This window comes from Asterias rubens, chromosome 5 (assembly GCF_902459465.1).
Source record: "Asterias rubens chromosome 5, eAstRub1.3, whole genome shotgun sequence".
NCBI lineage: Eukaryota > Metazoa > Echinodermata > Asteroidea > Forcipulatida > Asteriidae > Asterias > Asterias rubens.
Genome location: NC_047066.1, coordinates 19,479,074 through 19,734,243, shown reverse-complemented (window position 1 = coordinate 19,734,243; position 255,170 = coordinate 19,479,074). Strand labels below are relative to the sequence as shown.

General features: G+C 38.9%; 12 protein-coding genes and 4 long non-coding RNA genes across 24 annotated transcripts in view; 10 read left to right on the top strand and 6 right to left on the bottom strand.

Annotated features, from left to right (window-relative positions):
* The first annotated feature begins 23,820 nt into the window (after positions 1–23,820).
* LOC117290804 (T-box transcription factor TBX2b-like) lies at positions 23,821–66,878 on the top strand. 2 transcript variants are annotated; one of them, XM_033772366.1, is made up of 7 exons: positions 23,821–24,162; positions 28,008–28,242; positions 48,914–49,181; positions 58,545–58,691; positions 62,310–62,377; positions 62,981–63,045; positions 64,796–66,878. In XM_033772366.1, exons 1-7 carry the CDS (start codon positions 24,003–24,005, stop codon positions 65,701–65,703), a joined length of 1,851 nt encoding a protein of 616 aa, XP_033628257.1. In that variant the 5' UTR covers positions 23,821–24,002; the 3' UTR covers positions 65,704–66,878. The 2 variants fall into 2 exon arrangements, with proteins under 2 accessions (XP_033628257.1, XP_033628256.1); XM_033772365.1 differs by having other exon boundaries at positions 58,542–58,691.
* A 2,488-nt stretch (positions 66,879–69,366) lies between these two features.
* Positions 69,367–76,704, top strand: LOC117290748 (peptidoglycan recognition protein 1-like). Its single transcript, XM_033772296.1, has 4 exons — positions 69,367–69,726; positions 74,759–74,950; positions 75,477–75,631; positions 76,164–76,704. The coding sequence occupies exons 1-4, from the start codon at positions 69,624–69,626 to the stop codon at positions 76,353–76,355; spliced, it is 642 nt and encodes a 213-aa protein (XP_033628187.1). The 5' UTR covers positions 69,367–69,623; the 3' UTR covers positions 76,356–76,704.
* On the top strand, positions 70,589–71,685 carry LOC117290752. Its single transcript, XR_004519068.1, has 2 exons — positions 70,589–70,668; positions 71,406–71,685. It is a non-coding gene; the product is annotated as an uncharacterized LOC117290752 (long non-coding RNA).
* A 320-nt stretch (positions 76,705–77,024) lies between the features above and the next one.
* LOC117290480 (peptidoglycan-recognition protein LF-like) lies at positions 77,025–85,878 on the top strand. Its single transcript, XM_033771898.1, has 9 exons — positions 77,025–77,486; positions 78,414–78,605; positions 79,681–79,835; positions 80,580–80,804; positions 81,266–81,269; positions 82,971–83,078; positions 83,944–84,135; positions 84,660–84,814; positions 85,346–85,878. The coding sequence occupies exons 1-9, from the start codon at positions 77,354–77,356 to the stop codon at positions 85,535–85,537; spliced, it is 1,356 nt and encodes a 451-aa protein (XP_033627789.1). The 5' UTR covers positions 77,025–77,353; the 3' UTR covers positions 85,538–85,878.
* Positions 85,879–85,987: 109 nt separating this feature from the next.
* Positions 85,988–91,226, top strand: LOC117290747 (peptidoglycan recognition protein 1-like). Its single transcript, XM_033772295.1, has 4 exons — positions 85,988–86,672; positions 87,601–87,792; positions 88,867–89,021; positions 89,764–91,226. Exons 1-4 carry the CDS (start codon positions 86,540–86,542, stop codon positions 89,992–89,994), a joined length of 711 nt encoding a protein of 236 aa, XP_033628186.1. The 5' UTR covers positions 85,988–86,539; the 3' UTR covers positions 89,995–91,226.
* Positions 91,227–92,377: 1,151 nt separating this feature from the next.
* Positions 92,378–95,853, top strand: LOC117290749 (peptidoglycan-recognition protein SC2-like). Its single transcript, XM_033772297.1, has 4 exons — positions 92,378–92,796; positions 93,473–93,664; positions 94,192–94,340; positions 95,546–95,853. The coding sequence occupies exons 1-4, from the start codon at positions 92,718–92,720 to the stop codon at positions 95,714–95,716; spliced, it is 591 nt and encodes a 196-aa protein (XP_033628188.1). The 5' UTR covers positions 92,378–92,717; the 3' UTR covers positions 95,717–95,853.
* Positions 95,854–96,926: 1,073 nt separating this feature from the next.
* Positions 96,927–104,993, bottom strand: LOC117290723 (replication factor C subunit 2-like). The gene is made up of 8 exons (XM_033772259.1): positions 104,716–104,993; positions 103,306–103,417; positions 102,919–103,025; positions 102,482–102,583; positions 101,404–101,662; positions 100,975–101,040; positions 98,901–99,095; positions 96,927–98,365 (listed from the first exon to the last, which is right to left on the bottom strand). Exons 1-8 carry the CDS (start codon positions 104,805–104,807, stop codon positions 98,252–98,254), a joined length of 1,047 nt encoding a protein of 348 aa, XP_033628150.1. The 5' UTR covers positions 104,808–104,993; the 3' UTR covers positions 96,927–98,251.
* A 216-nt stretch (positions 104,994–105,209) lies between these two features.
* Positions 105,210–113,550, top strand: LOC117290479 (centromere protein Q-like). Its single transcript, XM_033771897.1, has 11 exons — positions 105,210–105,337; positions 106,350–106,466; positions 106,804–107,135; positions 108,565–108,613; positions 108,891–109,020; positions 109,475–109,546; positions 110,347–110,422; positions 111,073–111,149; positions 112,001–112,088; positions 112,948–113,013; positions 113,410–113,550. The coding sequence occupies exons 2-11, from the start codon at positions 106,409–106,411 to the stop codon at positions 113,548–113,550; spliced, it is 1,089 nt and encodes a 362-aa protein (XP_033627788.1). The 5' UTR covers positions 105,210–105,337; positions 106,350–106,408.
* Positions 113,551–117,058: 3,508 nt separating this feature from the next.
* Positions 117,059–121,586, bottom strand: LOC117290756. Of its 2 annotated transcripts, none has more exons than XM_033772301.1 (3): positions 121,342–121,586; positions 119,550–120,795; positions 117,059–119,079 (listed from the first exon to the last, which is right to left on the bottom strand). In XM_033772301.1, exons 1-3 carry the CDS (start codon positions 121,426–121,428, stop codon positions 118,853–118,855), a joined length of 1,560 nt encoding a protein of 519 aa, XP_033628192.1. In that variant the 5' UTR covers positions 121,429–121,586; the 3' UTR covers positions 117,059–118,852. The 2 variants fall into 2 exon arrangements, with proteins under 2 accessions (XP_033628192.1, XP_033628193.1); XM_033772302.1 differs by having other exon boundaries at positions 121,348–121,586.
* Positions 121,587–122,613: 1,027 nt separating this feature from the next.
* LOC117290250 (calcium/calmodulin-dependent protein kinase kinase 1-like) lies at positions 122,614–180,580 on the top strand. 7 transcript variants are annotated; one of them, XM_033771545.1, is made up of 16 exons: positions 122,614–122,762; positions 143,017–143,389; positions 147,292–147,379; positions 148,059–148,791; positions 153,467–153,568; positions 154,699–154,750; positions 155,535–155,656; positions 162,787–162,845; positions 163,812–163,900; positions 167,415–167,488; positions 168,644–168,823; positions 170,549–170,622; positions 174,780–174,867; positions 176,487–176,615; positions 177,097–177,233; positions 178,220–180,580. In XM_033771545.1, the coding sequence occupies exons 4-16, from the start codon at positions 148,060–148,062 to the stop codon at positions 178,242–178,244; spliced, it is 1,863 nt and encodes a 620-aa protein (XP_033627436.1). In that variant the 5' UTR covers positions 122,614–122,762; positions 143,017–143,389; positions 147,292–147,379; position 148,059; the 3' UTR covers positions 178,245–180,580. The 7 variants fall into 7 exon arrangements, with proteins under 7 accessions (XP_033627436.1, XP_033627429.1, XP_033627434.1 ...); XM_033771538.1 differs by having other exon boundaries at positions 143,017–144,030; XM_033771543.1 differs by lacking the exon at positions 122,614–122,762 and adding an exon at positions 123,246–123,265 and having other exon boundaries at positions 143,017–144,030.
* A 3,037-nt stretch (positions 180,581–183,617) lies between these two features.
* On the bottom strand, positions 183,618–186,189 carry LOC117290288 (protein C15orf41 homolog). Its single transcript, XM_033771598.1, has one exon. The coding sequence runs from the start codon at positions 186,164–186,166 to the stop codon at positions 185,315–185,317; it is 852 nt and encodes a 283-aa protein (XP_033627489.1). The 5' UTR covers positions 186,167–186,189; the 3' UTR covers positions 183,618–185,314.
* LOC117290290 (mediator of RNA polymerase II transcription subunit 21-like) lies at positions 186,138–187,867 on the bottom strand. Its single transcript, XM_033771599.1, has 3 exons — positions 187,781–187,867; positions 186,976–187,200; positions 186,138–186,384 (listed from the first exon to the last, which is right to left on the bottom strand). The coding sequence occupies exons 1-3, from the start codon at positions 187,820–187,822 to the stop codon at positions 186,163–186,165; spliced, it is 489 nt and encodes a 162-aa protein (XP_033627490.1). The 5' UTR covers positions 187,823–187,867; the 3' UTR covers positions 186,138–186,162.
* An 8,502-nt stretch (positions 187,868–196,369) lies between these two features.
* On the top strand, positions 196,370–201,472 carry LOC117289964. The gene is made up of 3 exons (XR_004519009.1): positions 196,370–196,613; positions 200,234–200,381; positions 201,394–201,472. It is a non-coding gene; the product is annotated as an uncharacterized LOC117289964 (long non-coding RNA).
* A 16,240-nt stretch (positions 201,473–217,712) lies between these two features.
* On the bottom strand, positions 217,713–223,697 carry LOC117289870. Its single transcript, XR_004518990.1, has 4 exons — positions 223,596–223,697; positions 222,981–223,118; positions 219,554–219,680; positions 217,713–218,229 (listed from the first exon to the last, which is right to left on the bottom strand). It is a non-coding gene; the product is annotated as an uncharacterized LOC117289870 (long non-coding RNA).
* A 586-nt stretch (positions 223,698–224,283) lies between these two features.
* LOC117290015 lies at positions 224,284–227,971 on the bottom strand. Its single transcript, XR_004519023.1, has 4 exons — positions 227,938–227,971; positions 225,223–225,357; positions 224,768–224,891; positions 224,284–224,321 (listed from the first exon to the last, which is right to left on the bottom strand). It is a non-coding gene; the product is annotated as an uncharacterized LOC117290015 (long non-coding RNA).
* A 19,203-nt stretch (positions 227,972–247,174) lies between these two features.
* The window catches only part of LOC117290043 (fibrinogen-like protein 1), a 21,845-nt gene continuing 13,849 nt past the window's right edge, over positions 247,175–255,170 (top strand). The window contains exons 1-4 of the mRNA XM_033771277.1: positions 247,175–247,386; positions 249,034–249,285; positions 251,752–251,879; positions 252,216–252,474. Coding sequence (XP_033627168.1) covers positions 247,341–247,386; positions 249,034–249,285; positions 251,752–251,879; positions 252,216–252,474 — 685 coding nt within the window. The 5' untranslated portion in view covers positions 247,175–247,340. The remainder of the gene's footprint in view (positions 247,387–249,033; positions 249,286–251,751; positions 251,880–252,215; positions 252,475–255,170) is intronic.

Here is a 255,170-nt window from a genome sequence, read left to right as displayed (position 1 = left end):
ATGGACAATTTCAAGGGCTTTCCTCTCGTACAAAAATTAGTGCTATGGGGATTTTCAAAGCGACGCTAGAGGCCAGGGAGTAGACCCGACACACCCCATTAATTTGGGACATTAATGCATGAAACACACGGCATGTGGTGATTATTGGAGAAAACAAATATATGCGTTGAAAAAAAAGCCCGGACTTATAAAAACTTTCAGCTATGCTTTTGAATCATTCTGGAACTAAAACCGATAGAGAGACGCAGTTTGTACCTGCGTCATCCTGGCATGTCCCTGAATTCAAATTTCAAAGTTTTAGAGCGGCTTCCAGACTTCTTGACACCGAAAATTTAAAGTAGGCGGCTGTGCTCCGAAACGAACTCAACAAGCCTCCCTACGAGAGATAAACTGGAGAACTGATTCACTGATTTGTATGATATGATATTTGAAGAGTTTTTGTCTGTACTGTTTGAATCAATGCCAGTTTTAATTTTCCCAGTGTGTGATAATAAACGTCTTATCTTATCTTATCTTATGGATGAGTAAACTCAACACTTTGGGAACCAATGTGTTCAGTTTTTAGAAGTGAGGGATTGTGGCAGTGTTTTGACACCTGAAAGGTTAGACTACTATGGGCGTATCTCCTCTGAAGTAGCATGTGTAGGAATAGACAACAAACATGGAATCACATTGAGTTTAAAACTAAATTTGTCGGTTTGGTCAGTCTCATGCAAGTTGGATTATACCAGATCGAATAACAAAAAGAGGCGCGGAACTCCTGACAAAACTTACCTATTTTTTGTTTTGTGGTTCCGCTATAAAAAACATATCTAGAATTTCACGGAGGAATTTTAATTTTTAATTTTGTTATTAAATTAATTGAAAACAAGATGATTTGAATGAAATTTATCTTCGCAAAACCGATGGTATATCGCACCAGGTTTGAATAAAATGCAGAAACATGGTTGTCAAGTGTAGGTCTATACGCCGATTGCCTATGTGCGGCCCGAAATCCAGTACACAAAACATAAAATATTTCTTGTGAGTCTCTTTGGAAAAACACTTCCAACGAGTAAAATTTGGGTTGTATGTATATATAGGCCTACAGTAAAGACCAGATGATTTGGTTGAATGTTATCTCCAAAAAACCCCAAGATAGATCAAACCGGGGGCGTGATTCTATCCGCAGAATTCCACCGTGAGTGCCATTGGACCCGGGTAGAAAGTTAAACAATGTGCTGCGCTATTGGCTGAAGTAGCAACACGCTCCCAAACCCACAGCACCCACTTCCCAGATAAGTACGTCAACAAAACCGAGTATTGTTTCTTATTATTTTGGTCGTCCGGACAGCTTTTACAGTTCTCAAGAGAAAATTGTAATACTGTTATGTTTACATCATTTTAAATATACATCGTATGATGTAATTCCATGTCAAGTTGTGTTAAGTTGAATTTGACATTCACCATTTGAATTGCTATGAAAGGTAAACAGAAGATGGAATTTTCCACTTCTCCGCTTAGAGCACACAAGAAAACAAATTGTGGTTACAAAACTATGTGTATATGTTATAGATGTTAAATTTGCATCAGGGACAAAGAATATTATTTTTTGTTTATTTTTGTAATAAGTAACAATGAAATACTATAGTCACTGTACCGTTAGATAACTTGGTTGCGAAATGAACCGTAATAATTGAATTACGAGTATCATTCTATGTCTAGTTTTTGTATTAATATGTCTACAAAAAAATTGATAAGGTTGATTTGTCTAATACCGTTTGTGTATTGTAATTGTTTTCAAACATTGGCCGTAAAAGCTGTAGGCGTTTAGCAACCACGTTGCAAAGTAAGTTAACGTGAAAGAACTGGTTTTTTTTTGTTTTTTTACAGTATTGGCTTTTAGCTTTTGGATGTACGAACATCATTGCCATCAGATAGTGTGTCGTAATAAAGACCTCAAAAGGTGTACAAGAAAAATCAACAGCTTATAGCATGTATCGGTTATAATTTGCAGTGAGCCGAAGTGCTTGTTTCCCACCCCCGGTAATCGAACGGCAACAATTAAAAGATCGTGAGAAGTTACAGAAGGCATGGAAACCAGTGTCAATATTGAACGACTATTATGGAAACATAATAGAGATGAAAAATAACTACTGATTGACTTTGACTTCTATGTGTGGACACCAACGAAACATGAAGCAACACAATCCAGACTGTTGCATTTGTGAAATAAACACAAATTCTGAGTGTGTGTCAATAGTTTAGTTTATCAAGAGTGCACACAGCAGTCATGCAGCATTTGGGAAGTGACTGTTTGTCTATTATGATGAGCCAGGTGTTGTGTCTGTGCCTTGGATATTACACGTCTACAGATACCCCAAAACACATTTCAAATTTAAATCAATATTTTGTAATGCAAATTCGCCCCAAACAAGACTAAAAGCCACTCTAGAAGGGGCTACAAGAAGAAAATAAATTTATACATAAATATAAACACAGGAGAGCTGCAGGCAGGAATTTTCCTCTTCAAACAGTCCAGATTGTAGGATGGGGGAAACATCCACCTCTTCGTTCCACAACTCAACAAATCAAGAGTGTGAGGGTGTGAAGAAGCAGAAAGTCTGGCTTAACGCTCAAACCATAGTAAGAATAAGAAACAAAGTGAGGTGAATGCTATGGAGGCATGTTAAACAAAAATATACAAGCAAATAACGTGTTCAAAGAACCACCCGTACAAAATACAAAAACTGTTAAAACAAACATCAAACCTTAACTGCTTATTCATTAGTTCGAAGAAGTTTTAACAAAATACCGTATCAGGGCAGCACAAGTTCCCATTTAAGCACCTGGGTTAAGAGAAGCAATTTATGGTATAAGTGTATTGACCAATGATACACATTTTGTCAGTCACGGCTGGGATTTGAACCCACGTTCTGATGACTCTGCCACCCATAAAGGTTTCCACGTCATACATCTGGGTTAAGAGAAGCAATTAATGGTTAAATGTGTCTTGCCCAATGTCATTTAATGGCCGTCCATCAGGTTGTGATTGGAACCCACATCAGATGACTCTGCCACATACACAGGTCCCAATTTATACACAATCATGGGTTCAGAGAAGCGCTTTATGATAGCTTTGTTCTGCTCAAAACATTCACCGGCCAGGCCGGGACTTGAACCCACAAATCTCAAACGAAATCTTGTCAGATGTAGGCCTACGTTTTGCAACCAAACGGACCCGGTTATTTATGAGTAGGCCTATTACATCGATACTTTACCGTGTCTAACCGTTCATCGGGAATTGAAGAGTGAACACATTGTTACAAACTCTCCCTTAAATATAAAACAGTATAAACCTTCCACTCAAGTTGAATGCCCAGGGCCGGCACCAGACAGGGGGTAAATACCCACCATTCAACGGGGCAAGCGCTCCGTGAACGATCGCTTCCGGTTTCGGAGTCACAACCGGAAGTATTGGCACTCAGAGGTCAAACTCCGTAGCAACCGGAACGTCGATATGATATAGTTCCGAGTATGTCTCGGAGAGATTTGATTGTCTCCCCCAATTGTGGCAGGTGGGATTGCCTTTGTTCTAAAAATGAATGTTTTCTGCTTCATCACAGCCATAATCATCTGGCACTAATGTAGAAGTATTCTTTTTTAAATGGCAGTAATTGCGGGTAATGATAACATACAGTGAGAGTGTAACGTCGTCAAACAAAAGAATTAATAATTAAAAAAACGGCGAAGAAGATGATGAAGAAGAAGAAAGAATAATAATAAGAAGAAGACAATAATCAAAACTAAACACTAAGGTTTTTTTGTTGAAACATAACCAAGGTGTTCGGTGGAGACGTTAACAGATCTATTCAAAAATGATGAGAAGATCATTTGCGTTAAATATCTTTGAAGGAAGTATTGGTATCTGTGAATTTAATTGCGGCTCTCAAGATTTGAATTTGTAAGCCTTGTTTCAAAACATATGACGTCATAATGACGTCATACCTCAGTACAGATCTAACTGTTGGTGAAATAATGCCCTATAAATTGAGAATTGGCTAAGCAGGCATTGTTTTTAAATTGTATCGTTTTCTGTTAGATTGTTTCCCTGCTTGATATAGTTATTTTTTACTCCACATAAAGTTTATATAACAAACTAAAACTGGAAGTATACTACAGTTAAATTCACTGTTCTCGCTGGGCTCCTTTTAAAACACACAAAGAGAAACAAAATCTCGCAATTTCGGTTACTGTTCATCTGCATTTCTTGTGTAACCAACGTATCCTCAATTAGGCCCCCTATACAAACAAAACGAAAATACAAGAAGTTGTCTCGTTTACAAGTAGCCCTTTAACGTCGTGTCGGTCTCTAGAAAAAGTCAAAGTGACTTTTTCCGCCCGATCCCGCGAGACTTAGCAATCCACACACACTTTATGATTTCCATTCATTTCTTCCGGATAATTATGGCCTCCAGTGTACCGTATGCAATTATCAATAAATAACCCGACAGGAAAATTAGTCCGAAAACTGTCTTGTACAAGCCCCAAAGTCGGTGCGAGAAGAGATTCATCGGTGTATGTTTCGGGTGTATTGATCGCGAGCGTCCGTGTGGACGGGGCCGTGGTGGACGGTCGTCTTCTACACAGCCGTCCTGCTGCAGCTGCGATGGCGCGGGCAGGGCGAGTGCAACGGGCCGCCGATCGCGGCCTACCCACGGCTCATTTCCCTGGGTGTTTCACCGGACAAGTCAACCGTTGACTGGTCATTTCTGCCGGCGGCTCACATCAGACAACGAGCCCCTCTTAAGCCACTTCTCAGGCCCACTGTTCGGCAACACGTCAGCATTGTGACCGAGCTCTGTCACCCACACCCCTAATATTTTGTACACAACTTTTTTTTGTTTTGTAATCTGTTAATGCCCTTACACCTCCCCCTTTGTGATTGTTTATATCCCTCGGGGTTACATTACACAGGCCTGTGGATACAGCGCATTTCTCCAAAATGTTAAATAAAGAAAGAGAAAAGAGGTAAATGGGGAAACTCTGGAGCTATTTTGTTAAACTCTCTAGTGAGGGATCTCGCCACGTGTCTCCTGAGGTCGTACGTCCTTTGCGATGTGTGTAGCTGCCGAGCTTTATTTTTCTCCCCGTCTTTGGTCTAAATCGCAGTTGGTGAAGTTAATGCATTCGCGATCACGAGCATTTAACTTTGAATGGAAAATGCATAATCTCGCAAGGGAGATCAAAACATGGTTTTCAAATGTTTGGTAATTGGAGGGTGATATGTGGTTTAGTGGAGAATAATCTTATCAGAGAATCAAGACTTTGTGAGGATTATGCCAGATGAAGGAATCAACACAACAATAAAAACAATATTTGAATGTCAATGTCCGAACCTTATGAGTCAAAAGTAGTTGAATACATGTAGTAAACTTGAGAATACAACCATGGATAAAAAAAGCTTCGGGAGAAGTGTTTGTTCAGAGGAGAACTGTTGGGGTCTCGAAGTTTTTAGTAGTATGTCTGCCCGTCTTTAGGTGAGAAGACGAGCAAGATGTACGGGGATGAGCAGAGTATACTGTTCAAAAGGTCGCAAACACAGCGGCTCTTCTCAGAACCGACACTGCTCCTAAAAAGAGAGATTTTATATAAAAGTTGTTCCCGAAAATTCACGACACAACAGGGGATTCGGCACACCGTCAGCAGAGTAATGCTGCGAGCCAGAAAGTTGGCTGTAAGGCCAACAAAGATTTGTTCTTGTAAAGACACATTAGGAATAACAAGTAAAGGCAGCCATTTTGAAAATATCTGGTTGTTCTATACCTGTAATTCTTTCCAAGGACAAATATGCAACGGCCCTTAATCTTCAGACTGTTTTACTTTTTAGCTTCTTTTAAAGAAAATGTTATATTGTTCATGTTCTAGTGCAATGGGAGACTTTCGGACGCTAGGTGGCAGCAGACTTACCAGGTAACTTTCCATTGTTACGTAGTTCTGAGCGTGCGCACATGACCGAGAACAATGGATTTTACCTGGTAAGTCAGCTGCCACCAAGCGTCCCAAAAGTCTCCCATTCAACCATAGGTTGTCATACTCTTCATTCCTTTGTAATATGTTTATAAAATAAACCAATAAATATAAATATCTAAATATCTTTCTCATGACATACTCTGATTCTGCCGAATTCCATCCTTGTATCATCCCCAACGAAAAAAGGCACAATAAATATGTTTATTTATCTGCCCTCCCCAAGTCCCCCTACGTGCCCACAATCCCCATCAACAATATTTGTTGTTGTTTTCACCAACACGAGACCACCCGATTTGAAGAACTTTTCACAGGTTTGTTGTGTGGTGGTGTTCATTTGGAAACTGGAGGGTGGATGTAAATGTACTCTACCGTAAACCAATGATGAACACACCTTTAAGGACTCCGTTGAATCGCTCCTCCATACCGTTGAGATGCCGAATTAAAACATAGCACGGCAGTGCTCGCGTGTTACATTACCACACGCATGGGTGATAGGTGTGACACTGCATTAGTGGCTACGAGTTGTAATAAAAGTAGTCATCTCATGTCATGGTGAAGGAAGGAAAGAAGGAATATCAAGTAGGAGTTCATTCGTACAGTGAAAGAAGGCATGGAATGGATTTTATTTTAACAGAGATGAGACTGTAAGCCCGTGTTCAAATTCCTTGTAACGGCTGTACGGCCTTAGCAACAGTCGTGGCTGTAGCTGACAATTTGGATACGGCCTTAGTCACGACGTAATACCAAAGACCCTTTAAACAAAAATGTGTGGTATGTATAGTCTCTTTAGCCTTTGAGGACTGTGCGAACAAGCTGAATGGAGGGTGTGGACGAAAAGTGTAGAATCTGAGGAAGAAAAGTGCGGAAGTTGTGGAAGAAAATGTAGAAGCTGTGGAAGAATTATTTTAGAAGTTTTGTTAATGGATTTCCACGGTATAATTTATGGGGTCCAGCTGATGTAAGAAAGGGTAAAAATATGGATGTCTTGATTGGGTTTTATTTTGTGTGAAGAAGATAAATTATAATATTATATCATATTAATTAAAAGAAAACAATAATTGGGCCATACATACATCAAAGAGCACACTCTTCGTGTCGAGACTTATCTCATTTTAAAAATATTATTCTCAGAACAAAAAACACTTCTTTCAAGAGGAGACTCACTAACACAATCTAGTTTAAAACCATCTAACAAAACGAAACACATAAAATAGTCACAATAACTGCTTTGTTCTATGTGTTTTATCATGACTATCCTTTTCGGCTGTTTTATTAATCACATTCATGTAGATATTAACGAATTAATGGAGGCCTGAAGTAATATGTCTACATCAAAACACATGCGGCCCGCAGTCATCAAAAGAGATGAGCTGGCAACGCTTCATCCATCACACCTTCATTATGCGTCGGCCATTTTGTTTGCTCCCCTGTAACACTTCATCCACATCGCCAATAATTAATTCAAGGCACCAGTCTATTTTCAAAGCAGCCTCAATCCCATCACATTTATATAGCGTGATGAAGATCTATAGGCCTGGACATATTTACCGTTCACATTTTCTCAATTTTCAGTAATTGGGGAGACCAATACATTGCTAGTTGTGACCCGTAAGCTGCGGCATACATCACCTTTTGACAAGCGCCCCGGCGACTAGACCGTGCCCGCTTCGCCGCATTTCACACCCTGCTATCACCTCGTTCTACGTCGAAACATCCCCTGTGTATAACTCTGCGCTGTTGTGCCCATCCTTAAGTATGAGCCTGTTTACTGACGCCATAGCAAACTATACAGCATTGGATTCAATCCAGCAATCTTAGGAAATTCGTTTTTGTTGATTTGCATTCCGGATAAAAATTCATGAAATTGCCTTGCCCGTTGAGACTGCATGCTTTCTGAATTCTCAAATAGACACTGTGCCCACGTTGGAGCCAAGACCTGAATTTCAATACGATATTGAAGTTGTTGTTTTTCTATTGGGACCTGCGGTCATCCGTTTCAAGATGGCCGCGGATGGTCGTTTTTCCTAATCCTCAAATTCAAAGAAGAGGATGCTTCTTAAATATTTGGCTTCCTACTCTACGAAAGAAATTACACCATGGAAAGGCCAACACCACCAGCCTTTTAGCTTTAAGCCAATCCCTGACCATTACCTACCTCTCAATCTTACACTTAACTTTGTCCTAATTCTCATTCCAGAGCTGCCAGAATTAAGTTTGCATATTGCAACCAAAAAGATTGTGTACCACAATCGATGAGATATTGAGAACAACATTTAACTTAACAGGGATCACGTTTCTATATCATCAGGGAGAATGCCATAAATTATTTGTACACCGTATCATAGAAAAACAAGTTTACTTTCAGGGAACTTTCTGTTAAATCATGGACTATTTCACTTCTCTGCTTACCATATTTTGTAAATGTTGCCCCTTTCGTTTCGAGGCAATGGTATCAGTCGGGGTATGTATGATCAGAAAAAAAAGAGGGAACCGTGCAATGGCGCTTTTTTACGGTTTCCAACGCCCAATTTCAAGCAATGAAGAGAAGGTGTCACAAAACCGGCGCCTTCTCTCGCCCAATCGCAAACAACGAAAAAAAAAAGTGTCGCAAAAATTAGTCTGCCTGGCTAACTCTGTTTAACGCTACGGCAAGGCCGTGGCACAGGCTACCCGATACAGGGCTTTGCTTTTAACACAATTTACAAGTTCTCCCGTAAAAGGAAGCACTTCAGACAAATGTAATTTCCATCGATATTATTCGCGGCTAGGTGTTTGTCATGTGGCACATGTTTATGTTGGCAGATCCCATGAATTTTCAGGGTGGACTCTTTGAATACTGCTATGCATCTCGAAATTATTTTGTACAACGACGCCCACTTACTATCAGCCTGTATGAGTAAGTGCATGAAGTAACTAGCATTGACGTAAACTGTGAAAGCACTGGGATGGGCCCATCAAACTCCCTTCCTGTACCTTCGGCCACACTGACCTATTTTGTTAAAGTTGATTAAAGTGATACCAAATCACTCACTAATTCATTCCATTCTGTAGAAATACTCTACTAACTCTTAATGTGTATTGTAAAACTGTTTTTCTAAACGAACGACTGTTTGCACACCTTTCCTTGATCTTGTTTATTAATCATTATTTTACCCCTATGTTGTTATTGATTCCTTTTAACTATTTAGGGACCAAGGCCTGTTTAGACCATTCAAAAGCCTCTCCTGGTGCCCTCCAGTGTCACCACATGATGTAGCCATTTCATGTATTAACATAGTTGTGTAAATGGGGGGGGGGAATTGAAATCAGTTTGACATTTTGCAATAAAAAAAAACATGAAGTTTATTCTTTGCCAATAGTTTAATTTATTCCATTGTTATTATTTTGGTCTTCGTCAATCAATCAAGCTAGCTGAGTTCGGATGATTATGTTGCTTGTCTGTCACCTTGTTTGTCTGTATGTATGTCTGTCCGTCTATAGTTGTTTGCTTGCTTGTATGTTATATGACTTAATAAGGGAGGTAGTTCAATTATTGATTAGGCCCAGGCTTACTTACTGATGTCATCTTTAATCAGATCTGAGAGTAAAAGACGATGGCCTTCTCGTCGTCATAAACTCAGGAGTCACATGTCCTTTTTGTCTCTTCGGGCTGGGAGGGTGATGTTTTGAAGAAGTCTACCTCTATAAGACGTTACAGAAGGGAATAAAGACGGGGATGTTTGTGGATGGAGCAGCATGATTCAACAGGGGACCCTTGGTTTAGCATTTCACTTTGCCACCTCAGAAGGGCCCGGGGTGTTTTCGGTGTCCCAGCAATACTATTACGAGAAGTCAACTGCTGTTTCATGCTCAGATTTAAAAAATAAATCGAAAACAATAAAGCAACAATAGGCTCGATCCCTCATTCAAAAATATTCAATTTGTTTTGAGTCGGTGAGAAAACTTCTTGCAGAATGCAGCACAATCCAGTTTTGCTTTCTGCAGTTACGTCACTCTTTGAACGTATACTGCGGATGCGGAAGGCGTTACTTCTTGCCCACACATTTATGCAAAACATGATGCGTGCGCTTACTTCCGGGCTAAATATTACTTGTTTGGATGAGGCAAAGATCTGAAAAAGCACTTAACGAACAGAATAAAATGACGATCAAAATCAGAAGAGTTGGTGAGGTACGAAAATGTTCCTCTGAACAGCAAAATTAATGGGTATAGTTGTCAGCCTAACACCATCGCAAGAGGGCGCTATAACCCTGCTTGCAAAGCTCGCACAGTACGAGGAGTTGGCAGCTAATTATGTATCGATGGTGTTTCACTTCAGCTAAAAGTATACGAAAGGCTTGCCATTCGTCAAACAAAAGTTTAAATCTGCTAAATATGAAGAAATATATTGGTTCAACCATTATAAACAGGTTTCGCATAATGATGGTACTTCTGGGAACAATTGCCGGACCGTCTTTAATAAAGACGTGGTAGTTTATTCTTTTAACGTTTAACTTGAACAAAATACATAAACCGTTGTTGTTCAAAATACATAAACCGTTGTTGTTTCAACCTTAAACCGATGGCAAACTGTCTCCTTTAAAATCACATTAAGTAGCCAAATACTTGGGCTGTGTCCGAATATACGACTACAGCTACGACGGCTTGATTGTAACGTCATTACGCATTGAACTATAAGGACTTCCTTGGAAAGATCATCAGTGTTCTACATTGGACGCATGAGACATGGCAGAGGTCCGAACAGTGGTATTAGACCAGGGGCAACAAAGGCAATGGCCTTCGTGTTGGGGCACCAAGGCCAAGACCAGGGGAAACAGAGCTCTCCGTGTAATTCCATGCGTACTGTAGGATTAAGACGCGAGTCTTCGGAACGATACACGAAACAGCACCAGGATATCTATGGTAGTGCAATGACCTATTGGGTGTCAGTAAGTCCGCAGGGCCCACCTAGATCGGATTGCTGCTATTTTATGTCAACGCGTGATGTGCATGATACTAAGGAATACCCCTCAAAGTCAGCTAGGAGTGACGGTGTCCTGTATCGGTTTGGTATTACTTTGTACAGGTATGGGGACGAGGATGATGTTGTTGCTATGATGGAGATAATGATGAAATAATGATAATGGTTTCAATTTGAAATGCATTGATCGTCCCCAGTAATAATGAACACCAGTGAATCCAGAATGGAGCAGTAATATTGTGGTTATAATGATGTCAGTTACAAGAATTTGATCAAACACGATGACCACGGTATTGTAATTGCATGTTAAATCATGATTAAAGCGTCATGTTTCAAGAGGATGATGGAAAAGGAAACCGATGATGATGATGATGATTGTGGTGATAATGATGATGTCAGTTTAAGAAGATAATCAAACACTAAACGATTTTCACGTTTGGTTTAATAATTGTGTCAATCGTCACATTTCATAAAACAGAAAGTTTTGGTGTTGTCTAATCATGTATAGATCATTGATGTATGAAGAGAATGATTGCGATGATGAATGTATTGGAATTATGTTGATGACAATGATAAGCAGATGAGTAAACACTTGAAAATTATCACATTATCGCGTCAACTGCTACATTTCATAAAACAAAATGCTTTGATGATGTCAAATTATGAGCAGAATTAATGTACGAAGAGAATGACTGTGGTGATGATGATAGGGGTGATGATGATGACAATGATAAGTAGATGCGTGCAAAGATGATCACATTAATCTGCCAACTGTTACATACATTGCATATAGGTGATGAGACATGATCATAACATTAATGTGTGAAGGGAATGATGGCGAAGACGATTGGGGTGAAGGTGACTTTAATAGCAATGATTAGCAGAATGAGTGAACACTTAAAGATGATAACATTGAAAAATGTGTAAACTGTATTGACACAGAAAGTGTTACAGGTGAATGATGAGACATTGGCAGAACATTCACGTACAAAGAGAATGATTGAGATGATGATGGAGTGAAAATATTGTTGACACTTGAAGATGGTCGCATTAAACACTTGAAGATTATCACAATATTGCGTCAGCTGTTCCATTTCACGACACAGAAAGTGTGACAAGGGACTGATGAGACATGCTGAACATTAATGTTTGAAGAGAATAATGCGACGACGATGGGATGAAGATGATGATAATGACAATGATAAGCAGATTACGGGCAATGTGTTTACATGCTGGAAATTGTACCTGGTAGTTTACTATTTTTCCTGACTTAAATAGGGGAATAAGCCCAGATTTTCACGGTGTCTTATTTCAGATGGTTGGTCACACCAAAAATGAACGCTATCTCAAGGTTATTTATGTAGCAATACTGTAAGAATGATGAATACATAAAAAGTGCTTGAGTTTGTTAAATACAAGACCTGAAAAGAGTTTACTCAACTTGTGTTTTGTTGTTCAATTGGTGTCCATGTAACAAAAAGTGTATCAATGATTGTGGCTGTGGATGTTCTCCAGTATAACAGCTTTCCAGGTGGAAATACTCTCGAGAGGCTGGATGCAATGGTATTAAACTTTCAGATTGCATCTTATCAATCTATTATCGAAAAATAACCAAGTGTACTTTGTCCAAACCCATGTTAACCCTCCACCGCCCTCTGACGATTCTTGTCAACAAAAAACTTGGGCTGGCGTGCGGAGTTTACTTAAAAACCATCCTACACCACACGACAGTCAAACTTGATCCACCACAAGAAAAGAAGGCCCAAAACAGACTGTTTGTGCACTGATCACATTGTTCATTCGCCTACCCGCCTACACGTGCACATCATCCAAAATCAAACAAAGTCAAAACACAGCGCGAACGGCACAGTGTGTGTACAGTTGCGCGCGGCCGCCCTTGGTTAACGATGGTGCGCTTTTAAGACAGTCGCGAGGGACCCACGCCTGAGTCCAAAAAGAGCTTCTCGCAATTTATTAAAATATTATATTTATCTGGGAATGTCTTGGCAATAAGAATATGGCAATTTCTTTTCTGTGGTTATTTGTGTTGGTCATGAGATGAGTGAGTATTAATCAAGTGGAATTAGGCTGAAGAGAGAGGTAGCTGTCAGTGTTTGTTGGTCGCTGGAGTGTAGAGCCGGTCCACCGACGTACGCGCGTGAGGACGACTGATTAACAACGCGTTTACAAATCCCACCAGGTTAAAGGCAGTGGACACTATTGGTAATTGTCAAAGACTAGCATTCACCCATGGTGTATCTCAACATATGCATGAAATAACAAACCTGTGAAAATTTCAGCTCAATTGGTCGTCGAAGTTGCGAGATAACTATGAAAGAAAAAAATATCCTTGTCACACGACGTTGTGTCCTTTCAGATGCTTGATTTCGAGACCTCAAGTTCTAAATCTGAGGTCTTGAAATCAAATTTGTGGAAAATTACTTCTTTCTCGAAAACTACGTCTTTTCAGAGGGAGCAGTTTCTCACAATGTTTTATACTATCATCCTCTCCCCATTACTCGTTACCAAGTACGGTTTTATGCTAACAATTATTTTGAGTAATTACCAATAGTGTCCACTGCCTTTAAGATTTTTAGAATTATGCTAATTACCGAAAGGAAAAAAAGACTCTAAACCAAGTCCGAAAGGCGAAGGTGTGTTGTATAACGACTGGGATTCGATCCCACACCCTGCTAATCAGAAACACCAGAGTTTGAGTCCAGTGCTGTTATCACCCCGGCCACGAATTTTGACCATACAAATAATATGAAGATTGGCTAAACTCAATCAATATGTAAACACAACATTTCTACATGTTTAAATCAAAATGTATCACATCAGTTGTGTCGCTTTCTAAATCAAGGTATGCGAAAATGATTACAGAAAAATTAAGTTTTTTTTTTTTAAATGTACCAAATTTCCGAACGAGAAATACAAAGCAATAATCGTCATCCATGACGAATGCATCGCCCAAACGATTATTACCACGAAGCTAATACCCACATTTAAAAAAACATCGGTACCCAAGAATCACAAAGGCGAAATCCAACATCCCCTACATGTAAAGTCAACAGATATTGCCAAATCGGATTAAACCATACTGTCTTTAATTTCATTACTTCTTTGCTCGCCTATGCCGTCGATAATAAAATGGCAGTTCACTTACAACTGTTGCCTATGGCCTTAATATCGCTGGAGTGTAAGCTTTTGGAGAAGAAGAAGAAGGAAAAACAGGCACAAGTATTAAGTGGAGCATCCGTAACCCATGGGTATGATAATCAGATTGTATGTCGTGACACATGGTGCAGCATCAAACCTGATTGTAATCAACAGCATTTTTAGGAGAACATGTTAAAAGTCACCCCAAACCAGTTAATACCTCTTATCACTTGGATTGCCGAGCTGTGTTTACAATAATTGGTCATGTCCTATTTATTCTCAGGAGAGCTTATGACGTATAAGCACTTTAAGTGATTCAGCCAATTAGAGATCGTGAAGCATTAGACACGTTTGTTGATTGGGTGGTATTTCTGGAGGGAATGACATTGTGGAAGGCATGTCGCCGTCTTCCAGTTTAATGGCTGATGGTGATGTAGACTGCTGCGAGAGTGGTAAATTGATGTTTGGCTTCTACTTTTTCCTCAAAAGCAATGTGCTGTATGGTCACATTTTCAAAATGGCGGACAGGAACTTAGTCGGTGTCCCAAAGTTGTTGACTGCTGTGCGTGGTGCAATAGTGCAGTTGTGCGTTGTTTGTTTAGATGATCTTCACGTCAAGGGATCTCGGCAAACTCCCACATGGGGATATAAATGCCAAGCTGGCAACAGCCAATATCTCTAACATAAACATTGGTTTAATGTCTATGATTATGAATTGCACAAATCAAGAAATTGTGTTTCAGGAACTAGACAAATGCTTAGTCAATGTGAAATCAGCGGTTAGCTTGGGGGATTTGAACCTATTGATGTGAATGAAACCAAAAGTTATTACCACGTCAATACTTTTCAATAGTTTGGGTCTCAGGTACGAATGTTATTCTTGCAGTTAATGATGCGAATGAGGCTGCGGTCATTGGTAATAGGGATGTGTTACAGTTGAGAAATTGATACTTTACTTTAACAAAGATATTATGGTGACGTGTATAGATGTTTGAAAAACATGTCTGCTTTACTGTACCTGTTATGATTGTTGGACACCTGCAGTGTTTTGTGTATAGACATATTTGTTGGTTATAGTTCAATTAGTGGATAAATTTGTTTTTACGTAGATGCTGATGTAAAATGAGGACTGGACCCAATTTCAAAAAGCCTTTACCTTGGAAAGCACAAAAATTAACAGGAACAGACTCGTATAACTTAGCAAACGAAGCTTATCCTATCGGTCAAAATTATATTAGGTTTCCATAAATGTGGCTCTTTCCCCACTCAATTTTTGCTAGACATTGGACACTATTGGTAATTGTATCTCAACATATGCACAAAATAACAAACCTTTGAAAATTTGAACTCAATTGGTCGCGTTGCGAGATAATAATGGAAGAAAAAACACCTATGTCACGCGAAGTTGTGTGCTTTCAGATGCTTGATTTCGGGACCTCAAAATCTAGTTCTGAGGTCTCGAAATCAAATTCAAATATTTTAGTGGAAAATTACTTCTTTCTCGAAAACTACGTTACTTCAGAGGGAGCCGTTTGTCACAATGTTTTATACTAGCAACAGCTCTCCATTGCTTGTTACCAAGTAAGTTTTTATGCTAACAATTTATTTGAGTAATTACCAATAGTGATCATTGTCTTTAAAGGAACACGTTGCCTTGGATTGGACGAGTTGGTATATAAAAAGCGTTTGTAACCGTTTTTTGTTAAATGCATGTGATTGAAAAGATGTTTAAAAATTAGCATACAATGATCCACACAAATTTGCCTCGAAATTGCGTGTTTTTCCTTTTATTTTGCGAACTAACACGGTCGGACATTTATGGGAGTCAAAAATTTGACTCCCATAAAATTAATGGCTGACCGTGTTAGTCGATGAGGAAGAAGGGAAACCGTGCAATTTAGAAGCATGTTTGTGTAGATCATTGTATTCTACTTTTACAACATCTTTCTACCCATATGAATTTTATAACAAACGGTTATAAACGCTTTTCAAAGACCAACTCGACCGATCCAAGGCGTCGAAGAAATTTGGTCCAGCAGTTTGTTCTGCCCAGCAGCTTTCTGAAATTGGGGCTTGGTTGTGACATGAATGATGTCTTGTTCTTACGGTGCAGTCTTCTTGGCTACTGTTGTTTTTTCACATTAGGTAACCATTGTATAGCTATACAGTTAGCAGCAAAACCTTCACCCGTTGTCATTTGTCATTGTTAATTGTCATGGACAAGCCGCACAAACATGTCTGACTTCAACCATAAATATTTCACTAGGTCTTTATCGATCTACGATCGCTCACAGATGCATCATAAACCTATCGATACAGACCCCTTAATGAAGAAACAAAAGCTCTAATGAACCACAAAGAAATATCCCCCAGGACTTAACCAGTAGACTGTATATTAATTGAGACAAATTAGGCACAAGAAGAGGTTTTTTATGTCATCCTGATGACATCAGGGTTGCAAGCCGTTTAGCTTGGACCTTCTTGGTGTTATTTTAACAGGATTAGTGGGGTACTTAACGGTTTTTGTCCCCTGTCCTTCCCAATACACGATCGATGGGAATGTTTGTCAAAGAGAGGGATTTCAAGAAGGGGCTAGCCCTGTCTGTGCATGCAGCAAACCCTACACAAAAACTACCGCTGTGTATTCAAGAAAAGAGTTGAGTGTGGATTATGATTGATAAGGGGCCCGTACAGAAGGAGATGATAGGATGAACGGGGATCAAAAGAGATGGGAGAAAACGAAACCATAATGTGCAGTAGAAAGGCCACTAATGGGTGTATTGATAAAGTGATTAGGAGTTGGGATGGGGGGGGGGGGGGGTCGGTGTGGCATCCGGATTGGGGACCCTTATAACTGACGCCACACGCACTGTCTATGGTGTGCCATTTTTTGGAGTAAACATTGCAGGTGAAATTATGATCACCACGAGGTTCACAAGCACATTAAGGTTGGGTACGAATAAGCGGCTATGGCTACGGCTACGGTTGTTTCTAAGGGTGTTGCTAGGGACTCCCTTTACTCCGACGCATAATGACGCAGTGATTAAGCCAATAGACGTGACCAAAACCGCCAATCTTAATGCATGAGCAATCTGACTCACAAAATGGCGCATTCAACGTTTTCGTTGGTGGTGTGACAAATTAGATTGGTCAAAATACACAACCAGTTGACGGGAGAACCCTTGAGCACATCTCGGGCGTATTAGGACAGTGTGTGATTTCACGCAAAGCAATTGTTATGATAAACATGTTTCTGGTGATGGTGCCCCGTAAATGGACTTAGATGCTGTAGATATCAAGTCTGAGGAAGCCCTTAAACAAGTATGCTTGCTATATATGTGAATCAGAAACACCAGGGTTAATCCCTATCTCTCTTCAACCACATGCACTGTACGGTACCAAATTCCGAACTTAATCAATTAGTTATGATACCGGGCATACTTGGCACAACCGGGACTCGAACCCGCTGATCAGAAACACCAGAGCTTGAGTCCTGTGCTCTTAACCACTCGGCGATTCAACAAACCACACAGTTGGTGCTGATTATCAATTAGTAATAATTACACCTATCAAAAGTGAATCAGGCCCGGTGTGTCCACACGTGTTTTGACACTCTCTTTAAACTGAAGTTCAAAGAGTAACAAATTGACTGCCGCCATTCCATGTCTTACATTACAATGCGCGTTGTAATATTCTTCTCCAGAAATCATATCAATAAAATTATGTTCGTTTATTCACTCAATCGTCCAGCCTTTCACTTGTCCAGTTCTTCTCTCCTAACCCCTTCCTTCATGCATTAATTTACTCATTCATTCGTGTTCAATCATTAACAACAATAGCACCTGAATGTATCAGATGACACATCATCTATGTACAGTCAAACCATACTTCTGGATGGGCGACCTTTTCCACGAGGGGCCCATCGTATAATGATGTATAAAACATCAGATATCGGGTATACTATAAAGAAAAGAGAATAAAGTATCTAGTCAGAGGAATTGAAGATTTTGAGAACAAGGGGGTGTCCGATCTTGGCTAGCTGTGTGTAGATAAAAAAGACCGAGGTGTGAGACGCACGTCTCCTGACGGTCAGGCCCGGGTTAGCTCTCCCATTAAAATTTCATGTTTGCATCAGAAGCGAGCCAAACGAGACGAAATGGCACTGGTGCGCATCCCATAACAAGATAGGACACGAGACCATTCGTGTTAAAAGCCCAACCTTTGGTGTTGCGCATCAAGACTGGCCCGTGTTGTGCGCTTAAGACAAGGCACTAACAGGGTGCCGCAGTTCGAGAGTCCGGCACGGCTATGGCGAGAAAGCTTGCACGGATTTTCTATAACTCCCGTTAGGCCATAACCCCTTCTTTTCATCTTCTGTTGATCTCTCCCCCTCTGTCTTTTTACTGCCTGCTACTTAGACAAGCCCCCTGCAGTAGCTCCTTAATTCCTCGCCTCAATTAAATCGATACACCGGCTGCTTTTAAAGCTAATGACAAAGCCGCCCCTTTAGCGCCGATTTGGGCCCTTTAGAAAAGGCGGTAACAAGCAGACAACTTTTGGCTCTGAATGCCGCACTGGCCAACCGGACACTGTAACCTTCAAACGGCGACACAACTCCCACAGACCCGTATTGTTAGGAAGAAGGGGAACATAGCGGCCAAAATGAGCACCGTCTTCATTCTCTCTTTAAATAAGGAAAAAAAGCTCACACAAATAACGTAAAAGCATTTAGAGGGAACCATTACCTTCTAAATCACCCCCAAAAGACCTCCAAACCCCGTGTGGCGTAATCAAGCTACGGTTATGAGGGGATTAACTTAGCTGGACTTTATTGTACAAGATAATTTATATCAAAAGTTGATTGTTCATTTTTGAGGAATTTTGCTGCATTAAAAATATGTCTGAGTAAGCGAAACATGAATTGTGGTTTTGGAGTGATAAACAGGAATGGTAATTTCATACGAAATTCCTGGGCCCAATTTCATAGAGCTGCTTAACTTGCAGAAAATATTGCTTAGTAATGTTTTGCTAAGCATAAATGAGCAGGATACCAGTCACACACTGTACATGTGACAATATAGTTTGGCTGGTAACCTTATTTTTGTTAGCACTATTTTGTTGTGACTGAAATTGGCCCTGTGGTTTAGAATCATTGTGCTCAACATTCCCCACCAAATACCATTTTAGGTAAAATGTATCTTTCTTTTTATGTCAACATGTTCTTGTGAAAGTAAGGGAAGACAAATATTTGTGAATAATACGATTGCATTCAGATATGACACAAATGCGCAGCATCTACCGTGTAGGTATGTTTGACAAGGCTATGGGAGGTTGGCGCCGGGCTGGCTGGCCGGGTCCAAAGCACGCAACTCTAGTCCATCCTCGTACACAATGTAGGCTCATGGGGGGCGTGCCCCGAGCTATTCTCGGTTAATACTTTGATTTTCAATAAATGTTTATTTACATAGTATTTGTGAAGCGATATCGCGTAGTCTTTTCTTCAAGCCATTTTTTGTTACACCCTTGCGTAACAAGGCATCGTCTTGTTGCAAAGTTGAGGACCCCATACCCACAGCACTGTTTGTTGATGGGAATGGCAGACTATAAAGAGGTTGCCTTTGCTGCATAGGAAACCGATGGGGCCTGTATAATGTAATCTATAGTATATTCTACACGCATCGCCGGCCTGGTGCTTCGTTCCCAATGCATTTTTGCCTAGACGCTGGTCCAGAATTCGTTAAAGTCAAATTGAGAGACTGAGATCCAAGTTGTGCGCCGAGTCCCCCTCTCTCTCTTACAGATGATGCACGCAGTGCATGTACGATATCTCTAGTCGAAATCCACGGGGAGTTGCGAGAAACACCGGGTATCCAAGCAAGCTCCCCCGGGCTTGCAGCGCTGCAAGCTACCCCCTCACTGCCTTAAAGATACCCACTTTCCTCGTAGGAGCGCAAAAACAGCGAGCGTGAGCAGCAATAGTCTCCCGGCGAATTTACACGGCTGCCTGCATTCTCTTGAGTCCTTTTCATCTCAGGTTGAACAACACTTTCCAGTTCAAGCACCACTCGTTGAAACACTCACCCAAACTGAAACAGCTAGAAACTCCATATCATCACTCGCAGTGAACAAACATTAACTCACGGGTATATGCCGTGATTTAATAGCTTCATCCTAACTTAGACAGCGGGGAATACGTGAGGAGTAAAAAGCCCCCGTCTAAAAAAAAAAAAGACCTCAAGCAATCTGGTGAAGTATATTATAGGGTACAGTAAATAACACGACAGCCAGCGTGAAGGAGCCTGTGGTTATCATCAATGAATGCCCGAAGGCGAGGCATGCCATGCTAGTAACGCGCACAACGTACTATTTCTGATGGGTTATCAGTCAACATCTAACCAGTCAAACATCTTTTTTTCTGAGTCGACCGGCTTGTTGGTAGTGGGCAATGTCCCTTCAGAAGGACGGTCTGCCTGGTCTTTTATTGTCCAAGTGGTTTTGAGAAGCAATGGTCAGCTATTTTGAAAGTGACTTTTTGGAATAGCATTCCTTGCCAAACCAGGGCTCTTTTTTGTATGGCCCTATTCGAAACCACGGCTTCGGCTTTGGATTCTGCTTCAGGCCCCGTCATCTCGTCTGAAACCCTGGGCGGGTATATACAAAGCACGCGCAATTGTCAAAACAACCGCGGGGCAAAGCTAACCTGACCAGAATCCAAAGCCAAATCCAGTCGATTCGAAAAGGGCCTATGTTTTGGGGACTCTAGGTGGCAGCAGACTTACCATGTGTATCTATTGTTCTTGGAAATGTGAGCAAGCTCAGAATGACGTAAACAATAATCAAGTCTACCGCCACCTAGCGTTCAAAAACATACTATTGTTTGAGTTATGAAAACCATTTGAAACCGGATTATGTTTCCTCATGTATTCTCTGCACGATCGCTTTTCACTTTGACAGAATTTCAAATATTGTTATTCACTGCAAAACCTGGGGTGTTAAATTGACACAATGTGTGTTGTTGCATCATGCAAACCAAAAAGGGAATCAAATTATACACCACGTGGTGTTAAAATAACAATAATAATAACATTGGTGTTGTTTTAACACCTTATGGTGTTAATTTTGATTCTTACCTCGGTATCTAATACTGTGTGGCAACACAAGGTGTCAAAGTTAACACCCACGTTTTGCAGTGTGTAGGATTGGCACTTTGTATTTAGAGAGCTTTCATTAGTTATAATTTTTTGATTTTGGTACACGAACTGTTGTTAGAAGTCCATGTACGAACTGAAGTCAACAGTCACATTGGTGTTGATGGCAATAATTTGGGCTTAGTACCGGAAGCAAATGACTATGGTTTTTAAAAAGTAGGGTTGACTGGGGGTGGGGGGGGCGGGAGCTGGCATGCATCCACATGTTTCCAGTGCCCCCCCCCCCCCCCCCAAGAGTCCGACGATAACTAACATCATGCAGTGCTGACAAGGAAAGGAAAACAGAGGAGAAGAGCGACAATTGCCTCTGCCCGTATATCCCCTCCCCACCCTGTGAAGCAACCCCCTGGTTCCAGCCGCGCCCCTCCCCACCACTGGAAAGCAACGCACCTTATGTGCCCCCCCCCCCGCCTCCTGTCCAGTGAAACAACTCCTTGCTGCTGCATGTAATCGAGTCCGGAACCAGACCACAATTCGCCAGACTTGGACTTCTAACTGGACTTGAATGTGAAGATATTGGATAGCCACGTAGCACTTATCAATTCCGTATCAACTCTACATTGAAAGCACAGGGACAAGAGTCTCACATGAGGATTTACATAATATGTTTTTTTTTTATATAGACTGAGTCCAACACAGAGAGTTCATGATGGTCTATACCCATTGCAAGCGATCCGTGAGTACTGTATGTCCATCTGTATTGTGTGCCTTTCGGAAACACAACTAATAGGCTATTCGGACACCAGGGAATGCTGCACTCCCCGCCGGCTCCACGGACCATTTTGACGGTCAAACTTAACCACCAGACCGTGGTAATTATTTCACGGATCCCGTCCATGACTTTCGTGGCAACTGACGCACGACCGGACGTCCAGCGAATAGAAAAAACCCCCACAGAAAACCACTAATACCATAATCAATGTGTTCGGTCATGTATACAACACTGGACAAATTGATTCACAATAAGAAGGTTATGACCCAGTTATGATACATAATCTATTATGAATGAAGTTCTAAAAAGAAAAACTTGTTTTATTATTATTTTATGGCACTCGGAAATTGGCTAAAGTCTATTAAATCCAGGTCACAGAATCATAACACAGATTTGTTGCGACCGGAACAAAATTATTTGTTTAACGTTTGGTTAATACCTTTTATTTAAAGGAAACGTCTTAATAGGCCTAATTTAATTTTAAAATCCAATACAAAAATGTACAAAAATATGTTTCATGGTAGGGACACACACGTTGCCCTGGGCGATTTTTGGCTATTAAAAGCGTATGTTATAAAATGAAAATGATATGAATATGGTTGGTAAATATGTTTTGAAAGTAGAATAATGATTCATGTACATGTACATGTACATGTGATCCACGAACTAACACGATAAGTGACACGGATTCTACGTCATACTGACCCACTATGGGTCAGGCCACATGGACCCGATTATGGGTCAAATCTGACCCGGAAGTTTCTAGAGTGCACACAAAACAAGACGAGAGAGCACCTTTAAGCATATTTTTCTTTCCGCGATTCATTTGTTTATGTGTTATGTATCTTGAAAACAAAAAGTTTATTTAAATAAATATGATACACTGCAATTTTACAGAAATGTTTCTTTACTAAGTGGTTGTTGTGGGTTCGAAACCCATAGACCATATCCGTATAATGAGAGAGATTGGCTGTTGCTAGATTGGTGTTTAAATCCACTCATGGGAGTTTGCCGAACTCCCTTGACGAGAGGATCAAAAAGAGAGAAAGAAAGAAATAATATTTTGAGGGGAAATCTGTAAATAGGGTTCCCGCTGACTACATATAGCATAATCTCTATACAATCGACAACTCAAACGCGTTGTTTAATTAAACTCGTGTAATAGAGGGCGTTATTTAACGATCTGCCAACAGCCGCGGCCATATTGGGAGACCGAAGACACGGCCTTAAACAACAAAATTGCTTTAAGATATCTTTGGGTATCCTGGACCGTGCCTGCCTATGATGAACAAACAAGAGCACGTGCATTGCTTGACGTGACCACAAATGATATCATATTGCCCCAAAATATAATTTTTTTCCTCTTCTGAAGAACTGTATCACTGAGGCCGATCTGTAGAGAGCATTGAATTGTACTCTAGCGATCATCAAACCGGTTTACACAGCTTCAAAATGCACGTGTTATACCGGAAAATCCGCCTCAAACAAACAAGAAAGAGGTAAATGCGGCCAACAAAGAGCCCCCCTCGCGAAAATTGTCGCTTTTGTGCACACAGTTTCTGCTCCCAACACCCGCCGAACACCTTGGGTAAATACGGTGGGCGGCGCCCTGGCCGAGCCGGCAGCGTGCGCTGATTGGCAGCCGTGCCGTCCAATCGCTAGCAAGGCAGGATGACGACTGGTGTGTACGAGGCGCGTGTGTGAGAGTCCGGGGAAAATACTCACCAAATAATAAGTCTTTAATTGGTGTCCACCGGACCCATCAACATTGGCACGGACTTTATATCTCAGGCGCATCTGCAACTGCGGACCACACAACAGCTCTGCTCTTTGGTGCCGGGATCTTGAATAGGCGTGTTTCCCACCGTGTAGCGCAGGCTTTTCAAACCAGTCGTAAGTTTCGTCGCCCGTCTTTTCGATTTTTCTCGCCTGGCCAGGACTCGTCGCAGGTATGATGTACGAAGGAAGTGAGGACTATATCAGCCAACGGGCCAGGGCGCACGCCTTTGCCCTTAACAGCATTGTGCCACCGCCACCTCGGAGTTTCCCGTACCCTGGTCTGCCCATGCAGCCGCCTAACCATAACGCTCTTTCTTTCTCCGGAATGTCAGGTACGTGTCTAAAATCTCTCTCTTCTACTAGACTAGATCCGAAGGGTATCCCAACTCACTTTCGAAATACACTTCGACAGACACTCAGCATTGTTAGAATTTACCAACACCATTTGTACTTGTGAACTTCACAAGTTCTAGCTAACACTCCGGGATTTACACATTTATGACACTTTGTTTACAGAATCCAAGTCTGTATGAGATAATAACAAGAAAACACTTGAGTTGAACATCAGATTGGCTCAAGGTCTGGAGAGGTATGATCATTTCTAAAATGATATCTCTTAAATGTTTTCGCACTTTCTATTAATACATTTGGTGAATTGTTTCCCGTCGTATTCATCAGTGACGCAACTATAAATAAATAGTATATGGATCTGTTGTTTTTAAACAAAAACATGACATAAACTACTATTCAACGAAAATTTGTTTTGTACAAACTCCGATAAGAGAAAGTGAGATAATTACTAGGTCTGCTTGCCAAGTAAAAACAATCATGTTCAATTCGATCAAAGTTTATGCAAAATCTTTTTTTTAAACGGTGTTATAAAACTCAAACTTGGTTTATACAAAAATGTAAATAAAATGAAATAAATAACAAACGACAGGTGATTTTTATTATTTTCTTTTTATATCTCTTATTTTGTTTGGACCGATCGTACAACAAACATTTTGTAAATAAGTTTATGGTTAATGCGAGTTGCAGCATGCCGCAGTGAGTTTAATCTTCTCCAAAATAAAACATAAAAAATAAAATAACAATAATATTAAATTCTACAAAAATATTAATATCAAACCCGAATCCTAAACAATAAAATGTTGCTGTTTGTTACAACATTATGATTGTCAAATATTCTTTTGTTTTCAACATGGCAAACGTTTTGACGATTCGGAAATAAATCGTTTTAAAATTGAAATGTTGGAAATAACCGGGAGTAAGTCAAAATATGTCAAGCTCTTTGTTTAGGCTTGTGTAAACCCACAACATGTCTTCACCGATCGCCTCCACTTCTCGCTTAAAAATATTAAACTTTAAAAAGTACGAAACATTGAAAACAACATCTTGAACTATACGACTTCAGTTTCGCGGACGGACATTTTAATTTGTGTGTTATGGCATTCTTGCAGAATTACTTGTACCAAAACATAATTTTAAATATATGAGAAATATGCGTCGAGGGTAATTTTATAAAATATTTGCCCTTACACCGATATGTATTATTAAGCAAATATATTACTCATTAAAGATCAAGTTACTTAAGTTTTCGTTCGATGATGGGCATGAGTTACTAATTAAAAGTAGTTTTCACTGTAAAGATTTATTTTAGATAAAGCAACAATAATCACATAGCTTTTAACAATTAAAAAAATGTATTTCAATGCGACCATTTTTATTTCATGCGATGTTCTTTGAATCTTTCGAACAGTTTGTTTCTTCTTTTGAATCCTTAATGCAGTTTGTGGAGGACAATTCCATTTTGCATAAGAAAAACAATATTAGGTTCTTAGAATAATCAAGAGTTGTTGTACATGACATTTTGTTAGGGACAATTCCGTTTTGCATGAGAGAGAAAAAAACACATGCACACTGTTCTTGTTTACTTTTATAAACATCTTACTGATCACATCATAGATAACAACTTACTGAAGCGAACTTAAGGCTTACGGAATTGCTTCATACACCGGGACGTCGTTACCTTCTTCCCACCGTCAAAATAACCGATCTCACCGTACGGTGTCAAGCCCAGCGCACGGTGCTCGCGGCACCAACCTCGTAGTTCTGTTCTTTCTTTAACTCACAGAGAGACCGGCCTATATTAAACACTTTCTGCGCGATTGGGTAAGTGCTCTAACTCGGCACGTGTTATGAAATTAATTTCATCTGCTCTTTGATGTAGGTTGAGGAAATTCACATGGAGCTTGTAAGACAAAATTGCAATTGCTAGGAGCAAGGGCCCTATCTGATTTTACCCTCCACCCCCATGGTTTAGAAAACAAGTCGCTTTATAAAAAACTGGGCCAGACGCCCAATCAAATTGAGTAAAAAGTAATTGACACGCGTTGGTTAAATCCTAGAAAGTATGGTTGGATTAAGCCTCTAAATGTAGTTTGACAAAACAATTCTCATAAAAATTGTGCCGATGAGAATTACTAATTTTTCTTTTGGACTAAACAAAATGTGTTTCAAAAACTTGTTTACATGTAACCCTCTTGTGTATAATGTAACACATTGTCTATACGCAAATACACGCCATATTTCATGAAGGGCCTGTTTTGCAATTTTTTTTTAATTCCGTGAACAGTTTTAAAATGTTAAATTACGGAAATTTAAACTTGTACAAAGCCTCCAGAGAAATAGTTCTTTATTATCCTCCATATGTTTTTTGTTTTCCTTTGCATTATAGCGCCTCGACATAAGTTTGAAATTTAAATTTAAATTATATCACTAACAAAATTTATTTATTATTTTTGTTCAATAGGATGCTAAGTTATCCTTGTGCGATAAAAACATTTAAAAATATATAATATTATAGTATGGATTTGTCCCAGTACGTATGTATGATTTGAAACTTTGTATATAGTGGCAACAAAATCTCGTAGGCCTATAAGGTTTGCGTTTCAAACTGAAATGTCTGGTTGAGTTGTTATAGTTCTGTAAAGAACCGGCGGTATTACAAATTGACGTTTCGATCAGATGCTTTGAGTGTCTTCATGAGAAAGCAGTTACATAATCAATCTTCCCAAACAAAACAGGCTATGGTCTTGACATAGTTGTTTTTCAAGATGTATAAAAAAAGAGGTAGCATGAGTAATTTCAAACCTCACATACGGAGATTAAAAATAGGTCCGTCACGACCTCGAAAGGAGACTTAGTCATCATCAGTTACAACACGACTCCTAGCGGTTTTTCTGTTTACCTATTATTACGCTATGATTAAGCTAATAATGGGCTAACCAAGTGTGGTTAAGATCAGTAAACCAGTTATTCAGTCAAACACACACAGTAATGGTGTCATCTGGCTTAAAATACTGGTTTTAACGGGAGGTAATTTGTCTGTGATTAGAAGGCATATTTGCATAGAGCTCTCTGTGTACGGGGAAGGTATAATTCTCGTGTACACGGGAGAAGCACGTAACGAAAGTTACTGGGGAAAAGGATACTAACCAAGTGTGGTTAAGATCAGTAAACCAGTTATTCACTCAAACACACATAGTACCGGTAATGGTGTCATCTTGCTTAAAATACTGGTTTTAACGGAAGGTAATTTGTCTGTACGAAGAAGCAAAACAAACCTGAGTGTATAACAGTTTGATCGGTTTTCAGCATTCATAAGTCATTAAAAGAAGGTTAAATTTTGCATGGAAATGAGAAGACAATTTTTTTTTTTTCTTTTTTCTTCTTTTTTTTTTTTTTCTTTTTTTGGGGGGGGGGGGGGTGATTCTATGAACAAAAATGTAACTGCCACGACTATTTTGTGCTATTGTCAGGAGCCTTTTTATTGTTTACTACTTTATACTGTTGATAACACGAAAACAACGTTGAGAAAACAGAAACACGTTACACAAATGTTACTTCAAAAGGTAACCGCATTGCTGGCTTAAAATATACACAAACATTGGTTTTTATATAATATGTATGAATGATTTGATATTAAAATGACTTCTTCCTCTTCGGCGATTTCACTCCGCTCCCAGGTCCGAATGACCACAAGTCCCTTTAATGTTTTGTGATTTCTTCCCATTTATACAGAGAGGAGTTCGCACTTCGGCGATTTCACTCCACTCCCAGGTCCGATTTACCACAAGTCCCTTTTATGTTTTGTGATTTCTTCCCATCTATACAGAGAGGAGTTCGCACTTCGGCGATTTCACTCCACTCCCAGGTCCGAATGACCACAAGTCAGCAGCCGCTGCAGCAGCTACCCAGCAGATGATGGCCGCAGCGGCAGCAATGCGCCAACCGGACATCTCCATGTCCTCCTCACCAGCCAAGGACATCAAAGTCACCCTGGAGGGACGTGAACTGTGGCAGAAATTCCACGAGATCGGGACTGAAATGATCATAACCAAGGCTGGCAGGTATGTTGATTCTCTTTCGTAATAGTCCAACAAGTTCCGGGTCAGATTTGACCCGGATTCTAGGGAGCCTGACTCATTAATAAGTCAGGCTAACCCGGAACGTTCAAAATTGCATTTGAACTCAAAGTATGCGGTCAAGTTGATCGATTTCTGGGTCAGGCTGACCCGTATGGTGGTTAAACACGGGATTTGAACTCGGATTCTGCGTCATCTTGACTCTGTTCTATGCCGGATCCGGACTCAATCCTTACCCGGAAGGCTTTAGAGTGGGTTGTTCAATAGTGGAACAATTTCAGAGACTTTTGTCGGTAGTAAATGTAACGTGTTGTAACCATTGTTAGTGTATGTCATTCATAAACAAGTATGCGAATGGTCGCTTGCTGATTGATGACGGGTGATGTCAAAGATGACGTATTGCATCTTAACTGACAACGCCCTCTACGGCAAAAATGGACTTTTAGCAAAATTAAATGGGCACATGTGTCTCCTTGTTCCAAAGATTCCCATTATAAAGAGTGTCTCTGTTCTGGGATGAATATACATGTACACACCTTTTGTCTGGCCTCAGTTATCGTATACTAAAGGTGAACGCATTAAGGACACCTGTAAAAACTACGTTTAACTGTAAATTAGTGATTTTAAAGAAACGTTTTTACTACATCTTTTGGCATAACATAAAAACCTAACAAACTAAACAGATTTTGGGCAACTTTACGCCAATGGACTCCACATCCAAATTAATCCGCTTGGCGTACAATTGATACATAACGGAGCCATAACGCGCACCGGCCGTAGCTAATGACCTAACAAAGCAAAAATCTGCTGAACGCATTTCCTCCGGTAACCTTCCAGAGGTGATTGTGGCTGAGGTTTTTAATCTCTGGACTCGGCCGTTCTCTGCTGGCCAAAAGGTGTGACTTAATAATAGATACGTCTATATACCTGCACCATAATTACAGCAATTACCATTTGCATACTAATTGAGAAGGCTATAGGGATGTCACTGCGAGCCCTTGCGCGTGTCAGCATAAGGATCCTGACGGGATCAGCTGGGTCTTTGTCCGGGATTCCGGCGGGATCACAGAATGACTTCAGTCCTCTTAAGCTCTTTTAATGATCTTCAATTTTTTTTCATTTTTTTAAATGAATTTTGGGAGTCATTGTTTCCAAGTCGGAGAAGCAATTCCGGCGGGAAGTGGCCTAAATGATTTTTAAGGCCTCTTTGGTTTTTAAGAAAGGGTTTGTAATTACAACGCGCTGTACACAAATGCACATTAAGTACATAGGATTATCCGGATTTGTTCACGGGAACTCTATTAGTATTACGCTCTCCAATCTAAATCAATTTTTGAGCCCCCAAGTGCCCTATTAAGATTTTTTCTCTGCGACTGTTTTTTTTTTAATACCTTCTTTTTTGACATTTATTAAAAATCTTCATTTGTTTTTAAATAATGTGTTCAAATAATGTTTTCAATTACATTTTTGTTCAAATGCAAAACGGCTTACTAAAACATCTGCAAAGTAATGCTCAATATAATGATGAAGCCATAAGTGTCGTATCAAATTTTGCTGCGGTGCCTGTATGTTCACAGCCACAGTAACTTTGGATTATTTAGTCAAATTAATGGCAAATATAATTTGATGTATACAAATGTCAAAATGTTATTATTTATTATTTTATCTATTCATTTATTTATTGTAGTTTATTAATTATAATTTACTAATTATAAAAAAATATGAGGTTAAACATAAGTTAAGATAGCACCAAAAGAAAACTGTCCAAATTCGGGAATGTGACCCAAATTCATAAAGCAAACAATACTTTTATATTTAGCAGATTTTGTTTTTGCTAAGCAACAGTAGCACATAAACAATGGCTGTTGAACTGACCCCCTCTTCTGGTAATCAATACTCTTCTATGCTTAGCGATTTTGTTGAGTTGAAATAGCTTTATACAAAATTGGGCCAAGGTAACCCACTTAAAACGTACACATCGAAACAAACGAAACAAATAAAACAAAAACGGAAGCAAAATATGTTGTTTTGTGGATATGAAAGCAAGCATGTATTTGAATGTCAAAATGTCCAATATCAAAATAGCACACGAAACACGAACTGTACAAACACACATTATTATGCAAATTGCCACTGTCCAATATCGAATTAGCAAAACATTCACCGTACAAACATCAAGTACGTGAATTTCCACTTTAAAATGTGGATGCCATCCGATATCTAATTTAATTCACTGTCATAATGTAACAGTACTGTTTCAATTGAGTTAAGTCTGTCTCCCATTAAATACTTCAAAAATCAAGGTATAACGGAAAACAATAGGATGCGTAATCAACGATTGCCATGATGTCCCGAGCGGTTTGACCGAGCCACAGCAGCGCATCACGGCGAGCATGCGTGCCCGGGCTCCGCTCAAATTGGACGGATCAATTATTCATTGCGTCCGCAACACAATTAAATTTCATGTGGTTTTTTTCCCTTCATCTTCTGGATCTTTTACGCAGCCGGGGATGAGATTATAGAAACAATGATTTACTCAGACCACTCGCGGGGAAAAATAAAACCAGCTGTTCTGCTCCTTCTTTCTTTTCACGAAAACCATTTTCATCGTCGAATTATTATTTTAGTGTAATCAAAGGCAGGAAGGCTATGGGGTAATCGAAGGCAGAAAGGCTTTGAAGAATGAATGCATTATGGACACTATGATAAGCTGTTTCGGTAAAGAGTGGTTGAAAACCTCGACGTTTCGATCTGTGTTATGATAGTCTTCATGAGAAACCACAAACATCCTTGACTTCATTTAAGTCTTTGTGTACTGACAATACACACAAATGAAGACGTGATTTCAAAAATTATATTATAAAATAACAAAGGTATTATTTTAAAATCATTTCATAACCGCAACAAGGATACGAACTGCAGTGATACAATTTGCGGCCAATTATATTTAGCTCGAAGTATATTTCATTGAATATGCCGTGTACAATGTTTAAAACAAAATTAGTAGACCCGGTTGATCTCCTACCCCCCCCCCCCCCCCTCCGATGGTAGATACAGTAATTTTCAGAGTATTATAGCAATCTACCAAATTCAGAAATCTACTCCTTTGCAGTATGAATAAAATAGCAAGACAAGACCTCAAAGAACAAATCTACACAGCAAAGTAGATAAATGCACATGGTGTTACCACAATCTGGGTTACATTGATACATCGCCATGCCTAAAAACACGTATAAAACAGTACCTTTGCATGGATACATCACCATGTCTTAAAACCCATATAAAACAACACCTTTGCATGGATACATCACCATGCCTAAAAACCCATATAAAACAATCCTTTGCATGGATACATCACCATGCCTAAAAACCCATATAAAACAATACTGTAAGTGCCATTTTAAACCGATTTGACTGGAATGGGAAAGTAACAAATTCCGTTGAGTTCAGTTCTGAATCCTCACGCCAGTCAGTGGTCGATTTTTAGCATCTTGCGTCCCTGTTTTACCAGGCGTCATTTTGTGCAGAGTGAATACACAGCGTAAGGATTACCAAGTCATCTATAACTCTTAAAAGGAATCGAACTGACATCATTTGACTCCATTGTGAATACAGTGTATCCGAACCGAGCCGCATTGCTTTGTGTGTACAAACCTCATGGGACGACCCTCGTGTAGCAGCCGTCTTTAAAGGCACTTGACACGTTTGGTAAATTGATGTCAAAGACCAGTAATCTCACTTGGTGTATCCCAACATGTACACAAAATAACTGTTAAAACCTGGGCTTATTGATCGTCGAAGTTGCAAGAAAAAAATGACAGAAAAACCACATTGTTCCACAATTTGGGTGATTTGATAGAATAACTTTTTCTCAAAAACTGCATTACTTCAGAGAGAGTTTTTTCTGAAAAAGTTGTATAGAATAATTAACGGCTCTCTGTTGCTCGTTACCAAGTAAGTTTGTATATGCTAATAATTATAACTTTTAGATAATGTGTCCATCAAAGACAATCACAACTTAGGATACAGGAGTTATTAACAAGATTAAGTATGTAAGTATGGACGAGTAACTCATCCTAACTGGAGATAAGACTAGTCTTATTAACTCTTTGTGAAATCGACCCCGGTGCCTTTAACGTATATAGATGTAGATTTCCTTTATTTTGACGAGACAAGCAGGTCAATTGAGCGGTTGTTTGCTCCCTTTTCCTCCTCCTTAGTCTCCTTTCAAGAAGTCAAAGTGACAAAAGAGGGAAGGCAGTGGGGGTTTGTGTATTATTGCTCTGTGAGGTAGAACCAGTGAGGTTTGAACGATGTTTAAGACTTGAGTATTTCCATGTCATTTCTTCCACGATGAACGACTGCCTGCAACGTTACGGTTTGATAGGTATATTATACAAACGGAATATAATGGATATTAAATCATTGCTTTCAAAGACAGGCTGATGGGGGAGAAGTACACAGATGAAAGGCTAAAAACTACACAAGGGGTATCACTTTGCATAAACTACTCATTAGAATAAATCAAAAGTCCCTGAGGGGTTCCCGTTCCGGTGAGATTTTTATGTTTAAGTCTCATCCGGAATTCCCGGACCGAGTGAAGCATTGAATTTGATAGGTTCCTTGTGCACGGTAGACCGTGGGTTGCACGAGTATTAATGTTCCGGGGTTGACTGCGGCCCGTCATTTGACAAAATGTTATAATGTAAATTCTCTGACCTATATCAACATTATTCATGTGGACAACTTAATTACTCATACCACTATTATAATACTGCTTATACTAAAAAAAAGTTCCAAATAGTAATAATTATGTTTAAAGCCCTAATAGAGATAAAACATTCGTTGAAAACTAGCATCAAGATGTCAACCAAAGAGATTGCATTTCAGACCTGGAATTACACGGAGACCATGGAGGCCTCTGTTGGCCTGGTCTTTGCCTTGATGTCCCTACAAATGTTCCTCACATGCGAAATGAAAATGGCCTTGCCCTCTCAAAGATGAAATGTAAGGCCTGTGATTTACATGAAAACGCAAACACATGGTGTATGATTTCTGGCTTTGCGGCTTGTTTTGGAGCCTATAGATATAGTATTTCGGGCATTATACTATTTGATGAAGCATGACTCTTCACTCTACAGCTGGTTAAAAGGCGTAGTAATTGCGTAAGACTTGTTCTGATACCAACCAAGCCAACATAACAAGCAGTTTAACTGTGCTTGTTGTTTTTCCCAAGTAGATGTGAAATACTTGATAAAACTTTAATAAGGTTACGCCGTGACCCAGAACGTTTGCGTCATTGTCTGTTATTTGAATCTTTGGTTTTCTTATTGACGTCGTAACATATCCACCAACCATGTATCAGGTGTTTTCGAAGCACACTGCTAATGAATCAAAGTGTAACACTAAAAATGAAAAACCTGCTAGAACTGCAGCAACATTATGATTCAAAACATAGGATTCGAACTGCCTCTAGCTACCGGGCAACCTCGCTAGTCTAGTTGGTAAGACACAGCTCTAGAATTGCAAGGGTCGTGGGTTCGAATCCCACCTGAGTAACATGCCTGTGATATTTTTTTCATAGGACTCGGGAAAGTACTGAGTATACAGTGCTAACAGTAACACACATCGGTGTATGGGTAAAAACCAAAATTAGTCTGTCCACTGGACATTTGCTAAATACACAAATCATTGAAGTTTGCTGGTGACTGGGAAGTGTATGCCAAGGTAAAACCTTGCTAAATGTAGTACATTGCTATTTGGGATTTAAGTTGACTGCCAAATCCAGAAACTACAACTTTCACATTTAGGCGCATGGCAGATAGGGTTACAGCTCATAGGGGAGTAAACACTCCTTTCATGGAGATCCAAAAACAGTGCCTCGGACTTAATTACATGGGGCTTAACTTCTTGTGAGTTAAGTGTATTTTCCCCCTCTGAATAGCAACAACTGATGCTACAAGATTGCTTTAATTTGCACGGCAAACATAATCACCACCAAATTACTTGACAATGAAAACACCCGATGGGCCCTCTGAACGTAACCTCTATGTACACCCTGTAATAAGGGAGGAGGGTTTGGGGACCAAAAGCATTTCGGATGTACTGTTATGTTCTACAACTACACTGCCGGCGGTAAAAGAGAAAAATTACTCAACGCATTGATGGGCTAGGACCATACCGTGCACACTCGCCTTTGTCCGGTAGGCGTCAGCCGTACGTCCCCCTTGTCGGCTACCGCACACGTATTTACATTGAGGTTCCATTGGTAAATCCCCCCAAAAAATATCTTCATGGTTGGACTGAAGTATGTAAGAATGGTATTTACACGAGTGGAATGAGGCTATTATTAAGGGAAATTACTGGCTGAAAGAAGGGGAAAGTTGTTGACAGCAAGGACTTATGCTTGCGTTTGGGACATGTTGTTGCTTGTAATAAATTCTGGCCGTAATTCAAAAGAGTGTCTAGTCGATGGCCTTTCAGTGAAGTCCACTTTTCGTTAACAGCTTTAATCATCCTTCGGAAAAGAGGAAAAGTGGTTCCGCTCTTTGATTGTCTCTTTGAAGTGCCGGCCTTAACTACTATTAGAGCTGGGATGTTACACCATGTTAGTCTCGTGCATAATATTCGAATAAATCTGGGTTCCCTATTCGGGTTCAAACGTTGTTTTAACTTGCGAGCGGTCGAATAGTTATGGACTATACACCATGGAAGTCTCGTGCAATATTTGAATAATTTTGAGTTACTTATTCGGGTTCAGTGTTGTTTTAACATGTAACAGTCGTTTGGACTTTAGTGGACTTTTAACTGCTACTACAGACAAGATGTTATACCACGGAATTCTCGTGCATAATATTCGTATAAATTCTGTAGCCGATTGCACGAAACGCTAGGATTAATCCTATTCTCGAGTTAGATAACTTATGGTTAATCTTAAGGTTTGTATGCTACAGTGCAGGGCTGGGACTCGTCTTAAGTCCTAGGATTAATCCTAAGTTAGGAAGAGTTTGGTGAAATCAACGGCAGGTTCCATTACGAGTTCGAACGTTGTTTTAACGCACCGACAACCTTGGTTGACAAAGAAAGCAGTGTGCACCACTATTAGAGCAATGCCTACCCACTATACTACAAGTACATAAGTGTTTGGAAAAATCGCTCACGATTTTGCTGTTTCGAATGTAAAACAAATACTTATAACCATGCAATCTAATTTTGAAAAAAAAAATCAAGAAATAACCATAAAGGAAACTGACTAGGTAAATTTGAAATACTTTTGTGTCGAACAAAGCAAACCAAAAGCAATCAAATCTTCTTGATTTTGCGTGCGTATTTCACGCAATGAAAATATGATATTGTATTATTGCTTTCTATAAATTAAAATAGATAGCAAGGTTGGTAAGTTGTAGTTCTCACTGAATACACTGTCCATCGAAGGTTGGTTAACCACATGTCAGAAATCACACCACTGTCCGATTGTGTATCATGTCAACAATCTAGTATTCTTTAGGACCACGCATTGTGTAGTCTATGTCAATATCTTTACCTTTTCAACGAGCAACTCGAAACGAGGCTAAGCCGGAGGGCAACGTGTGAAATGGTAATTGAAAAGCAAATACGGCCACGTCACCTTGGCTGACTGTTAGTCTCGATTCAAGCCTGAGAAATCACTCGTCTCTTCCATGCTCCTAGCACGGGCCAATATCAAACTGCATTGTGACGTTGCTGTGACGTCATGACCCCAGCACAGTGAGATGGCAAAAAAACTAAGTAATCAAATATGGACCTAGTTTTTTGTTTTTGTTATTTTGCCAGAGGCGGGGTTGCCATACCGCACTAGAAACCAGAATAGCAACTGATCCAGCCAAGCACAATACACATGCTTCATTAACCGCTATATTTACTGATATCTTTTATTCTATTATATCAGAGAAACCACAAAAGCCATAGAGGGAGAAGGAAAAAAATCTCAGTCTCTTACAGAAAAAAAGGTCTTTTGGTAGAGAGGAGGAAAAGGAAACAATAACAATAAAATCAAAATCAAGGACTCCGTGTCGGCAGGGTAGAGAAAACCCACTGAGGCACGGGGGAACAATACAATTCTTGCTTTTCATTCCACCAACCCATGAGATAAATATAAATCAGTAATAACAGAACCAACTTGCAAAATAAAGACGGCAACAATAACATACCAATACGCACCCCGCTGCTGTGAACCAAAGAGACGTTATAACTGTTTCGTACATTACGCGATTAAGTGGGCCTCAATGGCTGGTGCCGTAACCCCCATTGATGGCCCGGTGAAAATCTGGCCGGCCGCTCTGCCCCATCGACGCCAGCTATATTGTTGGGAATTTTTCACTTGATAGGAGATAGAGGCCACAGGAGTCCACAGGGCCAGCCTCTCTCACCACCGAAGTTTCACAGACAGAGCAGACATAACGGTTCGCTTGGCCTACTTTACTATCAAATCAAAAGAAAAGAACATTTTATAGCCCTCTTTTTTTTTTCCTTCTTTGAATGGGTTGGTCCTTGGTAGGTAACGATTTGTGGACTTGATGTGGAGTTTCTCACGCTACTAGTGAATTTTTAGAACTTGTTGGAGTTTTTGCGCTGAGTATTTTCTTTGGCAGTCTGTTCGGGTTTTATTATGAACCTTAAGGCTCCTGAGTATTGTGAAAAACATCAAATGCAAAATTCACAATCTCTCTTGTTATATTTTTAGACTAACTTAGCCTATAGGACAATTTAAAATGAGAAAACTAGCGAGATTTCCGTTCAACTTTGGGGAAGAGGTGACTTTCCTGGGTCCACACTTAAATAATTTGTTTCAAACCTTCATAATTTAGTAAGATTTTACTGTGCAGTAGCAGATCAGAACCCACGTCAATTAAGCTGTCTTAAGCAAAAATTATTGCTTAAAAATGTACAGCTAAGCAAAAATATGCCTGATACCAGTCACATATTGTGCATGTGACATGGTGTTTTAGCATACTTGCCTACCTTTTTGGCTGAAAAGCAACTCAGCATAAAAACTTAGAACTGGACGTCACTCAAGGAACCCTTTAGAAATCGTTTGTCAATAACTTACTTTCTTTTCAGCACTGCATTTTTGTTTTGTATTTGTCATGTTGTATACCAACTTTAAAAAGGACGTTAGACAAATTTAATTCTTTCTTTAGAAAAAATAATGATTATAATATCAAACATTTTTTTTATTCAAAAGCTACACAAATAATTTCTTGGAATACCACGTATTGACACAATACTGACAATTCATGGTTTGTATATATTCAATTGCGCAATATGCTTTATAGTAAATATTTTTCTTTCAGCCAACGCAATTTTGACTCTCCCACCCACTTGATTTGGGTTCCTCTTCTCTCTGCCGTATCACATGACATAATTTACCCATGACATGCTGACGTTCAATATGATGTTTTCCACGTGTTTATTTTCGCAAATTTTACTGTTTATTTTGTGATATTTTTCACATGAGTTTAGACACCTCGCCCCAAGAATGCACACACACCGCGTGTGCGACGGTTGAATTTCAAACAGACACGCGGTTTCCTCGTTGAATTGGTATTTAACATCATTTATGTGCACATAGACTTGATCGTTTGTATTGTATTAACTGACAGGCGAGTAAATGTTGATGTAAGCGCTTTGTGATTTGGAGTTGACTTAGTATAATCAATCAAGGTAACTCAGCTAGTGATAGAATGATTAACTGATTAATAAAACAACAAAAAATTAAGTCCCAAACAAACTAGGCTCTCACAAAATGATACAGCAGGCAGAATTATCACAGATTTACTGCGACTACAACTAGGATTTCAAATATGAGAAATACCTTCAAGGGAATAATCGCATAATTATATAGGTAAAATTTGAATCAACAAACTGCAATCTGAGAAAACATTTGAGGGAAAAAAAAACACAATTTATTACATACATTACAGGTTGCAGTCTCTACACTTGAATTTGTTTTGTTTTCGTATAGTTTACTGACGTGAAGTCAATTAACGTTTTGCCCACACAATTTAGACGCTGTAAACTCTAAAAGTCAAACAGTTCCAAACAGACAAGTCAAAACCCAAACATTACCAACGCAGAACTAGACACTGGACAAACCAGACATAGGGCTGCCTTGCTCTATATATTATCTTATGTTTTAAACTTGTTTTCAGGGCAATTGTCGTCGAGCTATACTTCGGTCGTGACCCGCATGGCGCCCGGGCGAACTGGGCGATTGACGCGGCAGACAAACTTTACTTTTCACGCCTCGCTCCTCCGTCGTCCCGTAAAAGGGAGAAATCATTCTGAATCGATGATTGTAAATGCGGGATGCAGGACCATATGGTTATTGAACAGTCACACCATAGATACAGGCAATTCAGACGCCATTAAAATATAAATAAATTGTTTTTCACAATTGAATTGGAAAATAACAATTATTTTCCAGAACAAAACAGGATATAAACACTAACTTTTAAAGTCCAGCATTTTACTCTTTTTTTTTCCCAGGCAATTTGGACGCGATCAAATATAAATAAATGCTCATGCACGAACAGTTATTTTTGCAATGAATTGCAATGAAACAATATTATGGGTGTTTTTCAGATTAAGAAACAGTAAAACATTCTACAGTGCCGTGGTTAGCACAAAATAGTTTGACTAATATAGGCCTATATAAAACTCTTAATGCATTTTTCCTCCAAGCTTCGTTTTGAATATAATACACCCGTATCATAATCAGCTTCCCTCTGTCTGCATCATTACCCTGCTCAAACTTCAACGTAAAAAAATATGGGATCGCTTGCATGGGTAGGTTTCTATATCAATTAATAATGACAAAGATAAAGTTTAACCATATTCATAATGAAAATCTGTATAGGAAGTATGGCAATGATTTATTAATGAAGTCGACCCGAGAGTCCCGTGTAAGAAGCCTTGGAATGCACATTACACTACAAGCGATATAACAGGTTGACGTTTCAATTTCGCTAAGCAAATGAAAGATTTGCTCACCAAAATGTGATTACCAGCAAACTAAAGTGACGTTTCACTGTTCATAACTGCTACCCAGATGTTTTGCTTATGTACTTCTCATTAATAACCATAAGTTCTCAAAGATAAATAAACCTTTATTTTTGAAGCATTTTCAGCGATCAAAACTTCCACAAACCTGACTTGAATTAGAATTATTTATTACCATAATTATTACCTTATAATTTTGGGCGCCCGTTTTTTATGGATGTGTCATCGGCCCAATGCTAGTACCTTAGCTGACTAACTGATGCATTTTACATGAGTATCCATTTTTATGCAGCGCGTTCGTAGAGACGTGCATCCCATACACCATTACGTATTCGAAACTATATAGGCCTATGCAAAAATGATCGCTCTATCAGAGTTTACCGTTACAATGAAAACCAGACGAGCTATAGGTACCTTGCGTTGATATTCAAACTACTGTCTTGCCACCGACTCGGTTACTGTTATAATTCAAATTACACAAGTGAGTTAAATTATGCGTCAACTTTTATCTGAATTATCACAGCATATATTGGCCTTTTCACAGATTTTCACTACTGCCCCCGTAGACATAAAGATATATGGAATATACTTTTCACTATTACTGTTAAACGTGACCTCACATGAACACAGAAGAAAGCATTTTAAACGGGATTTCACACGATGGCTGCTCGGTGTGTTTATTGCAAACAACAGGATAGAAATGGATGCACTTCCTAAAACCAATGTTGTAATAAGTGATAGTGCTTATAGGCCCGTAATAACCAGCCGTAGATCTGTGAGTAACCCTGCCTGCGATAACTTACCAGTAGGCCTGTGATAAATAACCGGTTGATAACTTACCGGTAGGCCTGTGGTAACCAATCAACAGGCATGGGATACCATATACACTTGGTCTTTGTTAACCAGCCATTATAGGCCTGTGATAACCGACCAGATATGTTGGCTTTGTTTAGGCTTACTTAATGATCACGGTGAAGGCAAGCCTAGCATGCGCCTAAACAATGATCACATTGATATTCATGATGTATATAAACTAATATCTGTCACTATAAAGAAATGGTATCATGTCTGTCAGAAACCTGACTCAACGCTTGGTGCAAAGAGATTGCCAATCGGTTTTGTGCAATTGCGATATTTTCCTCAGCTCGTCTGTCTACTTTGAGTCACCTAAAACGTGAAAAGAACCGCACTGATTAATCTCATAAAATATCCCAAATATGGCTCAGTATAAGAAAGAATGGAGGGAAATTGAGCACATTGCCCAATTTGTGGACTCCATTCGTGTTCCCCAATCGCACAGCCCATTACGCGATTTGCAACTAATATTATTGGACTCCCGCCCTCCTCGCGAAGCAAGCGTGGCTCACCGGGCCTTCTCCCCGGGTCTGCCGCCTCTCTCTCCCCGTCACCTTGAAACGGAAAACACACCTAATCTGATCATATCGTTTGATCAAATCAAAGACACGCGAATTACTTTGCCGTTTTTATGCTCCGTGACTTCATCAAAAACCCTCAATAATAACTGTAAAGCTTGCTCACTCCGCACGCTATCCGTACCAATAACCCGGGCAGCCGTGCGTAATTCTTCTGTCGGCGACTCACTCAGATTTTAGTGCTTTTATTTACTGGGAACTGAGGACAATTTGTAATATGAGATTTAAGCTTGCCGTGCTGTAACAAGTTGATGGACCAGTTGAATTGGACACAATTTTGAAATTGTAGAAGCATTTTCTTCAAGATTTAAAACACTTATTTTTGTGTACGGTTTGGAGCTTCGCGGGAGGGAAATTAAAATCTTATAAAGTTTCTGTTTGCATTACTCCGGAGCAGACGACATTTTTTGAAATGTTGTGGTACCAGATACACAAGCAGGTTAAAGGGATTTCTAATATTGAAGTTTTCTGAACCATCAAAGCAGTCATGAAGTAAATGAGCAGTTTTACAATAGGTACTTGTAAACCCATTTGACTTTATTCGTTCTAATTGCAAATTGCGGTTTTACCAATATGATTTCAGACAAAACAAAACCAAAAGGAGACTGATGATAAAATACCACAAAATGCATTATCAAAGAAGTAAGCAAACATAAACATCCTGACACACACACAAACGAACTGCCGCACGGCCGAACCAGACAGTATTAAAGATTGTCAAAACGACACAAGAAGAGTCTGCGGGACAAGAGTGTCCAGACCATCATAACACTGGGCCAAAGAATGAACGCCAACTACTCTTTTTCATGTTCAGAACATTCTGTTCCAGCTTTTGACCTAAAAAGGGGGTTCGTAGCCTAAGTGCTACGTAAAAGACAATACTAAGTAAAAGACAATACACTCTGGGTAGATATTCACATACTATTTGTCCGAGGACATTCTCTCTCATCTTTCTAGCACGTATCCCGGTATGCAGACTCTCCATCTCTCGTACTGAATAGAAACCAATTACGTCGCACTGCAACACACAAGGCCTTGGTTGTGTATTCCCCCAATCTTTTGTTATTTCGTTTGATGTATGATTATTTATCATCTTGTCTAAAGGGGAAGGCCTTTCCATTACCACGATGAAGGGCACACGGGGACCCGGCAATTGCGTGGGTCTTAACCCAATCAAACTGGCATTGCTCCAGCCACCACAATGAAGGCATGGGACTAACCAAGTTACGGCACCCGCGAATTTTGAAAGGGATCCCGGTAATTGAGTTACACGCAATTAGGCGGAGGCTTGTTGTATATGGCACTAGGGCCGCTACGCACCGTTTATGCATTTAGTATTTATTGGTCTAGCTCTATTGCAGCAAGCACACTGTGAAGAGTTTAGATGCAGAGATGTCCCCGGCACTGGCTCGCTCCAACAGTTTGAGAAGCCAGAAATTGAATTAAATAATGAGCACTATTACATTCTGCGACATCAATTATAGGAATTGGAGGGAAATCTTTCTAGTTACGGAAAGTAGGCCAAGCCATGTCCCCACCTTTTCATTATTATTGAAAAATGGACAATGATTTTGCCGTAGATTACAACCGTGCGGTTAGACGTAACGATTCCGTGTGACGTAACGAGTGTCTATTTTTGAACGATAGTACACTTTGAGTTTCAATTAACGTAAATGGCTAAGTATTATTTATACTTCCTTAGTTTGAATGGTTTCTTTCTCAAATATTGATTTATTGGCAGACTCATTAAAAATTGGGTCAGTTTTAACTGTTTGTAATTATAGATGGGATGGTTAAATGCTGTGGACGGGATAGTTAGATTTTGTGGACACAGGGATGGTTAGATGCTGTAGACACAGGGATGGTTAGATTCTGTAGGATGGGACGGTTAGACTCTTCTTCAGACACAGGGCCAAAAGTTAACCAGCCTGGGTAGGTGGGCAACTGTCTTTAGCACCAGGGACAAGTGTACCAGACAAGAGGGAAGCGTGTGCCACCAGACCACAAGCCGAACGTAATCCCCCCCGTACTTGTAGTCCTCCCCAATAAACAGCACTTATTCCTAATGGGCGGTGTCTTTCTTCTCTCCCGAGGCTGCTCCTGTTAGCCCCTGGCTGAGCAGCGTTATCACCGGCAATGATCGCTTTTCATGGGGGGATCAGAATATAGCAGGTAGTCCCGGTTCCTCTTGATCTCATTAAGAGGGGTGTGTGTGTCATCATTCCAACAAGTTGACCAAGCTTGTTAAGGAAATTGTTAATATCATAATCATCAATCCCCCTCCCTCCCTTTCTCGCATACCAAGCCTCCCCGAAATGTAGTTGATAAATTAATAGTATTAAATATTACTGTCGGTTGGGTGAAGAGACTCAATTTATTACCAACATGTCGGCGGTGCATCGCCGTCTGCGTTTGCCCACCAAATCTGCATTGACTGAGACAGACAGAAAGACAGGACAGGAAAAAGAAACAAGTGCCCGTATCTTGGTCAATAATTTCCAGGGGGCCCAAGGGGGCCGAATGGCGAGAGAACTAAACCATGTCATAACGGTGACCCGATGGTGACCGCATTTTTCTTAGGTAGACATCAAGTAAATAACGCTGCAGGGGAGAAGCGTCTCCGACTAGACGGCCTAAATCTCAAGCCCCAATTTCAAAGAGCTGCTTAAGCAGAAAATACTGCTTACAAAATCCTTGCTAAGCAATAACGAGTAGGATACCAGTCACAAATAGTATATGTTACATGGTATTTTGGCTGGTAACTTTATTCTGGTAAGCCCAATTTTGTTTTGCTTAGGTTTGGTGTGCAAACTGTGTCCAGGATCGACAGCACGAGTCTTCAGCCAAACTTGATCTATTAATTTGTTAATGAACACAACGCTCTAATAAAAAAAATCAATGGGAACTTTCAACTTAAACAAATTGCAATTAGGCCTACTGCGTATGGACAGACTTGACCCGAACTAGTTTTTCTGCATGGCTTAAGTGGACAATGCCTTGACAAATATAGTGAAAACACAAAACTGTAATGGTATTTATTGCGTCATTTATAAGTTTACCGCAACCAACCCGCAGCATGCTTTACCGCAATGGTTCAGGATGTGAAATATATATAAATTAATGAAGGTTAGTTTGATATTGGGCATTGAACATTCACATAGATTTTCCAGCGAATGTTCAATGTCCAATATGACAAAGAAGACATTTCGCTGTATAAACCTGCTATGTCCTCTGCATGTTATAAGCTACTGTTGACTAATGTTGAACTTTTGCTTCTATTGTTGTGCTTGTAAATTCATCACAATGAACAGCAGTGGAGAAAAATCGATGGAGTCTATAGGATTATTGTATCAAGAACAGTTGTTTTATTTACTATTTATTTTCACAGGGCCAAGGTTGCTGTGCCATCCAAACCAAATAAATCGAACATTTTCATTAATGACACTTCGAAAATACCATTACAATTTGTAAATTTGTAAATTTTGTCTATGATTCTTAATTTTAAAATGGGCTCGTATTTATGATAGGGTAGTCAGTGTTCTTGCATCCTGTAACTTTAATGCCTGTTTACCAAAAGCTCGCGGCAAGATACTTCAGCTCACGAAATCTAATACAATGTCTGTTACGGCGGTGCGTACACATATCGTTGACGGTTACTGCCCAGTGTTTTGAGAGGAAAGTTAATTTATCCGGCCGGGGCCCAATGCGTAGAAATGGACACCACTGTTCGCCTAGCCCGTGCACATGCATTAACCAGGTAATTGCGTCTATAATTGAGTCAATGGAAACACTGGGAAGTGTACGACAAGGTCGGGCGAGTCTCGGGCTCTTGAAGGCCCTGGGATGGAAGAGGCAAGTGAAGGTACTTAAGGAAAAAAAAAAGAAATCTGCGTCCAAGTGGGGAGTTAAAATACTCTTGGGAGTGGGGAGGGGAGATAGAGTGGGGAGAGGGAAATCACGGCAGATACGTGCCATTTGAAGGGACTGAGATTGCAGCGTGAGGAAACATACCGGTAGTTATTGGTTTCGGGAGGAAAGTCATTCAAGTGCATAAGGGTTAGAAAATGGCACAGTGCTTTCTTGCAGAGGAAATATTCTTTTTTCTTTGAAAAGAAACTGGGCACTGACTACGAATAAACGTAGAAACAATATCAACCAAAAGAGGTTATTTTATTGTTATTATTGGTTTTAAATGAGAGCGATCGCCTGACATCACAAGTCCGGACGGCCACTTCAACCAACTGCCAAAGAGTGACGTTGCCATCTACTTCTTTGTCTAATTATTGATATAATGTCAAATGGGCCTTTGATGGAAAACAGTCAAGTAAAATGAATACTTCTTCTATTAAGCCCCCCAAAACATAGAATGATAGACAAGGGACAGTTTGACAACCGAGAACCACTTACAACCAATGTCATTCTATTTTACAAAGAAGTTGTCAAAAGATAAGTTTGAAGTCCTTTTTAAATCGCCTTATCTACAACCAATCTAGGCTTGATGGTTCGAACAACATATTGTAAGTACCCGACTCAACTATAACAAAAGAGCAGCAGCTTAAACAAAAATGTACGTTTGAGTTTTTCAATCTGGTCATAACGATCATGGAGCATTGCGCGAGTGCAGTCCGTGCAGTACAGCATCAGACTCGATCGTTTTTTTCACACCTAAACTCAGGCGGTCCACGGGCCACGGGCCAGCAACAAACACGCCCAGCTGTTAGTCCACCGCAAAAGCAGGGAAAAGTTTGTTTTGTTATATAAAGTAACTGGGGAAAGAATCAGAGAGAATTTCAGATCCATTTTTTTAACCATTTTGTTCTGAGAATGCTGTGTTTGGGATGGAATTGTTTTACACACATCCGCCAGGTGCGCGTAGTTGTATGCCGATCGTTACTTGCTTAGTTCGGCACACGTGTACGTACACTATACACACATAAGCACTAACCCAAAATTACTCAACTGTATGTACAAAGTATAGACCTCCAGTATCGAGAAAATAAATAGTAAATATTTCGTAAAATATGTGACAAAAATAGTACTCTGCCATTGTATTTTTTCATGACAAGTTTCACATTTTTTTTTTTTTGTGAGTACAAATAAGGTATTTGCTCCACACATTAGTGACCATAAAACTTGATAAAGAATACTGAAGAGCGGGTGATGTTATAAAACATTGTATTTAAGAAACAACCCCCTTTGAAGTAACGTAGTTTTAGAGAAATAGGTACTTAGGGACAAAGGAAAAAACATAACCATGTATTTCTGAGAATGCTTTGTGGAAGTGGGGGGCGGGGGTGAGGATGAGAGAAACAGTTTGAGTGGAGGTTTACTCTTTTCACCGCGTCCCGCAGTGCTGCCACTATCTACGTATTACGTTGCATTGAGTATGATGCATGTACGATCTGTTTATACTTTCTAGCTCGCCTGTATTGACTCTGACACAATCAAAGAGCTATAATATCCAAGTTCACTTTCACAGACGCGTTGGCAATATTGTTTTAATAGACTATTAATTTTCTCAATTTATTTGATGTGTTAAGTCCACTTAATATTTCGTCGGGTTCACGCCTCGCATTCTCTGAACGGGTCGTCCAGAAGGCGCTCCCCGGTTGAATCTGGAAGTTTTGTCGGTCCGGAAACACCCAATCCGTAGACCAACACCACCAGACTAAATGAGCTTCGTCAAGTCCCATTACCAAAAAGTCTATGATTTCCACACAACATTATTTTCATTCCACCGCAGTTGGTGTGCAACGGCCATATGTGCGGGAATGAAAGTCCCCGGTTTTGGCGCGTCCGAGCCGTGCTTGCCAGCTGATGCTCACGGGGTCCCGGTGTTAGAAACTCCCCATGAAATCACAGCCCTCGGACTCCTCTCCACTAGCCTCGTTCGTGTTACAGTAAACCTACGCGTCCCGGACCACTACCCAAAACTCGAGGTGGTCATGCGATGTATCCAATGATTTCGCGTCGTGATTACGTGTAGCACCCTTCCCGCCAAAACTCACGAAAGCGATCCAAAGTAGTCACCAAAATCGCTGGAGTGGAGGAAATTGGCTCCCACCCAATCCTACCCGGGCGTGGACCGCGAAGCGGTACACCACCGGACCGCCAAACGCGCCGTGATTTGGGGGCTTGTGTTCCAATCTCATGGGGGTATATCACTCTAGTTTCCGTTGACCAATTGAGAAGCGATCACACCCCACCCCTGGGGACGGTTTTACACGTTATGAATGTCCCCTGGACTAAATAACCAATTTATTTGAGGCTTGTGATGACCAATACGAAAATGACATGCGTGTACTCTTCACCGAGTGACACCATGTAAGGTCGGCAACACGTCACAAAGATTAGCACACGCGTCCGGTGCCCCCCACGAGAGGTAGGCTGGTGCCTAGCTATAACCGCAATTGGTTGCGGCAAACCATGATCCCCCAATCCGCGTTACATTGTTGCATCCTCAACTGCACTTATTTGACACATCACGCCCCATAAAATCTCAATTAATATACTCTCATATAAAGCGCAGCACACAGACACGCAGATTTCTTTTGGGGAAATACCGCTATAGGACTTCAGAGTTTTAGACAATTACTGTATAAACGGCTTCTAATTAAAAACACGGCGGGCTTAGGGGAGAACCTTAAGGTGCTTGTACTTTTCTTAGCCTCTGGACATTTCATCAGAATCAAGCTAGAAATGAAGATATTATTTATATATTGTTCCTTTACGCCTGTCTAAACATTTCCTATTTAGAGCTAGCGTTTTGGGAGGAAAAATCGTACTGAAATCAAGCGTTGACAATGGCCCGTATAAAATTCCTTTTCAATATTACAGGTAGACATATTTTTGGGGGTATGGTTTACTCACTGTATGCTTGGAACCTCAGATTGTTTTCAACATCATTTTAATTCTATATCCCAGACAATACATTGAGTATAGTCATTACAACCAATTTAAATACCACAAATTTTGAGGGAAATTGGCAATTATTGGATTCCCACGCACCTTCGGGTAAGTTTGAAATTCCACGTTCCCAAAGGAACAAAGTCGAAGTTAGCGTTTACTCGTCTTAACTGCGGTTGTTTAAATGCAAGTTTAAATTAAAACTAAGTATAATACCAAGGCTTAAAGTCACCGCTGGTGGCTCACCATCCGAAACGGCTTAAGTTTTGGTACAAAAAAGCCGTGATTTAGGAAAGGATTTGTGGGGAGTGCAACTATGTGCATCGTGTGTGTAAACCCATAAAGCAGAACAACCGACGATGGCTTGTAAAACAAAGTGTCATTTGGTGTCTACTCCATGGACCATCTGTTGCCTCAGTGTGGCCATATGCCCATCTATAACAACCATCAAAGCACATAGCCTCACATTAACTAAAGCAAACCATATCCCTTAAGACCAACGCCTCGCTCATATACACGCTAGATACGAGATAGAGAAAAACCCGAGAATGTCAGTTAAGATGTCCCAACGCGCTCAGTGGAGCTGAGCGAGGCCTGCCCGGGCATCATCAACGGGGATGATAGCGCCGAACGACCGGTTCACCGAACACCAAGCACTCGCGTGCTTCTTTAACTCGATCATGAACCGACTGGGCGGTGTAAATACCCTTCCGCCGGACAATGTTTGAATCCCTGAAGGGGTTTAGAGTACCGGAAAGGGATGGATCTATGTAGTCTGTAAACTAGGATTTGTTTGAATGTTTACTGACGATTTGTTTAACTTTTTGTGTGAAACCTGGTTTTCTTAAAGAGGCAGGCACCAAAGTGAAATTCAGTTTTTGATGCACTCATTTTCCAATACTAGAGCCCTTTAAAAGTGTGTGGGTGAGCATTGTACAAGTCTCGAATCTCACATTAGAATGGTGTAAAATGTCATTCAATTTTATGCTCTTTCAGAGCAAATTTGGACAATGAGGTCAAATATGTCAATACAAAATGGGTCACTGCATTCCAAGGAGGAATTCTTGCACTAGTCAAAAATGTCAACACGGGTCAAACTCAGTACCAACACCAATACTCATGATGTACTAAACGATTTTCCGTTCAAAAATGAGACTCGTAATAATTGTTGTTTGAAGTGGCGGGTCATTTTGGATGTATTAAGATGGGTTTATTAACAGAACTCCTGAGATGTTCCTCACATTATTGATATACTCATTAATCTCTTGTCATTACAGACGCATGTTCCCAACATTCCGAGCCACCCTAACAGGCCTGGACTCCAACGCCAAGTACATCCTCCTAATGGACATCGTCCCTGTTGACGACACCAGGTACAAGTACCACAACTCCGAATGGGTGGTATCCGGGAAAGCCGAGCCCCACATGCCTAGCCGGCTTTACATCCACCCGGACTCGCCGGCAACTGGAGCTGTCTGGATGAAACAGGTAGTCACATTCAACAAGCTTAAACTGACCAACAATAACCTGGATCAACACGGACACGTAAGTAACTTCCTTCTTTGTTTTCTCGGCTAATATGTGAGTAATTGAGAGTCTTCGGCTTTACAACCAGAATTAATTAATGAAATAAAAATGGGGGAAAAAAAATTAAAGTATGATCCCTGTTCATCGAGTACAGATATAGCTCCAAGTTCAGCAACATAAGTCTTACTTGAACCAAAGCAAAGTATGTACTGACAGAATGTTTCACTTCTTAAATCATAGTAAAGTATGTCCGTGCACAAAATGTTTTACTTATAGGTTGTTCACCCATAGCTAAGGTGAACAACAAAGACATCAACCCCAATTCAAGTTTGACGTCTTCTTAACCCAACTTGCGGGCCCCATCAAAAGAGTCCACCCTATGTGCCTCTACCACTCTCCACGCAATACATCAGCTATCTGTTTGCTTAAATTACTTCCGATGCTTGCCGGCCACACAATGACAAAATGTCCAAATCGAATCACTAAGAACCCCCACCCCTCATGGTACTCTAGATGATGGATGCTCTCCCAACGCTCCTAGCGATATATGTCAGAAGTAAATCCTATAACGAAGTAGGACTACATCAATCCGATCTGAGCGGCCCAGTCCACGACGGCATGAAGAGACTTGATTCAACAGGCCCCCCTGATTGAAAGCCAGCTCCCTCTTAAACCTCACAAACAAGATTGGCCAAATTGGACTACCAGGACTTTGGCCGTGTTATATTGTGTATGCGCTGAATTAAAGAGATTAGAACATCCCGCATCCCTTTTTATTGCTAGCCCGTCTCTTTTTTTTAAGAGAGAGGATGGGATTCTAGTTTTTCTATCCGGAGATGTAAATTCAAAGGCGCCATAAATCAGAGAAAGTCATCCATGCGTGAATGTATTTACCTTAAGACGATTAGTCCTAGTTTGTGTTTTTTATATTTTATTTAACAATTCAAGCTTTGCGATTGATGCATTGACGTTGACGATGTACTCATTTTGTGTGTTTTTTTATACTTGGGCGGAATATATATTTTTTTATAACCGAAAGCTCTTTGGGCTGAAAGCTGATTAAGACATCAAATTCACTGAGACATAATTCAATGTCTGATGAAAATGGTTTAAGTAATATTCTCAGAAGTGTAAAACGAGGAAACGCTGAAATCGCATAATAATTATAGGCACAGGGGGTGGGCAGCGGTCATGATGGAACAGTTTGGGCGTTGACTATTTCTTGAGAGTTCCATCAATCTGAAAATGAGTGTGGGTATGACGAACATCTTGTTGATCTATATGTATACAGTGCGTGTTAGGCGATCATTTTAACAAGCTGCACAAATGGGCTAGACGTGGTCTATCCCATAACTTAGACCAAGATTAAGCAGTTAAGCGTTAACCTATAATACGGACATCATCTTGAACCAAAACATTTTAAACAAACTTATCAGTAAATACAGTGGCGATTATCTTTTTTTCTAAAATCACGGGCTTAACCGAAGGATGGAGCCCAATCTAAATCTGGAGTTTCGAAAAGGCCATGTGATAACTTTTCTTTTATAGTTTGAGAAAATATGAAGGCCGAGCACTGATGAAGATCTATTTTTAGAGTATCAGCTGATGTAAGGTGCACGGACAACTCTGTCGTTACAACACCACTTTTCATAGGGGTACAAGGTTCGACAGAGAAATCAAAGCGCAGGCTGATATGTAAAAGGCACAGCAGGCCGGCGTACTATGGTAAACAATAGACTAGTTACAATGCTTTATGCTGTGTGCTCAAATCACCCGTACATGAATTTATCGGTCGGGTCAGGTTTATAACGAGGCAAAACTGTATGAACCCCCTTTAAATAACAGCAGATGACGCCCTCCCTTTTAGAAGCCGCCATAGCTATGCATCGGTGAGCTTGACATAGACATTGTTATTCTTACGCACGGATGGTACTTCCAGTAATTTACTGGATTTTAAAAGGAAATTCCTCCACACTGAAAGTTTAAATGCTTGATTGAAAATCAAATAAATGACATTCAGCATTGTTTTTAAAACGAAGCAGAGTTAAAACAACTAAAGATTTTAATCAACCTGTGTTTGAAAACCGAAAAACGTCTTGTCGAAAAGTTACAGCAAGTAAGTTGTTTACCAATTTGCTGCTGGAAATAACGTATTTTTACCAATAAGGTACTCAAAACATTTGAACAAACAGAACATTTTTAAGACAGGTTTTTGATTTGTGCTGTTAAATTGTGATACCGATTTGATGTAGCACCGAAGGTTCACAATGCGCTGCTGCATCATTTTTGGTGATTGAATTGTTCCTCATAGTAAGCATCTTGTATGAATATAATGTTATTCATGAAACCATCCTCTTAAATTCAATTTAATGTTGAAGTTGTCTGCTCTTCGTGATTGAGTTGCAACACTGTGCGAATTACAGCAGCTGCAAGGAACACCAATAACCCTCTTCTCTTAATAGCAATAAGTATAGCTGGGTACAACCCACATGATTTTGGTGATTCAATTGGCTCCTTGGTTAGCGTCTTGTAAGAAAAAATGTTCTTCGTGAAACCATCCTCTTGTTTTCTATTCATGTTGACATTGTCTGCTCTTCGTGAATGAGTTGCCACACCGTGCGAAAAGCACAGGAAATCCAGACGCAACGAACGTGGGGCCAGCTGTCCGAACGACGGATACGGAGAGCGTAAGAATGGACGGGCGTGTGCCGGGGACCCAAACCCACCTTGCCCGGCCAAGGTGAGCGACGGCTACGCGGTCTGCGCGAGTATAGGAACGCAAATAGGCGTAAAGTCTACATAGTAGCGGTGTGACGGCTACAACGGAATCACCCACTGCATGGTGATCATGCCACTCTGTGATCGGTTCTTAAAACATGAATAGGGAATGATATTTCAATCTGAATGTCAGTGGTTGAAAACTAAAAAAAAAAAAAAAAAAAAAAAAAAAAAACAATATAAAATCGGTTCTAAAAACCAAACAAGGGAATGGCAATTGAGGACATTTCAATCTGAATACCAGTGGTTGGATCAATGGAAACCATGTTGGAGTTGTCATAAACTGTGCATTACATACGACTGCAGGACAACAGAAAAAGACTAATCATCGATTGCCTAATGAGTCAAACATTATTTGACCGTACAATATTTATATGCAACACCAGGGAGCCGGACCTGCGAGGAACAGAGATGCGCCGAAGAGACAGGTGAACGAACGGTGATCATTTTCAGTCTAACTCCCACAAATTTCCGCTGGCGTGTGCGTAAATCCTGCATGATGATAAGTTTCATTCTATTATGTGAATAATTACACCAGTATAGATGCCTTTATAGCGGGCAATGAACTGCATTTGCCCACATTTTTATCCCTCTAATAAATCTAGCTTCGCTTTTTATTTTTACGTTAGCCGGTCGTTTGCCAATTGCCAACACCTCCCCCATTCAGAGCCTCCAATTTCAGCTGCCAGGTGCCATTGATTTGTCTGGCATCCCCCGTCTCTCGGGGTCTTTGGCCCGGCCGATAGGGGTGTCAAAGCTCCCAACTTGGAGGTACCCCCTTCCCCGGCGCACCGCAGCCGAGCTGGTGAGCGAACCGAGGCAAGAGTGTCGCACGCGGGCAGCTGGTTTTTAGTCTCCACCGCCTTGATGAAGTTTTGGAGCTACTTCGCCCGGCAACTTAATAAGCTTTCACGCCGTCACGTCGAGATTTTGACACCGTGTCTGAACCAAGGTCGTCCGCTGCTAGATTCCAAACTCGTATGCTCTTTTTTCTTCGTCCCTGTAGGCAATTACATGTACACAAGTTAATTGATACTAGGAAAGCAGTGTTGGGAGTCAGTTTGATTTCTGTGATGAGTAAGATATGAATATATTGATTCGATGTCTGACGGGGATTTTGACAAACGCCTTTTTTTCCTTCTTATAAAAAGGCACTCAAATATCATCGCGGTTGATATTCACTTGCAACCTGTTTGCGTGCGCAGTGTCTTGAATGGCTGCACAAACTTTCCCGAGCGCGAAATCGTTATGACATGAGCATGCCGTGATTATTGCATATTATATTACCATCTTTATACGTCAGTTTAGGATTAGCATCCACGCGGTTACGTACATGCAAGTTGGGGATGTTATGAGGTTTCATTTCAACTTGGGCTGAGTGCGTCAATTGGGCAATGTGGTGTAGTGATGGAATTTGTACAGGGACGCACTGTGAGTGGTCGTTGTACTGAAAAGCTTGTAACCGCCCAACCATGGCGTACATTCGTTGTCCTTCCTTACTCACTTTTGTCATGATACATTGTACATGAACTTAACCGCTCAACCATGAGAAATTGTGGCTTCATACAATTGCCCCTTTTGTCACAACTGAAATGTATGAGCTCTTGGAAATGTGCAGACACGCCAAACAAATTTGGATTGAATGTTTTGCATTCTGTTTTATAGTGGTCATTTTGTATCATATGAATTCACAAAGATTGTACCATACGGAACTTTTGGTTCTTGCCGTATAATGGTTCCGATTCAATCGCTGCAATCGTGCATTCTTGATATACACCAAAAGTCTCGCAGTTTTTGAAAAGCTTGGGGAACCGGAAGTACGTCACAACTCACTGACTATCAAAATAGCCGCCATATAATAGAAGGCTAACCCCTGTTGACATGTTGCAACCATAGAGCTATTTCTTTATATAGCTCTATGGTTGCAACCCCAATTGCTATTAGGAAATGAGCGTTCAATTTGCAGACATCCGCGTTGGGTGACACCCCAATCAATCTCATTCCTTCATGGCAGAATAATAGTTTCTCCCCTTCATGTACCCCGAGGCGATAGCGACATACCCGTTCATTCTCTCCAACCCCTTTCCTATCTCACTACACGACAGTGATGGATGGTTCGATCGCAGGTACTCCGTAGGGAGATGAGGTACACACAACAGAATGGTCCCCCGAAAATGGCTCGTCTGCCTGGTTTAAAATCGCCTCTCCTCATGCTGCGCTCTTCGGAGTCATCTCGACCCAAACTACTCCTTGCTATTAAACTATTCATTTACACTAAACTATTCATCGTGCTACACTTCTGCTGTTGATTACTATGTTACCGCATAAAAAATGCGCAGACAGCTTTGTTTTATGGAAGTAAATAGCCGTTACATAAAGTCCGTGATCAAACCCCAAGAGAAACTGATTTGGTATTTTTTTTTTTTTTTTTGAGAATTGAGTTGAGAAAAAATTGATGAAGAGGGAATCCTACCAGCGACCTGTGGATTAATTTGCCGGCGCTCTACCAACTGAGCAATCTAGCCCTAATGTTGGTGAGCTCCCTATATCATGGGTTCCAGTCAGATGCCATTCAACTTGTAACTGTCGCATACAGTCAGAGTCAGAGTAAAAGGTTACTTGGTGGAAACTGATCTGCTGATTGTTAACTCAAGCAATACGGTGCAAAGCTCACTTCCAACGGCACACAACATTCCCTACGTGACCCAACACCGTCACCACTCATCAAACCTCGCCAAACCAAAAGCTGATCAATGGCGTCAGAAACAAAACCCACATAAAAAACATCCCATCCTACCTCCATTCACTCTCGAGATCACCCTAACCAAATCATCCAATTCATATTTCCCTACGTCATTGTTATGAAAAATTATCAAAATGTTTTAAATAAAAAATCACAACATCAGGCAGATGCGTTACTATTTGTCTTCAATTGTCCATTTATTTTTCCTACCCTTTTCCCCCCGAAGTACATCTATCAAAACCCCTACTCCCCGAGACTTTTCCCCGTCAGTTTCCCCTTGGTTGGTTTATCCTTGGATGGCATCTGTCACTATTTATCCACAAAACTCCCAAACAAAAGAAGAGACAAGCAAATTTTTCTATCCCTAATTTGGTTGTGTATAAAGATGAAAGTCAAGAGAAACCACTATACTCTTTTAATTTTATTATCCTTTCGAAAGAGACAGGTCATTTCCGGCTAGTTTGAAATCGATTATTTTTCTCCCGGATTACATTTATACTCCCTTCTTGTAGTTTCTGTTTAGAGGGAACTACAAAATAAACATTTTAATCATAGAAGTATAGGTTTGAAGATTGAGGAACCGCAGTAAGAATTTATCATTTAGTTATTTATATTTTTTAAAACAACAAGGCACAGACAGCGTTGTTAGTTCAACCAAAACAACTGCCGAAATATTATCACAAAACTTTAAAAATGCTCCCACCCATAAGCAGTCATAGAATAAAGAGGAGTCAACAAAGGTAATTGCTCCGTTGCCCTGGTCTTGGCCTGGGTGACGTTCAAGAGTTTCACATTCAAAGACTTTAAGGTTTTGTATTATGGAAGTGACCCGTTCAATATGAAAAAGGCCTTGCCCTCCCAAAGATGAAACCGTTGCCCCATGTCTTGGTCTTGTGCCACTTCAAAAGTGTCACATAGACTTAAATATTTCGCAATGGAAGTGCCCTCTGTGTGGAGTAAAAACAGCCTTGCCCTAATCAAAGATAAAATTCCAGGCCTACATGAGGCTAGCTTGACAACATTTCGCGACGAAGTGTCTGTAAACAAATGGTGTCAGTAGAAATATTGAGCATGTAACATTTATTGGGATAATCTGGCTTCACCCGTACACCGATGTGTATAGTACTATAAGTGTAACACTTAGCTCGTACTGTACTTAAAGTTGGATCTAAAGTTTGTTTGCAGAGCCTTTCCATCAAGAGATACAGGAAAGTGTATGTAGAAATCCCTTTTCAATCCCATTGACACGCACGCTGCAATGGCACGCGTCAACTCGTGCGTCCTAATTTCGCATGTCTACGCTATTTTCCTCACAGCAGTGCCATACTGTCCCTTTTGAATCACAAACCCCGGAACAGATTTTATAGGGTATCAGAACACCGAAGTAGACAATTTATACTCGATGTTTTTGTTGTTGCTATAAAAACCCAGACCCAATTTACTTGCATTAAAAACAAAAGGATAGCAGACAATTCCATTTTAGTGAGAGGATCGCGTCTGTGATGTACGTGTGGGAACACTGGGGTTAGATGACTGCTCCGCCTATAATATGTACTGACAACAATGCCAGACACGTGGCCGTCCACATGTTGTGAAACCAAGAAATCGTGGGACGGATAACTTTGGCCAAGTCCCCTTGGATTCTATACTGATTACTAAAACAACATTTCGTTGTATCCACTGTATAGGAATCATTAAGCAGCATGAGAAATGAAACCCTTGAGGGGAGCATGTTTGAGGAATACGCACGTATGCCATGGGACTCCGTATAATGGGTTTCAGGGAAACGATGTAATGTAAAAAGGTCAGCTTTAGAGAAACCAATGTTTAAGTAGGTCGGCTGTAATTAGTCTCACAGTTGTAAACAAAATGACATGAAAATGACGTATAGAGAATGAATAGCCGGCGGAACCCATAGTCTCCACATCGTCTGTGACGAGAAGACGCAAATTGAAAACCGCGGAGATTTATTGGGATAAAATGTTGATCTTTACTAATCAAAGAGTAATTTCACGTAAGGTTTGCTGTGGCACCATGTGAATATCGCGAGATGGTTCTGGGAAGAGCCGGTGGTTCTACAACTCCATCTGTCCTTACTCTATGCTCAGAACTACCACTACTCACAAGAGAGTTATTAGTGGCGTCACCGCAAGCCTCACTTAAATCCTACTTTAAGAGCAACTTCATTTCCATTCACTATTTTTATATATATGTACACACACAACAAACCTATTAAAAAATCATATCAGTTGATCCCGTTCCTTGTATCGCACTCGGCTTTACTCGCACGCTCTGACGAGTACTGGCGAGTACACTTTACTCGAATCATCTTCCGGATACTTGTACTCGAGTACTGCTGACTACACTTTCATTCTAGTAGCCTACTTCCGGGTACTTGTACTTGGGTATTATTAAACGAGTGTTGGCGAGTATAATCGAGTATACTTGTTTTTAAGTAGCCAATACCGATTACTTGTACTCGAGCACAACCGAGTACTTGTACTCGAGCACTAACGAGTATTTGTACTCGACTCAAAATACTTCAGATTGAAACCAATCAAAAGTGATTTTCACCGAATAACTCATAACAACATATGGCATAAAACAAAATGGCGTCCATTTACTTCATCATAAATATTGTTTAATCCTATAATCGCCTGTTTATCGCACAAACATGTGTGATTTGCTAATCAATAATATCAAGCTTTGATTGGATGATCGTTTAAAAACTTAAAGATTAAGCTAACCCCGTTTCTCAGCAATATCTTTATTAAACAAGGCTGGAATGCACACCAAGAACTGCCAAATTTCCTATCCTAATTTCGTAGAGAGCTATATTAAATTACACTGGATGTTGAATTGATGAAAAGCAGGCATCGATGCAGTCAATCTGGGTTTACCAACTACTATGTCAGGGACTCCCTCGCGAAGATGGGGAGAAATTCGTCAGCTCTCGGTCGCTTTGCAGGCGTTTACAGTCTCACAAATGGCGCGAACGGGCCCTCTAACACTGCCAAAATAATCACGTCGTTCATCATTGCAAGCTGCCACGGGGAGATACACTGTGGTTGGGGGCGAACTTTGATTCTTAAGCCGTATGGATTTTCTGCTTTGCTTTTGTTTGTGCGTCAACATCTGCTTGTCTCTCGCTCATTAACCTGTTTTCATCCGTGAAATCTGCTATTGTTGTGTGGCACTCCTATTGTTTCATAGCCCAGTTTACAATAGGGGTGTTTGGGAAGCGAATGGATGTTCAGTGGTGTTGTAATTAATAATGGTTTTTGGTTGGGTGTATTGGTGTGGATGTGGGTTACTTATTCGACCTTGATGTAGCATGCTATGTCGCGATCGTTGTCAGAGCAGCAATTGTGCACAAAATCATCTGAATCTACACAAAAGAATCATACGGAGCTCTGGAAGTGCCATCCAACTTGATGTCGACATCCTGAGGTAAATTGTATCTGGAAGACGAGTTTCAAGATTTCGTCATCCCCAGATAAGATTTAATCACAAGACGTTGTCATCTTATTGTAATGATGCCGTCATCTTGCGATATGTATCACGATCTCAACAAGTTGGATGGTACTTCTAGAGCTCCGTCGAATCCGCGTAGAATCGAGTATAGAAATTATGTTTCCATATCTGTGTGGAATAATATAAAACTATGCCGTGTATGGGAAGATCTTAAACATTAATTAAATACATTCTCTCAAATTGTGCAATTTACATTTTAATTTTAACGGCTTGAGTATAAATGAAATAATAATTAAGTAAGCAGGGATTGTTATAACTAACATTGTCGTACATTTCTGGTACCCAACCTTTCACGGCCTTTCTTCTAACTGTGTTCTACCCAGCAGATTATTTTAAACTCCATGCACAAGTACCAGCCTCGCTTTCACATTGTCCAGGCCAATGATGTTTTCAGTCTGAGATGGAATTCGTTTGTGACGTTCGCTTTCCCGGAGACGACCTTCATTGCCGTTACTGCTTACCAAAACGAAAAGGTAAATATAAAGTTCTTATATAACGCGCTTTATAACACACATGCGAAGTATGTTGAGCTATACGTTTTTGAAGTATTGGACATATTCATTATTTAGACCAGCATGTAAAGGTTCACAAGCTATTGTGGTGCGTCATGAAGCCAATCAGACCAGGAAACACCTGGGAACCCTTTCTTTACAATAAGTGAACAGTTTTTTAATTTGTTTTATGAGTATTGCAAAACACACGGGACCTACGGCTTAACGTCCCATCCGAAGGACGCAGCAATGATAGTTATAAGTGTCTTGCTTAAAGGCAAAAGTGTCAAGACCGGGGCTCGAACCCACACAGTTTCTTATACTTATTTGTCGGCATCTTGAAAGTTTGATGTCGACTTCTTGAAACTATTTTCGCCAGTAGGACGACATCTTGAAAGTTGAATGTCGACACCCTCAGTTTAGGCAACAAAATGCAAAACAAAAAGGTTTTTGTTTTAATCATTTGTTTATTATTTTTATATATTTACTTTTTTATTATCCTTATTTTTTTGCACTGTGTTAAGGGTTCTCATCATACTGATTATAATTTCACTAGAATGTATGCGTCATTAATATGCAACTGGGTCAAACATGCGCAATTTGCATCTTCGCCAGAACTTGAAAAACAATAAAAGTTAATCAGATCTAACCCCAGTGAACGATATCCCTAAAACAGTAACGTTCATATCTTCCTCATACGCCAATAACATCAACACCCCCTAAAACCGCATCCACATCCATCGATTTTTCTCCGGTTGTAACAAAATTAGAAATTATTCCATTACTAAACTAGATCAAACGGACATTAGGTCTACTTTTAATTAGTTTGCTCCAATCGTCGGACCATGCTGTGTTTTGTTCTGCTCTAGCCGGGGTCTAAAAGCTGGGGAGTGGATACCAGTCGTGTAGTTATAGACCTTAAGTCAGTTCCTTTTATCCTGATATGTGTGTCTCTGCGTGCGCTTTGCAGGGGCCTTTTATCAAATCTGAATGCGAATCACAGGTGGAATTTTGTCGTACGCTGCGCTTGAATTAAAGCAATAGTTTGAGGTAAACTACGGGCATGGCATACGTGTGTGCTGTATTACTCCAGCGGTATTATCACGGTTGCCTTTTGGGCCCGTTCGGACCTTGGGTTCTCCTTTTTTTCTCCGCTTTGTTCTAGTCCGTGGGGTCCCTCTCTACCGATGTTGTAACAACTGAACAGAACAATCACGGGGTGGGCTGGGCCTTATTTGTGCAGCTTTGCGGTTGCCTGATTTTCTCTCAGTCATCGAATTGGAGCTCCATTCGATGCCAATCAGCGACTCATGATTGCTTTTTTCGGTCCAAGAGTCACGGCAGGCCAGTCAGGCGCGGCAAATGCTTCTGTTACGTTTTATCTGGTCATCGGGACCACTCCCCTTGGTGACTCTGAGAGGTCCCTTAATGGAGGGACAACACAAGCTGTTGCCCCCTCCACCCGGCAACTTGAGCCCCTTGACCTTAAAATGTTTTTAAAAACAAACACAGAGTATGATCGGATTGGTAAAAAGTCACCCTTTACAGCAGCAATCAATTTAAAGAAGCTTTTTCTGAGTTCTGATTTACTGTAAGATCTCCTTAAACAGATTTTATTCCACCATAGTTCGGATTGAAAATGTTGTCAACGAAAGTAATATGCAGGCAGGAGAAATAATTCGCATTTGCGCTTTAAAGACACACCACTGTTGATAATGGAAAGCCACAACAAATGTACATGTTCATGGTTAGATATCGGAATAGAAGTCAAACCAATTATTGTAGCATTTGGTTAAGAACTGCATGACATAAATTAAGGCGATAACCATGTTAATTTGATCCTTCGTCTATTACAATCCATGTTCGTACCCGCAAGCAAAAGCCCCTACTTTTAGTTACCACGTAGACATTGGATACGCTGTCATTGAACAGCCATGGGAATTAAAGCCATCAATCCTCCACAAACCAATGCTATTTGATGACATCGAAGCTATATCCTGGGTTCTTTTTACTTGGCTATTAGTCTGTTGCCGTTTTCCCCACTCAACGAACGTATACCGTGGGGGTCTCCCGGGGCCGGGGGCCGCGCTGCAGCGCACGGGCGTCCGGGGAAATAGCATCAGTTACTCGCCTGAAGGGCCGGGCGTTGCACGGTGGCCCCGTTCACGGCACGCTGGCTCTTTAGTTTGCGGTCAGCGCTCGTGGAAATGAGCAAATTCCCGTAGCTATTAATGGTTATTTTGGAATTGAGCTTGTTACCGTTGGGGCTCTAGTCACGCAACCAGGAGGGGCTACTTTTATTTAATACCGAAGTTGAAGAAAAAAAAACTCAGATCGGAGATGAAGTGAAAATATTAAAGACATAGTTTCCTGAAAATGTAGTTTTTCTATACAATTAAAGCTTGTTACCGCTGATGCCAAGTCACCCAAACAGGAGTGGCAACTTTGATTTGAAACCAAAGTTAAAAAGTTAAAAATGTTAATTTAAGTGTGTTGTTATTGACGATAGCTTTCTAAAAAATCAGTTTTTTAAGGCAATGATAAAATTGCATTAGGGATACAACGACTGTATCCATCTCACACTGCTGTTCAGTCATTCAATTTTGATTTAATTTTGTTGTGGTTGACATTAAAGGACTACATTTTTTTCAGACTTGCCCCTCCTCAAGGGCTGATCCATCTTATCTCCTCTTGTCTTTACGTTCCTCTTTACCCTAAACCCCCTCATCTTGTCTCTATTTCTCCTCCATCCACGGGAGCCATGCATCACTGACCGCATCTTCCCTAAGTTATGAATATTGATGAATCTTAATTGAGATCCGATAATCCCACAAGAGTAGGGAAGGGCTGTCCCGTTCGCAGCAGTCCCTACCGGCCACAGACACAAAGCCACGGCGAGCAACGGCTCCAACTCTATAGGGGTGTATCACTCACTCGAAATAATATTTGCTCACTCGGCTTTATTTATTTTTTGCGTGTCTTTTGTACGGCGTCCTTCAATTAAACTCTTGTTATAACGGGTCATAACTCAGCTTAGTCCTCATCTGAATTGTGTTAGTTAATTCCGTGATCGGTTGCTCTGCCTACTTTGGTCTTGAAAATCTGGTTTAAAAACCATGAGTGACAATTCTAAGCTCATGTTGTTTACATAATGATGGGTTTTTATTTGGTATGCATTTCTGACTTCCGTAAACAACGGGGAATTTTTACAAGTAAAACTCTAGGGATATCGCTTGCACAAAATAATATTTGCTCAAAGACACTTGCCTTTTTTCTTCTATAAATTGGGGGTCTTTAATTGTACCGTGATAGGTTTTGACTCATTTGAATTAAACTCTACTTAAACAGACTATATAGTTCAGCTCACATAGCCATCAACTTGTCTGAATAAGCCTCTGTGCCTTGAACACCCAGCAAGGTGGATATGTGCGCATTACAAGTCTTCTTCTTCTTACTATTTTTTATTATTATTAAGCCATTTTGAGACATTGTGGACCCATTACAATATTGCTTTAAGAATAGCTTTAAGATGGACACAGGAACAATAATGCCAATAGCCTCAGCTCTCTAAAGATGTACATGTCTCTACTTTATCAACAGATTACCCAGTTGAAGATTGATCACAACCCATTTGCAAAGGGCTTCCGGGACAACGGTATGGCAAGAAAGTAAGTTCCACTTTTACAAAGTATTTACAAATACAATATTTTAAAGGGAAAGTATATTTTTGGTAATTACTTAAATTAAGTTTAATTACATAAATTAATGAACATAAAAACCCTTACTTGGATCGATCACACTGCATGCAGCTGGTTGTTTAGATAAGGTCAATGTGGTTTAAGAGGGTCACTTTCAAAACAATTTCAACCTGAAAAGCGTTTCTGCGTGAAATATTATGTTTACACTAATGATGTATGTGTAGCTTTTTTAGTTGTTATGAAGCTGTAGAATTTATGTGGAAACGATGACACAAAATGTAAATTTCCCCATATTATGCCCAGTGTAGTGTCTTGCCTGCCAGAAAAGCCCTGGATCGTACAAGGTCACTGTTTTTGGAAACAAAAGTTGCGTGATCAGCAGAGCGTAGTCAATTCTGTTCGTCACTTTGTTATTATTCATTGCTATTTTGCATTTGCATTATTATGGCTAACCACAGTGATGTTAGAAACAATCAAAAATACAAATTCTGTTGGGAACGAGGTCGTCATACTTAAAGCCATGTTTTAGCATAGATGGCAGCAGACTTATAAATTCTGTTTATATTTACACAGGGGGTCGAGGTTAGCTTTGAAGAGAACGACATCGACAAAAATAGAAGATCTCGATGACAAACGAGGTAAGAAAGATTATTCATTTGCATTTATCTGCGTACTGATCATTTCTATGTATAGCGAAAGACAAGATGGTGGCCTTACATGCCAATCAGGAGACTGCACCAAGTCACAAACCAGAAAGAAGAAAAAATAGAACATAATTATTTCATCTTCACAGTATCGGTTAATAATGACTGCGATAGCTATCGTTACTTTATCATTGCTCGAGCTTGACTCATCGCATTCCTAATTCTACTCATTCTTCAAAAGTGACAAATTGCACTACCTCCCGAGTTTGACATCCGAATTGCATCTGCATAACATTCTTCAGACGAATCTTGTACCCTTCTTATACATAATTCCCCCTCTTAGACCCCAAAGTATGGAATGTATAAAAAACGCTTGCTGTAAACCGATCTTTTCAGACTTAATTGCCCACATTAGAAATTCAGCGGCTTCTTCAATGCTGAAAGATTGTATTAATGACATCCCCTCTATCTATATGAATATGCTATAACTCTTTTAAGTCAAGTGCAGCGAAGCTATACCTTCAAACCAGCCAAGCGGCAAAAATGCAATCTTCGTCCATGTTGGGAGTTAGTGCTGGCAAGGCTGAACGATATTTCATGTGTTTCTACCCCGAAGACGGGGGAGAAAAATAGAAGAACAGGCTAACGCTGTATCTATACAGTGCGGCTGAGTTACTTCGCTGCGACCGAATCGCATCTAAATTTCATAGAATATTAAATGAGATATCAAAATTTTATCAGCGTCAGGTGTGCCCACTCGTCGCTGCCGTAATTTCATCAGGTTTAACCGCCGTCTTTCTCTCCCTCTCTCATGGCCTGGTGAGAAACTCCAAAGCACCGGGGCGAAAAGAAACAAGCGGAGACCCTTCTAGTAAAACTGACGGTGAAGAAAACCATGTTCAGGCAAACGGCAGGCTCCATTTCTAACGCGAGACGAGTTGCCATTTCGCATGTTGTGTCAGTACGGGGGTCCAATCAGCGATGAAGCGAGCGCGGCGTATAGGGGACGAGGGGAGATGGGGGGGTTACGCAACGCGAGCCCCGGGCTGCCTAGCGTTAGATCTCACACCCTCCTCGTGCTCCCAAGGAGTAATTTTCACAGTTTTCTGTCTTTGCTCATCAGCCACGATAATTGCTAACGAGCAAATGATTGAACGGGCCATATTCGCTCACGTATAACTCTCTGCCCCACAGTGTACCATTCACTAAGCCTCTAAACCTAACACTCTCAAACAACATCAGTTGAATTATCCGCAAGCTCTTTGTACTGCATAACTTTTTCTAAAATACTAAAACTTAAGCAAGTATCCGCACTACTTTCCCATTGCACCCAACACACTTAGACTGAAAGTTTGTTGTACTTGTGTAAAACAATTATAACAGTACAGTCAAGTAAGCTCTTTGTGTATTGCATAACTTAAGAAGAAAAAAGGTCAAGTATTTCTCTTCGCTATCTCATTTGGACCAGTACATAACAAAGTGTGGGTTTTGAAACACTGTGTGAACTTGTGCACGTCCACACAGTGTTCAATAAGGTGTTTTCAAGTCCATATGGGTAAATCATATACAAACTGCCCCCCTACAAAATGTTGTCTTTTGGCTAGTGAGTTGCCTGTGTCCGATGGGTGAGCACAATTTTCTCAATGGCTAAACATGGTTTTTGGCAGTGCTGTGTCACATGGTTTGTACGCCCTCTGTTGTTAAAATGTGTATACTTATAGCTATTTTTCTCTGAATTATACAGACTGCAACCCGAACGACAACTCAAAGGCATCAGATCACACCATCTTGAAAAAGGAAAAACACGATAGTAGCTCGTCTCCCATTGGCTGTGAACTCGATGCTGGTGGCACAACCTCCAATCACCAGCCGCGAGACACGAGCAACCGTGGTCTGGACGACGGACTTTTTGGTTGCGACCCACTCAGCGCTGGAGATGGTGATTTGACGCGTGTCGACGAGGCGGGGACCTCACACTGTCACAAAGGAGGAATGCCCAAACCGAGCGCTAGCATGGGCCACACCCTGCATAAATCCAGAGCAGGAATGGGCAGCGGAGGGCTTAGCGTTGACGCTGAGGGAAACTGCACGGATGCGCGTTTATCAGACTATACGGGCACAACAAGCAGCGGTGTGGTCGACCAACTCTCCCCGTGTTATTCGCAAGATCACGGCGGGGTCATGACTGACGATCAGGGTTTATCATCAGCACAGCCAGCTACGGCCCTCGCCGTAGCCCAGCTAGCAAAAGACAGTGTACACGGGCAGGATTACCGCTCACTTTCAATGTTCTCAGTGTCAAACCAAAACCAGTGCATGGGACAGACGGTTCACCCTCTGCAGAGTACATCCAATATGTACATGCAGAGTTGTGAACCACATATGTATAACTCGGGTGGGTACCATCACACAGGTACGACCATGGCATCAAGTATGGCACACCTTCATGCGCAACAGGCGCAGGCGCATGCCGTCAGACATCTTGCTGCACAGCAGAATATCCCGGCATGTAATGGGATGACGTCACTGCACGGACCGTCGCAATTCCTGCATGGGGGTCATACGAGTACCTCCTCGGATGCGATGGGGCTGAACTCAAATGTTTACATGTCCAATCATTTCTCGGGCCACTCTGTGAAGTTCCCTATGTGACTATGCTAACACCCCACACACACCCCTCACGTTACCCTGATTAATGGACTGGTACCCCGCAGGCACCCTAATGGAAAGTCACCATCCTGATTTTTGTGTTCAGCACGACGGGAGCACCAACGAAACCTCCTTGGTTGCAATACAAAGAACTCATTTGTATAATGAATTACTATTATATAGATATTGTTTTCTCGTTTCTTTCGATTACAACATCATTGCTATTGTTTTGACCAAGACTAAAATTAGAAGTTAAACAGTAGGCTACTTATACATCATTATTTATTACATGTTAAACCATGATTAAGGTATCACATAAAGATTTGCTCTCAGTGTTGTCAAGCCAAGTTTTGAACGGCAACTAAAATAATTTACAACCAAACATAAACATGTTCTAACGCTTGTAAGAGATGGAACATTATTACACTTTAACACCCATAAGCCTTTCAGCTTTATACTTCATGATTATTTTGTCAGCTGCATACAGTTAAGTCAAAGGGCGCCCTCAGTGTTATGTGCGTGGAAAGGACGTGCCAACAATACACGCACATGTTTTTGTATAACTCAAAGGGGGCACATCCTAAAAACCTCTCATAATTTGTTGATTGGTATTTAAATGCTTTCTATAGAATTGATCCTCCACAAAAGACATAAACTGTGGTAAAATTAGTGACAAATCTTACTCTTCGATACGACAAGCGGTCCGCTATTGAGTTAAAGTGGTTTGAATTAGAGGACTGTGCTATCTGTAATGAAATTACATCAAAAACACAATTTCAAGGGATATTAAATGAAAGTAATTATATTCTAACACATGGAAATTCTACTTTTAAAATATCTTTCCCAACATTCATTTCAGTACAATTGCTATTATTGTCCATGGCCCCAATTCAAAGGCAAAGTGCCCCTGGCCTCATAAAATGTTGAGAATTTGTTATCAAACTAGGACAGTTTGTATAAAAAGAATGGTGAATATCAAACTCGAATTGGCGGCTACAACTACGGCCAAGTCTACGGCTAGGGCGTCCTTAGCAACACTCTTAGCAACAGCCGTAGTCATATAGCTGTGTTATCCGCCAATTCGAATACGACCTCACACTGTATTGTTGTTATTGTTTCAAGTTATGTATTTTTTTGTATAATATATTTGTGAATTATTGATATTTGTATATTTTGGCTGAAACACCATGTAATAATTTTGAGAAAAAAATGTACGAGTTTTAAACTTTCTTTTTATTTTAGATTGTGATTATATTATGACAGAATAGCCCAAACGCTACCGACAAGAGTTTAGCTTGCTGCATGTACAATACAAAAAAGGATTTGTTGTTATTTCAACTTTTGTTTACGTTTTTCTGTAAATATACATCATAGTGACTTATATTGTATTTCTTGTGGTTGGGTAATTTTTACTATATCTTTACCTCTGATGAAAGTAAATTTCACATAAACAACAGTTTCTTTTATTTCAAAGTAGAGGAGACCCATTTTATAGTTTGTTAAATCTGTATAAGGAACAAACGTGACAGCTTTTTATTATTAGCAAGATCACAATTTCTTGCGAGAAACAAACCCTTCTTAAATGTTTTGTATTGTTCTGTGTTAATAGTTGATTTGATACAACTCGTTATTAAAACAAAAACTAAATTATTATTTGTTTGATTGGTTTTCCTCCAATAAAAAAATAACCATGAGGGTTTGAAAGGTTTCAAAATATGAAATATTTTGCGATGTGTCTTCTTGATTTTTGTTTTAGCTGTTGAGTAACTGGTTCTGAAATTCTTTAAACCACTCATTTTAATGAACGCAAATAGTCTTTCCCAAGCCAATATGGCTCATAACCGGTGCTTAAGTCCGGTTCCATTAACTTGTATAAAAATGCTGAACATGTTCTATTCCCCCAGGACAGGATGCCAATCCATCGCAAGCTACCCCCCCCCCCCCACCCCTGCTCTCGACGGTACCCATTTGTACTCCTGGTGGGTAGAGAGAAGCAATTATGATAAAGTGTCTTGCTCAAGGACACAGGTCACGATTGACAGGCCAGGATTCGAACCATAACATTAAGTTTACCCCCTGAACAGTTCGGCCACAGCACCCCACAATTAAACGTTCATTACTCTATAAAGATTCTTGCAGGCATGGTACCCATAACAATAGAGCTGCCAACATTTGCATTATGCATTCAAACCGATTTTGTACAGTAATCTGGGAGGTGTTTCGAATTACATGCAACAAACAAGGGGAATGTTTCCGAGTCAGGAAGATGTTCAAATGTGTTAATCCGAACATGCGGTAACATGGAGAGTTGGCAGGTCTCCATACAATAACTGATATCCACAATAAAATAAACTTCTGTTTTTCAATGTCCAATCATCAATATGACCACATACTTCTAGGCCTATAGCTGCGAGCTAGACTTTTTGTTCAGCGCACACGGAGATGGTAATTCTTTTTCGGCATCCATTATTGACACACTCATGGCGTCAATTTTATCAGTAGTGTGCCTTGTCTTTGGATGTATATGTAAAACTTGTTTTCAAGCAAACTTTGCAAGGATCTAAAGATAGTCTTTAGATTACTCTTTACGGCCATGTTCAGGACTAAAAATTTTCACAAAATTTAGACCCGAATGGATGGAGTTTTGAATGTTTCTTTACGAACCGCATCCATAAGCTTTAGTCATGAGTATATCGAAGCTTATAACTCTATGACCGAACACTAGAATAAGTAGCCTATTATGAAAGACATGACCACGAATAATCCACCATAGGCCTCATTTCAATGTTATAGCGACAGCAGAGGGCGCAAATCGCCAGCTTCATGCTTTTCTTCTCTGGACGGGCACAATTTCAAAAATCTGACCACAGAGAAAGAAATCTAGCTCAGCAGAAACAGGGGACCCTTCAAATGTCCTTTACACAACTTTGCAAGTCTTGACATTGATGCAATGGATGCAATTTTTATAGATTTTATGTAAATTAAGCAATATTGTTAACTTATATTATACTGCCTCTTACTTTATTGCACCAAAGTGTGGCTCACCGACAGAGGGCGCTCATCTTATTTACTGGGAATAATTTCGGATAGTTGTAGTTTAATGCTAATAGAAGTAAGGTCTCACAATTTAAGGACTGCCCACAAGTTCAAGGCTGCATCGACCATGAACAGCTGTTATTTGTTGCAATGCAACTTGACTGCTCGATGGGGGACTGGTGTGATGTCATCATAATGTTATACGACATGATTGTAGTCACAAGCCTGATTATGGAAAAACAAGTTCACTAAGCATTGGTAGGGCACCTCTGTGGGGAAATTGTACAGTTCATAGGAGGGGCACCAAGGCAATGACCAGGGGTAACAGAGGTACTTTTAACAGAAGTATCAGACAAAAGAATCAGGACTGAAAATACTGCTATGGTGTTCAAACTATTATGAAATATATGAAACTTTATACCACAAATCTTCTCGACCACCCAACCCGTGTACAACACCGACTGAAGGTCTATAATGTAAGGCTTCAATGTGTTAGTGAAACTAATACATGTATGGCATAACCTAAACAGATGGAACGTTATAGAGTTGCATGATATCGATCAATTTTCTTCTCTAACTTCCTTATTTTGATGTCATCAAAACTCGAGATCATGTTTGTTTAGATTGGAATATAAAAGGGGTATAAACATTCGGGCGCTATACTCAAGTCGGAAATAGACTCTGTGAACAAACCTCATGCCGAGTAGGCTATAGTCTGAAAAAGGCAGCAGTTTTATATTTCTGTTCATAACTAATGTTAACAATATTCTATTGATTTTCTCTCGTCAACCGAGACGAGTTTGTGACATCCATTGCACACTGACATCCATTTTGTGGGGGATAACTGCAGTTGATCCTCTCTGGTTTAACTAACGCACCATTTCCAGATGGCTAGGATTCGACGTTTCGCGTTGATGGTCTGCATTCTGTATCATGCACCACTGAATGCATTGGGAGGCCGTTCGGAACCTGGACACAGCATGCTCAAGGGTAAGGATTGTTTGGTATCGTTGTGTTTACTTCCTGGTCATGCATACATAACTCGATACATTGTTTAAAACCACAGCTTGAGCTTGAACTTGGGTTTTTAAAAGTTCCGTCAGTTAAGTTGGACAATTTTCTTTACGGGGCTTCAGTAGATGGACAGAGGTTCAAACCCAACCCAAGCCAAAGGTGGTTTCGAAACGGCCATAGGCCACCATTGCACAATTCAAGCTAGACAGATGCAGAATCAGGATATATAATAGGCCGTAGGTTTAGACCTTTATGCGCACTGCTTCATAATAATTGTTTATTATTACACTTCACTATTAAAATGATATTATTTTGTATCAAATGATATTGTTTCGAATAGTCAGCTTCATTGTGGACCAAGCACTGAAGTAAAATGTGTTTGGGATTTCCAAGTTGTAGCCTTACAAAAATACCTTTGTTCAGATCACATGAAACACCATGTGGCATTACAGGCCTGTTGGTTCGTTTTTGAAAGGGCAAGGGCACCATGGCATGTACACTATTTTCTCAGGCCTGGAATTTCATCTTTGGAAGGGCATACAGTTTGCAAAGGGCACTTCCAATGACAAATCTGAAAGTCAATGGGAAACATTTTGAAGGGGCACCAAGGCCAAGACCAGGGGCAACGGAGGCAATGGCCTCCGTGGCCTGGGTGTAATTCCAGACCTGATTTATACTGAAGCTTCAACGGCACCAATCGTGAAGTATATCAGGCCTGGCAAAAGGTATTAATATTCCATGTTTTTGGATTGTTATCCAAGGATGGGATGACATAGCATACAAACTTTTCTGATCGGTGGTGATGAGAAAGTTTACATAGGGGCGTGGTTGGGACACAGTAGGAGCCACGCTGGATCTACTTATTACAACAGTCACTCAATCGGCACATCCATCATCGGAAACTACAATGACATCCTGGTATAAAGAATAGTCTACTCTATTCTTAAATTAATGTTTACATAAGTAATAAGTTACAGCGTGCCTTGGCCTAGCGGTTCAAGCCATTGGACACTTTCGAAACAAAAACAATTCACAGATTTACAAATAACTTACAAGGTTTACAGAAGGTAATGGTGAAAGACTTCTCTTGAAATATTATTCCATGAAATGCTTTACTTTTTGAGAAAACATTAAAACAATTATTCATTCTGATATCGAGAATTACGGATTTATTTTAAACACATGTCATGACACGGCGAAACGTGCGGAAACAAGGGTGGATTTTCCGTTATTTTCTCCCGACTCCGATGACCGATTGAGCCTAAATTTTCACAGGTTTGTTATTTTATATAAGTTGTGATACACGAAGTGTGGGCCTTTTGACAACACTGTTTACCGAAAGTGTCCAATGGCTTTAAGAGCACCGGATTCAAACTCTATCACTCTGATGAACAGTGTGGGTTCGAGTTCCAGTCGTGATACCCATGTCCTTAAGCAAGACACTTAACCACGATGCTTCGTCCTTCGGATAGGACGTAAAGCCGTTGGTCCCGTGCGTTGTGTAACGCATGTAAAAGGGCCCTCTGACAAAGACTGGCAAACCATTACATTGTGCTCAAGAAGTAGGTCTCAGTGACAGATATGATACGAAGTCACGATTAAACCAGAAGACATACATTTTAACATACAGCTCGTATTTTATTTTATTTCTACAGCCAACCCCCGGTGTACTTCAGGTTTTAAAGGATCTGAATGAGTGTGGTGCCAAGTCAGGCTACATGACCTCAAGATACGTCCTTCGTGGCCACCGTGATGTCAGGCAACTCGGCCCCACAGACTGCCCAGGCGAGACCCTATATAAAGAGATCCGAACATGGCCTCACTACCTCGAGTCGGACAAGACATCCCATCCAGAGTCGGACAAGACATCCCATCCGGATGTTTAGGACGTTGTAAGATTCAGTTTCCGAATCTGATGTTCCTCTTAAAAAAAAACTACAATAATTAGGGACTAAAGGCCCGGTCCCACTAGGGATGTACCAGAACGTAAACGAAAGGACATACGGAAACCTAAAAATTTCGTCCATGGGTGTGCAGTAGGCCGCATCTGATAAGCCTGTACGTGTCACATGGGTACCTAATTATTCCATTTGGCGTACGCCCAGTTCTGAATAATGAGCAATGAACAGTATACTGGATACATACCGCCCATTTGGGTAAATGGGGGGGGGGCTGCGCTATGTGGTTTTCTTTCTAAATAATAGCCTAATCCCGATGGTATAGCTCCATGGACGCGTTTACACATTGCGAAGGGAAATATTGTTTCCCCCGCTTTAGCCATGTGTCTTCGTTTCGTGCATGTGACCTAATAATAGTGACCCTTGTTTTGTTTTCTCAGGGAAGTAATGTTTAAATTTCAACTTCAAACATTCAATTTCGAGGAGATTTTACATCCGAGTTTTGTTTCTAAAACATCCCTTGACTCCCCTGAGAAAATCGGAATGTGCATTCAGCTCCTTAGATACTTGAGTGGGAGTGGGGTGTATGTGGGTCATACATTTACTCGAGGGACACACAATCCATGAAGAAATTCATGTAACCAATAAATTAACCTAAAACTAAAAAAATTCACACAAAGCATAAAAATGATGGGGGGGGGTCTACAGAATTCTACCCTAATAGTTTCCGGGGGTACAGGGAGTCGGAAATGAACATTGCGGGATATTAGGTCCCGACCTTAAATTTCCATCACTTCGGAGTTGTTTGCCCATTGGCCATGGGACTGAAAGAAATGTCCAGATTTGCCTCATAACAAGTATACGCGGCTCCCTTGACATCAGTTGCGATAGAAAGCTTCCGACGCCCCGCCTACTTTTAATACGAGTCCAGCAACTTACACATAGGCCTACAATAAAACACTCCAACCTTTGTTCGTTTTACATTTGGTATTTTAAGATAGGCCTATATATTTTTACGATAATACGGTACTAGACCCTATACAAAACTTATACTCACTAATGTCACAATCCAGTTTGCATACCGATGAACAATGCAATGCGAAAGAATAGGCAATTGGTTTATATTATAATGAGTGCTATTATGTCAATGTCTGTCACGCTTAATAACACGTATTATGTAAACTGTTTGTTGATTAAAAAACAAAAATAGCCTTACTGTTGCCTAATTTGCCACAAAAAATCTATACGGTCTTTTTGGCCGGCGCTTTATGACATCTTTGGGTGGGGTTTTTCGCCTTTCGTAAACATTGCGATCAAAGTGGTTGCACTTAAAGTCAGTGGACACTATTAGTAATTACTCAAATAATTTATCAGCATAAACCTCACTTGGTAACGAGTAATGGGGAAAGGTTGATGGTATAATACACTGTGAGAAACGGCTCCCTCTGAAGTGACGTAGTTTTCGAGAAAGAAGTAATTTTCCACAAATTAGATTTTGAGACCTCAATTTAGAATTTTGAGGTCTCGAAATCAAGCATCTGAAAGCACACAACTTGTGTGACAAGGGCGTTTTTTTGTTTCATAGTTATCTCGCAACTCCGAAGACCAATCGAGCTCAAATTTCCACAGGTTTGTTATTTTATGCATATGTTTGGATACACCAAGTGAGAAGACTGGTCTTTGGCAATTACCAATAGTGTCCACTGTCTTTAATTCGTGAAAATGCCAAAGCCGCGGGTGTCCCAAGGGAATTCTGTCCCGGAGACTCTGTCCCCAATATAATGGGAAATTGCATGATGGAGTAGAGGAGATTGATTCAAAAGAGAGCGCTATCAGAAGAAGTTGACATAACCTAGTTCGCCAATTACCAGCCATACACAGAATTTCCTGCCGTACTGGAGCCACACTGTGCCATCAAAGCAGTCGCGTATAAGAGATATAACAAACTATTTTTGGCTCTTCTGTCATAAAACGCTATGGTTTTTAATGGTTTAATTGTTCTTGGGAGGCGAGCCTTTCACCAACTTAACATTATTCAGAGCCTATACGATTTGAGACCCATAACTTCGTTCGTTAGATATAGCGTTCAACGAATTTACCCAAATAGTTGAAATCGTGCATTTTCCTTCCGATTGTGTTTAGTGTTTGAAGTGGCACTTCGTGAAACTGCTGACGAGTTATTGGAAACCGTCCAACCCGGATCCTTCCAGTTCAAAAGACCCAAGCCAGCTCGGGTGGGGGCGATAATCGTATTTTGCAAGCAAAGTTGTAGCCAGAAAACAAAGGGGGGGGGGCTTTAAAAAATTACGGCGTGGGGTCCGGTTTTTTTTTTCGAATGTTTCCCCTCGATTTGTTTTCGTCTACAGGCTAAATCAAATGAGACATTACGTCATGGGGACTTTCCCGAAAATCTCCATACAATCCCAGTTTCAACTCGGGGTTAATAACTTGACTGCAAAAGTAACAAAGTGCAGTTAAAAAAACATGTAAATATTGCAAACGTCAGCATAACTTTTTCCCACACTGAATTGTTTTTGTTTGTTTGTTTGCACTTTATTTACTTTATTGTTTTCGTGGCGGATTCAAGCTAGACAGATGCAGAATCAGGATATATAAAAGGCCGTAGGTTTAGACCTTTATGCGCACTGCTTCATAATAATTGTTTATTATTACACTTCACTATTAAAATGATATTATTTTGTATCAAATGATATTGTTTCGAATAGTCAGCTTCATTGGTGTTGGTGGTGTTTTTCGATATCCATTCTTTCGGGTGTATCCATTTTTAAAAAGACTTTAATCATCCATTGACATTATACTAAAGGCAATAACCAATAAGTGACTTTTTGCAGTATTTATGCTATATTACTATAAGGCCCATATACTGGAACTCGTACTTGGAGATCTGAGTACTTGTATTCTGCTGTTGGAAATGGGTACTCGATTATAAGAGTACTTGGTACTTGAACACACTGTAGTCTTAATACTTGGTACTCGTGCCTAGGTACTATCCGGTGACTTTCGTACTCGATGTCGTCCAGTGAGCCATAATCGGCCAACGCGTATTTTTGAATATACTGAAAACTTTCCCCTTCTATGATCAACCTCAGAACCTGCTTGCAGCAATTTGACCTTCGTCACAAGAGCACAGTGGGGTGCCATACCCCCAAAGAAACGGCAGGACATGGTGCTCCCTGTCGGGTACGCCGTGGTCCATCACACTGCCTCAAAGCAGTGCTCAAACCTAAAAGACTGTTCAGTACTGATGCGCTCTTTCCAACACTTCCACATGGTGACACGAGGTGGGTAACTAAACATGTATATCGCTCTCTATACTTGTGTAATAGCTCTAAAACAAAGGCGAATCTCTCAACACAGTTTTAGAAGAAGATCTGGACTTCATGATAGCATGTTTTGTATTCAGCTCAATGGGGAAACTCATTAAAAATAAAATTACATGTTATTGAGCCTGCACTGTGAATTTCACCAACTTTTGATATGAATGAACTGGTACATCTATAAAACTTGCTCATTTCTTGTGTGAACCTTGAATTTATAAGGACATATATGTGTCTTGCCGGCCAGAAAGGCCCTTGAATGTACACGGTCGCTCTTTTTGAACACAAAGATGTTGGTTGAGACAGGCATTGTTCAAGTTCCCTTCAAAAGCACAAAATTAGATTATTCTTCAGAAAAACAAACGCAAAGCAATGTTATTTTCAGATTTGAGAATGTATATTAAGTTGCAGACCACGCAAGGTACAATAAGATATAACATCTTATTGTAGCTTCCTATTTTATGGTCAATGTTTTGTTTGTCATTCCAAGGTTGGGATGACATTGGATACAACTTTCTGATCGGAGGCGATGAGAAAGTTTACATAGGGCGTGGTTGGGACACCGTAGGAACACAGGCTGGGTCTATTTATTACAACAGTCACTCCATTGGCACATCTATCATCGGAACCTACACCAAAATCCTGGTTAGTCCGGTCTAAAAAAAAAATTTTAAGGGCTCTGAACACGTTTGGTAAAGTACTCAAATATGTATCAGCATAAACACTTACAAGGTAACTATCAATAGAGAGCTCCAGATAGAAGACATAAATCATTGTGAGAAGCGACCCTCTGAAGTGAGGTAATATTTGAGAAAGAGGTAAAATTTCTCACTCAAGTATTTGAATCAGAGAAAGATCAGGACACTGAAGCCTATCTCACCTCAGGCATCTGAAAGCACACAAATTTGTGCGACAAGGGCGTTTTTCTGTCATTATTTTCTTGCAATTATTTCGATGACAAAGTGAACCAAAGTGTTCACAGATTTGTTATTGCATACATAATCATGTTGGGATACACCACCAAGTGAGAATACTTGTCTTTTACAATATTATTACCAAAGGTTTCCAGTGCCTATGTATAAAGTTAACATTAATGTTGTTGCGGAAAACATGAAATCGTAAATGTTTACGTAGTATGACATCATAAATAACGGTTTGCAATGTGTTCTCTTTCTAGCCAAGTCCCGGGGTTCTGCAGGTTTTAAAGGATCTGAATGAGTGTGGGGCCAAGTCAGGTTACATGACCTCAAGATACGTCCTGCGTGGCCACCGTGATGTGAGGCAACTCGGTCCCACGGAATGCCCAGGCGAGACCCTCTATAAAGAGATCCGAACATGGCCTCACTACCTCGAGCCCTACAATATTTAGGATCTTATTCAAGTCTCAGCGTATTGTACGCAATTTCTTTTCTTGTTTTCACAAATTGATTGCTTTATGTTTTTCGTGTATTTTTCTAGGATTTAAAAACCTGAATCATCAAACTAATTAGGCATACAGCATAAACAAAAACTAGGCGCGGTTTTTTAATACAATTCCCGCAATTAATAAACTACACGGTGATGTCACATTTTTCTAACGAAACGATTGCCTTTTTTTGTAAAAAAAAAAGAGTGCATCTTGAGTAAACGTGTGTACGCAATTATACATTTTTAAGATAACGATTTAGTGTGAGCCTGATTGTTTTCAATAAATAAGTTTGAATTTTCAGAAAGGGCAATGGAGGGGGTGTTTTCAATTTTAAAGTTGTAATCCCAAAGCAGATGACGTTTGGAACTTCGTACACGAGTGTCATTGGGAATTGATGGAAATTCTTCAAAGCTGGACTTCTTCAAATTGTGCAGCGTGTTTGACGACGTCTCAAACCAAAAGCTTCAGTTTTACTTTCACAATAAAACTCGATATCAGTCCTCAAACTTTCTGTAGGAGCTATACTTCCTCCATGATGAAATGGCAGTGCTGTACAAACCGAACATAGCTTCCCGACCTTCTACCCGATTCACTACAGTATATATAGACTTGCATGTTTTTGCCTGTTACTTCCTCCTATCCAGTTCACACATGACAAAAGCAGGATTGGGCCCCTCGCGGGTATTCCCCGAACGGAACAAAGAATATCATTTTGTCATAGAAGTACTTGAAAACTGAAGCAAGGCCAATGAGTTGGTTTTGTTCATGAGTGTCACTAGCTGGCACAGACTGCGAACAACCATACAAATTCAAAAATAGTTGCGATTCATGTTCATAGTTGTCCAGTTTGATTTGTCTCTTGAAAATCTAGCCGAGTTCGCGACATACATTTTAAACTTGTCCTTCAATACGCCATACTGTCACTTGAAAATCTACCCTTTCCTCTGCATTGTTCAACCATGCATTATCATACGGGCAGGATTCGACCTTTGGCGTTAATGTTGAGTGCTTGCATACTGTATTATTCACAAGTGAGCAGTGTGTTGGCAGGCGATCCAATGTCTGGGAAAGCCGACATCAAAATGCAGAAAGGTAAGTACTGGTATTGTTTTATGTACTGGCATTAACTGTACTTTATTTACATTGTACATACAACCCAGCAGTGCATTTGGGAAGGCCTGGGCCGCCTGTGGTACGAGGTGGGGGTGGGCAACACAGGGAGACACTAGTGGGGCTTAGCGGAGCTCCGTCCCTCCGAGTGGAAGGACAGGTATAGGGCCGCCAAGAGAGTCTGAGCACGCGGAAGCAGTACCGGTCGAGAAGTTTCATGATTTCGGGACATTGTTTACAAATGTTCATATCTCTGCAGGGAAGTTATGTTTGAAACTATGCTTTTATTCCTTCCTCCATGGTTTATATTACACTAAATCAACCCACGGACTCCATGATCAACCTAATCGAAGGAGGACAAAAAAACGATTTAAGACAGTCCAACCCAACAACGTAATCGGGGAATCCCCAATCTATTGCGCAATGACATAAATGAAAGATAACTTTCGTGTCACTCAATCCGCAGTTCAACCTTACTTGCTAAATCATGATACAACTCATCATCACGCATACCGCATACGTACTTCATGATGTGTTTGGTTGATATTCAAGTGTAACATATTATGCGTTGAACCATACATAATGTTCATTATGTGAGCCACTAAGCCTAGAGTAAGATATAACATTTTTGGGGCAAGCAGCTAGAAGGCGTAACAGTAATTTTTTCCGTTTTAAATGTTTTATAGCTATATAGCTATAAAATAAAACTTGTTGTTGCAACCATGCAAAGAACCCATTCACCCTATTCTGAAAACTGCACCCTTTTTGTGAGAAGAAACGTAACACAGTGCGGTGAAACAGGTGGGAAGAGAGGGTTGGCAAGAACAGTAAAAAGTGGCCCCCTCCCCCCCCCCCCGTAACTTTCAAACCCAAGTGAGATTATTTTCCTCTGATATTTATATAATACAGAACCCGCCTGCAGCAATTTGACCTTCGTCACCAGAGCTGAGTGGGGTGCCATACCCCCAAAGAAACGGCAGGACATGGTGCTCCCAGTCGGGTACTCAGTGGTCCACCACACTGCCTCAAAGCAGTGCTCAACCCAAGAAGAGTGCTCAAAACTTATGCGCTCCTTCCAACACTTCCACATGGTGACACGAGGTGACTTCAATATTACATAATTAGACTTTCTCTATTAACACAGTCCTTGAATTACACACTGTTCCTGGATGGAGGCCATGGCCTCCAGTCCATTGCCCCTGATCTTAGCCTTGGTGCCCCTTCAAATTGTCCCTTTGACTAAAAGATTTTCCACTGGATGGAAGTGCCCCTTTGCAAACATTTAAATTGATTTGCCCCATTCATTCAAAGATGAAACTCCAGGCCTGTATACCTTTAGATATACTGTGTTTATATATAATATAATCATGATTTTGGGGGTTAAAAAATTTACTAGAGTGGGATTCGAACCAACGACCTCCGGATTTTGGAACAAAGAATTTACTAGAGTGGGATTCGAACCAACGACCTCCGGATTAACGTGCACGTTAATCCAGAGGTCGTTGGTTCGAATCCCACTCTAGTCAATTATTTGTTCAACCCCCAAAATCATTTCAAAATTTACCCAGTCAATTTCCCTTGTGGTTTATATTGATATAATATAATAATGATACACTATTGTACAATAATTCCCTACACAGTTCACTGTAAAAACAATAGTCAATGTGAACCAAGTATACTAGCCATAAAACCAAAGCATGCATGTACAACTGAAGGATCAACAGTGAGTTAAAAACAAGTTCAAAACATTTTCAATTATTGGATGGACCAAGCACTGAAGTAAAATTGTTGTTTGGGATTTCCAAGTTGTAGCCTTAAAAAATACCTTTGTTCAGATCACATGAAACACCATGTGGCATTACAGGCCTGTTGGTTCGTTTTTGAAAGGGCAAGGGCACCATGGCATGTACACTATTTTCTCAGGCCTGGAATTTCATCTTTGGAAGGGCAATACAGTTTGCAAAGGGCACTTCCAATGACAAATCTGAAAGTCAATGGGAAACATTTTGAAGGGGCACCAAGGCCAAGACCAGGGGCAACGGAGGCAATGGCCTCCGTGGCCTGGGTGTAATTCCAGACCTGATTTATACTGAAGCTTCAACGGCACCAATCCGTGAAGTATATCAGGCCTGGCAAAAGGTATTAATATTCCATGTTTTTGATTGTTATATCCAAGGATGGGATGACATAGCATACAACTTTCTGATCGGTGGTGATGAGAAAGTTTACATAGGGCGTGGTTGGGACACAGTAGGAGCACACGCTGGATCTACTTATTACAACAGTCACTCAATCGGCACATCCATCATCGGAAACTACAATGACATCCTGGTATAAAGAATAGTCTACTCATTCTTAAATTAATGTTTAACATAAGTAATAAAGTTACAGCGTGCCTTGGCCTAGCGGTTCAAGCCATTGGACACTTTCGAAACAGAAAAACAATTCACAGATTTACAAATAACTTACAAGGTTTACAGAAGGTAATGGTGAAAGACTTCTCTTGAAATATTATTCCATGAAATGCTTTACTTTTTGAGAAAACATTAAAACAATTATTCATTCTTGATATCGAGAATTACGGATTTATTTTAAACACATGTCATGACACGGCGAAACGTGCGGACACAAGGGTGGATTTTTCCGTTATTTTCTCCCGACTCCGATGACCGATTGAGCCTAAATTTTCACAGGTTTGTTATTTTATATATAAGTTGTGATACACGAAGTGTGGGCCTTTTGACAACACTGTTTACCGAAAGTGTCCAATGGCTTTAAGAGCACCGGATTCAAACTCTATCACTCTGATGAACAGTGTGGGTTCGAGTTCCAGTCGTGATACCCATGTCCTTAAGCAAGACACTTAACCACGATGCTTCGTCCTTCGGATAGGACGTAAAGCCGTTGGTCCCGTGCGTTGTGTAACGCATGTAAAAGGGCCCTCTGACAAAGACTGGCAAACCATTACATTGTGCTCAAGAAGTAGGTCTCAGTGACAGATATGATACGAAGTCACGATTAAACCAGAAGACATACATTTTAACATACAGCTCGTATTTTATTTTATTTCTACAGCCAACCCCCGGTGTACTTCAGGTTTTAAAGGATCTGAATGAGTGTGGTGCCAAGTCAGGCTACATGACCTCAAGATACGTCCTTCGTGGCCACCGTGATGTCAGGCAACTCGGCCCCACAGACTGCCCAGGCGAGACCCTATATAAAGAGATCCGAACATGGCCTCACTACCTCGAGTCGGACAAGACATCCCATCCAGAGTCGGACAAGACATCCCATCCGGATGTTTAGGACGTTGTAAGATTCAGTTTCCGAATCTGATGTTCCTCTTAAAAAAAAAACTACAATAATTAGGGACTAAAGGCCCGGTCCCACTAGGGATGTACCAGAACGTAAACGAAAGGACATACGGAAACCTAAAAATTTCGTCCATGGGTGTGCAGTAGGCCGCATCTGATAAGCCTGTACGTGTCACATGGGTACCTAATTATTCCATTTGGCGTACGCCCAGTTCTGAATAATGAGCAATGAACAGTATACTGGATACATACCGCCCATTTGGGTAAATGGGGGGGGGGGGCTGCGCTATGTGGTTTTCTTTCTAAATAATAGCCTAATCCCGATGGTATAGCTCCATGGACGCGTTTACACATTGCGAAGGGAAATATTGTTTCCCCCGCTTTAGCCATGTGTCTTCGTTTCGTGCATGTGACCTAATAATAGTGACCCTTGTTTTGTTTTCTCAGGGAAGTAATGTTTAAATTTCAACTTCAAACATTCAATTTCGAGGAGATTTTACATCCGAGTTTTGTTTCTAAAACATCCCTTGACTCCCCTGAGAAAATCGGAATGTGCATTCAGCTCCTTAGATACTTGAGTGGGAGTGGGGTGTATGTGGGGTATACATTTACTCGAGGGACACACAATCCATGAAGAAATTCATGTAACCAATAAATTAACATAAAACTAAAAAATTCACACAAAGCATAAAAGATGGGGGGGGGGGTCTACAGAATTCTACCCTAAATAGTTCCGGGGGTACAGGGAGTCGGAAATGAACATTGCGGGATATTAGGTCCCGACCTTAAATTTCCATCACTTCGGAGTTGTTTGCCCATTGGCATGGGACTGAAAGAATATGTCCAGATTTGCCTCATAACAAGTATACGCGGCTCCCCTTGACATCAGTTGCGATAGAAAGCTTCCGACGCCCCGCCTACTTTTAATACGAGTCCAGCAACTTACACATAGGCCTACAATAAAACACTCCAACTTTGTTCGTTTTACATTTGGTATTTTAAGATAGGCCTATATATTTTTACGATAATACGGTACTAGACCCTATACAAAACTTATACTCACTAATGTCACAATCCAGTTTGCATACCGATGAACAATGCAATGCGAAAGAATAGGCAATTGGTTTATATTATAATGAGTGCTATTATGTCAATGTCTGTCACGCTTAATAACACGTATTATGTAAACTGTTGTTGATTAAAAAACAAAAAATAGCCTTACTGTTGCCTAATTTGCCACAAAAATCTATACGGTCTTTTTGGCCGGCGCTTTATGACATCTTTGGGTGGGGTTTTTCGCCTTTCGTAAAACATTGCGATCAAAGTGGTTGGCACTTAAAGTCAGTGGACACTATTAGTAATTACTCAAAATATTTATCAGCATAAACCTCACTTGGTAACGAGTAATGGGGAAAGGTTGATGGTATAATACACTGTGAGAAACGGCTCCCTCTGAAGTGACGTAGTTTTCGAGAAAGAAGTAATTTTCCACAAATTAGATTTTGAGACCTCAAGTTTAGAATTTGAGGTCTCGAAATCAAGCATCTGAAAGCACACAACTTTGTGTGACAAGGGCGTTTTTTTGTTTCATAGTTATCTCGCAACTCCGAAGACCAATCGAGCTCAAATTTCCACAGGTTTGTTATTTTATGCATATGTTTGGATACACCAAGTGAGAAGACTGGTCTTTGGCAATTACCAATAGTGTCCACTGTCTTTAATTCGTGAAAATGCCAAAGCCGCGGGTGTCCCAAGGGAATTCTGTCCCGGAGACTCTGTCCCCAATATAAATGGGAAATTGGCATGATGGAGTAGAGGAGATTGATTCAAAAGAGAGCGCTATCAGAAGAAGTTGACATAACCTAGTTCGCCAATTACCAGCCATACACAGAATTTCCTGCCGTACTGGAGCCACACTGTGCCATCAAAGCAGTCGCGTATAAGAGATATAACAAACTATTTTTGGCTCTTCTGTCATAAAACGCTATGGTTTTTAATGGTTTAATTGTTCTTGGGAGGCGAGCCTTTCACCAACTTAACATTATTCAGAGCCTATACGATTTGAGACCCATAACTTCGTTCGTTAGATATAGCGTTCAACGAATTTACCCAAATAGTTGAAATCGTGCATTTTCCTTCCGATTTGTTTTAGTGTTTGAAGTGGCACTTCGTGAAACTGCTGACGAGTTATTGGAAACCGTCCAACCCGGATCCTTCCAGTTCAAAAAGACCCAAGCCAGCTCGGGTGGGGGCGATAATCGTATTTTGCAAGCAAAGTTGTAGCCAGAAAACAAAGGGGGGGGGGCTTTAAAAAATTACGGCGTGGGGTCCGGTTTTTTTTCTCGAATGTTTTCCCCTCGATTTGTTTTCGTCTACAGGCTAAATCAAATGAGACATTACGTCATGGGGACTTTCCCGAAAATCTCCATACAATCCCAGTTTCAACTCGGGGTTAATAACTTGACTGCAAAAGTAACAAAGTGCAGTTAAAAAAACATGTAAATATTGCAAACGTCAGCATAACTTTTTCCCACACTGAATTGTTTTTGTTTGTTTGTTTGCACTTTATTTACTTTATTGTTTTCGTGGCGGATTCAAGCTAGACAGATGCAGAATCAGGATATATAATAGGCCGTAGGTTTAGACCTTTATGCGCACTGCTTCATAATAATTGTTTATTATTACACTTCACTATTAAAATGATATTATTTTGTATCAAATGATATTGTTTCGAATAGTCAGCTTCATTGGGTGTTGGTGGTGTTTTTCGATATCCATTCTTTCGGGTGTATCCATTTTTAAAAAGACTTTAATCATCCATTGACATTATACTATAAAGGCAATAACCAATAAGTGACTTTTTGCAGTATTTATGCTATATTACTGTAAGGCCCATATACTGGAACTCGTACTTGGAGATCTGAGTACTTGTATTCTGCTGTTGGAAATGGGTACTCGATTATAAGAGTACTTGGTACTTGAACACACTGTACTCTTAATACTTGGTACTCGTGCCCAGGTACTATCCGGTGACTTTCGTAATCGATGTCGTCCAGTGAGCCATACTCGGCCAACGCGTATTTTTGAATATACTGAAAACTTTCCCCTTCTATGATCAACCTCAGAACCTGCTTGCAGCAATTTGACCTTCGTCACAAGAGCACAGTGGGGTGCCATACCCCCAAAGAAACGGCAGGACATGGTGCTCCCTGTCGGGTACGCCGTGGTCCATCACACTGCCTCAAAGCAGTGCTCAAACCTAAAAGACTGTTCAGTACTGATGCGCTCTTTCCAACACTTCCACATGGTGACACGAGGTGGGTAACTAAACATGTATATCGCTCTCTATACTAAGTAATAGCTCTAAAACAAAGGCGAATCTCTCAACACAGTTTTAGAAGAAGATCTGGACTTCATGATAGCATGTTTTGTATTCAGCTCAATGGGGAAACTCATTAAAAAAAAATTACATGTTATTGAGCCTGCACTGTGAATTTCACCAACTTTTGATATGAATGAACTGGTACATCTATAAAACTTGCTCATTTCTTGTGTGAACCTTGAATTTATAAGGACATATATGTGTCTTGCCGGCCAGAAAGGCCCTTGAATGTACACGGTCGCTCTTTTTGAACACAAAGATGTTGGTTGAGACAGGCATTGTTCAAGTTCCCTTCAAAAGCACAAAATTAGATTATTCTTCAGAAAAACAAACGCAAAGCAATGTTATTTTCAGATTTGAGAATGTATATTAAGTTGCAGACCACGCAAGGTACAATAAGATATAAGATCTTATTGTAGCTTCCTATTTTATGGTCAATGTTTTGTTTGTCATTCCAAGGTTGGGATGACATTGGATACAACTTTCTGATCGGAGGCGATGAGAAAGTTTACATAGGGCGTGGTTGGGACACAGTAGGAGCACAGGCTGGGTCTATTTATTACAACAGTCACTCCATTGGCACATCTATCATCGGAACCTACACCAAAATCCTGGTTAGTCCGGTCTAAAAACATTTTTTAAGGGCTCTGAACACGTTTGGTAAAGTACTCAAATATGTATCAGCATAAACACTTACAAGGTAACTAGCAATGGAGAGCTCCAGATAGAAGACATAAATCATTGTGAGAAACGACCCTCTGAAGTGAGGTAGTATTTGAGAAAGAGGTAAAATTTCTCACTCAAGTATTTGAATCAGAGAAAGATCAGGACACTGAAGCCTATCTCTCCTCAGGCATCTGAAAGCACACAAATTTGTGCGACAAGGGCGTTTTTCTGTCATTATTTTCTTGCAATTATTTCGATGACAAAGTGAACCAAAGTGTTCACAGATTTGTTATTGCATACATAATCATGTTGGGATACACCACCAAGTGAGAATACTTGTCTTTTACAATATTATTACCAAAGGTTTCCAGTGCCTATGTATAAAGTTAACATTAATGTTGTTGCGGAAAACATGAAAACGTAAATGTTTACGTAGTATGACATCATAAATAACGGTTTGCAATGTGTTCTCTTTCTAGCCAAGTCCCGGGGTTCTGCAGGTTTTAAAGGATCTGAATGAGTGTGGGGCCAAGTCAGGTTACATGACCTCAAGATACGTCCTGCGTGGCCACCGTGATGTGAGGCAACTCGGTCCCACGGAATGCCCAGGCGAGACCCTCTATAAAGAGATCCGAACATGGCCTCACTACCTCGAGCCCTACAATATTTAGGATCTTATTCAAGTCTCAGCGTATTGTACGCAATTTCTTTTCTTGTTTTCACAAATTGATTGCTTTATGTTTTTCGTGTATTTTTCTAGGATTTAAAAACCTGAATCATCAAACTAATTAGGCATACAGCATAAACAAAAACTATAGGCGCGGTTTTTTAATACAATTCCCGCAATTAATAAACTACACGGTGATGTCACATTTTTCTAACGAAACGATTGCCTTTTTTTGTAAAAAAAAAAGAGTGCATCTTGAGTAAACGTGTGTACGCAATTATACATTTTTAAGATAACGATTTAGTGTGAGCCTGATTGTTTTCAATAAATAAGTTTGAATTTTCAGAAAGGGCAATGGAGGGGGTGTTTTCAATTTTAAAGTTGTAATCCCAAAGCAGATGACGTTTGGAACTTCGTACACGAGTGTCATTGTGAATTGATGGAAATTCTTCAAAGCTGGACTTCTTCAAATTGTGCAGCGTGTTTGACGACGTCTCAAACCAAAAGCTTCAGTTTTACTTTCACAATAAAACTCGATATCAGTCCTTAAACTTTCTGTAGGAGCTATACTTCCTCCATGATGAAATGGCAGTGCTGTACAAACCGAACATAGCTTCCCGACCTTCTACCCGATTCACTACAGTTTATATAGACTTGCATGTTTTTGCCTGTTACTTCCTCCTATCCAGTTCACACATGACAAAAGCAGGATTGGGCCCCTCGCGGGTATTCCCCGAACGGAACAAAGAATATCATTTTGTCATAGAAGTACTTGAAAACTGAAGCAAGGCCAATGAGTTGGTTTTGTTCATGAGTGTCACTAGCTGGCACAGACTGCGAACAACCATACAAATTCCAAAATAGTTGCGATTCATGTTCATAGTTGTCCAGTTTGATTTGTCTCTTGAAAATCTATAGCCGAGTTCGCGACATCCATTTTAAACTTGTCCTTCAATACGCCATACTGTCACTTGAAAATCTACCCTTTTCTCTGTATTGTTCAACCATGCATTATCATACGGGCAGGATTCGACCTTTGGCGTTAATGTTGAGTGCTTGCATACTGTATTATTCACAAGTGAGCAGTGTGTTGGCAGGCGATCCAATGTCTGGGAAAGCCGACATCAAAATGCAGAAAGGTAAGTGCTGGTATTGTTTTATGTACTGGCATTAACTGTACTTTATTTACATTGTACATACAACCCAGCAGTGCATTTGGGAAGGCCTGGGCCGCCTGTGGTACGAGGTGGGGGTGGGCAACACAGGGAGACACTAGTGGGGCTTAGCGGAGCTCCGTCCCTCCGAGTGGAAGGACAGGTATAGGGCCGCCAAGAGAGTCTGAGCACGCGGAAGCAGTACCGGTCGAGAAGTTTCATGATTTCGGGACATTGTTTACAAATGTTCATATCTTTGCAGGGAAGTTATGTTTGAAACTATGCTTTTATTCCTTCCTCCGTGGTTTATATTACACTAAATCAACCCACGGACTCCATGATCAACCTAATCGAAGGAGGACAAAAAACGATTTAAGACAGTCCAACCCAACAACGTAATCGGGGAATCCCCAATCTATTGCGCAATGACATAAATGAAAGATAACTTTCGTGTCACTCAATCCGCAGTTCAACCTTACTTGCTAAATCATGATACAACTCATCATCACGCATACCGCATACGTACTTCATGATGTGTTTGGTTGATATTCAAGTGTAAAATATTATGCGTTGAACCATACATAATGTTCATTATGTGAGCCACTAAGCCTAGAGCAAGATATAACATTTTGGGGGCAAGCAGCTAGAAGGCGTAACAGTAATTTTTTCCGTTTTAAATGTTTTATAGCTATATAGCTATAAAATAAAACTTGTTGTTGCAACCATGCAAAGAACCCATTCACCCTATTCTGAAAACTGCACCCTTTTTGTGAGAAGAAACGTAACACAGTGTGGTGAAACAGGTGGGAAGAGAGGGTTGGCAAGAACAGTAAAAAGTGGCCCCCCCTCCCCCCCCCCCCGTAACTTTCAAACCCAAGTCAGATTATTTTCCTCTGATATTTACATAATACAGAACCCGCCTGCAGCAATTTGACCTTCGTCACAAGAGCTGAGTGGGGTGCCATACCCCCAAAGAAACGGCAGGACATGGTGCTCCCAGTCGGGTACTCAGTGGTCCACCACACTGCCTCAAAGCAGTGCTCAACCCAAGAAGAGTGCTCAAAACTTATGCGATCCTTCCAACACTTCCACATGGTGACACGAGGTGACTTCAATATTACATAATTAGACTTTCTCTATTAACACAGTCCTTGAATTACACACTGTTCCTGGATGGAGGCCATGGCCTCCAGTCCATTGCCCCTGATCATAGCCTTGGTGCCCCTTCAAATTGTCCCTTTGACTAAAAGATTTTCCACTGGATGGAAGTGCCCCTTTGCAAACATTTAAATTGATTTGCCCCATTCATTCAAAGATGAAACTCCAGGCCTGTATACCTTTAGATATACTGTGTTTATATATAATATAATCATGATTTTTTGGGTTAAAAATTGACTAGAGTGGGATTCGAACCAACGACCTCCGGATTTTGGAACAAAGAATTTACTAGAGTGGGATTCGAACCAACGACCTCCGGATTAACGTGCACGTTAATCCAGAGGTCGTTGGTTCGAATCCCACTCTAGTCAATTCTTTGTTCAACCCCCAAAATCATTTCAAAATTTACCCAGTCAGTTTCCCTTGTGGTTTATATTGATATAATATAATAATTATACACTATTGTACAATAATTCCCTACACAGTTCACTGTAAAAACAATAGTCAATGTGAACCAAGTATACTAGCCATAAAACCAAAGCATGCATGTACAACTGAAGGATCAACAGTGAGTTAAAAACAAGTTCAAAACATTTTCAATTATTGGATGGACCAAGCACTGAAGTAAAATTGTTGTTTGGGATTTCCAAGTTGTAGCCTTAAAAAATACCTTTGTTCAGATCACATGAAACACCATGTGGCATTACAGGCCTGTTGGTTCGTTTTTGAAAGGGCAAGGGCACCATGGCATGTACACTATTTTCTCAGGCCTGGAATTTCATCTTTGGAAGGGCAATACAGTTTGCAAAGGGCACTTCCAATGACAAATCTGAAAGTCAATGGGAAACATTTTGAAGGGGCACCAAGGCCAAGACCAGGGGCAACGGAGGCAATGGCCTCCGTGGCCTGGGTGTAATTCCAGACCTGATTTATACTGAAGCTTCAACGGCACCAATCCGTGAAGTATATCAGGCCTGGCAAAAGGTATTAATATTCCATGTTTTTGATTGTTATATCCAAGGATGGGATGACATAGCATACAACTTTCTGATCGGTGGTGATGAGAAAGTTTACATAGGGCGTGGTTGGGACACAGTAGGAGCACACGCTGGATCTACTTATTACAACAGTCACTCAATCGGCACATCCATCATCGGAAACTACAATGACATCCTGGTATAAAGAATAGTCTACTCATTCTTAAATTAATGTTTATCATAAGTAATAAAGTTACAGCGTGCCTTGGCCTAGCGGTTCAAGCCATTGGACACTTTCGAAACAGAAAAAAAATTCACAGATTTACAAATAACTTACAAGGTTTACAGAAGGTAATGGTGAAAGACTTCTCTTGAAATATTATTCCATGAAATGCTTTACTTTTTGAGAAAACATTAAAACAATTATTCATTCTCGATATCGAGAATTACCGGTTTATTTTAAACACGTCATGACACGGCGAAACGTGCGGAAACAAGGGTGGATTTTCCCGTTATTTTCTCCCGACTCCGATGACCGATTGAGCCTAAATTTTCACAGGTTTGTTATTTTATATATAAGTTGTGATACACGAAGTGTGGGCCTTTTGACAACACTGTTTACCGAAAGTGTCCAATGGCTTTAAGAGCACCGGATTCAAACTCTATCACTCTGATGAACAGTGTGGGTTCGAGTTCCAGTCGTGATACCCATGTCCTTAAGCAAGACACTTAACCACGATGCTTCGTCCTTCGGATAGGACGTAAAGCCGTTGGTCCCGTGCGTTGTGTAACGCATGTAAAAGGGCCCACTGACAAAGATTGGCAAACCATTACATTGTGCTCAAGAAGTAGGTCTCAGTGACAGATATGATACGAAGTCACTATTAAACCAGAAGACATACATTTTAACATACAGCTCGTATTTTATTTTATTTCTACAGCCAACCCCCGGTGTACTTCAGGTTTTAAAGGATCTGAATGAGTGTGGTGCCAAGTCAGGCTACATGACCTCAAGATACGTCCTTCGTGGCCACCGTGATGTCAGGCAACTCGGCCCCACAGACTGCCCAGGCGAGACCCTCTATAAAGAGATCCGAACATGGCCTCACTACCTCGAGTCGGACAAGACATCCCATCCAGAGTCGGACAAGACATCCCATCCGGATGTTTAGGACGTTGTAAGATTCAGTTTCCGAATCTGATGTTCCTCTTAAAAAAAAACTACAATAATTAGGGACTAAAGGCCCGGTCCCACTAGGGATGTACCAGAACGTAAACGAAAGGACATACGGAAACCTAAAAAATTCGTCCATGGGTGTGCAGTAGGCCGCATCTGATAAGCCTGTACGTGTCACATGGGTACCTAATTATTCCATTTGGCGTACGCCCAGTTCTGAATAATGAGCAATGAACAGTGCACTGGATACATACCGCCCATTTGGGTAAATGGGGGGGGGGGGCAGCGCTATGTGGTTTTCTTTCTAAATAATAGCCTAATCCCGGTGGTATAGCTCCATGGACGCGTTTACACATGGCGAAGGGAAATATTGTTTCCCCCGCTTTAGCCATGTGTCTTCGTTTCGTGCATGTGACCTAATAATAGTGACCCTTGTTTTGTTTTCTCAGGGAAGTAATGTTTAAATTTCAACTTCAAACATTCAATTTCGAGGAGATTTTACATCCGAGTTTTGTTTCTAAAACATCCCTTGACTCCCCTGAGAAAATCGGAATGTGCATTCAGCTCCTTAGATACTTGAGTGGGAGTGGGGTGTATGTGGGGTATACATTTACTCGAGGGACACACAATCCATGAAGAAATTCATGTAACCAATAAATTAACATAATTAACTAAAAAATTCACACAAAGCATAAAATATGGGGGGGGGGGGTCTACAAAATTCTACCCTAAATAGTTCCGGGGGTACAGGGAGTCGGAAATGAACATTGCGGGATATTAGGTCCCGACCTTAAATTGCCATCACTTCGGAGTTGTTTGCCCATTGGCATAGGACTGAAAGAATATGTCCAGGTTTGCCTCATAACAAGTATACGCGGCTCCCCTTGACATCAGTTGCGATAGAAAGCTTCCGACGCCCCGCCTACTTTTAATACGAGTCCAGCAACTTTACACATAGGCCTACAATAAAACACTCCAACTTTGGTCGTTTTACATTTGGAATTTTAAGATAGGCCTATATATTTTTACGATAATACGGTACTAGACCCTATACAAAACTTATACTCACTAATGTCACAATCCAGTTTGCATACCGATGAACAATGCAATGCGAAAGAATAGGCAATTGGTTTATATTATAATGAGTGCTATTATGTCAATGTCTGTCACGCTTAATAACACGTATTATGTAAACTGTTGTTGATTAAAAAACAAAAAATAGCCTTACTGTTGCCTAATTTGCCACAAAAATCTATACGGTCTTTTTTGCCGGCACTTTATGACATCTTTGGGTGGGGTTTTTCGCCTTTCGTAAAATATTGCGATCAAAGTGGTTGGCACTTAAAGTCAGTGGACACTATTGGTAATTACTCAAAATATTTATCAGCATAAACCTCACTTGGTAACGAGTAATGGGGAGAGGTTGATGGTATAATACACTGTGAGAAACGGCTCCCTCTGAAGTGACGTAGTTTTCGAGAAAGAAGTAATTTTCTACAAAATTTGATTTTGAGACCTCAAGTTTAGAATTTGAGGTCTCGAAATCAAGCATCTGAAAGCACACAACTTTGTGTGACAAGGGCGTTTTTTTGTTTCATAGTTATCTCGCAACTCCGAAGACCAATCGAGCTCAAATTTCCACAGGTTTGTTATTTTATGCATATGTTTGGATACACCAAGTGAGAAGACTGGTCTTTGGCAATTACCAATAGTGTCCACTGTCTTTAATTCGTGAAAATGCCAAAGCCGCGGGTGTCCCAAGGGAATTCTGTCCCGGAGATTCTGTCCCCAATATAAATGGGAAATTGGCATGATGGAGTAGAGAAGATTGATTCAAAAGAGGGCGCTATCAGAAGAAGTTGACATAACCCAGTTCGCCAATTACCAGCCATACACAGAATTTCCTGCCGTACTGGAGCCACACTGTGCCATCAAAGCAGTCGCGTATAAGAGATATAACAAACTATTTTTGGCTCTTCTGTCATAAAACGCTATGGTTTTTAATGGTTTAATTGTTCTTGGGAGGCGAGCCTTTCACCAACTTAACATTATTCAGAGCCTATACGATTTGAGACCCATAACTTCGTTCGTTAGATATAGCGTTCAACGAATTTACCCAAATAGTTGAAATCGTGCATTTTCCTTCCGATTTGTTTTAGTGTTTGAAGTGGCACTTCGTGAAACTGCTGACGAGTTATTGGAAACCGTCCAACCCTGATCCTTCCAGTTCAAAAAGACCCAAGCCAGCTCGGGTGGGGGCGATAATCGTATTTTGCAAGCAAAGTTGTAGCCAGAAAACAAAGGGGGGGGGGGGCTTTAAAAAATTACGGCGTGGGGTCCGGTTTTTTTTCCAAATGTTTTCCCCTCGATTTGTTTTCGTCTACAGGCTAAATCAAATGAGACATTACGTCATGGGGACTTTCCCGAAAATCTCCATACAATCCCAGTTTCAACTCGGGGTTAATAACTTGACTGCAAAAGTAACAAAGTGCAGTTAAAAAAACATGTAAATATTGCAAACGTCAGCATAACTTTTTCCCACACTGAATTGTTTTTGTTTGTTTGTTTGCACTTTATTTACTTTATTGTTTTCGTGGCGGATTGTATTTTGCAACTGCAGTACTTAAACCCGTGGCACTATCGACTCCTTATCAGTCTGATATTGAGTGTTCATCATACGCAGTTCTTGTGCGAAGATTGACCATAAACGCCTTCAACATGCTGAAAATGGACGTGATCCGACTTATAGTGTTTGTCTGCTGCATGATGCTTCTCCAAACAGGACGAGCTAATTCAAGTAAGATAAGTAGGGATTACATGAAGCGTTTTTACCACTAACAAGCACGTTTTGTCTGACAACAGAGCTTTGTTGCTATTGTCGTAGGCTATAGTTTTTGATGGAAAATTTAGGAACTTAAAAACGTATGTGTATCCCCTATTTGCTAAGCAGAATTTGGGGCCTATTCTAAGCCAAAATGATTATGTTGAACGATTTCGCCCTTGTTTTGAAATTTATTGATGAAAATAGCAGTTTTTGCACATTTTATTCAGTTTATTATAGGGCTACAAGATAAATAGCAAAACAAGGATTTCAGCCGACGCCTGCGGGTTAGTCTTGTTCCGAGTTATACCTACTCTATATTCGTAACATAACCGTAACAACGTAACGTAACATAAACGTGGTGACCCGACAGAAGGAAAGTTATCTTCTTGAATTCATTTCGGTTTGACGACTGTCTGTAAACTTGAGATCGAACCAAGCATTTACAAAAGGCTAGCGGGCGGTACGACGCGCTGCCCGTGGTATAGCGAAAATACATTACGAAAAGCTGGCGCGATTCGGCGCGGTATTAACCAGGCTGGAAAATGATCCATGCGAAAGTCTTGGAACCAACCAACCAAGCAAGACTACATGCGGGTCTGTGGTGGGTGAGACTCTAAATTGAATCCCTCACACTCTATCCATACAACAGGTGGGTGCTCGGATGTAAACTTCGTCCAGAGATCCACTTGGGGAGCCTCATCTCCACGGAGTACGACAAGCTTGGCCGGGAACCTGGACTACTACATTATCCACCACACTGCTGACGGAGGGTCATGTTCAACGCAAAATGCATGTTCAAGAAGGGTCCGAGGTATCCAAAACCACCACAAGAATAATGAACGTAAATGCACGTAATAATTATAACCAACATTAACTCGTAAGAGGCGCCTGAAGTCGAGCAGAGTATTCGAAACGTCGAGACCAAAACTGGCCGGCTCTCAGAGAGCCAACACACTCCCTCACATAAGAGAACATGGTTGTACCCGCAAGTTTACCGTTTATTCTCACATATACCATGGATGAAGAAAATAGAGACAAACGACAATGTGTAAAACTTAAACTGAATGTGAAACGTAGAAACTAGCCGTGGCAGGGTCATGCTAAACAAAAATATCTGAAACTTGGATCATACGGTCTAAGATCTTGTGAAAAAGACAAGTGTTGAACATGACCACCACCAGAGTTGTATATCAAGTGCAGAGCAGAACACAATGCAACATGTATGCACATACAATATACAGTGAGAATTAGACAGGCGTTTTGAAGTAAATTATAATGCACACACACGATTACGCATCTATTAACTTAGAAAATCCTTGAACACGGAAGCCGAATCATTGTCATTATTTGTTTTCTAATTCTATATAGGTTGGAATGACATTGGATACAACTTTCTGATCGGTGGTGATAACAGAGTTTACGTAGGGCGTGGTTGGAACAACCAAGGAGCACATGCTCCATCATACAACAGTAGGTCCATCGGCATCTCTATGATCGGGAACTACGTGAGCGCACAGGTACAATACTCAATATTATTGAAACAATATATACATACATAATATCTGTATGTTTCCGCACTCGACAGCATGTTATTGGACGCAAGCGCAACACCCAGTGCATCTTATCCTCACATTATGTGAGACTGCATTTTCTGGAAGGAAGGACAAGAGGCCTATTTTTTATATGTAGATAATAAAGCAGGGCTTCAATTTTACACTGGACCACCGGCCTCAGGCCAGTGATTTCAATGTCGGGCCAGTAAACTCAAGACAAGACAAGACAAGTCCAGTGGTCTGTTTATGTTTCTTTCAATTCAACATCTTTGAATCAAAAAAATTATGCTCAATGTTGAGTCTGCAGAGTAGGCCCTATCACCCATTAAAGCCATTGGACCCTTTTTGTAAACAGTATTGTCCAAGGCCCACACTTCGTGTATCACAACTTCTATATCAAATAACAAGCCTGTGAAAATTTGGGCTTAATCGGTCATCGGAGTCGGGAGAAAATAACGGGAAAACCCACCCTTGTATCCGCGCGTTTCGCCGTGCAATGACATGTGTTTAAAATAAATCCGTAATTCTCGTTAACGAGAATTGATATTGTTTTACTGTTTTCTCAAAAAGTAAAACATTTCATGGAATAATATTTCAAGATAAGTATTTCACCACTACCTTCTGTAAACCCTGTAAGTTATTTGTAAATCTGTGATTTTTTTTTTCTTTTTCCGAAAGGGTCCAATGGCTTCTTTTGGTGTTTTGTTCAATTTAAATTGTTGAGATTGTCAAATTATTCCAATGAATGCCACATAAAACAGCCAATGTAGTAAACTACACCACGTACAGATATTTCAACAGAAGCCTTAATATTTGTTGACAATTTTTTGTAGGCCCTAAGATTTCCCACCAAGCGCCCCCATTTTTGTTTTACTCTGATGATATACGCCTTTTCACTCAACCATGCTTCAAAACAGTGTATGAAAATTATTTGTTTACAAGTTCACACTTATTTAAAAAATACCGTTAAAAATAAATGCTATGGTATTTTTTCATAACGGTATTTATTTGACTATTATGTATACTATTATTATTTATTTACCTAAATAGAACTAGCTGTTGCGAACTGCTTTACCAGCCAATGGTATTTTAATGTTCATGGCCTGTCCATTTTAAAGAATTTGTTGTATTATTTATTTCCATTTATTTATTATTTTCCCATGATTTAGCCGAGTTCTGGTATGATGACTGCCTTGGAAAACCTGAGGCAGTGTGGGGTCGATTTGGGAAAGGTGAAGAGCGGTTACCATGCGTGTGGACATAGTGATTTCTCGAGTACTCTCTGCCCAGGTAGTGCTCTCCGCAGTTTGGTCAACGGTTGGGGTCGCTGCGACCGCTAGACCCACGTCCAGTCAATATGGGAAAATTTCAGTGCGCCATGGGATTTTCTCTAAAGTCATATGACACTATTGGTTATTACTCAAAACGCATAAAAGCTTACTTGGTAATGAGCAATGGGGAGCTGTTGATAGTACAAAACCTTGTGAGAAACTCTAAAGTATGGTAACCTAGTTTTTTAGAAAGAGGTAATTTCTCACTCAAATAATAAAAGAACTTGAACAGGCCTGAATCCTTGTATTATGCATCTGAAAACACACAAATTTGGGCAACAAGGGCGTCTGTTCTTTCATTGTTCTCTTGAGACTTCGATGACCAATCAAATCCAAATTTTCACAGATATATCATGGAACCATACGTCACCTATAGGCCTAAATACTATGTGAGATTGTGTATCCCCTACCATTATTTCTTCATAAAAAGTTGATTAATTTCTTCATATTCTTCCTTATTAATGTACTTAAAATAGTATTACTTAGATATTGCTTTATGGTTTTCGGGCGTCTTCAATTGCTTACTTTTTTAAAGACAGATGCGTTCAAAATTTGAGTTAGGAGACTCATTCTCATACCATTATTGCAAGGATAAATTTATGTTGTGATGAAGCGTACTCTGCCAAAAACTGTGCCATAAACACCTGGGCCCAATTTCATAGAGCTGCTAAGCACAAAAATTTGCTTAGCATGAGATTTCCTTATTGATAAAAACAGGATTGCCAACCAAATTTCTATTTATTGCCTATTGCTTGTTGTTGGTATTCAGCTGTTGCTTGCCTATCCTGAAAATCAAGTGGAAATTTGCTTGGTAATCCTGTTTTTATCAAGGAAGAAATTTCATGCTTGGCAAATTTTCGTGCTTAGCAGCTCTATGAAATTGGGCCCTGGTAGAAAGAGATAGGTTTGGCGTTTGATCGCACACAACACACATGACCTAACGCTTAACGTCCCGTCCGAAGTACAAAGTAATGCAGAAACTTTTGGAATATTATTTGTAACAGTTATCACCGGAAGTGCAGATGCTCCGACATACGCGTGGACTGAGCAGCTGCGCACGCTCAGAGCCGCAAAAAGGGACTGTTATGTCTGCTGCCGCCAGCGTATCAAAAGTTTCCAATTATAGGAACAAAGTCTTTCTCCAGGACACACACACACACATGCTGGTAGTTGGAACCCAGACCACAACAGCCTGACAACATCATTGGGTTATTATGTACCTGTTCATAAAGCACTCTTATGTATCAAATTTTTCAATGAACAACTGTACTGATTGTTCCCAATAACCCAAAGGTAATATTAAGCAATGTCTGGTTAATGTTTCTTTTGCATAGAAAGCTCAAAACATTAAAAATATACAATTTAAGCAAAGGAAGTTGTAAACTGTGTTTTTATTTGTAATACTGTCCACAAAATACTGTCCTACAAATAAAGGTTTTACAAACTGCCCAAATTTGAAGACTGAATCATCACGAGACACAGGAGTTGAGATAGAAATAACAGATCAACTTGTGCATTTGAGTAATCCAACATACTTAGACATAAAGGACAAATCCCAAGAAAACTAAAGGAAATAGTTTTTAAAAGATGCATTACAGCTAGCCACATGTGTTTACCTCAACAAACTAGCCACCATTGCGATTTTTGTTAACGCGCTGTCTTTATGTTTTAAATGTTTACATATACTTTACAGCAGCTGCATGTTCATCTTTTGAAATTAACTTGTTGGTGTGTTGTTAAATGCATGCCGAAATGGAAACAGATCTATATAAGATTCCTTACTGTTCGCTAGTTAAACTTTTGTCATTTCTAAGAATGTTCAATAACTAACATCCTCTAGGTTTAAAAATCTCAAAGGAATTAACAATTGTCTTGCTATAGCAATTCAAAAATAATTATCCATGATTTCAAACTGTACAAAATCTTGCCCAGAATCAGGATGTTACATTGTCATCTGCAAAATTTCCCCAATCAGAAGTATATCTAAAAAAACGTGTCTTATTATTTTAGACCTTCATTTATTGTCAGGGTGAAGTTACACACTGGACTCGAAAGTCTGTTCTGCGCTTTTTACATAGTATGATCCGAAGTAAAGCACTTGTCTGCACTTGTAGTAGTCTTGGTTCAAGATTCTCCTGTTGTTTACTTCCCTCACCGAGGGTAATATTACCCTCAGCAATGGATCGTGGGATATCAATAACAGGAGGGTCTTGAATCAAGACTACACTCGTAATTGCTTTTAGCATGTTAAACTTGATGAAAGGAACCAATCAGTACTGTCATGTACAAAAACAGCTTAGTCAGAAAGGTGTCCTGGTTCCTAGCACATAGCTGTTTTAATATTCACTTGAATGTCATGACTCAAAATAGATCTTACTTTGTTCTATTTTGGAGGTAAATTTCCCTGAGTATCACTTGGCAGTTTCCATTTTTGGTGACACTGGTACAACATACCTTCACAAGGAAATGTACTCTCAAAAGGACATACCATTGGGAGACATCGGTGCAGGGGGTTCTCTAAATTCAAAGTTCATCTTGGCTCGATCATGATTCCTCAGGGGGTAACATCCCTTTCTGGCACATCCTTGCAAGCAAACCACTGAGTTGCAGCAGTGAACCTACTCCCTCTGCTATTTTCATATGTGTGAACCCAATTTCCTGAAACAGAAAGTACAGCACAACGCAACAGTTAAAATTAGATTGAATAAGATGATAAATTACAAAATGTTAACTTGAAAAAATATCTTGTATTAAAACTTGTGAAATCTGTTCAAAAAACGAAGTCAAAGAATCAAGAAAGTTTTTTATGACAGAACATGGCAGTTCCAGACCAGAAATGTGGGTTAGGTCAGATATTAAATGGAGAACAAGCACTGCTACAATTTGAACTGAAATAGACTAGACTTTATAGCTTCTTTTTTGTTATGAAACTAGATTATTGACTCAATAAGCCATGGACACAACACTATGACACATTAGGTTTGGGTAAATCTGATCATAGAGTCCACCCAAACAAAACAGTGCAAACCCATAGTGACCACCATTTTTCAACTTATTAGCAACTTGACAATACCAGTTTGAACTGGATTAGACTGCAATGTAGCTTCATTGCTAAACAACTAGACCCAACTTGACTAGACCAGTTCAAACTGGTTCAGACTGGTTCAACTAAAACCAATAGAAGCCAACTCACCTTGATAAACTCCAGTTTAAGATATTCTGCCATGTCAAACGTCTTACAAACCCTGAACATATTTGAGATGATGTCCTCGGGGGCGTACCCCATACTCCACATATGTTCCATCACCTCATAGGCTTTGTCAATATTCCCCTCAACACATTTAGTAAACATATCCTTAATAAGGATAGGATGGGGCTCATCACAAACCTTTAAGAAACGGTAAAAAAGATGTTCATGTTATTTCCATTTTGTCAACAATGCTTGTTAACTTAAAATGCAGACTAGGCCTATGTGCATATATCGAAAGAGGATAACACATTTATTTAAGTTGCAAACTAATTATTCTTTAAAAATTGATTTTGATAATGCTTTTAGTACATGGTCAATTCACAAACTGTTTGTGTGACTTATGGTAACTCGATTACGAAAATACTTATGTTGATACAGAAATACAGTACACATAAACATCATATTAAACACAAGGCAAATCATGATATGAAAAAAAGTTGCAAATATCAAGACGTAATATCAATTGCAAGTATACAGATCAATATTGTGTAAGTATACAGATCAATATATCAATCAATTAAAATGTTTGACTTTTGTGTAAATTAAATGTTTCTCAAGCTCCAACAACATATAAAACAATCATTTATAAACAGACAAATCATGATACAGTTGTTGAAAATGAGCAAAGATGTAAATATGGATGAATAAAAAGTTGAAAAACATTTCAATAACAGTTCGCAAATGATGTGGCTCTTAGTTTATGAAATGCATAATCTTTCTAGCATCGAAAATAGAAGCATTGTATCAGAAATGGCATCAGAAATGGAAATATGGATGATCAAAAGTCAAACAATGCATTTCAATATCAAATACATTTCAAAATCAAGTCATACTCATTAAATGTTTATATAAAACTTGACTATTAAAATATCTTTCTAGCATCAAAAAGACATATAAAAAACAGTCATTTGCAAAATGTCAAATCATAATACAAAAAAGAAGTTTGGGAAATGGCTCAATCACAAATTTGAATTGAAGTAAATGAGAAAGAGAGGAAGGGAAATTGTAAGAAAGGCAGAAGGCAAGGCTTTGAGTGGACAAATAGTATTAAAAAGCAGATAATCAGGAGAGGACAATATCATAAATACAGAATATTTTTCAATTTATATGAAACACAATCAAGTAATGCACAACCTGTGGGGACAAAATAATGCACTGATTTAAAAAAAAAAAAATAGCAAGAATCAGGTATCAATACATGCAATATAATGATCAAATATGTAAAGAGCAGGGCAAGAAATCGTTTGCACTTATGAAGCACATGTGTACCGCAAATGCAAACAGTCAAATAGCATCAAATAGACATCAAAACCACAGTCATTTGCAAAATGTCAAATCATAACATACAAAGTAGTTGGGAAAATAGCTCAATCACAAATTTAAGTAGAAGTAAAAGAGAGTGAAGGGAGGGGACAAGTTAAGAGAGTGAGAGGAAGGCAATTGGCCTTGAGTGGACATGAGTAAAACAGATAATCAGAAATACAGAACAATATCAATAATACAGAATAGTATTCAATTAAATATGAAACACAGTCAAATAATACACAACCTCTGGGGGGGAAAATAATGCACTGATTTGAAGAAAACATAATAGCAAGAACAGGTATCAAGTGTCATAAAGTGATGAACTGTCAAGAATAGCACAATAAATCATTTGCAATTATAAAGTACATAATGCAATCAGTAAAATGCCACATATACATATACAAAAATGCAATATCAAATAGTATTTCATAATACAGAACAATTCATCAATAGCATCAAAAGAATTGCAATATCAACCAATTTCAAATGATATTTAGTATTTCAGACACAAATACTTCTCAAGGCAATCATTTCTAGTCTTTCAAATATAAAAAACAGTTCTATGAATTATGATTCCAGCAATGCACCATACCTGTTAAAGGAGCAATGTCTGTGAGTTTTTTTTAGCATATCTCTTCCAAAGTAAGGTGCATTGGGAACCATACTTAATTGGTTCACTACAGAAAGAAAAACACTCTTTGGATAGACTTACTTTGAAGACGTTTTCGCTGTTCACAAGACCAAAACCAGAATGTGTTGACTGCATATTATTTATAGCCTGGAAATATAAATGGAAACAAAGTTACAAAAACTAAGGCTGCATCTGAGAGAAAACAATGAAAAAACGTGATGTTGTGCATGTTCATGATCATTACACTTATTTTGATTGCCCCAATCGAAATAAACAAGAGTGACATCAGGGTTCTTTCAATGGTACTTCCTTTACTTTGACAAGATTCACCCACAAGATCTGGAATAATAACGTGCTGGTAGGAACACTTTTTTTCTTGTAACTACCAACTGTGCACTTTGTCTTTAGCGCAAAACTTGCAAAACACGGAACTGGTTTCCCCACTTCCTTTTTTACAGCAGAAATTTGTTAATCTCAGTAATTTGGCCGTTCACCGAAGATTGAATTTACCTGTCTCATGTCCCCCTGTGCTGTATAGATGATTGCCTCCAGTCCATCATCCGTGCATTCTATTCCTTCCTTCTCTCCAACCTCAATCAGCCGGTGGAGGAGCTGTTTGTCCGTCAGGCGGGAGTACCTCAAGACTGCACACCGTGATTGAATCGGCTCAATGATCTTGTCGGATGTGTTACAGGCGAGAGCAAACCGTGTTGTCTTGGAGTAGATTTCCATGGTTCGACGCATAGCCTGCTGGGCTCCACTTGTCATACTGCAAGGGAGGAGTCCAGACATTTTAAATAGGATTTGAAACTTGGCAGAGAACAGTCTACAATCCCTGCCATAATGGGGGACGTCGGGGCATGGCATATTTAGTTTCACATGGCCCAAGCATTTTGGCAGTGATTGTAGAAATTGAAGAGTTGCTATAACATTATGGAACTATATATTTTATTAACTGGGAGATTTTATTGGCTAGTGGTCATCTTCAAATGAAAAAAATATAACCAAAGAATATTTATCAAAATGTTGAGCTGTCACACCACTAGTTCTTTTCAGAGCCACCACAAAAGTATACCATTCACGGTACCAAGGCTAACCAGGCCCAATACTTCACAGAGGCAGTTGCCTCCATTGCCCCTGGTCATTACTCACTAGCTCCTAGTTAAAGCCAATGGACCCTTTCGGTTCCGAAAAAAAAAAAAAAGTTCACAGATTTACAAATAACTTACAGGGTTTACAGAAGGCAATGGTGAAAGACTTCTCTTGAAATATTATTCCATGAAATCTTTACTTTTTGAGAAAACAGCAAAACAATATAAATTCTCGTTAACGAGAATTACAGATTTATTTTAAACACATGTCATGACACGGCGAAATGCGCGGAAACAAGGGTGGGTTTTTCCGTTGTTTTCTCCCGACTCCGATGACCAATTGAGCCTAAATTTTCACAGGTTTGTTTATTTGATATAGAAGTTGTGGTACACAAAGTGTGGGCCTTGGACAACACTGTTTACCGAAAGGGTCCAATGGCTTTAATAGTTCCCGTATCAAAATGTTGGGCTTAAGGAAATTAGGCCATGTTGTTTACCTATCTGCTTCATCCAGAATGATGACCTTATGACGCCCTTTTGGCAAGGTAACCTTCTTCTGAGCGAATGTCTTTATCTTGTTTCTGACTACATCGATTCCCCTGGAAAAAAAGTACACAAATTCATCATCGTTAAACTGGCTCCTGACTCATATGGCTGAAACAGGGTTACCTTTCACAGTCCATAAGGATGTAGGTATGGGTATCATCCAGTCCACTATAGGAGCCAGGTTGGTGGAGCAGAATGCAATACCTTCCCAACTTTTTACAAAGCAATTATGGTTAAGTGCCTTGCTCATAAGGGCACAACAATTTTTTGTTAATGACCGGAAAATGAACCCACACTCTACTGCTGACAACACCAGAGCTTGGGTCCGGTGAACTAGACCTCTTGGCTACAAAACACCACAAAAAAAGCCTGATCAGACCAAACATACCTGTCATTTGAGGCATTCATTTCCAGAACAGCTTCCTTGTAGTCTGGGCCTAGCAAGGCTCGGCAAAGACACAATATACTGGTGGTTTTGCCAGTTCCAGGGGGACCCTACGACAGGGAGAAAGAAATAACGAAACATTTTATTATACGTGTATTTCCAGTGTTTCCAAACACTGACATTTACTTCAAAATTGTTTTCAACGATGGGAGACTTTGAGATATTGGGAGAGGCAGCCATACCACTACCGAAATAGATTTTGGCATGGTCTAATTTTTAAAGAAAACTTTATGAATTTTACTTGGTATTTTTGATAAGTCTGCTTCAAAAATGTTCCTACTGCATCTCAAAAATCTTCAATTGGCAATCAGTGTACTTTGCCAAACTTACAGCTATGATGACATTGGGTACATTTCCCTCTTTGGAGAAAACTTCCAGTCGACTGATCGTCTCTTCATTACCAACGACATCACTCAAAAGGGTTGGTCTGTACTTCTCCACCCTGTTGGTTAAATCACTAGATTAGTCAATGTCAATATTTTTAATAATATTTCAGTCTGTCATGATAGTTGAAAATGATTTAAAGGCATGAAATAGAGATTGGTGGGATAAAAGATTATACTGATTGTAACATGAAGACGAAAACAGTTGGCATTTGAGTTCGGACCTGGGCTTAAAATTTACACTGCGGATTTTAACAGCAGTCGTGGAACACTAAACTATGACCAGACAAGTCCAACACTGCGGCAGTCTGGTATTTTTCAACTGAAATGTAATCATACTTTGACGTATGTAGACCCAGTTACTTGGGCCCAGTACTCCATTTTTTTTTTATTTGTCATTATCGGGATTGGTCATCTGGTCACTATCGGTCGTTAGTATGATTTAACATTGATAATAAAAAATTATAAAAATTAAAGAAATCAGTGCAGCACCCCAGCCCAGTAACTTGGTCTAACATGTCTAACTTCACTGTGTAGGCCTATCAATATCATCTTTTAATACAAATATTCCTTTTAATTATAGGGCCCCCCCCCCCCTATTACTTTTTATAAAAAAACGATAACTTTCCGTGTGGGGCCACCACTTTTTCACTCACTTTTTCACTCACTTTTTTTTATACAAAAAGGGATAGGCCTATCTCAATCTCATTGTTGAGGTTATCGAATGAAAAAGTGGTCATGGTGGTGGCGCCATCCAACAACATGGGGGGATGGGCCATATATGGCCATACATACGGAAACTTTTCCCTGGCCTAGTCTATTTAGTATTTTTAATTAAAGATTGACATTTTGTTTCGGGTCTTGCAAAAGAAATTCTGGTCTAGTGAACATGTTTGTTTAGCAAGTTCAAGTACGGAGGTAGAAATGGACCTCCCTGGGAATTGGTACAAAACAACAACAAACAAAAAGTTTCCGCATGGCGTCACCACTTTTTCACTCGATATGAAATAAAATAGTATCTCAATGAGATATCCCTTTTTGTAAAAATGAGTGAAAAAGTGGTGGCGCCATACGAAAAGTTATCCTAAACGAACCCTGCTGCTGTCACCATGGTCATGGTCACGTGTCATTGTCACTGTCACTTTTTTGTCAGTCTGGATTTTTTTCTCCAAAACCGAGCCATGTTTACGCAGCCTTTTTGTCGGTCTTTTTCCGCTCCCTACTTAACAAAACCATGGTACACGTTGTTTACATGATCTCCACGCATGCCAGGGTTATTTCATTTAACTGTTATTAATTCGACTGACACATCACAGTGACTCTGACAGTGACAAAACGTTAGGCCTACTTTACTTACCATGGGAGCTCGTACTTGGTAGATTTGCCTGGTTTTGCTGCTGCACTTGTGGACTCGTCTACCTCCATTATTTCTGGATTCTTGCTCGACATTTCAGTTAAATTTTTACAAACTCTTCCTAAACAGACTCAAGAGTTGAAAAATTCATATAGTTTCAGCAACTTAAGCAATGTAAATTGTCTGAGAAGAAAAATACGAGTTAGAATTTATCCGTGTGGCGTACGTGACGGCAAAACGAACAGACGACATGAAAAGTGAACAAAATTTCCCAAGTCAACTTCGCGCCACGCATGGGTCAAAGGTAGTGGACCTACAACAACCTCTCTGATTGGATATACTGATGAAAATCTATCTTTTTAAACCAATAGGAATTGTGTTGACTTCGTCTTTGGTGGCTGTGTATCCTTATTCTCAGGTGTTTACACAAAAGCACGCTTCACTCATATTGAATTTGGTACTGGGATCGAGAGAGCAACAATGAGCTCGAGGTTTAACAACAAAAGTGAGCAGACAACATCTCTACCTTCCAAAAAGAAGCGACCGAGAGCCGAGTCCTAAAACCAGCTCCTAACTTCGTGCTTATCTTTGAGGGAAATTCGATATACGACCTTCAGTTTTTAAGGTAGTTTGTCACTTTATTGATCGTGTACTTTATTTAACTTTTGTTTATTTACATCTTCTTCAGTAACTTGAGGGGTGGTACTGTACTGTACTACTGGTATGTTGACAATGGCCAATGGTTGAAAACAAGTTGTTGTTGAGTCAATTTATGTTTATCCTATCCCGGGATGTATATGTTGTTATTATTGTTAAACTTGAGTTGAGTGGTTGAACTGTATTTTACTTTTGAACTTTGACAATGAAGAAGAAATATTGGATAACTTTACGTATGGCGCCACCACCTTTTCACTAATTTTTACAAAAAAGGATATTTTTTGAGGTAAATTAGATACTATATATATTATTTCATATCGAATGAAAAAGTGGTGCCGCCATACGGAAACTTTTCCATTATTATTATTAGAATTGGTTTGGTTGCAAAATAAATACTCCCTTGACCTTGTTGATTTTGCGCAATTATTATTATTGTGGTTTATTTATTAACTGCACTGCACTGGCGGCCAAGCAGGCCGAAAAAGTACATTTACCAGTAAAAATAGTTCGTTTAAAAAAAAATAAGGTCGAAAGGCACTGCTGTGCTGTGGTGGAGAGGAAAAAGGTGCCAGCTGATCAAGCAGCATGAGCAGTGTTCCCTTTTACTTTTTTAGTTGCGATAACGTAACCCTCCTCCTGACGGTTACGTTATCGCAACTACATTGTTTGTTCTCTTTCTTTTCCTTCCCAACCACAGTGCCTTTCGACCATTGTGGGAAATCAACTAATTTGCAATAGATCTCATAGTTGCGATAACATAACCCTCCTCTCGCCGCTTCGGGAGGAGGGTTACGTTATCGCAACTATTATAGATCTCACTGCAGATCATATAATATTTATTTAAGCAAAAGCATGACTGTAAAGGGAAATGCTGAATGTGTGTGGCAGACTTATATTATAGGTTATAACTTATAAGACAAGAAATGATTCAACCAAACTATATTTATGATTCTCTTTAAATTGAAATTGTTTCTCTGCAGCTCAAGTTCGTATCTCCCAAACCATCATCGAACAAAACACTCAGCTAAGAAGCTCAGTTATGCCTCGTCAAAGCAAGAAAACCAGTACTGCAGCAGCAAAAACATCAACGCAGAAAGGTAAATCAAGTATTTTGACCCGGTCGATTGTTTTAACCCTGTATATAGATATTATACAAAAACTAACAACAACATGTAAAAATTTCTTTTCAAAGGTGGGCGGGTTTGTGAGAAATCGCTGCAAACCAGGAGCAAATATGTAACGCTTCTCAGATTCATATTTTGGGGGGCATAAAAACTGATAGCTTTTTACATTTAAACACATTACTTCAAACTGGAACGTTTCTCAAGATGCTTAATACTATTGAAAGCTGCTGTGTAAGCTTCTAATCAAAACTGGTTATTGCCAAAAATTTCAAGAGTGATTAACAACTGTATACCTTCGCTTCAATAATAGGTACGTCAACTAAAAAGAAGACAAAGAAATCATCTGCTGATGTCGGTGAACTATTACAGAATCTGAGCTCAAGGCGTAACCCCTCATCAGGTGATGCCTCTCGTCATAGCTCATCAGATGAACAGACTGGGAAGCGGCAGGGAGGAAAAGGAAGTGCTTCCAGAGACAGAGCAAGTGATCCGACTAGAGGGAGACCACAAACCGCTGTCCGAGGCAGGGGTAGGGGTAGGAGAGGTGGCTCAGCTGAGGATAAATTGAGCACCGGCGCCCAGTTAGACAAGGGGAAGAGTGGACAAGCTGAGAAGGGTAAAGGAACCAAAAGAAGAAGCAAGGTAATTAAACTAGTACTGTTATTACCTTAAAGACACTGGACACTTTTGGTAATTGTCAAAGACCAGTCTTCTCACTTGGTGTATCTCAACATATGCATAAAATAACAAGTTGTGTGCCTTTAGATGGTTGATTTCGAGACCTCAAATTCTAAATCTGAAGTCTCGAAATCAAATTCGTTCCTAATTACTTCTTTCTCGAAAACTATGTCAATTGATCAATTCAGAGGGAGCCGTTTCTCACAATGTTTTATACCATCAACCTCTCCCAATTACTCGTCACCAAGTAAGGTTTTATGCAAGTAATTATTTTGAGTAATTACCAATAGTGTCCACTGCCTTTAGTTCTGAAATTATACGACCAGTTGGATGCTTCCATAGAGCTATATATATTGACTAGAGCGCTAACTTGCTCTACGTTTTGAAGCCACCCTGGGCGCAGACATGTTTGATGTTTTGCGTGAATTCGGAATTTTAAGAGAACACACATTGCCGCGATTATTTTACATTCTGCGTGTGCGTATACATACGCAACTGTCCACTCGCGTACGTCCGCGCTACGAAAACCGTAACTTCGACTTGATTGCCGTACTAAAAAAAAGTAAACGCGCCTTTTAATCATGACGCACATGACGCTCGCAGTTTGTGCGCTGATCAGCAGATTGTGCGTTCACATTTACTGCATTTTTTGCTTCGGTGGCACATAAAAAAGAACAAACGCACTATCATGCAAATAGCCGTACAATTGCCGTACAAAATTTCAAGCTTTTGTATTGGTTTGTACATAAACATGGATGCGCCCACACGGCTTCAAAACCTTAGTGCGTGTATAACGGGCTGTTAGTGCTCTAGTCAATATATATAGCTCTATGGATGCTTCACACATACAATATTCAGGCCTGATACTTTGTTGGTGTATTGGGTTAAACCTGGTTCATGTGTACTTCCTGGGAATACGAAGCAAATTTTGGTGACGCAATAATCAGCCTGCGCTGTTTTTCTAATTTGTGTCGCAAGAAAACTTGCTTCTCACGTAGCATTCAGAAGTATGAACTGGGCTTAAGGCAGTTTCCCTTTGGTAAAGGGCATCTCCCTACACTCTATATTTTCCGAGTCCTGCCAAAGAAAATCCACAGGCTAGTCATGTGGGATTCGAAGCCAAGACTTCTGATTTTTGTCAGTATTGTTTAAATGCAATAAGTACATGTAAGTATCTGTCATTTGCACTTAGGCTCGTTAGCTTAGGGCTAGGAAGATAGCAATAACATAGCTTTTATTGATTTCTAATCAACAGGGGCACTTCAGACGAAATGTTGTTTGCAGCATGCTTATTACCATTACCATTTGTACAAGTAGTCTTTCAGGTCACATTTTGTTGTGGTGTTACTACCAAAGTATGACCCTACTGTTCATGATATTTTACTCTCTTCAGGAAACTACCTCCAGACAAACTTCACCAAGCAAACGTACACATTCCTCGGGTAATTATAACTTAAAATATTTTGCTTAAAAATTTGTACTAATCCTGTAAGTTAAAAATGGTGACATTTAGCACCAATGGCTACAGAATGCCAGTCTCTGAAGTTGGCACCTGATTTTAAAGGCTCAGCTTGGCGCCTGGTGGATAAGTTGAGGCCCGGAATTTCATCGTTGAGAGGGCATGGTCATTTTAATTTTGAAATTTTTGAAACTCTATGAGGATATTGATGAGCCATATTGGCTTGAGATAAACTTTACTACTATTTTTATGTGTCGCAGGTCCTAGAGAACATTTTGATGATGATGACTTCCAGGAGCGTCAATTATCAGCCCAGAGTGTCTCCAGGTGGCAAACAATGACCAAGACGAGTCAAGAGTTCTTAAACCAGATTGCTGAAAGTGCCATCTTGTAAGTAGAGACAATTCTCTTGCCGCCTCAAAGTGTAGCATTTTGTCTTGTAATATTGTAACTGGCCATTTTTAAATATTAACGTTTAAAGTTTATGTGATGTCTTTTGTAATTGTTGATGTATTGAAGTTTATAACGAATCCAACCCGATTGTGGTTGCTAATAAAAATGATTCAAGATTATTCTCCTTATCGTGTGTCATGGCCAAGCAGTCAAGCAGCGGCAAAGCCAGGGCATTACGGTGGGGGAGAACTGTTGTTTTCTTGTGCTACTGGGGGCCACCATCCTCTTATTGCATTTTGTGGCCCCGGTAGTGATCCCCATTGCGATCATTCACTGCTTTTTGTTTATACAAAAACAATCTTAGTATACTTATTGCTAAGAGAATCCAGCGTTCCTTGAAGACTGTTGTTATGTACCAGTTGTTTGATTGATTTCAATTTTTTTTCACTAGGATTGTTCTTAACGAGACGAGTAGCTCAAGTCACAATGAAGTTCAAAACCATCTTAACAACTTGAAAAAAAGGTAATGTGATTAAATAAAAGATTTGGAACAATTGACACATACCAAGTAAGTTTTTATGTCCACTGCCTTGAATATTGTTGCTGTTATTGTGATCAATTTATCTGCATTCTTAAAAACTTAATAATGTTTTATTGTACAGCTCTTTGTGATGTCTCCGTGATGTCTGCGTGTATCACAACTTATATATAAAGTAACAAACCAGTGAAAATTTAGGCTCAAACGGTCATCGGAGTCGGGAGAAAATAACGGGAAAACCAACCCTTGTTTCCGCACGTTTTGCCGTGTCATGACATGTGTTTAAAATAAATATGTTATTCTCGATATTGAGAATTGATAATTGTTTTAATGTTTTCTCAAAAAGTGAAGCATTTCATGGAATAATATTTCAAGGGAAGTCTTTCACCATTACCTTCTCTAAACCCTGTAAGTTATTTGTAAATCTGTGAACTTTTAATTTTTGTATTGTTCAGAAAGTGTCCAATGGCTTTAACTTTGTAGAATCAATGTTGATTTGTTACTTGTAGACTGATAACAATGTTTGATTGCTCTATGGATAGCTAAACATGCAAATGAGTTGATATTTTGAATATTTTGTTTGATTTATATATATCTTTTGCTTTCTTTCAAGGGAAAGTTGATTCATCTGTTATAGATGCATCATGTTGATCGATTTATTATTCATGGTAGTTATAGACAGATTTTTTTAATGATCGAGTGTTATTTTGTGCTTACCAGCAAGAATATGTAATTTCTTCATAACTTTGCTTGTTTGTTAACACCATATATTCATCTTTACCCAGATTAATGACAAGCTGTGCGTCCTTAAAAGTGCCCACCAAGAGACAACCAAACTACAAGGATATGGAAGAACATACAGTACGTATAACTTCTTGGCTTCATCAAACTTTCCTTTTTTTAGGCCTACCATATTGTCAAAAAGCGTTATGTTAAACGTCCATTTAAAACATGGACACCGCTGTTACACGTCACTTAAACACACTAAGTGTTGACATTTACGCATCCAATGTATCCTTTCTAATAACAGACTTAAAGGCAGTGGACATTATTGGTAATTACTCTTAATAATTATCAGCCTAAAACCTTACTTGGTATCGAGTAATTGGGAGAGGTTGATAGTATAAAACATTGTAAGAAACGGCTCCCTCTGAAGTAACATAGTTTTCGAGAAAGAAGTAATTTTCCATGAATTTGATTTCGAGACCTCAGATTCAGAATTTGAGGTCTCGAAATCAAGCATCTGAAAGCACACAACTTCGTGTGACAAGGGTGTTTTTTCTTTCATTATTATCTCGCAACTTTGACAACCGAGCTCAAATTTCCACAAGTTTGTTATTTTATGCATATGTTGAGATACACAAAGTGAGAAGACTGGTCTTTGACAATTACCAATAGTGTCTAGTGTCTTTAAAAGTAAAACCTTGTTCATACTTCCTGCGAAAGCAAAGCAATTCTTGACGTCAATAGTGTCCAGTGTCTTTAACACTGTATTTTATTATTTACTACAGAGTACATTAGAAGCAGCTCTAGTGGATACTAGTAACCGAGTTGAGTGTCTGGACAAAGAAGTGCAATTACAAGAAGAGTAAGTCTCAAATAACTTGCTGTTTAAAGGCAGTGGACACTATTGGTATATACTATCAGCATAAAACCTCACTTGGTAACGAGTAATGGGGAGAGGTTGATAGTATAAAACAGAGAAAGAAGTAATTTTCCACGAATTTGATTTTGAGACCTCAAGTTTTAGAACTTGAGGTCTCAAAATCAACCATCTAAACGCACACAACTTCTTGTGACAAGGGTGTTTTTTTTCTTTCATTATTATCTTGCAACTTTGGCGACCAATTGAGCTCAAGTTTTCACAGGTTTTTTATTTCATGCATATGTTGAGATACACCAAGTGAGAAGACTGGTCTTTGACAATTACCAATAGTGTCCACTGTCTTTAATAGATACTTGGCTTGTAGTAACAGCATGTTTGTATCTACTTGCCAGATAGATTATGTCCTTTTGAGAACTTGTCTTGCTATTATTATGTTCTACTACCGTGGAGTAGATTTTTGGAATTCGTGAGACTTCTCAGTTCTGATTAGAATTGTCCTGCTTATTAACTACTACCTGGGCTGGGGGTAGAAAATCGGCCAGGAGTACTGCTTTAGCTTTAGTGGATCAAGTGGACTTCTCGTTGTAAACTTTACTACCGCTGAGTGAGTTCTTAAATTGGTCTCAACATTTCGACTAGCTTGCTTTAGTCGTCGTCAGGAGACTGAAGTGGGAGAGATGTGGGCCTATTTACTTGCTTGTTGTTATTCCCACACTTATTACAGTTAAGAAATCAGATTGTATTCAAATAATGCCAGGCTGACCACTGTTGGGTCATGATTAGATCCAGTCCTCTTTTAAACTGCAGATACTGTTTTTTTTTTTTTTTTATAGATCAATGGAACTGCAGGAAGAAGAGGTAGAGAAGTTGGAAGCTGCCCAGGCAAGCAGTGATAATAACCGAAAAGAATTTACTAAAAAGGTTAGAGCACATTGGCTTCAGTAACCCTAACTTCTTTTACCTTTATTTGTAACCAGCCAGAACCCTAACGCTAAATTTTACCCTAACCTTTAACAAGCCTAGTTCCATAGACCAAGCAACTGTTTGATTTCCCAACCCTAATCCTAACTCTAACCCTTAACCGCTTAGTCCCTTTTTTCATTGCTGACCATTTCAGAGATAAGAAACTGATAAGATTTGTTTGCCTGAATGAGAAAATCAAGCATTAAGCCCGGTTCATACTTCCTGCAAATGCGAATGCTTAGTGAATTTTGATGTTTCGGGGCTGTTTTTGCAGCGGATGTTTCGCAGAAATTGAGCTCAAGTTGACTGATGCGAACTATTCGTTGAAAATTTATGAAAAAACTTATTTCGCAAGAAGGATGAATGAGCTTTACGATCTTGTTTGGATAATAAGTAATAATTTTGTTGCCCGTGTGTTTGAACATTTGATATTTCATTCTTTTTTTTGTAATATAGACCGTATTGAATAACATCTTTGTTGTTATTAAAGTCGCCATCTTTTAGGGCAAACATTTTGTGCGTCTAAACGCGTAAATCAAAGAAACACGCAGCACTCATCATTCCTGGTTTGATTTCTACGGCACAAGCACGCACACACACACGCACACGGTCACAGAGGCCATGTTGTAGGGCAGATACGTGTATGTGAACGATGACATATTCAATTCGGTCTGTAGTAATATTTTGAATGACTATTTTTGTGAACTGTACATTTTGGCTTTTAGCCACTGTATTGCAGTGTTTTAATAAACCATGAATAATAATAATAATAATAATAATATTAATTAATTCTGTACATATTGATCTATCTCTTCAGCTCCATCCACTACTGCAGGGTGGGAAGGGCATCCTATGCATTTCGCATAATTTTTTTGTTTTGAATGTATCATCTGCTATTGCTTTTTGCCCTGCCTGGTTTCTTTGTCCAATGTTTTTAAAATGTGTGCAGTTCAATCTTGTTGATTATTGCTCTGAGTAAGTTTTACTTTTGTGTTCAAGTGCATTTAAATCAAACCATTTTTATATTAAGTTTGCAAAAGAATTGCTATTCAAATATAATACGTGTAGTCAGTAGTGTATTTTTATATGTTAATATTTTTATGTGCAAACCGAGGTAATGATTTTCATGCTGGCGTGATGAATAAATAATTTGATTGTATTGAATTTAATTTAAATGAATTCTATTATTTTACCTTTAATGTATGTTAATGTGGAGATCTGACTGCAGCTAGTTCAGAAACCGCCTCATTGTGTTTTTTTGTTTTCTCTCTAAATTCAGTTTGAGAATATCGGGAGCTCCTGTCAGCAGCAAGTTCTTGATTCCTTAAGGCATTGGAATCAGAGTCAGAGTGAAGGGGAAGCCATCATTACAGACTTCATAGATTCTATGTCTGCCATACATGCAGCTCTACCACCGTAATCAGGTTAGAAGCCACTCGCATAACTCTCAAACAAGTGTCATTTTCATTTAGCTTCCAAAGACTATAGAGGTCACAAGCGGCTTGTATCGGAAGGCTAGTGGCCACAAGCCACTTGTACCAACATGCTGTGGCCACAAGCCACTTGTACCAACATGCTGTGGCCACAAGCCGCCTGTACCAACATGCTGTGGCCACAAGCCACTTGTACCAACATGCTGTGGCCACAAGACGCCTGTACCATCCTGCTGTGGCCACAAGCTGCTGGGACCAGGATTAGTGGTCACAAGCCTGTTTTACCACAATGCCCTTAGTGCTTATGAGTGGAGTTACCAATAAGGCCCATATCGGCCACAAGCCGATTGTACAAAATGCCAGTAGCCACCACAAGGTGATTGTACTAAAAGGCCTATAGTTGCCACAAGCCTCTTGTACAAAATGCCAGTAGCCACCACAAGGTGATTGTACTAATAAAAGGCCTACAGTGGCCGCAAGCAGCCTCTTGTACAAAATGCTAATAGCCACCATAAGCCAATTGTACTAAAAAGCCGATAGTGGCCACAAGCTGACAGCAGCTGCATGCTGCGAGTGGTACAATTTCCCATGTTTCCCTAAGGTTACATACTATAGATAGTTTCTTGAGCAAAACAAACCAAAAATATTTTCCAGACAATTTTAGAGAAGGACAGTTGGAAAAAACATATTATTAGACTTCCCTGTGTATAAAATAATGGTCTCTATAGGATTAAAGCCATTCTTGTAAAATTTTATGTACAAACTTTTAGGTTTAATATTGTAATCATTTTTTTAATGGAAGATACTATTTTGTGAGTTTGAATTAATACTGTTATCAGCAAAGTACCAAACAAATATTTCATGTGTCGTTAATTTATTTAAATAGCAAACAAGACTAAATGTAAGTTCTAATAGAAAAAAAAAATATTGAACAGTTTTCCCTATGCAAATTGAACATTATAAACAAACCAAAACCAGTCTATTATTTCCAAACAACACGTTTTAAATCAATAAAGTACATTAACTATTACCAAAGCGCAATTTATATTTATAAATAACAAGTTAAAACATCTGTTGAAATATTCCTCACCAAATAAACTATTTTTAGAATCACTCGCTACACGTCACTCAATATTTCAGACGACTTACCGGAAATGGCTCTGACAAAAAAAGGATTACCAGTTATTGAATTGAAAAATCAATGATGCGAAACTGCTGTAAATTATTTGCATATTTACAGGCAAAGGACTAATAGTTTTAATGATTGAGGGAGCCAGCATGTCTCATTTACTATTGCAGTACTTCTGCTGGTATTTCTCATGTCCTGTTAAGGTTTAGGGGCCTTTCCCTTACTTTATTTTGTATGTTCAATTATCAGTCGCACTAGTGAACCCAATTTGTGAGTAATCTGCAACATTTTGCACTAATTTTACGTTTTTCCTCTGCAACAGTAGTAACTGGTGGTGCTACTTGTATGTACATGTACACGTAGTTGGTGCAGTCTGCAAAACTAGCATGTGTTTAAACCACATGGCAAAACTACATGTATATCATGGTTAAATAATAGACCGCTGCAAAAAGAGATTGTTTTCTGAATTGAATAATTGTTTTCAGTTTTACCTTGATTTAGAAACCTGATTTTGTTTTGGGTTTTAGTCATAAGTAAGCAAAATACAATGTTACGTACAAACGATTGTCCTCGCATCTATTAATATAGACACAATATTGACCGGCTTGCACTGATGGACCTTATAATTAAGGGATTTTTGTTTGTTTTTTAAAATCATAACGTCTAAAACTGAAATTCTCTTCTTGTTTGTCTCAAATTAGAGCATATCCAGATCACTAGTCAGGAAATCCGAAAGTGCTCGTTATTTCTACAAGGTATGCAGAGCTATGTTTGAAACATTAAGACCAATTTATTTACAAGGAATTGATTCCTGAAATGACTGGCCTAAATGTACACATCCTTTGATGGAGGGTTGGGGGGGGGGCAAAACAAAAAGAACTTTGAACACAAAGGTTTTCCTTTTTTTAGAAAGATTTTAATGAGCATGGAAGACAATGATAAATATACAAAAGGCACTTGAAGGGTGACTACCATCATGATCATGGCAGGCATGTTAATTCCTGGAATGGACCCTTTTCATGAAATATGTAAATTGCACAAAGCGCGTGCGCACTTACATTTTGTTGGCAAAAATGTCTGCTTAGTGCACAACTCTATGGCGTTTGCCAACCAATCTGTACGCATGCGCGAGTGTAATTAGCGTTTCATGAAAAGGGTCCATTATGAACTCTGGCCCAGTGACTGGGTGCGTGTGCACTACATGTACATGTAGTTGCACACCACAAACTGTTAATAGGACAGCCAGCACTCGCACGGTAACTGAGTTCATGAACAGCTAGCTACAGACTTGCAATGATCATGACAACAGTCCTCCTTTGAAGTTTTTTACTGTAGAAAATTTCAGCCCACAAAAATAAGTCTTCAGAACTGTATTACCTTTTCAAACCATAAAATATATTTACTCTGATTAATGAATTTATGCCCAAAAATAATTGAAGCACAATGCATGCAATCCCTATATTGCATGCTTGCATTGTGTATCTATCACTTAAAACCATGTACACTTAGAGGTAGGGTCATAGATTTGGTTTTGTCAATTTAATGCTGATTTATAGGCAAAACAATATAAAGAAATATATAATTAGAAGTCGCATGTGAATGTCAAAGTTTCTACCTGCTGATAAAACACCAAAAAGCTGTTACACTATTCACACAACTTCGGATTCGTCCGCGTTTAGCGCGGTGACAGCGGGTACCAACCGCATCTCTAGGCGCAGAATGCGCAAACACAATAACCCACTGAAAGCTGAAAAAAATAATTCATGCATGAATGTTTTCTTAGATTCAAATGTTTTTGGGTGGACTGAATATTATCCAAACCATATTTACATCCAAAGGTAATCCTTTCTCAAAATAGTTTAAATACATCAATAGCTGCATTGCCGCTCACCAAGTAAGTTTTAATGGACACTAATTTTTGGAGTATTTACATGTACCATACCAATTTATGAACCTACTGTAAGTCTTAAGAATTGCACACACATACTTTAAACAATTTTCTTTTCAAAAGCATTTGTTTTACCTGCTCAATTTGATAGAAAAATAGGTACACACATATTTGAGTTACAAGTTTGCTCATCTTTGTGCTGATTTGTGTTAAAGGCAGTGTACATTATTGGTAATTTCTCAAAATAATTAATAAGCATAAAACCTTAGTTGGTAACAAGTAATGGGGAGTTGTTGATAGTATGAAGTAACGCAGTTTTTTTTGTTTGATTTTGAGACCTCAGATTTAGAATTTGAGGTCTCGAAATCAAGCATCTGAAAGCACACAACTTCGTGTGACAAGGGTGTTTTTTTCTTTCATTATTATCTCGCAACTTTGACGACTGATTGAGCTCAAATTTTCACAGGTTTGTTATTTCATGCTTATGTTGAGACCAAGTTAGAAGACTGGTCGTAGACAATTACCAATAGTGTCCAGTGTCTTTAAAGAAGGGGCTCTAAAGTCAAGTTCAAGTTCATTTCCAATTGACATACATATACATTCCTTATGAAACCATTTTATCAATCTCTAACCTTAATTCAATTAAATTATTCTGGTTGTGAAGCCAAGGACACTCAGAAAAGCGAACTTAAGAACAGTGGAAAGAAGACAAGAAAGGAGGTTTCAGTTTTAACGAGGGAGGAAAACCCCAGAGAATTATTCCAGGAAAAACCCAGGCAGTCTGGTTGGGACTGAAAACCCAATCCACATAGAGGTAGAAGGTAAGGAAAGATAACCACTGCCCAAACCTTACTTTATGTTAATGTGGTGTCAAATGCCGAATTGATACCTTTCCAGTACAATTTCTTTTAACATCAAAACCATCTAATGGCGTCACATTTCATATTGATTGATCTGTACAATTTTTACAGTGTAGACTAGGCCCTATTCCTATATTTCCCCGATATTTAATCCCCCAAAATGATTGCATCACAGAATTTGACCTCGCCGCCCCTCTTTAAAAATGAAAGACTGCATTATCAAACACTAAGCTGATGATATATAATCTACTTAGAATAATTTTGCCACTGGCAATACACACCAATCATCCCGAGTATTATTATTATTATCTTTACACAACAACTTCATAATTTTAGGAAGTTGAAGTCTGTCCTTGCCCTATGATTACAGCATGGAGGTAGATCTATTTCTACCTCCATGGTTAAAGTGACATGTACATGGTACATGTAGCATGATTGTTTACGCAGATTGAAATTGATTGAGAATTGTGTGTATTGAAAAATCGCTTCAAAAAAAAAAATGTTTATACCGTCATTGCCCGTTACTGAACGAATGCCAACATTACTCCACTCTGGGCCCAATTTCAGAGCTGCTTTTAAAAGAAGCTAAGCAGGTTAGTAAAATTACCCTTAACAGGATAAGGTTACCAGCCAAACCACTATGTCACAAGTATAATTTGAGACTGGTTCTTGCTCGTTCCTGCTAAGCAGAACAATTTTTAGCAATATTTTCTACTAAAGCAACTCTATGAAGTCAGGCCCTGGCCAGCGATTGGTAATTCGAACCCTGCCTGGCCATCAGAAACAGCTCAAATGGTTCTAGTGTGAACTTTTTTAGTAAAGCGTTCAGACTATCCTTACTGGTTCTGTATAATACCTTTAACATTAGCAAACACACAATGTACACGTGTGTAATCTAATGTATTAATAAGTACAAATGCAAATGTTGAGATGTTGTTATTGTCAATATCCTTGAACTGATCACTCATCCAAAAAGCAAACAATTTTGTTTGTTTTGCATTTAGCCCTATGGAAGGAATGTGCAACAAGAATATTGACTAAAAAATTAAAGCATCTCGGGTTCTGTTTGAAAGAGATTTTAAAGCACAGGACAACCCATTGGTATCATGTATCAAAGACCAGCATACACTTTGTGTTACAACTCAGCATTCTTCCTTAAAGGCAGTGGACACTATTGGTAATTACTCAAACAAATTTTTGGCATAAAACCTTTCTTGGTGACAAGTAATGGGGAGAGGTTGATGGTTTAAAACATTGTTCCCATCCCATTAAATAAACTCATCTTCCTCATCATCTATCTGGTCCCACTAACAGTGGAACAGTGTCGTATCTAATGCTGGGTTTGAAGGGCACCGCGGCAACGTCCAGGGGGCATATGGAGGCAATGCCTCCGTGCAGTATCACGCCTGGAGTCACACCGAGTGATCCTTCTCACATTGTTCCCATTCAATAAACTCATCTTCTTCCTCATCATCTGGCCCCACTAACAGTGGAACAGTGTCGTATCTATGGGAGTATGCACCATTACTCCTCCCATGGCATCTGCCGTTGTAGTACTTCTTCATTTCCATGCTTCCTGTCAGAGGCGAGTCCTTTAAGTTTAAAGTCTTGATGTGCCGCAACTTCTTCTTTAGAAAATCTAGTAAATACAAAAACAGAACCCAAAAATAAAAATATTATACAAATGATAATAAACATTATTTATAAAACGCAAAAAAAAAACTCAACCTATTTCTATGTTTTTTATTTTTGATGAGCGATCGCCTATTAAAACATCCTTGCTGGATGACCACTTCAAGGTACAATGTAGGTGAGAGCTACAATGTACACTTTACTGATTCGGGCTCTCAAACTATGGAGCAAGGAACAGATCCACTGTCACCTAGGGAACATAGCCACCAACTCTTTGTGGCTCTCCATTTTGACTGGACGAGGAATGTTTTTACAAAACCAAAATTAGAGAAAAACTGCTACAAATTCATAAACCTTTGTTTTTTTGACAAGCACAAAGAGCCGATTTATCTCATTTTGCTTTATTAGTAAGTTTACTTTTATACCTAAAGCGAATGCAGTTTTAATAGCAGTTTTTGTTCGTCCTTGATAATGTACCTTTAAGATCGGTCTTCCTTTTCCGTTCTGGACTAGGGTGGCAGGTCACGTCAGAGATAGGATTAGACATGTGATTGCGTTTTTTCCAGAGACCAGTAAACAACACTGCAGCAGTGAGCAACAGCAAGACTGTTGTAAGGCTTCCCAGTGCCCAGTATGCATCAGTTGTCTGCAAGAGGGCTGAATCAAGTTCATTGTCCGACATTCGTTCCTGAATATCTTCAACTTGTGAACCTATGGATGTGTCGTTTGCGATCAGCAGCAGAGTGTTGTTTGTTGTCATGGGAACTGTCGTTTTGGAAGACTTTGGAACAGTGGAAGTTGTTGTTACTATAGGAGGGGGTTTCGTTTGAGGAGGTTGGGTGGTTGGTGGGTTTGGCTCTTGCTTTGATGAGGTTTGCTTTGGCGATATGGAAGTCTGTGGTACAACCTCTTGGTCTTCGGTTACTTCTGATGTGACTTGAACACTCGTTGTGGTTAAAGCCTTGGTACCAGACTGACTGGTACCCTGTTTCACCGGTGACACTGTTGTAACTTGGACGGAGCTATTCATAAGTGTTGTCATGTTATTTGGATCCTCTAGCTCCAATATTTTTTCAGGTACCTCAGGGTTTTGACCGGATACGGGAACAGTTGATTTCAATTTTGTATCAACTAACTTTGGAACTTCGCGATTTAACACTTTATCGGTTTTACCAGTGACTTTTAAGTCATTAGAACTAGTACTTGTAGCAGCCCGTTCTGATGTAGTTGACTTTTCTGTATGCGACTCAGTTGTAGTTCGTCCTGATTTGGTAACAGGAATACCAATGGGATTTTCTGCAGGAGGGATTTCTCTCCTAAGTCTTAGTCTGCTCTGTCCTATCCGAAGTTTCCGCGATTGAAAATTATTCCTAAAATTATCATCTTCGCTCCGACTGTCTAATAAAAAACGAATAATAGGCACTTTGGATTTGATTGTTTCAATCAGCTGACGGGTTTTAATCCAATAGTTTTTAAGGAAATTTCCTTCAATGGAAGTCTTTAAGTTGTGCTCACTGTTTTGAGAGGAAGATCTTGTGAAAGACAGTTTATGTACGGTCGCCTCTTGCGAGTTGGATAGAACTGGTCCAATAGGAGACGGTTTCATATTAGAGTCAGGGATGTGTTGAGAGTCTGTAGAATCCGAATTATCCGAACTATGGTCGAGTGTCGCAACCAGAGATTGGGAAGACACCATTACAAATCCAGATGCATCATGTTCCATCTAGAAAGGAAACAAGATAATCATTTAATGGATTTTAATTTGCATCGGGGTATTTAATTTTGGTTTTTACATGTACACACCGATGCGTGTCAGTCAGCACTGTCCTCAGTACTTTCCAGAAAAAAACAAAAACACACAGGCACACTTACTCATGTGTAGACCCAGTAACTGGGGTGCTGTACTCCTTTTTAGAAAATTTTGTCATTACCGTAATATCGGTCATACTAAGTACAACAAAATTTTGAAAAAAGTACGACTGATAATGACAACATTTAAAAAAAATAGTACACCGCCCCAGTTTAGTTATGAGCTGGGTCTAACTCGGTGGGATTATAATTGTTATACTTATTTAATATTGTATATTAACTAAATAAATGTTTGTAAAGATAACCCTTCCTACATGTCCTAGACGTGTCTAGCCAGCACATCAACTGGAATTCATAAAGAAACGCTACTTGTTACTTCCTCATCCATTTGATTTCACTGATTTGACATCGATAAATTGAACTCCATTGATTTGAATACATACGTACAAACTACTACAACAAGTACCTGGTTTGCAGTGTTGCATGTCGCTATACAAATGAACGACATGATTACTCTGAAATTCAGCCAGTTTTGGCCCCTTTCCATTCTAGAATACTAGTTGGTCATTCCAAGGAGAAAGGACAGCAAAAAATACACAATTTACTCGACGATTTAAACTTCATCGTTGGTGTTTTACACACGGGCTGACTACCTGCACTGTCCCCGAATTTGTTTGACTATTGTATGCTGCATGCTAACTGAAGCGCTGCATACACGTCCACCATCATCATACACACACACCACGTATGCAAACGTGTAAACGTAGTAAAGTACAGTAGTACTAGTATACAGTCCACGCACGTAAAAAGGTTTTGTTTATTTCAATAGGTGGCGCAATTTTAAATGTCATTCTCTCGCTCGCCGTCGGTGTACCTCACACTGCATGTATTTCATTCAGAAAAAAAAATTAAACAAAAATCAAGAAGTAGCCAGAAGGTTCCACTTCCTCGATGGTTCCATGGTTCCACAAAGCAGAAGAGTGAAGGCCAGATCCGGTTGATCCTCTTATTTGTATATGTGGACCCCGGTTTAAATCCTACGACAGATCCCTTTAATGTTAATTGGGCAGTTTCAGTTCCCCCTAAATAAAACTGAGTCCTCGCCTACTTGTCATTTTATGGTATGAAACAGCCGAAACAGCCTATATAATAAAACTTTTATGCAAGGAAGAGCAGGAACAAACTGCGTCTCTCTGTTCCAGATCTAGTTACCGAAGAATTGGCTCAGGAAAGTTTAGTTTAAACCTTTTTTTTGGGGGGGGGGCGGCGGCAGATGGTATTTTTAATTTTTGTGTGGGTTTGTTTCAGGGGATCGCAGCCTTTTTTCAACAGAATTTGGGGATCTTTGAGGGGGCGGTAGTGTTTAATTTAGGGGGTGGGGTTTATAGCATCATCATGGTTATAGTCATCATAATTCTAGAATTATGATAACTATATAACCATTATAACCATCGAGAATTCTCAATGGAACGGAAGATGATTTAGTGTGAATTAATTGTTGGAACAGGTCATGAGGACATTTCTTATGACTCCATACATAAAAATAATGAAAGAGTACACTTTAGCTAATCAAAAAGTGCTAAAATGCGTTGAATAATAAAGAAGCATATTATGCGCAATGATTGTGTGATGTTTTATTTCACTAGAGGGCGCTGTAAAAGACCATGAAATTCACGTGTCGATGTCATCATTTTCTGCATGAGTTAACAACTTTGTACATGCGCATCGTAATATAATGCGGGTGTGGGACACTGTAGTTTTGTATACATGAATTTTGTCCCGTAATCCCACCCAGCTTCACACTTTCGCTTCAGTTTTACTGTAAAAACAGAGTTTATTCCAGAGGTTACTCAAGTCCCCTTGGAATGCTTTTCAGTGTTGGTAAGTCTTGTTTATTCTTTATACCTCGTTTTTAATTTAAGATCAATTAAGAAGAAGAAAGCAACATGTTAAATAAAAACGAGAGGGAGTGTTGAAAATCAAAATTGTCATTATTGTCAACAAACAACTCCACCGTTTTCCTCAATGTTGTATCTTCCTCTTACTCTCGCGTCGTTGAGGCAGAAAATGACAACTGAGTGTTCATGAATGAATGGCGCCCATTTCTTTGCAATGCACCCGCTGTATGCAGAAACACAATTAGCTCATTGGGAATACATGTTAAATGTTAAAATATACGGATCGAAACTGCTGGGTGCTGCAAGATGTGTGTGTGGTCTACTCTGGATGGAGAAAAATGAGTAAATAATATTTATAAGGTATTTTAACATTTACTCCTCCGACCATGACCATGTTTCTCCATGTTTTAACCACCATGGGTGGGAGCTACCTCCATGTTTTATCTAAACCCTCCATCACACATCAGTTGCCAAATCGTGTACATTGTAAGCTGTTAATGTTATTAATGTTTTAAATACCATCCTATCCTAAATTAAAAAGTAATAATACTTGAAAGTAAACTATTTTGTCATTCTATTTCTAGAAAGAATACCATAACTAGATAGTTTTACAACAGCAATAAATTGTTGTCAGTCTGGTCAATACTACTACTAATCTACACTACTCTAGTACCACTACTAGTTATTTCTAAATGTGTCTCATTTTAAAGCAAAAAAAAAGGCCACCGACAAAACATTTCATTTTCAAATGATTGTTTTCAAAGTAAATTCCCACCATCAATGCTTGTGGCAGCGCAAAAAAGACCCATGAGAATATTGCATCATACTTTTTGCTGTTATTGCTTAACCCTGGAGTCTTGGTAAGAAGAACAAAATAACTGCTTAAATTACATGTAATATAATTTTAATAATACAAAATTAAAAAAACTTCTTTGCATTGCCAGTAGATCTGTTTTGCTCATCATTTCAGTAACTTATTCTGTGCTAAAAATGCAATTTTCAAAATATTGTGCAAAAAACTGCAACATTTAATGCAACTGCACTTTAAATATTTGGCCCAGATGTCTCAAATCCCGTTGTGCCACATCCTTGTGACTAATATGAGCACTGTACTCAGATGTCGCTGTCTAGTGTCGGCTGTTTAAAGGGGCTGTAGCTGTACCATAATGATCAATTCAGGCCTGTGGCTTTAACAACTACAAATTATTATCCTTTCACACCAGGTGTAATTTCACAACCATGCTAAAATTAAGCACGTGAGCCTGGCTTTTGCTGCTGTGTGAAAAGGGCTTTTATAGTGACTTTATTTTGTGTGAACAATCATGTACACGCATCACACCACAGTGATTCATCCAGTCCCTTAGTTGGAAGGCAGCACGTACACCACGTAGACATGATCCGACCTAACAATAAAACACGACCCCCGTGTCCTTTTATCAGGGGATGATAATTCTCGCTGATGTCAGCTGGTCTCCAACTCACAGGAAATCTAGGACCATTTCCCAGAAACTGTCCAATTGAGGGCCAGTAACCTAACAAATTGATCAACTGTGAACTGATTAAGGTCAGGGTGATGACATGTTCCATTGACTTTGACAGAAATTTGACCTCAGTTGTTGGGTCAGGCTCACAACAACACATGTACTACACTCTAATTCAACCTCCATAGTAATATATTTTAGCAATCAGTAGGTCAAGGCCACTCTGGGGTTCATTGGTTTGTTTGTTGACCTTCTTTCAAAGAGATGGGCCTGCTGTTGCTTGTGGTTGGTATGGTTGATATGGAGTAGAAAACAGAACTTCAAAATTAAAGTGTTGGAACTGAAATAATGTAACAAAGTTTGTTAACAACAAACTAAGAAGTGCACAGCCTCAATAATTTGTTTTTATTGTGTCAAATTTTTTAACAACAGTTTGAAAACCACTGATGAACAACGTACATGTAGCAGTTATATTTATAAGCTAACAATTGCTGTGTCATTGATGAATAAAGATGCCAAAACATAGGATTCGAACTGCCTCTAGCTCCCGGGCATCCTCGGTAGTCTAGTTGGTAAGACACTGCTCTTGAATTGCAAGGGTCGTGGGTTCGGCTCCCACTCGAGTAACATGCCTGTGATATTTTTTCACAGGACTCGGGGAAAGTACTGAGTATACAGTGCTTACACACATCGGTGTATGGGTAAAAAAAACCTCCCCCCCCAAAAAAAAAAAAAAAAAAAAAAAAAGTTTGTCTGCAACTTGAGTTCATGCTGGTGTCTGTGCACAGGGACAACATCCGTACATTTTTTGTCTTACAGTGGTGCCCAGCAGTGAAGTGTGGGACTACCATTTCCCTTGTTTCCTTGCAAAAGCAAGACACAAAAATTGTTTGTATTTTAGATGGAAGGCCATCATTGAGTAACGCATGTAAAAGAGACATGACTCATTGCAGATTGCATCACCTTGTTAGTATTGTTAATCCTGATACAAAGTGCTACTTTATGTAAATATATCTTATTCAAAAGGTGTTTTTCAAAAGCCTATCTTTTTAACATGGCTTTGTAGGTGTTGTGTGGCTATGTACTTAATTGTAAAAGAATAGGGACTCTGTATGCTTCGTTTTGAAAGCGCAAGAGCATCAAGGCATTTTCTCCTTGGTAAAAGGAACCCTATGAGGAAATAGTAAATTTCTAGAGCACTTCAAGGGCACCAAGGCAATAGCCAGGGGGCATGGAGGCAATCATCTTTGTTATCGCCTTGAAGTATCAGGCCTACTGTAATCTAACATTCAAGCGGCGCTGTTCAGACCTACTTCAGTATATCAAATGTTTTCAGAAGATTCCAGGTAATGTGTGTCTAATAGGCCTACTTGTCTGTAACACTACAATAAAATGCAATTAAATTTAATAATGCAGTTAGAAAACTTATTTCTTTCACAATTGACCTGTTAAAAGTACACACATAAATAAACCTTTTCTGTACAATGTATAGAACAAATCACAGTTATTTTACTTCGCCTGACTTGTGTGTAAATAGTACCGTACTTGATCTTCCCTCCTAAATAGTTGCGTATTTGGACAGCCACTACTTATAAAATGTATCCAGTTCCAAATTGCATTGGCCTTAATTTCATGTGCTCCAATATGAAACTAAATCTTTGTCGGACCACAGGATAGATAAGTTGAAAAGAGAGTGCATTAACACAGCTCATGTCAAGTCTGCCCATGTTTCCTTGCGCTTGCTGTGTTTATCGAGAATCAATCAAACAAAACAATGGTTTCCCCCTCCAGATGACTTGTAAATAATATTCAGGCCTGTGCTCATTACTTGTATTCCTTGACCTGATTTCTGGAGCAATTTAGATTATGTCTCGATGTATGCCCCGATGCCACAATCAAGTAGACTGTTGGAAAACATGTTTACAAGTGACTGGGTTTCCCTTAAAGGCGCTCGGCACCTTTGGTAGGATCTTATTGTCAAAGTTCAGTATTTTCACTTGGTGTATCCCAACATACATGTAGGCCTACATGTATGTTATTCATAGAATAATAAATCTGAGAAAATTTGGACTCAATTGGTCATTGAAGTTGCAAGAGAATAATGAAAGAAAAACACCCTTGTTGCACAACATTATTTGTGTGCTTTCAGATGCCTAATAGTAATACAAGGCTTTGAACAGGCTAATATTCTTTTATTATTGGAGTGAGAAATTACTTCTTTCTCAAAAAATTGTTTGCTTTAGAGGGAGCTGTTTCTCACAGTTGATTGTTTTATACCGTATGTATCAACAGCTCCATTAATCGTTACCAAGTAAGTTTTTATGCTAACAATATTTATATAGTGACCCGATGCCTTTAAATCGTCTAGATCATGCATTTTCGGAGAAATGTTGACATCGTTTAGAGCATAGGAGAGTGTCTATTGACATGAAAACAACTTCCAATGACTAGGGCAGGCAATTTCAGTAATGGTCAATGGGCTCTTATTGATCAATGCTAGCCTGGCTCATTCATGTTAGTGCAGATCAATGGTGTAGTAAGGTTTGTTTACTTAACAGACAAACTACATCTTGGGGGGAATATTCAATGTGTTAAAAGTTTTGAAATTGTTTTGACCAGCCCAGTTACAAATCCACCGCTCTTTGTATGGTGTATTGCAATAATTAATTAGGGTGGTGGGAGGGGCAGGCTTGTTGGTCTATAATAATAATAAATACATGTAGAACACAGCATTTGTAAGGCGCACTTTCTCTGTATACACATTCAAAGCGGTCCAGGGGTCGATTTCACAAAGAGTTAGGACTAGTCCTAACTTAGGACTAGTCCTAGGAGATATACAAATTGCATTGATAGTCCTAAGTTAGGACGAGAAACTGGTCCTAACTCGAGATAAGACTAGTCCTAACTCTTTGTGAAATCCACCCCTGGTCAATAGAAGAAATCTCATTATGTGTTCAAAGACCAGTTTTAAGGGAGTTTTGGAGGTGAGAAATGTAGACCCTACATGTCATTACAATTGATGTAACATACAATGTACGTCCAGATCGTGTCCGGCTATAACATTGTACATGCAGGCCGTTACACTTCGTTTGTGAAAGGGCAAGGGCACCACGCAAGGCATTTTCTATTTGGTAAAGGGCACCCTATGAGGAAATTGTAATTCTCTACTGGAGCATTTTAAGGGCACCAAGGCAATCACCAGGGGGCATGGAGGCAATCACTTTCGTTGCCGCCATGAAGTATCACTATCAGACGTGTACTTTGTGTGTACTTTCTGTAACAATATTCTGGCTGTGTTGCAAGATTTAGGTGACTGCTGTGTTACGTGCAAATTTACTCAAGAAGCATAACAGCACTCTGGCGTGGATACGTGTACGTGCAAAATTTGTTTACAATCTGGTACCCACATGTTCACAACCACCACATCCAATCACAAACTTGCAAACTCCATGACTCATTCTTGAGATCTCTCTGTTATTGTTACCCGGTGTCTTGTCAATGAACTTCAGTGCAGTGCACCTACATGTAACCATAGTGGGTAAACAAGGCCTGTTAAATCTGCATTGTTGCATTTCCTGGAAATGCAGTATAAAGTCTAGTTTTATTGTCGTACAGATTTAAGGCATGTTATTACACATTCTTACACAATAAGAGGACTGTTCTTCAAAGTGGCAACTGGTCTAAATTCTGACACATGTGCTCAGACAACCCAGAGGTCGTTAATGTTGTCATCTTGGTAGGTAATGTACAGTATGACACTCTTTCTTAATCTGATTTAGTCTGGGAAGTCATATTCAATATGGTCTGTTAAAGCTACAAAAAGTAAAGCCTACGCTACATGGGATGTGTACATGGTCGGCCCTCATGTGTACTTGCTAACATACGCAGTTCAAATACGATTTAGGGATGTTATGTAGGGTGGATAAAGGGGCGGCCTGGTGGCACTCTGATTTTTTGTGTGTCCTAAAAATTGACAAGTTGGACAACAAGAATAATGTTCGCTTTGACAGTAAGTTGATCAAGCACTGATGTACAGTAGACAGCAGGCTTGCCCCAATAAATTTGTTTTCCCAATGTGAAGTTGACCATCTTCCAGAAAATTGTTTGGCTGTTCATATTTTCTGAAGGATGTTTCTTAGAAACGAAAAAATTGTACTCCATGTATGGGGGATTTGTTGCTGTCTGCACTGACAGTGTCTGGGGGCGATGGTTGGCATTGCTTTCTCACATCCTAATTAACTCACTCTTGAAGACCAGACTCCTGGATGAGCTTGTCATTAGACCTTTCAAGGCTCTGTCCTGTCTCCTCTAGAGAGATACGAGTTGTCAAGCCATCTCTTCCAGGGTTCCAATTTGTGGGTGGAATCCACCAGACTGTCAGGGCTTGTACAGGTGTACACAATTTGTAGACCTCTCAGATTTTTTACTGCAGCAGCATTTTGTCAAGCCCTGTATGCAACTTTTCAGGTGACCAGGGCCCAATTTCGTGTATCTGATTACTGTATGGAAAGCAAATAAATGTACTCCTGGAATCAGGGAATTCCTCTAGAGAGACTGTGAGAGACATAAGCCATCAACAAATAAAAGTTTGAAAATGGCTTGATTGTATTAAGCAAAAATGTTGTGCTTAACCAGCTCCATGAAATTCGGCCCTTAATATTTTTAAAAGGGTGTGATGCAAAAACAAATTGATTGCCGACAATATTTCGTGTCTACGTGTCAGTATTGTTCTCTGCTGAAATACATTTACTTGTCAATAGACAGATGACTTGATGATGTCAACACCTCATGACAAGCCTGTGCAGATGACATCATATTATTTTTACAATAGCATTTGCTTTTATCGTTTTGTCATGTCAACATTTGTTATGCATCGCAGGAGCTTTAGTCTGTGCAAATGGCAACAAGCCATTCTTCCAGAAAGTGCATGCCATCTTGAGTAAAAAACTGTTGTGTTGCTACATTTTTAATTGATTGGATGCACTCTGGCACTGCTACAGATATTTAGATTCACATCATATGCTGCATTTCCCCCCCCCCCTTCTTCAACTACAGTACGTGCCACCAGCTCTATGGTGACATGTATCATCATGTGTATCTCCCTCCGTGTAGTATCTTTCCACCATTGTACATACAATGTTCATTGTAAGCTTAGGCGATACCACGATATTATCGAATATCGCGATACTAATTTGGAAACGATATCGATATCCGAACGATTTGGTTTTAATCAAAACATTGATATATATCGCGATATCGATTAAGTAAGGCATTATCGCAATGTATTTCCTAGCTGAGACATCTTGCACCCCATAGGTTTGGAGTAAAACCAGAAATGTCATTAGAACATCTCTCTTATGCTATGACTGTCTCTTCTACAACTTTCCCTGGGAGTTTGAAGACTGATGATGTCAAATTTAATTAATCGCGATTATATCGAATATCGCGATATATTGTCGGCGATATATCGTGAATAAAATCAATCGATATTGCCCAAGCTTAGTTCATTGTACATCTATTGGTTTGCATTAACACGATGTGTGTACAGGTACTACTGCCGTTGAGTAGATTTATTGGATTTATTGAGACTTGTCCTGCTTTTTAACTACTACCTGGACGAAAGGTAATAGAAACTTGGTGGGACCTTAGCTTGTAGGATCATAATTAACTGCACTACTGCAGAGTCAGTTCTTGAATTGGTCTCAACGTTTCGACTAGCTTTCTCTAGTCATCGTCAGGAGACTGAGTACAGTCTGTACATCTACCGAACAGAAATGGTTACTTCTGTCCTGTGTATAAATGCATGCACTATACACTGTACGTGTCGTATTGTGTCGTATCGTATGCAAGTTTTAAAGCTTGGCTTCACACTACACTTTGTGAATGGGGTCCTGTTAGAAAAAAGCATCGGACACAGCACAGCACAGTGTTTGGTTTAAAGATGAAAGTCCATATTACAAAGCTGCAGTTTAACGTCAGCCCCTCCGGCGTTCAGCCATTTGTCCCCCGTCATCAGCACTCAACATTTTAATAAAATTCATATTAAGATGTGTGGCAGTCACATTTTTTTATTACCTTAATTACAGGCTGGCTTGATGTGTGCGTAGCACACGTGTACGTGTTTTTGATAGCTTTTTCCTCTGTTCAGCCGGCGGCTACATGCTATGTAGACCGTGTGTGTGATTTGTTGTGCCGTCCACTGTCCGGCAACTAGCCTTTCTGAATTTAAAATCTGCTACAGTAGCACTTGTGCCATAGTTAAATTTATGTTTTATGAAAAGTGGTTTTACCTACAGGTACAATGTGTGCACAAAAAAAAAAGACCTTGAATTTCGTTCCTGAAGGTCCACAAGTAATATTTAAAGACAGTGGACTCTTCTGGTAATTACTCAAAATATTTATTAGCATAAAACCTTACTTGGTGACGAGTAATAGGGAAGGGTTGATGATATAAAACATTGTGAGAAACGGCTCCCTCTGAAGTGATGTAGTTGTCGAGAAAGAAGTAGTTATCCACAAATTTGATTTCGAGACCTCAAGTTTAGAATTTGAGGTCTTGAAATCAAGCATCTGAAGCACACAATTTGTGTGACAAGGGTGTTTTTTTCTTTCACAGTTATCTCGCAACTTCGACGACCAATTGAACTCAAATTTTCACAGGTTTGTTATTTCATGCATATGTTTAGATACACCAAGCGAGAACATTGGTCTTTGACAATTACCAATAGTGTCCAGTGTCTTTAAAGGGGAACATTCTACCATCATGATCTTTAAACCATGTAAGTTAAAAGGTAAATTTGTGGACGATTGTGTTTTATTTTGTACAAAAAGGTCCCAACCCCTAAACAAATTTTACAAGGTAAAGGCCTAGATGTTAGGTCTTTGCCTCATTTGAAAAAAAAAAAATTACATTTAGATTGGTTGGCAACTACAAATCTACGTGTGATTAAATATATTAAAATTAAAACTTGATTTTGGTTGTCACTGTATAAAACCATTGTAGTTGACATTTTGTTGTTGTTCCCCCGCTCCCCACCAGCAAACGTAGATATCAATTTTGCAAAAGATGTTTGAGAAAAAAAGCATGATGAAATTTTGACCCTTGTGCACACAATTAGATGACAGAGTCAATTATACATGTATTAGCCACTGTGTACCCGATCCTTCCTTTGCCGATGTTTATTACCAATTTGAAGACATTTGGCCTTGCTGTGCGTCCTGCGTTGTTTAATTTTGTCCAGAAAGTGAAGTGCTTTTTTTTTTGCCAATGAGGGTAAATTTGATGAAATCCTGACTGCGGGGAAATTCTCTGAAGCCAACTGCTGTGTGTGCACAGAGCAGTCCTGAGGAATAATTTGTTTTGCTGTTCTAATGTACCGTAGGAAATCAGTGTAAACCTATTGCCAGTTGCAGTTGAGTTACATCCAGCCTGTTGCTAAACACATTTTCCTCATCAGGGTTTGTTTAGCAAGGCCAATTAGCTTTTCATTTCACTAATCCAAAGTTTTTTTCATCGAAAAAAACATACTTTCTGAAAATAAATAGTTTATAAATGTCTGTATGATACATTATGTATGGGGTTGCTTTGAGACTATGCGGTGACTGCTCTATAATCGGACAACCTTTCTGAAAATGCCTCAATGATTCATGCATGGTTAGGGCATAGGGATAGAGTTAGGGTTAGGGATAGGGTTGGTTAGGGCATATTAGGGTTAGGTTTGGGTTAGGGCTAGGTTTGGGTAAGAGTTAGAGTTAAAGCCGGGTCAGTTTGAGTCAGTGTCAAGATTATTGTTAGAGTTAGAGTTTGTTTCAAGATTATGGTTAAGATTATAGACGAGTTAGGATTATGATTAAGAATTGGATTGCAATAAAAAAAAACAAGAAACAGGGTGTCGGAATATAAGGGTATCCGAAAGTAGGGATGCAAGGAGAAAATGTCTTAGTTCCCTTTCAAAAAAGCAAAGCATACAGTCCTGTGATTCCCTTGGCGTAGTCACGGACGCTGCGCAATGTCCCCTGAATCTAATGCCGAGTGTTTCTTCTAATAACAAACCTGATCCCCATGAACCTCTCATTAAGCACTATCTCCTGCTGGGAGCATCCAATGCAGATACTTAGTAGTCATAAATGGCTCTGTTGAATGATCAAAGCTCCATGGGCAGGGAAGCTTGTTCAAGGAGGATGAATTTCATGGCCGTTGAGGTCATTGACCGTAAAGGACACTATTGATAATTTCTCAAAATAATTATTAGCATAAAACCTTACTTGGTAACAAGTAATGGGAAGAGGTTCATAGCATAAAACTTGTGAGAAAAGGCTCCCTCTAAAGTGGCATAGTTTTCAAGAAATTTAGACCTCAGAATTAGATTTTCAGGTCTCTAAATCAAGCATCTGAAAGCAAACAACTTTGTGTTATACAAGGGTGTTTTTTTCTTTCACTATTATCTTGCAACTTCGACGACCAACTGAGCTCAAATTGTCACAGGTTTGTTATTTTATGCATATGTTGAGATACACCAAGTGAGAAGACTGGTCTTTGACAAACAAAACGTGTCCAGTGTCTTTAAACAGGCTGAACCCGCCCCCTCCTTTTTCAGGCTTGAGTTTAGGAAGGCTCCACGGATGCCACTGTTGCCCTGGTCTTGGCCTCGGTGCCTCTTCTGACAGTTTTCCAAGATTTTCTAATGAAAGAGCCCTTAGCCATTTGCAGAATGAAAATGGCCCTGCCCTCTTGAAGATGAAATTTCATGCTTGTCTGTTCATACATAAACTTTTTATTGTATGATAAATTATTGGTGTGTATTGTAAAACCAAGAAGGTAAATCGTAACGTGTACAGGCCCCAACTTCTCTCTTGAAGGGCCACAACATCTTCTCTCCAGTAAGGGACACTTCTACATGTATGAGGACAATTTTAATTTGTAGTTTGAACTTTGAAAAGGGCACCACAACAAAAGCACAGGGCACACAGCAACTGGGTTATTGCGAGGCCTGTACTAATAACACTCCATGATAAAACAGATCATAGATTTTCTTGAAGCAATACACTGGTCGCTAGCAGTGCTATGCAGTGTTCGACACGTTGGCATGATGAAGAACTGCATTGTACACAGTGGGTGGATTAGGGTGACTTTCCCCATAGATGCCCTCTGGGCGACGGATCAACTCCTAGATTGGAAGAGGTTTTAACATTAAGCAGGGTACAGAAAGGACATTCTGTTTTCAGTATGACCAAAGAGTTCATTAGAAAAATTGTCACTTGTGAAAAATTGTGTACATAATTAAGTCAAAATTAAACATCTGATTATACAAAGCTAAGATTATATGCATTTTAGTTGAATCTATTGGAAGAAAGCAAAGCATACTGTTGAAAGAATTAAAGAGCGTATAATGACGGCTTCTTATACCTCGCTCAAATTTGTCGCCTCCATGTTGCAACAAAGTAGCTACAAGAAGGAGCTCTCACTTTAAATACTTCATGTATGGTTTTTTTTTTTCGCAAATCATTTTAAAATCACTCGACATGGTTATTCAAAATGATTGTTTTTTGCACAATAGTCTCAAGTGAACTTAGTTTCCTTAATTGAAAACATTTTAAAATGATTTCCAGCAAAGATCATTTGTTGCCGGTTTGGTTAAAAAAAGGTTTTAAACAACTTAACTTTCGATGAATCTTGGTGCTTATAATAAAGCCTACATGGAGGTCATACCAGTTGACATGGACTGCAGTACCACGATCTCAACTCAATTTCCTAAAAGATTCGACGAGGAAATATTTGACAAGGATGTGGGACAGGTTTTTTTGGCGCCCTGTCATTAATACATTAAATATTTTCAGCATTCATACTTCTAAAAAGGAAGGAAATTAGCATTGATTAATTTAAACCAAGAAAAGATTGTAATTAAATTTGGAGAGAGAAATAGATAGCACAGAGCTAGTTTTTATGTCTGCTGCCCCTGGGTGGGTCTAATTAAAATTGATTTCTACATAATTGTACATTTGATGTCTGTACTTTTGTACAACAAGTTGACTGCAACACTGAAACGGCAGACTTTTTGGATTCTACGTGTGTACATTTGTTTCAACTTTGAACCTGATTTTATTTGCACTTGTTTCTTGTGATCCACCATAGAGCAAGGACCAGTGGATCCACACACCCACAATTTTGACATTGACTATTCTCAGTGGCCCCCTATATCTGAGCCGTTAATTCTGTCACGTACACCTGCAGTTCTGTCTGGGACGGAGAATGGTGTTTACATGATAAACAGTAAACACAATTGTGTATTAGTTCATGGTTTGTGTGAATACACAAAACCCATCGAACCATAAGAACAAATAGGATTGGTGTAAATGCTGTTCTATTTACACTAATGGATTGTTTGCATCTCGTCATACGATTGAAATCTTTCTTTCACAACTGGAGTGTTTGTCTGGGTTCCTTTCTTCCCACCTCAGTGATGCTCTAATCCTGATCAAGGCCACTAGCTCCCTTTATCATGTTAACAATGTGCAGTGTAAATGTTCATGAATCTGCACTTCTACCATGTCTACTGGCTATGTTCAAAGAAGACCTTGGGGCCATTCTAGTTCCCTTTTCCATGTTGACAATGTACAGTACTGCACAATCTGCACTGTTCAAGAGGACCATTCTAATGTGTGTAGTTCCCGTTTATGTACAATGTGAAAGACTCTGCACTTATACCATGTCTACTGGCTGTGTTCATAGAAGGTCTTGGGCCACTGTAAGTTCCCTTTTTCATGTTTACAATGTAAAACTTGGGTATGTTTAAAGAAGACCATTCTAGTTCCCTTTTATTATGTTTACAGAGTACAATGTACATGTAGTAAACTTGTACAATGCACATTTACTTATTCACGAATCTGCACCACACTGTGTACATGTATGTTCAAAGAAGACCTTGGATCCATTCTAGTTCCCTATTCCCATGATTACATTGTACAATGTTCATGTTCATTTATCTGCACTGGGTACATGATGTATGTTCAAAGCAGACCTTGGGATCATTCCAGATGCTACTACGCAAGACCCGCCCACCTGCTCTTTATCAATGGAACATTTTCATTGATCAGCCAATTACAAGGCCACATTCTCCAGTCAGTACTCTACCAGTCACGATCATTCACAGTAACCAATCAGAAACACCAGAGCCGTATGACACATGAAATCCTATTACTTTGCATATCAGTAGTGTATTGTTTAGTGTATGATGTTGACACATTAGAGGTTGCACTCGGGGGATCGTTAGGCCTTGGCTGCACAGGGTCAGTCATCATCAGTAGTGTCATTCATGCTCAGAGTCAAACACAGGATCAACCTGAGTTGTTTTGGTTTCAGCCACTCCCCTGTTGTATTCAGTGCTGATGCTTTCCTTCCTGTATCCTCCTATTTCATGATTTCCCGTACTCAAGAACGTTCCGGAAACTCATAAATTTTATACTCTACGGATTTATCTCAAAACAGTGTGATGGAAAACCATGTGTGCGTATTGTGTTCAGGTAGGAGAAATACTATGCTCAATCTGTATTTAGTGTTACTCATTGTGTATCGGTGAGCTAGCTTTGAACTTTGGATATTGTATTGACGATTCTCAGTCTAGTGTCATTCATTTTCCACTTGAAACGGATCCCCAGTTACCGGGTGCAAAGGAGAGCGGGGTGGATTTCACAAAGAGTTAGGACTAGTCTTATCTCGAGTTAGAACCGGTTACTCGTTCTTACTTAGGACAATCCATGCAATTTGTATATCTCCTAGGACTACATGTAGTCCTAAGTTAGGACTAGTCCTAACTCTTTGTGAAATCGACGCCTGTTCCTTTATTCCGTTATTCCTGAGGGTGCTTCAACGAAACTCACCTGAAATTCAGGTGAGTTTCATTGAAACCCCCCCCCCCCCCCCCCGCCCCCCAGCCCCTTGTAAAGTAATTGAAATTTAGTAAATTGATAAAAACCCTCGATATTAGTTTGTGTACGTCGTGTGTTTGGGTTCGGATGTTTTTCAAGTTTCAAAGTCCACATTGTTAGTTCCCAATCTTTTATGTACGGTTTGTGTAATCGTTTGGACCTTTTTGTACGTCGAGCAGAGATTTATTATAATTTTGACATCAGCAGACCTGATACAATGTGGAGAAGTTGTTATTGAAGGCAAAGTGCATCATTGATTCGAACTGCCTCTAGCCATTGGGCTAGCTCAGTATAGCAATACAAAGGTCGTGGGTTCAAATCCAACCTGAGTAGTTTGCTTATAAACGGATTTCTTTCACCAAAACACACATCGGTGTAAGCATGGTAGGGGTAAAAACAAATTGTTTATTCAACTTCTATACTATTTTTGAAAAATACAACTTGCATTAATAATGCATATTATTTCTCTGCAATATCAAGCATTGAATTGATTTAAATATTATTCTGTGAACGTATCTTGAACTCACTGCCCTAACCAGTGCCCTAACCTATGTTTCTACGTACTACTGTTGTTTACATGCAGCTGTATATGTTATGTACATGTAGGTGTTTGTTACATGAGGGGTGTTTTCCATCTTGTGGGAAAATCAATATAATTTTGACTTCTTGTGTTTGACAATCGACCAACTCAAAGGTTGACACAAAAAAAGTGTGGAAGACTCAAACGCAGGAATGTCTGTTGAATATATTCCATACAATGGTATGTCATGAGTATACATGTAATTACCAAATGCTACTGCCTCCTTAAAGACACTGGACACTGTTGGTAATTGTCAAAGACTAGTCTTCACAGTTGGTGTATCTCAACATGTATGCATAAAATAACAAACCTGTGAAAATTTGAGCTCAATCGGTAGTCGAAGTTGCGAGATATTTATGAAAGAATAAAACACCCTTGTCTCGCACCATGGTCACACGAAGTTGTGTTCTTTCAGAAATTTGATTTTGAGACCTCAAATTCTAAATCTGAGGTCTTGAAATCAACTTCGTGGAAAGTTACTTCTTTCTCAAAAACTATGTCACTTCAGAGGGAGCTGTTTCTCACACTGTTTTATACTATCAACCTCTCCCCATTTCTCGTTATCAAGAAAGGTTTTTTGATAATAATAATTATTGTGAGTAATTACAAATAGTGGCCACTGCCTTTAAAGGCTCTTTGGTTTTTGGAACCCCTCAATTGTTTTATTCAGTCAATCTAACCTGTGACAGTTTCATTTCTAAAAGTTTATTGTGTTTTTGATACACATTTTGCTGTAGCGGTTATTTCCACGCAGAAAGAATTATCCAAAATTTGAATAAACAACCCGAGAAACGTCTCTCACATTTCAATTTTTTGAAACCCTCTCTGTCAAACCACATTTCTTTGAATGGAATTGTTTCTCTTGCTCAGAAGTTATGTTATTTCAGAGGGAGCCGTTTCTCACAATGTTTTGTACTGTCGTCAGCTCTTCGTTGCTCATTACCAAATAAGTTTTTTATTCTATTTCTATACTTTTGAGTAATCACGAATAGTATCAAGTGCCTTTAACACAGAGATGTATTTTAATGTTGTCATTCTTTTGATTGTTTTCATGGTCTGCTGTTTGTCCCCATTAACCTGATTTCTAACGCCCTCCATTCCATCATGTCTACAAAAGTCTCGCCTTTCCTCGCAAATATATCCGCAAGATAACGATCCTCTTGAGATTCGAAAGTGACTTCTAAGGAGTACATGTGTGTATCTCCAAGGCAGCCAGTAAACCTGATTAGGAAAACCATAGAAGACTTGAACACACACAGTTGATGGCTGAACATTTACAACTTTAGTATAGAAAGGTGTGGACGTTGAGAGTGTGCTACGCTTTTGAAAGGGCAAGGATGCCAAGACATTTTCTCCTTGGTAAAGGGCACCCAGGCCTGATCTTTCACGGAGGCAATGCAGGTTAGGTGATTGCATCCAATCCATGCCCGCCTTAGTGCCTTAGTGCCGTTGAAAAATATGCAAATTTAAAATTTCCTCATAGGGTACCAAGGAGAAAATGCCTTGGTGTGAAGTGTCAGGCCTGTACGAATGTATGTGTGCTTAGCGCAAATGAGCAAGTAACTAGTCTCAGGTATGTGACATCGCTTTTTGGTTGGTTGCCTTATTCTGGTACGCATCTTTTTATGCTGAGTTACTTTTTGTGTTGAAAGACATGTAGCTTTATGAAATTAGGCCCAGATGACTTAAAGGCAGTGGACACTATTGGTAATTACTCAAAATAATTATCAGCATAAAACCTCACTTGGTTACGAGTAATGGGGAGAGGTTGATAGTATAAAACATTGTGAGAAACGGCTCCCTCTGAAGCGACGTAGTTTTCGAGAAAGAAGTAATTTTCCACGTATTTGATTTCGAGACCTCAAGTTTAGAATTTGAGGTCTTGAAATCAAGCATCTAAAAGCACACAACTTCGTGTGACAAGGGTGTTTTTTTCTTTCATAGCTATCTCACAACTCCGACGACCAATCAAGCTCAATTTTTCACAGGTTTTTTATTTCATGCATATGTTGAAATACACCAAGTGAGAAGACTGGTCTTTGACAATTACCAATAGTGTCCACTGTCGTAAAGGCAGTGGAACTATTGGTAAATACTCAAAATAATTATTAGCATAAAACCTCACTTGGTTACGAGTAATGGTTAGAGGTTGATAGTACCTATATGTGTACTTGTGTACATGTCATATAGGACAATTTTATCCACTGTTTGCTCTGTGAAATTTGGACTAACATGTAAATATTGAAACATTTTTACAGGCACCAAGCTTGCAATGACATTGACAACAGACATTGAGGCAATTGCCTCTGTTTAAGTGTCGGGCCTGGAATGTTTGATAGTTTTAATTAACTACAAAACACTGTAAGTGTACACGTGCTCAAAGGCTACAATTATTTATAAAACTTAAAATTATTAAATTTTCTTACCCAACAATTTTATGTGAGTTACGCACTGCATGTTGTTACAACACTTACATTTTACATTGTGATACAGGGCACGTACAAAATGTTCAATCACTTAGAAATACTTTTTGCAGCAGGTAGTGTTACAACATGCCAGTGAACGTGAATATAGGAAACGCAAACAAAACACATTGTACAACGGGTTTTAAATTACCGCACTTTCTGAGGTGGTTGAACAACAAAGAACTTTGTTGTCATGGAGCAGGAATTTTACATTGTTAATTTTCACCCCTATTCACAGGTTCTCTGGCTACAGCCTCAAAATTAATTTTTGTTTCCTCCGACTTTTCAATTTAGAAATTTGAATCGAAAGTGGATAACAGAACAGGTGGCCAGGATAATACATGTAGTTACCGCGCAGATCAGATTAAATGGAGGGTACATGTATTTGTTTGGTAATCCCTCTTAAAATTCAATTTTGGCAATTAAAGGAACGTAACAGAATTGGTAAGAAAAAAAATTGTGAAGATCACCGATTTACATAAAACTTGCACGGTCTAATGATGATGATAGTTGAAAACATCCCTTAAAATATTTTTAACTGAAATTTCATATTTGATGAGAAAAAAATAATCTAATTTCGCGTTTTGAGTTTATCGCTCAGTGAGCGTTTTATTCAGTTTTGTTTTGGCATCGATGCAATGCAAAATTTGTAATCGTTTTTCCACTACTCTCTCGTGACCCAGACGGCCGATCGATCTAGAACTTCTACAGGTTTGTCAGTTCATGTAGATGGTGGATTACATAGCAAAGATTAATTTTTTTGCTAGCAAAACCTATTCTGTAAGGTTCCTTAAACAATTTTGTTAGAGGCCTACAGCAGCTCTGGCAAAAAAAATAATATTAGTACATTCTCACAGAAAATAGGCAAAAGGAGATCATTCCTCAACATGTTTTTCTCTCTAAACGACTTTATTGTCAACTCGGAAATTTTGTTTATACTCTCACTCAACAAAACACGCCCTTCACTTTGAACAAGCAAGGCCTGCCCTTGTTATTTTTTCCCAGTTAACTCACAAAAACATTAGTGCAGCTTCGCTGTCGTTCTGTTTTTCCCCTGTCAGTTCAAACCCCTTGAGTAGTTGCAGTGCTCAGTCATCTGAAATAACCCCATGAAAGAAATCCAGAATATATCCACTTGTAGTGTGGCTCCGAAGCCATAATGCTGCCGACCTGCTGAAAAGAACTGTATTGTAAACTGTTTTCTGTTTCACAGAGTAGCACCTGCATGCAAAGGTGTAGTCTCTTTTAGCTGGCAGCTGAAAGAGTTTAAAGGCACTGGACACTGTTGGTAATTACTCAAAATAATTGTCAGTATAAAAATGTTCTTGTACCAGCAATGAAGAAGTGTTGATTGTAAAAACATTCTGAGAAAAGGTTCCCTTTAAAGTGACAGAATTTTTTGAAACAGAGGTAAATTCTCACTAAAATAATTTGAATCTGAGAAAGACGTGTCAGGCATCTGGAAGCACACAGATTTTCGCTAAAAGGATGTTTTTTCTTTCATTCTTTACTTAGATGCCCAATTGAGCCCAAATTTTAACAGGTTTGTTGATTTATGCAGGTTGGGATACACCAAGTGAGAATACTTAGGTCTTTGACAACTTTGGTTGTCAACATTGCGAGAGAATAATGCTGGAAAAACAACCCTTGTTGCACAAATTGTGTGCTTTCAGATGCTTGATTTTGAGACCTCAAAATCTAATTCTGAGGTCTCAAGATCAAATTCAATCAAAACTACTTCTTTCTAAAAAACAACATTACTTCAGAGGGAGCCGTTTCTCACAATGTTTTATAATATCAACAGCTCTCTATTGCTTGTTTAATGCTAACAATTATTTTGAGTAATTACCAATAGTGTCCTGGGGTGGATTTCACAAAGAGTTAAGACTAGTCTTATCTCGAGTAAGGACGAGTTACTCGTCCTAACTTAGGACGATAGGTTTTGATATCTACTAGTCCTAACCTAACTCTTTGTGAAATCGACCCCAGTTCCTTTAAGCCTACAAAAACACTCTTACAAAGAGCATGGTTTGTATGTACAATGCTCATGTTGGAACAGAACCTGGCAGGTTGCAGGTACCTGGGGCAACCCTTTGCAGGGTTGGCAAGGGAGGAGTGAGGCCTCAGGTCTTTGGTAAAAAAAGAAATACGTTTGGTAATCACTCTTAAAATTACAATGAAAATGCAGTAAAAACTTGGTTAGAAGAACACCAGCTTTTGATAGTATAATGCATTTTGAGAATCATTCCATTTTGGAGTAATGTGGTTATGAAATAGAATATCAATTTTTTTATTCCCCAAAATTTGAATCTGAGAAGCATTACTGACAATAACATCTAGATTGTGTATACAATTATTCTAATTATGAATTATTCTTCATGCATGGACATATTCCCCCCTGACTTTCTCGAAAACACGACCAAATTTTCACAGGTTAGTTTGATATTGTTTTATCACGCCTGGTGCATCCCCCGTTAATAACCAAAGGTGTACAAATTGATAGCTTAATTGGCCGCACACTGATGGATATATGTTGATATAATTGTACCTTGTGTGTTAGCCACCTGCAATAACCTTTCCAAGTCCCATCCCTAGTGTAGCCTCAGTGGGTTTAAATGAAGAAAGGAAGATTTGAACCCATGGGATGTTATTTGACGACCGAAAATCTGTTGTCTTGATGGGAAAGCTTATGCTGGAGGGACTGAACTGGGGAAGTTTTCTGTTCGTGGGTTGGAAGTGTAGCAGGAATGAAACAGCTTGATTGAATTTGAGAGCCGAGTACATTATCACATCAATTTGTCGACTCTGCCGTGAGACACTGCACTTTAAGAGAATGGTTTTGCAGGTCTGGATTTCATCTTTGAGGGGGCAAGGTTATGTACAGTTTGTAAAGGGCACTTCCATTGGAAAATCTGGACATTTATGGGAAATGCTTTGAAGGGTCACCCAGGCAAAGACCAAGGCATTGGAGGCCTTGGCCTCTGTCTAATTCCGGGCCTTGTTCTCTGCAGTGTATGGTTCAGTTTGATTCAACATTCCTTGTACATTCTGAGACTCTGTGTTTGCTTAGGTTCAGTTCAATAAGTTTTCGATGTCAAATTTGTGATTTGTAAATTCTTATAATAGGCCTAGGATTTGAGGCATTGCATGGTGAGGTATCAATATATATTTGGTTTGTGGCAACACCATGTGTGTATCTACTTGCCAGTAGATACACACTGGTGTTACTGCAAGCCAAATATATTATGTAAATTCTTGCTTTTTACAGCATTCAAAGAAATAAAACAGTATATGCTAGTTCCCCCCCCCCCTTCGCTTCCCAGTATACTGCTCTTCACAAAGTTACACCACACGGATTTACCCTGAGGGAGTAACCTCGTTTTTTGGGGGAGAGTTCCCTACATAGTGTTAGTGTTCTTCCCTTTTGGTAATGACTTCTTCCACTTAGGAAATAAAGTCATGAGTAATTTACTAACCACTAAAAGTTGACCTGGGCAGATGTTCCTGTGCGTTCCTGTGCAACATTAAGCTGCACGTTATGTTCAGTCATGAACCTTGAGCTACGTTTTGAAGTATGATACTTTTTCCCCTTTATAACACACATTCTACACATGGTAAGCAGAGCTATGATATTGGGCCCAGCTGATTTATTTGTTGAAATCTAAAGTGCCATTGAAAAACTGCAGACACTATACAAAGTTTTGTGTGCTTGGCCATTTCCTTGGCCATTTTTTGTTTTGCAAACGGTGTCTAATAAATGCACATTTTTGTTTACTTCCTACACAGATACATTGTGTCCCAGAAGCTCCAAAGTTTAAGCATCATTTCCATAACAAGGTCACCTCCCTTGACCCCCAGCAAGAGAGACTCTCAAGTATTTAGACTCTGATCCTGATTTTGAAGTCGGGTGTTTCGCCCCGTCCTCCATGATCGGAACATTGGAGCCTTCGCCCTGGGAACATTTGCCCAGCCTTGAACCTCACCGTAGGGGAGTTGTGGCTAGACTTTGGCATCTGGTTGCTCTGCCGTTATTGTAGGTTATCAACCCATTGACAATTGTGTATTGTGAGCGTCAGGGGAGTTAGGCACCTGGGAGTGTAGTGCATTGCAACCCTGGAACTGCTTGCTTGTGTAGTGCTACTGCTAGTCATCACGTGAGGTATTATTGTACAGTGTACCAAAGGCTTCTCCCGTGTTAGTAATACAGCGGTCTGTCAGTGTTGGATCGTTAATGTGTGCGTAGTACAGTGTTTAGGCTGAAGTCAAAAGTGTGTATTCGTCAAGTGCACTTCATGTGTAGTCGTTATTAGTGAGTTGCTTGTAATGCAAACCCTGTCGTCTGCAATCAGCCTGTTGATGCTCCGGTCCATCAGCTCAACTCTAAATGTTGCCCTGTCTTAAACCACAGATTCATGACCAGTTCCTCACTATACACACACACATGAATCTGGATTCGCACCCATTACACACGCTTTACCCCTTACACTTACACACACATAGCACCATCAAGAACAGCACACATTTCTAGCTAACGCTGGAGTCTAAACTGAACACAAACCCCTGGCAATGTTAATTGTGTTTGGGCCAGCTGTGTAAATGTACACACCTATAGCAGAATGCCTCAAATGGTGTGACTACATTATATTCCCCCCTCGCTTGACGACACCAACTAAAGAGAATAGCCGTCCCCGGGCACGTGCTCTTGCCACGGCTGTGACTACACATAGCTGTTGTGGCCGACCCCTGTGTTGATGTTATAGGATATGGTGAAGGTAGCTAAACAGTGCAAAATGGGAGCAGGTAAGAATCTGTGTGTTTTAGATGTTTATCTCCCCCCACAGTGTCTTGCAGTGTTTTTCCTTGTGTTACTGAAATGTCAAACTTACTACCTATCATAAAAACAGCACATTGTGTAGAATTAGTAAAAATTGTAGAATTAGTAAAAATTCAAGGGTCAAAATGCCTTCAGATTAGGTGTTTTGTGCTATGTTTGTTATGAAATTATCATGTGATTTTTGGGGTTGAACAAAGAGTTGTCTAGAGTGGGATTGGAACCAACGACCTCCGGATTAACGTGCCGGCGCTCTACCAACTTGGAAGTTTGGTTGGAAGTTTGTTTTGAAAGAAGAATATTATAATGATTCAGTTTCATACAAATATTCCTCAGAATGTTATCTTCCAGTACGCGCTAATCCACCAATAAGCTCGAACTACTGGGGGATAAAAACAATATATGCTATGACCTCTGTTGTGTATCCTACTTCCTCTGTCTTTATTACACAGTGGGTATTGTGAAATGTCATTTTGTCACGCTCCATATACGGACAGTGCATAAATTACATTCTAAACTTGGTGCGTGTGAAATAACGCTCTAAATTTTGCGCGTTGCAAATGAGACTGGAAGATAAATTTGTTATCACACGCGCGCTCGTGAAATACGAAAAATTAAGCGCGTCTGCGTCCCTTATCCAACTCGGCCTTCGGCCTCGTCAAAAGCACTATATTGTTTTCGCATTCCACTCGCGCTTGTGCGATAACTTATAATGTGATCTTCCAGTTACTTTCTAAACTGACACAATCCGCCATTTTGTGGCGTCAAAAAGTGGTTCTTTCCAACCATAATTGTTTCATAACAAATGCTTTCAATAAAAGCATTTCTTATACAGTATAGCCCAAAGCAGCAAATAAGAAAGCAGTGTGTCTCTTTAAGTATGGACCATAACCTTTGGAGTAATGACCAAAATTATACCCTCCCTTTAATTATTACTTCTATGTGTGTACACATTTTACACAAAAGAAAAATAATTGTTTGCTGATTGATTAAATTAAATTATTCAATTGATCTTCTCAAGTAACTCAACATGCAGTCCTTAATTCTCATCACATTGTACTTTTGCACAGTCCTACATTGTACAGTTTGTATGACATCATCACAAACATTCTATTGAACAAAAACTGTGTCAATATATTAGGAGTCGGCAGTTTCGGTGGTTTCGATTTTACTTAGGTTTTTGTTTCTGTGTATTTTAAATAATTTGCTTTTTTAATATATGTACAAGGATCATCTAAATATTGTCAAACAGTTTTTGTTGTTGAAAGTTATCAACATTTATGTAATTTCCTTAATTCTTTGAATTTTTTTTTAAATAAACTTGTTTGTTAAAAACTGAACTCTTTCATCATTCATGCACCATATATGTTGGTGATAAATTGATCATGGACACATTAATTGTTTATTCATTTTCACTTTAAGCCTGACTTGATGTCGAGGCAGTTTATTCCAGTCTAATATGTACACGTATATGATCAGGAATTGATTCAACTTGCCCCAAAGATTCTATCACCTTGAAAGACCAACTTCACAGCCTTTACTGCACCGAGCAAAAACAACAGCATCCTTTCCGTAAATATTTACGGGAGAACAGATATTTAATAAATTATGCCAGGTTCCTGAAAGTCATCCAAATAATGTACATTTGATTGCTCATGCATTGGAGTCGCCCTTTAGGTGCGTGGCCACATTTTACCAGCGCTTGAAGTACATGGAAATGTAGCGTACAGATTGTTATTAGCTTTGACATGTTTTCTCGGAGAGCAAATTTGGCGTAATCTGGTTGGGGGAGATTTCTAAGTAACCCTGCATGCCCTGAGGGCAGTGCTAGGGAGATAATGTATGGAGGGAGTTAAGACTCATGCTGGCTTTAATGTCTGTGTTGACTTTTTAACTTTGTACATACACAGGCCGCAAAATAACATACAGCAGGCATCCACAGCAATTGCCTTGGTGCCCTGTGCTTTTGCTTTGGTCCCCTTTGCAACAAGTTTAAATTGCCCTCAAAGAAGTGCCCCTTACCAGAGGAAAATTGCTATGCCCCTTCAAGATTTTTTTTTAAAAGTCTACATACACGTGTACATGTTTTCCAGTCTTGAAATAACTCACAGCACCCACAGCAATTGTCTTGGAGCCCTGTGCTTATAATGCTTTGGTGCCCTCTGCAATGTTCCACCACAAGTTAAAATTTCCCTCATAGAAGTGACCCTTACCAGAGGAAAATTGCTGAGCCCCTTCAAGAACCAAATTGAATGCCTACTGTACATATGTTTTCTGGGCTTGAAATAACCCATAGCAACCAAAGCAATCGCCTTGGTGCCCTGTGCTTATGCTGTTGTGCCCTCTGTTAAGTTCCACCACAAGTTAAAATTTTCCTCATACATGTAGAAGTGACCCTTTCCAGAGGAAATTCAAGGTCGCACACTTGCATATTTTTTTGTATCCACATCTCCATACCAACTTATATTTAGAAATAAACCACAAGGAAAACTGGGTAAAATTTTCAAAATAATTTTGGGTTAAACACAGACAAAATGGGACTTTGACTTTCATCCTTTATGACTTGGAACATGCGACCTTCAGATTAACATATCAGCACTCTACCAACTGAGCTATCATTGCCAGTCTCCTTATGTTGTCCATATCTTTGTTCAACAACTACATGTACAAAAGATTACAAACCAAGACAACATTAATTTACACTGACAATGACAATATTCTTATCTTTTTTGATAAAAAAACTGTTGGCCTTTGGAACACAAAATATGTCAACAACAACTTGAGCATGTGCTTATAATGCTTTGGTGCCCTCTGCAATGTTCCACCACAAGTTAAAATTTCCCTCATAGAAGTGATAAAAAACTGTTGGCCTTTGGAACACAAAATATGTCAACAACAACTTGAGCATGTGCACACTTGTCAGACAAGACAAACAGTGTAGTTAAATCAGAAAGTAAAAAATATACAAACTTGTAGAATGTAATTTTATACTAGCTTTAGAAAATGTACATGTACGTACAACTAGAGTCTTACAATGTATTAGTCTACATTTGTGAGTGACTCTTGTTCCAGCAAAATTTGGTCAAATGTTGCGGCCATTTGCGGCTGCTCTGGCATTTTTGTTTTAGTTTAAGACAGATTTAAAAAAAAGTTAGACCTTAGCTAAGCTATTTTCACCATTAAAAAGAAACCTAAGTCAGTCTCTAACGAACTAATTTATTTGTTTACAGGTAACAGCACGATTTGTGATAAGTTTCGTAATACTAAGGCTGGCACAGAAGGCCAGGACCATGCAGGCCAAAATAATCAACATCCAAGGTGACTATAGAAATTATTCGAAATTATTGTCCTTACATTTTAATTGTCATTGTCTCTTCTTAAAGGCAGTGGACACTATTAGTAATTACTCAAAATAATTATCATCATAAAACCTTACTTGATTATGAGTAATGGGGAGAGGTTGATAGTGTAAAACATTGTGAGAAACAGCTCCCTCTGAAGTGACGTAGTTTTCGAGAAAGAAGTAATTTTCCACGAATTCGATTTCGAGACCTCAAGTTTAGAACTTTGAGGTCTCGAAATCAAGCATCAGAAAGCACACAACTTCGTGACACAATGGTTTTTTCTTCTTTCATTGTTATCTCGCAAATTTGACGACCGATTGAGCTCAAATTTTCACAGGTTTGTTATTTTATGCATATGTTGAGATACACCAACTGTGAAGACTAGTCTTTGACAATTACCAATAGTGTCCACTGTCTTTAATATTGAACAAAGAACACTTGACTTGAGTGGAATTTGAACCAATGACCCATGGACTAACAATCTACATTGCCAACTGAGCTGTCTAGCCCTACGTACAATGTATGTTAGCGGTCTCCCTATTTTGTCAATATGTTTGTTCGTGGGTCCCTAGTATACAAACAAACAATGAACATAATATGACAAATAATAGAATGACAATTTTTAACATGTGATTTTTTCCCCATTGCCATAGAATGGAAAGTCCGGATATTTCACAAGGAGAAATAAGCATCGGCCTTCCCCATCAACAAACCTCCAGTATTGCCAAGTTTGAATCCAAGAATGGCGGGGCTCCGTCCGTGGTCATGGAGGAAAATGAATCCGAACCATTCACCTTTCCAATGGACATGTCATTCGATAAGGAGACACTGGGTCTGGTTCCTGACGGAACAGTAGACTCCGGGCGGGGCTCGACAATAATGGACTCAATGGGGCCTATTGTAAACTCCCGGATTGTGATTGTCGCGGGGAGTGGCGATGACGTCGAGGAGGAAGAGATAGTGACATTACCAACCGAGCCCATCGCCCACCCGCACCTTTTACTCGTTGATCAATACGGGCGTCGAAGATCACACTCATTCAACGAGAACATGTTAAGTAGAGAAAGGACTCCAGTGACTATAAACGGAGTCCTTAGTGCCTTGGAGGATGATCTCCCTCCTATTGAGATTTCTGCCTCGCCCCGTAGTGGGGGGCGACTAGGCGGCGATGGGTACCGCCCGGTGTCGCAGAGTATGGGTGAGAGGAGGGACGTACCTAAACCCCGCCCGGTCTCCGCCCGCCTGGATGTGCCGTTGCAAAGACGCATCTTTCCGTCGTTGTCCTGTTCCCCCTATGCATCACCGATTGGATCACCTATTGGGTCACCTAGGTTACGGAGACCCCCCACGAAGGAGTCGTCCAGTATATCAATATCGGCCGAACAGGTTGGTACAAAAGTAGAAGGCCACATTCCATGTTCCTTTTTTATTTCTAGAAAATGATTCGGCAGGTCTGATACTTTGTTCGAGCTAGGGCAAGGCAGTTTTTACTTTGCATGGTAAACTAAAATAAACCTCGAGTCCCTGGCCGGGTCCTGCCCGATGTTCCTCAGACCTCACCTTATTGCAACCTAAAAAGTGGTCTCATAACTTCTTATGAACATTGCAAGGTTAAAGCAGTCCCTATTAACTATCACAACAATCCATTTCTCATGGAGATTTGCAGTCAATTCTCCTGTACATACACACTTTATGTATTACTTAGTGAATAAAACAACAGTGCATAAAAACATTAAAATTCCATGCTTACGACAAGCGTATTTCAGGGGTTAACATAGTTGCGATAACGTAACCCTCCTCCCAACGGCGGGAGGAGGGTTACGTTATGGGGGAGGAGGGTTAAGCTATCGCAACTAGGGATAACAGGGAATTTTTGCTTGTATGCGTGCAGACTCTGCATTACTAGGCATTCTTTGCCGACACAGCTACCTTTGAAATTCGGAGGTTGCAGTAAGCGGAAAATGATGAACGTATTCTACAGGAAGCAGAGCAATGAAATAGAAAAGTTGTCCAATTGTGGCTTGTATACTGTTTTAATGTTATAATGACCTGAACAAAGTTGTCCAATTGTGGCTTGTATACTGTTTGAATGTTATAATGACCTGAACAAAGTTGTCCAATTGTGGCTTGTATACTGTTTTAATGTTATAATGACCTGAACAAAGTTGTCCAATTGTGGCTTGTATACTGTTTTAATGTTATAATGACCTGAACAAAGTTGTCCAATTGTGGCTTGTATACTGTTTTAATGTTATAATGACCTGAATGATTGAATGCTTCAATCATATCACAGTCATGGTGTCTGAAATCGCTGTCCAAACAGTAAGAAGTGTCAAACTAGACTCACTTCACTCATCAGTTATGAAGCTGGATCTCGCATGGACATGTAGGTGCCAATATATGTGAATAGTTTGCCTCGTCTTTGGGCATTGGCTGTGTGGGACCATGGTGGGACCACTTTTACCCTTATATGTATTCTCATGAATACGTATTTTAGCTGCGCCAGAGGTGTTAGAATTCATGGGTGTGATGTTTTCGAAGGCAGTGTACAACATACGAAGTCGACTTCAAAATTTGCTAAATACGTACACGAACAGCATTGTGTACACACAGTCTGTACGTACGTACTGTGATCACATCCATACTTATGTACATTGTACATGATGTGCTTCTACATTATTTTATGTAACATGTTGACACTCTATATTCTGTTCTGAGGTGCTGGAATTAATACTATAATAATAGATGGGCGAGATGTTTTCATAGGCAGTCTACAAAATCAACTACATGTAGTTACATGTATTATAAATTCAAAATTTAAATTGTTGGCAAATTTATTACGGTACATGTATATTGCATACATTATGTACTGTATGTGTGTGTACATGTTGGACACATTCACATCACACTACTGCATTATTTGTGCTTGACATGTCGGCGCTTGTTATATTTAAAACCCACAAAGTCCATTCGTTTTTGTATTATAATCATCACAAGACATCTCAAATCGTGTTGATTTTTTGCCGCTTTCATTAAAAAAATCTGGGAAACTTCAGAAACAGATATTATTTTGGTTTATAAATGTACAGTCTATGGTATTAAGGGCAGTGGACACTATTGGTAATTGTCAAAGACTAGCCTTCACAGTTGGTGTATCCCAACATATGAATAAAATAACAAACCTGTGAAAATTTGAGCTCAATCGGTCATCAAAGTTGCAAGATAATAATGAAAGAAAAAACACCCTTGTTCCACGAAGCTGTGTGCATTTAGATGGTTGATTTCAAGACGTCAAGTTCTAAATCTGAGGTCTCGAAATCAAATTTGTGGAAAATTACTTCTTTCTCGAAAACTATGGCACTTCAGAGGGAGCCGTTTCTCACAATGTTTTATACCACCAACCTCTCCCCATTACTCGTCACCAAGAAAGGTTTTATGCCAATAATTATTTTGAGCAAATTACCAATAGTGTCCACTGCCTTTAAATATGGATAATATTGAAAAATGTTAATACAATAGGATTCCTTACAGTATATGTTCATGTACTAAATACCCTCTGGTTTGAGCAAAAGTAGGTCAAATCTTGCGGCCGTTACAGACACTTTGGCACAGGCAGCTTGCTATCGATATGTACGTTTATAAAGGATTTTAAAATCGAGATACCTGAGACTTTTTTCCATAGTGCAAACAATGCAAACAAAAAGCACACATACACTTGCATGTGTTCTGTAACTATGCAATGAACGTCCTCATTCGTCAAGTTCAGTTTACTTGTACTTTTAAGTGATAGTAGAATACCGACCATTGAAAACAATGTCTGGGGTGAAATAGCAAGTGTGCATCTCAAATGCTTCATTTCAAAGTCAAATTTTATTTTACCCTGCGCTAAAAAAACATCATAGGACTCAGCAAACTGTACAAACATTGAACACAGGTTGAATTTGTCCACATGTTGTGTGTCTGGACAAGCAGGGTACAATAACAAAACAAAACAAATGAGCCGACGTTATGATCAATATTCAAACACTGTGAATCCAATATCTCAATAATTTTAGTCTGCCTGCTGGATATGATACATGTACAACGTATTTGAGTTCTTTTTCAAATTAAACATACGTGTAGAAACATCAGGACCCAATTTCGTCTCCTGCTTTTCGCAGTATTCTGCGCATTGTGATCACCATCCATCTCTGCTTACTGTGCAAGTGTCAAATTTCTGGGTGAAGCTGTTTTAATAAAAAAAATGCCTGAGGAACTTGGAAAACACAACATCACAAATACATGTAATTGAAACTGAGAAACATTTTTCCATGAAACGTTTCTCAGATTGTGTATTTTTATTACGAATTATTCTTCCTAGATGGACAACCACTCTGGATTTTTACCCAACCAACGCCCCCTGGTAATTGCCTTCGTGCCCTTGAAATGCTCCAGTAAAAACTTAACAATTTCTTCATAGTTTTACCACATGTACCAAGGAGAAAATGCATTGGTGCCCTTGCCCTTTCCAAAAAGAAGCATACAGGCCTGAAATGTATTTCTAGCAGCCTGTATGAAATTGGGCCTATGTGGTTAAAGACACTGGACACTTTTGGTAATTGTCAAAGACCAGTCTTCTCTCTTTGTGTATCGCAACATTTGCATAAAATAACAAACCTGTGAAAACTTGAGCTCAATTGGTCGTCAAAGTTAATAATGAAGAGAAAAAAACCACCCTTGTCACACAAAGTTGGTTGTGCGCTTTCAGATGCTTGATTTCGAGACCTCAACATTTAATTCTGAGGTCTCAAAATTAAATTCGTGGAAAATTACTTTTTCTTGAAATCTACTTTACTTTGGAGGGAGCCGTTTCTCACAATGTTTTATACTATGAACCTCTCCCCATTACTCATTACCAAGTAAGTTTTTATGCTAACAATTATTTTGAGAAACTACCAATAGTGTCCACTGCCTTTAAGATCTTAATTGAGTAGCATTGGCTCTGGGAAGGGCTTTTCATAATACAGTTTACTGGGCATTGCTTCATACATTGTACTGTACATGTTGTATTGCTCCGGTCAGTCACGGGGAATTCATACACAGTACATTGAAACTAATTGGCTGTTAAACTACCGATGACAGTGTGTTGTATAATACCGCCATTGAAAAACAGAAAAGGCAACTACAGGCCCCTTCTCTTTAAATATCATTGAAAATTCCATGGTGACACAACTGTATATTGAAACTGTCGCTTCATTACATGACTTTGTATACAATCAATCATGGGACTGAGGAAAAAGGGAAATTAGGTCAGATGTATTGTGTCTGGTCTTTTGTTATCAAAAGAAAATGCAGTTGCTCTCTTTTTTCACGGAACGTTGAGCAGGAATTGTATTATTTGTGTCAGTCGGATGTTTGCTAATGTTTTGTTGTGTTGTGAGATGTTTGAGTGAACTGAACTTGGCTGATGAGATGATGATAGAGTATGGCGCTGGAATTGGTTGTGGGTGACTGTGAACACGTGTTCACTTCATGAAAATGTTAATTTCGTGTTGTATTGTATGTGAATTAGCCTAGCCTGCAGTACATTGTAGCCTTCAATTTAAAACTTGATGTACATGTACATGTACAATGTAATTAATAGTCTTGGATGTGTGGTATGATGTATTCAATAATATTTGGGTTGAGGTGTTTAAAAAATGAAATAATAAAGTTTGTTCATTTTAATTTTGAACATGTTGAAAAGGGGATGCAACTTTTCTTTTCAGATGTCAATATAAACCACAAGGGAAACTGACTGGGTAAACTTGGTGAAACAGTTTTTAGTAGCCCTCTAAAACTGGGCAAGTTGAGTGGTGCTTAGTTTAGTAGCCCATAGTTTGTATCATACAATGTTCGCCAGGCTAAGTACGAAGGCCGAGCCTGTGAAAATAAACATAATATTGACACAAACACTTTATTGATCAAAACAAAACCGAAATTAGATCTCAAGAGGTTATTTATCAAGTTTGAAATCTTTCAATTGATAGCAACTTGGCTTTGATGTCGATTCCTTATGTGATTTCTTTCTGTTTCCATGCAGGATTACGTTCATTTAAATCAGTATCATCTATCAGACGAGATCGGAAAAGGCTCCTACGGAGTGGTCAAACTAGCCTACAATGAAGAAGATGACGTTCACTATGTAAGTTACAGACTGGACAACAGGGCAGTCTGGAAACCCATCAAAATGCTATAGCATCTGGCCTCAAAATAACCATGGCACCCACAGCAATTAATAATAATAATGATAATAATAATATCGAAGTCTTATATAGCGCACGTATCTACCAAACAAGGTACTCAAGGCGATGAGTACTATACAAACTTTCAGAAAGATAGGGTATTGCAGTGATGGATTCTGAGACCCAATTATTCAGCACCTTCTAAGGGTTTACAATGTCCTACGGCGCATACAGCAGCCACAGCCAGGAACACCGGGGCGAACCCCTTCTCTTTTCGATAAGTGCACTGGGTTCTTGTACATGCGTTACACATCACATGGGACCAACGGCTTTACGTCCCATCCAAAGGACGAAGCAATGGTTAAGTGTCTTGCTTAAGGACACAAGTGTCACGGCTGGGGATTCAAACCCACACTCTGTTGATCAGAAACACCAGAGTTTGAATACGGTGCTCCTAACCGCTCGGCCACGACACTTCCACAGTGATGCCCTTTGCAAAGTTCCAATGCAAACTTAAATGTTTCCCATAGAAAGTGTCCCTCAGGCCTCAGGCCTTAAATTACATGGAGGCCACGCCCTCTGTTGCCCTGGTCTTGGCCTTGGTGCCCCTTCAAAAGTTTTCATAGACTTTGAGTTTGTCTAATGGAAGTGCCCTTTACAAAATGAAAATCGCCTTGCCCTTTCAAAGATGAAATTCCAGGCTTGCCATTGGGCCCGAATTTAAAGGCAAAACGCACAAGACCACAGGGGAATTGAGCTCCACATTTATACTGGACCCGAGTTATTCTCCAACACCACTTGAGATAAAGAAAAGATTTTTCAAATTTGTAATTTTGGTCAGAAGGTTGTTTCCATAGAAAGCACTTAGCCTACAATGTAAATGTATTGTGTTAATGAACTACATACATGTACACACCCCCATATTGTGTGGTATCGTTACATGAGTCAAATGCAAACTAAATTTAATGGCTGTCCGTCCGTGATTGTTTTTACTGGCATGCAGCCAATCCCAGGCCAAGTCTCACTGTTTGTTTTAACAAGATGTGTACAGATAAACCTTTTACATTTATGTATTATTTTTTATTTTCAGGCAATGAAGATTCTGTCAAAGAAGAAACTTATACGAAGGGGAGGATTTGCAAGTAAGTAACAATTGTATAAATAAACCATTAAGGAGTAGAAGAGGAGTTGATGTTTTTAAAAGTACATGTTTTATAAGTGAGGCTACAATGTATTTTTCTATCCATATTATAATTTCATGGAGTTTCTAAACAAAACAATTTGCTTGCAAGTTTGAAGCAAAAGTAAGCAGGAAACCAGTTGTGTATGGTATAAGGTGATATTGGTATTTTGGCTGGTAACCTGTTTCTGTTAGAGCCATTATACACTTTCGGAACAGAAAAAAGAAAAAAAGGTTCACAGATTTACAAATAACTAACAGGGTTTACAGAAGGTTATAGTGAAAGACTTCTCTTGAAATATTATTCCATGAAATGCTTTCCTTTTTGAGAAAACATTAAAACTATTATCAATTCTGGATAGCGAGAATTAAGGATTTATTTTAAACACATGTCATGACACGGCGAAACGTGCGGAAACAAGGGTGGGTTTTCCCGTTATTTTCTCCCGACTCCGATGACCGATTGAGCCTAAATTTTCACAGGTTTGTTATTTTATATATAAGTTGTGATACACGAAGTGTGGGCCTTTGGACAATACTGTTTACCAATGTGTCAAATGGCTTTAAGGAACATTGATTTGTGCTTTTTGCCAAACAAATACTTTGAACACCACTTACATTTACTAGGAGCTCCAAAATTTGTTAAGCAATTTTATGAAACCCATACCTTTGAACTAATGACCTTGAAGTTCTTACAAGAAACTTGTTCTTGTAAACTTACGCCGTTTCCTCTTCTTACCTAACAGAGAGACCTCCTCCAAGGGGAGGGAAACCAGGGCAGGGCCCCAAGACTCCCCTAGATAGAGTCTACCAAGAGATTGCCATCCTTAAGAAACTGGACCACCCAAACATCGTCAAACTCGTTGAGGTATGTGAGAGTCCAATTTTTTTTTTTTTTTAACTCAGTACTCAATAATACGTTTCGTAGCATTGTTTTGTGCTTAATATTAATGCTTAATATTAATGTACAAATAAAATGTATGTGAGTAAGAATTTTAAGCTTTCCATGTTGTAAGGAGTAAGAATTGAGTAGCTTTACAACTGTGTCAATCTCTTGTTGGTTGGAGATGTGTAACTTTCTCGTCTAAATTTGTCACAGAACTCTGGTAAGTACTAGGAATACAACTCTTCATACACATTGGTGTAAGGGTAAAACGATTATAAATAGCAATATCAAACATATAACATCAGAAAGCATGGAGTACACATGTAAAAGTAAAAGCGTATTGCGAATGAGGGTATGCACCTGAACTGCCAAATTTAATATGTGCGTGTTGTCACAGTCGTTCACATGCTCAATTGCCTTTGGTCATTTTCCAGGGACATGGAAATCATAGCACGATGATTTCACAGTCGGAATGAGAGAGAGTTTACATTCTCTCTCCGAGAAACCCTTGCGTTCGTCCAGGGTTTGTGAAAAAGTTATCAAAACAGATTGATATTAGTCATAACACTGCCATGAAATGATTTGATAAACGTAGAGGACACGATGTTTAGATAAACTTTCAAGTTCAGACTTGGCATTTAAGCTGTCCCTTGAGTTGGAAACACTGGTTTCCTGTCTTTAATTCTTCACTAGAAATACCCTAAAACCCTCGCAGAATAGATGTTTGGGGGTTCGGGAGACTTCTCAGTTCTGAAAAGAACTGTCCTGCTTTGTTAACTAATACTCGGGTGGATGGTATAGAAAATAGGCTGGGACTACTACTTAGTTTAAAATAGGATCATGATTAACTGTTCTAGCACGGAGTCAGTGCTTAAATTGGTCTCGACGTGTGGACTAGCTTGCTCTAGTTATCATCAGGAGACTGTTTTCGAAGATACCAGTTAATATTTGGTGCATGGAAAATGGTCCTAAAGGTATACAGAATACACAGACCCTCTATAGTGCACTCTGTACAATATCCTACATGTGCATTTCCTGGAGAGAAAAAAACCGGCGACAAGACTTTAGTCGCTTTATTTAGCTGCGAAGCAAAAAAAAACTGATATAAATCATACTCTGTCATCCATCAATCATGTCGACCAGGGAGTGATCAATGATTTGAAAACATGAAAACAAAAAGAGACTACGTGGAATTTCATCTATGTCATTTGTCATCAGGCCTCCTCCATCTCCCCGCCCCCCCCCCCTCCCTCTTGTCCTTGTTTGTCTTGGACAGAATGTTTGTCTGTACATCAAAATTAGTGCTTTTCAGTGGGGCATTTTTTTTACTTTACACAACTTTAATCAACAAAGGGAACCTTCAAAGGAACTTTACAGATTTGGTAAGAAAACAATTTTTGAAGGTGACAGATTAACATAAAACTTACCTCGAGACCTCAGATTTAGAATTTGAGGTCTCGAAATCAAGCACCTGAAAGCACACAACTTCGTGTGACAAGGGTGTTTTTTTCTTTCTTTATTATCTCACAACTTCGACGTCCAATTGAGCTCAAATTTCCATAGGTTTGTTATTTTATGCTTATGTTGAAAAAACACCTTGAGATAACTGGTCTTTGACAAAAACCAATTCTGTAATGTTCCTTTAAAAAAAATCAGGAATGTATTTAAGGATGGTAATTCTATACTACAGGGAAAAAAATGGCGTTCCCGGCAAGATGTCCATCTCCCGTGCCGACATTTAATTATCCAACAATAGACTGGAGGACATCCCAGACAGCATTAGACACTGAATGTCATCTAGTAATTAATTTCACTGACACTCTGGCTGCTGTGGTTTCTTCACTGAGGGTTACCAATTTATGTGACAAGCTTTTCCTCGAAGGACAAGTCTTCATGACTAGCCTTTAATTAATTCATCAGGAATTTATTGTGGAGGATTCAATGACTTTTGGAAATTTGTTCTTTAATTTAGAGGTATTTGTAAAATGTATGCATGAGTTATGGTCATAAAAAAGGGTGTCCTTTATCAAGGAAAAACTGCCCCAATGCCCTTGCCTTTTCAAAAACGTAGCATACGTGTAGGTACATGTGTACAGGCCTGAGTTTATGATACAACCTGTGAAGCGGCAGCCAGGGGAAGCAATTTATAAGCAGAATGCCAGTCACATTTGGTGCTTGTGACAGTAACCTTATTGGTTGGTAACCTTATTCTTGTAACCGAGCTGACAACTCTCCCTGATTCTGCAGAAAGTTCCCTGAAAAATAAATTAATCTTTCCATGTTCTGATGAACAAATTTGACAATCTCCTTGATTATGGAAAATTGTTCCCTTATGTTGAATGTAATTCTAAACATCTCCCTGATTTGTGTACGGAATCTCCCTGACTGCAAGATGCAAGTGTTGGCAGCTCTGTTGTAGAGCTCTGTAAAATTGATCTTGATCCAATGTCAATAAAGCATGATGAATCTACATGTACTTGGGCAGTCTGCATTCCCGCAGAATAAAACATGGCGATCATTGTTAGTTTTTAATGTCTCATTACTGCCACATATAGAATATAAATTAAGTAACTTAAGAATGTCAATGCAAATTGTATACTGTATGAACATCTACATTGAATTGTTGACGGGAACATTGTAAAAATAAAAAAAGGGAAGCACACTTCATTGAGGTACATGTAGAAATATGCAGTGTGAAATGTATTCATTGATGAGCCGGAGACATACTTATAGTATATACACTATAGTATAGGTTTTTTGAATCTTTTGATTGTTTTAAACCTATATAAATGTAGATGTACATTGTGTAGGCCCTATAAAACTAATGTGTAAATTTCATTTCAAAAGGTACGATTTTGAGATATCACCGAAAACCCAGAGCGAAGTCTACACGGGAAGAATAATCCCCGATACTGAATACACAATACCGTACTTCTCACATTCAAAGTGGGAGAGATAAAAACTGCTATCTTTTTACATGACCACATTACTGCAAGTGAATGTTTCTCAACAATACTCGCTACCGAAAGCTGCTATAGGCCTCTATACCAAAAGTTGTTATTGCCATTAATTTTAAGGGTGATTACCAATGGGAGACTTTCTGGGACGATAGAGGGCAGCAGACTTACCGGGTAAATCCATTGTTCTCAGAATTATGCGCATGTTCAGAACTACGTAAACAATGGAAATTTACCTGGTATGTCTGCTGCCACCTAGTGTTGGAAAGTCTCCTATTGTATACATTCCCTTAAAAGGCACTGTACACGTTTGGTAATTGTCAAAGACCAGTGTTCTCACTTGGTGTATCCCATCATGAGCATACAACAACAAGCCTGTGAAAATTTGGGCTCAATTGGTCATCAAAGTTGCGTAAAAATGATGAAAGAAAAACACCCTCGTTGGACGAATTTGTGTGCTTTCAGTTAGGAATAAAAGACTTCTAGCATAAATTCAGAGGGAGTCGTTTCCAACAATGTTTTATACTATCAACAGCTCTCCAATGCTCGTTACCAAGTCAGTTTTTAAGTTAATATTTGTTTTGAGTAATTACCAAATGTGTACCTTCCCTTTAAACAGTTTTGCATATTATACATGTGTATTGTCTTCACACGTTTCATGAAGACTCGAGGGTGAAATGCTTTATGTATGAAGTACCTGTTGTCTGGGGATTAGTTGACGGGAATTTTGTTGTCCATCCATTTTTTTCTTCTGGATGATTGTCATAAAATAAAGCACTTTTAATAGTCAAGGATGATCTGGCAACAATAAGGACTCATAAATGCAAAACTGTCTAGTGCCATTTTGTATGTGCGAGAATTTATTTATTTTTTTTTTTTTTAAAGATGTGTGTTTTTTTTCTAATTTAATTTTGTTTTAAAGGATTTTCAGACTTGACTCATTTTACATGAGTTGCTAAGAGCCATTGCCTTTCTCATTATTATTTTACATTTTGCGAGTCTAGAGTGCCTTTAGATCTGGCAACAGTAAGGACTTGAAGGTGAAACTGTCTGGTGCCATTTTGTGTGCGATATCAAGATGATTTTTTTTTTATTTAATTGAAGCCTCTATAGACTTGAAATTTACATGAGCTACTTGTCTCTTTACAAAAATAATATTTTCAGGAAGAGTTCCTTTTGATCTGGCAACATTAAGGACTTAATCTTGGTTCATACTTCCTGCGAATGCGATTTAATAAGAATTTGGACCACACAATTGAGATGTGTTCAACTACTGCGAAACATTCACTGCGAAAATAGCCCTGTGACGTCAAAAAAGTGCAAAACTGTCTAGTGCTGTTTTGTTTGCGCGGTAAAAAAAAAGGATGAAGATGGTTTCCTTTTTTCACATAATATTTTATAATATTATAGCACATAATATTTTGGGATTTTCACCAAAAACTGTAAGGCTCTCGATTTGCATAAGTTGCAAAGACTCAACGCCCTTTTGGTAAAAAATTAATACTTTGCAAAAAGAGTTCCAGAATATAACCACACTGTATGCTCTCGGAGAAATCTGGCTTTTGCATTTCACGCGGCTTCGCCTCGGCGTGAAATGGAATAGTCCAGATTTCACCTCCTGATTATGTTCCGCAATAATGCACTCATAATATCCAATATCTTTTTGTATGTAGTATTTTTGTAATGGCAGGAGTCGCTGACAGTGGCAACCTGTATTAGGCATTTCAGGCATGTGTGCTTCATTTTTAATAGGGCACGGGCACCAAGCTCTTCTCCTTGGTAAAGGGCACCCTAGTAGTATGACGATATTGTAAATTTCTACTGTGCATTTCAAGGGCACTGGGGCAATGACCAGAGGGCATGGGGGCAAACGCCTTCGTTGCCTCTGTGAAGTATCAGGTCTGACCTTAGTATGTTTTACCTTCAAAATTCAAAATAATATAACTAAGGAGGTAGAGAGGACCTAGTTTAAGTCATACATGTACATTGTACTTGTATTCGGCTATTGCTACATACTGTATCACTCGTCTTCAATTGCAGTGCTGTCTAGTGTACAATGATAATAGGAAAGGAGCAATGACTTAGCCAATAGGGCCCAATTTCATAGAGCTGGTAAGCAGACAAATTTGCTTAGCTTGAAATTTCTTCTTTGATAAATACAGGATTACCAACCGAATTTCCATTTGTTGCATACTGCTTGTTACTGGTATTCAGCTGTTGTTTGCTTATCCTGAAAAATCACGTGGAAATTTGGTTGGTAATCCTGTTTTCATCAAGGAAGAAATTTCATGCTAGGCAAATTTTTGTGCTTAGCAGCGCTATGAAATTGGGCCCAGCCCACAGCCAGAAGAATAGCCAGGTTCCTATCCCTTTTTAGGCATCTGAAAGCACACTAATTTGTGCAACAAGGTTTTTTTTTCTTTTATTACTCTCTTGCAACTTCGATGACCAATTGAGTCAAAATGTTCACAGGTTTGTTATTTTATGCATACATTGTATGTTGAGATACACCGAGTGGGGATACTGGTCTTTGACAGTTACCAAATGTGTTCAGTGTCTTTAATGTATTGTATGCAGCACGTATTACAATTACTACCTGAGTGCACTATGGGGGACATCCATTAAATAATTAAGCCACTACTTTACAATCAAGACCTGAAGACAAACATCCGTTGCAAATAGATCCATTGCGGCATAGTGTACCTGATATCTACTATGATAATCACTTGCCTTGGGAGAATGTCTTTTCTTAATGTAGTTTGGACCAGCAATTTAGGTAATGCATTGTTTAGTATAGGCCTACCTGATGAATATTTGAAATCACATCATGCGGATATGTGCACACATAGGTTAAGAACTTTGGTTTTAAGTGGCCAAACACTCCACTAAGCCGGGACACTGTGTGATTTTTGTGCAAAATTTTTCCACATTATGAAAAGAAACCAGTTATTTGACTATGATTATTTTATCTCACATTCTCCTTTATGCGTGGAAATGATTGTTGAAGTATATAAATTGTTTTGTAAAGGTATTTTAATGGATATTATTATGAAAAATGTGTGATTTTTATGTAACATGGACACTGTGTCTGTGTTACATCCAGAACTATATTTTTGAAATTTGTCAACACTCAAAATCGATGTGCAATTTCACTTTGTGCACTTAAAGACAGTGGAAACTATTGGTTAATGTCATAGACCAGTCTGCTCACTTGGTGTATCTCAACATATGCATAAAATAACAAACCTGTGGAAATTTGAGCTCAATTGGTCATCGGAGATATTAATGACAGAAAAAAACACCCTTGTCACATAAAGTTGTGTGCTTTCAGATGCTTGATTTCGAGACCTCAAATTCTGAACTTGAGGTCTCGAAATCAAATTCGTGGAAAATTTCGTCTTTCTCAAAAACTACTCACTTCAGGGGGAGCCGTTTCTCACAATGTTTTATACTATCAACCTATCCCCATTACTCATTACCAAGTGAGGTTTTTTGCTGATGGTTATTTTGAGTAATTACCAATAGTGTGCACTGCCTTTAAATAAAGGTACAACATTGCTTGTACAGTAGTAAAGCAGCCAACTTGAAGTTATTTTGTGTAAGTCCATTGTACTCAGATATTTGTACACCTTGCAGTTTTGTTTCAGTCTTACATTCTAATAGGAAACAGTGGGCCTACACGTAAAAGAGCTTAGCCTGTTAGACTCACGGATGAGTCGGGGCTTATCCTGGTCTTAAACGGTTCACAGAGCCAGTCCTCCATGTATCCAACCTATTAATGTACAATACATTGTACATGTACATGAAGACAGTACATCTATCTACACTGTATTATTTACGTTTGCTCTGTTTGTTACTGTTGGAAGAGATTTCGAGCAGCAAAGGTGTGCATTTCGCTGGATTTTGTTTACAGATTTTATGATTTTCGGTAAACGTTGTGCCTGTAACTATCTGAGAAAGAAGGAATGCAATCACCATTGATAAAATAAAGGGTCCGCTCTTTATAACAGAAACAAAAAACAATGTCAAAAATGAGATTGGGAACTTTAGAAAATATTAAGCAGAACCTCTTCATAACTGCTCTTTATAAATTATATTTTAAATACCGTTTCTGTATATTAATAACTCTGTTTGTTTATCTTGATTAAATCACAGGTTCTGAATGACCCGGCAGAAGATAACCTTTACATGGTGTTTGAACTTGTAGAAAAAGGGTAGGTTATCACCTTTTAGTTGTTACTTGTTGATACATCCAATATGGCGGCCAATGGTCTAGACAGAAATTCATCCATATTGTACACGTTTTACTATGTGTAGTAGTGTGATCATATGCCAACATAGGCAGTACCAGTATATGTAATGACTTTAATAAACATGACCATCATGCTATATTAAACCTAAAATTTAATATCATTTTACATATGTATTTGTTCTTTTATCCTATTTTTGATATGTATTTGAGATATATACATGTACTGACATTTCTGCAGGTATTTAAGAACAAGATCAAACGGACAATTATTGGAAACTTTAAGAACAATGAAAACGAAAGGAAGATTAATGACATCTCAAATTAGAGAAATAAATGTAGGGCAGGTTTGCTGTAAATCCCACCAAAATGCAGCATTCGTGGAAATATTAATATTTAATTTGATTAAGGTACATTGTCCCTGGGAAATGCTTTCAATTTTAATTTAAAAGGAATTTTACAGAATTGGTTTTTGCTTAAAACAAAACAATTGCGAGCAGTGTAATCCAATACATAAGCTGACAAGTCTGCAGAAGTTTGAAATTGATCGGCCATCTGGGTCACGAGAAAATAGTGAAAAACCAATTACACATTTTGCATGATATCAATGCAAAAAAAAAAAAGAATAAAACGTTCACATGGCGATAACTCCAAACGGAAAAGTAGTTTTATTTGTTTCTCATCAAATATGATATTTCAGGGAGAAATATTTCAAGGGATGTTTTTTTAAACTATCATGATTAGACCGTGTAAGTTTATCTGTGATCTTCACGCCTTTTTTTTTACCAATTCTGTAATGTTCCTTTAAACAGACATGTTTGAGACGGCTTTTGTTTAGTCTGAAGATAAGCTTTTGTTAATGGATGTCTACCCTAGAAACCATGTTTCTTTTATAGTGCATACATGTGCATGTATGTTTGTATCTTTTCAGTGCCGTAATGGAAGTGCCTACTGATTGTGCATTGAATGAAGAGCTAGCCTGGACTTACTTCCGAGACATCATTCTTGGCATTGAATACTGTGAGTAGATACAGACTCTAGGGTCAAACCAGGTTATTTTCTTTTGAGGACTGAATTGCGTTCTGTGCTTAATGTCTACGTGCACAGCCACAATCTTGGGTACATTCTTTCTTACAAAGACACCAAATGAACATCAGATTAGTATTGAGTAATTTTTTGCAGATGTTGTATTCAACAAACTCGAGCATATTTTATTTTACCCGGCGATTGTTAATTGAGATTATGATATTGAGTTAACTGCTGCATCAGTGGTTTTCAATTTGTTGTTCATAAAATGGGAACAAAATAATGTGTACAGATGACTGTAGCTGTGCATTATAGCTATTGTTATGTTTTGCATTTTCAATAAAAGATCACCCCACGGTGTGAGTGGGTCTTCGGATGTTGCTAGTTTTTCAATGAACTGTGTTCTCATTAAATGAGGAGAACTAATTGAATACAAACTTACTTGTTGTTATAGAACCTTTAGGAAAATTTTGAGGAAAACAATAAATATACTAATTGTTTGATATGATCTTGCTGAAGGTAAATTGCTTACAAAATGAGGCATAATGTTTATCCTACTTTAGTCTTCATTTCTGATTGGTTGACCCTTTGAAAAATCAGTTCAAAACCATTGTGATTATAAATTCAGCAGACTGAAAAGTTTTCAAAGCCTATCTGTACATATTAGTTAACCGTTGTACTTGATAGAAAGTTCCTTTTTTTTCAAGTACCAATTACCATGCCTGCAGAATGAATGCACATGACAATTTGACCGACAGCAAAATCAATGTACTATTTCTTACAATGATATTTCCACTGCAAGATTTGATAAACAATGTAAAATGCAAAAACAGGATGGAACTCTGACATTAAATTCCCTGTGTGTGCACTAAGCCCACTCGACACAAATGTAGGATGTTTCATTAAATGCCCCTGGCAAGAACATTATGTGAACGGCTTTACAAACGGTGCATGACGGGTTATATTGAGAGCAGTCATACTTTGTCATTAATGCCCCATTTGCTAAACTGAAAATCTCATTATGAGCAAACTGGCCATAATGGCCTTGCTGTTACTTGCCCATAGTTAAAGACACTGGACACTATTGGTAATTGTCAAAGACTAGTCTTCTCACTTGGTGTATCTCAACATGCATGAAATAACAAACCTGTGAAAATTTGAGCTCAATTAGTCAGAAAAAAAGAGGTGAGATAACTATGAAAGAAAAAAAAAAACCCTTGTCAGACGGTGTAGTGTGCTTACCGAGTAAGGTTTTATGCTAATAATATTTTGAGTAATTACCAATAGTGTCCACTGCCTTTAAGGCGCAGACTACAGACAACTTAGGTTGCCAAGGGAGCTAATTTAATTTTAAAGGGAGTGTTATCCTACAACTCCAATTTACCACAAATAATACACTTAAGAACTGGGCACCGTTTCATAGAGCTGCTTATTTCAGCACAACAAAATAATGCTTAGCAGAATGGCGTTACCTGGTTACCATCCAATCTACATGTTCCATGTCATGTGTACAAATTGTGACCGGTATCTGCTTATTTCTGCTTAGCATCCTATTGTTTCGGCAATATTTTTTAAAAGTTGAGCCATTGTATAACAGGCACATTGCAATCAAATTTCAAGAAAGCTGTTTAGGTCATCAGAGTGTGGGTTCGAATCCCAGCCATGACACCTGTGTCCTCCCAGGTCAAAATTCCAGTTGAACCTAGTTAAACTGGAACTAGTTGAAACCAGTTGATAAACTAGTTAAACACAGTTAAAACCAGTTGGTTTAATATGGAAAATGGACAGAAACCAACTGGTTTATAATTTCAACCTAGTTGAACACAGTTAAACCTAGTCCAAACCAGTTGGTTGATATGAAAAATGGACGAGTTTGGTCACTTTCCAGTTGAACCAGTTGACCCCAGTTAACTAGGTTCAACTGGAATTTTGACCTGGGCTTCAGCAAGATGCATTACTTTAATTGCTTCTCTTCACCCAGGGTCATAAATGGGTACCTGTGAGGGCAATTGTGCGCTATACACATGTTTAAGAAGCCAGTATTATTAACCAACACACAATTTTTCCCCATTTGACCCTTAAAAATGTTAAATGTCAAACCAGCTATTCCACTCAACATGAGTTATCGAACCACCCAAAGCCTACACTTCTAGCTTATTTGCAAAATAATTCATACCATAAGGGTCCACAGTCCATGCTGTTTGAGTGTAAAATGTTATCACAAACGGACATCTATCAAAAAGATAGCATTTGTATTTTTTTAATCAAATTTTTCCTTTTTTACGTTTCCTAGCTGGAATGCTATTTTCAATTTCAGATCAGAATAATTAATTACCGTACACAGAGATGCTTGTAATTTGATTGGTGGAACATGCATCGTGTTTCATCCATTATTTTGCATTTTTACTGCCATGATACTCCAAAATTTAATATAGGAGCCCTATATTGATGATGTTTTTTTTTAGGAAACTAAATAATTTAGTACATCATCGTTTCCCTAATGATCATTACCTTTTCGTTTCTCCAAGGTTTTTCTCAAAATAATTGTTAGGGTGGATGAGTTTCTATGTCTGTGTCATGTTTGTGAATTTTACTGACAAAAAGCTATGTGTGAGTTCTATTAATCAAGTATTGAATGCATTTCAATTGTGCATTTTGGGTGGCACGGTTGGCTTGTGCGCCTCTCACCAAGGTGACCCCGGTTCGATTCCCGGTCGGGGCCATATGTGAGTTGAGTTGTGCGTTGGTTCTCTGCTGTGCCACGAGGGTTTTCCAGACAATCCGGTTTTCCTCCCTCAGGAAAAAATCAAACACTTTCGATCTTGGCTGTGCTCCGTGGTCATAATGGGTTGATGTGGCTGGCAGCTGAATGCGCCCTTGCATGCCTGCTTCTCGAACACGTTGTAGCCGCGTCCTTCGCAATTCAGCTCTTAGCTGCGAGTAAGGACGATTAGCCCCCCAAATTATTATTATTATTATCATTATTTTGCAGAATAAGATAACTTGGTGAAATCTGACTTTGCCATTTCACAAAGAAGAATAGTTTTTGTCAACATAATGGTTATTTACAGGCAAAATGATGAATAAAGATACAATGGGAATATACAATGCACAATCTGTCTTAGACTCAAAATTTGGGGCATAAAAAACTTAATTTGTTTTCTTTCACAAAACCACATTACTTTGAAGTTAAATGTTTCTTTAAATGCTTTCTTATCGAAAGCTGCTGTAGGCTTCTAAGCAAGCGTATTACCATTAATTGTAAAAGTGATTACTAAACAGAAACCTTCCCTTTTAACTTTTGCTCGTGTTTTTTTTTGCACACTCGAGCCCAAGTCATACTTCCTGCGAATACAAATTTTGACGTCACATTGTTGAGCACATTTCAAATGTTGCGAATTCTGAACCATGAATATGAACCTGAGTATTAACCAGGCTGTACATTGCTGACCTCATTTTATAATCATTAATTCACGATATCGTTTTTCTTTATTTTGTTTGTTTACAGTGCACTACCAGAAGATTGTTCATCGTGATATTAAACCATCTAATCTACTTCTTGGTGAAGACAATCATGTCAAGGTATGCGTTTAATTTTCTCCCATAAATCCCTTGCCAATATTATAAGTTATCACACAAGCGCGAGTGGATTACGGAAAATATAGCGCTTCTGCGTCCTACGTATATCCAACGGGGCCAAAGGCGTGTTATAACGACTTTATCTTCCAGTTTCACGTCAACGCGCAAAGTTTAAAATTTCAAAACATTATTCCGCGACGAAGCGCACAAAAATTAGAATGTAATTTTTTGTACTGTCCGTATACGGAGCGTGATGCATTGACATTCACTATACGCACTGTGCAATAGAAACAGAGGAAGTAGTTTATAGGTTTTTATCCCCCCCTCTTCAAGCATCTGATTGGTGGATTAGCTCGTACTGGAAGATTATATAGTTTAATATTTGCATAGAAAAAAAGAATATTCATTCAAGCATGTTTAATTTGACTCATCTTAATCACCGTGGTCAAGTGGTTAGACTGTAGGACTTCCAATCTCAAGGTTGTGGGTTCGAATCCCCCAGCTAACCGCTGATTCCACAATGACTAGAATAAATATTGTCGTCTAGTTACTGAATCACAATTTCTTGATTTGTGCAATTCATAATCATAGACGTTATACCAGTGCATGTATGAGAGAGATTGGCTGTTGCCAGCTTGGTGTTTATATCCCCTTGTGGGAGTTTGCTGAGTTCCCTTGATGGAAAGATCATCTAAACAAACAAAAATATACATTATCATTTTCATTTTTAGGTATATTCTTTGATGCCTGAAGCCTTTCTCCGATTCAAAATTACCTCTTTCTCTAAATCTACATTTACCTAAAATGGGGTCGTTTCTACCAGTGTTTTATAATGCTCCTCAGTGCTCTTGAATTGTGTGTTTATGATCATTAATTTTTTGAGTATTTACCAAAGATATACCCTCCGAGATAATAATGGAAGAAAAAAACACCCTTGTCTCACGAAACTGCGTGCTTTTAGATGCTTGAAATCTAATTCCGAGGTCTCAAAATCAAATTAAAATATTTTAGTGGAAAATTAGTTCTTTCTCCGTTTCTCACAATGTTTTGTACTTAATAATTATTTTGAGTAATTACCAATAGTGTCCACTGCCTTTAACCTGTTAACTGTACAATGTCTCAGACTCTTTTTTTTCCCCCCATTTTTTCTCTCTTCAGATTGCAGATTTTGGTGTGAGTGACCGGTTTGAAGGGATAGACGCCCTTCTGTCTGATACAGTTGGCACGCCAGCATTCATGGCTCCTGAGACACTACATGAGGATTCTAATAAATATGGCGGCCGGGCTTTAGACGTCTGGGCAATCGGGATAACACTCTACTGTTTCATGTTTGGACAGGTGAGAAACCTTAAATCTAGACCTTTTCATATGAGCTTTTAAAAAAATGCTAAGCACGGGAAAACTTACCGAGCACAACTGGGTTATTAACCAAAATACCATGCAATGTGTATGCTCATGGCAAATTTTTGGATGGCAAATTTGTTACACAATATTTCCTGCTTAGCATTTTTATGGCGGTGGATGCCAACGTATTTATGTGTACGGTGCCCTGTAAAGCATGTATTCTATGGACCTACATGTACATGTATGCTGTTTCTGCATTAAACTTTTCTCAGAATTGTGTACTTAATTTATGGATTTTTCATCGTGCGTTGACAGATTTTCTGCAATATCCCCCAAAAATACTACCACCTTTTGAAATGAAAATTCCACGTAAGAGTTTCATAAGCCTTTTTGAGATATGGCGGACACAATGCTACAACACGATAAGGTTTGGGTAAATTTGTGCGTATTGACCATAGAAATAGATCGTGTGTTATTCAGTGAAGTGCGCATTTTAGGCGACGCAGTAAACCTAATGACCACCAACATGGTGAGCGTGGCAAGTCGCGCCGCGTGTGACGCGCGTATCACGTCCGCCATACCTCAAAAGGGCTTATTGTATGTATCTACCATTGGCATTAAAGACACTGGACACTATTGGTAATTGTCAAAGACCAGTCTTCCAACTTGGTGTATCTCAACATGTGCATAAAATATTAAACCTGTGAACATTTGAATTCAATTAGTCGGCAAAATTGCGAGATAATAACGAAATAAAAAACACCCTTGTCACACGAAGTTGTGTGTCAGATGCTTGATTTGGAGACCTCAAATTCTAAACCTGAGGTCTCGAAATCAAAGTCGTGGAAAATTACTTCTTTCTCGAAAACTACATCACTTCAGAGGGAGCTGTTTCTCACAATGTTTTATACTATCAACAGCTCCCCATTACTTGTCACCAAGTAAGGTTTTATGCTAATAATTATTTTGAGTAGTTACCAATAGTGTCCACTGCCTTTAAGAACCAAACATTTCAGAAAAATCAAGGTATACTTTACATTTAAAGGAATGGAATACATGGCACAGTGACCAGGGATAACAATATTTAAAGCACGATGAGTCGATTATTATTATTATAAAGAATTAAAGTGTAGATTTGAGTTTCTGTTGAGATGCCCAACCTACATGTATGCAGACCAGCTAAACAGATTTAATGCAGCAGACATAATTTAAATGTGACCCGGTAAAATGCACGTCGATGAAAGTCACACCTGTGCGGCATTAGGCAGGTGTATAATCTCATGATTTCTTGACACCAAGGCTGACTCAGGGGGCTCCCTTCTCGCACAGAAAATCTTAACGCAATCTTCATACAGCGTGTGCCCTCGGCATAATAATGCGAAAACTCCTCAGCCAATTACTTCAGGTAATTCCGTGGCAAAGAAAAAGCTGGACACGGAAGGACACAGCAAATGAAATTTTGTTGTTAGACGGGAATCACTCGCTAATCTTTTCTGATTTTGTAAAGGATGGTGAAAGATTACTCAATTAAAGACATCGCACCATTGGTGATGAAAGAGCTATTCATGATTATTTGTCTGCTGATTATATTACAAATTTCACAGCGTGTTGGTTGTGCTTAGTTTAATTTAGTGACATCTGTATACTCTTATTCCCTTGAATGATTTAGCAGAATCCTTGCTCATAGTCAACAAAATCTCTTTCATTTTTCGATTGAAGGTACCATTCCAAGATGATTTTATACTGGGTCTTCATAGCAAGATCAGGAATCTACCGCTGCCTTTCCCAGAAAAGTAAGTACCCTCCCAATTGTCTACCTCTTTCTCCCCCTCTCCCATCTCCTCATACACCCACTCCCCTCGAATCCTCTCCTTGCCCATCCTAGTTGTTCCTCGACCCAGGGGTGGATTAACAAGGTGTTCAGAGTCTTATCTCTAAAGGGACCTATAGTCGTTGGTCCAATGTGTTGTGTAACGCAAGGGGTTCGCCCGGTGTTCCTGGCTGTGGCTGCTAAATGCGCCGTAGCACCTTGTAGACCCTTAGGTGCTACTGAATTGGGTCTCATAATTCATCACTTTAATATCATATCTTTCTGAAAGTTTGTATATCAGCGCCTTGAGTACCTTGACTGGTAGATACGTGTGCTATATAAGACTTCGATATTATTATTATTATTATTATTATTATTATTATTATTATTATTATTATTATTATTATTATTATTACTATTATTATTATTATTATTATTATTATTATTATTATTATTATTATTATTATTATTATTATTATTATTATTATTATTATTATTATTATTATTATTATTATTATTATTATTATTATTATTATTATTATTATTATTATTATTATTATTATTATTATTATTATTATTATTATTATTATTATTATTATTATTATTATCATTATTATCTCGAGTTAGGGCGAGTAAACTCCGAAGACTCTCTTTAGTGAAATTGACCCAGGACAGTCCATTGTGGTGACCGGGCCTTCTCACACATTGGTCATATACTCTGGAGTAAACTACTCAACTCAATCTAGAACATTGTTTATTTAGAGATTTTCAATATAGAACTGAAGACTTTGCTCTTAAATCATACTGTGTATTAGGAATTGTTTTAATGTTTATAATGTACTGTTTAATATTAGTAAACGTGTATACATGTAATGTATAATTTTTTTTAAATGATTGTGCTGAAATGAATCGGAGAACACAACTCATCACAACATATGAACATAAACAAATGCTTCTGTGCTGTTGCCACAATTTTTGTTCCTTTGTAGAGTCCGCTAAAATGTATTTTTTCTACAGACATTTTCGAAGTTGCACTGCTCCTTTATATTTTGCTGAAAGCAGTTTCCAGACTTGTTGACAGTTCACCATTGGGTCATTTTCCCAGCGCTTTGAAGTACAAAGCAAACAAACTCAGGCTGTCTGTACTGAATGTTAAAAAGCTGACTGGAACTCAGAAAACGGATTGAAAATAAGGTGAACCGTGCAACAGATTTGAAAAACACAGATATTCGGACTGGGGGGGGGGAGGATGGCAAATACCATGGATGCCCATGTCCTGGTAAAGCTAAATTGAAGAATTAGCATTATGGGATTTGAGTCATTGCAATGTGAGGTATCAATGTATAATTGGTTTGCGGTAACACCATGTGTACATCTACTTGCTGGGAAGATTATGTTGTATAAGTCTACTATCGCGGAGTTCTGCAGACTTCTTTACTACCCAGGAGTTCAGTAATATAATCTGCTAAGTTCGAAAATCTACTCTACATGTATCTAATCTATTTATTCTGTGGTAGTAGAATAACCGGCAAGAAGTTCTCAAAAGAACGTAATCAACCCAGCAAGTATACACTTGGTGCTTACACAATCCAAATAATAATTTTTATACAACTTACATTTGCTTTAAAGACACCGGACACTATTGGTAATTATCAAAGACCAGTCTTCTCACTTGGTGTGTCTCAACGTATACATATAATAACAAACCTGTGAAAATCTTTAGCTCAATTGGTCGCAGAGGTTGCGAGACAATAATGAAAACACCCTTGTCACATGAAGTTGTGTGCGTTCATATGCTTGATATCGAGACCTGAAAATGTAATTCTGAGGTTTCGAAATCAAGTTTGTGGAAAATTACTTCTTTCTCAAAGACTACGCTACTTCAGAGGGAGACGTTTCTCACAATGTTTTATACTATCAACACCTCCCCATTACTTGTTACCAAGTAAGGTTTTATGCTAATAATTGTCTTGAGTAATTACCAATAGTGTCCACTGCCTTTAAATAAGTGCCCATCAACCATGAATAAAAATCCTGCGTCTCTCTTTAAAAAAAAGGTTTAAGGCTGGATTAGTACACATGCCATGCATCGTTGTTCAGATTTGCAGCGATCAATCAAAATCAAAGGCTGGATTTTGAAGGATTAACTTAGGATGAACAGTACAACACGGTTAATCTTAAAAAGACAAGGTGTAGACGCTCAATAAGCCTGCCAGTGGTAAATTGAGTCAATTATGTAGTGCTAGAATACCAATAGCGGACGTATCTCGTGTTTCACAATTTAAAAGTCTAAATCAGTTATCCGAGCGCTGTACTGTGCAAGAAAAAAAAAACCAATTTATTTGTTCATTGTGCCAGGAAATTATTTGCACTTTCTGTAGTGGTGTGTTTTTCGAGTAGCACGAAGTCCCACAAAGACTTCCTTTGCGCTGCTAACCCTTGGGTCACATGATCAACGACATTTTGAATCAATTATGTCAATTATTTCGAAAAACAATGTTGGAAGCATCTCATGTTTCTAAAGTACAAAAAAAAAAGGAAAACAAATTATTTGTTCATTGTGCCAGGAAATTATTTGCACTTGAAAAACACATACTTGCAAAACACATGATGTGTTTTTCGAGTAGTACAAAGTTCCACAAAGACTTCCTATTCACTGCTAACCCTTGGGTCACATGGCCAACGATCAACGACATGATGAATCAATGTGTAGTGCTGGAATACCAGTCGTGACAGCATCCATGTTTCCACAATTTGAAAGTCTAAAACGTTTGTACTGTACACGGCAAAAAAACACAACTTATTTGTTCATTGTCCCAGGAAATTATTTGACTCTCTCTAGTGATGTGTTATTCGAGTCCCGCAAAGACTTCTTTTTCGCTGCAAACCCTTGGGTCACATGACCAGCGACATGTTGACGGAATGTGCTTTTGCGTTTGCCTCGGGCAAATACTAGCCTAAATGTCACGAGGAATTAGCGAGTACTTGATATTTACTTTGGCCTTCATTATTCAACGACCTAACAAGAATAGACATCGGGAACTTTTTTTGTTGCTTTTTTCAGATTAGGATAAAAAAAATTTTGTGATAAATATTGTCTTGTTTTTAATAAGAAACAATTGGCTTCTGGATCACTGCATTCCTTCGTTGGGCCTAACAATTAAAGAATCTAGACATTGGGGATATTTTATTTTATGTATTTATTTATTTTCATCTTTTTCAGATGAACAAGTTGAATATTTTCTTGTTTTTAATTTGAAACATTTAGCTGTTGGAGCACTGCATTATTCATTCCAATCCTTCATTATTCAAGGGCCTAACAAGAATAAACGTCAAGAATTTTTATTTTAAATAATGTATTTTTTTTCCCCAGCTGAATATGAACAAATTGTGTATTAAATATTGTCTTTTTTGTAATTAGAAACATTTGTTTTTTGGAGCAATGCATTAATTCAATCAAATAGTATTCAATGACCTACAGTAACCAGAAAAGACAATAGACATCAGGAATTTGTGTTTAATTTTTTTTTTCCATAGATTTTTTTTTCCTGGATGAAGATGAAATTGTTGTAGATATTATCATTTTTTTGAGTCACCTTAAGTTGAAACTTTTGGCTTTCGGGGCACTTTTAATCTGCCAAATACATCTCCCTTGTGGTTTATTACTCGACATAAATGATTGTAATATTTCTCATTTGCTACATTTAGTATCTCAGAAAGCAGTGTTTGATTCAGAGTGACAACATTCCTGCTCAATTTTGAGTATGATTATTGTAGGCCTACCGTACTGGCAATGTTTTTAATTACTTTCACTGCCATGCAGTAAGGAAATAATGGCAGAGCTTTTCAACAGTTCCAAATAATATGGTGGCAGGATTGTGTTAACAGATACATTATTACTAGTACATGTACATGTATATTATCTATGAAGCATAAACACTCTGGGCATGAAAATAAATGACTTGAATGTAGCTGTGTGTGTTTCCCTATTTGCCTTGTACATATTGGTCTTCAGGGAAGCTTTAATGCACACTTCCTATGGATGTGGGTTAGCATTTGAAGCCATCTGTAAACGCTATTCGTTATCGCTATGCATTTCATTTCTAATTATATATCGTTGATGGTTTTTTTTCATTGCAGTAAACCGATTCCAGATGGCATAAAAGATCTCATTTTAAAAATGCTGGAGAAGGATCCAGATAAGAGAATTAAACTTCCTGAAATAAAGGTAAATGGTCAAGATCTTTCCCAGGTCATATTAATAGTTAGGCATGATCATGACGATATTCCTCTGATTTATAATTAATTTGCCCTAGTTTTGTCTACCAAACCCTTCACAAGAAGGTCAGCCCTGGTGCTCAAGAAAATGTCCTACTTTTTTTCCAAGGATCAAATATCATGCCTGCTTTGGCCTGTATACTTTGGTCTTGTGTTGTAAAAGTAGTTGTTTCCTTAATAAAGGGTACTTCAATGCGAGAAATATCAATTTCTACTAGAACATTTTCATATGTACTTCCAAATATTTTCTTTTGTTTTTCTGTGCACTGCATGTATGTTATTTTGTCCCATTCTCAGAATTAGTTATAATTTATTTTGTATGCATGATTGAATTTGGGGGGGGGGGGGGAAGGGTCCGCAAGACTGAAAGCTCAAATTGTTTTCTGGACCAGATTTTTGTGTAGAAAACAACATCAATGATTTTGAACATTGACTTTTCTGAACTGAATGGCCCCTTAGTGTTCAATACAACCTTTTCATCTTTTGAAATCGAAGAATGTACTGCCTTTTTTTCTCAGTCGTTATTGTCATTGCTATCTCTGAATATTGAAATGTAGTATGATTGGCAACTACTTTATTAAAGCGTCTGCTCATCAGTATTCCCTGTATTAGACCACAGTGTGTCTGTGCTTACGCTATGCACGTTTCTTTCTTAATGTGGCCGGGAAAAAAAAGAAACTAAATAATGGAACTTTCCGTTGCAATGAATGTAGACTGAATAAAGTAGCAGCCTGGCAGAGATTTATATTCAAAACAGGGCTCCAAGGACTGCGGGAAAAACTCTTGACCTTTTTGGAAAGCATTTTGAAATTTAAATGGTTTCCCCAAGTTTGTTGTCTAAGGGCACTCATGTAGAGAGATTAGCAAGATTTTTCTTTATGTTCATTTCATTTGTTTTTCAGTAAATTTGTAATGTGTTACTTACTTAACTTTGGCACTTCATATTTGATAAAATTATTGAATTTTTTTTTTTTTTTTTGAAAATTTTCTGAATGTGTTTGCTTCACACTTGAACAGTATGTGCGTTTGTAAGCTGTTAAATTTGTTTTGGGGATAGAGAGTATTGCATTTGGTTTTACACTTGCGCCCATGTGTGTAAAAGCACTGTATACTCGGTACTTTCCCAAGTCCTGTGAGTGAGTCCTCTCTTTTCTTAACATGTTTGAACAAGGGGTTGTCATGTAACGGGGCTGTGTCTGTTTGCCTACATGTATGTGCCTGTCCAGTTTTCCTTTGCACCACTCGTTGTACATGGTATTCTGTACAATACATTTGTAAATGTAATAAGTTTAAACTAAGCTAAACAGGCCAGGAATTTCATTGTTAAAAGGGTACTTCCATTGGAAAATCTGCAATTATATGAGCATCATTTGAGGGGCACCAAGGCCAAGACCAGGGCAATGAAGGCTGTGTAATTACAGAACGGCATAAACTGAACTAAACTAAACTTAGTCGTGTACGATGGGAGGGGCTGTGTCCTTGACACCTTAGCACGCAACGCATTCCATCAAGATGCATTACTTTTACCCATTTAACCCAACGCCCTTTTAACCCCTGTATACCTCTCAGGTACACCCATGGGTGACCAGAGATGGAGAGGAGCCTCTACTGACAGAGGAGGAGAACTGCACCCTGGTTGAAGTATCCCAGGATGAAGTGGATACATGTGTCACATTTCTGCCTAAGCTTAGGACACTTGTGAGTACATATCATCACTGATTTTCAATTATCTGAGTTCTTGTAACACCTTGTAATGTACACTGTAAATGAACATCTCTCTCCGCGGGCATTGTCACATGATGCAACTTTTACAGGCAACTTGGAGGCAACCAACCGCATTGCAAGCTACACTTTGGTAGCACATGAATAATTTCTGAACAATGTCTTACGCCTTGAACAAAAATGTGAACATTGAAATGTGAATGCATTTTTTTCTTGGAGATTGCCTGGAACTGATTGCCTGTAATTCGCCTCGTGTGACTTAGAGTTGTGGTGTTTCTGAAAAGAGCCAGTGATGTAACAACTTGACATTTCAATCAGTACGCTATGGTTGTCTTCATCATCTTCATAGAAAGAGATTTAAATCTTACTTGATTGGATCTCCTTCAGTTAACGTTTTCAATCAAACCAATCATCTACATGTACATGTAAGTTGAATATGTATTTCATTTTGTTTCAGATATTAGTCAAAAATATGTTGAAGACCAAGTCTTTCGCCAACCCCTACAAGAGTAGATCGAGACACAACAGCGCAAAAACAGGGCGAGTCTTATTGGAGCCAATCGACAGCCAAGTTAAGGCATCTAGCTTATCAAGGTTAGTTTGAGACACAGACCAGTCTGAAATTACATGTACATTGAAGCCATTGCCCCAGTTACTCTAAAGCTTTGTACACTGTACTCTTATCCTTGTGGATTTTAGCCCTGGGGAGGCCCAGGAGTGTTTTACCCCACGGTTTCCCTGTCATTCTTTCACACTGTCCCTGCCTAGGTCCTTATTCCAAAGGGTTCCAGTTGCATTTTTCAAGAACACATTAAGGTTTTATTACTTACCCCTGTTCTAGAGCAGGGTTGGCTTTTCCCTGGGGTGTGCCATTTGCCTGGGTAGATCAGGGGTAAATCGATCAAAGTGTAAAAGGGCCGCCCATCATTCCCTGGCCTGTACCTTTTCAATTTAATTCATTAAGACAAATGACCTCTAGTCAAATCTAGAATTTATGAGCACATAATTTTGTGGTAAGCCAAACCATGGAATTGGGCCTTGTTTGTTTTTTATTCAAGTTATCACATGTACAATGTACATTTTTTTTTTTTCTTAAAGGCGGTGGACACTATTGGTAACTGTCAAAGACCAGTCTTCACAGTTGGTGTATCTCAACATATGCTTAAAATAACAAACCTGTGAAAATTTGAGCTCAATCGGTCATCGAAGTCGCAAGATAATAATGGAAGAAAATACTGCCCTTGTCACACGAAGTTGTGTGCATTTAGATGTTTGATTTTGAGACCTCAAGTTCTAATCTGACATGTCTGAGGTCTCGAAATCAAATTTTTGGAAAATCCTTTCTGTCTCGAAAACTAAGGCATTTTAGAGGGAGCCGTTTCTCACAATGTTTTATACCATCAACCTCTCCCCATTACTTGTCACCAAGAAAGGTTGTATGTTAATAATTATTTTGAGTAATTACCAATAGTGTCCACTGCCTTTAAGCAAAAAGCTTCATAGTGAGTTGGATATCAAAAATCACTACGGGTCTGAAACAATTTTTTAATTTTTTTGTAAATTTCTTCTCGTTGTTGCAGGCATTCATCGAACGATCTACCATGATTGTCATGGGAGGTTGGAGATTCACCAATGATCTGAATGCCACTGTAGAAGGGAGCTCATTAGTTCCATTCTCTTTGGTTTCTGTAAAATGAGCTATGCAGGCCTTGCAGCTGAACTGCGTCTGGAGTGTGCATTGACTTTAGCCTAGCCATGTGTTTTTTCAAGCAATTGATGCTGATGTGCAAACTTGACACTAGTTTTGCAAAGATGCATCTCAGGTTGAAAGAGCGCCCTCTTGGGGGACTTCCTGGTGTAATTAATGTTGATCAACAATAAACGTTTTGCAGGTGCATCGGATAAAACTTGGCTAGTGACTTTGCATAGTAAAGACCAGTATCATGCTGTGGTCTCTTGTATCATGAACCCTGCATACAACAATAGCAGTTCTATTCTCACACCGTGAAAGGAACCAGACTATCTTTTCCTTCAAGCCTCGGTTTGGTTACATTGAGTCAAACAGAAGAAAAGCAAGATGGCCGTACCATGATAAAGGTCAAGTGGTGAGATTTAAACTGCATCATCAGCTTGTTGCGCCATTAGCAGTTTGGTTACAGTAAAGGATTGTAACCTTTTTTTCCCCAGTAATGATTCTGTTTTATAGAATCGCTTATTCATACCCTGACCAAATTATGTCACCGGTACCCAGTGCTGCTCAGATGTAATCAGGTACTTTGAACTTAATTAAATAATTATGGGAAAGCTCCATTAAAGAAAGAGGCTAAAGTGAAACATCCTTTTCATCTGACGACTTACACCTGTTATCTCCATGCTGATTCAGATCATGCACAAACCAGTTGGGCTGCTGAGTGCCCAGGCAGATTCACTGCTCATACATTAAGTTTAATGACCAAAGTAATTCAATGTCAGCACACCCACTCTTTGAAAAGGATGTATACTTTCCGAGTTATTGTGGCCAATCTCAAAAGTTCTTTAAAGGAGCTTTCCAGCAATGTAACTCCTGACATCAAGTACATGTACATGTATCATACAGTGGATGAATGTACGTTCCTACAAGCCTTACATTTTAAGCTTTTTGTTTACACCTATTAATCTTGTCTGGGTCCTGTCTATTCAGAACATAAAAATCAAATTTCTGTTTGACCAAAATCACCCAACCATAGTAGACTTGACCAATTACAAAAGAAATCAGTGGGAGGAACAGCTGACGAATGGACAGCTCATGTAAAAGGCATGTTGCATCATAATGCCGTTTTAAAATGATATTATGGTGTTCCACCATGGGCCATTACGCCCCACCCAATTAAGTGCCTGTTCCTTTTTTGATGGGAAGATGTATATCAGTTACATTTTGTAATTAATGGAGATGTTACATGTAGTATACGTAGAAAAAGAATTAGAGTGTGGAAGGTAACAAAATAAATCTTTAGATGTGACATTCCTTTTTTGTTGTTGCTGTAAATGAAGAACAGAAACACTGCGATACCAAATATGAATTTGATTTTCCTTGCAATCTTAAAAGATATTGAATTTTAAAAGTATTTCATTTTGTTACTTGATGTTTATGAGTGCGGATCGCTCATTTTTATACACAAGAAGATAATGCTTTCTCTGGGGGATTTCTACTAACAATATTTTCTTTTGATCAAACTGTTGAGGTCTTTGTACAGATTTTGATACTAAACTTGAACTCTCAATGTTTTGGGTCCAGAATTTACAGAGAACAAATTAAAGTTTTGAACTTACTGAGATATTTTCTCGGTGGGTACTCTTTTAAACCAACATGAATGGTCTTAAACATTCCTTAAAATACTTGCATTTCCTTGGATGTATGAGTTTCTGGTTAAAGCAATGTACATCAGACATCAAGTTGGAAAACTTATTTGCATACGTATGTCAGGATCATAAGGCCATTTGTAATTAACATGATTTCATAAATTTGCTTTTACACAGTTTGGAGCTTTTTGAGCTTAATGAAGTTTATTGATCAAGAGTGGTCTTAAGAGTATTTGTTACGCAAAAGGAAACATCAATTTTCATTTTCATTTATTGACCTTTATGAGTATGAAATTGCAAGTAAGACCTTCTAGCACAGAGGCGGCGATATGTTGTAGCAATATGGAGGTTTGTGGTCCTAGAAAGGAGTAGCAAGTGCTACTTTTAGCTTGTTGAAATTGCACTCAGTGCATTGTTCAGTTTTACTTAAAATAAATATGAAAAGGTGTTTTCTGCGAAAGATCTTTGGACACTGAAAGTAACATGATTTGCCATGGAATTGACCATCAGAAAGATAAGGTGGAAATTAAAGTACATGTACAACCTACGTTAAAGGCACTGGAAACGATTGGTAATTAATCAAGATAATCGTTAGCGTAAAAACTTACTTGGTAACAAGCAATGGAGAGTTATTGAGAGTATAAAACATTATGAGAAACAGCCCCCCTCTCATGTAACATCTGAAAGCACACAAATTATTGTGCAACAAGGGTTTTGTTTTTTCTTTCTTAATTCTTTTGCAACTTCGATTACCAATTGAGTCCAAATTTTCGCAGATGTTCGTTTGTGCATGTTAGGATACACCAAGTGGGAACACTGGTCTTTGACAATTACCATCTGTGTCCAGTGCCTGTAAGGAGACGTACATGTACGTCTCTAACCCTACCTACATGTATGTTAAGAATCTAAACTACTGCCAAGGCAACCATAGAAGATAGACAAACAAAATTCACCAAAAAACCGAGACTTCAACTTTGTACAGCCATGTCTGTTAAAGGGAAGGTACACGTTTGGTAGTTACTCAAAACAAATATTAACTTAAAAACTGACTTGGTAACAAGCATTGGAGAGCTGTTGATAGTATAAAACATTGTGGGAAACAACTCCCTCTGAAGTAACGTACGTTTAGTTTTTGAGAAAGATGTAATTTCTCACTAAAATAATCGATGATCACTAAAATAATCAAAACTTTGATGACCGATTGAGCCCGAATTTTCACAGGCTTGTTATTTTATGCTTATGATGGGATACACCAAGTGAGAAGACTGGTCTTTGACAATTCCCAAACGTGTACCTTCCCTTTAACATCTTGCAATCTATGTATCTCTTGAGAGAGCAGTGGGAGCCGGGCTACATTATACAGGGATATCTCCTCCCATAGTGGGAAGCTGTTTCCTTTTCAGTGATCAGCTGATTTTTATTTATACTACAAAATTGCTGCAGGTTTTAATTGATGCTGGCATTATAATTGTTATTATTGCATAGAACAAAAGAAAGCGCGATAAATATGATGTGGCAATTCAGGCATGCTTGTTTAATTTATTGCAAACTCTTTAATAAGTGTTCATTTAGAAATTGTTAGTTTTCCTTTAGAATGTGATTTTTAATTTTATTTTCAATAGGTGTGGAATGGAAAATCTTGTATCATAACTATCTTCTTTGGGTTGTTGATGGTGAAGATTTGATATGGCAATGTTAATTCTCACCTCAGTGGTTGTGTGTCTATTAAATATCTTGACTTAACTAAAAATGAGACAAAACACTTCATATTCTTCTCATCAATATTAACCACTTTCTTTTCTGCCATACCTTACCTTTATTTACTAACCCTTTAAATGTCCATTAAAAAAACATCAATATTTCATGAAGATCTTCATACACTATTTCTGGATTAGGGGAACAAAAACAAATCACAAAATACATTCTGTTTTATATGTTGAACCGTATAGATTCATTTTTACTTATTCGGAAGATCTGTTCTGCTGGGAATGCAAATATCGGTTCCAAAATCCAGATGGATTGCAAAAATATAATTTCTTCACTATTGGGTTACTTGTATCAATTACTTTTATAAGACTTATTTTATGTTATGATTGTTGATGTATGTATGGCCATGATCAAGTAACAATTCTGTTGCCAATTTAAGGTTTAACGGTAAGCTGTGATGGTAGAGCCTCAGTCTTTCCAATGAAGCCACCGTCAAATATTTATTGCATGGTGCATTGTCACAGAATATAAACGAGGCGAATCTGAGCTATTCCTTTTTACAGGGCGAACCCGAGTGAAATAGAAAAACCAAATTTTCGCCAAGTGATTGTATTCTGGGACAATGCGTGAATGGATCGTTTTCAGTATTTGTTTTATATAAATCACATAGAGATCTTTGTCATGTGATATTTTTTTTTTTACAAGAAACACGAAAATAGGCATGGACACTTCTCATGTCCCCCAAATCTGATGGCTCTATTTGAAAATAAAAAAAATCTTTCAAGCAACGGGAACGTCTCCATCTAGACACCAACCTTGTTCACCATGACACAACCCTGGGCTGTGTGGATTAATGGGTGCTGTACAATAATTATCCATATAGGACTCGTGGCAGTAAACATGGCAAAGAAAATACATATATAAAAAATGGAACATGATGCTACACATGTATTCCATTAATCAAATGACAAGAATCTGTGTGTGGTATATAAATTATTTTAATAGCCTCCTATATAATAACCTGCATGTAAAATATTGGACATACATGTATCAAGCTTTGGACCAAAATATTGTTTTTTTGACTCTATTGTCCGGGTCAACCATGAAAGTACATATGTAAATAATGTTATATTTATATTGAACTGTGAAATAATTAATATCATCTCATCAAGTGCTCAAAATTTCTTAAATGGGATGGATTCCCAACTGGTTGGTGTAAAGAAATTACTACTTTGAAATTCAAATTCTTAGTTGGAACTGAGATTATATGTTGACATTCACGTGAAGATTTTTTTATAACCTGGCTCTGGCTATTTTTCCAGTAGCCACATCATTACTGTTTACTCTAAGCTTGAAGTTTTCTGAATGGCTGATGAAGCATAAGCCAATGCTGAAAGTGTGCTCTGACCAAAATTGTTCTTTGTAAAAAGAAAGTTTTATTTTCAGTAATTTCAACAGATTTATTGAAAACAAAAGTGTTAAAAAGAATATGACTTCTAGAGTGTTTCTATATCATCATGTCGGTTATAAGGCCGTTGTCCAGTCTGTTCTGAGTTTCTATAATATGAAGTATTACATTTACTTTATTAAGGGGAAGCAATCTTATTATGTCCTTGAAGTGTTTCATTGGAAGAAAACTGTCATATTATGTAAAAGTAACAAAACCTGACAAGTTGCAATAATTCATAAGTGCTAATGATAACTATGTACCCGATATTTTTGAGACAGAAGTGAAGTTTGTGGTCTGTGAAGAAACAAAGAGGGACAATAGAGCTGCTTTTATTTTAGTGCATACTTTTTTTTATATAACTGTACACACTTGAAGCATATTGGCTTGAGTAGAAACACATGTAGGTGTTTCTGCCGGGTAATTTCTCCCTGCGACACACATTTGCTGATCATTATCTAAACTCAAAACACTGTGTTTTACACTACATTACAAAGTGTGGACCTAAGAACAATAGAAGTCTACATAATGTAAGGACTTGAAACCCTGTGTGGACTTACATACAACCACACAGTGCTATTTTCTTAGTGTACAGGACAGTGACTGCAACACAGAGCTTTCTGTTCTCACAGGTGTTTTTACGAATGTCTTCGTGTGTCAACACACTCTTGTGCTTATTCCTAACGGTTTCAAAAAAAAAGAACCGCACGATGGAACATGTGGCTACATGAATGTGAACACTGAAGTGTATGTTGGTCGCAAACCTCAATATATGATCTACATCTAAGCTCATTTGTGTCGCAGCCAAGTGAGTAGGCCAATTTATTGGCATGTAGCTGCAGCCAATGATGTGTGCTGAAGAATTGTCCATAAATACATGTAAGACAGTATTTAGTTTTGTTTTTTAAACGTAATCTCTAGCCACAGATCCATATCTGAATTATAAAAATGGGGGTAAAGCAATTTGTACACATTTGTTTACACTAATAAGCAAACAAACCAGGCTCTCCATGTATTTGTGCACTGATGCTCAACAGATTACGTCCACTGTTTAATGTCTACATGTACAATGTAATTTCTCAACTTCATCTCGTTTTGTGTGTAGTTATTAACAATGTATGTTTAAATTTGATCAAGCATTAGTCTGAAATAATGCTCATGTACATGTATACCACTGTATTCCTACTTAAAATCCCAAGTGTTTACATTCAAAAGATATCAAGTGAATCTTTCTTATTTAAAAATGAAAACTTGAAAATATTTTACTAAAAAAATCAGTTTTTCTTTTGACCAGTTGACCTTACAGCAACATAAACTAGGGATTTTATTGTCTTGGATTTGCAAAAGAAAATGTACAGCTTCATCAAGTTTATCTCATTGCAAAAAATGTACCTTGGACCAATTATAGGAAATGTACATCCAATACACACAACATTTTAGGCTTCAATAAGAGAGTTTAGTTTATGCTTAGAAAAATAAAGCAAAACAAGTGTAAATTTGGTTATTCGACCACGCAGTGTAGAGACAAGCTTTTTTGTAAATTTGCCACACTTTTTTTTTGCTGGCAGCGCTTTTTGTTTAAAGGAAAGCAAACATGAATTTTAACTCAAAAAAGGGACAGGAATGTAAAATTTATATAACAAATACAGGTGAAGGATTATAAACAACTATTTTTCGCTAACTTTCTCATGTGAAAAACATGACGTAATTAAGAAAATTTATTCTATTTTTTCAAGTGTTAAATTTCAAGCGTCTTTATGAAGACTCTTAAACCAACCAAGTTATTAAATAAAAAATGCACATATAATGGTGAAAGAAATATATGTGTGTGGTAATGTCTTTATTACAAGTAATTAAAACCTAAAACCATCATCACAGGCCTGGAATTACACAGAGGTCACGACCTCTGTTGCCATGGTCTTGTCCCTGGTGCCCTTTCGAAAGTTTCACACAGACTAGGATTTTCTGATGGAAGTGCCCTTTACAAAATTAAAATGGCCTTGCCCTCTGACAAATGAAATTCCAGGTCTGCATCAATCGACTACAACTTACATTGTTTAACATGTTGGCCAAGAAATAAACTTAACTTAACCAGTCCAATCAAAAACCAAATTTGTTTGAAAATTGCAACAGGACATTGCTTTAAAGAATTGTTTATGAGAATTCGTAATTCTGTTTCAGATTATGCTGGAGTCAATATCGAGAATGTTTTGGGGAAGTCATTAGCTATGATAATGCCTTGCTCTGAACTTGTTGCAAGCTCCTCAATAAAACCAAACCAATAAATGACCAGACCAGAACCAAAACGATTTACATAGCTCCATAATTGGTCTTTCATGTAATTCTCATGACTGTGGTCGTCACCAAACAGTGCTTTACTTTCAATCCAATTTACAATCCTTCCTCCAACAGCTATTGGCACTTGGAGTTTAATATCCGGCGTCTTGTCATAACCTTTCTTTCTCATATCGTCTTCGTCTAGAAACGCCAGATGATGATCCTGGAGGGTCTTTTTCAAGTGGACTTCCAGCTCTTCTCCAATGGAATGCTTAATACTGTCCACTACTGGTCCATAACTGGAATCCACTAATGAACACTGTTGTACCTCAAGGGAGAGTGCTGGGTCCATTATCAGACAAGGATCACGTAGCATTTTAGTCAGTCTATTCTTAGAGACTGGTGCCTCACCGCCAGAAAGATGAAACAGATACCTCTCCACTATGACACGTGCAAGAAGCGCAGGGCTCAGATCAAGCTGGTTGGCAAACTGCACTAATATCATGCCTTGGGTGTTGGACGAGTCTGAGCTGCGCTGCTTGTACTGAGCATAATACTTCTGCGCTTTGTACGGGGAGCTGTAGACGCTATAGTTCTTCTTAGTCTTTAGTTGGACATACTGAGAATAAATACTGATTAGTGTGTTGTGGGACACTGTTGGAAACACTTTATTGACCTCTGCCAAAGATTCTGTTGTGCCATCACACTGTTGTGTCTCAAAGCACTGAATGATCTCTTTATACTCGCTGCGTTTCATCTTTGTACAGTGTCAACCGTCTCTTCTTCCTGCTTAACGGCTGTTGCTTCTTGTGTCTGTTTAGCCGTCTTTGCACTCTGTGTTCTGAGTTGAGCCTCGGCGATATCACCAAGTGCCTCCTGTATCCTCACAAGGAGTGCCTCGCCTCTCTGTACTACCTCACCGAGCTTATGGGCTGCCTCCTGATTCTCAACCTCAAGGTGCTTCAAGGATGCTTGCTGTAATTGAAGAAAAGCACAAAATTGAATAAATGGTTAAGGCACAAAGTTACGATCATTTAATGCTTAGAATATCAATTAACGCGCACACCACAAATCCTGCATAACGTAAATGTAACACTTTATTTTGTAAGATAAGTGGCGTTAAGAAAGCAACAATTATTGTCCAGTTATTGTAAGTAGCATTATAAAATCATGTATCATATATACATGATCTAAATCATGATCTCATAATGCTTGATCAACAATGTCAGAACCTTTATAGTTGAAGCAAAACTGATCAAGCACAATTGCACACAAACAACAAGGTTATTGTTTCCTCAAGAATTATGTAATGTAATTTTAGGCAACCCTGTTGCTTGGGTTATTGGAAATAACATCATGGCAGTATTTGTACTTGACATCTAAACAAAATTTGCTGCAGAGGAATCAAAAGTAAACTAATCATGATGTTTTTACCGGTAAGTTGTTAACTACATACAGCACAAAGTTGATATTTTACTTGTCACCTTTAAAAGCTTACATCTTTATCAAATATGGGTCGAAATAAATGATCAATATTCCAAATCAAATTCTGATATTCATTCTGACCTGAAGTTCAACAGTTGATTCTTCACTCGGCAGCGAGTCAATTAGAACATCAATATCTTTGGCCGTCCTAGCAATGAGTTGAGCAAACAGCTGGGTGTAGTCCTCTTGCGGACCAGGTCCAGGCTCCTGCTGAAGCGTTACTCCTTGCTTCTCAAAGCCAGGAAACTTGGCTGGTGTGGCGCTTTGCTGAAGGACACCAATGCTGTTACAGAAGTGTTCTGCAAGCTGTAAACATGGGGAAAACAGGAAGTTATAAATATGGTTTAGAATGCTTTATGAAGAACTACTTTCCTTTTGTCATGACTAATAATTGTAATGTAAATCATTTACAGCCAGGAAGCTTGGCAGCTACATGTATGATTTAGAGTGTGGCCTCATTCCTCAATGATTCTTTATTCATGAAATAAATTATTTATAATAATTAATCAAATTCAAATAAATAAATAAAAAACATATTCCATTCGGTAAAATTTAGTAGGAAAGTGGTGGCAAGAACAAGATACATACATGTAAACTTTCCATCAATCGTTCAAACTTTGCTCTTTGTATTATCTGCACTGATTTAGATTACAATATAACATGTAGAACCACCCCTGCACTAGCATGCAGCAGTGTTGTTGTCAGACAGCCAACCAAGGAAGTAATGTCCGAAAATTGGGCAACAATTTTATCGTTTATTTTCTCCGGTATTTTGTGAAAACGGTCTCTGGGAAATACAATACAAGTCAACACAATATAAGAGCCCATTTAATGTTATTGTATGAATGCAATATCTCCCAAGTATTATAAAATAACAAAGAAATACCTGATTGACAGCGTCTTGTAATTGAGTTACTCTGTCAGCCATGTTTTCATTTTCATGTCTCCGTCAGTTTCATGGACTGAACGATTGGTGGCGCTGTTTGCATTACTAGGGGAGAGTGGGCGTGTGTGTTTGGGTTTTTTTGGTTTTCCTTGGGGGCGTCCAGCACACTCCAGCTACTTTTGAAAGCTCTTCGAAATCAAGAGTTTTTGTTACACGAAAGGTCAACTAAAAAAAACATACTCAATATTGTATTATTGTTCAGTTTACATATGCCTCACCAAGTCTCAATATCTTAAAATATTGTGTTTTATTCGAGTTAACAGCGCCCTCGGTGTCATGTGATAATACGTCACAATTTCCAGCATGGCCGAAAGAAAAACGTGAGAAGTGCTGAAATGACTCTCTGGAAAAGTGCTTAAAACTCACTTTATGAGGAACCCAATCTGTTTCCACCAGCACTTGTTTTGACAAGGTACGTATTCTCATATAATGTTTGTTAATGAAGTTGCAAAAAATGCTTTGCAGAAGGTGTATTAGAAGAGTGAAAACTATTTATTTTGTGTCTCATTGATTAAAGTTTTCAGGCTGTCAAGGTTAAAGAGGGCGCACTTTAAATCACCGTGGCGGTATTTTGTTTTTGTAAAAAGGTGGTGTGGTTATTTTGTTTCTTGTAAAATGAACATCTAAGAAGTTTTCTGTATTGGACCAGATAAAAATTAAAATTAAAAAGTGTATGTTCAGACAACTAGGAAATGATGAAGGTCTATTTTATGTGTTTCTTGTTCAAAATCAAACATAATTTGATTATTAATTAAATTTTAAACTTAAAAAGCTCAACAAAAAGGGGAGATTCACTAAATTTTAAAACAACGTCTGATAATTTTGTTCCTTGTAAAATGAACATCTAAGAAGTGTTCTGTTTTGGACCAGATTAAAATTAAAATTAAAAAGTGTATGTTTAGAATTAGACAATCAGAAAATGATGAAGGTCTATTTTATGTGTTTCTCGTTCATTCAAACATAGTTTGATTATGAAATTTAAAACTTAAAAAGCTCAACAAGGGGAGATTCACTAAACTTTAAAACAACATCTGATTATAGATTAATTTTTTTCATAGCTGGATAGGTCTCTTGGAGACATTCAATTTGACACCTCATTTGTTGGGGTTGGGTCATGCAAACCCAAGTTACGCCAGATCAAAGTTCAACAATTTGTCATTGTTTTCTTTAACAAAAAGTGTGATTTTTTGTAACTGTAATTAAATTATGTAGCATACAAATGCATGTAAGATTATAAATATAAACAGATGAATTAAATTTGTTTGATTAATTTTTTAAATTAATTTTTGTATAATTGTATTTGTTTATTATAATAAATTTTACAAAACTAAGTCAAATATTGTGTTTTGTTTGGTATTTTGTTTAAGCATAGCGTGTTGGCCAATCACTATATCAACTGCATGCATAGCGTGAACCCAGCCCGTAAAAGTTTGGAAAATCCCCGCCTTGAATGAACCATGTAACATCAAATAAAATCCATTATATTGCGCATGTCTCAAACCAGACTGAGCGCTACACACCACGCGACCTTGCCGCAAAAAACATGAGTGATGCCGCGCGAGGGCGCCCTCTATTGGTAGTGACTCTCCCTACTCAAAATGAGTTTTTGCATTGTCTTGTTCTTTCCAATTATCCTGTAAAGTATTTTTGGTGCAAAAGACAAATTTTTCTTTTTTTTCTTTATGTTTTATAAAGGAAAGAGTCTCTGGCATCCCTGCTTTATGTGGATTTTAGATTTTTGCTTTTGGCATTAAGCGCTACTTTTAGACTTTTTTTCCTGTCAAGATTGCGCTTAATCTATGGCTCAATCTAGCCTTTGCTTTTTTCAGAAAAAAGAAAAAAAAAAGAAAAGACAAACGACTTATTTTGCTTGATCGCATCACATTTCTATGTACAGGTAAATAATAATAATAACTGATTGAATTGCACCTTGGTAAGTTATTAAATTGACTTGGCCAAAACACCCCGCATTAAGTGTTTAATTAAGAGAGAAATAGTCACTAGTTTCAAATGTAGTTGATCTTTCAAATATGTGTGTGGTTTCTTTAAAAAGTCAGGATGGTATCTTCATTAATTATGTGGTAATGGATGCGTGACTCCAGACACCGGGTTAGATTTAACTGTGAAGATTTTGTTTTCATGGGTGAGAATTTTTTTTTGCGGGGGGGGGGGGGGGGATGGATTGGTTATTGTTTAGGTAAACACTTTATGAGACAGGCTGAAATAAAGGAATTGTGAAATCATTAAAAGTGCCACAGTTTTTTATATCATAGTGTAAGCTTATTGTGGTTGTATTTTTGTTGTCAATCTTTGTTGTCTACATATTAGCATCTTTGTTGTATCTCATCTTGAGTCTATTCTAGAACACTTCTTAAGACTTCAGCTTACTTATGTTTGTCAGTGTGACTCGTTTGACTGCAAAATATCCAGTGTCATCTCAGCTGTGAAAAGAAATGAGAACAACTCGGCCAAAGAGACAGGCAGTTGCATACAGCGTGCTGGCCCTAAAAACTTTGTGACTTTGGTATAATTCATTGTGATGTACACAACTTTGACTGCATTTAAACGCAACAGCTACATCAAATCAGCAGCATGCAGAAGAAACTGGATACCTTCAGTCCTGCAGGATTTGAAATCAAGACCACAGTAGAACGGGGAGATCTAACAAGACAGATGACGAGCCAAACCACCCTCCCGCCACTAGTGGGTTGATCTGGCATCCCTGCCCCAGACTGAAGGCTCCCTATCCAAGACTGAAGGCTCCCTGCATGTATACCAAAGTCAACCCAAACTCAATGCTTGGGATACATCGTGGCCACACCTTGACCTCATCAGAGCATGGATCCCTTCTTCCTTGCTTCGTGGTCAAACCACATCTTGTGAAGATCAAAGAGACGAGTTTATATCTTGCAACTACTGAACTGTGGCTTGCTGCATAAAACCTGCACCATCATCATTGCAGGGCGAGTGACAATGGACCTGAAGTTGCTGACCATTGGCAAGCAGTTGGTATGATGATACATTATGACAGGGTCAAAGAACTTAAAGGACATAGAGACAAGGCACTTCCTCTGGCCAGATGGACCTTTTATGAAATTAACCAATATGTCTGATTATAATGTTTATTTTTATGTATTTATTGATAACCAACAACTGTACCCACTAACAGGTATATCATATTTCAGGTATCATGAAATACATGAAATAAGAAAAGAAAGAATGACAAATTAAAAATTATATACAAATGTTTAAGAAAAATCTAAGTAAAAATATTTATTGACATGCAAATTATTTTGAATCCTATAATCAATTTAAAAAGTTGTTATACAAACATTTATATAAATACAATAACAGTTTTATCAAACTATGTCATGTTTCTATAACAAGACTTGGATGACATACATGTGCCCCTTCTTTGAAGATTCAGGAAATAAATTTGACATCGATCAACCAACCCTTAGAAAAACTTGTTTTATTTTGTGTCATTAGTTTCTTTTCTGTGATGTGTCAAATAATTGTGTTGTGGGAAAATTTGTCAGGTATTGTTTGTCAACAAATGTTTATTGTTGAGTGTCTTTTTTATGTTCAATTTGCTTATTGTTGACTTGTCTGGGTATGCAGTGGTCCTTAGATGTATGTATTGCATTAAATTCAATCATTGGGTTTGACTGTCTAACACAATGAGCAATTCTTCATGTTCTTACGAAGTGGAAAAATCATTCTTCCTTGTAAAAGATTAAAAGGCGCTCTCTGACAGATGAGTGAAGTGTCTACTAAAACAGTTCACCATCTCATCAACTCCTGCCCTACGTTAAATTTCTTAAACAATTTAGCCTTTTATGGACCTTGATGATTAAACCATCAAAACCATTAGTTTTTGTACGCAATGGCTTTGACACGATTGTTAATCACTAAGTAGTAACTTATTATATTTTATTTTAGAATTACACAGATAAAATCCTCCAAAGAAGTATTTCCATCAAGTTAGCTTAAAAGAGCTCATTTTGGTTGTATTATTCAAAGAAGAAGTATTTAAACATGATACAAAAGTTGTATTTAATGTAACTGGCCAATTCATTAACATTTTCGCAGGTTGTTTGTAAAGGTTGTTATGAATGAGAACCAGTGCACTCTTTCAAAATTAAAGACAGTAGACACTATTGGTAATTACTCAAAATAATTATTAGCACAAAATCTTACTTGGTAATGAGTAATGGGGAGCTGTTCATAGTATTTGAGAAAGAAGTAATTTTCCACGATTTTGATTTTCAGACCTCGAAGTTGAGGTCTCGAAATCAAGCATCTGAAAGCACACAAAATTGTGTGACAGGTGTTTTTTTCCCCATTATTATCTGGCAACTTTCGACGACCGATTGAGCTCAAATTTTCACAGGTTTGTTATTTTATGCATGTTGAGATACACCAATTAAGAAGACTGGTCTTTGACAATTACCAATAGTGTCAAGTGTCTTTAAACTATTATCCCTTTGAAAACTGACATGCTTTTAAAGTTTTTGTTCTTTTAGATGGCATGCCCCGATATGGTATTAAACTGACTAATTTCATTCTTTCTGCCCGTTTATCTACCGTGGAAGGGCTGCTGATATATCAACATTCACCAACTGATGGCTGCCCAGATACCCCTGGGATAGCTCCCCAGACATCAACCTTCGGACGGCTGCCAGATATCCACCTTCGGACGGCTGCTCAGATATCCACCATGGAAAAATCATTATTGTTTGTAGAAGATGGTGTGGAGCTCTCTTGGACAGATGTGAGTGAAGTTCCCATAAACCAGTTCACCACCTCATCAACTCCTGCCCCTAAACACCGCCTTGTGGACCTTGATGATGAAGCCCAGTCAAGATGTGTGAACTAACTGAATAAAGACACATTAGTGATGAGGTCTGTAACGTGGAGAAAAATGTGCTGAGATTTAATCATGGTGAGTTGAAGCTTATAAAACCTGGTAACCTGAAGCTAAAGTTTTTAAAAAAAAATTGAGAAATTATTTTAGTTGATGACATACAGTGTATTGACTTTTTAATACCACAATGTGGAAACAATATGGCTCAGTTTGGTCACTAGCCCGGTACATGATTTGTGGGAATCGTAGTCAAACTTGCTTCGAGAAAAATATTGAGGTACATGTTTGTGAAAAACTGTTTAATTTCTCATGACAATTGTACACATACAAGAATCACTCTCGAGAGTTAATCATAATTTATGCAGATTTGTTTAATTGTACACCTGACTGGAGGCAAGTCAGGGGAAAAAGAATTATGCAAGGCCTGATACCAAAATGATTTACAAACTTGAGTCCAATGAACTACTACGGAAGTTCTTAGTTAAAATACTTGGATTTTTTTGTCTGTTTTTCAGTATTATTGTTGACATTTCTTCTGCCCTCCAAAAATTCCTGATTCCACAAAAGCTGTTCATTTACCTTTTGCATTCAATTCAGCATGCAAGAAAGTGGACAATCTTTAAAGATTGGATTGAAGCAAAACGTTTAAAGAGACAGATAGTTTGGGGTTTTAAATGCTTTGGGAAAAGTCCCTTTGGACGCCTCGCATTATTCATGTAATTTTCTAAGTACGTTTTCATACTGAAAGCTCACTGATGATGATGTTCACACCATTCACAAACCTCAAGGTAACCTATCGTTTGCCTTCCCCTAATCACTTTTGCAAAGTTTAGTTGCAACATTGTTTGACAATTTATTTGCTGAGTTTTTTTTTCTGTTGGGTCTGAAAGAACTTTGAGAAGCTTTATTTTTAAACTAAATCAAATTTTGTTTAAAAAACCAATTTCAACTGGTGGTGTGCAAATCAACACCAATTCTTAAGAGACTGTTGCATGCATTTGACAAACCCCCAAATCTCGGTTTCTTATTTGGATGGCAACAATCATATGAATCCTTTATTTAAATTTTGATGAAAGTAAACATGTTTTAAAATGAGTTAAAGCAGTTTTTCTTTAACACTTCATGTTGCATATTAGGCACGTTGAGTGTTGCAGAAGGCACGTTGAGTGTTGCAGAAGGGCTTTTTAGCATCTACCGAAAGAGCTCTAGTCTACAAAGAAACACCCAAGACTGCTGACAGCAAAGGAGCTGCACTGAGTAAAAGGTAATTGCCTAGAATTGGCATCTAATTTTGCAAAATTGTTTATTTGTGCTCTTGTTTTAAAATATGTTCATTTTCTTGATCTGATGCTCACCATGGAGTGGGTGGTTAATATCGTCCAAAATAAAGCAACATAATATAACACAATAATAATAATATTATTAATAATAGAGTATTATAAGGCGCTGGTATCCACCACACAAAATGTGAACAACCACAAAATGTTAACAACAACTTTGGGGAAACATTCCAATTGGGCTTCCCTAAAGAGTTAAAAAAACAAGATTGTTCTTGCTGAGTTGTGACAATTTTCTTCCTTTTGGAAGATTTGTATGGAGCCTTTGGACAGACGTTAGTGAGGCGCCCAGTAAGCAGTTCTCTACCTCATCAACTCCTGCCCTACATTCATTTTTCTTGTATTAAGCAATACATGTATATCCGGAGCCTTGTGCAAATTGGTTGTGAAACCATCCAAAACAGTAGTTTCCATACAAGCAAAGGGATTGCTTACTGGATAATTATTTATCAAGTATTAAGTTGATTAATTTCATTCTTTCTGCCCGTATATCTACTGCCGAATGGCTGCCCTTATGTCCACATACCCACCATCTGATGGCTGCCCAGATACCTTTGGATGGCTGCCCAGATACCTTTGGATGGCTGCCCAGATACCTTTGGATGGCTGCCCAGATACCTTTGGATGGCTGCCCAGATACCTTTGGATGGCTGCCCAGATACCTTTGGATGGCTGCCCAGATACCTTTGGATGGCTGCCCAGATACCTTTGGATGGCTGCCCAGATACCTTTGGATGGCTGCCCAGATACCTTTGGATGGCTGCCCAGATACCTTTGGATGGCTGCCCAGATACCTTCGGAGGCTGCCCAGATACCTTCGGAGGCTGCCCAGATACCTTTGGATGGCTGCCCAGATACCTTTGGATGGCTGCCCAGATACCTTTGGATGGCTGCCCAGATACCTTCGGAGGCTGCCCAGATACCTTCGGAGGCTGCCCAGATACCTTTGGATGGCTGCCCAGATACCTTTGGATGGCTGCCCAGATACCTTTGGATGGCTGCCCAGATATCCACCTTCGGAGGCTGCCCACATATCCAACTTTTCAAATGGCTGCTGCCCATTGATCCACCTTCTGATGGCTGCCAGTATACACCTTCAGATGGCTGCCCAAATGCCCACCTCCGAACAGCTCCCGAGATATCCACCTTCCGATGGCCCCCCAGCTATCCACTATGAGAAGATGAGAAGAGCTCTGAGACATGGAGAGAATGTGCTGTGACTCAATCATGGTGAGTTAAAGCTAACAAAACTTGGTAAACCTGTAGTTAACTTTGATCAAAACTTCAACCTTCACAGGTCTAGAAAAGTAACGCATGTATAGAGAAGTAACTTCCCAAAAGACAAGCTTGTTTTTGCTGAGTTTGGGAAATTTTTCTTTTTGGCTGATTGGTATGGAGCCCTTGGAAAGATGTTAGTGAGGCGCCCACAAGCAGATCAACACTTCATCAACTCCTGCCCTACATTCAGTTTTCTTGTAAACAATACATGTATACATAGTGTTGTAGAAATTGGTGGTGCAACCAGTAAAAACAATAGTTTCCATACAAGCAATGGGATTGCTGACAGGATAGTTGTTTATCAAGTTTAAATTTAAATTGATTAATTTCATTCTTTCTTTATCCATTGCGAATGGCTGCCCATATATCCACCGTCGGATTGCTGCCCAGATACCCTTGGATGGCTGCCCAGAAATCCACCTTCGGATATGGCTGCCCAGATATCCTTCTGATGGCTGCCCAGATATCCTTCTGATGGCTGCCCAGATATCCTTCTGATGGCTGCCCAGATATCCTTCTGATGGCTGCCCAGATATCCTTCTGATGGCTGCCCAGATATCCTTCTGATGGCTGCCCAGATATCCTTCTGATGGCTGCCCAGATATCCTTCTGATGGCTGCCCAGATATCCTTCTGATGGCTGCCCAGATATCCTTCTGATGGCTGCCCAGATATCCTTCTGATGGCTGCCCAGATATCCTTCTGATGGCTGCCCAGATATCCTTCTGATGGCTGCCCAGATATCCTTCTGATGGCTGCCCACCAGATATTCACTTTTGGATGATGGCTGCCCAGATTTTCACCTTCAGATGGCTGCCCCAATATCGACCTTCAGATGGCTGCCCCAATATCGACCTTCAGATGGCTGCCCCAATATCGACCTTCAGATGGCTGCCCCAATATCCACCTTCGGATGGCTGCCCCAATATCAACCTTCGGATGGCTGCCCCAATATCAACCTTCGGATGACTGCCCAGATATCAACCTTCAGATGGCTGCCCAGCTGACCTTCGGATGCCTCCCCATGATATTCACCTTCAGATGGCTGCCCCAATATCGACCTTCAGATGGCTGCCCCAATATCAACCTTCGGATGACTGCCCAGATATCAACCTTCAGATGGCTGCCCAGCTGACCTTCGGATGCCTCCCCATGATATTCACCTTCAGCTGGCTGCCCAAATGTCAACCTCTGAATGGCTCCCCAGAGATCCACCTTCGGATGTCTCCAAGATATCCAACTTGAGATGAGGTCTGAGACATGGAGAGGATGTGCTGAGACTCAAAATCATGGTGAGTTAAAGTTAACAAAACTTGGTAAACCTGTAGCTAACTTTGATCAAAACTACAACCTTCACTAGTCTAGAAAAGTAACACAGGTCTAGAGAAGTAACTTTAGTTAAAAATGTGAAAAACCACACTAGGGAAACATACCGATATGGCTCAGTTTGGTCACTAGCCCTGTGTACATTCACTAAGAGTGGGAACCATATGAATTGCTTCTTAGGTAGCCCTTCAATGTGAAAAATATTTAGGTACATGCTTGAGTCTAACGTGTTTCATTTCTCATGACAATTGTACACTCCCCCGCATACATAAATCACTCCGGTTAATTATAATTTATGCAGATTTGTTTAGTTGTACACCTGACTGGAGGTAAGTCAGGGGAAACAGAATTGTGCAAGGCCTGATAATAATAATAATAATAATAATTGGAGATTTACAAAGCTAACATATCTGCCTAAAATGGCACCCAAGGGGACAAGAAAATACTAGAAACAGTAATTCGCGAAATAATGACAAGTGTGGAAATGACAGTTAATCCCTGGATTCCTTCATGAGGTATGTTTTCAGATGCTTGTGGAACAATTCTGTAGTTTTGCTAGATTTGATGTATGTGGGATGTGCATTCCACAAACTCGGGGCTGCCGCAGAGAAAGACCTGTCACCCCAAGACCTCCTCATTCTAGTTTCCTGGAGCTGCTGGGCCTTTTCTGAACGCAGGCCAGGCCCAATGGTGATAACTCTGACACAAAAACTTCAGTCCAATGCACTACTGAACTGCTCAGTAAAAATCCTTGAATGTTACATGTTTTTTCACTATGATTGTAAAAGTGTTTTTTTGCCCTCCACAATTTCCTGATTACACACAAGCTGTACATTTACTTTGTTGCATTCAATTCAGTGTGCAAGAAAGTAACATAACGTCCGTCGATGTCGGTTTTTTCCCATTATCGATATATCGAAAATTTAATATCGAGTATACTCGATATATCGAGTATTTCCCGCGCGCAAGATGGAAGCCTAAAAACAGCACTTGGTATACTCATGGAGGTAGAAATATTTATACCATAGACTGACAGTTTAATAGGGTTACATTTCAACTTGTTTATGTCTGATCCCCCGAACTTGTTTGTAGTCCAAACAATTTCAGATTGCGTAGTCCCGCCCCGATTATTTCTGGTTTTACAACAAAGTATGATCGCCGCTACCGCTGGCTTGGCCAATTGGTGAACGCTCACCACAATTCTCGATTCGTGATTGGCCATGATTGGCCGTCTCAAAATGACACAGAGCCTTTGTGAGTTGCGTGACTCGCCGACATTAAGGTGTCAGTTGCCGATGCATTGACGTCAGTTGCCGATGCATTGACAATCAAGTTGTCCGACGGGCGCGCGGACTACCTTTACGGTTGAAAATGGTTGAGATAATCATCGAAAAAAAATCACTAGAAAGTCCCGCAAAACACAGACCTACCACTCAGCGATCACAATATACAACGCACGCAGCATGCAGTCACATAGTCTCCAATAAAGGCTCGTAGTCTTTCTACTTTGCATTCTATAACCAAGGCAAGAAACATTGAATGCTAGAACGCCCTCTATTGTCGAAATAACGCAGTGCATCACGCGATACCGCCTTGACCAAAGACTGCATGTGTCTGCGCATGCTTGGGCAAACGGGTTTTCCCCCCGAATTGCAATAACCATACACGCTGGTGTGCACGTTTAAACCGTACAACAGCATAGTCTTCGCTGGTACGCACGCAAAAGCCGCCGACAGCGTGGTCTGCGAAGCATAGTTCCTCGGAAAGATTATTGTAAGATTGTTTTCTTCCTTGTTTTGTTTTGTCTTGTTGTTTCGGGGAAGTTTTTGCGGGGTATTTTTGCAAAGTCAATAATGCTGTGATGAAGACGCATTGATTTTGATCACATGCACAATGGGAAGTTGCATCTTAAACAGCCGATAGGCTAGGGCAGCAGCGGCGGTTTCTTTTGAGGTTTTACCGTGCGCTCGCCGCGGGGTCGTGAACTTCTGCGGCGGGCCGGCGGCTGATGGCGAAAACGCAAAGAACATGCAGACATACTTGCTTGTAAAACGTATTTTATTTAATAGGGCAACTCAAAATGATGAAACTACATAACGACGATGACTTTTCTAATACTCAAACACAGATTTCTTTTAAATAATCGGACACTCTTTTGGTATTTTCGATATCATTTAGGAACATCGAAATTTTCAAAACATCGAAATTTTTTCGATATATATCGAAAATCCGATATTACGATATGATTATAAAAGTGACATCGGCGATTTCGATGTCAAAAAAATATCGAGTTTTTGAGTATTTTCGATATATCGACGGACGTTACAAGAAAGTGGACAATCTTTAAAGACAATGGACACTATTGGTAATTGTCAAAGACTAGTCTTCACACTTGGTGTATCTCAGCATATGCATAAAATAACAAACCTGTGAAAATTTGAGCTCAATCGGACGTCGAAGTTGCGATAATAATGAAATTAAAAAACGCCCTTGTCACACAAAGTTGTGTCCGTTCAGATGCATGATTTTGAGACCTCAAGTTCTAAACTTGAGGTCTCAAAATCAAATTCGTGGAAAATGACTTCTTTCTCGAAAACTATGTCACTTCAGAGGGAGCCGTTTCTCACAATGTTTTATACCATCAACCTCTCTCCATTACTCGTCACCAATTAAGGTTTTATGATAATAACTATTTTGAGTAGTTACCAATAGTGTCCACTGCCTTTAAAGATTGGATTGAAGCGAAACATTTTTCTGGTAGAATTTTTACAATTTATTTAAAGAGGTGGTTGGTGTTTTTTCTGTCTGGTTTGAATTTTATGGGAAAAGTCCCTGTGGATGCCTCAAATTATGCATGGATTTTCATTATGCAAGCTCCCTGTTGATATTGTACGTCCAATCCCTAGGACAAAGCATTGTTGTTAAGTTTCTTTCGTAGGACACAAATGTCAAGACTCTCAAACCCACATTCTTCCAAACACCAGAGTGTGAGTCTGGTGCTCTTAACCGCTAGGCCATGACACGCTACACAATTAAAGTTATGTAATAATAATTATTGGAAAATCAATAGACAAGGTGAAAATTATATCCCCTTGCGAATTTTAGGTGCTTTGTAAGTGAGATAAGCAGTTTAAATTCAACAGAAAATGTAACAGTTGAATGTTGGACCGACTTTATATTTAAAGGAAAACAACCAAATCACCTTTTGTCAAAAGGAGCATCAGTCAATGCAATTAATTTAAAGTGATGATTGATTCAAAAACCACAGTCAATAACACCTATATTTTTTCATTGACTATGGTTTAAAATTGACCTAATTAATGAAACATCCTGGCAAGCTCAAAGTATTCCACCCATATGCTTCCCCTACAGATAACAGTAAACAAGTTTGTAGCTTCAATAAAAACAAGTGCTACGAGTGGCTTTTTACAAAGGCAAAGGATAAGAAACGCAATGATGACTTTTGACACTTTAAAGTAAAACTGATATCAATTGGAGGGGTCTTCTTGCCTTTTTAATGTTTTTCTTTGTACATTGAAACTGATGGCTTGTTTAGAATTGTGTATCTGTTAACTTGACCTTCCAGGGCTATGAATCTAGTAGTTCTTTGAAATCAACTGAGGAAGGAATCAGCACTACTGATATTGACAGCTGCAGTTTATACAAGAGAGCACCTATGAACAGAGTTGGGTTGTGAGAGCTAAGACAGGGAGAGAATGCAGCAAGTTATGATGGTGAGTCTAAAAGTTTCTAGTTGCATCTGCTACCACCACAGCTCCTGAGAAGTGACTACAGATAAAGAGACATGACTTATCAGTCACTGGAGAAAACACCCATAGGGCTCAATTTAGCCACTAGTAAAAACACAGAGGGTATTAAAGGAACACGTTGCCTTGGATCGGACTAGTTGGTTTATAAAAAACGTTTGTAACCGTTTGTTATAAAATGCATATGGTTAGAAAGTTGTTTTCACTGATGAAACAATGATCCACACAAATATTCCCAAAAATTGCGCAGTTTTCCTTTTAGTTTGCCAACTAACACGGTCGGCCACTTATGGGAGTCAAGAATTTGAGAATAAGAGGAAAACCGTGCAATTTCGAGGCATGTTTGTGTGGATCATTGTATTCTACTTTTACAACATCTTTCTACCCATGTGCATTTTATAACAAACGGTTACAAACACTTTTCAAAGACCAACTCGACCGATCCAAGGCAACGTGTTCCTTTTAGGACCCTGCTTGTGTGAACCTGGAACTTCTAGTAAAAATATTACACATGAATCACTTAGGTTGGGCAAAGTTTATGTTGTTTTTTGAAATGCACAGCTGACTGGAGGTGGTACTTTTCTGTAGGGGTATAAAGAATGTTTGAAAGTCCCTAAGGTTGTTTCTTGTTAAACACGACACAAATGTTTACCTCTTGGTAATTTAAACTATGGTTATGTCATGTGCTTAAAAGGTTTCATTCTGAGAACTAACTGATAAATAACGTTCTTCATATCAGCACCCGTCACAAGAACTGTTCCCGGCATTTGACATCCCCTTGAGTTGCTGTTGCTCAGTTTTGCACCAATTCATATTGTCCTGATGTGCATGAGTGCAGCCAACCCTTTCATTTCTGCTTTCAATGATTTGTCCTCGTTTATTTGTGTTTGAAAGTATAGCAACATCGTCTGTTTTACTGATGAATAATGTTTGTCAAATTAGTAAATGTTGCAAATCTTGCACTTTGTTTGTGTTGCAGTCGGACTTCGGGATCTCAAGTGATGTCTACCCATCAATAAGTAGATGTCTAAGACCAGCTTCTGATACATGAGCTTCACACTCCAGTAAAAGGTGAATTGCCAGAAAACATCCTTTTGTTATTCACCCCAGTGTACATGGTGTAGCACATTAACTGTTCAGAAGAGACGTCAGATGGAAGGCAGTTGCATTAAAAACGCTTTGTATTGCACTTGTAGGATCCATACTGGTTTGTGCTCCTTAATTTCAGTGACGAGGTATACTGGGAGTCAAACACAGACTGAGAATCTATCAGTGCCGCTTGACTGTATAGCAAATTCCTTGCAATTTTGCGTTCTAGGATTGGGGAATTTGTCAAGCTGCAAGGTGGCCAAAGCTTCGGATAAGTTTTATATTCACTGTAAGAATGTACAAATGAGGTTTTTTGTATTTTCTTTCTTTTTCACAATTTTTTTTTTTTTTTTTTTTTTTTTAGTTTTAAAAATATCGTTTGCATTAATAGTGTTTCAAGTGGGTTATTAAACAAAATATTGCAGGCGACCCAAAGTGTGACCCCAAAAATAGCAAAGTATAGAGTTTTCGATATGGACCTCCCGCGACAAAAAGAAATCAGTCCGGATTTGTCCTTTCTGGGACACCAGTGTTGGCAGGTATGTACTGTCCATTAATTACAAGATTATAAGTCATACAACTAAATGTTGCAAATTATGCAATTTGTTTGTTTTGCAGTTGGGCTGCAATAAAGCCATTTACCAGTCAACGAGTAGATGTCCAAGACCAGCCATTGATAAAGGATTTGCCTTCTCCAGTAAAAGGTGAGTTCACTGAAAAACTTTTCTAGTCACCTCAGTCAATATTGGAGCTCTGTTATAATTTTCAAGAGTGCATGTTGTTTGGACAGAATTCGGTTTAAGTTTTGACTTGATTTGAGGAGACAGAAGCTTGGTTGTGTTTTTGTGTCAAGTTGTTGTATGCTATTGCTTATTTTTATTGCAAAAAAATGAAACAAAATAATTTCCTCCAAACATTTGGTTTCTAGAGACTAGACCTGGAACCCCCTATTATGAACTTTGTGGGGTTTTTTTTATTTTGAATCAATATTTTGGGGAAATCATTTGGTTCTTAGATTCAAACCAAATTCATGTACTCGATTGGTACTTGTATAAATATTCCCAGTGCAGAAGTTATGTTCTAAAAAAAACATGGTGCCTGATGACAAGCATGATAAGCAGATCAAACTCAAAGAAATTATCAGAGTTGAGCATTGGAGCACCTGTAGATGCAAAGTCAACAATAAAAGCACCCTGTTAACACGTTTCTATTTAGTTCTCCTCTTTAAAATTCTCAAAAGTGGCATCAAAAATAGCGATGATTGCAAAAACAAAATTGAACATGAATGAATAACCTCCACTGACCAAATAATGAAAAATACAAAGTAATTGTCAAACTTGTCGACTCCCGTTATGACCAGCTCACATGTGATGAGGTTCCAGTTGATACAAGGTTTCTTGCTGGTTCCAAACTGCCCCATTCCTGTTTCAATCTTTGCACGACAAAACTAAACTATTACTCAATTAAAACAGTTTATTAGTCGAATTTTGTGCTGACAAATTATATCTTGGGGGTCTTCACCAGTTTTGTTTCGCCCTTACAAGAGGTTTTGCAAATTATTGGCTTACAATTGCAAGCTTACAATTGCATACACTTTTGTATCTGTTACCTTTCAGGACCTGAGATGTAGCTAATAGTGTCCTGAAATCAAGTTCGAAGAGGAGCCTTTCTTCTGACATCTAAGAGCTGCAGGGTAAAGGAGAGCAAAGCAGATAAAATCATGACATCTTAGCAGTTCATCTTTGGATCATGAATGAACAACCAAGCATCATCAATAGTAAGACGTGTTAGTTTTGTAATTTTGTAGTAGTTAGCTGTTTTTGTAGTACCGTAACAGTAAGTATCTGTAAATAAATACACCATTGCAAGCAAGCATGCACATACGCGATTTTTGCGCGACGCAATTGGAGATCTTGGAGCCTTGGTGATGCAGCTTCTCGACTGGAGGTGTGACGATTGGATTAGTGGTAAGAGAACATACAATTGGTGGTGGTAGGATACAATTGGTGGTGGGAGGATACAATTGGTGGTGGGAGGATACAATTGGCGGTGGGAGGATACAATTGGCGGTGGGAGGATACAATTGGTGGTGGGAGGATACAATTGATGGTGGGAGGATACAATTGGCGGTGGGAGGATACAATTGGTGGTGGGAGGATACAATTGGCGGTGGGAGGATACAATTGGTGGTGGGAGGATACAATTGGTGGTGGGAGGATACAATTGGCGGTGAGAGGATACAATTGGCGGTGGGAGGATACAATTGGTGGTGGGAGGATACAATTGGTGGTGGGAGGATACAATTGGCGGTGGGAGGATACAATTGGCGGTGGGAGGATACAATTGGCGGTGGGAGGATACAATTGGCGGTGGGAGGATACAATTGGTGGTGGGAGGATACAATTGGTGGTGGGAGGATACAATTGGTGGTGGGAGGATACAACTGGTGGTGGGAGGATACAATTGGTGGTGGCAATATACAATTGGTGGAGGGAATGTTTGATTGCAGGTGCGGTAAATTTTGGATAACTCCAAAATTAAACTAAAGGGACCTGGACACTTGCACGTGGCTTGTGGGGTCCTACTTCCGGCTCGCTACAATGGGTGGCTGATCTTAAAGGTGCATTTGGGCTCCTCCCCTGAGGATGCGCCGGTGTTATCACAAATGGTTGGCTAAACGGGAGGAGTTCCTAGTCTTTTCGGCTAGGGACCGCGTGAGTAGAGTAGGGGACTACCTTGGGGCAACTTGAGGTGGCGGACCGGACCCTCCAATGGAAGGAGGTGCAATGGCCCTTACGATCTCGAAAGCGTGTGGGGCTGGTATCCTGGCACCTGCACGTGGTGGCCCTGCTAATTAAACTAAGCTGATCAGGATGATTATCAGACAAAATCTGATGCCAAAAATTTGCTTGCGATGGTGTATTTATAAGATTTTTTTTGTTTAGTGACAAGTTTATGTTCTGTTCTACTGTGATGTTAAATTTGTAATGGTATATTTGGTAACTTTATTGTAGTAGTTTTGCCCCCCTATAATTTAGATTGTTTTCTTCGTTTAACTACTCTTTCAAACTCTTATTCTTCACTTTCTTCATACTCTTTGGTCCTTCTGGGTTCAGAGAGCACAGTCTCAGTCCTTCTGTGATCATAGGGCAAACTCTTAGTACTTCTGTAATCACAGGGTATATTCTTGATCCTTCTGTTATCAGGGGGCACAATCTTAGTCCTGCTGTGGTCAGAGGGCACAATAGTGTTCCTTCTGTGTTCAGAGGGAACAATCTTAGGCTGTCTGTGTCCAGAGGGCACACTCTTTGTCCTTCTGTACTCAGGGGGCACAATCTTAGTCCTTCTGTTTGCAGAAGGCACACTCTCAGTCCTTCTGTGTTCAGAGGGCATTATTTCAGTTCTGTGCACATTTTTGTCAGAGGGCAACATCTTAGTCCTGCTTTCAGGGGGCTCCATCTGGGACCTTCTGTGTGCAAAAGGCACACTCTTAGTCATTTGTTGTTACAAGGGCACTCTATTAGTCCTTTTGTGATCAGAGGGCAGACTCTTAGTCCACCTGTGTTCATAGGGCACAGTTTTAGTCCTGTTTTCAGAGGGCTCCATCTGGGACTTTCTGTGTTCAGATTCTCAGTCCTGATGTAGTCAGAGGGCACAATCTTGTTCCTTCTGTGTTCGGGGGAACAATCTTAGTCCTTCTGTACTCAGAGCGCACACTCTTACTCCTGCTGTGGTCAGAGGGCACAATAGTGTTCCTTCTGTGTTCAGAGGGAATTATATTAGGCTGTCTGTGTCCAGAGGGCACACTCTTTGTCCTTCTGTACTCAGGGGGCACAATCTTAGTCCTTCTGTTTGCAGAAGGCACACTCTCAGTCCTTCTGTGTTCAGAGGGCATTATTTCAGTTCTGTGCACATTTTTGTCATAGGGCAACATCTTAGTCCTGCTTTCAGAGGGCTCCATCTGGGACCTTCTGTGTGCAAAAGGCACACTCTTAGTCATTTGTTGTTACAAGGGCACTCTATTAGTCCTTTTGTGATCAGAGGGCAGACTCTTAGTCCTTCTGTGATCACAGCAGACATGGTGAGTCCTGTGATAAGAGGGGACTATCTTAGTCTACCCTGATCAGAGGGCACAGTGTAGTCCTGTGTTCAGAGGGCACAATCTTAGTCCTGTCTTCAGATGCTCCATTTGGGACCTTCTGTGTTCAGAGGGCACACTCTCATTTACTCTGTGTTCAGAGGGAACAATCTTAAGCCGTCTGTGTCCAGAGGGCTAACACGTAGTCCTTCTGTGTTCAAAGGGCACAATCTTGGTCCTTCTGTGTGAGGGCTGTCTCGTGGCTTTTCTGTGTTCAGAAGGCACATTCTCAGTACTCCTGTGTTCAGAGGACATTATTTCAGTCCTGTGCAGGTGGCACAATCTTAGTCCTGTGTTCAGAGGGCTAACGCTCAGTCCTTTTGTCATAAAAGGGCACACTCTTAGTCCTTCTGTAATCAGAGGGCTAACTCTTATTCCTTCTGTGTCCAGAGGGCACAATCGTAGTCCTTCTGTTTTCAGAGTGCTCCATTTGGGACCTTGTGTGTTCACAGGGCACACTTTTATTCACTCTGTGTTCAGAGGGCTCCATTTGGGACCTTCAGTGTTCACAGGACACACTTTCATTCACTCTGTGTTCAGAGGGCACATTCTTTGTCCTTCAGTAATCAGAGGTCTATCTCTAGTCCTGTGTTCAGAGGGCTGTCTCTTGGCCTTTCTGTCTTTAAAGGGCACACTCTCGGTCCTTTTGTCGTAAGAGGGCACAATCTTAGTCCTGTGTTCAGAAGGGCACTATCTTAGTCCTGCTGTGGTCAGAGGGCACATTCTTAGTCCTTCTGTGTTCAGAGGGCAAAATCTTAGTCCTTCTGTGTTCAGAGGGCTCCATCTTAGTCCTTCTGTTTTCAGAGGGCACTATCTTAGTCCGTCTGGGCTCCATCTGGGACCATCTGTGTTCACAGGGCACACTTTAAGTCATTCTGTGTTCCTTCAGTAATCGGAGGGCTAACTCTTAGTCCTTCTGTGTTCAGAGGGCTGTCCTGTGGCCTTTCTGTGTTTAAAGGGCACACTCTCGGTCCTTTTGTCATGAGAGGGCACAATCTTAGTCCTGCTTGTTCAGAGGACTGTCTCGTGATATTTCTGTGTTCAGAAAGTTCTTCTGTTTTTGAAGGCTCCATCTGGGACCATCTATGTTCAGAGGGCACACTTTCATTTACTCTGTTTACTCTCTTAGTCCTTCTGTGTACAGAGGGCTAACTCTTATTCCTTCAGTGTTCAGAGGCAGTCTCTTAGTCCTTCTGTAATCAGAGGACTTACTCTTAGTCCTTCTGTGTTAAGAGGGCTGTCGTGTGGTCTTTCTGTGTTTAGAGGGCACACTCTCAGTCCTTCTGTATTCAGAGGGCATTATATCAGTTCTGTGCTGATGGCACAATCTTAGTCCTTCTGTTTTCAGTGGGCTCAATCTCAGTCATTCTGTTTTCAGAGGGCTCCATGTGAGACCTTCTGTGTTCTGAGGGAACAATCTTAGGCCGTCTTTGTCCAGAGGGCTAACGCTTAGTCCTTATGTGTTCAGAGGGCCGTCTCGTGCTCTTTCTGTTTTCAGAGGGCACACTCTCAGTCCTTCTGTTTTTAGAGGGCTCCATCTGGGACCTACTGTGTTCAGAGGGCACACTTTCATTCACTCTGTGTTCAGAGGGCTAACTCTTAGTCCTTCTGTGCTCAGAGGGCTGTCTTGTGGCGTTTCTGTGTTTAGATGGCACACTCTCAGTCCTTCTGTATTCAGAGGGCATTATTTCAGTTCTGTGCTGATGGCACAATCTTAGTCCTTCTGTTTTCAGAGGGCTTACTCTCAGTCCTTCTGTCATAAGAGGGCGCAATTTTAGTCCTTTTGTTTTCAGAGGGCACAATCTCAGTCCTTCTGTTTTCAGAGGGCTTACTCTCAGTCCTTTTGTCATAAAGGGCACAATCTTAGTCCTTCTGTTTTCAGATGGCACAATCTTATTCCTTCTGTAATCAGTGTGCACAATCTTATTCCTTCTGTGTTCAGAGGGAGCAATCTTAGGCCGTCTGTGTCCAGAGGGCACACTTTTAGTTCTTCTGTGTTCAGAGGGCACAATCTTAGTCGTTCTGTGTTCAGAGGGCTAATTCTTAGTCCTTCTGTGTTCAGAGGGCTGTCTCGTTGCCTTTCTGTGTTTAAAGGGCACACTCTCAGTCCTTTTGTCTTAAGAAGGCACAATCTTAGTTCTCCTGTGTTCAGAGGGCACAATCTTAGTCCTTCTGTTTTCAAAGGTCTCCATCTGGGACCTTCTGTGTTCAGAGGGCACACTTTCATTTACTCTGTGTTCCTTCAGTAATCGGAGGTCTATCTCAGTCCTTCTGTGTTCAGAGGGCTCTCCCATTGCCTCTCTGTGTTTAAAGGGCACACTCTCAGTCCTGTTGTCTTAAGAGGGCACAATCTTAGTTCCTCTGTGTTCAAAGGGCACAATCTTGGTCCTTCTGTTTTCAGAGGGCTCCATCTGGGACCTTTTCTGTTCACAGGGCTTACTTTCATTCACTCTGTGTTTAGATGGCACAGTGTAATCAGAGCGCACAATCTTAGTGCTGCTGTGGTCAGAGGGCACAATCTTATGCCTTCTGTGTTCAGAGGGAACAATCTTAGGCCGTCTGTGTCCAGAGGGCACACTTTTAGTTCTTCTGTGTTCAGAGGGCACAATCTTAGTCGTTCTGTGTTCAGAGGGCTAACTCTTAGTCCTTCTGTGTTCAGAGGGCTGTCTCGTGGCCTTTCTGTGTTTAAAGGGCACACTCTCAGTCCTTTTGTCGTAAGAGGGCACAATATCGGTCCTTCTGTGTTCAGAGTGCACAATCCTATTCCTTCTGTGTTCAGAGGGAACAATCTTATGCCTTCTGTGTTCAGAGGGCTAACTCTTAGTCCTTCTGTGTTCAGAGGGCTGTCTTGTGGCGTTTCTGTGTTTAAATGGCACACTCTCAGTCACAATCTTAGTCCTTCTGTTTTCAGAGGGCTCCATGTGGGACCTTCTGTGCTCAGAGGGCACACTTTCATTCACTCTGTGTTCAGAGGGCACACTCTTAGTCCTTCTGTAATCAGAGGGCTTACTCTTAGTCCTTCTGTGTTTAGAGGACACAATCTTAGTCCTTCTGTTTTCAGAGGGCTCCATCTGGGACCTTCTGTGTTCAGAGGGCACACTTTCGTTCACTCTTTGTTCAGAGGGCACACTCTTAGTCCTTCTGTAATTAGAGGGCTTAAGCTCAGTCCTTTGGTGTTCAGAGGGCAATATTACTTCTGTGCAGTTGGCACAATCTTAGTCCTTCGTGCAGAGGGCTAACTCTTGGCCCTTCTGTGTTCAGAGCGCACAATCTTAGTCCTTCTGCGTTCAGAGGGCCAACTCTTAGTCCTTCACGCAGAGGGCTTATTCTTGGCCTTTCTGTATTGAGAGGGCACACTCTCAGTCATTCCATGTAAGGAGTGCACAATTGTAGTCCTTCTGTGTTCAGTAGAGGGCTAACTCTTAGTCCTTATGTGTTCAGTAGAGGGCTAACTCTTTGTCCTTTAGTGTTTAGAGGGCACAATATTAGTCCTTCTGGGTTCAGAGGGTATAATCATAGTCCTCCTGTGGTCAGAGGGCAGTCCTTCTGTGTTTAAAGGGCATAATTTCATTCCCTTCTTTGCAGAGGGCTCACTCTTGTTCATTCTGTGTTCAGAGGGAACCTCTCAGTCATTCTGTGGTCAGATCTCAGTCTGTCTGTGTCCAGAGGGCTAACTCGATGTCATTCTGTGTTCAGAAGGCACAATTTTAGTCCTTCTGTGGTGTCAGAGGACAGTCCTTCTGAGATCAGAGGGGCACATTCTCAGTCCTTCTGTGTCAGGGGATCAGAGGGGCAAACTCTTGGTCCTTCTGTGTCAGAGGGCATACTCTTGGTCCATCTGTGTCCAGCGGGAACACTCTTAGTCTGTCTGTGTCCAGAGGGCTAACTTTTTTTCCTTCTGTGATCAGAGGGCACATGGTTAGTTTTGTTTCAGAGGGCACACTCCTGGTCCTTCTGTATCCAGCGGGAACACTCTTAGTCCTTCTGTATCAAGCAGGAACACTCTTAGTCCGTCTGTGTCCAGAGGGCTAACTCTTTGTCGTTCTGTGATCAGAGGGCACATGGTTAGTTCTGTTTCAGAGGGCACACTCCTGGTCCTTCTGTATCCAGCGGGAATACTCTTAGTCCGTCTGTGTCCAGAGGGCTAACTCTTTGCCCTTCTGTGATTGGAGGGCACATGGTTAGTTTTTGTCCTCCAATCAGAAGGGGACAATATAAGTCGACTGTTTTAAGATGGCTATTTCTAAGTCCTTATTGGTTCAAAGGGCACAATCTTATTCCTTCTGTGTTCAGAGAGCACAATCTTGATCCAATTGTATTCAGAGGGCTAACTCTGTCCTTTTGTGTTTAGAGGGCACACTCCCAGTCCTATGATCAGAGGGCACACTCTTAGTTCTTCTGTAATCAGAGGGCACACTCCCAGTCCTATGATCAGAGGGCACACTCTTAGTCCTTCTGTAATCAGAGGGCACACTCTTAGTCCTTCTGTAATCAGAGGGCACACTCTAAGTCCTTCTGTGATCAGAGGGCACACTCTTAGTCCTTCTGTAATCGGAGGGCACACTTTCATTCACTCTGTGTTCAGAGAGCACATTCTTAGTCCTTCTGTGATCAGAGGGCACAATCTTAGTCTTTCTGTAATCGAAGGGCACACTCTTAGTCCTTCTGTGTTCATAGGGCACACTCTTAAACCTTCTGTTAACAGAGGGCATATTCTCAGTCCTTCTGTGACCTAAGGTCATACTCTCAGTTCTTCTGTGTTCAAAGCTTCTCTTAGTCCTTACTTTATTTTTCTGTAGATCAGTAGGGGGTGCTTGCGTGTGTAATTGTTAGCAATAGTGTACCTGGCTTTAGTTAAAGTATGCTTAAGTAGTGGGACTAAAAGTATTTGTTTTTAAAATTGTACCATTTTATTTTTGAGTGTTTTTATTTATGTTTTTTGGTAATAAATAAGATACGTAAAGTATTGAAACGATGGTTGCAGCGCAGTCGGGCAGACATAAAGACATCGCGAGAGAAATTTTAAAAGGCTCATGTCGTATAAAATGAGCCCATTATGTATTCCGAATTTCAAGAGTTTTACAATACATGTATACGAATTTAAATAATATATCAAATTTAGACAAAAAATAAATTACAGATGATAAAGATTTGGGATAAAATGTAATGGGGGAAATAAATTTAAACAGGCAATTAAAAATGTGGGGGAATCAAATAAGGAATAAACAATTAAAAATCTTGCGTTTTAAACAATCGCTGATATTATAACAATAAATTTATGATTTGTAGTTTAGTAGCGTTATAAAAAATATAAAAAATTAATACATGAAGAGGAAAAAAATTACAAAGTAAAATGAAATATGGAGCAAGCGAGACTGGGAAATATTACTTTAACCATAATTACAAATGCGGGGGATCAAACAAAGATTACAATTTATAAAATGTGTAGATTGAAAAATTGTAGATGTTATAACAAAAAATGTAGTTAGGATGTGCAGTTTTAGCCAACATATATTATATTTAAAAACTAATAACATATAATATGAAGTATGGAGAAAACTAGACAGGAGGGGGGCGGGGGTATCAACTTAACCACACAATTACAAATGTGGGTAATCAAACAAGGAATAAACAATACAATTAATATGCTTTATACAAAATTCTGATGTTGTAACAACAAATTTATGATGTGTAATTTTACCCAAAATATATAATATATCAAATTAAAGAAAAACTAAATAAAATTAATATTGGAGAAAACTATAAACACCGGGGGGGGGGGGGGGGGGGGGTATTAATGTAACCACACAATTACAAATGAGGGAGAAATCCAACAAGGAAATAACGATACAAAATATGCGTTTATACAAATTCTGATGTTACAATTATGATGTGTAGTTAGGAAGTGTAATTTTACCAAATAAATGTATTTATAAAATCCAACAAAAGCTAAATCACATTTATAATTAATATTGGAGAAAACTATAAACACTGGGGGGGGGGGGGAAACAATGTAACCACACAATTACAAAAGAGGGGGGATCAAACAAGGAAAAAACAATACCATTTATGTGTTTATACAAATTTAGATGTTATAACAAAAACATTATGATGTGTAGTTATGTTAACAAATAAATATAATATATCAAATTTAACAAAATTTAATTTAAATCACATATTAAATGAATCTTGGAGAAAGCTATATACACTGGGGAGGGGGGGGGTTTCAATGTTACCACAAAATTACAAATGTGGGGGAATCTAACGAGGAATAAACAATAACAATTATGTGTTTATACAAATTCTGAAGTTATAACAACAAATTTATGATGTGTAGCTAGGAAGTGTAAGTTTACCAAATAAATGTGTAATAAAATAAATTTAACTAAATTTAAATCACACATAAAATGAATATTGGAGAAAACTATCAACACTGGGGGGGGGGTATCAATTTAACCACACAATTACAAAATTAAAAATGTGGGGGAATTAACAAGGAATTAACGATACAAAATATGCGTTTATACAAATTCTGATGTTATACCAACAAATTTATGTTGTGTAGTTAGGAAGTGTTATTTTACCAAATAAATATATAATATATCAAATTAAACAAAACTAAATCACTTATAAATTAAATCTCAGAGAAAACTATCAATACTGGGGGGGGGGGGGTATCAGTGACCACACAATTAAAAATGAGGGGGAAATCAAACCTGGAATTAACGATACAAAATATGCGTTTATATAAATTCTGATGTTAAAATTTGTGATGTGCAGTTAGGAAGTGTTTCTTAACCAAATAAATGTATAATATATCAAATTTAACAAAAACTATATCACATATAAAATATCTTGGAGAAAACTGTAGATACTTAATAACAAATGTGGGGAAATCAAACAAGGAATTAACAGTAAAAAATTATACTTGTGTTATAACAACAATTATGTGATGTGTAGTTAGAACGATTAATTTTATCAAATAATTAATAATATATCGAATTTAACAAAAACATAATCAGATATAAAATGACACGGGGGGATGTAAACTTTATTACACAATTATAAATGTGTGGGATCAAACAGATAATTAATATTTATTAAGTATTCGTATTAAAAAAATACTGTGTTTTGATTTCTTATTAAACGGCGCAGCAGCGATGAGTGTTAATTAAGATACTACGTGCAATCAAAATAATCCTTGCGAAAAAGCAACCTCGTTTCAGAAAATGTTTCATGTTATTATACGAACTGTGGTCAGAAAATAAAGGCATTGTTATCTCAGTTGCAGTGAATTTAGTTACATTTTGTGGATGAAATAGTTAAAATTATTATATATAGAATGCAATATTGTTATGTACTTTACTGAGGTATATTTGATAGATGTTAGTTAATAGATGTTAAAAAGATGTAATGGTTGGCATATACACAGGCAAAAACACATTATTTGCCGGTGCTAATTATTGTTTATCGAATCAATCATTTTGTGCAATCAGGTTCGCAATTTTTTACTGGTTACGCCAACGGCAAAGTGTATTGTATTGTCATAAAAGGGTTGTCGCAAATTGCAAAGTTAGTTTTAAGCGCTGTTGATACAATAAGTACACTGCGAATACTTAATTATTTGAATACATCAAATTTGTTACTTTAAAGTTAACCAGGTCATAGTTACCTTTGATATTTGTAGACTTAAGTCAATTTTAAGCGCTGTTATACAATAAGTACAATGCGAATACTTAATTATTTGAATACATCAAATTTGTTACTTTAAAGTTAACCTAGTGATAGTTACTTTGATGTGTAGACTTAATCGTATATACTTTTTACTTGTTAACATAGTCTAGCATTTGTGTTAGTTATTTTGTTCTACAATTAAACTATTTTTTAACACCCTCAAACAATTCTCTATTTCTTTTTCTCTTCATGCTCATGCTAAGGTCAAAGGTCATAAGTCTCATCTCATTTAAATTTTTTATTTTTTTTGACCCCCCCATCCTAAGGTTTAAATATTAGTTCCGAGCGATTTTTTTCAAGAGCCGCCGTAGCGCAGCGGGCTAGCTCACAGCCCCCAGAATCCTGGGGCTGTGAGCCGGGTGGGTTCAAATCCTCTCCAGGACCTTTTTACCATTAAAATAAAGAATTTTTTTAAATTCTAGTAAAAATGGGTAGGGCTTGAACCGGGGACCTTCCGCTCTGTAGTCTCTGGCCTTCACCGCTGTGCTACGAGCTGTTATGAAAATCTGACGGTTTTTGGAGTGATGAATTTACCGCATTTGGACTTAGAAAATTTTTCACAAATTTTTCACCAAAAAGTTTTGCCTTGCTCGAGCCTTGGATTTCTAGCTGATCTGAGGGTTGACCAAGGGCCTTGGGGCTCTGAGTCGAGGGGAGGGAGTGCTATATGGCAGTCACTTGGGTTGGGCAGCTGGAGGGGCCAGAGGCTGGGAGTTTGCTGGGCAGGTAGTCAGATGGGCTTGGAGTGATGGACTAATAGCAGTCAGCTAGGGGGTTGAGTTGGTTGGACTGATGAAGGCTTGGGGTGAGGGTAAGGATAGTGGCCATAGGATAGGGGTTGCTGAGAAGTCAGTTAGCCATTGGGGTATAAAAAAAAGCTTGTTGGATTTTAATGTGGGATATGGAGTAATATTCATCATGCTGGGGATGGGTATTTCTCTATTAGGTCTTTTTGATTTAAAGGGATAAATTTAAATGCATCTTGTAGTAAAGCTATGAATGGAAGGTTTGGAAGGCTCTTAATGGTAATAATGAATTATGGTATAATGGGTTTAAGGGACTGCTCCAAGAATTGACTAAAGGGGAATTTCAACTTGTTTTAAAGTATTGTAGGATATTGGTCACTATTCAAACGAGTTTAAAGGTGTATGTTTTGTAGTGAAGGGCTGTATTAGTGTTTAGCAGATTTTAAAGGTATTAAATGATTTATGGTTTTATTGGTTCAAAAGACAACTCTTTAATGGTTGAATTGACTAAAATGGGAATTTCAACTTGTTTCAAAGTATTGTAGGATATTGGTCACTATTCAAACGAGTTTAAAGGTGTATGTTTTGTAGTGTGGGCTGTATTGGTGGTTAGAAGATTTTAAAGGTATTAAATGATTTTAGGTATTATTGGTTCAAAAGACTACTTTACATGGCGGAGTTGAGTTAAAGGGACAGTTCAAATTAGTTTAAAGGAGTTTTTTTTTACAGTAAACAAATTTAAAGGAATATTTTTAAATGTATATTACTCACACTATTTTAAAGGGCCTTTTACTTTAAAAACAAATTTAAAGGTATATTTTGTAGTGAAGTGATTATTGGGTTGGTTAATAAGGTTTTTAAATGTATGAAATGATTTATGGTTTTATGGGTTTATAAGACTCTATATGGCGGAATTGACTTAAAGGGACAGTTCAAATTACTTTAAATGAGTTTTTTAAAGGTATTCGATGGATTAATGTTGTGTGGGTTCATGAGACTACTATTTATGGTTGATTTGACTTAAAGGAGAAGTTCAAACTATTTTAAAGAGCCTTTTACTTTAAAAACATATTTAAAGATACATTTTGTAGTGAAGTGATTATTGGGTGGTTCAGAAGGTTTTTAAATGTATTAAATGATTTATGGTTTTATGGGATCATATGAATACTCAATATGGCGGAATTGACTTAAAGGGACAGTTTAAACTATTTTAAAGGAGTTTTTTCTTACAATAAACAAATTTAAAGGCATAAATAAGGTTTTATATTGTACTCAATTGATTAATGTAGCGTGGGTTCGAGAGACTACTATTTAGGGTTGAATTGACTTAAAGGAGAATTTCAAACTATTTTAAAGGACCTTTCACTTTTCAAATTTAAAAAAAAATTTTAGTGAACTGTTTTTGTAGAGAAGTGTAGTTGTGATTTTGGGTAGGGTGAAAGTGAGTTTCCTTAAAATAAAGAACTGATTTCTTTTGTATTGCGTATTGAAACCATAACACATTTCTTGTACAGTAAAATCACATACAATAAGCAATTCAAGGCATTTTTCTTCTGTTATATGTATAGAATCATTTTATTTGACTCAACACTAAATATATTCTCAATAATACAAATTTAACATTATTAGTATAGGAACAATAAATTTACTGTAATTGAACGAGCCTTATTGTTTACAATGTTCTTTGAGTTATGTTAAACTACACTGCTAAACTGTTTTACCCACTAATAGTTTGACACAGATTTTGTAGACTTTTGAATTCCTTTTTTTTCACCAAGCAAAACTTCTTCTAGATATTAATATGTTTGGGATTGTGTACGCTTTCCTTAGAAATTCTTGAATAGAAACAAATTATTGCTGTTTGATCTAATCGAATCTGTGAAATTTTCAACAACTTAGGTGTTACTGTCAAGAAACTATACCAAAATGTAATATTAAAAATGTCGGTTTTCCTTCATAGTTTTTGAGTTCGCTTAATTCAAATGACACCTTCTATCGTTTTCTTCAAAATGCAGTTCCTTAGTCTTTAAATTCTAACACTACTTTACTTGGCTTACTTATAACACTTACATGGTTATCTACATTATTGTCTACCTTTTACATAGCACAATTTACAACATACCATTTACCATAATTAACTGTGTCCAGCAATAAACAGTTGAACACTAGACCCAGGAACCATTTTGAGGTTTCTATGTACTTGATATCGAGTACTTGATATTAAACTTTGTAAAAGGGTGTTCGTTAAGAAAATAAGTGCATTCTGTGTCATTCATTGGTAATAACAATAGCACTATGCTCTCGGTAGTGCAGCCTGATTAATATCATCAACCAGCTGTTGCCTAGTGCCCAATTTCTTAGCAATGCTTAACAGTAAGCAAATGTGCTTACTGTAGTATAAAAATTGGCTTATGTGCAAGCGTGTTTCACTGGATAGCAGAAAAATTAGGGGGCCAGAATGTGGGTTCACCAAACGCTCCGGAAGGTGAGCACACCATTTTGTGTGCTCAGGGTTAGCAGTGCTATGAAATTGAAATCTCGCAGTTAGCACAAGATTTGCCGCTAAGCAGCCCTATGAAATTGGGCCCAGAACAATAATTTGACTTCAATTGCAATGATGCAATGAGTATAAATCGTTCAAAACTTTACAGCTTTTTTGAAAAGATTGGACAGATATTGTAACCACACAGCTATTAATTAGACTATCATACTACCCATGCTTTACAGTCAAAACATTACAGGGGGTGTCTTTGTTTGCAAAAAGTACTGCGACAGAGATTTTAAAAAGAGCATTTATCTAGACTTAACAACAGCAATGGGATGAACCTTATACTGTAAACCCTTTAGAGACTGTTTTCTATAAAAGGGTTCACCCAAATCGACTATACATTGATCCATTAGGCTCCGCCCACAGCGAACGAGTGAGCAAGAACACATAAGCCTCTCCATTGCTATTCTGCACAACTGTGCTGCGCGCGCCAAGCATACGCGCACACATGTCGGACTTTATAGTGTCAGACCTGTGGTTGTTCGTGGGTTGAGATTGGTCAATACGCAACGGGGTTGAGCTTAATGGATCGGTCTCTTAGTGGCATTGGCAACAAGTAAATGTATCCATGTGACAAATTCAATGTTTCCCATGTTGATAAAGAATTACAATACTAAAACTAACCAATTATGTTTCTGTTTTCTTAGTGATTACTCCTAAAATAATGGATCAAAGACATTGGACACTATTGATAATTGTCAAAGACCATCCTTCTCACTTGCTGTATCTCAACATAAAATCACAAATGTGAAAATTTGAGCTCAATTGGTCGTTGTATTTGCGAGATAATAATGAAAAAAAAAAAAACCTTGTCACACGAAGTTGTGTGCTTTCAGATGCTTTATTTCGGGACCTCAAAATCTAATTCTGAAGTCACAAAATCAAATTCGCGGAAAACTACTTCTTTCTCAAAAACTATGTTACTTCAGAGGAAGCTGTTTCTCACAATGTTTTATACTATCAACAGCTCCCCATTGCTTGTTACCAAGTATGTTTTTATGCGAACAATTATTTTGAGTAATTAAAAATGGTGTCAAGTGCCTTTTATTAAAACTGTGTAAATCAAACTCTAGTTTAAATAAATTAAAACAAACATCAAATTGCCTAATTCAAACTCGAATGGATGAATGCTTTCAGTCATGAAAGATGTGAGATGTTCAGCAAAAAATATTAATAATAGTTACATGGAATAGTTCAATAATTTAATAAATGGAATTTTAAACAATGCTTTTCTATAAATACAAATGGTGTTAATAAAAACATGTTTTCAATGTTCATGTCTGTAATTAATCTGTAGGGTCAACCATTCATCTGGGTTAGGCTGGTGCCTGCATGAAGTCCCCAGAATGTTGTGGCATGTGGCGTAGGGGTGGCGCTTGTATAGTGCTGCAAAAACAGCCCACTTTTTGATGTTAGTGTAAAACATGGGTGATGAAACCCACAGGTTTTGAATATACCTCTGTTCCGTAGTAAACCTCACACACCTAGTAAATTGCTGATTGGTAGACTGGTGAAATCCCCTTCTCGTTGACAGCTTGGTATCATCAACAGATGGCACACCTTCAAAATAACAACAAATGGAACTTCGTTTACATTAAGTCAAACAAGTATCAACATTTACGACATAGAGGCCTTTATCTGTCTTGAATGTACTCTGTTCAACTAGAGCTTGGTAAATGAATGACTAATATATAACAGCTTTCCAACGGTCAGATTAGGTTTCAGTAACATAACTGTAGAAAAAAAACAAAATAAACATTCATATACGGGTGTTTGAACCCTTAAAGAAGAAAGGAATATATAAGTAAACACATGCATAATTTTGTTTACTGCCTTGGGGTTGTTTCTTCAATTTATTTATCCCCACCCCCTTTGTTGGGGGGGGGGTCCCTTCCCCAACTCCTGGTTATAGGCCTACTAAATGAACTTCGATAGGTGGAACTAGGCTCGAGCAAAGTCGCTTTTTTCACCCGTGATATATCAGCAAGAAAGTATTGCAAAAATTTGACGATACATGTACATTGTACTTGGATCGATTTTTGAAGTCATCAAATTTCAACATTTCACAAAGCAAGCAGTAAAATAAAATAAAAATTGACACTGAAAATTGAGTTGAGGTATACTTCTTTCAGGTGTTCTGTCCAACCATGGGGTGAAAATATTTGGACCTATTAGTGACACAAACACATTTAAAGTGTCTTCTGCACATGGCAGACCAATCTCTATCTGTGCGTATTTAATTAGATCGGTCCATGAGGTGACTACCTCGATCCTTAATAGTACCAGATGACCATACTCTTGAATGTGGAATCAAGCTCGAATTGTTTGAAAAAAATAACAAAATTTTCATCATGTTTTCACAAGCGAGGAGACAGCTGCATTAACACACTGACAGTAATCCTACACGAATTGAGAATCTATTCATGTATGAGTTGTAAATCAGAATGAAATGTTCTAGGGTAAAAATTCATTAGAAATAAAGCAACCCTTTAAAAAAAAACTACTTTGGTATTTTCTCAAGAAGGTTGATTCTTTTTCCATCCAGTTAGCAGCAACATTTGCGGCTGAAACCAATCCCGAAAAATCTGAGAAACTATTCATGCATGAATTGTTTTAAATCAGAATGAAGTGTTGTAGGGTACAACATAACAGAATTCGAAAAGCTATCCTTTGAAAAACTGTCATGGTATTCTCACAAGGAGAATACAATCAGCAGTGATGAGACAGCAGGTACCAATCACAGCTCTGGCACCAATTTACAAACGGACAGAGAAACGATTCTTGAGATTTTCAATAGTATTATGATATTCACCCAGTGTAACGTTAAACTACCATGTGAATACATAAAAACAAAAATAAATGATGAAATATTTTATGAACTAACCTTTTATTAAGGGAAAGAACAGTTGATGGGAAAGAACGTCGATGTTTGAAGCTGATCATTGTTCTGGTCTCTGCGTCATTAGGCCTCACCACTTGATTGCTAGATGTCTTCGGAGATGAAAGTCGACCTGTATCAGGCAAAAAAAGAACAATATTATGTTATAGTATTGAAACACAAGGTAAAGATAAACAACAAAAATGTTGTGGTATTTTCACAAAAATGTTATCCATCCTCGTTTTGCAGCAAGGAGACATGGACAACAACTCTCTGAAATCTGCTAAAATATTCATGCGTGAATACATGTTGTTTAAAAACAGAATGAAATGTTGTAGGGTAAAAACAGAATTCGAAAAGCAATCCTTTAAACAAGAAAAGGTGTGTTTAAAGGCAGTGGACACTATAGGTAATTATTCAAAATAACTATTAGCATAAAACCTTTCTTGATTACAAGCAATTGGGAGAGGTTGATAGTATAAAACTTTGTGAGAAACAGCTCCCTCTGAAGTGACTTAGTTTTCAAGAAAGAAGTAATTTGATTTCCAGACCTCATATTTAGCATTTGAGTTCTCGAAAGTAAGCATCTGAAAGCACACAACTTTGTGTGACCTTGGTGCAACAAGGGTGTTTTTTCTTTTTTGCAACTTCAACGACCAATCGAGCTCAAATGTTCACAGGTTTGTTATATTTATATTATGCGTGTTGAGATACACCAACTGTGAAGACTTGTCTCTGACAATATCAATAGTGTCCAGTGTCTTTTATAAACGCAAATGCCCTGCTAGCCAGTCTGTTTCTTGACATTTGACACATGTAGAACAGTGTTGGTTTTTTTTTCACCAATAATCTTAGCCAGTGTTGTGCAGTGTTGTTCTGCGGTAACTCTGCCATGTAGGTTGCAAAGACCAAAGGGTGAAAACACTTATACACACTACAACCACCCCCCCCCCATTTCTAACCTTTCTGCATTACATTTGTTTTTAAAGGAGATTTAATCATTGTCAAAGTGGGTAGGGTAGAAGGCTGGGAAAGATGAGTGGGGAAGGATAGGTGAGAAGGTGTGAGGGAAGGCAGAGCTGGGAAAACGGAGTGGGGAAGGATAGGTGAGAAGGTGTGAGGGAAGGCAGAGCTGGGAAAACGGAGTGGGGAAGGATAGGTGAGAAGGTGTGAGGGAAGGCAGAGCTGGGAAAACGGAGTGGGGAAGGATAGGTGAGAAGGTGTGAGGGAAGGCAGAGCTGGGAAAACGGAGTGGGGAAGGATAGGTGAGAAGGTGTGAGGGAAGGCAGAGCTGGGAAAACGGAGTGGGGAAGGATAGGTGAGAAGGTGAGAAGGTGTGAGGGAAGGCAGAGCTGGGAAAACGGAGTGGGGAAGGATAGGTGAGAAGGTGTGAGGGAAGGCAGAGCTGGGAAAACGGAGTGGGGAAGGATAGGTGAGGAGGTGTGAGGGAAGGCAGAGCTGGGAAAACGGAGTGGGGAAGGATAGGTGAGGAGGTGTGAGGGAAGGCAGAGCTGGGAAAACGGAGTGGGGAAGGATAGGTGAGAAGGTGTGAGGGAAGGCAGAGCTGGGAAAACGGAGTGGGGAAGGATAGGTGAGGAGGTGTGAGGGAAGGCAGAGCTGGGAAAACGGAGTGGGGAAGGATAGGTGAGAAGGTGTGAGGGAAGGCAGAGCTGGGAAAACGGAGTAGGGAAGGATAGCTGAGAAGGTGTGAGGGAAGGCAGAGCTGGGAAAACGGAGTGGGGAAGGATAGGTGAGGAGGTGTGAGGGAAGGCAGAGCTGGGAAAACGGAGTGGGGAAGGATAGGTGAGAAGGTGTGAGGGAAGGCAGAGCTGGGAAAACGGAGTGGGGAAGGATAGGTGAGAAGGTGTGAGGGAAGGCAGAGCTGGGAAAACGGAGTGGGGAAGGATAGGTGAGAAGGTGTGAGGGAAGGCAGAGCTGGGAAAACGGAGTGGGGAAGGATAGGTTAGAAGGTGTGAGGGAAGGCAGAGCTGGGAAAACGGAGTGGGGAAGGATAGGTGAGAAGGTGTGAGGGAAGGCAGAGCTGGGAAAACGGAGTGGGGAAGGATAGGTGAGAAGGTGTGAGGGAAGGCAGAGCTGGGAAAACGGAGTGGGAAGGATAGGTGAGAAGGTGTGAGGGAAGGTAGAGCTGGGAAAACAGAGTGGGGAAGGATAGGTGAGAAGGTGCGAGGGAAGGCAGAGCTGGGAAAACGGAGTGGGGAAGGATAGGTGAGAAGGTGTGAGGGAAGGCAGAGCTGGGAAAACGGAGTGGGGAAGGATAGGTGAGAAGGTGTGAGGGAAGGCAGAGCTGGGAAAACGGAGTGGGGAAGGATAGGTGAGAAGGTGTGAGGGAAGGCAGAGCTGGGAAAACGGAGTAGGGAAGGATAGGTGAGAAGGTGTGAGGGAAGGCAGAGCTGGGAAAACGGAGTGGGGAAGGATAGGTGAGAAGGTGTGAGGGAAGGCAGAGCTTGGAAAACGGAGTGGGGAAGGATAGATGAGAAGGTGTGAGGGAAGGCAGAGCTGGGAAAACGGAGTGGGGAAGGATAGGTGAGAAGGTGTGAGGGAAGGCAGAGCTGGGAAAACGGAGTGGGGAAGGATAGGTGAGAAGGTGAGAAGGTGTGAGGGAAGGCAGAGCTGGGAAAACGGAGTGGGGAAGGATAGGTGAGAAGGTGTGAGGGAAGGCAGAGCTTGGAAAACGGAGTGGGGAAGGATAGGTGAGAAGGTGTGAGGGAAGGCAGAGCTGGGAAAACGGAGTGGGGAAGGATAGGTGAGAAGGTGTGAGGGAAGGCAGAGCTGGGAAAACGGAGTGGGGAAGGATAGGTGAGAAGGTGTGAGGGAAGGCAGAGCTGGGAAAACGGAGTGGGGAAGGATAGGTGAGAAGGTGTGAGGGAAGGCAGAGTGGGTAGTATGGTAGGCAGGCAACATTCTTTTTGTTTTAGTCATAATGACCTAAAAGTTTGGCCTAGGGTCCAAAAGCAATAAGCTTCTTGGGTGGGGTGGGGGGGGGGGGGGGGTCCACAGACCAATCCAAAAACAAAGACCAATCCACAAACCAAGTTTGGAGTTGATACTACGAGTACATGTACTTCTAGAAATATTGCTCAGACAACATTTACTTTGTTTTAGCCATGACAAATGTGTTGGCCTATAGTCCAATATAAGGACAGACCAGGGGAGGGGGGGGGGGGGGCGTTCACAAGACCAATCCACATGAACAGTTTTGAGTCTTCTAAGTCATAACCTGTACACATATCCTAATGCACGCACGTACACACACACAAATCACAACACCAACCACCATGCACACACACACACGGAAGGACATGTTGGAAACAGTATGCCAACCCTCAGATATAAGAGAAACAGTTCTTGTGATTTACAATAGTTTCGTGATATCGTCCAAGCTTAGGCTGGATGAAATATTTTTGAAACTAACCTTTTTTAAGGAATAGAGAGCGGTTCATTTACCAGACACTCTACGTCGAAGTTTGAAGCTAATCATTTTTCAGGTGTGTCTTAGCATCATTATGTCTCATCACCTGATGGCTAGATGTCTTTGGAGATGAAAGTTGACCTGTATCATGCAAAAAAAGAACAATAATATGTTGTAGTAATGAAATACCAGGTAAAGTACATGTAGTTTGAGAAAAACAACAAAACTGTTGTGGTATTTTTACAAGAATGTTATCAGTTGAAGCAGCATTCGCGAATGCCACCAACCCCTCCAAAATCTGAGAAACCATTTTGTTTAAAATCAGAATGAAATGTTGTAGGGTAAAAAGTAACAGAATTCGAAAAGTAATCCTTTAAAAAAAAACTGTCATGGTATTTTCACAAAGAGAATGCAACTAGCAGTGAGGAGACAGCGGGTACCAACAACAGCTCTGGCACCATATAATACATTTAGATGTTACCTCTGGCACCAATTCACAAACAGACACTAACCCTCAGATGTAAGAGAAATAGTATCGTGCTATCGTCAAGCTTAGGTGGAACTACCAAAAGAAATTATACTAAAAAATATAATTGATGAAATATTTTATGAACGAACCTTTTTTGAAGGGAGAGAACATTTCATTGTTTGAAGCTAATCATTTTTCAGGTTTCAGCATCATATAGGTCTCATCACTTGATGGCTAGATGTCTTCGGAGATGAAAGTCGTCCTGAATTATCCAAATAAAGAACAATTAAGTAATAATTTTGCTTAAAGACACACAAGGGAGAGTAGGTTGAGATAAATAACAAAACTTTTAACAAGAGAGTTGACCTTTTTTGTCCATCCACAGTTAACAGCGGCATTTGTGAATGACGCCGACCCTCAAAAATCTGAGAAACTATTCATGCATGGATTGTTTAAAATCAGAATGAAATGTTGTGGACTGAAAACTAACGAAATGCGAAAAGCAATCCTTTTAAAAAAACTGTCATGGTATTTTCAGAAGGAGAACGCAATTAGCAGTGAGGAGACAGCGGGTACCAACCACATCCCTGGCACCAGTTCACAAACAGACACCAACCATCAGATATGAGAAGCAATTCTTGCAATTTTTAATAATCTTGGTATCGCTTAAGCTTAGGTTGGGCTACCATAAGAAATAATGATCCAAAAAATAAATGATGAAATCTTTTATGAACTAACCTTTTTTACGGGAGAGAGCAGTTCATTTACCAGACTGAGTTCTGCACATCGCTGTCTGAAGCTAATCATTAATCAGGTCTCATCATCATGAGGTCTCATCACTTGATGGCTGGATCTCTTCGGAGATGAAAGTCGTCCTGTATCATACAAACAAAAAACAAGACAATGCTATAGTTAGCTTAACAAGTAAAGAAACACAAGCTAAAGTAGTTTGAGATAACAAAACTGTTTGGGTATTTTCACAAGAAAGTTTAGTTTTTTGTCCATCCACATACAGCAGCTAGCAGCAGCACTCTTGAATGACACCAACCCCTTAAAAATCTGAGAAAACTGTTCTTGCATGAATTGTTGTGGGGTGAAAATTCATAGAATTCAAAAAGATTTTCACAAGGAGAACTCAATTAGCAGTGAGAAGACAGCCACATCTCTGGCACCAGCTCACAAACGGACACCAGCCCCAGAAAAAAGAGAAACAATTCTTGCGATTTTTAAAAAAATATTGTGATATCGCCCAAACTTAGGTTGGACTACCTTAAGAAATTATGATACCAAAAATAAATGATGAAATCTTTTATTAACTAACCTGGGAGAGAGCGGTTCATTTACCAGACACTGCACATCGCTGTCTGAAGCTTATCATTTTTCAGGTCTCATCATCATTAGGTCTCATCAGTTCAAGGCTGGATCTCTCGTAGATGAAAGTTGTCCTGTATCATGCAAACAAAGACTATATAATTATATAGTTACCTTAACAAGTTATGAAACACAAGCCCAAGTAGTTTAAGATAACAACAAAACTGTCATGGTAAATTCACAAGAATGTTTAGCAGGGATGACAGCAGCATTCTTACACGGACAACAAGCCTCAGAAATCTTAGAAACTATTTATGTGAGTTTTACGGGAAAAATTATCACAAACAGACACCAACCCTCAGAAATAATATTATAATAATATCGTGAACTTGCCCAAGCTTAGGTTGGACTACCATACAAAATTATGATCCAAAAAATAAATGATGAAATCTTTTATGAACTAACCTTGTTTAAGGAAGAGAGCAGTTCATTTACCAGATGCTGTACATCCATGTTGGAAGCTTATCATTTTTCAGGTCTCATCATCATTCGGCCTCATCATTATTTGATGGCTGGATCTCTTCGGAGATGAAAGTCTTCCTGTATCATGCAAACAAAGAACAATACAATGCTATAGTTAGCTTAACAAGTAATGAAACACAAGCTCATAAACAAAAAAAACTGTCATGGTATTTTTACAAGAATGTTTAGCCGGGAGGAGACAGCAGCATTCGACGATGGCTAAGACCTCAGACACAAAGCAGTGTATGAATCTTACCATGATTGACCAGTTCTTAATGGTCACGACTACTTTGGTGCAAACCAGTTGTGTCGCTCACGACATCATAATTTACTTACAAAACACAATCAGACATCAGTGACACAATCCTTAAATGCCCCTTATTTTTGACCGCGCGAGGGCGCTATAAATAGTATTTTGATCACTTCCGGGGGTACACGCGATTCGCCCTGCACAAATTAATAGGCGTTCTGTCACTTTTGTTGCGCCGTAGTTTCAATTTGCTTTAGAGGTGGATTATAACGGCTCCTTTAAAAGTCTTATTGTCTGTGATGGATTAGATGTCTGTGGTTATAATGTGTTCCAATCTTTAAAAATTGTTTTGGGTATGAATGAATATACCCCCGGAAGTGATTGAGAGCGCCCTCACGCGGTCAAAAATATGGCCCATTCATTTTGCTTGAATGTTTTTATATTTGCTCCTGTTTCAAACATTGCCACAATGCATCTTGAGAATAATTAACAAAAAATAAGTTGCGACTAGTATCATTGTTGCGACTATTTAAAGTGTGACAAGTCGAGTAGTTAACTTCACTGCTTTCTGCCGATCGTTCTTGCATTAGGTGTTTTAACCGTGCTGTTTGTTTCAACATCCATAGTTTGTGTTCATCAGACGTAATTTTTTGCAATTTTTTTTCCTTTTTCCAGGCGGTGACGATTTTGCCCGCGTTGATGACTTTGTCCGGGCACTACATTTTTGAACGGGCACATTTTGTATTTTGAGAATTTTGTCAGAAACCTGAGACTCCGTACACATTTATTATAATTTTGAAGCTCCTTCGGCTTTACATCCGTTTTCCATGTCAAGATGCATGATGGGATTGTTTTGATTTTGTTTTCAAGATGGCGACAGAATAGACTGTAAACGAATTAAATACGTAAGTTATTGGATGGGGACGTGTGTGTAGGGATCATCATTCAATTCAAACATGTTTGTTGGTTTGTTGAGTTGAGATGATCTTCCCATCATGCCCATAACTCGGCAAACTCCCACAACAAGAAATAGGGGATATTATAATCAATTTGTTGTTGGAAGAGATAATCTTGAACTTAATGTAGAAGTAGAATCATGATATACTAAGTGTACAAATTGTGCAGACTATTCCCTCTCATCACAGGAATAACTAACAATGTTGTGATGATGATTGTGCCTATAAATTGTATGTCCGTCAGATACTCTTGCCATGCGGTTACTAATAACACTAATGTATCGTAGGAGGTCCTGTTTTCGAGGTGTCCCTAAAATCGTGGCAAATCTTTTACCTCTCTGTGCGCGATGTAAACTGTCCCTAGATTAAAATTGTGCGGTTTTATTTGCCAGGCCAAGAGTCTCCTCTCCCTTGACCAAAACTTAGGAACACGTAAGGCTCCACTGGTTATTTTCACTTATAAATGCAAAAAGTTTGGTATTTTAGGCATTTCTACAAGGTTCAAAATATGTCATACCTGTAATGTTGAGGCCATTGCCCACCGAAAAAGTTTCATCAAATTCAAACAATATTTCAATTCACAGTTCATGATGATCAAATCATGTGACTGAATATTTTGCTGAGCATTCTGGAAAAAAAAATACAGAGGCTTAAAAAAAGAAGCCATGTGCCTTTTATATCATTTTTTTGAGATTTTTATTTTTTAACCCTCGTGTCAATATTGTTATTAATATCAGCTTGTTGATTCAATTATCACTGTTTATTTATACGCTTTAATATTATAAATATTAAGGAAAAAATTATATAAAAATAAATATAAATCAAGGTTGAAAGCCAGTAGTTATTCACACTTTTAATTATTTTATGTAAGTTACCATGGTAATTTTTAAAATTGAACTAAAAAAATATCTTGAATAAAATGAAGACAAATGCTGGCTAATAGAGTCATACACAGAGTCACTTGTAGACACTACAGATGTTTCTTCCATGTATAGCTTCACCGGGAAACCATGCTTTCTTGTTTGCCGTGAAAACAGGAAAAACTCGAAACAAATGGGGCCAGTTCTGAGTTCAGTTGAAGTCATCGAAGATCGGTGTGTGGTGTGAACATTTCAATGTCCATCAAGTTTTAACATGTTTACTTACTTCATATTGACAAATGAAGATAATTAGGGCATCGGTTCATATATGGCATCATTATTTTGTTTCCCAGTTCAAAGAAAAGGGCATCATACCGTGAAAACTGCTGAGAGGAGGATTGTGTTGTATCATGTCACTGTGGCGCTCTAAAAGTGTCAAAACACGCATTGAAAATCACCCAATTTTCAATCATTTTAAACATCTTAACAACTTTAAAACATTCTATGTGATCACCAACACTAAGGTATTGGTTTGAAACAGTTCGTGTGCCCATATTCAGTCTGAATAACACAGAAAATATGGAATAATTACCTTGAAATGTTGACCATACCTTCCACCTCGAAATTCACCGGACACATGTATATGTACAGAACACGCGCCAGAAATTGAATGCACAGCTTTGGCCTCTTCTGGTAGAAAGAGGGCGCTCTCTTTTTCGGATTCGGAACAAACCACAGACCTAAAGGTGCGTTCGTTTAGCTTCCCCGGGTCGACCCCGGTGTGTGGCGGGGTTTTTTTCCAGGACGACCGTGGGTAATTTTCTGCACACGTTCGTCCTGAAAAAAAACCCGCCACACACCGAGGTCGACCCAGGAAAGCTTATCAAACGCACCCAGTATACACCTACATGTAGGCCCTTTTTGAAACTAAGGCTTCGGCTCCCGATTCGACTCAGGCTAGATCGGCCCCCGCGACTGTTTTGACAATATTTTTTTAGCATGCTTCTCCAGCCACCCCACCCAATGCCATTCCTTGCCCGCTCCACTCACGAATGAGATTAAAGTAACAACTCGAGTTAACTCCATATGCCACCACCAACCCAAACATTATAATTTCCTCCGCCAAAAAGATAATTATTGGCTTGACATAATTCGTATCACCACCCGAACAAACATTATATGCATCTGACCAAGTTCTTTGATCTCAACTCCCTCGAAGTGGTGAGAGGTAAAAGACAGATAAATAGAACACATTTTCTAAGGTTGCTTCTCTTTACTTGTTTTCTTTCTCTAACACTGAAAGTGCAGTGATCTTTCTTTCAACAAAGACTAATAAACAATGTATACATCTGAATAACTTTAGATGGTTTGGCCGGTTTCAGATGCAATTGTGTCCGCCATGCAATACTGTCCGCTCCGGACACTTTTGCACTATGCAATCCTGTCCGGGGCTATGCAAAAACCATCCAGTGACTTTACATGTATGTGCGCGCGTAAGCGAGCGTGCATGCACTGAACCTACGTATTGCAACATGAATATTCACTTTGCAGCGAATACCCAACGGCAGAACATTTCCCATGTCATTTATGACATGCACTTGTTCCGTCGACGAACGTGTTCCGTCGACCAAGGGCGTTAATTTACTGCAAGGACGGTTTTGCACGGGGCGGACACAACTGCATATGCAAATGTGTCCGGGCGGACACAATTGCATTATGCAGCAGCGTCCGGGCGGACACGATTGCAAATGCAAAACCGTCCTGCGGACATTATTGCATATGCAATAATGTCTTCCGGATAGTATTGCATAGAAGACATAATTGCACGCGACACCGGCCTTATTGTTAACGTTCTTTTTTTTTTGCTTTCCAGAAGTAATTATGTACTGCATTTGTAATACTTGCGGGAAATTGTTTGCATCTCTGAATAACTTTAAATGCGTTGCCCGGGCGTGTATTAATAATAATGCACCTATAACCGGCACTAATGTTGCAATATTTTCGGGTAAGAAAAAGATAATTTGTGACATCTGAATAACTCAAAATGCTTTGCCCGACCGTGATGTCAATAGATGTTTTGATACACGAAATGAAATTTTGGGAACTGTCGGCGAGAATTTTCTTCAGTTCTACTCCACGTGATTTTTCAAAACACCGAAGCTATTTTATTTTGTTTAACACTGTTTCCAAGCAATCTTGTTTGCAGTTGTCAATGGATCACCAAAGACGTGCTATTTCGTGCAAGAGTCGAACCATGCAGGCAAACTCCACTGGGTGATGCCGGGCAGTCATGAGGAACGCTGCTCCTGTGCCGTTATATTACCAGGGGGGGCTAAATAAAATGGCACACAAGAGACCAATCGAACCCTATCGCACCGATCACCCACTGTTTACTGACGAAGTTGAGATGATTAACGACTATTTTAATTGTCACTGTGAGTATTTAACAGCCAATAAAACAGCAATTCGGTTTGGTACCAATTTAGGTTAAAACAAAAACGAAAAAGACTTTATGCAGATTAGTTAATTTACTAAAAAGCTTTTAAGGTGCATTCAACCAAAGCTTTTGAGGCAACAATATTTCTTTACCTTGATATCAGTTTGCTTCCTCAAAAAGGGGCATTTTTATAGTTTATCTCTACGTATTGTTTTTATGTGATCAGTAGACACGTGTTTTTTAGCTTTTTGTTATGTTATTGTTATTGTTGATGCTGTTGTTGTTGCTGCTGCTGCTGTCGGTTATTGCGTTGCTGTTGTTTGTTGCTATATTGTGTAATATAAGTCTATGTTTCACACATTTTGGATTTTAGATGACAAACCTGCGGACTGCCAGGCTTTGCTGGATGCAGGTAATACTGAGAGTGGTGTCTACACCGTTTCGCTCCCAAACAGCCAAAAGCTTTTGGACGTCTACTGTGAAATGATTGGTACAACAGGCTGGCTGGTAAGTGATTACCGAAAAGAGAGATAAGTTTCGACTTCATCAGCATACACTAAATTAAAGGAAAGTACCTACATAAAACATGTATGTGTACGTTTGGTCATCACTCATACAGCAGCCTTTGATAGTATAGGAGCAGCTTGAGAAAATGTAGGCCTATAGTTGTTTACATTAAAACTAAAATGTAAAATTTCATTGGTCGCGTTTTTGAGACATCGCCAAAACTCCGGAGCGAATAATAATTATGTCCACGCAGGGAGACTAATCCCTAATAGGAAAACACAATCAGAGAAACGTTAATGCGGCAATGCTTCTTATATTCAAAGTTTTGGGGAGAAAATGTGACATTTTGCAGTTTTAAAATGTTTCTCAAAATACATTACACTACCCGAAGCTGTTGAACCTCTTACTATACAAAAGTTATGAATACACTAGTTACCAAACGTAACTGAACCAGTTAAAACTGTAAGTAAAATATTTACTGTTTAGATGATTATGTAGTTTAGGGGATTTATTAGATAGTTTAGACATCACCTGAAGATAGTTTTTGGCGAAAACTTAGCAAGATTAACTTAACATTTTTAACAGAGTCGAGTGATTTCCATTAATATCTTACAATAGCTTCGTATGAAATATTATTGGTATCTTTGTAAATTTGGTATTTAGCAATGTTATTTCAAGTGTAGTCTATTAAATCTTTGTCTAAATATTATTATTCTAAATTAGTAAAATATATTCATCCACATTTGCGTAACATTATAGAAAGCACTCTTAGAACTCATGTGTTTATAATAACCCGATCTCATGTTAGTTTTAATTTGAAATTTATGTGATATTGGTTATGTGACGAAACAGCACGATTGACTGACGTAGGGTTTGATAACGGGAGACACTCAGTAATTTTACTGTCGTGCAATTTTACGGGAGTTGTTCCCCAGGATCGCCTGCACAGCCTTTTAGTAGCTGCACCTCATCTCAGCATACAAGCAATGCAGCACAGCAAGACCGAATTATCGTACATTTACAAATTACTTGGCACCACAATTTGTTGCTTAGCAGAAACAGATAACGATTGTTATTATTATTATTTTCTAATAAACAGTCTGGTGCCCTGCTGTGGTTAGCAGAAATAAGTAAGCATTGTGCTTGAGCTTAATGCATTTGCGTCCGGGCTCTATAGTGACATTGAGGAGATATTATGCAGATGCCCAACTTCCGTTTTTTAAGTGATCAACAATTTGCAGGCTATGCGGGCCTTTTTTTAATAAAGGCTGATCAACACTCGAGGGCAGTGAGCATAGGTAGTCAGATTGCAAAAGCAGTTTTACACAGCGCAGTACTTTGGTTGTTATTTTAATCATTTTGATTGGGTGGGATGGAAAGCTCTCTCACTATATCGTGCTATCGTTCAAATCTATTAGCCTTATACTTTTCTGTACTATTGCTGTTTATGACTTGATATGTATTTATTGTTATTATTCACTATCACCCTTTTTCAACTACTACGACACCACACGTCCAGCAAATTAAATAGAAATCGCGAAAGAACAATTGTGTTTGAGTCTCTTCTTGAAAATGTTAATATTTTAAGAAAGTGGATGTTTATATAAATAGTATGGTGGCTTTGAATGGTCATGAAACATATACATTTTACGTAAAGGTTTCACGATTTATTCCTCAAAATAGTGAATATTTATACGTAAATGTATATCTTTGATGTATTTTAAAGCCATAATATTACAGGAAGATCGTTTGACATGAAACGTTTCCTTTTTGGAGCGTGGAGAAGAGTGTGAGATAACTAAAATGGTATAGATCGGTGGTTATCGAGCGAGGCCGCTAAATGATTGTCACCAATTTCGTTCTCCATTCCATATGAAACAGATAAAGCTATACTAACATGTAGAGCAAAAAAATATATTTTTTCAAGCTGGCCATCGGTATTGCAGGTATTGAGATTTAAAGAAACTACCAGATAGACGCGTGAAGTGTTCCACTTCAGTTGCTTCCTTTTTTTCTCATCAACTTTCAATCAGAGTGGTATTGATTGGCCGTCAAACTAACCAAAATGGTATGAGTAGCAAGTAAAATTAACATAGGGTAGTTTACGAGACAGTCCTTGCCTGTCTCTGTGACAAACCCATCAGTTGCCATTGGATGTGAGACCGCCATGGATATCCTCTGTTCCGTCGTGTTCTTGGTCCTTCTTCAAGCAGGTAAGAGTAGCATCTCATAGACATGAACTATTATTATTACGTTTGGTGTTGTTGTTTCTGCAAAAATGTTTTTTTTTTTCATATTTGGAATTGAATTTAAAAGTTATATTACACGCGTCCGACTGCTTTTTCGCTCAGAAAGGCTACTTATTCGTGCCACTTAAGTGAACTGAAATGGTAGTGTTCGTTGCTGCAAAAGTTATTTCACTAACCATTATGCGAGCCTACACTTTTGTTTACAATTGACCTATAACATTCTGTTATTCAGTTCAATGTTTGTACCTGTTTCCAGTCACAGCAAAGAAATGCTATTTTGAGCAAGAGCCAGACCATGAAGGCAAATTTCGATGGGTGATGCCGGGCACTACCCATAAAGAACGCTGCTCATGTACCGTTCTATTACCAGGGGGAGTAAACACAATGACATCCGAGAGACCGTATAGACCAAACTACACTGATCAGCCGCTGTTCACTCATGACGTCGAGGTGGTTCGCAACTATTTCGGGTGCCTTGATGAGGAAAGTACTCTAGCGACTGCAATAAAGACCATGGGTAACGTTTTAGATTTTTAAATCTATGGTCGAGTTGGTTCTTTACTTAACTCTGTTGTGCATAATATAAACTGTGACTTCGGCTAGAGCTCGGCTGGATCGCGCGCGTCTGCTTCGTATTCTTCGACACTGACGGACGTGCTGATCTCGTAGCTGTAGCCGAATTCGCTGTTTCGGACCAGTACACGACATTGTCTCGTTTGTAATGTTTTTCTTTTAAATGTGCGGTGCTCGCTGAATTTTGGTGTGAAATAAAGGAAACAGTAAGACTTGATTCAAAACTGAGATCTCGGTTGTTATCAGCATCAGTCATGTAAATCTACCCCCGTACATTGACTATTGCACGCTTTGACTCGTGATCGAAGGTTAATAAGGTACTTAGGGGATAATCCACAATAGGGGGCTAGCTATTTCAGGAGAAACTGTATTTGACTATCAAATAGACAAAAACCACAAACACAGTCATTGACCAAGTAGTTTAAGACACCGTTAAAGTCAACGGAATTCCAGCAAAAACATAAACGTACTTCTTTAATTTGTTATCAACATGCAGACTGTCAGGCCTGGTATGATTCTGGAAGTACTAGTAGTGGAGTATACACCGCTATACTATGGAGTAATGGAGACAGTAAAGAAGTCTACTGTGATATGGACAATGGTGAAGGCTGGTTGGTAAGTTGTCAACCCGACATGGGTATTTCCTAAAATACAGGAATGTGATTTCTCAGGAGTTTTCCTGATTTCAGGAAACGTTTATTTAAATTAAAGCTTTTAAAAGGGACATAATTTCATTGGATTGGGTACTTTGAGCGATAAAAAGCGTTTGCTATCACATAAAACAACGTAAGTAAACCGATTCCAACAAGTACAAGGCAGGGTCGTTTAACCGCTGGATTTTTTTTACAACATAGGCTGGTCCGCTGTCTCAAGGGAATTCTCCATTGACTCGTACATAAACGAGCCGTGTCTGCCGTTTAGTTATAGCATTATTTGACACACCTAAACCAACCCGTGCAATATTCATGGGTCCGCCTCTGAAATGGTGAAATAAAATCTGTACATTTAGAAGACTGTGAGGTTTCTATCAGTTAGTTCATCTCTCGGTATAGACAGGTAAATTCAGATAAGCATCGCCAGTTGTCAAACTGCAATGTTTTGTATAATAGTTACTTTTTTTCACGATTGAGATCTCGCTGTTTCTTTTACACGTGGTTCTATTGATCATAATATTTACACGTGGTTCTATTTGATCATATTATGGCGCTTCCATCTTGGGTAAGATATCGCTGATGTATTACATATATGCCGCCCTCTGTTGGTTTTATTTCAAGGTTTTCCAAAGACGCCAGGATGGGTCTATGAACTTCATTCGAAACTGGCTCGAATACAAAGTAGGCTTTGGGAACCTCAGCGGTGAGTTCTGGCTTGGAAATGAAGCGCTCCGTCTGTTGACCAATGTAGATGATGGATCTATTTGGGAGGTCATTGTGGAACCCACTGATGTAAATGGTTTGCAAACAACTCTGACCGCATCGCCCTTCCGCATCACAGAAGACAAGTACACCATCAGCATTGGCAGCCCTTGGGTTATAAATGGTAGGCTTTCTGAAACTGTATTGAATAGGCTAAATGCAATGAGATCAGATTTGTCAACATTGAATGAAGAAAGACGCAACGCCAATCTCGTATGTTTTCATAATATCCATGAGACTGCTGACTAAACCGCCGTTTGTGTTTAGTTTCATTAATGTGCCGGCCAAAACTGAACTTTGAAAGCAGTATACCAATTTATATAAAACAAATGCCACTCATACTTTGTTGTTCAGGTAATGGTCTCTGTAGACAGCCACTTGGAATGGAAGACTGGATCATCCCTGACTCTAGCATCACGGCATCGAGTGATTGGTGGTCTGAATTACCCTGGGATCCGTATGATTATGGACAGGATGAAAAGGGACGGCTACACGCTGGAGGTTGTTGGTGCCCTCAAACTGACGACATGCATGTACCTTGGTTTCAGGTCGATCTGAAGGAACTGAATCAACAAACAAAGGTTGTAGGTGTCATTACACAGGGGGGCTTTTGTTCCTCAGGATCTACTGGATGGGTGACGGTATTCAAGGTGCAGTACGGCTGCGACCAGCTTAAGTGGCACTACGTTGGTGGTGGGCCATCCCAGGATCTTGCTCAAGTAAGACCAATACACTAAATAAAACAAATATTTTTTTAAATTCCAATTGGGCACTTTTTGAACGCTAGGTGGCAGCAGACTGATCAGGTGAATGTATTATTCTCGGTAATGTGACCATGTGTCCGGTAATGCTCAGACCACACAATAACAGTTTACCTGGTATTAGTTTGCTGTCACCTAGCTTTCCAAATTATTCAATTGTTCTGCTGTTTTATATTTTATTTGATCTTTTTTAACTATACTTTTTATGCAATAATTGTTCACTAATTATTTTCTAACCGTGTTTTGAAAAACCAACACCAAAGTCAGAAAACAGAATTCATTCAGCGATGCCGGCTAAGTTTGACTCGTGTTGGCCGAGCATCTCACTTTTCTTTACTTTTTGTTTTAAATGATTTGGTCGTGATCATTGCATTTGTCTCGTGTTGTAAGTTGTTGGTAAATCAACAAAACATTACAAGCCTTAACCCCAAGAACCACACAATTGCAAAAAGACTTTACTAGTTACTGGCTACCCATTTAGCTTTGATAAAGAACAGGCTGTATTGGCGGGGAAGGAAGTGAGAATCCTCAGAACCGGTCGCTTGCTACGAGAGTGGTCGGTATAATCCGTACAATTTTGTGCACAAAGCAGTGAACATTTCACCCTATAAACACAATAATTACACAACTTTGTGACCAGATACCGATCCTACGGTCTAGTTAAGGATATCCAAGGGCTTTGGTTCCGCAGGGCATTGCACTTTTTTAGAGAACAGTGAAGAATGTGCCATCTCGACTGAGTGTTACCACCGCTCACTTTCTTAACAGAAATTCGATGGCAACACCGACAGTTTCACCCCCGTTACAAGCATGTTCAACGAGCCTGTTCAAGCACGGTACATTCGCATCAGACCGATAGCGTATCACGAATGGCCGTCAATGCGGATTGAGCTCATTGGTTGCAAAGGTAATGTGCTATACATAAGTTTTGTTTTCACGATTTATACAATATCAGTTGTTTAATTAAGTACATAATAGGGCCGCGCATTACGATTTTTTTTTTTTACGAACATACAATGATGAAGATGCTAAACAGAGAAACTTTTTCAAAATCCAATTTCCTGCATGGGTACCATTTAGATTGATTTGATCAAATTATCGTGAATGACTTTAAATGACTCTGAAACTGATGAATATCAACACATTTTTTTACTTTCTTTACTTTTCCCCCTTTTCTTTTTTCAGTTAGCTATTTTGAGTCGTTGAATGGCCGTCATTTCTCAACATATGACAATGACAATGACAACAACGACGTTAAAAACCTTACAGGTCTCGTCAAAGCAGGTTGGTGGTTTAATGACTGCGCCGTAGAATCGAACCTGAACGGCGAATATTCGCATCGAGTGGACGCTTCGGGTACCGAGTATCGCGGTATTCGGTCGTCCATTTGGCCGGGACGACAGATCGTAAAGACAGAAATGAAAATGCGTCGCAATTAAAATGGACGGAATGCTACTTGTACTCTAACTTGAATAGCTGAGTTATGTATCTTTGGAATACTACAAAATATTATTCGTCTAGTAGCTGAGTATTACATTATCCCTTATTTTAAAAGTTCACACAGATGGTTAGTTTACTTTTTAAATTTGAATTGCACGTAATTTGTATTTAGTAAGATAAAATGTTGATTCAAAAGATAGGCCTACGTTGGTATTGACCAAAAAAATCGGGTCACTCTGGTGCAAAAATGATGTATGTGGCGTTATTGTTATGGTATCCCATTTGTGTTAGTAAGTTGTTAATTAATTATCATAATTATTATTTAATATTGCACACATACACGTAGAGCCAGTCAAACTCTTGATTTCACTGCGTATACCATAATGATCAATTTGCGATTCACTGCAACTGTACGCTGCATCAAAAAATCGACTTATACAAATTATTATTGTATTACCAATTCTATTTTCTATAAGTTTACAAAATAACAGAATTACACGTGTACATGTATATAATAAAATTTGAATCAATTGTTGTAAATTGCTCTTATTATTTGACCACATCTAAACGCACAGCAACGTTGTCATAAGGTAATTCAGTACAATTAATTATCAAAGTCAACAATAAAAGTATACAACTCTTGTGGTTTCATTCAGACAATCCAGACTGTGTCTTATAGTCATAAGTGTGATATGTGTTCGAGATTAAAACCACTAGAATCTATAAACATACTAGTTCAATCTCGAGCTCGTCTTTTTGTTATCGTTAAAAGAAAAGGAACGCTACATGTTTTTCATATCTGTGCACTGTCTTGATCGTGAGTAAAGAACTCGAAAAAAAATCATCATTTATGCATAGGCTAAACCATAGTTTCGAAACCAGTCGAACGTTATTATCCACCTATCAGGCAGTAACCATGTGTGTCTGCACCTAATGACAAATTAAGTAACCTCTGCAATTCCCAAGCAAGCGCTAATGAAATTTTCTGCTCTAGTTTGCTGGTTTTTTTTCCTTTTTTTCTCACCAATAGACATCAGGCTTGTTTTGATTGGCCTTCAAACAAAATTCTATAAGCAGTTGCTAACAAAAATACGCGTGGCAGTTGTGATAGGCATAGGCTGCCTATTATGACCAGCCTTTATTTATAATCAGTACCGCTGGATGAAAGACACTCGTACCCTACACGCCATGGACTTTCTGCGAACCGTCTTGCTCTTGCTCATAATTATTCATGCAGGTAAGAACATTAACTTTAAAGCCATTACATATTTTGGTAATTGCAAATGATCTAACGTACAAATGTGCAATTTTTAAACTTATATGCTCAACCGATGTGTTGGAATGCGGGTGGATGAATTTGGAAAATGCGTGCATCACCAAGGTGAGAAAAAATTTATCACGAACTTGTATATGCAGTACCACTGTTAGGCTATATACAAGGCAGATAAAAAAAATTGAGGACATTTTTTAAAGGCCCTGGAGTGCCTTTGTCCAGTGCACTGGACCCTTTGGTAACGTTCAAAGACCAGTATTCTCTCTTGATGTATCTAAATAATATGCATACAATATAAACCTGTGAAAATTTGACTCAATATTTGGTCGTCAAAGTTGCGAGAGAATAATGGAAGAAAAAAAAAACACCCTTGTCACACAAGTTGTGTGCTTTCAGATGCCTTGAATTCGAGACCAAATCTGAGATGTCGAATTCAATTCAAATATTTTAGTGAGAAAAAGATGTCTTTCACAAAAACTCAGTAACAAAAGTAAGCAATGTGGTTAAAATATTAGCCATGACGTCATCAATAAAAGGATAAGGGCCGAGCAACACTCATGAGCAATAGGCACCTAAAGTGAGTTTTTTTTATTAACATAGAATCGCTCGATTGTTTTAATCATAGATAAATGTAGATGTATAAACCATGTGATCTATGTGATCATTTAAAAAGGTGGTCTCGTTTTTGAGATGTCGCCGAAAATCCGGAGCGAATTATGTCCACGCAGGAAGAATACAAAACCATTACTCCACTAGGGATACGCGATCTGGGAAGCGTTACTGATTTGAGTAACACCCAAATGATAATATTCAAGTTTAAGGACTTAAAACTATATATGACCAAGTTACTTTGGAATGAAACGTCTCTACAATGCTTTGTACTATCGGAAGCTGCAGTATATTTTGTTATTAAACTTTATCCAAATCCAAACGCGTTGTGTTCCTTCAACTATACATTTATTATGATATTAAAGTAAATTCAACACAATTGTTTTCGTTTTACAAATTTAATTTGTTTACCCTTTTAATTAGTAGTTACACTACCACCCCTTACTTCAATTCAGACACAAGAAATGTGAAAATTTCAAGATATCATCAGAGCAGCATAATCTTAACTGAAAGCTACTAATACAAGTTTTTATTTCTAACCAGCCGTCTGTTGAAAACGGAACAAAGCTATCAGGACCCTCCCTTTATTTAATAACTATTTTACAAAGTAGGTCCAAAAACACGAGAACAGACAATTAGTATGGAAAATGGGGCCAATTTTGATTTTGGGATCTAATTAAGCGTTATTTTTAGCTACCCTTCGCTTCTGCACCTATTCACAATCGCATAACAAGATGTTCTGCTTCAGTTTCCCCCGTGTCTAATTCTTAACAATAGGCAACCAGGCTGGTGTTAATGGGCCTTCAATTAAAACTTGTTGAACACAGAAACCTCGTGCTTAGCAAAACATTATTACCAGCCAGAATACCGTACTTTTTCCATTGCTGCAATTGGTACCTCCTTTATTTCTTACTTAGCAAAGCAGAATTTTCTGCTAGCAGCTTTATGTATTTGGCCAGCATATTAATTTATAATGTGTTATTTTTAGCTACTCGTCGCTTCTGTACCTATTCAAAATCGCTAATGAAATTTTCTGCTTCAGTTTGCCCGTGTCTAATTCTCAACAATAGGCAACCAGGCTTGTGTTTACTGGCCTTTTAATACAAAACATAAGGCAAGGCCTATCACGTAACTGGTTTGTTGTATATGCCCGTACGTCTGACCTAAGGTACCATTAAGGTCAGGTTATATCCATTTTGAATAACGTCGTGTCCTTGTTTCCTTCTTCAATTTTTAATTAAGTAATACCAATATAATTTTGCACTGATGTTTTTTGATAAGGGTGTTTTTCACTTCAATATTACGACATTACATTTGGTTTCCTCTCAAAGTGGCTGGTTTTCTATCTAGTATTGTTTTGTTTGCGACACTTTCTTACTTTTTTTCAAGCACAACAAGTGAATGCAAGTTAGTAATGCATCAGTTTCAAAGAAACTTAGGCCTATTTTTTCGAGAATTTCTATATTCTTTATTTCACTCAGTCACAGCGAAGAAGAAGTGTTATTTTGAACAAGAGCCTGACCATGAAGGCAAACTCCGCTGGGTGATGCCTCTCACCCAACAAGAACGATGCTCATGTACCGTTATACTACCAGGGGGAGTCAATCGGGCACCCAAGAGACCGTATGAACCATACTACACCGACCAACCGCTGTTCACCGATGACGTAGAGGAGATTCATGACTATTTCGATTGTCATGAAGAAAGCACGATGACTACTATAAAGTCAAACGGTAAACTAGACGTGTAGTTTTACTCTACGGTTGAGTTGGTCATTGCTCTGCCATGTCTGTAGAGATTATGCGAATGTTGTACTTGTAAACTTCTTCGTTACCCTGTTTGGGGAAGGAATTTTGATTCCCTTGAAACTCGTGCTAACAAGTGAAGTAAAAAAAAAGTGATGTCATACAAGAACTTGAATTTGCGCGAGGTACAGTCTATATGTGTTGCTTTTACTTTTCCGAAATGTACTTATTTTGTTTGTATGCCAAATGTTTCCCGTAAACTCTACTGCATCTTGTTTTTTGTTCCCAGAACATGCCGACTGTCGAAGTTGGTTTGATGCCGGTAGCACTACAAGTGGACCTTACAACATCGGTATAAACTCACATATAGGCATGAAAGAGGTCTACTGTGATATGGAAGGTGACAAAGGCTGGTTGGTAAGTCAATTTGAAAAAAAAACTGCTGTCCAGAGAGCTTCTTTAGGTCAACCTTTGTTTACACGCCCTAACCAAGCAACAACCCTCAATGCTTCCATAATGTCGGTTCCTTTATCCAAACTGACTAAAATGCTAACTATATGGAAGCACGCTTTATTAATAAGACTAAGATATCACCGACTTATTATATGGGGGCGCCCTCTGTTGATTTTATTCCAAGGTTTTCCAAAGGCGCCAAGATGCCTCTGTGAACTTTACTCGGACATGGCTCGAGTACAGAGAAGGCTTTGGTGATGTCAGCAGTGAATTCTGGCTTGGAAATGAAGCACTCCGTCTGCTGACTAAGGATGGGTCAAATTGGACAATCCGTGTGGATCTCACAGACGATGCTGGTCAGCAAATGTCTCTGATGACATCGCCCTTCAGCATTACCGGAGACAAGTACGCCCTCAATGTTGGAAGTCATGGAATTGAGCCTAAAGGTAAATGGAACGTACTGTTTAAAGGCCTATTGCCGAAAGGTCCCAACAAAACACCTGCACGAGCGATTTTTTTTATTTATGATAATTTACATTGATCAAAATTGCTTAGTTTTCCGTGGGCGTATTCCTTTCCCGCCTTGTTTTAGTATTGATATAATAAACAGTTTATTATAAAGTAACTTCCAAACTTGTTCTGCTTTTTCAGTCAATGTGATTTGTGACCAACCCCTTGGAATGGAAGACAACACAATCCCTGACTCAAGCATCACAGCATCAAGTGTTTACCAACGAGAGCTGGTTTATTGTTCTGAGGGTAATGGACGGCTAAATAGTGTGGATGGAAGTTGGTGCCCGCAAACAGCGAAGGAAGAATGGTTTCAGGTGGATCTAAAGATACAAACCCAGGTTGAAGGTGTCATCATGCAGGGAAACTATCATGATTTAAGCTATGAAGGGAAGGATGAATGGATAACAAAATACCAGGTTCAATATAGATCCCACCCGGACCGACCATGGAACTACGTTGGTGGGAGATCAAAGGTGAGCACAATTCGATTGTGCTGTTTTTTCTTTGTATAATAAATTGTTGTTGTACACGATTTTATTTAATAGGGAATCAATGTGTGGTGAAGAGGTTTTCAACTAGTGGTTTAATCCCAACGAGGCCTGGTTCTTGGTAATTTTACCGAGACGAAGTCGAGGTAAATTATAAAGAACCAGGCCTCGGCGGGTTTAAACCACTAGTTGAAAACCGATTCAACATACTTTGAATCCCATTCATAGATACATTTTTGGTCAAAAACATCATCACTTTTTGGTCAAAAGGTAAAATAAATGCAAAAATTATAATTGTTCAATGATTTCTTTCAACACAACACCCCTCCAGCTAATGGTAAGGCCCTCGGGTAAACAACTCCTTATAAGGGAATGCTGTGCGCGTCGCACGTATCGCGTGATGTGGCACAACTTTCCCAGCCGTTGCTCTCGACCAATAGGAATGGAGAAACTGTCTTATAAAGCACAGGTGCAAGCTTGCGTGTCACGCCCATGTTTCAACACTTTTTACTGATCACAAACAAAGGTTAATACACAGCCACGTGACGCGCTCTCCACCAATAGGAATAGCGAAACTGTCTGAGGTATTTGTGAGTGTTGTTTAAAAGAAGGCAGATGCTGATTTAAAAAAAGTTATGTTTAATAAAAACAGAACACGCACAACAATATCATGGATAACATCTTTCGAAATAAGAAATAATATCATTTTACTGTTGTTTCCCATCAAGTTGTGATTCCTCGTTGGAAGCAGCAGAAGATGGATTTCTTTTAAAAAGAGGATAATTTTAATTACAAATATAAAGATAAAAATCACGAGCAAAACTATGTAATTTGCCGACGTCTGGAATCAAATGCCAGCGCTCTGCCAACACAAGTAGCAGTTCGTTCATTCAAGTATTTTTTTCTTTGCTAAACTAAAATTGTGTATCTTGTATTATATTGCAACACCAAATTAATACTAACAAATCGAACTCATGGTGAACTTAATGTTTTCCAAAAAAGTTGATAATTGGCTCATCGGAACATCAAATTTCATCCATATTAATTGATAGGCAATACAAAGAGTAAAAACAGTGGTCTCTCAGTCATTCACTACTTAAAGTGATTCGTCACAATGAGTAATGGCTCTATACTCCCTTCATTCAGCCTTAGCCAAGTCTCGGCCCTGGATAGTTTTATCTCGCAAAAACGGGTTGCATTCTGAAATAATATTATCCCACACATACAGCTTTTTAGCCAAGACAATCATGTACAATAAACACATTATTTTATATTCCCTTACAGGTATTCTATGGCAATACGGACTATGAAACCCCCGTTCAAAGCATTTTTAACGAGCCTATTCAAGCCCGGTATATCCGCATCAAACCGACAGAGTGTAACGTCTGGCCAACAATGCGGATTGAGCTCATTGGTTGCAAAGGTACACTGGCATTATTGCAAGACCTGTTCCGATATTATAGATTGAAGTCCACGGAACTACAGCTTGGCAGTCACACATGTTTGGACATATCTCTTTGCACATTTTTGTATATAAAAGAAAACAATTTATTCAATACTGGTGCAAAACACCGTGTGCCGACAGTACAGGTGAAAACTGTGTGTGGACGTGTGTAAGTCCACATGGTGTTTCAAAACAATGCGGACCTCCTGAGTAGTCAGGTCCACCTATCATTGTAGATGAATAAGACAAAAAGAAGACATAGTTGCAATCAAAATTCTTAGAGATTTCTTTGACTAATAAGTGTCAGTTATAATTTTGTCTATTTGGTTTCATATGAAAATTTCAGAAACTTGATGAGCACAAATACATATGTGTACCGTTTCAAACTTTTGGATTAACGTTTCTTATCAGGTGGTGTTTTTGAGTCGTTGAATGGCCACGAATTCTCAACCTACGACAACGACAATGACAACGACGACCTTCAAAACTGTGCAGGTCTCGTCAATGCAGGTTGGTGGTTTGATGACTGTGCAGTAGAATCGAATCTAAACGGCGAATATTCGCATCGATTGGACGCTTCGCGTATCGAGTATCGCGGTATTCGCTGGTCCACTTGGCCGGGACGACAAATTGTCGAGACCGAAATGAAAATGCATCGCAACAATTAAAGCCACTGGACACTTTCAGTGAACAGTATTGTCCAAAGGCCCACACTTCGTGTTTCACAACTTATACAAAATAACAAACCTGTGAAAATTTAGGCTCAATCGGTCATCGGAGTCTAGTCGGGAGAAATTAAAGGAAAAGCCCATCCTTGTTTCCGCACGTTTCGCCGTGTCATGAAATGTGTTTAAAATAAATCCGTAATTCTCGATATCGAGAACTGATAATTGTTTTAATGTTTTTTTTTTTTTTTTTTTTGGGGGGGGGGGGGGGGAGGGGGAGTAGCTGAGTAAAGATACTATCCTTAATTATATGAGTTCACACTCACAGATCGGTCTACACGTATGTACCAGGGCATGCAAACACAGAAAATCTGGTGTAAAAAACGCCTAACATAATCAACTGAGGAGACAAGTAATTTGATCGTAACTAATTATGTAAGAGTTCCAGGATCTCCACATTACAATCAGTTCATTATTGATCAAGCTTAGAATCATTAGTGAGTGTATTTTATATTATGTTTGTTAGCTGTTATTGCTTATTATAAAACGTGTATGGATTATCGTGGCCAATTGCACACACACGTTGAGCAAGCCAAACTCTTGATCTCAGCGCGTACATAATTAATTGCCCCTTAAGTATACAAATAATGAATGTTTATGAGATACAATGGTAAAGGTATTTTCATTTGTTGCAAGATGGAATGTTTTATTAACGAGGCGGAGCCGAGTTGCGAATGAAACTCACCATCTCTTAACTAATCAATGAAAAAATTCTTACTATAGTGCACGAATAAAAAGCATTCATCATCTGTTTTTTATAAAATCAAAGCAGATACTTGTTATTTGGAGGATGACACTACAGTATAAATGATATACAAAAAAATATATATAGGCCGTAAAAGAATGCTTGTAAAGTACATTCGATCGAAAGGTGACTTAGTCAATGGAGGGCGGAAAAGCGGGCATCAGAACAAATCGGATCGAAAAATGCACGGTGAATGACGTAGCGTGCAACGGCATGTTTTATTTGCTATCACGTCACAGACATACTCCAATAAAATAGCATGAATCTGCTTGTATGAATTAGGTGAACATACCAGTGTAAAAGCATTGACTGGCATTAGGTATACTGTATCTAAATAATAGGTTTTCACCATTAAATTATTTTCAGTTTGAAAATACTAAGTTTATTTAAAACCAACTACATTTTATCACAAATCTATTACTAATTCTAGTGATTATTTACAAAGTAGTTAAACGAATTAAGCGATTTCCTGTAGTTTTTGTTAAAGGTGTTCCAAGTATTTGACTAGTTTAGCACATCAAATGTATCTCATACTATTGTCATACTATTCTTTCAACGAAATTAAGGCTTTATTCTGACCAATTGTTCACGATTCTTGCAGTACATTACTGGAATCTTAGTTCAAATTTTAGAAGATAGCCATGGCTTAATATTTATGCACAATTTGTTACCCTTTCGGTAATATTTGTATAATAGTACGAGTTCTCATATGAACAATAAATGCCTCTCATTAAACGGCTACGGTAATTTTAATTTTTATGGCGAATATTGTTTTGCAAGAATAAAATGCACATAATAGCTTTTCAAGGCTTTTATCTGGCTCAATGCTCATGCAGTTTAAATGCGAAGGTGTTAGTTTTCGACCATATCATCATGAATGATTAAAAAACACAGTTTCCTTTGTGTTATACTAATGAGCGTTTTGTTGGGTAAGAGCTAAATTATTCCATCATCATTAGCTTTGAAAAGTCAACTGTGAAGGGAGAATTAATAATGATCTACAACAAAAAACTAGACGGATTAATAAATGCGCAGACCTACTATAATGACTATCGAGTTTCGTCTTTTGATGCTCTTTTTTTCTACAAACACAAGCTATAGTGAGGTTTCCTCCTACCGCATACAGTGTATCGCTAGGCGGCTGGGCGGTCCAGTGGCTAAATAGAACCTTGAAACTGTTAGAGTTAATATAATATTTCATATTTTTAATCTCGACCACATCCCATGATTATAGTCATGAAACAGGAGTGTTGTCTAAAATTAGTGGTGTTCACTGAAAGGCACGTTATAAAAGATTTGATTCATTATATTTGCACCGTCTTGTTAATAACACATGCTAGTGATTTTTTTTTATCGGATGAAAACTGAACAACCTAATGTTCATCTTTGTATGTACATGTACTACTCATTATTGCCGTAAACAAGTCCAGAATGGACTCGCACAACATTATAATATAGCGTTAGCCTTGTGTTTGTTTTCACATACTACGACAAATGATATATAAAAACTTCAAAGATCCTAATTTTGTATCAGGCCATTGTGTTTCTACGCGTCAAAAAACATTGACGAGGTATATTAAAGACACAAATGGACACCTTTGATTATTGTCAAAGACCAGTCTTTTCATTTGGTGTATCTCAACATATGCACAAAATACAAACCTGTGACAATTTGAACTCAAACGGTTGTCGAAGTTGCGAGATAATATTGGAAGAAAAAAATACACTTGTCACACGAAGTTGTGCTTGACCTCCAGACCTCAAAATCTAACTCTGAGGTCTTGAAATCAAATTCAAAGATTTTAGTGGAAAATTACTCCTTTCTCGAAAACTACGTTGCTGCAGATAAAGCCGTCCTTGATAATGTTTTATACTACCAACATCACTCTATTGATCATTAGCAAGTAAGTTTTTATGGTAAACATTATTTTGAGTAATTAACAATAGTGTCCACTGCCTTTAATTAAAAAAAATAACCATTATCAACCTAAAAGTATGAGCACCAAGGTTCAATATAATATAATATTCAATGCTTTGGGGTTTAGGCAGAAAAAAGAACTGCACATTAATGATACAATAACAAACAACACAAATCTCGACGAAAACAATACATGTTCCAACATTAGGTCGGAACAGCTACGAAGGAGCAGCCAAATTTAGTTTCGAAACAAGTCACGTGTTGTATTTGGCTAGCTCTCGTATCCACCTTCATGTTGAAACAAAGCAAACCTCTTTTGACATCTTCCTCTGTTCACACACTCCAACACTAGGGGGCACATTGTGTTGCGGAGGCTTACAATTTACAGTTCGGTAGAAGAACAAATTAATAAAGCCATCAATAAAGTGGAGTACAATTTTAGCTGAAAAACTAGTCACCCGTTAAAGTCATTGTCACTGTTTCTTTGGATTTCCGCGGAAACCGCCAGCAGGCACTAATCGGTTTCAGTTTGATGACTGTCTATTTTCCAGATAATAGACAAACGGCTTGTGTTGATTGGTCATTACAATACCCCCATAGCAGAATGTGCAATTATGACGTGTTGTAGTTTTATAACAGGGTCGTACAGGCTGCTCTACTGACTATCCTATATCATTTGGTATTGGAAGCGAGACAAGCCATGGACATTCTGCAAACCGCCGTGTTCTTGTTTACTATTCATGCAGGTAAGACCATCACCTTGCATTAAAATATGTGAAAGTAGCGCTGCAGAGATACTAGAAATAGAAGAATAGGCGAAGAATGTACGCATATAATTGTGCAACTTCAAAACTGTCAGTTCAATTCTGGCGTATGGCCGTGTCGAAAGGCGGGTGAATGATTTGGGGAAGTTGCGTTCATGACCAAAGTGAGAACGTAATTACCAATTTTCAATTCAATTCAAAATTGGTTTATTTTCATAAATTGGTTTATGTTCATTTCGTGAACTTACATTACGTAGTTTCACTTTAATAGTGGACAGATATTGAAACATTTTGGGAATGTTACTTAACAGGCCTTGGTTTTTGCCAGCGTCATCATATACCTACGGTGAAAAATTATTTACACATAGTTAACTTGCCCATCAATACCAATGTTTGTCAACTACAACTGATACAAATTCCGGAATAGATGAAACCATTGTATCTCTATCCATGTATAACATCATTTTAAGCAATGCGGTAAACAAACCGTGACGTCATCAGTACCGGGGTCTATTTTAGGTTGGCAAAGCAAAAATTGTAAAAGGGCAGGATGATGTCAAAGGCAATTTTTTCCCCGATTCATTTGGTTAGTTCACGAAGTAAACAGAAAACATGCAGCACATCTTCGAGGAATTTGTGTGAACCATCTTCTTTAAACCATTTGAACACTAAATAAGTTATGCATAGTGACATACTAACCCCCGAGTTTATACGGAAAAATTGTGAGGTTTCAAGTGACCCCACAAGTGGTTTGAAAATGGAATTGTTAACCCGGATACAAGGCTATTTTAACACATTTACGTGTAATTTATATAGACATGCACTATTCATTAAGTTTCATACTGTACTGACCCCAAAACGGGTAAGATCCGAACAAAACCCGGATCAAGGTCAATCATGACCCGGAAGTTTTGAAGTCATGAGTCGGATCCAGGACTCTTTACTTAAAAGCAAGGATACTCAGTACCACGTTAGGAGAGTGCATCGTAAAGCTGTAACTGCACATGAGGACAGGGAGCCATGCGACGCGATTATGATTAACTCTGAATAATCCCCGCAGATGGTTGCAGTTCGAGCATCGAGTAATTGTTTATCATCAAAGCCCTTAACTAGTTTGTATGCGGTATGGCAACGCTGATACCTTTTGACAGAAAGACATTAGAAACGAAGTGTGCGAATTGCGTTTTTCTTTAGGCAATGTAAAGCTCACTGTCACAACGAAAAAAAAGTACCAAAATGTTTGGCTTACATTTTGTCATCGTTTTGGAAGTTGTGACACCATCCTTAAAATATGGGGAGTAAAGGGGAAAAATTACCTGACAAACCTGGAATTGTGTGTGCATGGTATGCTATGCACACTATTTACGACATTGCAGTGGTTTTCTCAAAGTCGGTATAGATTGGCTCATTAGTCTGGTTCATGTTTTTTTTATATTTTTTTTTTACCACTTTTGTGATGCAAAAGCAGTAACCGAACACGTGTGTTTGTACCTAAAGAGACACATACATGGTACAATAATTTATGTCAGTTGGCGAAAAGTGAATGTTTTTAAGAAATGCTTTATACATTGTAACACAATCCATTCAATGTTATTTATGTCATTATTTTGTATGTTTGTTTTTCCCCAGTCACAGCAAAGGTGTGTTATTTTGGGCAAGAGCCTGACCATGAAGGCAAACTCCGCTGGGTGATGCCTCTCACCCAACAAGAACGATGCTCATGTACCGTTATACTACCAGGGGGAGTCAATCGAAGGGCACCCAAGAGACCGTTTGAGCCCTACTACACCGACCAACCGCTGTTCACCGATGACGTAGAGGAGATTCATGACTATTTCGATTGTCATGAAGAAAGAACAATGACTACTATAAAGACAAAAGGTAAACTAGACAAGGTAGTGTTTGTATGGTAACAAAGCATGTTCCGATAGTAATTTTTTACTATAATGACAATATTGTAAGCTGTAAAATAAAAATAAAAATTAAAACTGAAAAAAGAAAATCCAGCTTTAAATTAACCTTTTCTTCGTGATACAAACAAAAGTTTTTTTAAAAGTCAAAAGAGTTTAACGAAATTAACAAAGGACGCAATTAAATGGGTAAATAAGCTTTGGAGAAAAAAAAATTGTTTAATGCAAAAAAACACCATTAGCTGGGAACTCACTGTGTGCAACACACAGCTCAGTAGCGAATAAAGCCCCTCATAAATAAACCAACAACTTAGACAAACGAATAATTCATTGACGGATCAACCTTGGAAATTAGCCAACCAACAACTAATTAAAAGCCTTTACCTGGCATCACAATTATCATAATGAACAATTGCCATGTCGTGTCGGCTGAAAGAACATTACATTCAATAGTTACGTACTGCATCTTATTGGAAATCCTTGCCTGGTGTTTCCCCCACCCTATGATCTGGACTATTTTAGAGAAACATATCAATTCCTGCCTCCAGCTCTCCTGAGTTATTTTAATTTTCAATCATTTTCTTCTTGTGGCCCCTTACCTAGAGTGGATTTTTAGCCTTGTTTGGGGCAAATTTGCATAACAAAATTAACATTTTTTACAAGCAGTCAACCGTGATGGGAAAATTACTTATGATGTAACAAAGCCTTTTACAAAATGTTGTTTTTGTCCTACTTATACAAAATAATGGTCATAAATTTACCGGTAACCAATGACGACAGCCGCCCAAGGCAATACACTGTAACATGCAGTAGGTGAACTCTCACAAGATATCGTTGTGCTAGTGCTCAACGTTGGTACGCGTACTGTTCCAGTTTATGAAAATCGTTGTAGATCATGACAACTTCAAAGTGCATCTTTTAAAATGATAATGAAATTAACGATGAGTTTATTTAGCTTTTATGCATAATGTCAAAATACTAACAATGACTGGGCAGTTAATTGGTTTTACCGTTTGATGCCGGGGGAACAGCCTTCAGAAACATTGTTGTCATCCATTTTTAATCACTTCTTGACTCTGATCCCGGATCATATTGACCCGAAATCGGTCAGGCCCAAACGGGACCCGGAAGTTTATTTGACCCATCAGTTTTTAGAGTGTATACACTGATGTCAAGCACTAAAACTGAATACCGGTACTCAACATGCATTTCTTATTCGACCCCATTCTTATGTTTTGCTTTTATAATGTATTTGACTGTACAGCGCTTTGAAACAGTGTTAACCATTTAGCCACTGTATCGCCCAGCCGCCTATAGCGATATACTGTATGCGGTACGAGGAAACCTCGCTAGCTTGTGTTTGTAGAAAAAAGGAACATCAAAAGAAAACTCAATAGTCATTAGTAGGTCTACGCATTTGTTAATATATCTAGTTGTTATAGATCGTTATTAATTATCCCTTCACAGTTGACTTGTCGAAGCTAATGATGATGAAATAATTTAGCTCTTACGAAAAATAAATTGCTCATTAGTAAACAGGAAACTGTTAATCATTTATGATGATAGTGTCGAAAATTAACGACTTCGCATTTAATCAGTATGAGCATTGAGCCAGACAAAAGCCTTGAAAAGCCATTGTGTCCATTTTATCCGTGCACAAAAATATTCGCCATAAAAAATTACCGTAGCTGTTTAACGAGAGGCATTTATTGTTCCCATGAGAACTTGTACTTTTATACAAATATTACCGAAAGGGTAAACAATTGTGCATACACATTAAGCCAAGGCTATCTTTTAAAATTTGAACTACGATTCCAGTAATTTACTGCAAGAATCTTGAAAATTGGATTTCAGCAAACTCGGGCGGTGCAGGGACTAAAGGGTTAAAGCACTTTATGGATGCAATTTAGTTATAAGTTATATATACATAACAAAGTTATATTCATATATTCATATATTATACATCCCCAACAAAACAAAGTGCCAAATAGTGGATCAGATTGCACGACATAGCATCAATGGGACCTAGAAGCTTTTGGGCCCTCAACCATGCCGGAAAATTGTTAACTGAATATTATATAATTCAATCACCTACATCTGGTTTTTTCCAATTTACTCAACTTCGCCTTATGTACGTCATTGTATGGTTAATCATTATGCATAGTACACTACTATTATCCCTGCACGGCCCAAAGGGATATGTTTCAAATTATGTAACGGACTGAACGACAGAGCATCTATGAAGAGCTTCCAGGGCCCTTAAGCGGGCCCGGACGCAACGCCGTAATTGACTTCTAAAACAAATTCTCGCAGGCTTTGGAATTTTAGGTCACTTTAATCAAGTGAAGTAAACAAAATTATGTCATCAAAGACACTGCTTTGAGGGTAGTAATGTCTGCTTTGTTTGAATATAACATTTACAAATTTTTCCACACAGAACATACCGACTGTCAAGCTTTGTTTGATGCCGGTAGTAAAACAAGTGGAGTTTACCACATCGGTATACAATCACATACAGGCGGGAAAGAAGTCTATTGTGATATGGAAAACAATACAGGCTGGTTGGTAAGTCAATTAATTGATTAAAACAAACTGTTGCTGGACATTAATTTTGTCGTATACTGCATACAGCAGAATATACCAAAACAACATTATGATTGCTACATCCCACCAAATTATATAGATAAACACGAGCAGATGGTAAACACTTGGCTGTGGGTGGACACGATTGAACAGCTGAACAGGGTATTTTAAAGTGGTGTAAGATAAACCCAAACCAAACAGCGCCCTCCTATGTGCCAACGTAATATCAGATTATTTCTCTAAAACACCAGATATGTTAGAGATACAATTGGCTTGACTAATTAAATGTGGGCTGCCCTCTTTTGATTTTATTCCAAGGTTTTCCAAAGGCGCCACGACGGGTCTGTGAACTTCACTCGGACTTGGCTCGAGTACAGAGAAGGCTTTGGTGATGTTAGCAGTGAATTCTGGCTTGGAAATGAAGCACTTCGTCTGCTGACTAAGGATGGGTCTAATTGGACAATCCGTGTGGATCTTATAGATGAAGAGGGTCAGAAAATGTCTCTGATTACTTCACCCTTCTATATTACAGGAGACAAGTACGCCCTCAGTGTTGGAAGCTCTGGAATTGAGCCAGGTATAACGGAAAGTATTCTACTTAATAGACCCAATGCCGAAAAGTTGACATTTACGAAATGTATATTGGTGTAAACACCTCAATTCAAGTAGAAAAAGTAACAATTTAATTACAAATTTAATTTCCAATAATATTTGCATAATATTTGTTTGTTTGTTTTTTTTTTTTTTTTTGCTATTAAGTATTTTTTGCCTCTCCTGCCTTTTTTAAGAAATATAAAAAATTATACCTCAAGTAATCGGGTTTTTTTTTCAGTCGATGGGATATGTGAACAACCCCTTGGAATGGAAGACAAAACCATTCCTGATTCGAGCATCACATCATCAGGTGTCTACGAAGCTTTTCCGGGTTATTGTTCTGAGGTTAATGGGCGTCTAAACCAGGTGGATGGCAGTTGGTGCCCGAGATACGAGACTGCATCATGGTTTCAGGTAGATCTAAAGATACAGACCCAGGTTGAAGGTGTCATTATGCAAGGAAGTTATCTTTCTACCGATGACGAGTGGGTACAAAAGTACACAGTGGAGTATAGTTCCGACCAGACACAATGGGAATACGTTTAAGGAACAACTCCGGCTACAGCACAGGTGAGTACAAATTGATGCAAATGGGTGGTTGTTTTAATGTGCTATTTTTCGCTGTGTTGTAAAAAGTTGACTTGAACCACACAAGCTGTGACGCTAAGCAAGCGAGTTTCCCTCAAAAATGTAACAAGCTTCATGCAAATCATGTGCACACATTGGCTGACCACATCATTGGCTTGATCTTGTTGATCCGCCCATCATTAAAGCATGACCAACCAAGCCAAATTGGCAATCATGGAATGCACAGACAAAGCAGAAGTGTGGTATGGGATGCCGAGTATCAAGCATTAATTGATCGTTAATCTATACAAAAATTAACATTGTCTGTTTTGCAAAAAAAATGTTTTAGATGATTTAATTATAGTTTAACGCAAGACTGGCGCTGTTTTTCAACAAAGCTATAACAAATTTATCAACTACAAAAATCTACCCCAACGGAAAACCATTATTTTCCATTACATTCTTACCGTAACTCAAATTACATCTCAAAAAGTGAATGGTGTATTTGGTAATTTTCTTTTACAAAAGGTATTTATGATTACTTCTTTTTAGTGTCTGCGGTCTGGACATTTTGCATTCTGGCATTGCCATGCTCTACCGATGTAAACTGTTGCTATACACTTAACATATTCAAATTATTGGAAATGTGCTCCTTTGCAGAAATTCGATGGCAATACGGACCATGAAACCCCCGTTACCAGCATGTTCGACGAGCCTATCCAAGCACGGTACATTCGCATTAGACCGACAACATATAAGAAATGGCCAACAATGCGGATTGAGCTCATTGGTTGCAAAGGTAAGAAACTATCAGTTTCACGACTTTCTCCGATATCGACTGATGTCAATGGACTTTCACTTTGTTGTTGGTTGGACTTTCAACTGAGAATAAAATTATGCCAAAACCACGGCTTATTTGCATAACCAAAGTATGTTTGTAATTTTAATTACAGGCTTATTGTTTTAAACTGACTATTTTCTCGAAGTCCCTATTTAAATTTTCCTTTATTTCTTATCAGGTGGTGTTTTTGAGTCGTTGAATGGCCGTACGTTCTCAACCTACGACAACGACAATGACAACAACAATGTCCAAAACTGTGCAGATGTCGTCAAGGCAGGTTGGTGGTTCGATGACTGTGCAGTAGAATCGAACCTGAATGGCGAATTTTCGCATCGATTGGATTCGGGTCTGGAGTATCGCGGTATTCGTTGGTTCACTTGGCCGGGAAGACAAATTGTAAAGACCGAAATGAAGATGCGTCGCAATAATTAAAGCGTGTGGCATTTTTGAGCGATACAATAAATAATTATACCATCAGTGTGATACTTTTTACTAAAGTTGTGCATGGTTACACTAAATGTTATCGAATGAAATCGTCGCGCACGCAATCAGATATTAGAATAATAGCTAAAACGTACACCAAGTTAGTGAATAGGAGATTATTTGAAGTGATTACCGGAGGAGCATTTCGCTTTTGATCATGATGGGCAAGTACATTCCATCTAAGATCTCTCAAAATTTTATCTCATTACATTTACAAAATTTACAAAAAAATTTGTCTGCCATGTCAGACTGTTGTTCAATATTATTGTTAGAGGATGAATGTATTACGTTAGTAGTAAAGAGCGTCTACCTACTGAGTATCACTAACTGCAGTCAATAATTATGACAGCATTATGCCTGTATAGCCTGAACATCTGACGTCACACTTCGAGGCTCGTGAATAACGCCAGAGACCGGCATCCAAAACCGGCGTGTAGATTCACCTTTGACCTCATTTATTTCACATAGAGATACGCAATCAAATTCCATTGCGGATTTGACAGCAGTGACTGTTTGGGCATCTATGTCACTGCACGTTTATGATATCCAATGGAATCACGTGATCTACCAGCTGGGATCTGTCTTTATCCTTGCGGATAAAGACAGGGGCCCAGTCTAATGCCTGCATTGTTTCGCCTTCGCATCAACCCTCTCCTTGGGGAAACACATGGTGGCGCACTTTATTTTGACCCCTCCTTAGCGACGGTAGATGAGAACTTTTACCTCGGTATTTAAAAATGTTGTCTGGTATTATTTTACTAATAATTTAATTTAAAAAGTTCAAAGAG

Coding starts and splice junctions, on each gene's coding strand:
- LOC117290804 (XM_033772365.1), top strand. CDS start 24,003: ATGATGTACGAAGGAAGTGAGGACTATATCAGCCAACGGGCCAGGGCG. Junction 24,163..28,007: donor TTCTTTCTCCGGAATGTCAG/GTACGTGTCTAA, acceptor CCATCTATACAG/AGAGGAGTTCGCACTTCGGC. Junction 58,692..62,309: donor CTGCTTACCAAAACGAAAAG/GTAAATATAAAG, acceptor CTTTATCAACAG/ATTACCCAGTTGAAGATTGA.
- LOC117290748 (XM_033772296.1), top strand. CDS start 69,624: ATGGCTAGGATTCGACGTTTCGCGTTGATGGTCTGCATTCTGTATCAT. Junction 69,727..74,758: donor TGGACACAGCATGCTCAAGG/GTAAGGATTGTT, acceptor GATCAACCTCAG/AACCTGCTTGCAGCAATTTG. Junction 75,632..76,163: donor GAACCTACACCAAAATCCTG/GTTAGTCCGGTC, acceptor TTCTCTTTCTAG/CCAAGTCCCGGGGTTCTGCA.
- LOC117290480 (XM_033771898.1), top strand. CDS start 77,354: ATGCATTATCATACGGGCAGGATTCGACCTTTGGCGTTAATGTTGAGT. Junction 77,487..78,413: donor CGACATCAAAATGCAGAAAG/GTAAGTACTGGT, acceptor TATATAATACAG/AACCCGCCTGCAGCAATTTG. Junction 83,079..83,943: donor CTCGGGTGGGGGCGATAATC/GTATTTTGCAAG, acceptor GATCAACCTCAG/AACCTGCTTGCAGCAATTTG.
- LOC117290747 (XM_033772295.1), top strand. CDS start 86,540: ATGCATTATCATACGGGCAGGATTCGACCTTTGGCGTTAATGTTGAGT. Junction 86,673..87,600: donor CGACATCAAAATGCAGAAAG/GTAAGTGCTGGT, acceptor TACATAATACAG/AACCCGCCTGCAGCAATTTG. Junction 87,793..88,866: donor CTTCCACATGGTGACACGAG/GTGACTTCAATA, acceptor GTTATATCCAAG/GATGGGATGACATAGCATAC.
- LOC117290749 (XM_033772297.1), top strand. CDS start 92,718: ATGCTGAAAATGGACGTGATCCGACTTATAGTGTTTGTCTGCTGCATG. Junction 92,797..93,472: donor AACAGGACGAGCTAATTCAA/GTAAGATAAGTA, acceptor TCCATACAACAG/GTGGGTGCTCGGATGTAAAC. Junction 93,665..94,191: donor CCACCACAAGAATAATGAAC/GTAAATGCACGT, acceptor AATTCTATATAG/GTTGGAATGACATTGGATAC.
- LOC117290723 (XM_033772259.1), bottom strand. CDS start 104,807: ATGTCGAGCAAGAATCCAGAAATAATGGAGGTAGACGAGTCCACAAGT. Junction 101,663..102,481: donor ATTCTGGATGAAGCAGATAG/GTAAACAACATG, acceptor CCTCCCTTGCAG/TATGACAAGTGGAGCCCAGC. Junction 101,041..101,403: donor CACAGGGGGACATGAGACAG/GTAAATTCAATC, acceptor TTATATTTCCAG/GCTATAAATAATATGCAGTC.
- LOC117290479 (XM_033771897.1), top strand. CDS start 106,409: ATGCCTCGTCAAAGCAAGAAAACCAGTACTGCAGCAGCAAAAACATCA. Junction 109,021..109,474: donor ATTGCTGAAAGTGCCATCTT/GTAAGTAGAGAC, acceptor TTTTTTCACTAG/GATTGTTCTTAACGAGACGA. Junction 109,547..110,346: donor CTTAACAACTTGAAAAAAAG/GTAATGTGATTA, acceptor ATCTTTACCCAG/ATTAATGACAAGCTGTGCGT.
- LOC117290756 (XM_033772301.1), bottom strand. CDS start 121,428: ATGGAAAGGGGCCAAAACTGGCTGAATTTCAGAGTAATCATGTCGTTC. Junction 120,796..121,341: donor ACACTGCAAACCAGGTACTT/GTTGTAGTAGTT, acceptor TTTCCTTTCTAG/ATGGAACATGATGCATCTGG. Junction 119,080..119,549: donor AAGGAAGACCGATCTTAAAG/GTACATTATCAA, acceptor TGTATTTACTAG/ATTTTCTAAAGAAGAAGTTG.
- LOC117290250 (XM_033771538.1), top strand. CDS start 143,994: ATGGTGAAGGTAGCTAAACAGTGCAAAATGGGAGCAG. Junction 163,901..167,414: donor CATTCTTGGCATTGAATACT/GTGAGTAGATAC, acceptor GTTTGTTTACAG/TGCACTACCAGAAGATTGTT. Junction 167,489..168,643: donor GTGAAGACAATCATGTCAAG/GTATGCGTTTAA, acceptor TTCTCTCTTCAG/ATTGCAGATTTTGGTGTGAG.
- LOC117290288 (XM_033771598.1), bottom strand. CDS start 186,166: ATGAAACGCAGCGAGTATAAAGAGATCATTCAGTGCTTTGAGACACAA.
- LOC117290290 (XM_033771599.1), bottom strand. CDS start 187,822: ATGGCTGACAGAGTAACTCAATTACAAGACGCTGTCAATCAG. Junction 187,201..187,780: donor TACAAGACGCTGTCAATCAG/GTATTTCTTTGT, acceptor CCATGTTTACAG/CTTGCAGAACACTTCTGTAA. Junction 186,385..186,975: donor AATCAACTGTTGAACTTCAG/GTCAGAATGAAT, acceptor CTTCAATTACAG/CAAGCATCCTTGAAGCACCT.